Source organism: Onychostoma macrolepis, chromosome 11, assembly GCF_012432095.1.
Source record: "Onychostoma macrolepis isolate SWU-2019 chromosome 11, ASM1243209v1, whole genome shotgun sequence".
NCBI classification, from domain to species: Eukaryota; Metazoa; Chordata; class Actinopteri; order Cypriniformes; family Cyprinidae; genus Onychostoma; species Onychostoma macrolepis.
The window spans coordinates 22,164,864-22,448,791 of NC_081165.1; the positions used below are offsets into that span (position 1 = coordinate 22,164,864).

Sequence of the window (283,928 nt, forward strand, 5' to 3'; positions counted from 1 at the left end):
AATTTCAAAATATTACTGTTTTTACTGCATCTTTGGTCAGATAAATGCAGCCTTGGTGAACATACTGGTGAACCATACATTATTATTATTATTATTATTATTATTATTACATCACTTAATTTGTGATATTGCTTAAATAATGTATTAAACTGTATAATAATAGTAAATTAATATTATTATAATTAAATATATAAATGCACTGTAAAAAGTGATAAGTTGACTTAACTTAAAAAAATTGAGGAAACCCGTTGCCTTAAAATGATTAAGTAAATAATAATTACAAAAAAAAAAAGTTTTTTTTATGTCAACTTATCACTTTTTACTGTGAGACCACTTTTTTAACTTATATGTATAATCATAAGAAAGCATCATGGCACCATTTATCTAAGGAAAAATGCTTAGATGCATGTGTTTGTATCCTTACGCCAAGCAGTGAAGTTTTCATTGCGTTGATTTGTTTACTGTGTGTGTGTGTGTGTGTGTGTGTGTGTGAGAGAGAGAGAGAGAGAGAGAGAGAGAGTGAAATACTGTCTGTTAGAGAGGGAGTTCGAGTGTGTATTTCAGTGTCTACGGTAAAAGAAACCATGTAGATTAAAATGTACTGTGAACTTCTGATGTGTCCGCCATGTTTATTTGCTTAACACTGAGATTTGAGGCCTTACAAATCAGCGTATTTAAACACAAACAAGCACTTCACGGTTTTGAAGCAATGAATGTTAGCCATGCTCTTTAGAAGGCAGTAAGTTTGGGGCTCTCTGATGAACAGCACATGTTTGATTGCACCGTGCACCTCGAGTCCGGATGTGTTTACGCTTCCACAGATCGTTGGGTAGCGGTAAGGAAGTGGGGTCTGGGTCACAGGGAGAAAGAGAGAGAGATCAATTTGAGCCATATGTGCTCCCAACTTCCTCAAACACTTGAACCCAGGAACAGTTCAAGAAATCATTCATATATTTTCAAAAACAGGCAATTACTACAGAAGCCAGACGAACCTTGTTGTATGTTATGCATAAACATAAAAGATATCATGAACTTTTAACTGTACTACACCCTCATTTTTTAGATCTAAAACTTAAGAGACAAAGGGTATAATTCTAATCAGGTACTACAGGAATCATTCAACCAGAAATTACATTTCTGTCATTGTTTACTCACTCTCACATTGTTCCAAATACATATGGTTTCTAACGAAGAACAAAAAATTGAATATTTTTAAAATCTTCCAACAGGTAGGCCTATTTCATTGGGATTATGTCTGTTAAGCTTTATAAATTACAAAAAGCACCTTAAAATTATTATAAAAATAAAATCTGCATTAAATAAATACTGCTAAAAATTCAGCTTTGCCATCACAGGCATAAAATACATTAAATTATATTTCATATTATGACTGTTTTACTGTTTTTTGATATTATATATTAGTGCTGTCAAACGATTAATCGCATCCAAAATAAAAGTTTTTGTTTGCATCGTATATGTGTGGTCTGTGTATATTTATTATGTATACATAAATACACACACATACACTATATATTTTGAAAATATTTACATGCATTTACATGTCTATATTTATATTCATATAATTTATAATATATATATATATATATATATATATATATAATATTTAAACATATTTTTCTGAAATATATACATGCATGTGTATGTATTTATATATGCATAATAAATATACACAGCATACATACATATATTATGTAAACAAAAACAATCGTTTGATAGCACTATAATATATATATATATATATATATTCATATGTTCATTCTACAAATTCTTCAAGTTAGGCTTATTTTGTTATAATCTGCTTTATTTAGAAACAATAAAGTCAATGGTATTTCCTCATTTAGATAACTAAGTAAACTTGTGTGTCTGTGCCTCATCATGTCCCAGCATGTATCTGGATGTGCTTGTTGAAGACGGTCACACAGGTGTGTGTGTGTGTGTGTGTTGGGTACTCGGTGTTATTGAAGTCGAGAGTCTTGAACGGCATCTCCAGGGGACAACTGACAGCTGAGGTCAAAGGTCAACTGCAGCCTCAATGATGGCCGATTAGTTTTGTTGTCAAAGCTTAACAGGTGAAGGTGGGGAGCACCGAATCTTCTGAAAGCATATAATCTAGAAAAAACAACAAACAATGAAAAAAAGAAAGAAAAAGATGTCTACCATTCCGACAATGCATGTTCACTCAACACACACTAATCACAACAACTTGATGAGTCACTGCTGTCACAAAAACACAAATGCACCCACATGCGCACATGTCATTTAACTGCTTTAGTCTATCCAGTGAGGCCTTGCCCAGAACTATGGAATGAGGAAAATAACATTTGTCATCCTTTCTTTTCTTTGTTTGTTTTTTCTGTCAGTGTCGTATTTCTGTCGGGTGCACAGAGCAGCACACCTGCAGTGGAGAATTGTTCTGTAATACATTCACTATTCTTTCCAACACATCAATATTTCCTGGAAACTTCTGAAAACAGGTCACGCTGTAATGCAATTGATTATAAGCTCATTTTGTGCTTTTTACATTGATTACTCTTTTTTTTTTGTATTATTATTTGAGGTTGTTTCTCATTGTGTATATTTCAAAATGTGTATTTTTGAAACATGGCTACACATTTTTTTTCCATAAGCTACTTTTTTTTTCTACTATTTTTTTTTTTCATAAAGGTTGCGATAAATTGATCAAAAGTTACAGTCAAAACATTATTTCGAATAAATGCTGTTCTTTTGAACTTTCTATTTATCCTGAAAAAATAAAAATGTATCATGGTTTCTACAAAAATATTTGTGATAATACTAACTGTGATAATAATAATAAATGTTTCTTGAGCACCAAATCAACTTATTACAATGATTTCTGAAGGATCATATGACACTGACTGGAGTAATGGCTGCTGAAAATTCAGTTTTGCCATAGTTTTGAATAAATTACATTATTACATTACGTTATTTTTAACTGTTAATATATCACAATATTACTGCTTTTGTAACACAAAGCAAATTCAGTTTTGGTAAGCATAAGAGACTTTTCCAGAAGCATAAAAAAAATCCAAAACTTTGAATGGTTGTGTATGTTCAAAATACATAGTCTAAATCTGCCTCCCAGTGTTTATCATAAGAAGTAATTTGATCTTTAAAGGTGAATGTGTGAATTATACAAAACCATTTTAAATGAGTCTCATGGTTGTAAGTTTTTCCATCTCTGTTTGCAGATGTCTGCTCTTTTCTGCCTTAGTGAGCATTACAGATAATTGCATTTAAATGCTGCAGTTTGAAAATAAATGAACAGTAATATATAATAATGACTGACTTCCCATCTGTGCAAAAGTTTGTGTTCATCTGAACAGCTGCACAACTTTTTTCTCACAAGCTCTTGCCCATGTGCTAGTATTTGTTTATTGTATTTGATAGTATTTAAGTGATGGGCTATCACTTATATATATATATATATATATATATATATTACTATTACTATTACTATTGTGAGTAAGGGAATAAAATGATGATTAAGAATACATCGGCAATTCAAATAAATGAAAAATGATGCCAGTGAATAGATAAAGATTGGAATTATATTTATAATATAATAAAATATACAAATGAATGAAAAAAAAAAAAAAAAATAGAAAGCAGGGAGAGTGAAATACACTTGGGGTATGCAGGACTATATATCTGGATTTGTCGTTATTGTTCACACAAGAGAACTGATATAAAAACCACTTATGGATAAAATTGATTGCACAGGTAAGGAACTTGCAACATTCAAAAACTCCCCAAACACATATCTGTCCTGTCGTTTTACTGCTTTTAAGATAAACCATGACAATAACAAGCAGGCACAAGTCAGCAGTTTTAAATTCTGCTTTATGTCCATCTGTATTCCCTCTCCAAGGACAAAGCTGCGGAGAACACCAGCCAACAGTGACCCTGGACATTTCACATGCTAGCATTTGTTTAAAGTCTCCACATGAAACAAGTATGGAAAGTACATTGACATACAACTGTCTACTGAAAAAACTAAAAGATGAAGTTAGTTTATTAAAAGCCAATGTCCTGTGACTGGTCATGAAAAGCTACAACAAGTATCATGATTTACTAAAGATTAGCAGTACTCTGAGCTGCAACATGGTTCCAAAGTTTGAAGATCGATTTTTGAAATTTACTGTATTTTTTTTTTATTGAAATTTCAAGAGTAAAACAGTCCAGGAGAACATCTTACCTTCATGTGTCACACATACCACCAGCTAGCTAACATAAGATCCACTCACCTTCTTCCTTAGAGAGACATATATTATGCAGCGTAAACAAGCTGCACTGTAAAAAGTGATAAGCTGACTTAACTTAAAAAAAAATTGAGGAAACCCGTTGCCTTACATTTTTTAAGTAAATGATAATTAAAAAAATAAGTTATTTGAATTGTCAAGTTCACTTAACTTTTTTTTTTTTAATTATTGTGTACTTAATAATTTTAAGGCAACGGGTTTCCTCAATTTTTTTAAGTTAAGTCAACTTTCACTTTTTATAGTGTGGTCTGCTCAGATAAATATGTAAATATTACACGAAAAAGTAAACAATATGACAGAAAACGAGTGCCCCCCTCCGAATATCAAATTCAAATCAACAGCACCATTATACAGCAGTTCAATAAGCACAAAGCAAATATTGTAGCTTACGTTTTAAAATTATTGCCTGTTACTAGGGCCTTTTTGATCTATCAAAACTATCAGTTTAACAGTAATGTGTGTGTATAAGACAAAACAAAACTGTAGCGTGTCTCCGAACAAAACGAGGTGTTTGGTTTCAAACTGAAACAATGTGTTCGAACGAATCGGTTGAGTGAGTGATCAGTGAATCACTCATATAAAACCAACACAAGTAGCCACCTACTGAAGGATGTACAAGCGGAGTTATACAAACAAGCGACTAATAAAATCTGGAAATCTGGCACGTGTACAGAAAATATCTTACTTCCACGTTGCAAAATAAAGTGTGATTTTAGAAAACATATCCTGTGTGTGACCAAAACCTCAGTTTGTGCTTTTGTCACCTCTCATTTTTCAATGTGAAGCCTGAATTGTGTATGTGTTGGATTGAGCCACAGACTTGATTTATTGATGACATTTTGAATGTGCCGTTGGCAAAAAGTCCGGGCAGTAGATTATTAAATAATATATGCCAAAAAATGCTGTATTTTGTAAACTTTTGTCAAAATGTCAAAAACTCTTAGACTAAATAATGCTGGAAAATTAAGCACAGATGATGTATTTTTGCATGCGAGTTGGAATAATGCATTTAGGCTACTTATAGAGCTCGTATAGGCCTATGTGGTTCAGTCCCATTTGCCCTTAAATAACCATGTGATAGTAACTTTCTGATCTTATGCTCATGTCGACAAAAGTTGGTGTTAAGAATGAATTGAGTAATGCTGAATAATTTTGCAATGCACAAGTGATATTAATGTCACAGTGACAGTGATGAAGGTACAGTGTTGACTGCTCCACCAGCAGCTGTTGGGAGTTAGACATGCAGAGCTGCAGTGCATCTTCCCTGTCACGGTCCTGTCATTCAGCCCCTTCTGAACAACCTGAACGAATCCACCGTCCCACCCTGAAAACCCAAGGCAGACTCCAGATAACACATCGCACTTGTGCTTCACACCCCCACTGAATTATTGGTCTGTATGTTTCCGCTGTCTTGGAAGTAAGAACAACGTCCATTATTCACCAGATTCCTTGTTTGACAGCATGCTCTTGTAAATCAGCTATAGCACAGCTTTGGCTTCGGTCAATGCATCATGCTGGAATCATTTTCAGTCAGAACAGAACCTGGCATTACAATGCAGTTCATGTAAGACAAGTCATTATTTTTTGATTACTGTGTTTCCTGTGTGACTGAGCTCTCCATTGCTCATATATAGTGCAATATTTGTTTCTGGGGTTAATTTGAGGAGCACTAGACGTTCTATAGACATTTCATTCTTGTTATTTTTACATGTTTTTCAGTCATTCAATAAAATGTTCATCTGCAGACAAAGTAAATATAGCAGGCATCCCTGCTTTCTCTCACTCAGATAACACTTTCACAGCTGTTCACATAAATATTTAACAATAATTAGATTTTTAAAATGAAGATTTTATATATAAAATGCATGGAAAAAAATGTATACAATTTTATTATTTCTTCGAAAATACTTTAAGGTTACTGGGACAAGTTGTCACACCTGTTTTGTATTTATACATTACAGTTAATATAAATGTAAAATATTTTAGATGTTATTTGTATTATTACTAGTGCTGGGCAACGATTAATCGCAATTAATCGCATCCAAAATAAAAGTTTTTGTTTATATAATATATCTGTGTGTATTGTGTATATTTATTATGTGTATATAAAGACACACACATACAGTATATATTTTGAAAAGATTTACATATATTTACATGTATATATTTATTAATATAATTTATATGATATATAAATATATTTAATATATAAACATAACACATTTTTCTTAAATATATACATACATGGGTGTGTATTCATATATACATAATAAATACACACAATACACACACATATATTATGTACACAAAAACTTTTATTTTGATGCGATTAATCGCGATTAATCGTTGCCCAGCACTAATTATTACATATTAAATGTTATATTTGTTATTAAATGTTATATTGCAAATATTTTAGATATTTTTGTTCTATCTATCTATCTATCTATCTATCTATCTATCTATCTATCTATCTATCTATCTATCTATCTCTATATATATATATATATATATGATAAATTACATAGTATTTATATAGTTTTTTTATTTTCATTTTGGATATGACTAACAATTAGAAAAATGTACTTAGCAAGTATTCTGTTTTTGGAATGAGAATGAATTATGTCTCTTTTTCTTTGACACCCTCTCTCTGACTCTCTTTCTGCGTTTGTTTTAACTCTGTCATGAATGAATGAACATGGCTGATTAAATGAGGGAATTTGCCTTGTGGTTTTGTAGGGTTAGCGTTAGCATATTTTGACAGAGCTGATTCCACAGAAGCTTTTATTTGGCCAGTAAACGGGACGCTTCACATAAGCATGCTTTGGCGGTCTGATGTTTATATACAGACACACCAGCTCATGTAACACTAAATTAAAAAAATGTGAAAACCTGACACTGTCTCTTGCGACTCTGCTGGCAAGCGTGCAGTCCTACCGAAGTTTGTCTAAGGAAAAATGTATTTTCTTCCATGTTCTTTGTATTCTAGGCACAACAAATTAAACCGAACAGTGTTTTGCATTCTCGCAAAAGTAACCTCTATTATTCTGAGATATAAGCGTCAAAATATCTATATAAATTCGAGTGTTCCTCAGCCAAAATGATTATTTCTATTTAGGTTATTCACATTCTGGCTGGAACGGTTCGGCCTAATTGGAGGTTTGGAGATAATGGCTCTTTCAGAGTGCTGTCAGCCAAAGGAATGGACGTTTCTGGAAAGTCCTCTGGCAGTTGGTGCATTGAGTATTCAGTGTGAGGCCCTGGCCTGTCTCAAGTGCTCACAGCTGGATGCTCTAGAAGACTGGAGAACTGAAGCCGTGTCAGGAGACTGAATGGGCCTCGCTGTATAGGCCTCTGTCCTTATTTACTCGCGGAGCTGGAACCTCTTGTGTTTGAGCTCAAATTGAGATGCATACCTGAGCACGGCTGGATGAAGAAAGACTAAAGCTATTCATCCGATTCTTGGAAATTGGTTATTTGCTTGATTCTTTGTCATATTCTTTGACATTGTTATAAATTAATTAGCTGTGATTGGTTTCCCACAGTGCAGTCTTTCAGTAAATGAACACATTTAATATTGTTAATTGTATACATATACATTATATATATATATATAAATGTGTATATTTTATATGTTGATATAATTCCATTGAGTTAAAACAGTAATATTGAGATTTTTTAAATATAATTTAAAATAACTGTTTTCTATTTTAATACAATTTAAAATGTTGTTTATTCCTGTGATGCAAAGCTGCATTTTCAGCATCATTACTCCAGTCTTCAGTGTCACATGATCCTTCAGAAATCATTCTAATATGTTTATTATTATCTTGAAAACCTTATCTTTTTGCTGTTTAATATTTTTGTAGAAAGCATGATACACTAAAATTAAAAAGTTTGAGATAATTAAGATTTTTTTAAAATAAGAAATTAATAATTTTATTCACAATGATGCATTAAACATTTTTTAAATGCTGCACACACACACACACACACACACACATGTTTCTATTGTATAAGCATTTTTGTTTTAGTTTTTAAATTTACATTTTCATTATATATGATAATTTATGCATGAAAAACATCCAACGACTGTAAGAAAACTTCTTTGTAAAAACATAATTGTAAACGCATGTGCATTCTGAGAATAAAGCAGCCAAACACACCTACATGTATACATGTATCAATTTTCTGTAAATGTTGTACTGATCCGTGCAGTATCTCACAGTGCTGTGAGCCACAAGTGTTCAGAAGGTGGCAACCATTATCCCATTATCTATAACAGGGGCCCCAGGGGTAGACGGCCATAAGCTGTGCAGCTGCAGCAATCAATGGCAAAATCACCACTATTGAGAGTGTTTTACCAGAGCGCTGGTGTCATCAGGGTAACAGGTCTCAGATCAGTGTGGTGGAAAAGGGAGGGACAAACTTGTTGTCTGGTCAGAGGTTGGTGATTATGAGGTGCAGGGGTCAAGCAATCAGACGGGCAGTGCACTCTGGGAAATAATTTTCACTCTACGCTTTTCAATTAAAAAGAATGACTGAGGCATTGTAAAGCTTACTATTATTTATTTATTTAATAATAATTACATTTTCATTTTAATAATCTTATATTTTCATAATAATCTAATGTTTTTGAAAAAAATGTTTTGTGAATTTATATGTTATATATATATATATATATATATATATATATATATATATATATATATATATATATTTATATATATGCTTTATATGTATTCACGTTTTTTTTTTATCGTAGATTTCTTTTTTTCTTCTTCTTTTTTTTTTATAAAAAGAGATGTTTTTATAGATTTAAAGGGATAGTGCCCCCCAAAATGTAATTTTCTCATCCTTATGTCATTCCTAAACTGTATTCATTCACGAGTGGTCACATGGTCGCATGTAAAAACCAAGTGTAAACAGCAATGTGTCTCGGCTTGATCTCAATACCTGTTGTAAATTGGTCAAAAGGTTAAAACAAATCATGCGTAACAAAACTGATTTCTTTGTGCACATGTGGCATCATTACAGTTCAGCTTGGATGAGCGACAAAAAAAAACGTTCAGCTCAAATGTGAAATAGGCTTTGTGCAACATGATTGATTGTTAAATAAATATGTAAAATCATATTGAACGTACATGCCAGAGTGATGCGATTGCTTTAGCAATGTTCTCCTTAGTCAGTGTAACCGGGTGGCACTTTGCTTTGTGTACACACATAACTTAAAAACTGGATTTTGAACAATATTTATGCACAAGTTCTTTCCTGCGCTAAAAGAAACAGAAAATTTGCTGTTTGCTTTGACAAAGTTGTTCGAAGTTTTGACAAATGGTTTTCTTTTGATATTTGGCTTGGGCTCACGGATTCCAACTACAAAGTCACCCCTCTCTTTGAACTGCACAAATAATGGACTTTTGAAACGGGTTCATTACACCATGCTAATTTCTATTATGAGCGATTAAACGCAGCTCCCTCCTCCTCCCTATCACAGCCGTCGCCAGGAGCGGAGCTCTCTGTAGGGGTTCCGGTTCATTTGGGCTCCACTCCCACCCCTCCCTCCGGTGCGACTATTCAGCCGACCTGGCCAAATCTATTCAGCGCTGCTCTATTCAGGTCTGGGAAAAGAAAGAGAGCCAGCGAGAGAGGAGAAAGAGGAAGAGAAAGAAAGGTTTCACAGCTGCAGCTGCTAAACGCAGGGTTTGGGATTGCTGAGCATGCGTGGGTTTCAGACCACTAAAGGGCTTTGGCCCCTTCTTCTCATCTCCGTCTTCGTTCTTTCTCTTACCTTCACTCCTTTATTGTGCCTAATAAAGGACAAGAAGAAAGAGGAGGAAGAGGAAGAAAACAAGAAACACGGTGTTCAGTTGAATAGGGTTATATTCCTGGTGGGATTTTCTTAGTTCAACTTTATCTTAAAGGAAAAGTTCACACAAAAATGACTTGTGGTCTCAAACCTGTATGACTTTCTTCTTTTGGTCGTTCTTTTTCACGTAGCTTCAACGAATGGGCCCTGGAGTATTCATGCTTCAGAAAATACACATAAGCACCTTAAAAGTATAAAATAAGCAGTCTTATGCAACATATTCCAAGAAGTTGTTCAGTAGCTTAGGGATTGAAACAGAGAAATTTTTATGTTAAATGTTCAAATGAAAATTTGCAAACAGTTTACTCACCCTTAGCCATCCAATATGTAGATGGGTTTTTCCAGTATGTGATGTAGATGAGTTTTTCGTGGAAACAGATTTGGAGAAATGTAGCATTACATCACTTGCTCTGCAGTGAATGGGTGCCGTCAGAATGAGAGTCCAAACAGCTGATAAAAACAATCAGCAAAACAATAATCCACAAGTAATCCACATTACTCCAGCTCATCATTTAACATGTTGTGAAGCAAAAAGCTGCTTGTTCATAGGAAACAAATCCATCATTAAGGCATTTTAATGTTAAACTGTCGCTTCTAGCCAAATTATAGTCCATAATCCATAAGAAATCTTCCTTCAGTGAAAAAGTCCTTCCCCTTGTAAACTGTGCATATTTCTCTCCTGATGTAATACTAAATTTCTCCATGATGAAGATGAAGATGAAGAAACAATCTCATCTGAGGGTGAATACATACTCATTGAGTTCAGAGTTGAACTCGAGAACCGAATCGTTCTCATTTGTAATGATCATCCACAAAGGTTGAAGGGATTCACTGAAAAGATTCAAGTAAGAATGTTTCATCCATGAATCAGACATTTGTCATCTGCATGTGTAATGTAATATTTCTATGACATTACATCTTAAAATTGGACAGTTGTCTGTGAGTCACAGATTGTGAGGGAAGCTAAACAAGCAGTTAAGTCAGGTCTGAATTTGTCTACATTTCAGTCCCCAGCGGGCCACTTTATCAGTTTTATCTCTTGAGAGACTCTCTTAGTCTAAGTAAATCAGCGTGCCCCTGTTCACCGTAACCCCCCCCTGCAAAGACGTAATGACCACTTCCCACAGCTCATCAGCCACTTAAGATAATGTAATGACATTGATAAATCACCCATAAATCTGTGCCCCAAGCATGTGCCATGCGCTCATTTGTGGTGGACGGGAATGAGGATCGTGTAACTTTAAATAAATTGAATTTCACCGGCCAGGCTTCCATGTTCATTGGACTCCACTGAAGGCGTAATTTAATATACGTACTGGAGTTTCTGTAGATTTACCAGCTTGATAAGATTATACACACCGTGTAAGGTTTTGAAGCTACAGTGAAAAGTTTTGTAAAACTTTTGTCATTGACCCAGAAGTGTCATGTTAGACTCAAATTTTCTTTCAAAATTCTGCATGAATTACATTTCATTCCCAGTTTCCCTGACTTCACGTACATTTATATGGTGGAAAAAGTAGCTGACCTTGGTATGTGTGTATATTAACACACACACACACACACACACACACACACACACACACATGCATGCACATGTATGTATTTGTTCTGGTTATTTAAAAAAAAAAAATTGTAATTAAATTTAAATAAAATTAAAAGATAATGTAAAGTATTTAAAAAGTATTTAAATTAAATTGGAATTAAATTAATACATGATTTTTTATTAGATTATGCACAAATTACATAATTACACCTTTGGTCTGAGATCATAGTTTTACAATCCTAAAAATAACACCCTGCCCAGTTTCAGAGACAAAACCAGCACTGGCAAAAAAAAAAAAAAAAAAAAACACCTTAACAAAAGATTGCTGCTAAACAAAAGATGCATCACCTCTTAAGCTCGGCCATACAGAAGTCACCTTTCACACGCTGCATTCCTGCCCTGCGCCACACAAAAAAACCCGTTTCAGACCATCACTTCTTTTATCACGTATTTTGGCCCTATTAAAACACTCTTGCTCAAATAAACAAGAGCTTCACAGTGCTTGCGTTCTCCACCCTGCCAGCACATGGGAAGCAGCGTCTATACATCACACCTGAATCTGTGTGCTGATTGAGGACGTATAAACCCCAAGGAGACGTTGCCCAGGTAAACACTTAAGCAAGCTGTTAACACAAGACTGTTGCAACAAGGCATGCCTTCTCCAGGGTTGACATCAAGTGATGGGCAACCTGTGCAACACTCAAGAACAGGTCAAGGAGGAGACATCTTTCAACACGCACGGTTTTGGCCAGTGCACGACGAACACTGGGAAATGAAAGGAACTTGGCAGAAGCGGGCAAGATCCACTCACTTTATTAAATAAACAACAGTGAGAAATGTAAATGTTAGTGTGTGTACACAATAAAAAAAAATCTCTACCTTCTTGTTTGGACACCTGCGGAGGGGCTGTGCAAAGTTTTGCTTGACTCATGCCGCTGGGCCTAAAGATAAAGACACAGCTAAGAGAGTGTTTTCTTAAAGGAATAGTTCACCCCAAAATTAAAATTTCTTAACAATTACTCACCCTCAGGCCATGTAAGATGTAGATGAGTTTGTTTCTACATCAGAATAGATTTGAAGAAATTTTGTATTATATCACTTGCACATCAGTGTAGTAAATGGGTGCCGTCAGAGTGAGAGTCCAAACAGCTGATAAGAAACTTTAAAGTGCCCCTATTATGGATTTTTGAAAGTGATCTTTCATGCAGTGTAACACAGCTCTAGCAAATTAAAACATCCTGCAAAGTTTTAAATCTGAAAGTGCACCATGTATAAAGTTATTGTCTCTCAAAAGAAAGAGTCGACTCTGAATCATTTAAAGGAGTCATTTTTAAAACTATTTAGAAAGCTGTTTCATGCTGACTCAACATGAAACATTAGCATATTGCCCGCCCACTTGTTGCGGACCTGGTTAAACTTGATTTTCGCGTTGGTCTGAATGAAAATGCAAATTCATTCTTTGCCACTAGATGCCGCTTTTGGAGCGGTAAAAATAGCTGTTTCCCCGTAATGGCAGTACACAAAGCATCACAAATGCTGCTTTATCAGGCATTACAGGCATGATGAAATGAAAATGAGTGTCACGCAAAGGAGGAGGGGTTTGGAAAAATGAATCGTTGAGCGAATCCTTTGAGAGTCGTTGAGCAAATAAGGTAAAAAATAAGTAAATAAAAAAAAAGGCATATTATAAGACAATGAAAGTGTTTTTTGAACTTGCATGCATGTCAACCTGTTGTTGGGGACTCCCAAAAACAAAATATGAACTTTTCATTACCCATAATACACTCTCAGAAATAAAGGTACAAAAGCTGTCACTGGGGCGGTACCTTTTCAAAAGGTACATGTTTGTACCTAAAGGGTCCATTTTGGTACCTTAAAGGTACATATTAGTACTTAAAGTGTACATATTTGAACCTAATAGGTACAAAAGTGTACCTTTTGAAAAGGTACTGCCCCAGTGACAGCTTTTGTACCTTTATTTCTGAGCGTGTAGGGGCACTTTAATGTCTTGGGAAGTGAAACATTGTGTGTTTCATAATGAATAAAAGTTTTATTAAAAGAATGAAAATCTTTAAAAGTAATCTTAATGATGTTTATTAATTAATTTGTATTAATTAGAGATGTCCACACTTACATATTCAGTAAGGAAAGCATGTTATTCATTGTTTTTATTTGATGGTCACATTATTAAATACGAACCTTTCTTTAAAAAGGTATAAAAGTTTTTTTTTACACCATATGAAATCAGCATAAAAATCACTTTTTGATCAAAATCAAAGTGTCTTTAAAAACGAATGACTTACAATCACACTGTAAATTGCTGTCAGTATAACGCCCCCTTTTAGCCATCAGTGTTGCAATCTACCAGTCAGTGTGCAGGTGTGATGCAACTATAATTGTCTAAAATGTACTGCTCAGTACAGACTCATTGAATTACAGCACATTTAGAGCAGAGCATATGAAACCTTTCTTCACGCCTCATCTGAAACTCAAACTGCGTTTTCTCCTTTGGGTTTAGGGATTCTCGCTTTTTAGCCAGGACTCAGAGATATGATGAGACGTGCAAGTGTCTCTGCTTCCTATTAACCCAGGCATTTCCTCGCTATAGCGCACACCCGTTAAACATCCAGAGATAGCACAACGTGCTGGCTTCGTTTCACGCCTCTCCATTTTATTGTTGACGAATAGCTTGAGCAGATGGACTCGTTATCTTTGAAGATTCCAGCACGGCCAGCGTGATAAATTGGCACAGGCCTGCAACACACATAGGCACACTGACAAAAACACACAAAACGCAGCTCACACAGATGGAACGGCATCCCTTCCAACCTTGAATTATCTACCGTTTAAAAACTCTGGTTCAGGCCCACTTCACCTCACTCTCTCCTTCAGAGAAGCACAAAATCCAATGTCTTCATGCGCTGTACCATCTGTCCAGAACCTTGCACGAGGCTCTTTCATCTTCTTCCAGCTGTGGATGTGCACTGGATGGAGTGTGAGTAAGAGAGAACAAGAAAGAGAAGTAAGGATCTCTCATCTGATACGCACATTAGTTTACTGGCAAACGTTCTCACCACTATAACTGATCCAAAAACATCCCAGAGACAGCGTTTGCTAAAATTCTCAGGTGTGTTCTGAATGAAATGTTATGTGCGAAAGGGTCCAGAAGTTTAAACTTGATTATTTTAATCAAATCAGTGAGAATTCATAGCTATGTTCCATAAAAACAATATAAACAAACAATAATAGCTCTAATAATAACAAAGTTTCACTTTAGATTACAGAATCATGCTGTCACATGTGTAAATGCAGATTCAGTGCATACTATTTGTAAATTAGAGCTGTCTTTTCCTATTTTGGATTTTAAACATTGTTATCGTATTGTTTTTCAAGCTCACTAACGCTACTGATACTACCCTTCAAACACTAAACTGTGTCTCTTTATGGCTCTTTATGGTCTCTTGACACTTGTGTCACTTCCAAGTTATTTGTAAAGCAACTGATTTACAGTCGGCACACTGACAGATAAATCATATGTGAAACCATGTCAAGAGCCCTCTCAGAATAGAAAGCTAAAATACCTGAGTCAAATGCCATTTGGGTTAAAGAGGAAAAAATGTGGGATCACTTATTTGAATAGATATATTTATCAGCAATTTGGCTTCAAGTTTATGTCAATATTACATAAAACAAAATCCTTTTATTGTTGTCACTCTAAAGCTACTTTTTAATTGATGCCTATTTATCAAGGAATTCAGCATGAAATAGAAAGTTTTATGTGACAAAAAATAGTATTTTACAAATGAAACATTTTAGCTTTTCTGTGTCAAAAACAACACAGAAATGTGAACTAGCATAAATAAATAATAAAATAAAATAAATAAAATGCAGAAAGTCAATTGTTTATTTCACTTTCCTGGTTTGCGTTTTTACATTCTATGTTTATATACTATAGTTAATTATTATATTACATTATATTATATTAATAAAACAGATAACTAACCCTGAACATTGTCTCTTTAAGACGCGATGAGAGTGAAAGGATATTATATTATATTATATTAACAAAACAGATATCTAGCCCTGAACATTGTCTCTTTAAGACGCGATGAGAGTGAAAGGATATTATATTATATTATATTAACAAAACAGATATCTAGCCCTGAACACTGTCCATTTAAGACGCGATAAGAGTGAAAGGATATTATATTATATTATATTAACAAAACAGATTTCTAGCCCTGAACATTGTCTCTTTAAGAAGCGATGAGAATGAAAGGGGGCGGTGCAGTTTCGCACTCTGGGTGGGAAAGATGGGCGGGGCTAACGCGATTTGACTGACAGCTGAGCCCTGGAACGTCCAAAATCGTAGCGCCTGGGCGCTCCAAAGCAGCCAATAAGATCCAGAGTTTGGCCGTCAATCATTCTCCAAGCACCAATCGGAAAGCAAAACGAGGGAATCTTTATCACTCCCGATGTATCCAACGTGGGACGAAAGAACGTCTGGATAAAAAGAAAGTAAAGTCCGGGAGGGGGAAAAACAAGCGGTTGAAACGGTCAGAAGTGCGAGGTGAATTAGTGAATTATCGGAGTTTTCGGACCGTACAACGAGATCAAGATAAAAGCTTCCCAGTTCCTTCAAACCGCGCTCAGGGTTGCTGGAGAGAGAGAAGGAACAAACGCGAGCCGCAAAGTTCACAACAGTCGGACGGCTTTACTGGAACTGTTTCGCTTCAAAAGTGGTTTATTATTATTCACTTATGTGATCCAAACGCCTGCATTCGCAGTTTGGAAACTTTATATCAAGTCCGTGAAGAAGCGAGAGCCTCAAACTTTTTTTTTTTTTTTAGGAGTGCGGTTTTTCCTGAGGAAAAGTTTCTTTAAAGCGCCGTCGATCCCAGATTTTCTTTCAACCCGCTCGTATGGAGTTAATGGACACGATCAACTATGGTTTTACTTTTCATAATAACGAATCACTTGGGATCGGCACATTATAAAAACTGCAGAAACGCCGTTGACGATTTAAACTCTTCAAACTACATTTGATTCAGTGGATCTCTCTTGCCAAAACAAAGCGCCTGTCTATCTCCCATCCAGAGCCCCTTTTCAACCTTTTAAGGACAACTGCATTTAGTTTTGGCTTCTGGACAAGTTTCTTGTATTGCCTCGTCGTGATTCACCTTTGATTTACTTAACGTTACGTGGTGGAGCAGGGGAGTTCAATTTTTTTTTACTGTGGACCGTTTTCGAGTGCAGGACTCATGCATTGCCCAAAAGCATCGCAGTATAATTTGATATTACCTTTGGGTAAACAAACAACTTAATGAAGGCGAATTACTCGGACTCTGAGAAACTCAATAGGTTCGAGCTGTCCGTTTGTGGATGAGAGAGATCAGTCGTTAAGCGCTGAGACAACTGGATACAAAATGGCGGCGTGGCTGGGACAGATGGGATCACTTTCATATCATGTGTTTTATTGGCTTTTGACGCTGGGACTGTTAATCAATTATAGCGCACCGTGTCCTCAAAACTGTACGTGTACGCTTGATACGACCGACTGCAGTCATTTAGACCTTACTGATGTCCCTCAAGACTTGCCTAAGAGCACTGTGCATCTGTAAGTACACAAAACTGTCCAGCCCGAACGAAATGTACATTTAAAACAGTATTCTCTTCAAAATATCATGCTTTAAGTTCTTTAACACTCTTAACTAAAGTTGTCCAGGGAAGAAAACGACTCAAAAGTCACAAAAACAACAAGTGTCATGTCCTATATAATGCTTTATACTTATTTAAAATTACTTTAAAGTCCTGACAAAAGTTTCTCTTTCCATTAAAATCATGAAAGGGTATTGCTTATGAGTAGTCTCAGGCCTGGTTGTGACCTGCTAGGTTATGACATGCTAGTTACTGTCATAAGTTTGGAAACTCTGACAGACAGTGTTAGGAGGCCTGCTGATATGAGTCAAAGTCATGAAACAATGATCACAATTGATTATTTGCTGGAAGATCATTTTGGTCTTTAAAAAATATATTGTTAGAATAGAGTGCTAAAAAAAAAAACAAAGGATGAAGCTCATAATAATAAAAAAATATCTTAATGGTTGTATTCAGGGTTTATTTTATATTGAAACCTAGTTTACTTATAAGTATTCTACAGCTCTGACAGGCATCACCACCTTCAGTTATCCTTTTGCACAGGACTTTTTCATAAACTGTGGCCATAATAATGTAGTTTAGTGGGTTTGACATTATATTTGGTCTGGTTTATAGATTATGACTTAAAATTTGTTATTTTCTTTATAAGTGCCCTATACTAAGATGGTTGATCCAGTTAAACGCGTAGTACAAACTGAAAACAGTGGCAAAAACAGTGGCAATGATCTTGATGTTATGTTTTATGGTCATCTGTCATTTTATAAACTCCCAGATATGTTTTTTAAAGATTAACATCACACAAAAAGTATAAAGCCATTATAATAACTGTATTTTCTTAATATTTCTCCTCAAACACTCACTTTTATAAACATCTTTTTGGACGTTAGGTGTTAATGTAATGTATCTGTATGGCCTAGACAAAGTTCCTAAGGTGTTATCTGCCTGTGTGTTCAAGATCACAATCATCATTTTCAAAGGGAATGATTTTACTGCCCAGTATTATCTTTTAACACCTTTACTGCATGTTTCATCACTGCGAAGAGACCTGTTTTGTCTGTTGATTTCACAAAAGCAGCTCCCTTACTATTCTTGTCAGGTTTAAAAGATGGTTATCACGCACAAGTTGCAACACGGAAGCATCAACTGAAGTCATGAGCTATCCGTTTTGCATTTTATATCATCCGATTTGCCAAATTGTAGTCAGACTTGGTCGTTTGGTTCTTCGTTGGGCTTTATTTGAAATGTATGAAGCTTATTAGTTGTAACTGAGGGTGGCTGACATATTCGTTCTTTGTCTGATAGGACCGTGAAACATTCATTACACATGAGATCAGGCTTTAGATGGGAATGATTGGGCAGGTAGCTCTGTTGGTGTTCTGCCTCAAGGACTGTCTAACCTACTGCTGAGTAATTTGACCTGGTCTGGCTGAGTGCTTTAGTCTGTGGTCCTTGACTATACCATTTAAATTCATATAGTAATTTTAGTGGGAAGCTAATGTGACATATTTAAGGATATTCAATGAGAAAAAAATCTGGGAGATTGGAAATTGATTATTGGATGGTGAAAAGTGGTCTCTATATGACAGGTGGTTGGAGAAAGGGGGTTGAAATAAAAGGGTGCGTTTACATCAGCGAAAAAGGTAGAATAAATAATTAACAACAAGATCAGGAACGTGAATTAAGAAAGTAAATTAACACAAATTCTATTTCATGTTGACTGTGTTTCAGCTACCAATCAAATTCAATTGCAGGAAAATCAGGGCCATGTTTGTCACAGATTAAGCATGAAGTGGCAATAAATAACTGATTTATTCCATATTATACAGTTAAATTGGCATATTAAATCATTTAAAGGGGACCTATTATGCCCCTTTTTACAAGATGTGAAATAAGTCTCTGATGTCCCCAGAGCGTATATGTGAAGTTTTAGCTCAAAATACCCCACAGATAAATTTTTATAGCTCGTTAAAATTGCCACTTTTAGGGTATGAGCCAAAACGCGCTGATTTTGAGTATGTTGCTTTAAATGCAAATGAGCTGTTGCTCCCAGAGAAGAGGGCGGAGCTTCAAGAGCTCAAGCTCCGGTATTAGTAGTATTAGTTTAATACTATTAGTAGTATTAAATTAAATTTAACCACAGTGTCCTCGGCTCAGATGAGGGGAGATTATGGTGACTCCTATGTTCATTAGTGCATCCCAAAACAACACTTGTAAAGCCTCTTTGGCACTGACATTGTATATTTCTCCAGTAATGGCGGACCGCAGCTTCTCACTCAGGGCTGTGTGTGTGCTAGTAGGGCAGAGAGCGTCACAAATGGGCGGGACTTTTTCCCCTCTGTGACGTGAACAGAGGGAGAATCTGAAACGGCTCTTTTGGAGAGTGATTTAGGTTTTATAAAAAAATGAGTTGGTGGATTTTTAACATTATAGGCTGGTTGTTTTCACACACTGCAGCCACACAGCTGTGTTCAAACACCTTATAAAAGTGATTTTTGCATAATAGGTCCCCTTTAAAGTGTCTTGTTTCAGACTAGTATTAGAAGCGGTTAAAAGCTTTGACAGTGCTTTTATTGATAGGGTGCAACTGCCCAACAGGTGATATATACATTTCCTCCTGACTTTCTTTATATATGGTCTTTAAAGCGTGACTGTTTTTGATATTCAAACCTCATTGACAGCAACAGCATTAACCCAAAACAACTGGCTCCTTGTTGTTCTTAACCAGTGGCTCTTTGTCTCTCATAAGCTTAAGGCAACTGTGGTCTATCATAATGCTGATTATTTATTCTTATTAATCCCTACAACTATCCCTATTCAAATGTCACTATTCATGTTCGGAGCTTTTGTACGCCTCTCTGGCAACTGACAAGCAGTCAAAGCGCTAGTGCTCGTGACATCCAAACCTGTTGCTTGCGTAACCACGCCGCACAAACTCGCCCAAGGAACGTCAAACTGCGTTTTAGCATTTCCATGAACTAAAAGGCATGTTCCAGCATCTTAATGTCCCTTTATCATCTGCTTTCATGTTGACAGATCCAACAGAAGCTGGATTTTAAAGTTATAGGCCAGAGATATTTTTTGGGTTGTCCGTCTGCAATATATCAATCAAGAGTAGAAAAAGCTTTGGTTGGAAAAACCCTGTGGACATGGCCTGAGTATAAAATCAAGCCTTAATACCTTCCAGTTGTCCAAATAGTTTCTCCATACTGCCCATTTTTTCTTTCTTTCATTTAATGGTTCCCCCATGGCTCGCAGAGACCCTGATGGTGAGTAGGAAGCAGCGAGGTGTTGGCATCGTCAACTCGCACATGGTCCTTTGTGGATTCAAGTTAACTTTGAGATATGGGCCTTACGACTTTATTAAGATAAAGACTGATGGAGTTATTCATGGTGAGGGTTACAGGAATATTTCACCCAAAAATCGTTCTTTCTTTTGCGGAACACAAGAAGATATTTTGAAGGATGTTGGTAACTAAACAATTTTGGTGACCATTGACTTGCATTGTATGGACAAGGAGACATTTTTTATGTTTCACAGATGAAAGTAAGTCATACAGCTTTAGAAATATGTGCGGGTGAATAACTGATGAACTACACCTTGAACCTGAGTGCGGAGGAGACGTCGAATTAACTGATGAATGTTATGAGTAATCTTATTGGCTTCACTGATGCATGACACAGTCATCTCCATCTGCGAATTTGAAAAAGTTGTCTGAATTCCTTGTGAATTAAATTATTTTCTTTTAGAAATGTTTCCTGCATCAGATCCATCTGAATTATAGAAAAATTGAGCAGTTTTGATTATGGAAATTTATGCGTGTCTTTGGCGTCTTGCATTCATCAGGACTGACCCTTTAAAATTCAGGATAAATGAGATCCGTTTTTGATTAAATAGCTATTTAATTTTGTCTGTTTATTCAGGGTGCTGTGAAGACCGTGGTGATGGAAACAGTTTGGCTTGATGTAACGAGCTGTATGAGTCTTACTTCTCAAAGTAAACTGCAACGACCCTTTGGTGGCCCTCCTGATTGTTTTGAAACCAGAGGGGGTGGTGGTTGGTTTGTATGTGCAACCTGGGTTGCCACATGTGTGAGTGTAGTTTGGTCACCCTTTAGGCTTGGTAAACAGCCCGCCAGATTTTTCTCACCACCGCGAAGGGGTTTTGATGTGTTTTTTTTGTGTGTGTTTTTTTGTTTTAATGCATTGTGAGGGATGGTCTTTTCTTTACGGTCCCTGTCACCTGTTGTGGAGCCGCTATGTAAACCTGAAAGTTAAGGGTGTGGTGCTTCTTTAGCCAGGCTACAAAAGTTAGTTCAATGTCACGGTCCATTGCTTTCCATTGACAAAATTTCTAGATCTTGATCTACTTCTCTGACCCATTGTTTATTCTTTCAACGTGTGTAAACCAGTCAGCAGTATGTCTTTAGCCGTCAAACTCGTTTCGATGCTTGTTCATTTCATTATCAGAGCAGTATGCTTTATTAATCCCGTTGCTGTATATTTGGGTCACGCTCAAAAACAGCAACTTGCATTCTAGATTTTTGACAGCATAACGCATAACACGTGTAAAAGCTGAGCTGGTTTGCTCCAGGTGTGTGCGGTAGCCTGGAGCGGGGTTTGTTTGCGTTATCGGATTGTGAGTTAAAGGAGTGCCATGCCGTATTTAGCTTGGCCTGCATGGCACAGAGGTTAACGGCACCTTCCGTTAGCACTGCTCTTGTGGAGTTTCCATGCATTCAAGGACATTTTATCCATTGCTTTATGCCCAGGCCTTTCCAGTCAGCCAAAATGCAAGGTTTTGTCTGTTAATGCGCATTAAAACATGAAACTAGTGATTTAATGGTGAGCTGACAGAGCGAATATCTTCAGAAATGCTTGTGTTTGCTATTTAGACTAGTTTAGATGTAGACGAGTGTTGTTATGTCTCGGTTAGGGGAATGGCAGCCACACTAGTACCAGAATCGAAATTCCAAAAGGATCAAACAAATATTCCAGATTCTCTTTCTGTTGAGACACATTTGAGCACCTCCTTCTCTCCCCTCCTTTGTTTAAGTGTCTACAAAGTGATGGATGACTCATCTGTGAATTCTGTACATCTGGTAAGAGTTTAGAGATCTGGAAAAGACATAAAAAAAGAGTGAAAGAAAGGGGAGGGGTGAGAGAATTGGAGAGTAACAGGCCTTATAGAGCACCCCCAGCACATTTGGTCTGGTGACTAAAATCACCATTTAACATTCTGTGAAAGCGTTACTGACAAACTACCTCTTAACCCCATGATACTGCGTATAGTTTCCAGAAGTTTTATGGCATTAAACCATAATGTGCAGGTATAGAGGTTGATATGCATATTGGGTTGATCGGCAATTTCTGCTTATTTCTGTACACTTTTTTTATGTTTTTGTTTTCTTTTCTCCTTTTTTTTTTTTGAGCTAATCAGTATCCACGAATCAAATTTATCAACACACCTTTCCCATGTTTAACGGCGCTGCTGCTGTCTTATAACAAGAATAATAATAAATTCATTTAAAGTTTTTATTTTATTTTTATTATTTAATATGTCCATATAGTTTTTTAAAATCTTTATTATTTGAATCTTTATCATTTTTATTTTAGTACATCAAGTTAAACTAAATGAAAGGAAGTGTATGCTAAGTTTTAATACATTTTTAATAATTTGTTTATTTTTAAGTAACTATAATAACCCTGATCTATATTAACAATAATAATAATTGTATTAATATAATAATAGTTTTATAATTATTGAATGCATATAGACTAAATATCATACTAATACTATAATCTGATATATTTGGTCACCATTGAGTGTATGTAAATGTGCATATAATATTATTTTAATTTTTTTATTTAGATTATTGGCAAAAAGCCCTATATATACAGTGTCTTTGCTGTGTTAGAATTATTCCCTGGTATGTACATATATAAATTTGACTCTGCTGGTCATACAGCCAGCCCCACAAAATTCAATTTGATATATGTTTTATACAGTATATGATGAATATACTGCTGAAGTTGACCACTCTGAAGTTTCCGGCTAAACTAGCGGTGCAATTACTCCAGAGTTTTCCTTTCTGTTAAGATAATAAACCGTATGCAGGGCAACTCTGTAATCTAACAATCACTTGTTCTGTTCACTTTGAAGTTTTCTGGAACAATCTGTCACGAGCTGATCTGTAACTATGCAGGACGTATTTTCACTCCCTGGGTTTACTTTACAAGATTAAAAATGATCAATTTGAAACAAATGTGTATATAATCAAGTGTGAGCATGTTGGACATTTGCCTGGCATCTGTGGTTCTGGTACCGACTACCCTTTTCTTACCGGCTCCTGAGCCCAATTTCTGTCATCTACCTTGTCTTTAAATTGCGTCGAGTTTGTCTTGGATTTAAGCTTAATGTTAGTCAATTTTTTTTTCTTGTTTTCTCATATTTAATTTCTTTCTCTCCCACCGTGTAACGTTCACTTCCTGATGATCTTTATCTCATGATCTTGACTCTAGATTCGATACTCTCGCTCCCTTTTCTGTGCTTTGTTTGGACTATCTGCAAAAGCTCCTGGCTTCACTATCAGTGGTGTTGCCGGGCTGTAAATGGTCTTTATGGCAGGAAACAGAGAGAAAGGAGCACAAGCTGTGCGGCTTTTGGAGAAGCAAGTGTCTATCCGTCTGGTTTGCCTTGCTCAGTGCTGTGACAGAGGAGTTATTCTTTGACTAGTTTATGGCCCTCTGAAACAGGGTGCATTAAAGACGCTTCTGTCTTCCAGCTGCATCATAAAGCTCCATCATTGACATCATTTCACACTTCCAAAGACCGAAGTTCACACTCCGCTTATCAGCGATAAAGATAGATAGATAGATAAAAGTCGCCTCTTTGCCGTTCTACTCACAATATGGCCCTTGAGGGAAAAACTGACATAACAGAGTCATTTTTATTGCTCATATAACAGGCGATAACTATAACGTATATTATTTCCAATACCTTATTGAGCCAGCATGTCAGAGCTCAGTTAGATATCGACATATCAACAGGTCCACGTTGTTTACACTCAAATCAACGTGACTATTTGAAAGTATTATCATTCTGGCCTAAAATAATAATAATGAAAAAAAAAAAAAAGTTCAGTATGTTATTGAGAATTTGTTTTAGTTGTGTTTTTCCCCCCTCTGGTCATTTCCTAAATGACTTTGACCTTTGTTAGGTGTGAATGTTCTCGTACCCTTGGTTTCCTGGCACAGGAAGCTCTTGGCTGTTTGCCTTCAAGTTTAACGGAAACGAGAAAAATAGACATCAATGACTGTTAGAGTTGAAGTTGAATTTACTAGCCTGTACTAGCACGATTAGATTGGAAGTCATTATTGTCATTGCTATAAAATGGTTGAATAGCATGTAAGCTCTCTGTTTTCACTGAAATTGAAGTGAGCTGAGCAGATAGAGGATGATTTGGAATATTCTTGAAAATAGCATTATTAGAGCTGGAAAAGCATATTGCACTCACTTTTACTTAAAGGGAATTTCAACTACGCTGACTAGTTTCTTAACAATCCAAAAAATAGTTTCTGGTTTCCTCTAAGGGTCCAGTCGGCCTGCAGGACTCCCTGAGGAAGAGAAGAGGCGTTTGTTTAGTTCAGAGTAAGACCAGGGTTTGTTAATGGTTTGAATCATTATAGGCATGAAACAAATAGTTTAAGAACAGAAACGTGATCATATCGTCTGAGTTTGCAAATAGCCTACGCACACAGTCGTTTAATTAGTTGACTTGTGCTACTTTTCACATTGATTTCTTGAAGATTGAATGAAGATTTCTAGCCTTGATATACAGTGTTATAGAAATATAAAATAAAATAGAATGTATAGAGATTTCTGTATAAATGTATAGCTGAATGCATACAGCATATATGAATTTAAGACTTTTTTCCGCCCAGTTGTTTTAGGAAACAATTGGGGTTTTTTTTGCAATGTGCTAAAACATTCAAACCTAGTAAGTGAAATCATTCAAGACCCCACGATACAACTTGATGTTTTTCGGTTATTTTGACACATTTCTGACATATAACAGGAAGATGAGGTGGGAAATATCAGTAGGCTTATATTCTTGAACTTGAACTTAATATTCATCAAAGAATTCTGAAAAAATAAAATCATTTACACAAAAATACGAACTGTTTTCAACATCATGTGACAATGAAGATTGGAGTAATAGCCATCAATGAATTACATTTATAAGTAGGCCTATATTATTTTTTTTACATGAAAAAAACAAAACAAAACACAATCTTACTGACCCCAAATGTTTATATAGTGTGTTGTTGTATACTGACCCTAAACTTTTGTGCCTCAAAGTTAACAGACATGGACTAAGCCACATTTTGGCCGCCAAAAAAGACCTCATTCTTAAAGACTTTTAAATCAGCCTCACAGAGCATTAGTTAAGCCTGCTGTACGGTTACAACGACCATGTGATTTATGCCTCACAGGTCAGCCTGAAGGTGTGAAAGTTAGTGTTATCTGATAAGATAAAGCGGCTTAAACAAAGTGGAGCCACTGAGAATTAAACACGGAGATTATATAAACACTCTCATTTCCTTTTTGACTGGTAAGGCATAGGTCAGTTCTCCAAGCATCACGAGGTCCCCATGACGACTGAGGTGATCTAGTCTGAGCGTTTTGTCTGATTGGCTGTATAACAGTAAAACATTTAAATGACTCTTAACACTTCCCGCCACTTTATTAGCTCCACCCACTAATGACTGACAGAGCTGTTGGCAAACACATTTATATCTTAGTCCAGATAATTGTGAAATGGCTTAACCCGGTATTTGGTCTCCTTTTCAGCCCTTAAAATTCTGTAGTGGAAAGTACTAATATGAGCATTAGTCAGTAATGGGTGTGTGAAAGACGAGATTGTCGGTTTCATTACTCTCACTCTCAACAATTTGCAGGTTGGAAACAGCTAAAGCAGATTAGCGACTAGAATTCTACATGATTTACATGATTTTCTTGGCAGTATTCGTGCCCCCTGGCGAGCCTCTCAAAGCCTGCAATTTTTTACTTTGCTTTGGTATAATTAGGTAATTGCCTCGTGGTACAGGACTGTAATTTTGCTGTGTTCACCTCTGTCAGACGATTGCCTTGAGGGCAGTTCACCCTGTGTTATTATCTCCGTTGAGCCACAGAAGCATTGTGACAGTTTTGCCTGTTCAACGCAACCAAATAACGTACTAAATTGCGTTCTAGTTTATGTAACTTTCCCGCTTGAATAGGGACAAATTGAGCTACTAAGAGTGTGATTAGTAAACATTTTCCTTTTGTTTATGCCTTTTTCAGTATACAATCCCCAGTTTGAGACGGTATACAGCCATTGTAAATATAGTCCATGTCTGTTCTTTCTCAAGTTTGCATACGTACGGCTTCACAGTCTGCAGTTGACAGCTCAGGGTGAGAAACAGACACATTATATAGCGTGTTAGGTAATTCCGCTTCTTTACAACCAGCTGTAGCTCCACAAACCTGTCAAAATCAGCTCAGCAGACGGAAGAACAGCCATCCAGTTGTTTCTTTACAAGTGCAGATGAGCTGCCGATTAAAACGTTTAACACTGCTAAGTGGAACTTGATGGGTGTGCCATTGAATCTGTTAGTCAGGGAGTTGAAGATAATCCGAAAGTCAATACATGGTGTTTGCAGGAACGAGCAGCTTTCTAAACGGATTTTACAGGCGGACACTTCCTATTACCCTGCGATCGTTGTCCCATAGTATTACAATGGAAGTGTAAAGTTGAAAACTGTTTAACCTGGATTGTTCAAAAAACATAAATATATACAAACAAATATATATTTGCTGAAACATTTAGCCAATTTAACCTGGTATATTCCTCAAAGAAATACTAAATTATTTTTTAATTGAGTATTCTTTTTAATATATATATTATATTTTCTTTTTAGGAATATATTTTTCCATATATATATATATATATATATATATATATATATATATATATATATATATATATATATATGGAAAAATATATCTGTTTTAAAAAGGCTGTACTTTTGAAGATTCTCATAAAAACAAAGAGGTAAGAACGTATCGTAGTTTCCACAAAAATATTAAGCAGTGTATCTGTTTTCAACATTGATAATAATAAGAAAAGTTTTTTCAGCTTTGCATCGCAGGAATAAATTACATCTTAAAATATATTAAAATAGAAAATAATTATTTTAATTTGTAATAATATTTTGTTGTATTTTTGATCAAATAAATTCAGCCTTGGTAAGTGGTGTTGGAGCATAACTAATTACATGTAACAGTTACGTAATTTAATTACAAAATAAATGTAATTGTAATTCGTTACAGTTACTGAGGAAAAAATGTGTAATTAAACTACAGTTATGAAAATGTTAACTATTACAAAGGGGGTCACATCTGAATGTTTTCACACACGCCTATATACAGATTTAATTGATTTCTTTCCAAAATTAAAATATATTTAACCTAAAATATATTTAAGAACAATCTCTAAGTAAAAAAATGTGCTGAAGTTTGACTTTGTGGTGGCTGTGCTTTACAATTAAATTATAATCTTAATTCAAGTGATGAAGGGTTTTGAAAGTAATCTGTGTTGAGTACTACTGTAAGGTTAACTCTACCTGGTTTAAATGTTTGAAAATGATTAATTGTTGAAAACATTCATTCGAAATTTAGAAAAGTAATCAGTTACATTACTTTAATAAAGTAATTGAAATAGGGCAACTTGAAATCTGTAACCTACTACATTTCTAAAGTAACCTTCCCAATACTATTAGTGAGTATAAGAGACATGGGAAAAAACAACAACAAAAAAACATTAAATGATCTTACTGACCCCAAACATTCAAATGGTAGTGTATATATATGAATGTTTAAAAAGGTTGAAGCCAGAATTGTTGAGTCTTGGTATTTATTTTGGAAAAAACAGTTCAAATCCAACCAACCTGCATCATTTTCCTTATCTCATTCATGTCTAAAAAATTATTAGTGTTCCTGTAAAATATCAAATCAGTCATTAAATCCCCTTTTAAACCAATTATTCTTACTATAAACAATGCAGAGTGAATGGTGCGGCCCATCCAAAAGGAAAATCTGGGCATGCAGTAGCTGAGGAGTGAAGGAAGAAACCCCAGAGCTGACAGGAGCTCTATAGATCACTGCGCCATCAATCTCTGACATTTCAGCAGGGAGAGCAGGAGGCCAGCGCTCTGCCAAGCCCAGTCTGAAGCTCGCCTGAACCGCGCTGAAATGAAGATGACGTCCCGCTAAAGGAGGCTGTTGATGGTCCTGATTTATGGGCCATAAGTGTCGATACGACACGTTTCACTGATGAACCGGACTGATAGATTGTCCGGTGTGTTGTTGAAAGCTGCTGCTGGCGCTGTATATATAGTGAGGCGAGAGATTTAGGGTGCTTGAATGAGTCTGCTCGACCCATGCGAAATGTGATCAAAGAGTAGAGTTTGTCGACTGTTATGAGTGCCTCAATAAAGTGTTTTAATAAATTTCTCTCTCTCTTCCCCTCCCTTTCTCTGTTCACTTAGAAATCTGAGCCACAACAAGCTGGCGGCAGTCGATATGGACATCCTCTCCAATCTGCCCGACCTGAGAGAAGTGTGAGTAGAACAGCCCCGTGTCCCCAGTCCAAACTCCTGTAGATCTGCCCAGCGTCAGCTGTAATTCTGTCCATGATATAAAAAAAGAAAAGAAAAGCAAATTAGCATGCTAGTAAGTTTTTCAGGGCTGTAACAGAATGTTCTAGGGTGGTGTTGGCCTTCACAAGGCCAGCGTTTGTTTTCAGGACAATGGTGTCTTGATATTGATCTTAATTCGGCTTCATTCAGTTCAAATCCAGCATAAAAACCTGTTTGTTTGAAGTGAGTAGAAGTGCTGGTTAATGCTATGTGTAAAACCACTTCTATACTTGGCTAGAAAACATTTTCACAGCTAATGCCCCATAGAGAGAGGCAATTGAACGAAGTACATTAAATGGTGTAATAACATTAATTACAGCCGTTAGCCACAATCAGTCATAAATAATTTTAAAGCGTGCTGTCAGTGCTATTGGATATTTAAGCACTTTTGCTAGTGGCCATTGTCTTGAAAGTGGCGGAGATTGGGAATAAAGAGGTTTGCTATTATAAGCGCCTTCCATCATCACCCGACACCAGCCACTAACCTGCGCTGTAAATATTTAATACATCGAGGGACTGTGTCTGGCCCTTAGCCAGATGGGCCTACTTTCCTTTCTCTCTCTCTCTCTCTCTCTCTCTCTCTCTCTCTCTTTCTCCCACTCTTGATGTTTTGATGGTCATTGTCAGTAAGACCCTTACCGTAAAAATATCTATCTATCTATACATTAAACATCTTGTCATATATTTTTATTAATATTTTTATTGTAAAATACTTCACACATTCCAATATATATTAAATGTATTATTATATATTATAAATATTATATTATAGTATATGATATATTTATTGTATTATAATTAAATAAGAAATATTATTAGAAATGTTATAAATTATATTAAGCTATGTGTTTTTTGCTTGACAGGAGGCTTGACCACAATGAGCTGACATCCATCCCTTCATTCGGAGACGCAGCAGCAACAGTCGCTACACTCTACTTGTAAGTGAAACGTCATTGTGTGCTCTGTGATGACGGCTGCTGCTGAGGTGGCACTTTCTGTACTGTACAAATTATTGTGCATGGTGTGGGCGGTCATTTTTTTCTTCAGGGAAAATTTCAGTTTTAGCATGTCAACTCGGGCCTTTCCATTTGCTACTTGTTTCATTTTTTGTAGTTATTAAGTCAGATAGAAAAACTTTGCACGCCTAAAAACTCCCACTTCTAATAGATGGTGTCTAGTGTTGCTGGCTGTGAAACTCAGACTGGTGGGACTGCCTTTATTAGCCTTACCCTGGAGAATTACTGCCTTATTTGGAGTAATCACGTGTATGTGTTTGTTTCTTGGCGGTTTAGCCCATTCCTTCCTCGGCATCCAGGTACACAGTTATGGTTTCACAGCATTTTAGTAAGACGGCTAGATTTGCTCAAGCTGCAAATATCAGTACTGAATGGCAGGTTTGTACTATAATATTAAAGGAGACGTACGTCACCAAACAGAATTTTAAATTGAGGAATTTAGAAGCAGTGATATTTTTACATCAAAGTATCAAAAAGTAACCTTTGCATTACTATTACTTTAAATAATGCTCATGACTTGTTCATGTTCAATCTGTAGATCCCTGTTTCAGAGCACCAGTTTGCCCGTATCTCCTTCACACCGACTGATAGCCCAGCAGTAATCTGTCTTCTGCATGGATCATGTTCCCATCTGTAATATATCTCTCCACTACCAAATGTGTCGTTCATTTGAGCGGTAAAGCGATCTGTGTCTTTATAGCGGGCAGTTGTGCTGTCATGGTGTGACCTCATTGATTTACAGTTAATCACCGTCTCCCAGAAATGATGAAAACCCTGATGACTGTTTAGTTCACTTCACAGGATTCGAACATTTGATATGACCATGCTGAGCTGTGCTTGGAGGGTATCGGGAAAGGTTGGAATGAGGGGTGATGATCAGGGAATTTAGGTCCAAATGGAAGAGTGCTTCTTTTTTTGGCCTTGGTTCGAGGCCTGTCGCTATGGAGGGCCGCCGCATATCAGGAAGGGCTCATCTTTTTTGAGCCGCACAGCTGAATGCAGTAGAACACCCAGCTGTAGCTGTCAATCAAGTGGTTTACTGTATAAAAAAAAAAAAAACAGATAATGGGGGAGGGGTCAGCAGGATGGGTGGTTACCGATACAGGCGGAGGAAGGGTTAGGAACAGAAAGAGCGAGAGGTCTCAGTTTCCACCTGTGAGGAACACCTGACCCCGCTCCTGCTCGTGGCTCTTGTTCGGAACGCCGATCCGCTCACAGAATTCCTCCCCTCTGAGTTCACCAGCTGGAATGCTGTCGGACAGCAGCTCCCTGTGATACGGCCACAGAGCCAGCACTAAAATACTGCCACGTCTGTCACCAACACCGAACTCCTCAATGCCCTGTTTCATCTGAACTGAGTACGACATTTAAACAGTAGCTCGCTCTTTCCCTCTCTCTCTGGTGAAGTGTTTAAACAGCCGCCATTCTACTGATTTTAATCATTTCATTTGACTGTTGACAGTCATATTGTCACGGTGTGCTGTGCAGCACACGGTCTCACTCTTTATTGCTATGGCAATGCAAGCCATATAAAACAAATACACATTGAAATATAGTTCTTGTGCGTTGATGATTGTCAGCTGTTGGGGAGTGTTTGACAAATGTTACGCTAGCTAGTTGTTTGAGTTGTATGGTAGTGCTGGGTTTATTTGGAGACCACACCACATTTATTTACGTTAAACAATTTGATTGACAATTTTTCAATATGGCCATTTTTAAAGAAACCAGTGTTTTACTAAAATATCCATTAGTGCTTATTAGATTGAATGTTAAAGACAAAACAAAAAAGATAGAAAACTGAATATAAGTAGTTAAATATTTGTTTATATCTTTTAATGAAAATGTATTGGCCAAATAAAAAGCACAATAAAATCACTGACATATTAGCAATGTTGGTTAATTTATGTCGCCAAGAGTAATATTCTGAAATGAAATATGAAGTTGGCAAAAAAGTTAGCAAAATCACTTAAAGGACTGTTTAGGGCCCTATGAAATCTTTTTATTTTTATTTTTTTTATTTTCTGGGTTCCATTTTTTCCGTTTAAATTTTTTCTAATCTCTTTTTTAATGGTTTAGTTAAAGAAATATGAATCAAATATTAATCAAACATGTCTAATTAATTGAAATTATGAAACTTACACAATTTAAATGCAATTTATAAAAAGTTTAACAAAAAATAAATTAAGGCCCTATGAAATGTTAAATTTTTTTCTCAAATTCAGTTTCATTTTATTTATTCACCCCCCCCCAATTTTATGACTAGATTCCATGATTCAGTCTATGTTTTCCGCATCGAAATCACAGGGCCCTACCTGTTGCTGCTTTATGGAACCACCAATAACCAGTTGTTTGGCTTCCTTGGCTAATGTTATGGTTGTGCAAGACAGCATGAAGACAGTGAATTTGTTACAAAGCTATGTTTTGCTGGTTTTTATCTGTGGAACTAGTAAGGGTATGGATTTATACTCTCAGATTAAAAAATATTAGGTATAGTTCACCCAAAAATGAAAATTCTACCATCATTTACTCACCCTCGTGTTGTTCCAAACTTATATGACTTGAATTCTTTTGTGAAACAAAAGAAGATAATTTGAAAAATACCCATACTGTAGAAGTAAATTGTAAACAAAACGATTTGGTTACCATCATTCTTCAAAATATCTTCTAATGTGTTTTAACAGAAGAAATAAAGTAATACAGGTTTGGAATGACATGATGGTGAGTAAATAATGACAGAATGTTAATTTTTTTGGGGTGAACTTTAAAAAAACTAGACTAGTTGGTTGGACTAACTAGTTTACTTGACCATCCCAAACCATACTATCACGACCTGATTCAATCTTTGAGAGCTCTGAACAGCCTTCTCAAACCACCTCCGACATTTCATCTCCTTACTTTGGAGTTCATCAAGCAGATAAGCCAATCAGTGCTGCCTAAAGAAGCTAAACTGCTAATCCTCTGTGCGGTGCAGCTTTGGTTGGAATAACCAGCTGAGATATTCAGCTCCCACGCTCTCTCACCACAACAACAACTGATTCCGACACCGGCCTGGAACCCAGCTATAGCATCTCAGTTTAGCCCAAACAAGCGCAAGAAAAACAACTAAACCACAAGCAAAGTCTTTGTAAACTATTTGTAAAGTGTCATTTTGGCACCGGGTCTGTTTTAGGATCTGCTGTAACCCAGATGGAGTAAGCCAGATCCTAGATCTGAGCAGATTCAGATCTGATCCAGATCCCAGCAGTACCACTTTAAAACGTTTTGTGGATTCAGGCCTGGGATGGCCAATGCATGAGTGTGGGCTGTTTCTCTTGTTAACGTCAGCATGTTTTTTTTGCCTGGTGAAGGTCACCAGCTGCTGACCTGCTACTCAGTGGAGTCTCAGTGCTCTGTTAGTCACAGGAACATCCTGTAGGGTGGTGAGCACAGCACTCGTCCTTATCCATACCCTCTGTCTGTTTATTCAGGTGGGACAGTGGGGGTACTCCCTCCTTTTCTCTTTCCTTCCGTCGTTCTCCCTCGCTCTTTCTTCTGTTCTTCCATTCCTCGTTCTTTTTCCCCTCTTCTCACAATTCCCACCCAGAATTCCAGTTAAGCGGTCAACCCAGGGAGCATCTGCATGTCGGCTGGGTCCCATCTTCACTGGGAAAGGCCTCGCTGGTCTCTCAGGCTCCCACAGAACACCTGCCAGCAGACAACTAGAGCAAAAATCCCCTCTCGGTCTCTGCGGACCATGTGTTTACTGTGAGATTTACGCAGAAATGGGAATCCGAATAAGGAGGCTTTGTTGTTCCAGTAAGGACTCGTCTTTGCTGTACGGGCCTGTCTGCCTGGGCTTTGTGGGGTTTCGATAGCATTGATCGTAGTGCAGGTGCTGGATTGTTAGGAATGACTAGCCGGCCTCAGTGGAGGATGTTTCCGAAGATCTCTTTTTGAGGAACTCTCTACGAATACCTTTTATGGTGAATATTGGAATTGGAAGTTCAGATCTACCAAATAGTAATACCAGGGTACATTGCTATATAATGTTGTATTGAATGAACCATATTCAAATCCCACAGTGTTTACCCCAAAGCTTGTACATGAAGCTTTCATCTAATGCGGCGTCATTTCCTTATGTCTTATTTAATAGCAAGTTTATTAGAGGGAGATTTTCGGATTTGTTTCTTTAGTACTGTCCCATTCTCCAGTGCGGGGATGGCTTACTCTGAAACTACCCCAAAACAAATTCCAGATGTGGAGAGCCTTGACCTCGCCATTCCTTCTGTGGCCGGCAAAAACAAGTGTGATTCCTAAGTCAGCTGCTTTCTCATGCCTCATCTCTGAGGAGAAATAGAAGCAAAGAAAAAAGGGGAAAGGACAGAAATCCAAAGCCCGCATGGGAGAAAACTTTAATTTGATTTGTCTTTACTTAAGAACTGTCCAAGGCTGATGCGACTTAACTTACAAGAAAACAAAATATTTGCGAACACAAATTGTTGATTCTCAAACCAATTTCATTAATTTTACTTTCATTCTTTGAGAAAGGTTGGGTGACTAAATTGTGACAAAACAAAAGTATGACTTTTTCGCAAACAAAACAAAAGTGTCAGTCCATTTACAATCCAGTGCAGAAAAAAAGTAGTTGTATGCATGATTTGTTACTCTTTTGTGTGACTAAACGAAACTAATTTTGCACTAAAAACTAGATGAAAATGAAAAAAATTGTTGAAATAAAGTGGCATATTCCAGTCTTTTCACTGTAAACTGGGATAGAATGAAAGTATTTTAACATCCAAAAGTTCTTCGAGCCATAATATATTTAGTCCGTTGTTAATCTCTTCTGTTGCGTCCAAAGCTATTCGTACAGAAACAGACATGCACAGGTTTAGATGAATCTTTCATCTGACTGATATTTGTCACCATAGCTGGGTTTTTGTTTGGGATTCCAGGCTTGTATGTGTTTGTGCGTCTGCATGCGTGTGTTGACAAATCAAGTTACGGTATCAAGCCACAGTCACTTGGCACTTCTGAAGGCGTGTGTGGAAACAAGCTTCCATTGGGCTTCAAAGCCCTATTGACACATTCTCTCCGAAGGAGCCTCATGTGGTTAGAGCAGCCAGCCACCTATCAGTGCAGATATGTGAGTCAACATATGGTTTTGCATAGCTGCCTATGCACTAATAAACTGAAAAACGCTGACTTATGAATTGTAACCCTTGAAATCAGATCTACGGTCTTAGTCTTTGTCAGGGTGTTCAATTTGTTTGCCTGATCCGTGTAGACATTAAACAATAGATTAGTCTGTAATCTGTCCAGAGAGTCACGTGAAAACGTATTAAACACTCTTTGAAGGTTTGTACAGCTGTGAATGGAGTTAGTTATAATAGATGTGCTCTTTTTTTCCTTCTAGGCACCATAATAAAATCCGCAGACTGGAGGGGAGCCTGCTGCAGAACTTCACCGCTCTGGAGACTCTAGATCTGAGTAATAATGACATCACGGAGCTGAGAGAGCACTGCTTCCCTCCGGGGTTACAAATCAAGGACCTGTGAGAAACCCACTTGTTCTCTCTCTTTCAAATAGATAGAACTGTGAACATCTGTGTTTTCATGTAACACTGTGTTCTTTCACAATCTGAAGCGTGATATTCCATTTTTGTAGGCACCTGAGCAGTAATAAGATTGTTCATCTGGAGTTCGGGGCGTTTAAGAACCTCGCTGGGAGTCTGCAGATCCTCAGACTGAGCCGGAACCGATTGACCCAGCTTCCTGTTAAGGGCCTGGAGCTGCCCAAGCTCACACAACTGTGAGTGCACTACACTCTCTATATATATACACTACCATTCAAAAGTTTGGGGTCAGGTACATTGACATTAACAAATGTATATTTTTATTCAGCAAGAATGCGTTAAGCAAAAGTGACAGTAAAGACATTTATAGTTAAAAAAGTAATTTCATAGAAGTGAAAAATGTATCATGGTTTCCATAAGCAGTGCCACAGTTTTCAACTTTCATAATAAGAAGAAATGTTTCTTGAGCACCAAATCAGTACATTAGTATATTTCTGAAGGATCATGTGACACTAAAGATAAAAAAATCATCTTTGCCTTCACAGGAATGAATTGCATTTAAAAATATATATAAAAATAAATAATATAATCATTTTAAATTATATATGTCATTTGAATTATATGTAATTTATAAAAGATTTAATAAGAATTATTTAATATATATAAACATTAAAATAGTGATTTCAAAGTTTATTTCATAATTTTAATTTTATTTCACAATATTACTGCAAAACAAATCATACTGACCCCAAACGTTTTGGTAGTGTGCATACAATTGGTTTTTTTTGGTTTTGATTATTAGCAGAGGTTCTTCCATTAATGTGGCAACATAATAAAACCTTTTTGTCAGAATTTCTTTAAATACATTCACTTTTTTTTTTTGAGTGTCATGTTATATAAAAAAAAAAAAGTATATATAAAAAAAAAAAAAAAAAAGTAAACTCAAGAATCTTAAGTGTTGTTCCTTTCCACTGCATTTTGTCCAGCTGTTACACAAAAACGTTTTTTAAAGGGTAGATAAACTATTTTTAACTTAAGAGTAGCTGAGTAGTTTAAACTGTATTTTATTATTCAGCAGCTTTGGAAACTACAGTTTAAAGTACTTTCTCCAACACTGGCTTCCACATGTTATTTGAAAGGTATCAGCGTTCAGGATCAGAGAACCATTGGTAAACATCAGAGCTGGACAATTCTTTCTCTCCATTGCAGATCTACGGATCTATCTGTGCCCCGAGCGCAACCATCTGTAGCTAAGCTCTTTGTTTCTGCTCATATCAGACTTCCATCAAAAATGTGCTTTGTTCTTCAGGTGGACAGAGTGATACTGAATCTCTGTATGCATGAGGCAACATAAGCTCATATTAAACCTCACACACACCTGGAGTGCATTTCAACAACCACAAAGCCACAGCTATGTTGTAGAGCGAGAACGATAGGTTAGTTATGACATCAAAGAGGAATCAGAGCCGCTTTATTTAAGCTGGACATGCTGCCTGTTTACAACACTACACTCTTTAAAAAAGCAAAAAAGGTTACAAAAAGGAGGTTTTGCAGCAATGTCATATACTTTAACTTTATTGGTAATGCTTTTAATTCACATTTTAAGTGTGTGTTTTTTTGTAGGGAGCTGAGCAGGAACAAGTTGCGGTTAATCGAGGGACTCACCTTTCAAGGTTTGAGCAGTTTAGAAGTTCTCAAGCTTCAGAGAAACAACATCAGCAAGCTGACGGATGGGGCGTTCTGGGGTCTGGCCCGGATGAGGGTTCTGTGAGTCCAAACCTTCATTACTACAACCTCAGTATTGTTAGATAATTATTAAAGGAATAGTGCAACCACAAATGAAATTCTGTTATTAGTTACCCAAACCCGTAAGACCTTCGTTCATCTTCGGAACACAAATTAAGATATTTCTGATGAAATCCAAGAGCTTTCTGACCCTGCATAGACAGCAAGGGAACTACCACGTTCAAGACCCAGAAAGGTAGTAAGGACATTATTAAAATAGTCCATATAACATCAGTGGTTCAACCTTAATTTTATGAAGCTACGAGAATAATTTTTGTGAGCAAAGAAAACAAAAGTAATGACTTTATTCAACAATTCCTCTCCTCCGTGTTGGTCTCTGACACAGTCTTTTTTTTTTTGTGCACAAAAACTATTCTTGTAGCTTCGTAAAATTAAGGTTGAACCACTGTTGTCACATGAACTATTTTAACGATGTCCTTACTACCTTTCTGGGCCTTGAATGTGGTAGTTATGTTGCTGTTCATGCAGGGTCAGAAAGCTCTCGGATTTCATCAAAAATAACGTGTCTTATGGGCTTGGAACGACATGAGGGTGAGTAATTAATGACAGAATTTTTGGGTGAACTATCCCTATAATATTTCTCACAATAGACCATTTATATTAAATATAAATCAAATGCACATCCACCACATTGCTCATGATGAGAGTGAACTTTTTTTTTTTTGTCATAAACAGGCACCTGGACTATAACAGTCTACGAGAGGTGAACAGCGGCTCTCTCTACGGTCTGGAGTCGCTCCTGCAGCTCTATCTCTCCAACAACTCCATCTCTAACTTTAACCCTGAGGGCTGGGGCTTCTGTGAGAGACTCCGAGAACTGTGAGACATCCCTCTCTTTATCAGTCTCTTTCTTTTTCTTCTTTATAAATAAATATTTACATCTATTTCTTGTTTAAAAGAATAATACAATTTTACTTAGCCTAATAAAAGCATTGGTTTCTTTAAACAAAGTCTTCCTTGCAAAACTTTTAAACGGTAGTGTGCATAACAAAAAACAGAATTCAGTAGGAAATCATCTTGGTTACTGTTTAAATTCAACACCAAGTAAGGAATGAATCGCACCCAATTTTTACAAGGAAGCATTTGTCCGCAGTATCACCTACTGCACTAAACACACAGCACTCCTCGTCTTGCTGTAGATAAGCTCTGTTTATCCCCTAATGATGCGCTGAATTGCCAGCGCTTAGGAGCTCAGCCTCATTTTTACTCATCTCTCTTGATGCTAGTTAAAGAAAACAGCATAATCCTCCACGTATATGTCTGCCAAGAGATCTGTACCTGAGTGAAAGTGATCTTATCTGGGTGAATGTGTGTATACACCGGGCAGTCCTGTCAAGCGTATTGTGTCCTCCTGTACGCGATATCTTCCTCTAGCTAACATTCTCGTTCGTTGTGGGGGTAACAAGGCTTTATTGGTAGTGCATGTTGACTGCGGTATCAGCTGAGTGGTCAGCCGTGATTTTGCAGATAGGTTTATGACACGGCTGTTATTGCATTCTGGACAAGACGGCCCAATGGGACGTCAGCCTGCTGTGATAAACTAAATTCTGGATTCCGAAAAATCAAAACCTAAATGCAATTCTTGTTTGTTTTTCATTTTTTCCAGGAACTTGTCCTATAATAACCTGACGAAGCTGTCCGAGGGTGGATTTTCCAAACTGGTGAACCTGAACTCACTGCGTTTGGGACACAATTCCATCAGCCACATCACGGAGGGAGCATTTAGAGGCCTTAGTTCCCTGCGGACGCTGTAAGTGTACTTCTGTGAGAAATCTTCTAGGATTTAGCCTGCATGTGAAAAAACACTTGATGGTGTCAAAACTGTGGCACAATGGTTTCCCAAATCCACATCCGCAAATCACATTGAGTCGTGGTGCTCAAAAGGGGGAACAAGGTTCAAGTCCATTCTGCCCTGATCACATTACTTTTAATGTCTACCCAAGAATTTTGTCAAGTCATTCTGTACTGTCAGATTAATTAAAGTTTAAAAAGTAATAAAAAAAAATTCAGATTAAAAAATTGGAAGAAAAAAAAGCGCACCATTTCTATTGAAATCCATGGATCCACAGCATTTTCCTTTTTTGAAATGGGTAAACAAATCATAGTTTCTAAACGAATTAACACTGTTGCAGACAAACGTGGTGATTGATTTAGTGGCATTTGCTAAAGTAGTCATAAGCTTTTAAGTCTGGTGAGAAAGTTTTCTGGTTTCTTTTCCTCATTGTTTCCTTGTTGGTTCCCACCAAAGTTGGATGCACATGTGCACCCTGCTCAAGGCCTCCTAGAAGAAACGACGTCTTTTTTGCACGCAGTGAAAGGCATTATGGGGGACCAACTCTCCAGCCTGACTTCTATAGACACACAAAGTCTCAACCGCCACTTCATGCCCCTCCCTGTTTTAGTGTCTCAAAAGAGAAAAGAGAGAAGAATTTTGCCTTTACTTTCTTAGATGAAGGCTTTTTCACAGTAGGGTGACAAGCCAAGGCACAACACAGCCCTCAGCGCTGCTGGCAGTGGGCATAGTGTGGGGGGAAGGGGCTTGTGAAGTGCAATTGTGAGGGCCTCTGTTTTCTTTTGTTCCGTCCTTTCTTTATGTCTTACTTGCTTTATTTCCTTTACATCGTTCTCTCTCTCTCTCTCTGACTTGCTCTCTCGCTCTCATCTGAGCCAGTTCTAATCTAATCATGGCCTTAGTGCCTTACTGGGGCTCCTGTTGAAAAGAAGCAGGGGAGGTTTTAATTGGTACGCGCTTCTGGCCGGGTGAGAGGAGCCCTGGTCGGGTGTGAAAGACCAGAATCTGACCGTCTTTGAGCCGAAGGGGTGGGGGTCAGGCCTGGGGGCCTCCGGCCCTACTGTCATTAACAAGCCAGGGTCCATTCACATGCAGCCAGCCAGAAAGAATAGGAAATTGGCAGCCGAAGCCAGGCATGGAGGGAAAGTAACAGAAAGAGCCAAGGGGGCGGTTGTCAGCCGGGAGGGAGCAGGCACAATCCCTCCACCCTCTCACCTCAAAAAGACATTTATTTTTACTTTTTCAGCAACAGCGATCTTTTTAACGGTGTAGAAACAAACAATGTTGAAAAGTTATGATGTGAACACTGATGATCAAATTTACCATACCATGGCGTACGTGTAACAAATGAAGTACACTTGACTAAAAACATGATTATTTGAATTAGTAAGATTTGCATCAAAGTTAAGGCCATGTAGGCAGACTGCTGGCACCGTCTGGGCTTGTCCATGATTCGTCTGGAGTTGCATTATGCGATGAGTCCATGCGATGCCTTTACCTGCCAACACGGTTGGTGTGATTGAGTATATGTGTGCAACTGTGTGAAAGAGTTGTGTTTGTGCAAAGCGCTTTCAGCTGTCATGCATTATTCATGCATTGGTCTGTGCGTTGCTGCGCTCCTTAATGTCACAATTCACAAAGAAAAGAATGTGCTTGGTTGGCAAAGGGCAAGAGTGGGAGAGAGAGCAAGAACGAGTGTGTTGTTGGACTTTCTTGTTTTCAACCAGGTGTCCAGGGCAGCTTGTGCCACTGCCGAACGCCTGTCAGCCCCGCCTTTAAAACTTTACTGACCAATCCCACCTCAGTTTTTTTAAAATACAGAAACGATCGGAAAAAAAACACACAAAATAAAATGCATATAAAAAGTAGACTTAAAATACTATATTAAAAACTGACATTTAAAATAAAAAAAGTGCTTCACAATTCCTTCAAGACCACAAAAGAATAAACATCCTTCAATATTTTCCAATTTATGAACACATTTACTAAAATCACTGTTCGTGGAAGTTTCCAGTACATTTCTTTGGGTTGTGGGCGGAGCTTAGCAAAGGGTCAATTGTTTTATCCTCTCCGTCTTTCTTTCCTAATCTCTTTCTTTTTGTCTCTGCAGGGAGTTGGACCACAATGACATTTCTGGCACTATAGAGGACACAAATGGGGCCTTCACTGGCCTGGAAAACCTCAGCAAGCTGTGAGTGTCACACGTTCTCTTTTATCTCAACCATCACTTTTCCTTCTTCACTTTAATTTTGGACATTCTTACACCAGGTTCTACGAAGACAAGCGACATCCCCAAAATCCTCATTTACATTTTACATTGAATTGCATACTACAAAATCATGCCACACTTCGTTTATTGCGTTAAATAGATGAGGAAGTGCAGGTAACCTCAACCCATACCATATATGTGCAGTGCAGATTTAGGAAGGGAAGCTTTAGTGGCAAGTTCAATTGAATTTGAGTACTGGGGCGAACACTTTTCATCATTGACAGATAGGAGATGAGCTCTTGTGATGGAATCAGCGAGGGCGTAAAATGGGAGGCAGGCAGAGGAGGGGGTTTGTTCAGACACATCAAACGCCCCGCACTCCGCCTTTTGTTACGGGAGCAGAGGTTCGCAAATCTGCGGAAGCCGCCTATTGATGCACACCCCTGCCAAAAATCCTATTCACCCTTCCTGGGAATATGCGATGGAGATTTAGGGAGCGATGTGCACAACATCAAAGTCTTTTCTGCTGTTTTCTTACCGCAAGACGGGGAAGGCAGCCGACTCTAGTTTTAGTAGATTCCAGGTAAAATCTCGCCGTTTTGTTTGATTAATTGCTGTTGGATCATTTGTACGCCCTAAATCTTCATGCACAGATTCCATGCACACCTGCTCATGATGTCAACGGATCCACTTAGCATCTATTTCAATGGTTTCTATTTGGAACCACAAGTTTGGTCGGAGTGAACTGCTAGAGGTTTTTGAATTATGGGGCTGGTAGTGAAGCCCAGGGCTCGAGACTGCCCAGAGGGTGACCTGCAGATGGGTGGTTGCTTCAGAAATGGTGGGGGGGCTGGAGGAGATGAGTGGAGGTGATGTCTTAGTCTTTCAAGAGATGACAGATGCTGTCGCACACACACAGACCATCAGTCCGCTGACAGACACGGCAGGGGCTGGGCTTTCTGGAGTGAATCCTGCAAGCACATACTGAAAAAAACTAGGTGTTCCTTATGAAACTTTATTCTAGCAGTGAGATTTGTTTTATTATATATTTTATTCTCATATTTTGACAGTTAAATGAATGCTTTAATTGGGTCTTTAAGATGAGGTTTTTTGCACATTCATGAGATTTTTTTTTATTTTTTAAGGAATGTACATTTTTATACTTTTTAAAAAATTTTATAAAATGTTTTTATAATGCTTTTTGTATATTTCGGAACCATATCAAATGATAGTATCATTCGAATTTATTTTGGTATATTGGTAAATTGTAATTTTTTCAATCATTTTTTTCATACTGTACATTGCTGTTGTGATTCCTAAGTGCTTTGAAATGATTTTAGTTTTTGTATTCATTAAGACTTTTTGAATCTTAAAAATCTCATTTAATCTTTTTAAAAAGATTTTTATAAATTTATATAGATTTTTTTTACATCAGCCATTTATCGACTACCAGCCATAACATAAAAAATAATTTATCTGATTATTGATATCAGTCGAAATTTTAATATCAGTGTATCCCTACTTTACAAAGTGATGCCTGACTTGTAGCATTAAAAATATGGTTTTAGTTCAAATTTTGTAATTTATTAAAACAAAATATAGACTTTGTTTTTTAAAGATTTTTATAGATTTATATACAACATGAGATTATCGTATTGGTGCATCCCTGCTTTTGTCTGCTGCTGTGAAGGTCTTGTTTATCCCAGCATGCAGCAGCTCCTGACACGCCTCAGGATTGTGAGCCAATATCCGCCGAACCCAAAGCCAGAAAGATCATCCCCTGATTGAAACGACAACATTGTCAGGTGTCAGATCTGGTTTATATATGAGGAGGTGTCGGCTTTCACGGTGCTGACTGAGGAGTCTTGAGCCTCTTGGACAGGAAGTGCACTGTCAGAGGCTTGTTTTGGTCCGACATGCTTAAGAATGGAAATCGTGTTGGTGGGGGGGGGGTTGTTGGGGGCTCGTTCACCGTCCCGCGGTGTGTGTGCGCGCGTACGGCCGCTTTTGAAGAGCGAGCAGGATTAGCCCCTACAAGGGGTTCGAACCGCAGCCTTGACAAGGCCACTTTTATTACTTTACAAGCTGTGTTGTCCTCCAGCCACTGAAGCTCCTTTTCATGTGACCTCGAGCTCTGGGCTCCACCCTGTCATCGCTATTAAATTCTAATAAAGATAAAAGTAAGCTTTGAAGAGCTGCGCCGGGCCCCGATTCCTCACCCTCCTCCTAATCTCTACACAGTTCGGATTTCCAATCCCACAATCCCCCTCTCTTATCAGATTCAGTCCAACTAATTGTGCACTCTCTTTCTCTCTCTCTTCCCTCTCGCGCTGCGTGTCTGGAAACGGCAGAACTCTGTTTGGAAACAAGATCAAGTCGGTGGCCAAGAAAGCCTTCTCGGGCCTGGAGGCTCTGGAGCACCTGTGAGTATCCCACAATGCCTTTCGGCCCCTACAGCAGCGGCTGCCAAAAGTAAATGCTTAAGAGGGCTGCTAGCAATTTAATAGTGTCTTTGTAAAAGGAGAGGACGGGGTGGTTTGCAAGGCCAGCTGCTCTGGTCTCGTTAGAGCCAGCTTTAACTTGCACAGGAACAAGGTTATGGAGCATATGGTCAGTTTCGTAGAAGAAATGGAATTTTTAAGCACTTCTGCAGACGCTGTAACTCCACGTCTGATATTGGGGTCTTTCCACCTTGTTCAGAGTTATCCTGTATAAAAATAGGATTTGCATGCGAGCGCAGCAGCTGTATGTGAACCTTCCCATGTCCTCTTTCTGTCACGCCTGAGGGCCCTGTTTAATCTCTCAACAGGAACTTGGGGGAAAATGCCATCCGCTCCATCCAACCCGAGGCATTTAGCAAGATGAAGAACCTGCGATACCTGTGAGTCCCATAAACACACATGCTCCTGTTCACACGCACAACCACTCAGCCGGTTATATTGTTTCTTGACATCATGAATGTTTGGCTGACAGTTCATTAAAATGCATAGTATGACATGACAAACAATTTTAATATTCAAATATTTTAAGTGCACTTTAGCCCACTTTTCATTCATACAGATTTTTTTTTTGAAACCCATGTACCTGAGAATTTATTATTTATAATACTATTATTTAAAGCTACCATTATTTATTTATACACTTTTTGAAAGAGGAATGAATGCCTTTCTGTTTCAAATAAACGCTGTTCTTTTGAACTTTCTGCTCAAGGAATCCTAAAGAAAATACATCACATTTTGACAAAAAAATAATAATTTTTTAATTTTACTTTATATTGAATAAATAAATGCAGTATTTATAACATAAAACATAAATTGTTGTTGAAATATATTCTTAAATATTGAAATATCTGAAATTATTCATTTTTAATTTACTATACATTTTTTGTACTGCTTTTTATTATTATTATTATTATTTTATTTATTTTTTATTTTTTTAATTGACATTATGCTATGCATATTAAATTAAGGTAAAATCAGTGTGTTATGTATGTTAAAGTCCAGATGTGTAACCGGACATAAATGTGCACAATAATTCACTTCAGTCAAATCATCTACGACATCATGCTGAAGTTACATGCTAATCTGGCTTTCACTCATCTTTCTTTCGATCCCTCTCTCTGCAGTCATATTCAAAGTGATAGTTTTCTGTGCGACTGCCAGCTGCACTGGTTTCCGGAGTGGCTGGTAACACGAGGGCTGAAGGCTGGCGTTCAGGCCACATGTGCCCACCCAGAGAGCCTAAAGGGCACCAGCATCTACCAGGCCCCACCACAGAGCTTTGTTTGTGGTAAGCAGTGCTATAATGTCTTTACCAAGCAAACAAGTCAGTCACAGTAAGAAAGAACTTAATCTAAAGGTGTGTTAAAATGTCTCTATCCTTGTACTGCCCCTCCAGATGACCTTCCCAAACCCCAGATCACCGTTCACCCTGTCACCACTGCAGCGGTTTTGGGCAAAGATGTGCGTCTGACCTGCACGGCTGCCAGCAGCAGCAGCTCGCCCATGACCTTCACCTGGCTCAAGGACCAGGAGACGCTACGGCAAGCCGAGGTGGAGAATTTTGCCCACGTGCGGGCCAGTGACGGAGGGGTGATGGAGTACACCACTATCCTCCACCTCCGGCACGTCACCTTCAACCATGAGGGCCGCTACCAGTGCATCATCAGCAATCACTTTGGCTCCTCCTACTCTAACAGGGCCCGCGTCACTGTAAACGGTACATTTATTAACTATATATTAGTAAACTACATTGGTACTCTTCCATATCCATTTTTCCACTTCAGTTGACCATGTAAGGTGTTCCTAGACAGTTATACAACTTCCCATCCCATTCCCACCACACAATTCCCATCATTCACAGATAGTTTGTTGTAGTGGGAGCATTTTGTGAATTGTGCAAACTGACAATTAACTGTCATACAAATATTTGTATAATTTGTATAACTATTTATATAATTTGTGTTTTAAATGTCAGTGAGTGCTTAATTCACAGTTGTCATTTATTTAATATTTAATAAACAAGCAATAAAATATATAATTTCCTTTAAGACTTGAAATAATAATGTTTAATACATATTTTAATAAATAAATAATTTATATATTAAAATATTTTAAATGTTTATGTAGTATATATGTGACCTCTTAACACAAAACCAGTCATAAGGGTCAATTTTTTTACCCTTTTTGACCAATTAAGCTTTCCACTGATGTTTTTTTTTTTTTTTTTTTTTAGGATAGGACAATATTTGGCTGAGATACAACTATTTGAATATCTGCAATCTGAGGGTGCAAAAAATTTGCCTTTAAAGTTGTCCAAATGAAGTCCTTAGTATTGCAAATTTTGATATATTTACAAAATATCTTCATGGAACATGATCTTTACTTAATAACCTAATGATTTTTGGCATTAAAGAAAAATCGATAATTTTGACTCATACGATGTATTGTTGGCTATTGCTACAAATATACCTGTGCTACTTATGTATATAAAAGTCAAATTATATTAAATAATTTTTTTAACATACAGGTTACACTAGTTGCACTAAATTCCCATCATGCAACATTTGCTCAGAGCTTTTGCTTCAGTGAATTGTATCAGTAAAATTCAGTTTTTACATTCAGACTGAACTGTGCCACTAGAATTTGGCCATTTTTAGATTCTCTGCTGTTAGCAATACGCATGGATTACATGCCTTGTCAGTTCGAGCAGCAGATGCAAATTGATTGTCTTGAGGCATTTTGGTTTCATGTCTGTTCAAATCAAGCCATTTCCCATCGCCAATTGAGTTAGTCACAGCTATGAATGCCGCGTTTGTTTGGTGCTGGTGTAGCAACATTATGGGAATAATCCTTGCTAGGGCTAATTTCCTCTTTGCCTGTCTATGTGCACAGTGCTGCCTTCATTTGTCAAGACCCCACGCGACATCACGATCCGGACAGGCACGAAGGCACGGTTGGAGTGTGCGGCTGAAGGACATCCGACTCCCCAAGTGGCGTGGCAGAAAGATGGCGGTACAGATTTCCCTGCCGCCCGAGAGCGCCGCATGCGTGTGATGCCCGATGACGATGTCTTCTTCATCATGGACGTGAAGCCTGAGGATATGGGCGTGTACAGCTGCACGGCAAAAAACACGGCGGGCATGATCTCCGCAAACGTCACTCTAACGGTGCTAGGTACGACCATTTTTGCCATATTTACATTATGTAAAAATACACTTTTTTTTGTCTCATCATGGATTTGTTTATTAAGCTGTTGGAGTTTTGCTACCCCCTGCTTGCTTCGACGTAAGAATGTTTTTTTTGTTCCCCATCTGAAGCAGCTGGGCTTTATGTGCGGGCTTGAAGGTCAAAGGTCAGGAAAGAGGTCACAGGGGGTAGAGGAAGTGCTGAAGGCTCACATAGTGGTATTTTTGAATGTTTCTGAACTCTCGACTGAGTAACTGCTTAGCAGAAATAGTCAAATTATTTATAAATTATCATTATTTTATTTGGCCTAAAGTGGGCTTTGTTTTTTGTTTTCACTAAAAAGTATTGAAGCGAGGGTCAGACTGTATACTGAATCAGACTACATACTGGTTGCACTAGAAAATATCCAGTTCATAAGAGCCATTTATTCAGAAATAAGCCTACACTGGTCCCGTTGCATGTTTTTGATTCACTAAAAATGAACGGGCTCATGAGAGTCATTAGTTTAGAACTGGACTATGTTGGTTATTCTGTATGTGTTTGGTTACTACAGTGATTGTGTTGTATGTTTTTCATTCACTAAAAACTAAGATTCATTAATTCAGCAATTCAGCGGGTTATGCCATATGATTTTGATTCGGTTTATATGAGTCATTTGTTCAGGAATTGAATTGAATACAACTGTATGTTTGTTTGTTTTTTTCCACCAGTTCATAAGAGTCAATCGATCACAAAGCAGATTACAATGATCATGTTATGTTATGTTATCAGACTACTTTTTTTTTTTTTTTTTTTTTGAGATGGCTATAACAATACCTAGTCCTAAACGTTGACAAAATACAATTTAAACAGATTTAAAAATGTATTCCAAAACATGAATGGCTCTTCTTATACTCAGGGTGACTTTTTTTTTTTTTTTCCCACAAATTAGAAGTGCCACTTGCTAGCAACAGCAAGTAGCAAATCACGATTCAAAGCCTTCACCTAGATGTCAAGCCATTTAAAGGATCTCTATCTACTTTTCTGCAATTCTACACGTCCACATGTAATTCAATAACTATTCCCTGTGATCTTCCTGCAGAGACCCCTCATCTTGCACAGGAAATGGAGGATCGAAATGTTGTAGTGGGCGAGACTGTTGCGTTGCAGTGCAAGGCTTTAGGCAGCCCACCTCCTCGCATCACCTGGCTAAAGGGGGAGGAGCCTCTGAGACCCAGCGACCGTCACTACTTCACTCCAGGGAATCAGCTCTTGGTGATTGGTAGCACTACCTTAGAGGACGCTGGACGCTACACCTGTGTCATGTCCAACACGCTCGGCACGGAGCGAGCTCACTGCCAGCTCAATGTTTACCAGCGCTTTGAGGAATGCGCGCCTTTTTCAAGCCCCAGCACTGTTACTGTGGGAATCATCGTCATCGCTGTGGTGACCAGTATTGTAGTGACGTCACTGGTTTGGGTGTGTATTATCTACCAGACGAGGAAGAAGAGCGAGGAGTGCAGTGTAAACACAGGTGCGTATTTGCACACTGATTTTGTATTTGTTTAGATTTTTTTTTTTTAACAGAAGACTTCTATCTATAACCTTTGCATTTGCCTTTTACAGATGAGACAATTGTCCCTCCTGATGTCCCCAGTTACCTGTCCTCTCAAGGCACTTTGTCAGAGAGACAGGACGTGTGCATACGAGTGGACTCCAATGGTGGATCTCAACCCAACGGACGTATAGAAAACAACGGTACAGTATCATCACTTTTTCAGAGTAGATTTTGAAAGAAAATCTGTAGAATAGATTACAAGGTCAAAACATTTTTTAAAGAATACACTGCCATTCATTTATCTATTGCCATTCTGTATCTATTTGATCAAAAATATAATCGAATTTTGTGAAATATTATTGCAATTGAAAATAACTGGTGATTTCTGAAGGATCATGTGACACTGAAGACCGGAGAAATGGCTGATGAAAATTCAGCACTGCATCACAGAAATAAATGATATTTTAAAGTAAATTAGAAAGTGTATTGTTTTTTTCTGTATTTTTGATCAAATAAATACAGCCTTGATGAGCATAAGAGACATCGTTCACAATGAGATCTATAAAATGCATTTACAAATTAGATGAATTGGTGAAAATCGCGTCATGCCAACTTTAAGAAGTATCCGCAGTTTAAATGATCTTCGCACAACATCATAATTAAGCTAGTTTCTCATATTTCAGGCTATGATGGGCCAATCGTGTGCACAGACTGCTTGGAAAACGTCACCAGCTACTCCAAACACTGTAACTACCTCCCTCACGGGATAGCGCCCCCTTCAGGCCTGGAGTATCAGCAGACACACCAAACATCGACTTTCACCAGCCACAACAATGAACCACACTGCAATGGCACACCCAACGGGGTCAGGAAAGACAGCCAAACTCCCATCTTTCCCACCAACCACGACAGGGTGACCATATCACCCTCGTCGCACCAGTTCAATGACAGAAAAGGTGAGAACGAGGAGGACACAGATTCATCAGACTGTGTTTTAGAGACGACTCACTCATGCCCCGTAAATCACTATTCCTGCCACCGCTGGGCGAAAACACACATTTTATCATGTCAGTTCTGAGTGATTTATATGAGGTTGATGATACAGTGATCACATTCCTTGTTTGACCTCACTTCCTTTCTAATCTCTCTCAGGATTGTTGGTGAATAGGTCAGACACACCTCCCTCACTTGAAGAGAGTTATCATCGGCCAGTAAAGCTCCTGCCTGGGGACTGTGACATTGGGTCCGAGCTTAAACAGACTCTATTACCCAACGGACACGCATATACGGCCGATGCCACCCTAAGCGAGAGTGAATCCTTCAGGCGGGCCAGTAACTAACGCCTCACCAACCCTCTTCTTTATCCTTTTGCACTGAGAACTGCTACCTCACACTGAGGGGCACAGACAAAGCTGCCCCCATCTATCTGAATGCAGAATAGGGGCGTCCGGAGTTTGAAGGCGAAGCTTGAGTGGGACGATGATGATGTCCCATGCGAGCGTTAATGATGTATATAGGTATAATCCTCCTCAGGGAGGCTTCGTTCACACTTCAGAAATGTGACTTGCATTTGACGCATGCAAAATGTATGACAGAGTGCTATAACGTTGGGCTTTGAGCTGTACATAAGAGTTTTCATATATAAATACGTGAATGTATGTATTCTATAACTTTTACAAAAGTGTGTTTAACTCTATTCGGTGCATGGTGAGATCAGAGTGGTTATATTTTATTTTTATTTCTTTTTTTTTTTTTTTTTAACGGATCTCTCCTGCTTTTCCCTGTTTTATAAGCAGTGCCTTATTGCAAGATCAAAGAATCCACAAGTCAGTTTTTCTTTGGGAGATGTCTGTATGCTTTCCCACTCTCAAATGGGAATCTTGCCGTGCACTTGAAGTTTAGACAACCCAATCATAATAGATCGCCTTAAAGGAATATTCCAGGTTAAAATCAAGAAACAGGGTTCTGGAAATATCAGGGAATTTACTTTTTTTGATGCCTAGAAAAGTCATGGGAATTAATATGATTTACAGTACTTTTATTTAGCAAGGATTCATTACATTGATCAATAGTGACCGTAAAGACATTTATAACGTTACAAATGAATTAAAAACAAGTTTCAAATATATGCTGTTCTTTTGAACTTTCCATTCATCAAAGACTCCTGAAAATGTAGCACTGTTTCAGAATGAATTCAAATATATTTTATATTAAAAAAAGTTACATTGTAATATTTCACTATATTACTGTCATTACTGTATTCTTGATCAGATAAATGAAAATAGGTATTAAAAAACATTTTGAAAAAAAAATTGAACCAAACTTTTGAACAGTAGTGGAATTCTTTTTTTGTGTGTGTGTGAATTTACATTTCTAAATTTAGATTTCTGAAATGTTTAATTGGCTAGTAATGATTTTTAAGTAATTATGACTGGAAAAATTATGGCAATTCACTAAAATATTAAATTTACTTTGAAAATAATTGAAATTTGTACTTCAGTTTGTAAAAACAAACAAAAAAGCTACTGTATTTGTCATTACTAACTGGTGTTTAACCTGGAATATTCCTTTGTCAGAATATATATGGGATGAATGAAGAGCTCTGCATTGAATTTTCAGGTCCGTTATGGTACAAAAATGACGTAAGGGAAAATATAAGCACTTTGATAAATCACATTTTTACATGTTGAGATTCTGATGCTATCGAGGCTCTTCCGTTAACAAAGGTACACGCCACCAAAAGCTGCTTCACTTGCCTACATACTTGTGGTATTTGAAATGAATTTTTAAATGTATTTGTTGACTATCTTTTTAAACATATTTGGGGAAGTAACAAATTATCCAAAAATAATATTTAGAGAGACTGGTTCTAACAGTGAGTTTTAGCTAATGCTGCCAAATCACAAAAGGGAAAGAGCGTCTCTCTAGAAAACTCAAGCTGTGTGTGCTGGACTTCAACCACACAGAATGACTTCACCTAAAGGGAATAAGCAGGAAATAGTGAACACCTCGTCTTTGCTAAAGACTAAAGCAGCTAATGCTAAGCTACATTTATTAGTTAGCCTGAGCCAAACCGGTTCATGTCGACAGCCAAGGTTGTGTGTGTTTTTTAGGCCAAATAGTATAACATCTGTACTACTAAACTAGGGGAATGTTTTGTAAAGTTGGGTTACAGAAAACGCCAGTTTAACCCCAAAAACTGTAGACCATATCAGTACTTTGATAATGTGGTTAGCAGGTTAACTGTGTAATCCAGCTCTGTAAACTAGTTCAAATAGGTTAACTCTACAGATGTTTGGGTCACCTTGTTTCATACCAGATTAATTTATTGAACTCAACTCTAATCACAGCTGTTCACCCACATGGCTAAAACTGTTCAAGTGTCAAAATGGCAGGTGTTTATTAAAGTCACATTTTGCTCTTTTACACCATCTGGTTTGTGTTTTTATTTTGATGCACAGTGGTTGAAATGACTGAATAGGGTTAAGTCAGTGCCTCCTCGCATCTCTAAGCAACCGAAACACAAATTACATGTTCTTTGGAGTGAGACCTATTGAGTTGTTGGATAAACCAAAAAAAAAAAAAAAAAATTAGTAGTAGCTTTAAATATATCAAATTTCTTTTATTTTGCACATTATAGCCAGTTTGAATTCACTGGTTTAGTTTTTCTCAATTGTATTAAAGAATTTAAAAAATAATCATAATTTATCCTTTTATCCTTTTTTTTTTTTTTTTTTTTTTTTAAATATGTAATTGTTTAAAAAAAATCTAATTAGCAAAATAATATTTAGATTGATATTGTTGTGACTCAAGAAGTTACTTTTTCTTTTACAGCATTGGCAGAAAAAAAATTATAGTGTTGACTGCACTAGTCAAGCTGTTTATGAAAGACAATATTTTATGTTCACTAAAGATGCATTTTTTTTAAATAAAAACTAATATCACAATGAAAGTGTAGTGTATCACTGTTGCCTAAATCACTAATTCTTGAGACAAGGCACAAAACATGTTTTAAAATGTGAATTTTTATCATTTAATGATACATTATTTATAAATGTATATATTTGCAGAGAAATGTCTCAGCTAATGAACCATGCAAGGGAACAGGTGATTTTTTTTTCCTAAAAATGTACATTTAATCACTTCATAACTTAATTTGTCAACTCTGTCAGACGCACTAAAAAGCATGATATTTTAATTTGATCCAACCAATAACAGCATAAATGAAATGTGTACCAAAAATATCGGCACCCTTGGTAAATATGATCAAATATGATCCCTTAATCATCCATCACAATGAGAAAAACCAAAGAATATATTTCTGATGTGCAGCAAAAGATAATTGAGCTTCACAAATTAGTGAAGTGGCTTTAAGAAAAGAGCTAGAGCAGTGAAAATTCTCATTTACACCATCAGGACAATAATTAAGAATTTCCAATCAACATAAAATGTTACAAAACTGCCTGGAAGAGGACTTGTGTCTATATTGTCCTAATGCACGGTGAGGAGGAGAGTTTGAGTGGCTAAAGACTCTCCAAGGACCACAGCTGGAGAATTGCAGAAAATAGTTGAGTCTCGGGGTCAGAAAACCTTAAAAAAATAAAATAAATTTGTCAAACAGCACCTCCATCACCACATGTTGTTTGGGAGGGTTTCAAGAAAAATTCTCCTAGCTCATCCAAAAACAAACTCCAGTATATTCAGTTATCAGACATGACTGGAACTTTAAATGGGACTGGCTTCTATGGTCAGATGAAACTAAAAAATTGAGTTTTTTAGCAGCAAACCCTCAAGATGGGTTTGGTGAACACATGGATAAAAAGTACCCCATGTGTACAATGAAATATACTACTGTATTTTTGATGTTGTGGGCCTATATTTCTGCTGGAGGTCCTGGACATCTTGTTTAGACATGGCATCATGGATTCTATCAAATACCAACAGATAAAAAAATCAGTAAGTGACTGACTCTGTTAGAAATCTTATAATGGGCCATGTTTGGACCTTCCAACCGTACAATAATGGCAATGGCAAATTTATTTATATAACACTATTAATTACAACCCATGGTTATCCAATGTGTTTTACAACAAAAGAAAAACAGAAAACTAATAAAAAATATTAACTAAACTTAACATTTACTAAAAAAGTACACAACGTACAATAAAAACAATTAAACGTAAGGCAGGAAAGTATTAATACACATTATAAGCCTTATCAAACAGATACATTTTTAAGCTAGACTTAAAAGCAGATACAGAGGGAGCAAGTCTGATTGTGACAGGTAATTCATTCCAGAGTCTGGGGGCAACTACAGAAAATGCACGGTCACCTCTACACTTATACTTTGACCTGGGAACAAACAACAGTCTCTGGTTAGAAGACTGAAGTGATCTACTGGAAAAATGTTCAATCAATAGGTCAGAGAGGTAAGATGGGGCCATACCATTTAGAGATTTGTACACTATGAGTAATATTTTAAAATCAATTCTGTAGCACACAGGCAACCAGTGAAGAGAGCGTAAAATTGGAGTGATGTGGTCCCGTTTTCGAGTACCTGTGAGCGGTCTGGTTGCTGGATTTTGAACAAACTGTAATCGGGAAAGAGCTGATTGGCTAATCCCAACATATAGAGAATTACAGTAATCCAGCCTGGAGGATATAAAGGCATGGATTACTTTTTCAAAATTTCTGAAAGAGAGAAATGACTTTACTTTTGATAGCATTCGCAACTGAAAAAAGCATGATTTCACGACCAAGTTTATCTGCTTATCAAATTTCAAAGACTCGTCAAAGACAACACCGAGGTTTTTCACCGATGTCTTCACACAAGGTTTGTTTTGGGATTATGAATTGAATCTGTTTCTGTTTTACTTTCATTAAAATTCAGAAAGTTTAAATAATAATTTTTTTTTAATAATAGTCCAAACACAAACATCAAAAACAACACAAAAATGGGTCACTGAGCACAAAACCAAGCTTCTGCTGGCCATTCCAGTCCTCTGACCTGAACCCTATAGAAAATGAGTGGTGAACTGAAGAGAAGCACCACCAACATGGAGCTGGGAATCTAAAGTGGTCTGGAGTGATTCTGGATGAAGGAATGGTCTCTGATCTCTTGTCAGGTGTTTTCTAACCTCATCAGGCATCATAGGAGAAAATTTAGAGCTGTTAAACTGGCGAATGGAGGTTTCAAAAAGTATTGAATAAAGGTTGCCGTTAATTGTGGCCAATGTGTATTAGAGAAAAACATTTATTTCATAATGATATTTCCCCCCACTTTAAATTCTTATTATCCAATGAAAGGTTAGATTTTTGTGAATTTTTTAAATTAAAGATCAAAAGGATTAACAATGCAGATGAATTTTCACAGCCCTCTTTGATCATATTTACCAAGGGTGCCAATATTTTTGGCCATGACTATGTATATATCTGTGTGTGTATATGTATATATATATATATATATATATATATATATGTGTATAGTAAGCAACAACTGTTTTCAACAATGTTATAATTGGCATATTAGAGTAATTTCTGAAGGATCATGTGTTACTGAAGACTGGAGTAAAATTTTTGTTTGGCTAAATTTGCAATCCTGTTACTTATTTCAGTGTACTTTTTAATGTTATACATTTAACAAGAAAATGACAGAAATCACTGGTGATCTGTTGCTCTTCGCTCGTTCACTGTATTTATTTGAGTTGTGTGTTTGGACAGAAAGCACATTCCAGTGAAAGGTGGTTGTTGACTAAGAGCTGTAGGGCTGGAACGGCCCACTGTTGCTCTAGTCAAATGCTCTGTATTGTTCTTGTGCTCCACACTTCGTGACAGGTCTGACAAACATTCACACCTGTGGACTAATCTGTCTTTTTTCTCTGTGTTTTTTCAGTTAATAATAGTGAATCAGGTAGAGCAAGCTTGGGGATCAAAGTCTAGACTTAACATGTAACGATAATCCACTGGAATAATATTGGTAATGCATTTTAACTCGTTACTGATGAGTTTAGTATATAAATACCAGCGCAGTCATGTTTTAATACAAACAGCCGATTCATTTTTGTAAAATTACTTTTTTAATAGATCCATGTAAGCTTGCAAAAATGATATCTAGTTTGAATTTGATCTGTGTTGCAACATAAGTGGAATTCAGGCAGTTAAACTCAATCTGTTGTGCACTGATGAGCAGGAATGCAAACCACTGTGTTATGTGATCTTTTTATCCAGGCACCAGGTGTCCTCGCCGTAGCCCTCAAGACCACCGGTTCAAACTGGGACAGAGGGTGCGTTTTGACCAACCTCCACTGATCTGTGGTTTGCTGTTTGCTCCTGGTCTCTGACCTTGCTTTGCAGTTTTGGCCGTACAGTCAGAGTTTGGGTTGAAGAAACCAATCCAATACAAACTGACCCACAGCGTTCCATGATGATGGTGTTTATAAAAGCGTACGGCGCACTTTCTCATATGCTCCGAGGAAAATGAAGCCTCCCATGCTGATGAACGCCACTCTGGGGATGCTGCCGGCGAACAGCCTTCAGACAGGACGAGAAAACAAAAGAAAGAGTTAGCAATAACAGTCTTTTCAAGCTAGTAATTAATTACAAAATATGGTGATTATTCACAATTAAGAACACATCAACATTTGTTGAAAAAAGGTCACCTGATTAAGACAATTCAAAGACATCATTATAGCAAAGTCAAACAGTACCATGAAAAGGTTTTTGCACCCTTCCCGTTTAAAAAAATATTTATTTTTTTATTTTTTGCATTTGTCACACTTAAAAGATTCAGATCAACAAACAAATTTTACACAAAGATAATGTAAGTACATACAAAATGCAGTTTTTAAATGATGATTTCATTTATTAAGAGCAAAAAGCTGTCCAAACCTACCTGGCCCTATGTGAAAAATTAATTGCCCCCTCCTGTTAAATCACGAAAGAACTGTGATTAACCACATTATTTTAGAAAGCTGAGTTACATTTCACTAGCCAAACCCAGGCTAGAACTGTTGAATCAAGAAATCACTTAAATATAACCTGTCTGACAAAGTGAAGCATGTTTAAAGAGCAACACATCAAGAACAGATGAGAAACAAAATAGTTGACGTATCAGTCTGGAAAGGGTTATAAAGCCATTTCTAAGGATTTGGGACTGCAGCGAATCACGGTCAGAGCCATTATCCACAAATGGAGAAAACTTGGAACAGTGGTGAACCTCCCCAGGAGTGGCTGGTCTACCAAAATTACCCCGAGCGCAATGTCGACACATCCAGGAGGTCATAAAAGAACCCAGAACAACATCTGAAGAACTGCAGGCCTCACTTGCCTCAATTAAGGTCAGTGTTCATGATTCAACAATAAGAAAGAGACTGGGCAAAAACAGCATCCATGGGAGAGTTCCAAGGCAAAAGCCATTGCTGACCAAAAAGAACACAAAGGCTCGTCCCACTTTTGCCAAAAATATCTTGATTATCCCCAAGACTTTTGGGCAAATATTCTGTGGACTGATGCGACAAAAGTTGAACTTTTTGGAAGGTGTGTGTCCCGTTACATCTGGCGTAAAACCAACACAGCATTTCAAGAAAATAACATCATAGCAAGTCAAACATGGTGGTGGTAGTGTGATGGTCTGGGGCTGCTTTGCAACTTCAGGACCTGGACAACTTGACATGATTGATGGAACCATGAAGTCTGCACTCTATTAGAAAATCCTGAAGGAGAATGTCCGGCCGTCAGTTTGTGACCTCAAGCTCAAGCGCACTTGGGTTATGCAGCAGGACAATGATCCCAAACACACCAGCAAGTCCACCTCTGAATGGCTTAAGAAAAACAAAATTAAGGTTTTAGAGTGGCCAAGTCAAAGTTCGGACTTAAATCCGATTAAGATGCTGTGGCATGACCTTAAACAGTCCATTCATACTCGAAAACCCTCCAATGTGGCTGAATTAAAACAATTCTGCAAAGAAGAGTGGGCCAAAATTCCTCCACAGCGATGTGAAAGCAGTTATCGCAAACGCTTGAATGCAGTTGTTGCTGCCAAGGGTGGCACAACCAGTTATTAGATTTAGGGGCAATTACTTTTTCACATAGGGCCAGGTAGGTTTGGAGAGCTTTTTTTCCCTTAATAAATGAAATCATTATTTCAAAACTGCATTTTGTATTTACTCGGGTTATCTTTGTCTAATATTAAAATTTGTTTGATGATCTGAATCTTTTAAGTGTGACAAATATGCAAAAAATGTAAAAAAACACGAAGGGGGCAAAAACCTTTTCACGACACGGTAAATCATTTATATTTTTATTTCCATTTATATTTTCATATATCATCTATCTATAGATTTAGGGGCTTTGCAAGCAAGACTTTTTTTTGTATTCCTTTTGCATTTATTTTTAATTGTTAGTTTATGTAAACTTGCTTTTACTCAGAACCAGGTGACAGTATTAAAAAATACTTTTTTACCCAATGGTTGTCATACAAGTAATTGAATGTACTGCACAAAAATCATCTGATTCCTGATGACTCTAACGGTTCTTTTTACTGCATTAAAACATACAGAGCAATCAGTTTAGTTAAATTCCTGAATGAGAGACTCTAATGAGATGGTTCTTTTCAGAAAATCTAAATACACAGCACAATTAGTAGAAGCCAGATTCCCAAAAGTATGAGTCTTACTAGTCGGTTCTTTTTAGTGAATCAAAACATACAGCACAACCAGTATAGTCTGATTTCGAAATGCATGACTCTTACGAACTGGTTCTTTGAAGCAAAATCTAAACATACAGCATAACCAATATAGGTCAAGTCCTGAATGTATGACTCTTGCAAACTGGCTCATACAGCACAACAAGAACAGTTTGATTCACAAGCGTATGACTCTTATGCATCATTTCTTTTTGGCAAATTAAAACATACCGCATAAAGAGTATAGTCAGATTCCCAAACGAATGACTCTTGTTATGAGACGGTTCTTTTTAGTGAGACAAAATATACAGCACAACCAGTATAGTTCAATTCCCAGATGAATGACTCTTAAGAGCCAATTCTTTTCAGCAGATCAAATACTTTCTTACAACTTACAGTTGCATCTTACAGTTACTTTAATGATGTGAATGACCGGTTGTTCATTTGACAACTTGTATTTAAAGATTCACAAAATTAGTTCTCTAAGTAACATATTTTAAACTACATTTTTACCACATTTGTGTCTGTTTAGCATAATATAGTTAAGTTCTATTTCTTCCTCGAAAAAGAATCTGACTAAAAGAATCATTAATTGAGTAGGCAAGCGACCGGGATCATTATTAAATCATTATTGACAGCTCTAAGTACAGAAACTAGATACACACAGTTGCAACATCAGCTTGGATGTAACTTTGTTAGATGAAATTTACAGAGCAGCATAAAATAAAACATTAGCCATGCTCGATAACACAAGTATTCAGTATTTCTCAGCTGACAGTGTGTTGTTTGACAGATTACGGAGTGTTTGAGCAGGAATGTGCAGTGTAGGGGTTGTTGATGTTGGAGAGGTTAGAGGATGCGACAGGCCATGAAAGTACTGTAGTCTCCTAAGGCTCTTTTCCACGCAGCTGCTTTTGGTATAAGCACCGGCCCCTGGGGGCCTCTCCGCATGACTGATGGCCAGATGACATCCACACACGTTCCTCAAACTCCCAGCACACCCCCAACACTCTCTCGCTTTGGCTCCCTTCGCTCCCGCATTCATTTTGTTACAAATTGCTCAACTTTTCTCAATCTTCCTATTTTCAAACTTTCTCAAACAGGTGTTGCACTTAGTCCTTCAGTGTGGCACCTGTGGGGGATAATGGTGGTCGGAAAGTGGGGGTGGGTTGTATCTAAAATTAGAAATAAGGTCATGAGTGGTGTAACCACTAATACATCAATTTTGTCAACTGCAAAGCTGTACAAGGTGCCAAGCATGTCAGGGATCTCTTGACTATTCCAGGGATTCGCAGAACTCGACGTTTCAGCATGCTTCTGCTGGGATCATGTGTTTTACAGAGAGATGCCATGTCAGAGTGAGCTTGTGTGTGTGGACCTGTGAGCAAACACACTCATCCTGGAACGAATTAGCAAGGACGCATTCTGACAGTTTGTCTGTGCTGCGTGGGGTTGGGATTTCAGACTATGCACTAAAAGAGAAATGTAAAACCTCGCTTCTGCAATGGAAACCACAAATATGAGTAACAGGAACTTCACACAACTACTGAAACATTTTTTTTAAATATTTTCTGAAGAAAACTTGAGCATTGCTTGCATGATTATGATTTTTTTTTTTTTTTATAATTAGCATAACAGCATAAAAACATACAAAGCAACCAGTGTAGTATAAAGATCATTCACGCAGGACTTACCGGATATGATGTAAGAATTATCATATATAAGAGATGATGATTTTAACTTGTAAAAACTGATCATGCCATTATAGAACTCGTGATTTCCACTTAAAAGCTCTGAAAAAGCTGACTTGTAATACCGGACCGCTGTAGTTACTTCATAATATTTCTGTTTAATTTTTCATATAACTGCCTATTGTTAATGGCTTAATAATGCAAGAATAATCTGAAAATAAAAACACAATTTGTACACTACACATCTGAAATTAGAATAAGTGTGTAAATTGTGAAATTTTGAAACTAGTATCCCAAAGTTACCTAGATGGTTTACTATTTATGGTGGAAATTTGGATATTCGGACTCCATTAGAACTACATACACACATAAAATGTGTCAAAAAACTACAAACATGGTGGATGTGAGAGACATGACTTAAAGAAACACTCCACTATTCTTGAAAATAGGCTCATTTTCCACCTCCTCAAGAGTTAACCAGTTGAGTTTTACCGTTTTTGAATCCATTCAGCCGATCTCCGGGTCTGGTGGTAGCACTTTTAGCTGCAGCTTAGCATAGATCATTGAATCTGATTAGACTATTAGCATCTCGCTCAAAAATGACCAAAGAGTTTCGAAATTTTTCCTATTCAAGATCAATCAAGATCTGTATCAATACCGAGCCCTAGTCATGACACTAAGTTCTGAGTGGTGGCAGCGGGTTGCCAGGTGGTTTCTAGGGTGTTCTGGGTGGTTTCTAACTGGTCCAATAAAAAAAAATAAAAAAAATACATTTTCAAGTTTCTATACATATAGGTCAGATACATTTGGGAGATTTTATTTAACTGTTTTAGAGTAAACAACAAGCCTGACAGCATAACTAATAATGAGCCAAGCATTCATATCTATTACTGGCACTTGCTATCAAACTACAAACCATCCCAATCTGCTACAACAGGAAATTAAAAATACTGTAAGACAAAACAGTTATGACACAGTCAGATGAGCGCATTGTAACATCACCACCATACCTAGCCATGATCGGCCATCAGTCAGCGGAGGACGGGTCTAATAACACCGCTATTAATGGCTCTATAAATACTGCATGCTTACCAGAAGCTTACTAAAGTAGATTTCTGATCAGAGGCAGGTCATACACCATTGCAATACTCCAAAGGAAGCAACTTACACTATATCTAACCAAAGCTCCAATTGATTTCACTGCAACTGCAGGTCATTATGAGCTCACTGCAACATGCTCATTGCAAACATTGCTTGCATTACTCTCTCAGCAGGCTGCTGCATCATCCTGGACTACTTAGCAAAGCCGACTCGATTGCGGACATGGGAGCCGCATGGGTAGACTGGGTTGGGGTAGCAACACTTCAAAGCTTTGAGGAAGGTTAACTCACAAGCGGACGGCTGCCTTGATTGCCGATGTTTGGGCTGGTGTGGTTAGAAGCTCTCCGCAAGAGCTCTGACACACATGGAAGCACTTTTTGGCTTCACTAGTCTGCAATTGGAGCCATTACAGTAATTACAGCTTTAAAGCCGGGCAATTTGTACAAGACATGCAGTAGTGAAACTGCCAGAGTTGTTGCCTTATGCAAGCATGGCTGAGCCCCTTTGCCTACTCTGTTTTTTTAGTCCTGGCTTCTCTTGGAATTTTAAATATTGCAATCTGGGAAGGGATTTCAGGAATTCCTTGAAGTCATAGAGTTTAAAGTGTGTTCTGCCTAAAAAAATCGGATGGAGAGAGGAATGTTTATTATTAGAAGCGAGATTCACGATCACTCTTGGGTATTTCTGTCCACAGAACAATAGTGACCGCCAGCTTTTTCTATGGGCTTAGCTTTTTCATAATTTTCTAAAAAACAAAAACAAAGAAAATAAATAAATAAATCATTAAATAAACAAAAACAACAAAAATTCAATGAAGAGTTCTTGGAAACATGTTTGAAAAACTATGAAAATCAAGAAAAAAATACAAATTATGTAATCACATATAATCACATGGTATTAAAAATTACTGATAAAAAACTATAATACAAAATGAATTAAAATTACTTTAAAATGATTTAAATTTGTAAGTAAATAAATAAAGTTTCATGTGCTTATATATACACACACAATAGTGTTTAAAAGTCTGGGGCCAGTATGTTTTTTTTTTTTTTTTAGGTTTGACTGCATTTATTTGATCAAAGATGCAGCAAAGACAGTAATAATATAATTATTTTATTTTATTATTATTATTTATTTATTTTTTTACAATTTAAAAGAACTGTTTTGTATTTAATATTAAAAAATGTAATTTATTCCTGTGATGCAAAGCTGAATTTTCAGCATCACATGATGCTTCAGAAATAATTCTAATATGCTGACTTGGTGTCAAAGTAACATATTTTTGTGAAAACCATGTCATAGGTTTCATAGTCTGAATACTTAGGACCATGTGATATTTCAGTTTTTCTTTTTTAATAAATCTGCAAAAATGTCAACAATTCTGTTTTTCTGTCAATATGAGGTGCTGTGTGTACATTAATGAGGAAAAAAATGAACTTAAATGATTTTAGCAAATGGCTGCAATATAACAAAGAGTGAAAAATTGAAGGGGGTCTGAATACTTTCCGTACCCACTGTATCCTCCATTATTCAGTGCATTTAAAAAAAAAAAAAAAAAAATCTTAAGAACCATGGTTGAAAGGGATTTAAAAGGGGCTTAAAATGTATGTAAAAAAAAAAAACGTTGATTGGGGTATACATCAGTACTCATACAGTTTTTTTTACTCTCACCCAGGTATTCCTCGGCTCCTCCAAACCTCATACAGAACCTCTGGGATGTTTCCACTGGCTGTGCTCGTCCCAGCCTGACAAACAGAGACAAAACACAGTAATAATGACGGATGATCTGTCTTGAAGCTTCCTGTCAAACATATAAACACACACAGTGTTTTGTCTTCCTTTCGATTCTGTTCTGTCCCTGGTATACTCTACCCGTCTCCACCTGTTCAACAGCTCCTCTTTCTAATCTATCTATATTTATAGTAGCTCTCACTACAAACCCACAGCACCATCTTCAAAACAGCCATTTATATCAGGGAACTTTGAAGGAGAGTTAACGTAACAACTGTTTTTCATGGGCAAACACCACATTCTGAGGCTAATTTTGATGGCTCTATATTTAGACTGGGTTCGTTTTTCATTTTTCAGAGTTTCAGTTGATGAGTTGACTGTACATCGAGCAGCCCAGTGCACTGCAGTTCCCCACAGGGCTTGGATAACAGCCTGGAGAGTGTCTGTCGGCCAAAACACACAAAGTACAGCAGACCTGCCTGAACATGAGGTCTCTATTTCTTTGATTGGTCAAATGAAAAAAACAAAACAAAAAAAAAACATACAAGGCAACCTGAAGTGATGACCTGAAGCACGTCCCTCATCAAATAAAACACATCACTCTGTCAGCCAAAGGCATGCAGAGACAGGTGTAAAAATGACCCCTCCACTCACACTTGTTCAAATGCAAAGTCAACTTCATTTATAATGTTCTTTCTTGTCATTTCCATCCAATCTCTGGCCTTTAGAATGAAGCTGTCTGTGATACTGTACTTTTAACATTCTATGTGTAAATGTTAATCCTACCTATTATCTGTGACTTCTCCTATAAACATTTTTTTTTTTTTTCAGTTTAAACTCTAAAAATAGATAAATCAGAAACAAATGTTCAATAAATAAGATTAGCCAATAGGCTATACATTTATTAAATCATAAACTGTCTCCCCACAAAAATAGTTTATTCAGCGTAATAATGCCTCTCCTCCATTGACATACAATGCAAAAATTTGCCTTCCCTGTAACATGTGATGCTACCTTAGAATTCTACCAAAATTTGAAGTGGCTTATAGCTTTTGGACAGCCTTTGTGTCAAGCTTAAAATGCTGCCTAGGTTTTGGAATTGAGCATCTGCACCAGATACCAAGTCTGCAGCTCTAAAGTGCAGTTCCGTTCCAGCCCAAAGACAACTGGAAATTACTCTTAAATATACAAACATCTTCTGACATCTAACATGCACAGCTCTGTCTGTTTCGAGTCTCGATTGGACAGCAGGCGGTAAGAGGACTGCATTTGTGCGTCAGTTGCGTCCCTGGATGACCCTGCGATTGGATCAAGCTGCGTGTCTACTGACGTTTTTTCTTCACTCTCTCTCTCTCCTGTTGATTTTGTCTACATTAGGGCCTTTTGTTTGTTCACCTTGCACTCCATCTGGGAGGCATCAGGAGACAGATTTAAACAACAGTTTCTCACCTTAGCCAACATTATCCAAGTCTTCGCAACATCTAGCGGAGTTGTGACGAACGCTGCTACTCCACCTGGAAAGAGATGCATGGTGCATATGTATCAGCACACAAACACAAACAAGCGCTAATTACAGTGATAATCGTATTATAATTACCACCGAGCATAAATGTAAATATGTGGCATGACATCAGCCCTGATCACCCGATGGAAACGCTCTGGAGAAAAAGAGCAAACGCGGATGAATTTTTCAAACTAGCCTGGCAATGTCAAGCACTCGTAAACACTCATGCACATTCATAAACTTGTTTTGGCATGAATGAGAACAGAAAGAGGTTATCTCTCCTCTCTAAAAGCGGTAGGACAAACAACAGCATCGAGCTTTAAACACGCTCTCCCCAATGCTGGAATAAACAAGCTCTCCCGTATTGCCTGATTTCACTTGATTAACCAACAATTAAACGCTGATGTCTTCAGAGAAATGTTCTAGGTACAGGCTGTTGATTACCACAGAATTTCAACTCGTAAAAACAAGCAAAAAAATAATAATAATTGGATTGTAAAAACAAGCAAAGAATCAAACTTACAGGAATACATTTTCGACTTAAGTCAATTCTTCCTTACAAAAAGTGTGATATTTAAATGGTAAAGTTGTCTAAATCATATACAAAAGCAGTTGGACTAGGTTTCTTAGCATAACCACTGGTTGTGTGTTATCATAATTCATAACGGATTTCTCTTTATATAAACAGTTTCATGCTGGAATTCTTTTTGTTCCTCACTGGCTGAATGATCTTCTTAATCCTACCCAAACAGCTTTTCTTTTGCAATCTTTTGTGGACTTTATTTGAATCCTGTTGATGCACTCTATATAATTAAATAAATAAATACATATGATTTATAAATCAGTAACTACATTAAAAAATATAGTAACACTTTACTTAAAGCCCTTATTTTATAATGCATTATAAAGGGTTATTAAAGGGTATAATGCATTGTAATTATTCATAATGTGTGTTGAAATACATTGTATCTTGTCGTAAATAATTATTACCGAATTTAAAATGTAGTGTAACAATGAATTGATAAGTATTATAATGTTTTAACTGTGGTCACAATTATTCTTGATTATTATAAGGTGTATAACAAGGCATTATTAATGCATTAAAACTACTTTTATAATGCATTATAAATAAAGGCTTTAGGTAAAGTAAAAATAAAAAAAATAAAAAAACATAAAAATTAGATTTTCATTTCTTTCTTTTGTGCCTATTCTACACCATTTTCCCCCAAACAAATGAAATTCAAAAGCATCTGTTGTACTAAACCCAGAACAAGAAGGACACAATAGTGGAGATGGAGAGATTGGGCAAAAAAATAACAAATAAAAATTCTCATTTGTACCCTTGAGGCTTGCAGGTGTAGCAACCGTGACTATACAATGCGTCACAATTCACATTTGTTTGTGTGCGATTTCACAATGACGCTAACAACCGCAATCCACCTAAAGCGATGCATCTGTGCTAAAGCAGCACATGTGCACAGACAACTCGAATCCCAAGATCACTCTCCAGGTGCCGTGGCTGGCAGCCATGTCCTTTCCCCTCTAGGTGAAGCATCCTCGTCCCTTTATTTTGTCCCAGTACCTGATGAGTGATCACTCTGGGCGGAGATGTTTTCCAAAATGGCGTCTGGGGAGTTAGACAGCTGCAAAGGCCCCTGGGCCAGACTTGTGCTCCCTCAGGAAAAAGCTAGACACTGGATCTAGTTTGTAAACTCAATGACTGCTGACAACAGCAACGAAAGTTAACTGAAAATCTGATGAAGGGGCAACAAAAGGTCAATGTCATACACTTCCTCTACTGACTCTCCACCTCTAATTGGTTGTTTCTGTCCCTCTCTGTCGGTGCGCACCAGCTGGTGAACAACCTGATGTGACCATCTTGACCCGTGTGGAATTAAATAGGAATGCGGCTGGGTAAAATTTGGATATTCCTGGCGTTGGACCCCATCCCAACTCCCTATCTCTCGTTCTCCCTCGCTCTCTTTCCCAGACCTCTACGCCGAGGCTAATCCCACACACCTGCAAGAGCTCCGCACACTGCTGCCTGCCAAGAGTCCAGCCGTCCCCCCTGCCTCCTCCACCACACGGCCTACACCAAAAAAGAGAGAGAGAAAATTTAGGATTATTAGATTTATCAGTCATTAAAAAAAAAGAACCCAAATCCCTTGGGTTTACATGTATGGAAACACTACAGAACAGCTATCCTAATTCCCACATCTCCAGAATGATATCAGAGTCTCATTTTCCCCACAAGGAACAGTGACAAAATCTGAAAGCAAGGAATCTTGAACATCCCTAACTTCCACAGCTCAGCGCTACAGTGTTGTACACACATGCTAACTCTATCAGTCCCTGGAAAACACATTGTTTTTCATGCTGGTTCAGGGTTTTCCAAGAGACAAGGGGAAAACGATATTGAGCTTTGATGAGACGTCCGGCACTCGTCACCATTGACAAGATTGAGTTATGTTATTTTGTTATAAAATTACGAGGTAAAAACATATGCACGGATGAATTGTAAACACTATCGGATGAGAAGAGAATTAAGTTGGATAATGACAATAACTCTGTTACACTAATATTGTTATTAAACTGAACTGAATCAACACTATTGCCTTCTGTTGAAAAAACAAACAAACAAAAAAACTATTGAAAACTGCCTAAGCTGGTTTAACTGGTCTTCCAGCCTAGTCATAGCTGGTTCGAGGCTGGTTTTAGAGGGGTTTTGACCACTTCTTTAGCTGGTTATGCTGGGAGACCAACTGACCAAAGCTAAAACCAGCTTGAAAAGCTTAGCCAGGCAAAAACCAGTTGCTTTCAGCTTAAACCAGCTAACCATCTTAAGCTGGTTTTAGCTTTTTTTCAGCTCTATGTAGAGCTGCTTTACAGCTTAAATTTAATTTGTTTCATAATTGATGCCTTTTATAACATTATATTTAACACTTATTTTCCAGCTTTATTAATGTGAAGCTGCTTTGAAACAATCTGCATTTTATAAAGCGCAATATAAATAAATGTGACTTGACTTCCACAGCTCAGCAGCTCAGCACTATTGTACACGCATGCTAACTCTATCAATCCCTGGAAAACACATTGTCTTTCATGCTGGTTCAGGGTTTTCCAAGAAACGAGGGGAAAACGGTATTGTGCTTTGATGAGAGTCACAGATGGAAGATTACGATGAGCACAACGTTCCTGGGGAAGATACTAGTGCTGGCTAAGACATTAGATCTGTTCCAAAACCTAGTGAACTGCTTTTTCATCTGCTGTTCTATCTACTAAAGAAGCATCCTAACTGAAATAAAATAACATAAAATCACTCAAGCACAGCTAAAAAGATACAACTTTGCCTGCCACATGAGGAGCGCTCAATATAAACAACGAAGTTTGATGTTAGCATGTTGCTAAGCTAACAAAAAAGTCTGTTAAGCATAAAAGTACACAGTTCACAAAACAGGTGAAATAAAGGTGAAAGAGTTCATTTTTATTTAAAATAATATCAGTATTTCTTGGTATTAAACAAAACATAAGCGCAAGTATAATCAACATTTCTTACTATGCTACCGTTTAAAAGTTTGGGGTAAAAACACATTATTTAATATTTTAATGTTTTTAAAAGAAGTCTCTTACACTCAGCAAGAATGTGTTTATTTATTTGATCAAAAATACAGTTAAAACTTTAACTATTTTCTATGTTTTTTTTTTCTCGTCACATGATTCTTCAGAAATTATTATGCTGATTCTGATATGCTGAATAAAATCATTCAGTTTTTTTCTGGATTCTTTTCTGTCATTTTTAAATAAAATAAATAAAATCTTCCTGACCCAAAACTTTTGAAAAGTAGTGTATCTGCCATCTTGAATAAAATGTTTTGGCTTATGTTTGGCTATAAACAGACAACTCACTAGGTTTTGGAGCACAGCTTTTGTGTTGAAGAGTCGTCTGTATGCAGCTACAGCTGTGATCTGTTGCCTCAGGTAAAGACAGGTCTGACAGGATCTCAGTCAATTGCACAATTTGTACTAATTTTAGGATGGCTAATTGTTGTTTGAACTCAGAGTATTTAAAGAGGTGAAGTAGGAGGGGAAGAATGTGGTAAATTCAAGAAAAATGTGAGTGTGTGAGTAGAAAGAAGGAGGGAGTTTCAGTCACTTCACATGTTTGTGTGTTTTGTGTTGTGTTTGGTGGGAGTCATTATGCAGCCAGGCTGCAGATAATTGGTGAAGTTTTCCTACGGCCTTAGACCAGGAGCATCTGATGGCTAAGAGAGGAAAACAATTGAAGCACAGCATGAAGCAATTATGAATGATCCCCTCTAGCTCTGTGCACAAGAACACAGACACAAACGCTCTCTTCATCAGTACATCATATGCGTTTCATTAGCTGTCAGATTAAGGAAGAGTCTTTGTTTTCGAGTTCAAAGAGCTTGTGCTGGAGAACATCCATTTATCCCCGTCACACTCATTGAAAACAAACTGGAAGCAAGTTCACCTCAAAACAAACTGACTGACCACAGCTCTACATACTAGGATGTACCTAACATGAACTACATTTAACACCAAGACAAGCGTTACATGCAGCTGCAATTATATTTTATCATCAAAATGACTCCTAACATGATGTTGCGGTCCTAATATATCAGAACGCCCTTATAATGTATTGCAAGTATGTGTTGCATTCTCAAAGTTGCAGTCTCGTATGGGCACTGTAATGGACATAAACTTTATACCATAAACTATCTTATCCTACAGTCAGTTTACTCTTTATATCAAGTATTGTCATGGAAGTGAAACAGCTTTATGAGGTTCTATATAAACTGATGCAAAAACGTATATTTCAAAAATATATATTTATTCTTTAATTTTAGTAAATATTTTGTCATGTAATGTTCATTCATTTTAGACAGTTTTTCTTAAACTAAAATAGCTTCTAATTTAAGCAGATGAAACAAACTATTTAGTTGGCCAAAAAGAATAAAATTAAAACCTAAATATACACAAAATTAATATATTAATTTAAAATACAACATTTAAAGCCACGATAACGGTAACATCATTTTTTCTTTTGTTTTGTGATGTACATCATCTGTCAAATGTTTGGAATGATTACAATGTTTTAATCTTGTTGAAAAAAGTATCTTATGCTCAACAAGGCTGCATGTATTTTATTAAGAATACAGTAAAAATAGCAATATTGTAAAAATATTATTAATGAATGAATTCATTTAATTGAACTTTTTAAATACATTTTAAAGTGTAATTTATTTCTTGAGAGTCTGAAGACTGAAATAATGGCTGCTGCAAATTCAGCTTTGCCAAAGGAATTAATTAAATTTTAAAATAAAAAAAAATAAAAATTGCAAAAATCATTTAAATTGCAATACTTAAATAATAATTAATAATAAATGTAATTAATAATAATTAATTAAAACTAACTAAAACTAACAATTAAAACATATGCATGAATGAAATGTTCAAAATAAGAAATTACATGCATTAAAAAAATTGATAGGGTGAAATTTTGATGACAAATCTGTCTTTGTTGTGAACAACAATACGTTTACTCACATTCAAATCAAAATGAACCAAAAACTGAACTGAATGAGTCTTAAAATGTCTGTTGTTCAGATAATGACTTTCGCCTTTGTGTGTGTGTGTGTTTTTAGTTTGTTTTACCATTGATAGGTCGAGAATGGAGCAGGTGGGCTCCTTTCATGTGGAAAGATGGGGAGCTTGATAAACTGACATGGTCAGGGTGGGTAGTAAGGTTTAATAAAGGACTGTGAGAAGCAGCGAGCCAGGCCACTGGCAGCCTTGTGTGACAGGAACAGTGTGTTTAATATGATTCTGGCAGCCACTGATGATATGCGAGTAAAGGCGCAGTGTGAGAGGATTTCTAGAGGTTAAACACACTTAGAGCAGAAGCAAGCAGTGGATGAGGACAGAGTTGCAGGTAGTTGTGAAATATTTTGGGCCTAAATGGGAAATGAGGTGGTTTAGGAGTAAAGAAAGGGCCTGATTTGCCTGATTATTCCAACTGGCATGTTAAACCCACAGCTGCTGAGTCCACGTAGCTTGAACTTTTCATTTGATAATAAGTATAATAAAGTCTGACTCGTCTAACTCTTTTATTTAACCCAGGACATACCCGAGATCAATTTAAAAACATTTATGTGGACAAATAGACCTTTTTCTAACCATACTACACTCAGTATGAGATTTATTTACTATAGTCTTTTCCGGAACACACCACCCTGACCAGGCATTACTCCAAATGTACGCTTCAGCTTCAATTACTCAAACCAAACTAAGACTCACTTGTGACACACTTGCACTTAATCATGGGAATAAGTTTGATCCACTGACACATAAACGTCGAGTTGAGTGGGCACGGTGGGAAATGAATGGCCGGCTGATGTAATGACACAGCTGCTCAGTGGTTTTGTAACAGAGCAGCACTGAGTTTAGGGGATTGTTGGTAGATAAACTTTGGGAATTGTGGGATACGCTGGAGAGAACAGATGGTTTACTGTGGCTTGCCGCTCAGATGCCGGGGCTTAAGATATTTTTTGGTGCAAATGACTTGAGAACTGGTTTGGTGATACTTGGGGTTTGATTTCCCAACATGAAATGCTTGCCAGGCTTGTGTGCGGCCTAACACAAAACATGCGCAAAGTACTGTTCATCAAACTCTTTTCATTCAAAAAAGCAAAGAAAATCCTGAAATGGACATTTTTGTGCTTTTGAGAGACTTTGTGTGTAGTAATAAAGCATGTAGGGCACTTAGTTCTGTATCTCTTCCACTGATTTACACTCTATTATTACAACAATTCAGCTGCTCGAAGATCTCTGAATGTAACAAGCAGAAAATATACACAGGTGAAGATGCAAGGATGATAGTTTAAAATATTTCTCACAGTTAGAAAAATACTTTGTATTTCACTATTTATGGTAGACTCAAGGCCTGCTCACACCAATGATGATAGCTATAATTTTTAATAATCACTCTATTTCTATGAGAATAAAGAAGTCCACACTGCTGCTATAATGATTAAGGCACAGAGGAAAAAAAAAAAATTAAACATGTTAAATGTAATCTTGTTGTTTGGTCCCACCCGTGAACTGCATTTTTTAACTTGACTGGAAACTGAAATATCAATTTATTATTTATAGCTACATTTAACTACATTTTTAGGTATTTTATGTTGTATGTTATTTAACAACATTAAATTACTTCAAGTCTCTTGTCTGTCAATTTGAAAAGGGATTCATTTATTTATTATTTTTTACTTAAAGGAATAGTTCACCCAAAAATGAAAAATCTGTCACCATTTACTCACCTTCATGCCATTCCAAAATGTAATGATTTTCTTCTTAAAAATGTCTTCTTCTGTGTTCTACAAAACAATGTTGAAAAAAAAAAAGAAAAAAAAAAAAACTATTCTAAAAATATCACATACATTCCACAGAAGAACACAAGTCATACAGGTTTGGAAAAACATTAACTGTTGACAGAATTTTCATTCTTAGGTGAGCTATCCCTTTAATACACTGATATTTGATTTTTTGGCACTCTTACGCTTTCATATCCAAGAATATAAAACCACTGAATTTCAATTCTAATCCACTGGTATTGTACTAGGTCACTCCTTAATGCCCAAATCTGCGTCCAGACTAAAAACCACTTGCTGAATTAACCTTACCAGCACAATTTGTTTTGTCATTTTTGTCACAAAAATTTGTTTCCAGGGTCATTTAAAAACGTATACACATTTGAAAGAATGTGGAGTGCTTGAAAATAACCAATGAAGCGAGAGCAGCCATTTAAAACCAACACTGGCATCTCATACCATTGTCTAATCTACGCTTTCTTGCTTTTCAAAGCCATGCACTTTTGAAAGAGAGTTTAGCAAAGACTCTCACATTCCAACGGTTCCACACAGATGGCCAGAGAGGCTGAAAACATGGAAGAATGAAGGAGTAAGAGAATGCCTTTGAACGTGTCACAAAGAGGCGGCCATGAATGACACTCCTTATTACGCCGCGAGAATCGCGGTTAACGCTCGCCCACAGCTGCACGTGCTATTGTCCTCTGATGCCTCTCCTTCTCCGCTTCGCTCCGGTCGCTAGGCCAAGAGCGCTAATGGAATTTTCTGCTCTCGCCCTGGAGACATGATGTCACCCTCACAAACTGGGCCTTTTTTTTTGGGGAAGAAAAACGACTTTTATGTGGCCCGGACCAGACAATGAAGAAGGAAATGGACAGTTGGTTAAGACTCAAGGCTTGCGAGAAATTACGATTCGCTTATAACCACCGGTGAGGGCGACCGATAAAATGCAGCGTCATTTTGAGAGCACCTAAAAAGAGAGTTATTAACAGATATCGAGGCAAAGTGTGTGGAGATTGAGGTGTAAATGTGTCAGACCATTACCAGGCCATTATTCCTATATTAGAGAGAAATTATGAGGCCAAATTAGATCGAAATGAGAGCAAGTGAGAGAAAAAAATTGGATTCATACCTTTAGGTACTCCCAGAGTGGAAACTGCACCAGTGAGAATGGGATCTGAAATTAAAAGATATAAAAAGTTATAATTATAGGCTAGATCAAAAAACAGGAATAGTTCACCTAACAAAATAAAAAAAATTAAAATTAAAATTCTATTGTCATTTATTCACCCTCATGTCATTCAAGTTTCAAAATGATAAAAAGCACTATATAAAGGTATCATCTTTCATCCAAAAACACAAAACAAAACCTAAAACATACAGCTTGGAATCACATTAAGGAAAATAAATAATGACAGAATAATTTTGCGAACTAATAAAACTCTCAAGACTGGATACATAGTCTGTCATAAAGTGACAGATTACACACAGTTTTGGAGAAAAAATCTTTTGACATTTAATGAAAAACCTCCTTTAAAGCAACCAAAATAATGCCATGATGATGTTCACTGGGGAAAAAGGAAAAAAATAAATCTCTTAGCGCTTTCGTCTTCTGTAAAAGAAAATGGATGACTTGTGGCAACATGTTCAACCACAAGCACTGGCATGTGTCAAACTGTTTTAATACTGATGTCTGCACGTCTGGAAGTCTGAGGTATAAGAGTGAGAGAGAGTGTGTGAAAGACAGAGAGAGAGAGATGATAAATAAATGAAGAGTCTGTGGTCAGAGAGAGAGAGAGAACGAGACAGAGAGAGCACAAAAGAGAGAGAGGTGGCAGAAATCTTCCTCTTCACCCAATCAGCCGCAGCGGAGCTAAAAGAGAGGAAATCGATGGCACTGCTGAACAGTGGGCTGACAAAATCCCAAAATCTTGAGAGAGACAGACACAGCCAGAGAGGAAAAACAGAGATCCGCTCCATATGAAGGTCATGCTACAGGCAAGAAAGCTTATTCACCCAGACAGCAATTCGCAGTGACAAAGTGACCGGAAGTCATTCATTTTGAAAGAGAGTTGCTGATTTGATGCGTTATGAGAGAGAGAATTGATACAACACATGCTTTATGGTTATTGGGGTGTTGCCAGGCATTTTCTAAAGTGTTCAGAGTGGTTGCTAGGGTGTTGCCAGGTAGCTTCTAAGGTGCTGTTAGGGAATTCTAGATGGTGCTGTGTGTTTTTAGGTAGGGCTCTATGAAATCCGTCCCCAAATATATATATTTTTTACTTTTTATTAATCAAAGAATGCTTAAAAAAAAATCACAGGTCCCTCCAAAAAATATCAAGCAGCACAATGGTTTCCAACATTGATTATAAATCAGCATATTAGAATTATTTCTGAAGGATCATGCGATACGGAAGACTGGAGTAATCACAGGAATAAATGATATTTTAAAGTATATTAAAATAGAAAACTGTTATTTTAAATTCAAATTTTTTTTTTTTTTTTAATCAGCCCTGATGAGCAGAAGAAACTTCTATAAAAAACATTACAAATCTTACTGATCCCAAACTTTTGAGCGGCAGTGTATATCTTTCTGCTAAATAAATTTCGGTAAATAATTTTTCTGGTAAATATTCCTTTAAAAATTATGTTTTAATAATAATTTTATTATTAGTAGCAGTACTATCATTAAATTAAGTAATATTTCTATTACTATTATTACTATACTAATATATTTCTATTAATATTGTTACGGTTTCTTCAAGTTAAACTGAACTTTTATTTTGATGGGTTGCTGTGAAGCCCTTTAGGTTTCTGTTTGTATATATAATATGATGATAGTTTTACTCAAAAGAAATGGTAAAATGTTCAAGAAATGATTCTCAGAGCAGTTCTAGAGATTATATTCATGTATATATTGAGGCGGCAGAGGCTGAAAACACTGCTAGTGTCACGCACACTTCAATATGTGTGCATGCAGTTGGTAAAGTTTTTAAAGTGACTGTTATTTTAAAGTGAATGCAGTTATTGTGTTTGTTAGACACTAAACAACCCAGCACTTTAAAAAACAGCCGCCAAATCAGTTTTAATTAACAAATTATTCATTGTCATAAGACACAAGTTATGTGCTGATGTTCTGAATGAAAAAAAACCAAGTATGAGTAATACTGCTGCTTATACATTTCCATAATCTGCACTCTTTTTCCACACTCATACTGAACATCAGGTCAGTTTAGGAACCCCTGATCTCCATCCAAAACTCTTTATTGGAAACAACTCTTTGGACAAACCGAGTGTAATATAATACAGTAAAAAAGGCTGACTATGCAAACAAAGCCCTCATTGGCTTGACTTGGAAAAACTTTCAAAAGATTTGACAAAAATTTACGTAACGAACACAATGAAGCAGCACTGCATGGGCATCATGCGCGCTGCCAAAACACCCGCACCTCATGATTTCAAAACAAAGAACAGATTGGTGCAATGTGACCCGATGCTGGGGAGTGTGTATGTCTTTGTGCATTTTTTCCAAAAAATAAATCAGCCACCTGTCTTTTATTACCAACGCGATAAATTCAGCCTCTCCGTGCTCAGGAGGAATGTTTCAAGGAATCTGCAAACAGAAACGAAGCACAGCTGATTTATGCATAAGTTTAACACTTCTGGCAGAGACGGGGCGCCTGAGCAACACAGATGGTCAGATTTATATTGATAAGCCTGTAATGGTTGACAAGAGAGAGGGGATGACTGATATGGAAAGACAGAAGGATGGAAAGCAGGTTTTTGACCAAAGGCCAGAAGGCTTCTTCATGAGGACGAGTCGGTCCAGTGAATGACGGCACATGTGTGGTCTGACTGCTGACCAGCTGTACCGATATCAGTTTAAGCGCATTAGTATTACACTTCATCCCTGAAGTGCATTTGTAATGTTAGTCAAGCTTTCCTGCACCAAAAACCAAGCCATAACGGTAGAGTGTGTGGTTTTGTCGATTTGGAGACAACAGACAAACAACAACACACTGATGTGCATCAAACACTCTGCTGTCCGTGTCGATATCACTGGGTGTAACTGTCAGGTACGTTATCACTGAGAGATAGGGCTTGCTGCTTGTTTGTGACGGGTTACCCGTGGGAATATTAGTATTCTGCAGTGCTCTTCACTGTCAGGCTCCTGGCCACCAGTGTGATAACTAGGAAAACAGATGTCAAAATGCATTTAAATGAAGCTTGATTGGACGGGGGCGCTTTGCCTGCTATTTGACAAATGGCTTTAATAGGTCAGACGGTACCGGATGAATACTAATGAGAGGAGAAAGGAATGGAGATCAGTCTGAAATCTGATTCAGTTCGATTGGATTTAAATCACATTCATTTTCAGTCTGCCTTGATTTAAATGTGATCCAATGTGTTTTTCTTTATTTAAATCTAAATTAAATATGGCAATTAAAGTGGACTTTATCTATCAGTTGTATGAAAGCATAAGATTTTATAAGGTGATGTCGGTCACCTTATAAAAAAAAAAAAAAGCATTTAAGAAGCATTACATGAAATGGAAAAAAAAATCAAAATAAAAAAAGCACAGAAACGTTTGTTTGAATCATTACAATTGTTTTTTTGTTTTTTTTAATAATACAAACAAAATATTGCTAATAAATAATAATAAATATTAGCATTATTACACTTCAGCCACACTGTATAAATTAAACTAATGAGACCAAGTGGCTTTTAAAAGAAAGACAGCAGAGGCACACTTTTTTTTTTTCTGAAAACAAAATATTTCACAAACAACAAGTTTGTTAAAACAAAATTTAATATTAAAAATAATACATAAAATATTAATAATGAATAGCAATAAATGTTAAAACAGAAAGCGTTTGGACATTTCAGCTACACTTAATGTATAAATATATTTGCATTAAGTTAATATCAAACCAACTGTCTTTTAAAGGAAATACAGGAGAGGCACAAGAAAAAAAACAGAGGCTTGCTTTGAATGCATGCATGAATGAATGAATGAGTGAGTGAGTAAGGGAGTGAGGGAGTGAGGGAGTGAGTGAGTGAGTGAGTGAGGGAGTGAGGGAGTGAGGGAGTGAGGGAGTGAGTGAGTGAGGGAGTAAGTGAGTGAATGAATGAATGAATGAAGTGTTTAGACACTTCAGACACACTTAATTGTTTTGGCATTAGATCAAATTATAAATATTAAAACAGAAAGTGAAAGAGTGAGATACAGAGAGGTTGAATGGATGATAAAGAGGAGATGGTCAGTTGTAAAAGTCAAAATAGTTATTGTGAAATGAAACCAATAAATCCAAGAAAATGAAAGCTGAAATTAAAATATTGCCAATGGAAAGAGAACCTGTATTGGAAAAACAGAAGTACAGTCTTGATTTTTCAGTTCTGTCTACAGTGTTTCAGTGTGAGGGAAGACGGCATCTGTACAGTACTGAAATAAAAAGAAGAATTATTAAAGCACAGTGGAAAAAGGATATTTCTCAACCCTAAAGAGACGACATACAGACCTCTCCAGAGACACTCAGCAAAAGAAGAAAAGCGAATGAGGCACAGTGACAGGAAGTAGATGATGGCCAGATGGATATATCATCAGCGGAGCCGTGATTCAGCAGCGCTGGGTATGAAAACAGCAGACGGACTGGAGGAACCCACAGACTAACTCTCATTTATTACTGAGAGCTGTGGAAAACGGTCACTTTTACAGGCCCTTCCTCTCTCTCTCTCTCTCTCTCACACACACACACAAACGCACCTAATACATAGCAAAGCATACTGACAGTATCTGCAAGTACAAACAGAAAGTGTGATTGTCTGTGAGTGTGCAAACACATCAAACACTGACGCAGTAACAAAAGCATATTTATCAGCCGAAGCTTTTAATTGACAGCTTGTTGAAGTGTGAAGAGGAACAAACAGGAACAAATTGGAGGTGGAGAGCAGGAGGAGTGAAAACTTGAGGGAAAGAGAGTTTTATTATGCAAAGCCATCTGCCAAAGTCAAACATGTCACTAAACCTGTTTGTGTCCTGAGTGATTTATGAGTCTCATCACAGGTGTGTGTGTGTGTGTGTGTGTGTGTGTGCGTGCACGTTTGGGTGTCACATTTGTGTTTGTACAGGCATGTTTGCTCACCACTGTCACAATACTGTGTGTGTGTGTGTGTGGGTGGGTGGGTGAGTGAATATGCATTCAACACCTGACACCTGAGCTCCCTCATGAGATCTATTATCTTTACTTTTCTAATTATGGAACAGATCCAGAAAAATCTCCCTTGAGCTCTAAAATACACAAAATTTGAAACATCTAACTCGAACAATCTTAAAGCATACCAAAATATAAACACAGACTGGGTAATAATTAATAACTTAATACACTGATTCCTCATTAAAAATGATATTATATGAAATACACATAAAAATAAATATATAAAATATATAATATACAAATATATTAATACATATTAAAGAAAAAATATATACTTTTCAAAAGTTTGACTATTTTAAACAAGTTCATATTTTCAGTTAGGATGTATTACATTAATCATTAGTGACAGTAATACGGTGGCCGAGAGAGCTCAACAGAAAACACATGCAAATAGAAAAAGCACCAGCAAATCAAGAAAACATCTTCATCAGTTTGACAGCAGGTGGTGCAAATGCTCACAACACAAACAAATAAACAAACGCGCTGCAAATGCTCACAACCAAATAAAGAATTTTATTTGCAGCACGTTTCTTTATTTGGTTGTGTTGTGAGCATTTGCAGCTCGTGTGTTGTTTCTTAATTTGCAGGTGATTTATATTGTTAGAAAATATTTATGTTTCAAATAAATGCTGTTCTTTTGAACTTTTCATACATCAAAAAACAAAATCCAGAAAAAAAAAAATCATGTTTTCCTCATAAATATTAAGCAGCACAATGGTTTTCAACATTGATAATAATAAAAAATGTTTCTTGAGCTGCAAATCAATGATTATTTAAGGATCACGTGACACTGCTGAAAATTCAGCTTTGCAAAATATATTTTAAAATATATTTACATTTTTAAATAGTAACAATATTTCACAATATTACTGTTTTTACTGTTTTACTTTCTCAAATAAATGCAGCCTTGGTGAGCATAACAGAAATAAACTTTCAGTATAATTATAATAATAAAATTAATCATTTAATTTAATCTACATACAGTCTTGAAATTGCACAACAATGTTAAAATGCTAAGAATTTTTTTGGTTTGTTTTTTACAAGTGTAAAAACTCACAGTTCAGTTGGAGTGAGGGTATTCTGGGGCCACTGCATGACTTTTTAGTCAGAGGTTGATATTAATGATGTAGGATGTGTATCGCTGATCCTTAGTGAGCCTTGAAAATGTGATTTAAACCTCAGTGCTATAAAAACTCCTCTGGGAGCCAGTTTAGAAAATAAATAAACACATAAATAATGGAAAAATCAATAAGCTGAAAGAAAGCCAGTGGGATGCCCCAAACGCTTTATCAGAGGAGAGAGAGAGCAAGAGGCTGTGTTGTGTTTCACGCTTCCCTATGGTCATATAATCTTGGCTGAGAAGAGAGAGGTCTGCTCCCTTGTAGAGAAAACATGCACAAAGCTCCCAAGACTGACACATAACATTCAACAATATTCAAATCTGTTGATCTGATTCGAAGTTTGAATGTAAATCTGAATGGTATGGGACAGTAGTGCATTTCTAGCTCATAGGTGTATGCTGGCATCTATGGTTTCATGAAGAACCTTTAACATCCATAGACCCTTTCCACTATACAAAAGGTTCTTTAATTTAGGGCTGCACAATGAATTGCATTTTAATCGTGATTTCTGCTTCTCTTGATTTAGTAAGCATAATCATCTGTGATATTTACTCGTTGGTCATTTATTCTAAAAATGTTTCAATGTAATTTGGCATTTGCATTATCTTGCATCGCCTCCGCAAGGTTTCATGGTTGCGGTTGCCAGATTTCAAGAGTTAAAATCCCCCAATCAGAGCTTTTTCATAAATTAATACATTTTCTGCCCAGGGCTTATCTAATCTTCTCAACCTGGTGACCATGCACACGTGCCGTCTACATAATGGAAAAAACGCTAATGATCTGAAAACCTATATGTAAGTTGGAGTTTAGTGATTTATACTGAGATATTTCGATCAAATAAAAGTATAATACAGCAAGTCAGTTTTCTTTCACATGGTTGTTTGTGCTGTTTGATGCAAAACTGCAAGCAAACCATGTGAGTTGACGTTCTCTTGCTTTGCACTTGCGTGAAAGTCCAAAAATAATTCTGACGAAATGCAGCAAAAAGTGAATGACAAGAATCGTGATTATATTTTTGAGCTAAATATCAACCGCTTAATCATTATCATGCAGCCCTAGAGTATTAGAATGTTATTCACACTAAAAGAAATAGGTCCTTTTAAGAACTGAAAGGTTCTTTAGGGAGCCCAAAATGGTTCATCTATGGCATCGCAGCAAAAATTCTCATTTGGATGAGGGTATGGAGAAAGCATGAATCAGCAATGTTAAAAAGTTCAATACTCTTTTGTGTTTGGATATGTGAATCCACTTGCTGAGGAATTCTGACAGGCTGAATGCCTCACATGAACACTTTCACTGACTGTGCTTGGACAAGTCTGGAGCGCTAGAATGATCCAATCAGCCAATCAGGAGGTGCGAACTGATGCAGCCAGCCAATCCGACTTCAGAAACTCCCTGGTTTCCATCAGCGACTGTGACACGCAAGTTAAAGTTCTGGGTAATAATATTCTAAACAAATTAAGACTTGTTCAAGGCTGGAGGGGAAAAGAAAGAGAAGAAATGAAGAAGCGAGGGAGGGGTTATGTGGTTAAGGACTGTTTGGAATCAGTGAACTGGCAAATATTCAAGAGTGCAATTCCATTGACATGAGCGAAAACGCTTCCCAGAACCGTCACATAATATTTACATTGTGGGGGGATTTTCTGGCCGGGGATGCATTGTGCCGTCGTAGCAAGTGTGCCAGGCTGATGCAACAAGTGAACAAAAGAGCAGTGAAAACATAGGCCGCACCCCTATCAACAAGCTACTGGGTCCACAGCCGAACCGTTTGTTTCCTTTGTTCTCATTCGAACAGGTGAATGCCCCAGTAACAAAATAAGAAATTCAAGTCTGACAGTGACCAGTGTAAGGTACAGGTGCTTGCGTGCACACAAAAAAACACAGAAACCCGTCCGGCTGGCATGGAGGCCCTTTCACGTGAAGCACCAAAGCGTGGAGTGTGGCCTCGCATGCAGGGCATGATGTCAGAGGAAATCTTTTAGTGAGTCAATTTATAATCTGTGTGTATGTGACATCTGATGCCCCCTGGCCGGTCCAATTAGGTGCTGACAGTGCCTGCGAGATGGATGGCGGTCCTTGGGGGCACATGAGAAAGTCTGAGAAAGATAGAGAGTGTATGAGAGAAGATAAAGGATGGGCTGGAAAAGAGAGAGAGGGAGAAAGGGAGATACAGAAGGTTTTCAAATTCAGAATTCATTGGTTAAAGGGTTACTCCACCCCAAAAATGAAAATTTTGTCATTAATCACATAGCTCCATGTCGTTCCAAACCAGTAAAAGCTTTGTTCGTCTTTGGAACCCAATTTAAAGCCCTATTCGCACAGGATTAGTATTACCTGGTGACCTCTAGTCATTTGTAATAATTGTGGAGGTTGTCTGTGATCTTAATCCCATGCAAATCACCGTAAAGTAAAAATTCCCCCACAAATGACCTACCATATTTCACCGAACACCGAGGTCCTGTGATAATAAATCACGATGTGAATCGGCATCTCTGTGATTTGGCCAGCATTTCGCGGTGTCATATATTATTTTTTTTTAAGGTTTTTGTTTCCCGAGTGCCTTATCATCCATCTTTTGCGAAAAATGGAGGCTGCAAAGTGTTTTGATAGTATTTTGGGTGCTGGGTCGTATCACTACACACCATACTTCTATACAATTTGCACTTTCATAAAAAAGAAAGCTGAAAACCATTAGAAGAGCGAAAACAAGAATGATTAGATGGAGATGGATGACATGTATAGCAGCATTCTTCTGTTGATATGATATATGTCGTCACATTATAATGTCATAATGTCACACAAAGCCTTAAGATCATATCTGGGAGATAAGTCTGTAAATTCACATAAAATCACAGGATTCGTTTATCCCGTGCGAATGCGCCACACGAAATTCAGATGTGGGGGGTAATTTCTAAATCACACGAGGTCCTTAGATAATACTAATTCCGTGCAAATTGGGTTTAAGATATTTTAGATGAAAACCGGGAGCCTTGTGACTGTCTCATTGACTGCCAAGTCAATAACACTGTCAAGGCCCAGAAAAGTATGAAAGATATCGTCAAAATAGTCCATCTGCCATCAGTGGTTCAATCTGAATGTCATGAAGCGACGAGAATATTTTTTGTACGCAGAGAAAATAAAAATGACGACTTTATTCAACAGTTCGTCTCCTCCGCGTCACCGTAGCGCAATTTTGGAGAATATCCGCTGGATGCAAACTTTGTAAGCTGTTCTGTGTCAGCTGCGCCACACGGATACGTTTTTTACGCTTTGATTTGAACTAAAACAGCATATCCGTGTGGTGCGGCTGACATAGAACAGCGTACGCTGTTTGCGGATATTCTCCAAAATGCGTACAAAAAGTATCCTCGTTGCTTCATAACATTCAGATTGAACCACTGATGGCAGATGGACTATTTTGACAATGTCGTTCATTCTTTTCTGGGCCTTGACAGTGTTATTTACTTGGCAGTCAATGAGACAGTCACAAGGCTCCCGGTTTTCATCCAAAATATCTTAAATTGTGTTCCCGAAGACGAACAAAGCTTTTACGGGTTTGGAACGACATGGGGGTAAATGATTAATGACAGAAATTTCATTTTGGGGTGGAGTATCCTTTAACAGAGGTTTTCAAACTAGGGTCCCCAAAGGGCCAGAAGGAAGTTCTGTAAGCAATGCAAAAAATAAAAGAAAAACTTGCAGAAAATATATTTTTAATGTTTTATGAATTTTAATATATTCATAGAATATATTTTTTACTCTCACCAAATCTAATTATTATAATCTAATACTATAATATAATTTTTTATCTGCTTTCTAAAGATCAAAAATCAAGAAATGAATTATTGTGATTATTTTATCGTATTAACAGCTCTTTTACAGTAGGACAAAAAAGAACAAATCTGCATATAGTTTTGTGAAAGATAAATGAAGATAAATGTGAAATATTATTTATTTAACATTAACAATTTTCATTATTACAAATAATCAAATTAATAATAATATAACAACTTACAAAAGAACAAATATTAAAAGTGTTCTTGTTCTACAAAGTCATATACATATCTAGAGAATGGAAAAACACCAAACAAAACTGTATAGCCTACACTTTTGTGAAAAACTATACATATCATTTCAGCATATTGCTTTAAAATGAAAACTAACTTAAAATATAAAATATCACAAAATTCTATATAATAATAAACTTTGTTCTAATAATATAAAAAATACACAAAAGCTCTCCAAGGCCGTTTAACCACACTGACATTAACCAACAAGCAATAATATTGTGTATAAACTCAGTAACCTCAGCCTGATAAAGATGTTTGGAAGCTTATCTGAAAGACACTGTGCAGAAGGTGTGCATGAAATACTTGTCCAGTTTTGGTAAAAGTGTTCTTGTTCTACAAAGCCTTCTTTGTATCTGGAGAAAAGAGACAGACGAAGACTTGATATTAGGCTAATAATAATTACTGCAAGATGATAACCAGATATCATCAAGACAACTTGCAATAACGGATAACAGTACAGGTAAACTGTACAAAGACAGTTCCTCCTGAACAAACAAGAGTGTGTGTATTAAAATAAGTTTAATGGAAGTGACTTCACAGCAGAGTGTCTAAACCCTTAGAAAAGTAAGAAACAAAGCCTCAAAAATCATACAACAAGACACAAAACTAGAGGTGTCATTCATACCCTCTTCCAAGCAAACAATCAAAAGTTAGACGCTGAGGGCTTCCGCAAAGACTTTTCCTCCGCTCTGAGGGTTAAATAAGTGCAGTTATTTGACATGAAGCAGTGACATCATCCTCTCACCCCCAAACCTGACGGCTCCCTACAGATGTTTCCAGCCGTGGGCCGCTGTTATGTGAGCTAAACTAAACATTACAGTCAGTCTTCAGCTTTCAGCAGTCAGTGCTTCAACAGGTGCGTCCTCCCAATTCACCAATCATCTACGCAACCCTTTTCTGCATTGTGCAGATATCGTTTTTTCCTATTTATCTGACATTAGTGATGGTTTCGGTTAGAAACCACGAGGAAGCGTACTCTAACCCAAGCAAAAACACGAGTTTTACCTAGCAAACGAATCACAGCCGCATTTATGGCCTTCCCAGCATGCAGTTTGAAATGACATCACCATGATTTCATTCAATTTAGTTCAATACTATCCCTCAGGAGAGCAATAGTGTAGTCGAATTGGCCATGATTACTTGCTTGCTAATAGATGACATTGTGCATTCTGTGATTTATATTACGGGTTAAAACAATGGGAGTTCATTCATATTGTCCTGCCAGATAAAATCTGGCATGAGACATTTGTTACTTCAACATCTGTTGACCTTACACATTTGGACACAGGAAATGCTGAAATGTGAAGGCAATGATGATAGCTGGGTCAAACATGTGGAAGAAAATCAGCAAGCTATTTAATGTTTCACATCTGAGACATGATAATTAGTTAAAACCTTAAATGCTATGCTACAACCAAATCCGGAATAATTATCGATCGGAACGAGCTCCCGATCTGAGCCTCGCTCAAGCTGTAATAATAACAACATTAACTGTCCCGTAAAGCCGTTCACCTTCAACCTCCCATTATCATGCAGCTCGGTGCTCAGACTCCATTTTTCTCCAGAGACCACTGGGGTTAAGTACACAACTCCAGGACACATAAGCATCGCTGCCCTGGAGATAAACTACTGAGACGGGGGAGAGCCAGAAAACGAAAAAGATGTCTTCAAAATGAGTGTTTTGAAAAGAATACTGAAGGGGAAATACGATGAAAACGAGTTTGGGGAAGGACGGAGCGAGAGATGGCACGAGGGAAATAAATCACAGTGTGAGACAGCGAAACTCACCCTGCAATTAGAGGTTAACCTCACACTTGTTTTACAAGGGCACCGCTCTTTCATGAAAAGGGCAATGTATATCACCCTAGGAGGGATGACTTACTCCCTTCTCTTATTGCCTTCTGATGCAAGCATTATTAGATTAGAATTATATTCGTTTGGAAATATTTCAAAATAAAAGCAATTTTGTGTTTTTTCCCTCCATGTCATCACATATGGAGGATCAAAGCACACAAAATTAAAAAAAAAAAAAAAATTATTTGTTTTAGTCTTAACTTAAAAATTTTGCAATAAAATCAATAATTAAAAATACAGATTTTTATGTAATATTCCATAAAAACAACAATTGTGAACTAATTGTGATTAGTTGCATTTACAGCCATTTTTACAGTACATAAAAAGAGCAAATCTTCATATAGTTTTGTGAAAAACATGATAAATGTGAAATAGTATCCATGTAACATGAACAATTTGCATTAGTATAAATAATTTCTAATAATAATATTATATTTTATTCATATAATAATTATTATAATTATAAAAATTATATGAATTAATATAAAAGTGTCCTTGTTCTACAAAGCCTTCTACGTATCTAGAGAAAGAGGGGAAAAAAGTAATCTGCATACAGTTTTGTGAAATATTATCTATTCTATAACATTTAAAACATATATTTTAGTATATACGTAGAATAACTCATGAATAATAATTCATAAAGTGAAAAAACAAATCTGCATAGTTTTGTGAAAGAAAAAAGGATAAACATTAAATATGATCCTTATAACATCTTAACAATTAATAACATAACAAATGTGAACTAAAAAATGACTGTTGAATTATGATGTGCACTGTGTCAAATAAGCTTTCTATACATTAAAGCTCAAGTCTTTAAATCCTAAAAAAATTAAAATTAAAAAATGATCACGGTTTCAACAAAAACATTATATAACTACTTTCAAGATTGAAAATAATACTGTTTCTTGAACAACAATCAGCATATTAGAATGATTTCTGAAGGATCATGTGACACTGAAGACTGGAGTAATGATGCTTTGCATCACAGGAATAAATTACATTTTACAATATATTAAAATAGAAAACAGTTATTCTAAATTAATATTTCACAACGCTGCTGTTTTTACTGTGTTTTAATCAAATAGGCTAAATGCAGCCTTGATAAACAGGTTTAAGAGTGGCAGCCACAAAAAATGCTTAATTCAATTATTATGGAATAAAATGAAATAAAACATAAAAAAATGTTTAAGTCGTTTAATAAAGAAATTTATGTAAAATATGCCCACATGAGACCTGAACCCTGCTTGTTCTGTATCAGAAAAAAACAAAACAAAAAAACAACACATATCCAGCCCAACTGGCCACGAATTTTAATAGAAATAAGAACATAATTTATTAAGTGTAGTAAATGTTAGGCAGGATCGTGTGCTACTATATTATTATTTTTACTTGATATGCAGCAAATTAATTTTACACATGCGTTCCCTCACGGCAGTTGGTGGGGAGCCCCTAGAGCCACAATCTGAACACTGACTTAATGTATGTTTGCGTGAGTGTGAGCATGTTAGTTCGTTGTTGCTCAGAGGCATATTCAAGCTCAGGTCACAGGTCTGTGGGCCAGCAAAGGGACAAGAACCCCCCACACACCCCAACCCCTCTTTCTCTCTGGGTCCCCAGCCAGACCCTTATTGAAACCATATGTGAGGGGCTGAGATGGTTTTCTGCTCGGATTGAGGCAAACACGCAGAAAATTGTGGGAAGCAAACATAACCCCAGGACCTAGCGAGATACGCTAATTAAAACAACCTAACCAGCAAACAGAACGTGCGCACAAACCCACAGTGACAAAAACCTGGCTGAGTTACTGTTAAAATAAATACATACAATAAAAACTAGAGCATATAAAGTCAACGGTCTTGCTTCTCTAAACATCAAAGGTTTTGTGAAATATTATACCATTTAACAAGTTGCTTTAAAATATAAACTAACTTAAAATATAAAATCACATAAAATTGTATACAATACTAATTTATATATTAATATACAGTAAAAGACAACTTTTTGGCTTTTTATAAAAACTGCTATTTAACACTACTATCTTCAGGCAACAGAATTTGGAAGGTGTTCAAGCTCTCAGGACTTGAGGTGTGCATTCACCTGTTAAACCACACTGACATTAACCAACAAGCAATAATATTGTGTATAAACTCAGTAACCTCAGCCTGATAAAGATGTTTGGAAGCTTATCTGAAAGACACTGTGCAGAAGGTGTGCATGAAATACTTGTCCAGTTTTGGTAAAAGTGTTCATGTTCACAAAGCCTTCTTTGTATCTGGAGAAAAGAGACAGACGAAGACTTGATATTAGGCTAATAGTAATTACTGAAAGATGATAACCAGATATCATCAAGACAACTTGCAATAACGGATAACAGTACAGGTAAACTGTACAAAGCCAGACATTTCCTCCTGAACAAACAAGAGTGTGTGTATTAAAATAAGTTTAATGGAAGTGACTTCACAGCAGAGTGTCTAAACCCTTAGAAAAGTAAGAAACAAAGCCTCAAAAATCATACAACAAGACACAAAACTAGAGGTGTCATTCATACCCTCTTCCAAGCAAACAATCAAAAGTTAGACGCTGAGGGCTTCCGCAAAGACTTTTCTTCCGCCACAATTTGCCATCGTGCAAACATAAAAAGTACCCTTGGAAAAAAAATCTTGTTTTACATGCATCAAACTATGGCTGTGCAGATACGATACACATACACAGTATATAAGGGGTTTTAAAATTCCCAGGGGGACACAAGAGCGTCAGCTAAAAAAAATCAGTACTGAAATATTATTACATAAAAATTATATAAAATTATATAAAATTATATATATTTAAAAAAAAAAAAAAAATTATATATATATATATATATATATATATATATATATATATATATATATATATATATATATATATATATATATATATATATAATTATTAACTATATATATATATCATGAGGCTGTGAGTGATACTTAGCCCCACAAACACACTCGAAATCAATGATCAGATGACTGTATCTATGTAATATAAACACCTAAGATTGTGTGAATATTTCTGACTGATGCGTCACAGTTTGAGCTCTAATACTGCACATGTGGAGCTCTTGTTTAGGATCAGGTGGAGAATCGTCTGTGTAAAGCATACTAAATATCTATCGACAAAACCATTATGTGCTTGAGGTGATTTAGTTGATCGTTATAATGCTGGACAGAAATATCAACATTTCAAGCCGTTCTGAGGGTCCCATTCCAGAGAGCTTGGCGAGAGGAGCTAGTCTTGTGATTGTTACGCTATCAGAGACTAACGTGTTCTGCAAAGCATTGTGGGTAAAGGAATAATTTAACAGCAGTGCTAGACAGGAGTCCCAGCATGAGGAATGAATCAAAAGGATGACGGATTGGAGTCGAACAGGAATGGGAGTCTGAAGTGCACACCAACAACATGAAATACATCAGTCTCTGTATATTACGCTGCTACCTCTAGTGTTCATGTGTGAGTGTGTGCGTGTGAGACGGCTCTTTTCTACACATATGAACGTCTGTATCCAATTCGACTCCTCAGGAAGATCCAGACAAATGAAGTGTCTTGTTCGGCGCTATCACATAAGAGGATTCCTCTAATGCTGATCAACAGCCTTGTGAGAAGACCCGCCAAAACCAGTCCCTGGGAGAGTGGTAAGAGTGGACTCTGTAGAGTCTGAGACACATACTCATCACACACACACAGCTAAACCTCTCTACACCTTGGCCCAAACATCCATACACTACATCAGCACCATCTGCAAACCAGACACAATTCTCCTTGGGTCATTTTGTTCAAGCCGCAAATAGCCAGACTTCTGACTGACGACATAAAGTCTGGTCCACTCCGCAACTTATCCTGCTCAAGAGCCGCATACTTAGACTGGACATTGCTGTCTGACCAACATGTTAAAAAACAACATGCAAAATTATGTTTAAGGGCATAAATAAATAGAAAAAAAGCATTATATGCTACCAAGTGCACCAAACAAATGCCACAAAACTGAGAAAACTTCTGAGAAAACCTATTCACGTAAAGCCAGCCAATCAGATTGGAGCTTGCTATTTTCTATCAAAACATGGTGTCACTTTACAAAAGAATTCATTTTTTAACATTAGTTAAACTATCAATTAAAACTGTTTGTATAGCATATATTAATTTTAGCATTTACATTATAAATGATCAAGAGCTGTATCTGTTAATATTATTTAATGGAGCTGAGCGGAACATTTATATTATTAACTAATGTGAACAAAGATTAATAAATACTGTAATAAATGTATAGTTCATGGTTAATTAATGTAAGTTAATGCAACTAGTGGAACCTTATTGTCAAATTTGACCCATTTACCAAACTAAATTTATTGTCTAAATTGTTTATTTTTTACTAATTTTGTCATTTTTCTTATTTAAATATATTTGAATAAAAGTTCAATAATGTCAAGATAATGAATACAGTAATCAAAGCCATTTTAAGTCTGACAAACTGCACCACATGTCCAAAATAGTTTTCACTTAAGCATAAAAAAAATAGTTTTTACTTTATTGTGCGGAATTTTGCGTAAATCAGAGCATCCTGAGAATTCATTAAAAACAGTGAAACAAATTTAATGGCAAATGGTTCATTATTGGTGGCATTTAAAAAACTGTATTAATTTATTATCACACTGTTTGATTTCATTTATTGAAATTTTTAATAATAGTAATAAAATAATATTACCTAATGTTTCAGGAAGTACTATTTTCTGCATAAATTTAAAAGGTAAACAAATTATTTAAATGTGTCTTTTTTATTTTAACTCTAATTTCTAATTTTTCAAATCAAATTCTAATTCCAGACACTACCTCAATTCAAATTCTGGAACTGAATGGAATTTTAAAAGGCATCCTCACTTCATTCTCATAGTTGAAATGGCGCGCAACCTGGCAAGCACCAGTCAGTTAAATGAGTGCGAGTGCCGTCAGTGGCGTAGATATGGAATATGAGGCTCATTGCCCCAGTGGGAGCCGGATTAGCAGTTTAGTTTGAGGTTTGGAGGGAGCTGGATCTTTTTTTCTCACCAACAGCCTCGGCAACAGCTGGTCTGCCACGTCATGGTTGACATGCAAGCCCCCATGCCAGTATGGGAACAACACCTTTATCCTGACACCACACCACATTCTTCAAAACTCTCACATTTCAGCTGGAGGCATGATGTGCTCAGGTGGAGGATAGAAATGAATTCTCCGTGCCTTCACATGTGTGCTGTAAATCATTCACTCATACATGCCACAGTTCAAATAAACAAACTCTGCCAGCCATCCAACTAGCTGAGAGACAATAAATACAAACTGGTATGGATCAATGCTAATACATGTATGTATATACGCACACATTCACATCACACGTGCATGGCAAGCATGTTTAATGCCTTCTAATCAGATAAAATAAAGACAATAAAAAAAGATCACAGAGTAATGAGGCAGAGCTTAAGAACTGGATCGCTGCGCTCTAAAAACATCTGATTGAATTTATATTAAATCCAGCCCTGACAAATATGGTTTAACCCTCAGAAACCCACTGCAGCATTGCTAGAGTTGTCTAAAGCAATTAAACTTAATTTTTCACCAAATATTGGTTAAAACTATATCAAGCATAAACATATACTACCATAAAAAAAAGTTTAAGGTCGGTAAGTTTTTGTAAAGTGTTTTTAAAATAAGTGTCTTATGCTCCTTCTTTTGCTCAGGCTGCATTTATTTTATCATAAAGACAATAAAAACAGTAATGTTTTGAAAAATTTACATTTAAAATGTCAAATTTAAAATAACTACGTTCTATTTTAATATATTTTAAAATGTAATTTATTCCTGTGATGGCAAAGATGGCTCAAGAAACATTTCTTATTTTTATCAATGTTGAAAACAGTCATGATGCTTAATATTTTGCAGAAATTGATATTTTTCAGGATGCTTTGATGAACCGAATGTTAAGAGAACATTTATTTGTTACAGTGCAAAATGTTGCTTGGTTCTTTCAAAAACAAAACAACTTGAACAGCAGTGTATTATAACTTGAATCTTCCCATATGCCAAAGTCACAGAAAATGCTCTTAGTGACCTGCAACATAAATTCTGGGTTGAATATTTTACAGCCCTTGTTTAAAAGGACTTTGTTGAAAGGGTCAAAACAACGTTCTCGTTCTCAATCTGTAAATGATTGGAAACGACATTGAAAGAATTTAAACAGGAGACCAAAGTACTGTGGAAAATTGACAGGAAATTGATTGTAGAATGAATCCACCAGACAAGCGTAAAGAAAAGTGCATACCCCTGCCTCTTATCCTCTCTGTGCTTGTGTTAGGAGAAGAGGGAAGCAAGTCCACACTGCACTGCAGGTCGAACATACACACTTCCACCTGTTAGCCACACAGTCCACTGTGACCAATGAACAACAGCAACATAAATACAGGGATAAGTCAGACAAATTGATCTAGGGCAGGTCCAAGACCTCTGGGGCTTTTTGCCTTCAGTGTCAACTAGAGATCAGAGGAAGGGTGGAGCGAGAAAAAGAGGACAGACAATGAGAGGAATCTGAATTAATTTGATAAGAAACACAACAGCATTCTGTCAAAGACTGACACAATGCAATAAAGAATGACAAATCCTCTTCAGCACAACAATATTCAGGTCAATGCATTTCACTAAATGGTTTCAAAACACAGTATCTTCAGCTAGTATTCGTACAGAACCCTGTCAGTGCTTCTCAACCAGATGGCTGCAGGATAGTTAAAAATTATTTCAATTCATGAATATTAATATTATTTTAATAATATCAAAATATTCTAACTTAATTAAAATGTTTTTCTTTTATTATATACTTTATTTTCTCAACAACTACTGTTTTATTAAAAAAACAAAGCTCTTTTGAAATCACAAAAACAATTGTGGTTAATTCATATAATATACTTCATGTTTCTGCTGCAATATAGAGTTACAGAATGGTAAAAAAAATAAGGTTTGGAATGACATGAGGGTGAGTAAATGATGCAAGAAATTTTCTAACTGTATCAGTGTTTGAATCTGAGGAAATTCTGAGGGAAATACATTTTTGGACATCTCAGCAACAACTAAAGCAAAAGTTGACAGGAGGCGTAGGTGTTTCATAACTGCATTCTTACAGGGTTGCCAGTTCTCCTCTCCTCCCCTTCCCTCCCCTCTCACATCTGTGCTGATATACCGTGAGCTCTGTCAGACGGCAACCAATGCATCTCCAACAGCACTCTTCTTCTGTCTGTCTGCCTCTTTCAGTCTCTCACTCCCTCTCAGGTGAGCGTCATGAGAAAGCGATATGATCAGATCTCTCAGTTAACATGACAGAAACATTACTTACAAAATCCATATGATTTATTTTTAATAGACAGTTTCATTGCTGCAAAAAGGCCAAAAGATATAAGCGTATAGGTTGCAAAAGAGTAAGCCAGAGGAAAGCTTTCATAAAGTTGATGTTTGTTTGTGATGTTTCTAGAAATCTGAGTGCTGTGATCTTTTCAGCTTCCACGCTGATGGTTATCAGATTTGCCCTAAACCTGTTATGCCCTCTAGTGGCCGAAACCAAGAAACACAGTATAAAATAGAGAGCCCTAGTCTGGTGTTTATATTCCAAGTCTTTTGGAGTCAAGTGGTAGCTTTCTGCGAGGAGCCGTTTTTCACAGAAAACCTTCTCCCGTTAACCGTTGTAACTGGATTACTGAGGCTGAACTCAAGAATCAGTCTGGTTTGTAAACAAATCATTCAGAAGTCATTTAAAAAGAGTTGCCACAAAAGAACGACTCATTCATGAATTGAATACTGAACTTAAGAGAGCAACAATAGGTCAGATATTCATAGCGAAATATTTAGTAAATTGTGGCTTGTTCTCCACTTGTAAAATATGGTGTGTGTATATATATATATATATATATATATATATATATATATATATATATATATATATATATATATATATATCACAAGATTGTGAAGGAAACTGAAGACTGGAGTAATGGCTGCTAAAAATTCAGCTTTGCCACCAAAGGAACAAATTATATTTGAAAACATTAATAGAAAACAGTTTAAATTGTAATAATTGAATTAAACTTCAAAAACACTGATGGTAATCTGTTGTGATTTATTAATTCATATCGACATCATGTATCATAGAATTCCTTTTCACACCAGCCTTTTAGTTTGTCATTTAACTGCTTGCCATCCTGTCTCTCTTCTCGTGATCAACTAGTGCGTATCGGAGGGCTGTATCTAATCACAACCTCTTGTCCAGGGTTCTTTAATGAATCTGCATAATGGAGAAGACCCCAATTAAATCCTTGTGTGAGGAGGACTCGGCATCCAGAGTAAACAAACTTACCCTGACAGGGTTGCGGTGCTGGATAAGATAGCGGGCCGAGAAAATGAATTAGCTTCCTGACACACGTCAAAGTCAATCCCAAGGAAGAAGCGGGGCACCTCTCGGCACCTCTATTTTATCTGGCCCTTAGTATTCAGCCTCAGCAGCCTGCTCTCATCTAAAATGTATTCATTTATTCAGAAGCCCTTGGAGAAATCAGAAAAAGCTTGTTGTTCTCTTTTCTTTATGTCCAGATGGAGTTTGCGTGAATAACATTTGTTAAGTGAGGCGGAAAATAAGTACAGGATGGCCCCGCAGTGAGAGACAATATCACCTCTCGAAAAAATGAGTGTCACCTTCATGCAGACAACAAGTTTTCTTTGATTTCGAATATTTCACTCCCTTTATCTTTGTCTTCTGTCAGTATGTGACATGAAGGAGGAGAAAATAAATTCGAAAAACAAATGAAAAAATATGAGCTTTGCCAATAACTCAATACGCATTATCATGCAATGCAGGTGTGTGAGGAAGCAGATGATTAATCAAAGGGTGAGAATGAGAGATCCATTTAAAAAGGCATCTTCTCTTGGGTGGGAGGGCTATGGTGTGTTTCACCTTGTGGTTGCTCTGTCTGCTGCTTGTTTCATTGCTAATTAGTTTCATTAGCTACATAAATTGTTAATACAAAAAAGATACTTGAATGAGCAATCTGAAATTCAGAATTGAAAAGGGGCAACTTCTTGCTTGAGGGGTCCCAAAAATAAAAATTCTGTCATTTACTCACTGCTGAACACACACACACACACACACACACACACACACACACACACAAAAGACATTTTGTTTTTAACCATATAATGAAAGTCAGTTAGGTTCAAAATAACACTGTGAACCCATTAGACTTTGTAACCCATTAAAAAAAAAGAGGTTAGAAATGAAATGAGGGGGATTAAATGATAATTTTTTTGAATTTCTAACTGACCAAACGGGTTTGCAAAACGGTCAATTTGCTTTTGTTTTGTTGTTTCTCAGTCAGTAAAACAAGCACACAGTATTGAGATGCTTAAGATCACAGAGAACAAACAGCACTGGATGAAGTGGATATTTACCTACAAACAATTCAAACAAAATACTACTTTTGATCGGCAACCTCAGCTACTGCTGTGTTATGTGAATAAGCAGTCATTCAAAAAGCCATTTTTCAGTTGTTTTCCTACATGAATGTATTTGACCATTTTGTTGCTTTTTTACCATTCTCATTTGTTTCACAACCTTTAAAATATATCTGAAATCCTCTTTGTTCTGCTTATGTGCAATGTTGCTCTAACTGAGCGTTTGGTCTGAAGTCTTAAACAAGTGTATAATAGTTCTATGAATACTACACATACTTAATAAAATTAAAATATTGAATATATGTTCATGTTGAATTTTTGAACTTTTTTAGTGTTTTTGCAATATGTGTACCTATGTGTACCCTCCTTCACGCACCCATGCATTTAAGAGGTACTCAAATCAAATGTCAATATCAAAGCATCTGTATAATTATGTGAATAACAGAGTACCAGTACTTGATGTGTACAGGAAAGCCAGCCTACCTCCCTAAGTACTGTACTGCCATAACCTCTGTACAAGCCTCTGAAACCCTGCAATGAGAAATCAGAAAGGGTTGTCATCTCTAAGCAAACAAAAAGACATGGTATCTTCATCTGGTTTCAACTGATTGCTTTACAAAATGACTTATTTATCAATCAATCCACCCGTGCATCTCCGTGTAACATGACAGCTCAAGTGAACTCAAGTGCACTGTAAGTTCAGTGTAAGTCAAGCTGACCGAAAACACATACAGTACCTCTTCTTGTAGTGTATTCAGCAGCACCCGGTAGGTATTGAGAGAGGGATTGGCCTGTGTCCTCTGCTTTACTACTTCAGTCGGGACACGGATCAGACAGGCGACCTGTGTAAGAAGAAGAGAACACTCATCAATATATCAAATGGTACTGTTCACACAAACAAAGAGAAATACTCAAGTACACAAAAGGGCTGTTTGAAACTAGGAAATACAATTTTAAAAATTATAGTTGATAATAGCAGATTAATATTTACACCAAATTAAAACAAATCTAAAAGTGGATCGGGACAAAATACATTTGGTAAAATTTCCAAAAGCAAAACGTTGGATTTACACATTTCAAAATAATAGATAAAACTTAAGTAATATATAAAATTACTTTAAAATTAGTTTTAAAAATGCATTTTTTAAAAATTGAGTAAAAATGACCATTATCCAAACACACACACACTCACAATGCGTGTATACAAGTGTGTAGTGTATATAAATGTCAAATGCTTCTTAAAATCAATAATAAACAAATATCACAAATAGAAAATTAAATATTACATATAATACAAATTTTACTGAAAAAAATATATACCAAAAAAGTAGAAAAAAATGTGATTAAGAATATGATTTCTGAAAATGTCTTAAAAAAAAGTAATTATCTTGCAAATAAGACTCCTGTATTATTAGAATACATCACAACATCTGACCATTAACACAACATCATTTAACTGTACATAAACGCAGTCATTAATAATATGTTCATTTTAATCACAGCGTGCCGCTTTACAGCCATATCTCACGGCTACGAGCGTGATATTGCGTTTATAAAACAGCTTGCCATCTCTTGCAGTATTAACATTAAAAACTCACAAATGACAAACAAAATGCCAACAACTCAGTAAGTCATACATACGCACAACAACAACTACTACAAAACATGCTTTGTCGATAGCCTGAAGTGTGGCATTATTCAAGCTCATTCTTCACATCCGCATCCCCCTCCAAAATTACACTTGTGGTGCATTACTTCTGACCCTCTCCATGCTGGGGGGTGGAAATACCAGCGCGAACCGAGGATGGAAAGCAATCTCCGCAACCACAGGGAGTTCACCGGGCCCCAAACCAGACCCCCAGGCTCACACTGGATTTGTGGTGCTAGATTAAATCTCTTCTGAATGACAGAACGGGCATGGGGTGCTACTACGAGAGAGGTCGGGTCTACTGAGAGCCCAGCTGACAGCCTATAGGCACGGTGAGTGTGAACAAGCTACGGTAGTTTGCACTCTGTATGACTCTGGCAGGCGGCAGAGCCTCTTCTTGCACACTGCAGTTACAGAATGCTTGGCCACTTGGCTTACAGAACAGCATGCAAGACTATGGTACGGCCGGCGTGACACAAATGTGGAAAAACCAGCTGAGGGAATCTGTATTTTAGTTGAGAAAAGGAAGGTCAGTAGGGAAAGTTTATATTTAAAGGCAAAGGCGTGTAGCAAGACTGCCATCCAGCGGTCAAACGGGGAAAACTGCAACCATCGGTCTGTTAGGCAAACTGACAGGGCCCATTTTACTAAACTCATTACATTCTCTTTTTGCTGGGTTAACATTTATGAAACACTAAACATCGCGTCTCCTCGTGTAATTCTCAAAAGGATCAAAATTACGGCAGTAAATAGAGAGGGAAGTGGATATGACAAGTAATTCTTGCAGTAATTGAATTGGCGTGCGCGAGTGCGCGCCGCAGCAATTTCATATCTCGCAGGGGAGTTGATGGAGGACTGGCGAGAGATTATATAATTTACCGGCATTGTGTATTACTGGGTAATTTACAGAGAGCAGTGAGGAGGAAACCTACGCTGAGGACATTTTAAAATAAGTGGAAGTCGAAGACTTTCGCTGTGTTTATGAACGTAAGTTACCTGTATGTGACCAGTCACGCGATTATTGAGGTAATGACTTTAAGGCAGTTTTACTAATTAGTTTACTAATTAAGGTCTAATGGTTATACTGTTTATTGTGCGATACATTTATCTTCATCTGGTAGTCATTTGGAGGCGGTTAATTAGTCGCTGCCTCTGCTCTTCCCGCGCTGTGCTGCAGAAGCGCGGGAACCCTGAGGACTAAACTCTTATTTCCATGTCGACGCGACGACCAGAGTCCAGCACTCACCACTACAGGAAGGTCGATGAAGAAGTGAGGGCAATTAAAGCGAGGCACACTGCTTATTTTAGCACTAGGTGAATCAGTTCAGAGCCATTTGTCTTTCCTCTTGCTGTTCTGTACAACACACACCTGCAGATCTGGACTGAATGCTGCACACCGATCAAGACATGCAAACACAATTCAGTTGTTTTGATTTGCCTCCACACTTTAAACAGTAAAACATATGCACTACTATTATTCATTAACATTTATTCTGAGTTTAATAAATAAAAAAATCACTGTAAAACATGCATAATACCTGCTAATTACCCTAACACCCTATAATCAGTTGTTTCTGTTACAAGTAACACAATTATGATATATTATGCATTGTAAAGTCATATTTTTTTTATTAACTATAGTTAAATTTATATTACATTATAATGGCACATGATCATTCTTAATTATTCATGGTTATGTCAGGCTGCAGAGTTAAATGCAAGATCTACATGCTATTTAACGTGTTATATCATGCCTTAAATGACCTTACACGCTTCAAGGTGTAACCAAGAATTTATGTAAATTTATAACTCTGGTTAAAATGAAATAACACTTTAGAATTGTCACTTGTAGTCAAAGATGAAGACAAAGACGATGTCTAAATATCAAACAAGCAATACCAGACAACTCAAGAGTGTGCAGGAACTTAAGTACAAACCAAATGAATAATGACCTGAGCTGGTTAGATGGATGACAACTAAAGATTGGTGGGGAAACTGAACAAAAGAAAACATGTGACCAATCAGAAGTCCATGAAAACAAAACTAATAGTCCATGAAGATGAAAATTAACTGAACTTCTGTGACAAGAATGCATTTTGTAAGGCGTTAATAATTCATTTGAATAATTTTAGGATTTAAATTATATATACAAGTTTCAAGTAAAGATTAACAGAAGTGTTATAGCTACACTACCATTCAAAAAGTTTAGGGTCAGGTTTTTTATTTTTTTATTAATATTATTATTATACAGCAAGGGTACATTAACTTGAAATTATTAAATACACTTGGACGTTTATAATGTAAGAAAATATTATTTCAAATAAATGCTGTTCTTTTGAACTTAGTATCCTGAAAAAAAAAGAAAAAAACTTTTTCCACTATTAAGCTAAATGAAACTGTTTTCAATACTGAAAATAGTAAGTTTTTTTTTTTTTTTCAAGCAACAAAATTTGTTAATATACAGTTTTAACTGTATTTTGATCAAATAAATGCTGTTTTGGTGAGTTGATAATGTTATTAAAAAAATTAAATAAATAAAAACAAACAAACAAAGACCCCAACTTTTTGAATGCAAATGTGAGTTAAAAACGTATTTATAACATAATTTTATAGTATTTTTGAACGCTTGCCTTTTTACCCACAAACCTGAAGCCACTTTTTGAATCCCAGTACACTTCTATTAGCATAAAATAAACCACTTGTACATTCTAAGGTCGCTCTCACAGCTGTGACTCCAGACATCAAGAGAAACAGCTGGAACATTCCGAACGGTCCGTGAACTCGGAACACGCGCCTCCCAGCAGAGTCTCAGGAAGTTGGAATTACAACAGGCATCTGGAACAATCTTCCACAGATCATTATACAGGTGCTTTAAAAAACAACAACAACAGCGGCCTCTCGGGTCCTTATGGAGCGCTGCCTTTCCAAAACCTATCTGCACAGACCAATATGTTCCTGACACATCCCCCATCTCGTCCTTTAATAATACCAATGCATGTGCAGAAATAACATTTTTAACCCAACACTTCAATTGCCTATTTTTTATATTTCAGAGACCTGCCAAGTGAGAACAAGAAGAGGGGGTGTGAAAAGGCTGAAAATGAGCCACAGTACAATGCTCAGGCTTGATTTGAACAATAAATCACAGACAATCGTATTCTCGTGGGCGATGCATGGATTATTTGCTGTGCCAAGCTTAGCAGGTTGCCAGTCGGCCTCTTCTAAGTCATGCCACATGCTGTTTTCACCCCATAGCCATAAGAAGAGACAAGGTTTATAAATGTACGAAAAGTGCTCCTTCAGCTTGACAAATGAGCTTTTGGAGAGTGTGTTGGGCAAATGGGAATGAAGATAAATTTGACATAATGGCTAGATAACAGCCTGCTCTGGTCCTGACAGATACCATCAGCCAGTGCATTCTTTATATAGCACGAATACACACATACAATGATACTGAGCAGTAAGTGACAGAAATCACCATTGCTATTATTACAAAATATTACACCACAAGGCTGTTGAATACATTATTCTGACTGGTTGATGAATGTTCTAAGGTGTGCAATTATTTTTCAGTAAATGCACAGCTATGAGGTAGTTCCAGGCCTGTTAACAGCATTATGCTTCCTTAACACTTTTCGAAAAGATTTCAATTATTTCAAAAGATCCTAATAGCCTACAACAGCAAATGAACCAAAACCCACAGAAACACTAATCAAGCCAACAAATATGACAAACCACAAAAATGACAAACAATTCCCATGTTTTTCCCACAGACAAAAACAAACCTGCGGAGAAACCTGTTGTCATCACTGCTTCGCAATTAACGTTTTTGATAAAATTGCAACTGAGAAGCTACATGAAATTTTTCATTTGCAAGGAGTTAAACAGCTGTTTTTGAAGCTGTTAAACTTACAGCATTGCTATTTGTAAAGATGCTGCTGCTGAACACTTTCGATAACTCATCAGCTGTATTTCTTACATATAGAAACCTTTTATATAGTTGTGTGAAGAGACAAGCTGGACTTAAGGGAGACTGGTAAAAGTGTATAAAGAGAGGATAAAGTTTCCAGACAATTAAAATCTTTCTGGTTGCAGATGGGAGGCTGTCACATGTGATGCTACAAAGGCATCTGAATCCCTGAGCTTAAAGTCCTGGATCCACATTGCGTTTGATTAGTGTGCTAGTGTTAACCTTAAAGTGTCAACTAGATAACTATGACAGTACATCAGTGGCAAAGATTCTGGAAAAGTACTGGGGAAATGTACAAAGTAATAGGAAATACTCAAAGTGATTATTGCACAAACAAGAAACAAATTTGACTGATGCAAAATTGGGCCAGAAAACTCCAAATCCAAATTTTAAACTAACAGCTCAAATCATCTCCAGTTAGAAAACCTATTAATGAGAAGTTGTATAATGGCAGGAGTTATGTAAGTAAGATGACTTTGTCTTCTGCTCCAGACGGCCTGAGGGGAAGACTTTCATGGTTAAGCTCCAGGATTACAGGCTTTGAACGGGGCAACGTGTACCCACAACACACTGGGATTCAGCTGAGGCTCTGCTGTTAAAATCCTCCTTTTGAAGTGTGCAAATCCTGCTGCACCAGGCAAAGGGTTATCAACAGTCCTGACTTCAACTTCACCTCATATTCACGATACAGTCAAACCAAAATTTCTCACATTATCACAGTTTATTTGCGATAGTTTAGAAAATGGTAATAAAATATGACAAGAACTCAAGAGTTAAACTGTTTCGGAACAAATTCATCTTGATAATGTCAGATAACTTTGATAGAAAGGTATGTAATGAATTAGGCAGAATAGCTGTCAGCTGTTTAATTCAAGTACACAATTAGATAATACCAATTTAGGTCAACCAAGCAATGTTTAATTTTGTTCAGTTTGTGGTGTAAAATAGCAATTAAAGAAAAAACGCTTAAGCAAAAATTGGTCAGATCAAAGTGTCACGATCTGTGTGGGGAGGAACGAGGAGACGAGGAGTACACGAAACAATCTTTATTGAAGTCCATAAACAGGGAACATCCAACACTGGGAAACACACGAACTGAGCAAGTAGACCCGACAAACATAAATTGAATGGACTGGAGCTTAAGAACACATGACAATAAGGGGAAAACGAGACACACCTGGAATCAAATCAACAATCAACGGGAGACAGAAACTGGGTCACGGAGCACATGGGGAGCAAAAACACAACACAGACAGGTCCATAATCCTGACATTATGCCCCCTCCCAGAAGGTGCGTCCTCGCACCGTAGATACAACATGGGGAGGGACAGGTGGGAACTTGGGAGGCGGCTCAGGAGGAGGACGGACACCCGGGAGGGGGCCGGCAGACAGAGTCCAAGGGGGTGACGAAGGAGGGAAGAGCCAGGGAGGAAACAGGAGGGACCCGGAGCAGGAGGAGCACAGCAGGACCCAGGCCACAGCCTTGATGACGGCCATGGAGGAGGAATGGCTGATGACTCCAGGGGGCCGACCAGCGGCGGCGGAGCAGGTGGTGGAGGAGCCCGAGGCAGAGACAGAGACAGAGAGCCGAAGAGCAAGGGCGATGGGGAGGATCCAGAGGGCCCAGGCGAAGCAGATGGCGCCAGCAACCGAGGTGGAGGCGGGGATCCAGAGGGCCGCGGTGAAGCCGGAGCGACAGAGGACTGAGGAGGAGCCGAAGGGATGGAGGAGCCTGACGGAGCCGGAGGGACAGAGACGAGGCGCAGCCAGAGGAGTGGAGTCCCGAGGCGCAGTATGGTCGACGCCAGACCAAGGCGGAGCCGGAAGGGATGAGGGAGCCCAGTGGAGCCAGTGGACCGATGGGCCACAGCGGTGAGGAGGGAGCTAGGAGCCATGGTAGAGCCGACGGGTCGAGGCGGAGTCCGGGCCTCGGAGGCGGAGTCAAGGGATACTCCAGCCACGGCGACGCTGGAGGACGGCAGTCCCGCGGGGATCGCACCGCACAGATGGTGGGCTGAGGGCGAGCAGAGGGGCTGGCAGACAACAGCAGAGGAGGAGGCAGGAGCGGGTGGGAGGGCGGGCATTTGTGAGCCTCTGAGCTTTCAGGGCTTGACTCAGGAACGGGAGCCCACTCAGGGCTGGACGTGGAAACAGGGAAGCAAACAACAAAGGGCTCTGAGGGAGGAGGGGGGGAGAGGAAGCAGGTCAGCCTCCCAGTCTATCAGGTCCTTTTCTGCCTCTCCTCTACCCAGGTCCAAAACAAGCTCACCCTCAGTCACGGTGCAGGGGCGGAGCTCCTCTCCGTGCTCACACCGTCCGTGGCATTCTCCCTCGTGGCAGGCGTTGTTGTCGGCTCACACACCTTGACTGACGTCATCAGCGGCTCTGGCTCAGTGGCGATCCTCAGCACTGTCGCTCCGTGCGGCGATGGCTCGTCGGTCACGGCGGGCTCTGGCTCTACGTCAGCGGGGAGATGGTGGGCTGGGCACTGGGTCGGGAGTGGAACTGGCGAGATTCTCGCCAGTGTCCACTCCACAAAGGCGGCGAAATTCGCTCGAGGACCATCTTCGGATGACAGCGCTCTGCATGAGATGTTTAAACTGGCATCGTAGAACGCACAGAGTCGTCCAGGTAGCTGGTTAGAGCAGCAAGGACCAGGAACAGTCTAGTATGGCCCTCGAGCGATCTCTTCCCCTGCTCCAGTAGGAGGAGGAGGTATTCCAGAAGTGAGAGGGGATTCATGGAACACACAATGGAAACAATAGCACTTAGAGAAAACGGGAAACAAAAACGGAGGGTAGACACACGGAGGTAACTGTTTCGGTCGGGTCTTCTGTCACAATCTGTGCGGGGAGGAATGAGGAGACGAGGAGTACACGAAACAATCTTTAATGAAGTCCATAAACAGGGTACATCCAACACTGGGAAACACACGAACTGAGCAAGTAGACCCGACAGACATAAACTGAATGGACTGGGGCTTAAGAACACATGACAATCAGGGGAAAACGAGACACACCTGGAATCAAATCAACACAATCAACGAGCGACAGAAACTGGGTCACGGAGCACATGGGGAGCAAAACACAACACAGACAGGTCCATATTCCTGACACAAAGTGTAATTTGTAAAATTTGAATCAATTTTCCTGCTAGTCCACTGTATGAAGAATTTTTGGGTATAATATGTCACAGTTTACTTTATTTTGCCATCCTCACTTACATAAATGAACTATAGTGTCTTGGACCCACTAGTTTAAAAAAATAAAGAAATAAAATAAAATATTACAAAAATTATTTGGTGTCTGAATAATTTTTGGTTTGACTGTATCTTGGGTATTGGTGAAAGCTGCTTTTTTCACTTATTGTTTAATGGCTGTGATTAACATGTAATGATAGATGCTCTATAATTTTCCAAGCAAAAAGCCACTTTTCACCCAGAGTGTCTTCTTCACTAAGAAGTAGATGGAATAACAGTTGGTTATTTTAAGTGGTAATAATCGACCCAATTACAACATTTATTGTTATATACTGTCACTTGAAATTGGAAACTACAGCTGCGTATGGAGAGGAATGGAATGGTGATGTATTAGTAGGCCCTTGTGTGGAATTTCTACTCTAATGAGGTCGAAGAAATCTGCTGCTAAATTCTGCTGAATAGATTTAAATATGATAAATTATGTTAAACAGAGCTGAGAGGACTGAAATCTAATGAGTGGACATTCCAAACTGATTCCAAAAGACATTTAAATTTTTTAAAGCATGTAAATTCTCTGACCAAGAAAAAAAAAAAAACTCCATAAAAGCACACTTCTTATCTTTTCGACTATTTCAAATTTTTGAAAGAAACTGCTATTTTTGCTCACAACTTTTATTTTATGCATGAAAGTATGTACACTAACGTTCAAATGTTTGTGGTTGGTAAGATTTCTTATTTATTTATTATTTTTGGGATCAAAAATACAGTAAAAACTGTGAAATGGGCTAAGCTGAATTTTCAGTTTTCAGTGTGACATGATCTTTTACAAATCATTCTAATACGTTGATTTGGTGCTCAAGACATTTCTTATTAATAATGTTTTTTTCAAGATTCAGGATGAATAATTTAATGCATACTTGCTGAATAAAAGTATGTATTTCTTTAAAAACAATTGTGACAGTCATTGTACACTTTCATCTTTTTTTTTAAAATAACCAACCCTCTTATGAAAATCTCATGTTCTTTTGAGGGACGAAGGCTATTTCATACACTACTGTCCTGAAAGAATAAAGCAAACTGGATCTAGAGAAGTGGGCGACCCTGAGACACGACAAATAAATGTCTTTACTGCAATTTTTAATCAATTAAATCTATCCTTGAGGAACAAAAGTATTAAATTCATTAAAAAACAAACAAACAAACAAAAAATGTCAAAGTGGTTCCAAACTTTTGAATCATAGTTTTTAATTGCAGTACATTTTAAGGTGGAGTGTCCAGTAAGGAACAATAAAACAGCAAACTTTTTGCTTCTGTGTTGGATCATTTTTGTGACATGAGCTGAACTGCATTGCTTCGAGCATACAGAGTTTCACTAGCAGAGGAAATGAAGGTGCTCTTTACAGCTCCAAATCCTCCAAAATCTCCCTTGACAAAACTGCAAGACTCCTCTCTATAAAAACAGCTATGTCAATAGACAACAATAAGATCCTATTTGGCCAGCTAGTGGGAAAAAACAGGGTCGTCTGTGACCTGGCTCCTAACCCAGAGCAAAAAACAGCCAACAAAACCCACATTCTAAGCTTTCTGTATATTTGTCTGTGAAACAGACATACTGTTCATTTGGGCTGCAATGGGTAAGTAATGATGATAAATACAAAGGACATAACAACAGGAAAGAAAGAAGAAGAATAACAGGACACCTACAATTTCTCCTAGTGAAGCGGCCAGCATGTGAGTGAAGGGGGCCAAGTTTGTAGCACTGTAACCAGTGAATAACGACTTGGTGCTTTCATAGGTGACAAAGAATGCAGCAGCTGGAACCAAGAAGAAACACTTTATTTGAGGCAAACTATTCAAATAGCATGCACTTTCTAAAATGTGCGTATGTATTTGTAGGCATATTCTGAGAGCTAGTGATTCCAGCAATTCTGGTTTAAATATGCTATTTATCATAATTAGAAGTCCTTGCAGCATGCAGTTATAATAATCTTCCAAAGAGTTAAAGTAACCTTTTAAACATGCAGCCATTTTTCATGTTTATAATAAGGTATTTAAACTTACCATTGGGAAAGGAGCCTATAGCAGCTGACGGGACCCCTGCATAGATCCCTCGGAAACCTCCCGCCTTGTAGAAGCCCTGCTGGCTCTGTAACCTTGTCTTTATGGTGTCCAGAGGGAAGAGAGTGAGATCTACACACATTCCCGCACAACCGCCTGCCTACAGGATGAAGAGCAATGATAATTGTTTTAATACATCATTATATATACCAGTACAGTATAATAAAATGCTTTAATTATTTAAGAAGAAGAAGCTTTAAGAAGAAAAAGAGTCAGATTTCCTGTTCTGCTTAATATGGCTACTAAAACATGAAGCGGAGATATAGAATACCACTTTTTATATAATTCATTATTCATTATGATTGCCCCATTTTTCACCCACTGTGTTTTTAGAGCATTTCTGACTAACAATATGCAATACTGTACATATGGATCTGCGAAAAAAACCCTTTTTCCAATCCAATGCTAGAGAGTGAAAACTCTATGATTTAATTATTATTACTCAAAGAAAAGAAAAAAAAAGTTTGAAGCTAAGTTGGTCCTGTTTTGGACAAGCTGAAGCTGTCAATTACATGAAGCACCACTGACTGTTTTATTATTATTATTATGAAGCACTATAGCCCAATAAATTCATATTTAGGATGTAGAAACGAAGGGAAAGAAGAGTATTTTCTCTAAAAATGATAAAAGTATAAAAAAGAAAGAAAGAAAAGAAAAGAAAAGAAAAAAACTAAATGAGACAAAACAATTGCCTGGACAAAGAAATCATAAATAAAAATAATAATTATTATTATTATAATTGATTAACAAATTCATATTTGAGAAACAAAGGGAAATAATATTATGTTTTTTTTTTTATTTCTTTATAAACTACAAAGATTAAATACTAAAACAATGCAAAACTAAATAACAACAACAAAACAACACTACTACTACTACTAACAACAACAACAATAATAATAAATTAGATGTGGGTGTTGTTTATTTGCTGATCACAGCAGACAATTTTTTATTTTTTATGAAGACTTTTATTTTCGTCATTACTTTAATATCAGTCATGTCCGTCATCATACCCATGATCAAAATTGCTTTCAAAAGGACTAGTCTGAGATGACTGAAACAAGAAAGCATCAGATAGAGTGTACACTGACACGTTAGCATGAAAAAACTGTTACTATATTACATTATACTGTATTTATTTCATATGCAGAATTAATGTCATGAGGAAGGATGCCTACGATTTTGCTTTTAGCACGTGTAATAGACATAAAATGTGCATTACCACAAGGGAGGCTGTGAACTCTCGACTGTCCATATAGTACGCGAGGACTTCGGCATTAAGCAGGTGACATTGTGAAGTGGTTGATCTTTGACACTCTATGAAGGAACTATCGCACGCTCTTCACGGGCGCCGCCATGTTTAAGGCGGGCGTTTCCACGGACCTCACGTGATGACAACAACAGCGCTCTTCATTCTCAGCAGAACAGCAGAAGAATATCAATTTATTTTCGACGTTTTTTCCCCCTCCTTTTAACTATTTTCTAAATAAAACATTTTCTAATCTTACATCGCTATTTAATTGTGTACATTTATTATTATTATTATTATTATTATTATTTAAAGGCAAATGACAGTAACTTTAAATTGGCTGCTCTTAGAAACTTTAATCTGCCTCCCTGTTCTGAGATTTGGAGTCTGGTTTTGGATTTAGAATGGTTTGATTTAGAATTAAATGCTCAAAATAAAACCCAGTAAAGCATCATAATAGGTCCAGCAGGGGGAACTATTATTCCATCAAGGTTCCAATTACACGAAGACAAAACTATCAATTTTATATAAAATATATAAAATTAAACAATGAAATGTTGTACACAGTACAATAGGATTTAATTGTGATGAAGTGAAATAAAATTAGCATGTTGTGTTCACGTGCCGTTTCAATTAAATTAATTTTTTTACACTACACTACAACATTTTACCACAATATTTTAGCTTATATGTGTACAATGAATGGGAATCGCACAGAAATAAGTTAAATAACGCACATATTAAATCATAACAGGGTCATTCTTCATTTGCGGTGGCAAGTGGTGTCCCTCTACTTTACAACAGTTGAAATAAACTTTAAATACCAATAAATTATAAAATGTTTGCATGTTTGTATTCTGTAGGGTAAACACAATTTGTGCACTATTAATAGTTACATTTTTGTTTTAAAATACATATTTAATTGAGATTGCATTTGTAAAAAAAATATGGATGTTCCCGCCATACCTCAGAGAGGTATCATGGAATGTAATCGCAACAATATAACATTTTAACACAAATAAAGTGGTTATATTGTTAATATAGATTTTATTTAACATGTAAAATTTTATTAAATGTTTTAAAAAATACATATTTTGTTATATTTAAGAAAAAAGTTGTGTCCCCCAAATTCATGTCTGTGGTGTTACCACAATGGATTTCGCCCCTTTAAGAAAAGTGGGAATGCTATTTGAACTACTTCCTGTGTGTAAAGGTTACTGCAGGTGCTGGCTGATCTGAGAGGTGCATGGGGAATACATTCTGTCTTATTAATTTTCTTAAGTTTAGCTAAATTTCATGTGTCACACTTTATTGGTGTCTGTGGTGTTATGTTGATAACTTGCAGATTTTACATATTTTAATCAAAATTTTGATAAATACATACTTATTAATATTTCCAAAATGTCCTCTGATCTTGAAATCATCATGATGGCAGCCTCCATTTTAGAAAAGTCTAGATTTATGCCGATTTGTCTGTGGTGTTACTGTCTTTTCTTGTAACACCACAGAGCTTATAGTAACTTGCAATATAAAGTCTGTGGTGTTATAATTACATATGTGGTGTTACTTCAAAATGACATAGACATGAGTGGCTTGAAATGATTTAAAAATCAAAATGTTCTTAAGCTTTTATTTTAATGGATATAGCATATTAAACTAATTTTAAATGCATAGCAATATATTTTATTAGGAAAAAACAAACAAGCATTTTTACAAATTCTGCCTCTCATTTGCCACCTCAATTGAAGAATGACCCAACAGCATTATTTGGTTGGGGCAAATTCTCACATTTTATTGGGATTTGTGACATGTAGCCTAAATCTGATCATTTAAAAATAATTACACATTATTATAGAAGCCCATTTCAGCCACATGAGAAGAAAAACAATCGAAGTTACAATTATGACATAAAACTTTTCATATGCTAAGATATAATTACTCAATAAAAGTCATTGTGACTTTTATGTGATGATTTTTTTGAAGTGGTGGACATGGGCTTACATTTTTTGTAGTCGATAAAAAATTCTGTCTCTATACAAAAAAAAAAAAAAAAAAAACGAGACTTAAAAATACCCTAAAAGTGTGATAAACCCGTCTTCAGAAGAGGGTCCGCTTTTAGGGCGTGTCTTCTGGGGCCTGCGCGATGACGTCGCCTGCGTGATGACATCGCTGGCTTCCACAGGGTTGTTTTGGAGGAAGTTAAAGCAGATCCCGAAACAGAAAGAGAAAAAAAGACCCGTCATTTAACAGGGGGGGCAATAACGGTAACAGCACCCGTATCGGTATCCCCGATTCCGGATTAGTTCACTCACACACTGGCCTAAGCGATCCAGTGTTCCGCTGGCGACAGGGGCTGAAGTTATTGTTTGTTTTCTTCATAAACATCAGGCTTGTGTAAGGGCACGGTAGCAATTTAGCTCACAGGCTACACCACAGCACTAATACAGACTGATATTTGCTAGATCTCCTGCTTTATAAACCAGGTGAGTTGTAAAATCAATATGTGTGCTTGTACATGTTTAATCCAGAGACTGGTCGTGGATTTGTTAAGAGCGATGGTGTGACTGAAATGTAAGCTAACTAAACTGACGTTAGCAAACGAACTCATTTGTTTTGCTGTTAAAGGACATTGAGATGCTTTAATAATCGTTTATCTGTGTATAAGCTTCCTTTCTGGTTAAAACCAGGCATTTACTTACGCTGTGATGTTGGTTTGTCCCTGTTCAGGCCCTGAATAATCAGGTGTTTCTAGTTACCCTGACAGGCCTGACAGTCGCGCTGGATTGTGTCGTTATACATCTGCATTTAATTTTAAACGCCTAGCTCGTTGTCTTGAGCTAATATACATAAGACGACATTTTTATTCAATGCCTCTAACACAGTAACAATCGATCAGCTATGGATTTCACAGCGCCGTCTTGCTTTTATTTGAAAACAGATGATTGCACAACCAGCAGCCGCATCAAATACATTCACTTTCTGCTTGTGTTTACAGCACACTGAAACAGGTGTGGAGTATTGCGAAACGAGCCGTTTTAAATAAACAACCATTTACAATAAGGCTAAAGCCTCCATTACACTATAACGCCTTTATTGTTCAAAAGCAGCGTCAATGTATAAGACGCGCGTGATTTGTCAGTACGAGTACGCACTTGATTATTTGTTGCGGTGTGTTGTTGAAATGGATGGCATTCTGCTGTTCTCATGCATGCTAAAGGAAAGTGCTCTACCATGTGATCCGACTTTACCGAGTGTCATGGGTTCCAGATTAAATATGGAGTCGTAAAACTGTTGGCAGTCGTGGGCTGTGTCTCAAAATCTAGCGAGCTCCCTATCTAAACAGTTCAGAATAGTATACTAATCGTACTATACAGTATATGCAGTACGTAGTATGTAATTTGCACACGTTATGGTCTTACACAAAAGTCAAAACAAGGAGCTTCTATTGGTCGTTATGACAAATTTGCATTACCTGGTGAACCATACAAAAAACTTCCAAATTACATATATTCTTATTAAAATGATTGGAATTCATCAGCGGAAATTAAGCAGACTACGGTAAATATAATCACACCACATTGTAAATGCATGATTTTTTTTATTATTATTTTATTTTATTTTTTTGGTCAGTTTGTACTTTTAATTATTTTTGCAGTTGCCCTTAATATGTCATAGGAACATCAAGGTCATGCTGACATTATAGATGTACGGTTGTATATCTGAGAATGTATTTATACTTCAAGATAAAGCTGCAGCCACATTTACTGTATACCAACGTTACAATTTTCAGTAGAAATCCAGTAATTTCATGTGAGGTCGAAAGATTTTCCCACTCCGATTTAACAACGGGTTGACTGACAGAAAGCTGCCTGGTTTACAAAAAAATTGGGTTACATCCGTTTTAATTTCCGATTGCTGAATTAAACAATTTAAACTGAATTAATCAGGTTCAGCAGCATGTTGAAAGTAACACCAATGAAAGCTAGGCTGTAAGGAATAGACTTGCCATGCACTGTATAAAGGTCCTAGATCATTGGTCTCAAACTCAATTCCTGGAGGGCCACAGCTCTGCACAGTTTAGCTCCAACCCTAATCAAACACAATCAAGGTCTTCAGGATCACTAGAAACTTCCAAGCAGGTGTGATTTGGAGCTGGTTGGAGCTAAACTCTGCAGAGCTGTGGCCCTCCAGGAATTGAGTTCGAGACCACTGTCGTAGATCATGTCAACTTTTAAAACAGTTTTATGGACTTTTTGTCCACTGAAAGTTTTTTTCAGAGAGACATTTTGTCAACTCCGCAGTCGGAATGTTGTACACTCAATGCACTGTACTTCTACCTTCACAGTCTCGTTTTCACTTCTTGTCAAAAATTAAATATGGCGCTACCCTGACTAAGGTCTATGTGATAAAGCTGTGGTGATGATGAAGCATCCTATCTAACATGTTGTGTTGCCTAATACAACATTATGTGAGCTAGAATTCATTTTGGGCATCCAAGTCTTGTTCCTAGTAAAAGAAAAAAAAAAAAAAATGCTGCACATGCCTTTGATGCCCAAATATGCAGCCTAGGTATGCAGGCAGCTTGTTAGGTTTTGAGACAGAGCCGAACTGTCATGAAGATGAACCATAAAGAGGCTTAAAGACTTTATAGTGATTTTATGTGTAATATGGGCTGGCCAGGGTATACATGAGATTACTTCATTTCAACCTTGCTGTGTTTCAACCATAGTGTTGAAACGTCAGACGGTCAGAGGAAAGACATCAGCAGTTTTTCAATATCCTGGTTATTTTCAGGGATTTCCCTGTCTTTCCATTTATTTCTTTAGTTTATTGGCAATTACATCTTTTCTTAATGGTTGTGTAGTATTACAGAAATAATGTGATATACTACAATGTCTTTTAAGAGACAGCAAGTGTTCCAGGTAGGTGACTTTGAGTTATGGTGTTTGTGTGGAAGAGCTCTTCAGTCCACTTGTGGATCCTACTGAACCCTGATGAGGGTTTTTCTTTACAGCAGCTTTTTAGTGTTTACTGCTGCTTGAAGTTTAACGTTATATTTTTGTTCACAGTAATTGTAATTCAATGTAAGCCATTATTAAATAAAATCAAGCAATTGTTTCATTCCTGAGGGCCATTTCATGATGCCTTGCTTATTTGGAACCTGAATATTTTTGTCAGTGAACATAAGCTGCTTTCATGTAGGATCAGCATAGTAATAAGAAATGTCTGTTGGATTTTGATATTCATGCTAATTTGGTGTAGAAAGAAGCATTTGTCAAGGTTTGAGCGGGATATGTCAGAAAAGAGTTATTTCTCTCAACTTTTCTGCATTTTAAGTGGGAAAAATTATGCCTTATCTTGATTAAACCTAACAAAATCTCCTGGTTTTTGAACATGCACCATAGACCTTAGTCACAGTAGCGCTATATTTAATTTTTGACAGTAATGAAAACTAGGCTGTGAGAAAAAAGTACAGTGCGTTCAGTGGATTGTACTGTTGTTTAGTAACATACCGATTGTTCAGCTAATGAACCTGACATGACATGGAAAGCCTTGATTTGCACAGACACGCTAAAAACTGTCCTACTGTTCTGAGTTTCAAAATGTAACCTAATAGCGCAACCTTGCAGTTGGGTGCTGATTTCACTACTAAATGAAGGACTAATTACATAATCCACTCCAAATTTGATTTTATCTGCCTGATTTTAGCCCAGTTGTTACATATGTAAATGAGCAGTTAAAAGGTACTAATAGGCCTGTAAGTTTCACCACTTGAACCTATGATCATATGCCATGTCAGTGGTTTTACAAAGTGTTTAATGTAAAAGCTGTTTTATTTTTTTATTTTTTCAACACTGAAACAGCCCCAAAATATGACTCTTAATATAGCAGCTGGATAGGTGGGTAGTATCTTACTGTTGTTTACTCATATTCAGAGATCTATTTTTCCATCTAAATGTTTGCATCCAGATTCTGTTGCCAGTTTGAAACGATTGTTTGCTCTTGTATAAGTCTATAGACTGATTTAGATCAAGAAAGTCAAATTAACTTCTATCATTAGAAGTTTGATATCACTATACCATTTTTATTATAGTAGTAATATGCTTTTTTGATATCCTATCACTGTTTGTCTTTAAACTGTTATATTTGTGACCTTCAAAGTTCAAGTAAAAACACAATGCTTGAGTTAGAGGTGGTCTTGATATGCTCAGCCTCTGTGATGTCTTTGAAGGTGATAAGATTCACATTTTTGAGATAATTGCCGAAAAGAAACATCAAACTTTATCAAACTATTCCATGGATTAAATTGAGGTCATACTACTATTTTGTAAATTTAAGTTAAAACCTATTAAAAATGTTGCTACTGTATTTTTTACAGTAGAATTCCGGCAACCACAGCTGTCAGTTTTTTACCGTAAATTTGACTCCATCTATCCATCTATCCATCTATCCATCTATCCATCTATCCATCTATCTATCTATCTATCTATCTATCTATCTATCTATCTATCTATCTATCTATCTATCTATCTATCTATCTATCTCCTTTGCCATTATTGATCACTGTTTTTTTTAAAACGGTAATAGTTTAATCATTAAAAAAATAAGTATTAGTATTGCCTGGTAAATGTAATCTTTAGCAAATTTGATGTATATTTCCATTTTTCATACTGTACATTATAATATTGTGATGCCTAAATTTACTTTTAGCATTTAAAATAATTTATTTTGTATGTGGCCTCCAGCCTGCAGGAGGCAGTACAACAATTTTAGTCTTTAGCATTTTATTTTAATTTTATTTAGTAAGACAGAATAATATTGAAATTTAATATGGTCAATACGGTTTAATATGGTTATCGGCCGTAATATGGAAAAATTATGACTTAATTAAATTAGTTGTAGTCATCATAATTTATGATCGCGGCATGCTCTGCCATTTAAATGTTGTGAATGGACATGCACCACAATATATTATGTGACCTAAGATCCTCTATTAATGCCAGCTATAGTTTTTTTGGTGATGATTGTTGTTACAGGATGTACTTATTCCATGCAATGCTGTCATTTTGATTTAACTTCCTAAAGTTGATTGATTGAAAGATGGAGAGGTGTTTAGTGAATGGCGTGTTCAAGACCTTTGCTTAAAAAGGGAAGTCTGTGCGTTTAACAGTAGGCGGGCAACATTACATGTTGTCTGTAAGAGCGTTTCTCGTGACTTTGGTAGTTAGAGTGCACATGACCTTTTTGAGAGTGCAAGCAGAATCATGGGTTTTGTCATTGAAACAAAAAAGGCTTTTATAGCACACTTAAAGTGTGTAAGTTCAATCAAATGAGTGATTGTGCTTTTAGCTATAGTAGTTAGCTTACTGCATGCTACAAGGTTCCTGACCTGTCTACATATCATTGTAATAGGCCTGTTTGAGTACAACCAGTTTTGGCTTTCACTTCCTTTTATTCATATGAGTTGTGCTGTTGAAATCTTGATTTCATGCTCTGTGCTTTCTCCTCCCCAGCTGTGACACTATGACATCAAGGAAGAAAGTTCTTCTGAAGGTGATCATTCTTGGAGACTCTGGGTGAGTTTCCACATTCAATGTCCTTGTAATAAAGCCAGGGCTACTGCCACTTTCATTTAGCTTTCAAAGGGATTGTTCAACCCAAAATGAAAATGGTCATTATTTACTCACCCTCAAGTTGTTTCTTTCTTCTGTTGAACACAAAAGAAGATATGTTGGCTATACAAAACAGTTGACGGTAGCTATTGGCTTCCATGGAATTTTATTTTTATTTATTTTTTAAATGTTTTCCATAATATGGAAGTCAGTGGCTGAGTAAATGAAGATTTTTGGGTGAAGTATGCCTTTAAGTGTGAAATTTTAGAGCATTCTGTTAAACAGTAGTATAGTGTTAATAGATTAAATATTTAAATAGATTTGAACCCAATGCAATGTTTCTTGCAGTGCTATATTCAGCAGTGACACTACTAAATATAAAGCAGCATGAGAAAAGCGCTCTTTTGAAACTGCTCGCTGAATCAAAACAAACATGTGACTCACTCACATTTTTGGATGTTTATATGACAAAAAATGAAAGATGTACTTTCACAAAGTTTTATTGTAATAAATGTAAGATATTTCAAATGATTTTTAGAGAAGTCACTTATACTCAGTAAGGCTGGATTTATTTGATCAGGAAAATAATTTAACATGAAAGCTTATATGTGTGTGTATGTGTGTATGTATGCATGTATTCATTTTATATTTATTTTAATTAAACTTTTTGATCATTAGATAAATCCAGTTGCACTAACTGCATTTTTAATTGAAGGCAGGACTGTGATCCATTGCCATTGAGTGCTAAATGAACCGTGTCCCACAGAGATATGCCGCATGTGCATTTAGGTGTTCAGCTCAAAATTGTGTGTAGAAATGTTTGAACGTGCACTATAAATACACAGCTATAAAAACATCCAGTTACACCCTATTACACTCTACCAGTGCACTGTTTGACTGACAGTATAAACTTATGTTTGGATCAGGATCAGAATCAGAATGAGCTTTTATTGCGGAGTATGTTTACACATACAAGGAATTTGTTTTCGTGACCGAAGCTTCCACAGGGCAACAGAATGACAGCGACAGAACAAAAAACACAGATACAACTTATTTAATTAAGTCATAATTTGTGTTTTTTTGTTCAATTAAGATGATTCACTACACACTGGGCATATAAATGTTGTCATGCCAACCACCCAAATACAAAACCTCCTAACAGCCTTTCATTTCATCTTGAGCTTTCCAGATGAGTTTGTGGGTGGGATATAAATTCTCAAGAAAGTAGTTTGTTTCATAAAGGGAATGTAAATTTTGTTATGGCCTGCATTATTAATGTTCGTAGAGTGTTTCATTTGGTATGACTCATAGTTCTGCACAGTCACAAATAGATGTGTTGGTTCTCCAGTTGCTGGTTTAAACATTGTTTTGTCTCAACAGGGTTGGGAAGACATCTCTGATGAACCAGTATGTGAATAAGAAGTTCAGTAATCAGTACAAAGCTACTATAGGAGCAGATTTCCTGACAAAAGAAGTGATGGTTGATGACCGACTTGTCACAATGCAGGTAGAGATGACAGGTTATTGTTCTAAAAGCATGTGATGCTTTGAAATAAAAAATGAAAGCATCTAAAGCACTTTTTCTTTTCCCCATACCAATGTGTGTCATCTCATGATATTAACTAGCTTTACATTTTTCATTTTGTAGACTGAAAGAAGGCTTTAAAGGCTTTATTTGTGATTTCTGTTATCATTTCTTACCCTAATGTCGTTTCAAGCATGTATGACTTTTTATTTCTACTGAGGAACACAAAAATAATAACAATGTCACTGGCATATTGTATGAATCTGTCTGTTTCTAAATCTGTTTTACAATGCATCCTGACGGAATGTTCATATGTGACCCTGGACCACGTCTTAAGTCGCTGACTATTGCTAAATATTTGTAGCAATAGCCAAAAATACATTGTATGGGTCAAAAATTATCGATTTTTCTTTTATGCCAAAAATCATTAGGATATTAAGTAAAGATAATGTTCCATGAAGATATTTTGTAAATTTCTTACCGTAAATGTATCAAAACTTAATTTTTGATTGGTAATATGCATTGCTAAGAACTTCATTTGGACAAATTTAAAAGCGATTTTCTCAATATTTAGATTTTTTTGCACCCTCAGATTCCAGATTTTCAAATAGTTGTATCTCAGCCAAATATGATCAGATCCTAACAAACCATACATCAATGGAAAACAAATGGACACTTAAGACTGTTTTGTGGTCCAGGGTCACATATATGAAAGAAGGTTTATGTGAGTGTTCTGTGTTGTTTCATTCAGATATGGGACACAGCAGGTCAAGAGCGGTTCCAGTCTCTGGGTGTGGCTTTCTACCGTGGTGCCGACTGCTGTGTGCTGGTGTTCGACGTCACTGCCCCAAACACCTTCAAGACACTGGACAGCTGGAGGGATGAGTTTCTCATCCAGGCCAGCCCGCGTGACCCAGAGAACTTCCCCTTTGTGGTGCTGGGCAACAAAATCGATCTGGAGAATAGGCAGGTGGGTGCAATGATTTCTGTCGTAAGGGTACATTGAGATTGACATTTTATACTGTTATTTTAGCATGTTGATCGCACCACATGACTTTAATTTGATAGATAAATGTTTTCAAAATATTTGTAAGAATTAAAGCCGTTGTGTAATTTTTCTGTAATGTAAATAAAAGATAATGACAATCTACTTGATGTTTTCTTTTAACAGATTTTTAATCACCAAGTTGTATCACCCTGACAATTTTGAAAATAAAATAAATTAAAACATGCTCGTCATGTAAAAGGTGTTTTTAAGTCATAAGTCCAATCACACAGTAATACCAGCAAAATTGCCATAAAATTACTGGAACGATTTTACCGGTAAAGCACCATTCACACATCAGTTTCAAAATACTGGTAAATTCTGTGACATCATTAACCAGAAATGACCTCTTAACGGCTGCATCACTGTGTTGTGTTTGTAAACATGGAGGGGTATACTTGGTCAGCGTTTTTGTAAATTTTTATTTTTTCTTTCATTTTTGTGTCAAACATTCACATTTATACAGCTGCTTTTGGCCCAGAGATATTGTATTAGATGACTTCGAACCGATCTACACAGTGTGTCTGCGTCAGAATGTTAAGATTGGCCCAGAGTAGATGTCTTAATTCAGCGTGTTCTGAACTTGTATGTGTTCATACCAGTAATCTCGTTCTGCATTTACACAGACCACATTACTGGTAATGTTACAACTTCTCATACCAGAAAGATAAATTGCTGGAAAGAATTTACCGGTATTTTTTGAGAAGATCCGGTTCACACATGATCTCTTAATGGTAATTTACCGGTAATTTACCAGTAAAGACTATGTGTGAAAGGGGCTATTGTGAGTATGAATTGCATTTTAGAATAAACTAATAGATTGTGAAAAGAAGAAAAAAATGTCATTGACCCAAGTACGTATAGAAATGTGTACGGAATATATTTCAAGATCATGTCACATTCTAAGAGGCCAAGGGAGCTAATTTAGGACCAGCTGCACACTCTCCATACAAGTGTTTAAGCCCCTGAACGTTCAGTGAATGACAACTCAAATAACTTGTGGAGAAAACTTTGTGGAGAGATTTTTCATCTAGCGGGCATAAAAAAAATCAAAAGTTGAAAATTAAAAAAACTGAAAATTACAATTTACAAAAAAAAAACACTTTGCTACGTGTACTGCGTTAAGCTAACTGAGACCAAAAGTGGTTCTTTTAACAATGATTGTTTGTTTTGTTTTTTAAATTTAATTAAATTTTTATTTTTTTTATTTTTTTTTTAACTCCTGTATTTGCATTCATATGTCTGTGAGCATGTATGTGCGTGTGCGTGTGTCATTGTATCTAGGGTTGGGGATGGAAGCATACAACTGAGATAGCATCATAATAGATTGATAACAGATATAAATAGAGTAATAAAAAAATAAAAAAATAAATAAATATATAAATAGAAATGAATAAAGACTAATAATAGAGACAACAAATGTTATTAGCAACAATAATAACTATAATAATGTTAATCATAATGATAATAATAATAATAAAAATAATGATTTCATCAAAATTGTTTGATTTTTAAAACGCAATGCATCGTGAGTCCACTGTTGCTTTAGTAACGAACACAACCTTGATGGGGACATTCTAAAATGCTTAACCTGGCTTAATGGGTTAATTGAGAGTGTTTTTAAAAGACAAAACTCAGTAAACACATTATTAGTAATTCATACTATGTACAGACAAGAAGATGAGCCTATAATAAGAACGCAATGCGTTTTTCTCATGTTTAATATAATGTATATATGACCTTAATCACAGTCTCTGTGAATTTCACATTTTGCTTCTTTCATACATTTTCACCCTCAGGTAACAACCAAGCGGGCACAGGCTTGGTGTCAGAGTAAGAACAACATCCCGTATTTTGAGACCAGTGCAAAGGAGGCCATCAATGTAGAGCAGGCTTTCCAGACCATCGCGCGCAATGCACTCAAACAGGTATGTTTGTTGAAATATGTGTGGCATTTGGTGTGAAAAGTGATGAAGCCCAAAGTATGCTTACGAACAATACACTTGATGCAAATTTCATCATTAGCATAGTATGCACAGTCAAGAATTTTCTAATTGCGCATAAGATGTACACTCTTATGTTATGTATGCGCATAACATTGCTGAGGCCCATTGTTTCTTAGTCGAAAAGAAATCAGTGAGACCGAACAACAACAAACTACTGTAGATGGTAACATCAAAACATTGTGTAACGAGTTAAGAGATACAAGCTCTAGTTTAAACAGATACAACAAGTACGATTTTTAACAGTGATATATAGAAGCCTGTTTCTGCCATGGAATAAAAAAAATTGAAAAAATATTTACAATTACCTTTTTTTGAGTTCCTATCTTGAAATTGTGACTTTTTATTTTTATTTTTTTCTGTTTGAATTCTCAGTTTGCATTTCGCAACTTGTCTTAGTTCTTTTTTTCTCGCAGTTGTGAGTTTACATCTTGAAATTCTGTGGGAAAAAAAATTCTTTTTTTCCTCTGAATTTTGAGTTTACATTTCGCAATAGTTTTTTTCCCCGCCATGGAATAAAAAAAATAGAAAAGATACCGATAATTTATTTTTTATATCTGACATTTTTTTCACACAATTGCAAGAATTCTGAGGTTTTTCCTGTGAATTCTGAGTTTATATCTCACTATTATTAATTTATATCTCAAAATTCAGAATTTTGTAGTTCACATGTCAAGTGCCTATGTTTCTGTCAAATGGAGTATACTTTAAAAGGCTTTGTATTTGGCTGTATGTATATGCTTAGTGTTTGCGTCAAAAGTAAAGTATACTTTGGACTTATCTGTACCCATTTTGTTTATTTTGTAGGAAACCGAAGTGGAGTTATACAACGAGTTCCCTGAGCCAATTAAACTAGACCGGAACGATAGAGCCAAGCCATCAGCAGAGACTTGTAGCTGCTGAGGACCTCCAGGGGGCGCAACGTTTCACCCTCAGCCTCTCTGGCCTTGTCTCTGCCTCACTCCCTCTCTCTCTTGTGTTCTTTCTTTCACCCCCCCCCCCCCCCTCCCCCGTTCTCCTTCCCTCCCCTTTTACTCGATATAATCACTGGCCTTTGTAGACGAGCAGACTTCCTCTCATTCAGTATCCTACACCGTTCTCATTCACAGCCTTAGACACAAACACACACCCACATATGCTCAAGAGGCTCAATCTGACACCCGTTTTCGTACACGAATCCCGACACCTCGCCTCACCCATGTAAAAAGTCCTACTGAAACTCTTCACAACACTTGACTGGCTCTTGAGACTTTTTTATGATCCAGTCCCTCAGTGCAATTGGAATACGTTTGACGTGAACGCTGAAAGATGGGGGGTGTATCAGAGCCGTGCGTTGATACCATAACTACCCGCCATGTTCAACTGCTTCATCATTGTGCTTGAAATAAAATGGCGGCCTGGCGTAAAGCATGCTACATTTGCATCTTAAAGTCGTGAACCTGAAAACGCTCCTCAGTTTGTGAAGTCCCGAAGCACTGGAGGTCTACCACTGCCCCCGCTTTTACATCTGAGAACTGCAGTCAGTTAATCCAGTGTACGCCCAATCGCTGTCCTCAAAATGGAACAGGAAAATATGAATAGCGAACCATGCCATGGGAAATTTAGATACTACATCTAAATGATCTACTATTCATATTATTATGACAATTAGAATTTCTATGTATTTTTTTTTTATCATCAATCCTCAGCATGACCGAATCACCGCGAGTCTGCCATGAACAAGTAGTGGCGTAGACTATCTCTTGTCGTTTTTGTTTTTTCTTTCTTTCATATCTTGCCCGGACTCTACCAGTAGCTCAGGATGGTAGAGAATATAAGTGCTCCGTATCACTCGGATCTTTTCCTGTCTGTTTGTTCATTATTATTGTAATTATTATTATCTGTGTTGCATTCTATTCAAATAAACACACCTAGACGACATTGGGGGGAAAACTGAATTTTTCATGCCATTTAATGAAACAAAATGCACAGCGCATATACATTGTTCAAGATAAATGTATTTCAAAGTAATGGAAATAAAATTAAGTTGTTGAATAAAACTGGTATTTTGTGTGTTTGCTGTACATTGTTATTAAGAAGTGAACTGGAACTATTTGAAAAGAACGAATGAAATGGGTCTACAAATCAGCTATTATAGGTTACATAAATGTTTATTTTCATCGTATAAAAAGGAACAATACACACTACTACAAACTGACTACTTGGCAAATGAGAATTTGGAAAAATTTAGTATTACATTACTTGTTCATCAATGGATCCTCTGCAGTGAATGGGTGCCGTCAGAATGAGAGTTCAAACAGGAGATAAAACATCACAATAATCCACAAATACAGTAATCCACACGTCTCCAGTCCATCAATTAAAGTCTTCTGAAGTGAAAAGCTGCATGTTTGTAATGAACAAAAACCATCAAGACATTTTTAACTTCTCTCAATAATACTGCTTTCTCTGGTGAAAGCCATCTTGTCTGAATCAGGAGAGAAATAAGCACTGTTCACAAGCAAAATCAGTTCTAAATTATGCTGATGGATTTTTTTTGTGAGAGGACAAGTGGGGGTTTTTTCCACTGGAGGAAGCCTTATTACGGATTATGGACTCATATTTTGGCCATAAGTGATGGTTTAATGTTAAAATATCTCAATAATAGTTAATTTGTTTCTTACAAACACGCAGTTTTTCAATTCACCTAATTAAATTGTATGGATTATTGTGATGTTTTTATCGGGTGTTTAAACACTCATTCTGACGGCACCCATTCACTTGCACAGGATCCACTGGTGATCAAGTGATGTAATGCTACATTTCTCAGGATTCGTTCTGATGAAGAAACATCATATACTGTACAGCAATTTTTCAGTTTTGGGTGAATTACTACTTTAACAAACATTTTTAGGCATGTCAAGGTGCATTTTCAATCTTTTGGTCATTCTGAAGAACATGGTGATTCTGTTTTCAAGTTCTTGGTTTCTTGCTGGAACCCGATCCCAGCAGCCACTGCTGGAGAGGCCCAGCCGGCTTGGTTTGCTTCTCTGCTGCAGGCTTTTCTTCAGGTGCTTTAGCTGAAGTGTCTTCATCAGGATTCTTCCTCTTAGTGGGCGAGGCAGTTTTCAGCCAGCTCATCATCATTTTACTGCTGGCTGTAGGTTGAACGGTCTAGACAGGGCATAAGGCGGGAGGTCAGTATTTCAATTAATCAATAAGTTCACATTCATTTGTCAAGGATTTTAATAATGATCTTTTACGATCTTTTCAAATGTCTGTAATGTATACATTTCAATTACTCTTGCCCCAGACCCAGAACATAAATCCTAAACTATAAAAATCCATCATAAAAATATGAAAGGTTTGGGACATGTAAGTTTTTGGGGTATTTTTGGTAAAATAAAATTAATTTCAGCATGGATGCATTAAATTAAAAAAATATATTCAATATATATAGTCATTTTAAAATGTATTAATAGAGGACAAATGAATCAACTAGCGTAAAAATAGTTTTAAGTGCATTTGTTTTCTAAAAATGACCAAATGTTCACCTTCTTAACTGTGGGGTCTACAGGCTGCAGACACTCTGGGGAGTTGTTGCGGAATTGTTGACCAATGAGGAGACGGGGTGAAAGGTTAAGGAGGACTTTGGCTGCAGTAATTTCATTGCTTCCAGTGACTTTACTTCTCCAAAGTCTAACCACCGTCTTACCTCATCCTCTCCGTCCAGCACAGCCGGCATCCTGTTACACAACACATTAACTCAAGGTTCATTTGACTCATCACAAAAGTTGTATGACTCTGTGAAATCTCCATGAATCATATTTATGCACTCAACCTGTCATGGATGCTTTGAAGATTCGGACAGGAGTCTACAGTAATAACAGTGTAAGTATACAACGTCTCTCCACCACAAGGAGGAGTCCAGGAGTCAAAGAGCCCTGCTATTGTCAGCAGACGCCACCCTGTCCAGTTACTATCGTCCTGATCACTCTGTAGGCAAGTGGAGGAATAAACAGACAAGTAAGACCGGCATAAGTTAACAAATTTACTTCTTACAACTGTCAGACTTTGGCTAACCTCTCCTTGGTCCAAACTTTGGTCACTTTTTGTTTTCTGTATATTTTGTTGACTAGGCACTTGACCTCCTTGGCTTTGAGGGAAGTAAATGAAGAAAGGCTGTTTCTCTTTCTCCGTTCGCCTCCATTCATAGAAGCCATCGGCTAGAATGACACAGCGCTGTCCTTTCAGAAGAGGATCCTGTACAATAAGTTTTCAGCAACGAGTCATACGTCTGTCCACAGAATATTAGAAGATAATTGGTGTTTAATACATAATATAGTGCCACAGTGCCTGTCCACTTTTTTCAGTGTTTTTTTTTTTTTTTTTCAATTTTCTATATATAATATTTAAATATATATACCCCCGGTTTCACAGACAAGGCTTAGGCCTAGTCCCAGACTAAAAGTAAGTCTGAGCTGTTTCAACTGAAAGAAACTTGCACTGACTGATCTTAAAATATATCAGTGACTTTGTTTTGTCTCAAGATGCACACCAGTAATGGTTTTTTCTAAGGCACATTTATAAAAATTTACTTAAATGTCCTAAATGAACTATGGCCTAATCCTGGCTTAGTCTCTAAACCCTGTCTGTTAAAGCAGGCCATAATGTTTATTGGAAAATATCCATTTAATTACAAATATTTAAGTAATTTAAAAGCATAGGGAAACATAATCTGCAAGTGCTTCATAGGAAGTGAAGTTTTCCACCAGTAATTCTGATATTAAACATCATTATTAAAAAAATAAAGAAATGTTGAAATAATGCAGGTCGATGGCATCAATTAAAGTATATACTATAAGGTCTGTCTTCAGTGGTTTATAAGTTATTGTTAAAAACCAAGATCCCTATGGAACAAAAATGAATGAGAATTTTACTTCCTGTTGCACTCTGTAACTACATCCCAAATGACGCACTATACACTATGTACTCAACCATGTAGTGTATGAATTTTATAAGGTTATTTTGTCATTAATAATCAGAGTCTGATAGCCCTTCCCGCTTTACGACGTAATTAAAGCTGTGACCATTGAGTGCATGAAGTGTCCAACATTCCACACTTCATTATTTTCAGTTATTTAAGTGCATTATCCAGGTTTTAAAGTGCACTTTTTCTTTTAAGAATTTTTAGTGTGAATGCACTACTCATACTATTTATACTACAAAATGTCATAGAATAGTGCACAAGTACGTAATATGGGACACACCTTATTATGTTGAGCTGAACTTCGGACCAATGAGATTTCACTGCTCATGTGGAATGAATGAGGGTGTCTTATGTACCTTGTAAGACTTCTTTTCTAGCAGGCTCTCACTGCGACAGTTAGAGGTGTTGTACTGCATCTTACTGGGGTCATTCTCTCTGAACCACGCCGGGACGAGACCCCAGCGCATCGCTGCCAACACACACTCATCCACCGGGGCATCCTATGGAAAGCGCTTCATTAAACAGCTGTTCTTTAGGGACAAACGTTGTGTATATATGTTTTGACATGCCTTGTTGAAGTGTCTGTTGGACAGCAGTACAGGGCTGAAGGACTGAGGACTCTTGTTGTATGATGGCCGGTATTTGTCAGCGTCTCCGTCCTTCCATCGGGGCCTGTGTGGTTGTCCTGTCCTGTCCCGATAGTGAGCCGCATGACTGAGCTCATTCGGCGCAAGAGTGCAAGCTGTTCTCCCACACATTCTGGCACATGCCAAACCTGTGTGACGTCACCACAAATTAGACAATGCATTTACTTAATGCTTTAAATTAATTATCTTGTTGAGATTTTGCTAAAAACAACACAAACACTGGAATTTGCATTTATTTGAATAGCGAATATTTTTCTATAACATTTATGTAGAATTTTCAATATGGTACATTTACTCACATTACTAAATTATTTATTCACAAATGTAAATGGGAATCACAAAAAAAAAAAAAAAACCTACTTATTTTAAAACAGAAATAGGTCTTACCTTGATTATTTAAAATTAACCAGAAATAACAAAGCAAAATTACTGTACATTACGAAAAAGCCTTCAGTCTCCTGTCAATCTTTTTTAGTTGGTTGATTTACAATTCACAACATTTATGTTATTTCCATAAAGATGCTGATATCTGTACATTTCTTTTTTCTTTGGTTAATATTTTTATGTTTATCTTAGTATTTCATTTTTATTTTTTTTATGGTTAGCTTTGGTTGTGTTCACCGTTAAAAATGTTGCCATAAAAACATTTACTCATCGCAACATTAAGCCATCAAAGCTTTTCTAAATGCACTGCCAATCGGTTCTTTCAAACGGTTCGAAAAAGCGAATCAGTGATTCTTTTGCGTCATTACGTAAAACGTAATCGCGCGGTTTCTGACGTTCAAGGAAGTCGTCTAATGATGGCCGTTTCTCAAACGGAAGGCTGCATCCTCCGGAGGTCGCATTTGTAGGCTGCATACGTCATAAAGATCTTATTTTAGAATATTAACAGTTATAAATTTGACCATTATTCTTAGTTAAGTCTACATTGTTGTAATATGATTATGACTCGCGAATGTAATGCTCAGTTAACTGAAATAAACCAGGCTTGATGACATATGCAGCCTACAAATGCGACCTCCGGAGGATGCAGCCTTCCGTTTGAGAAACGGCCAATGTCTTGGCTATCTACCTCATGAATCGTTCTACCATTTCATCAAGAACCGACTCACATGAACGATTCTTTCGCGGAATTGTAGGTCGTTAAAACTTGAGCAACATCACAGTTTCATCAGCTGCCTTGCGTTAACTTCGTAAGAGGCTGCACGCCGTTTAATTTTACCTCAAAACTTCACCTCAAAGCTTTTTTTTTCTCGGCTGGACTGCTAACGTTACAGTTGCATGCAACGGTTTCTGCACACCCACAGTTTGCGTCTTCATAAACTGGCAAACACTATACAGATGCACTAACAGATAATACATACTACGAACATTAAGTCGTAAAGTAAAGGACATTCCTACCAGCGCAACAAGTCCTTATTCTGAGGTAAAAGATGTAAGAGCAGAGAGCAACGATGGTACTGTTCACTGAACAAGTGTGTAAACAACACGAAATGGCGCCCTCTGTTAGAACAACCAGTCATAACGATTCAAACCAAAGCTTTGCATACAGAATAGAAAAGCGGTGATACAAACACTAATTCAGTAATTTAACAAAGCGTTTTTATTTTCAAACACACACATACATGCAACCGCGATGTGATGGTTTATAAGTTGTTTACAAAATATCAGACACAGAACTAGATTCAACATGGACTGAAATAAACGACAGCATATATGAATGTACAAATCCAATATTTCCATGTACAATACCTTTATAAAAAAAAAGCTTTATTTTCTTTTAATCATATAAAAACTCGAAATTTCCGTGTTCCTGCCATGTAGCAACAAAATACTATCAACACCATGACAACAGATTTCAAGGAACAGTTCACCCAAAAATGAAAATTGTCTTCTTTTTTTTTTCACCCTTGTTGTTCCTGTATGATTTTGATTTCTTTCCTGGAACATAAAAGAAGAAATGCTTGTTTTTGTCCACGCAATGAGTTAATGGTCCCCAAAACTGTTTGGTTACCAACATTCTTCAAAATACCATCTTTTATATTCCACAGGAGAGTCAGTGATGGAACGACATGGTGACAAGTGTTTCATTTTTGGTGAACTACTCCTTTAACAATATCAATCCACTATGTTAATCAGCTGCATTTGGGAACTGTACATAAACGTAAAAAAAAAAGAAAAAAAGTAAACTTATATTCTGGCATCAACAGTGTCAAGTCAGTGGCACTTGAAAACTAGTGTCAAACACGTTTATTATCACAGCTAGTAGCATCAGGTCTTACTTTGTATGGAGAGTAACCAAAAAAAGTAACATTATATTAAATGTTTGTTTACATGTTCTTCAAGTTGTCTGAATGTTGAAGTTGTCTTTATGAAGTGTCCATAACCAACAAACATATTAAAAGAAAACACCACATTATAGCTGCCGGTCATATTTATCCATCTAAGAGTTTGAGAATACTTTCTCTCTCTTTCAAAGCTTTCCAAGCCTGATCTTTCTCTTTTTTCGTTGGAGTGCGTTTCTTTTGCCTGGCTGCCATGATGCGACGGAATGCCTCCATAACCTCATTATCAGCCACTCGAACCCGCTGTCGAAGCTCCTGTTTTCGCATTTCTTCCCGTGCCAACCTGCATGAACAGGGTGAAAAGTAAAAGGTCACTTTCCTAATCTCACATTAATCCTGGTATTTCACAAAGTATATGGAAAAAAATACTGTACCAAAAGATATATCTAAAAATACACACTTGACTGCTTCAATACAGCTCTCTAAGTTGTCATCTAAGTAAAACTATAGAAAGAAAATCATAACTTGTCACATCAGACTGCTCCCTCTAACTCTTTGAAAGATTACAGGCTTATTTTTCAACGGGCTAGTCTTCATCTTGTGCTGACAACAGTTTTGATCTGGATCTGAGGCTCTTTGGCTGAGACTCACTTGAGCAGCTCCTGCTTGCGCGAGCGGTTGTGTGCGGTTAGCGCTTTGAGTTCAGCCTGTCTTTTCTGCAGCTCGGCCAGCACCTCATCTTCAGACTCTCCTCCGACACCTTGCCTCTCATCAGAGTCCAGCAGCCCCTGAGACACCAGCTCCTCTCTTATACGAGCCTCCAGAGAGCGTGTGTGAGGCACACTGGGAGCAACAGAACAAATAAATAAATAAAACTGAACCTCTTTACTTTATTCATGTACACAATTACTATTTCAAATAAACTGTGTTTTCATAATCTTTCATCAAAATGCCTCTGAAACAACCTTTCTTTATGGCAATATAGTCTATTGAATAATGTTAACCAATAGCTAAATATCTAGTTTTCCTATTTTCTGGTCTACTTTTTTCGCCATTCAATCCTGATGGATGAAATACATGTTTTTTTGTTTTTTCCTTACTGAATACTCAGTTTCACTCACTCAAAATGAATCACATTCTAGAAGTAAAATGAGTTGTGAGTGCTGATTTATGTTGACTATAAAGAGTAAAATATAGAGAGATTCAACATTGCCAATTTAGCTAAAAAAGGGACATTTCATAGTCTCACTTTTTATAATGTAATAACTCATTTTTTGGTCTCTGCTAGTACACAAGTGGGAAAAAAATTATCATGAAAAAAAATATATATACTATTATCAAAATCAACTAGCTGGTGGGTTACCTGAACAACTAGTTAACTAATCAATCTTAATTGCCCCTAAATGATTAGACTGCTTTCATAAGATGTGTTGTTTTGGAATACATTTTGACAAAGCACAACAAAATAAGGTGCTAAAACAAAGAGTATTTTTAACTTGACACGTCATCTTCAAAGCTTGTGGAGAGATATGCAAAAAACAGTGCCAAAAACATCCACCTGAATGTGTTTTGATGTAGCGCTGGTGATACTTATTTAGCAAAATACATAATTATCAGAAGTGACATTAAATATTTATTATGTTAACAAAATATTTCTATTTCAAATAAATGCTGTTATATTGAACTTTATATTCATTAAAGACAAATTTTTTTAGAATACAAAAAAATAAAAAAACATTTACAGCACACTTGTCATTGAGCATTAAATCGGCATATTTGAATGATTTCTGAAGGATCATGCGACATTAAAGACATGAGTAATGATGCTGAAAATTCAGCTTTGATCACACAGAAATAAATTACATTTTCAAACTTATTAAAATAGAAAAGATTTATTTTAAATTGTAGTAACATTTCACAGTATTACTGTTTTTATTATATTTGAGGATCAAACAGATGCAGACTCGGAGAGCATAAGGCACGTATTTCAACATTTAAAAAAAAAATCTGGTTTCACTTTATTTTAGAGTCAAGTCAAGTCACCTTTATTTATATAGCGCTTTTAACAATACAGATCGTGTCAACGCACTTCACAGTATCAAATTGGAGGATAGAGTGTCAGTAACGTATAATGATAAGATTAAACACTCAATTTTCAGTTAAAGGCATTTCATTATTGAATTCAGAGATGTCATTGTCCAGCTCAGTTTAGTTTAAATAGTATCTGCGCAATCAAATCGACGATAATCGCTAGAAATTAAGTGTCCCCAACTGAGCAAGCCAGAGGCAACAGCGGCACATAGAGTATTTAACTTACAGTGTACCTACCTGAGAAAGTACTGTAGCATAAGTTAAGCACATGGCGTAGGGTTAGGTTTAGGGGCAGGTTCAGGGTTAGTACCTAGTTATTGTAATTACTATAATAAGTACATAGTATGTACATGAGTAACAGGACTATAAAATAAAGTGCTACCAAAAATCTTACCAACCCAAACTTTTGAATGGTAGTCTAAATAAACAAGTAAACATCACTAACTGACTAAATCATAAAATAAAACTCTTACCTGAAGGCTTTACCCTGGCTACGGGGCGATGTACCAGCCCCATCATCCTTCCCTGGAATGTCTGGAATGGGGGAATCCTCCATAGGGGATATGATGTTTTCCTACATATTTGAAAAAAGATATGACTAAAACATAAGCTGAACTGACAAAATATTGCACAACATAAGTACTTATTTTAGCACATGATGAGTCACTGACCTCAACAAGTGCTTGTAGAAGCCGCTGAGTAAGAGGGCCAAAAGGACAGCCATCCTCTGGGGGTTCATGCTGAGACTCTGATTTCTTCAGTAGGGCATCTACATCTGCACAAACCAGAATAGTAGAAGATACAAGCAACAGATTTAAGGCTAGATGCAACAAAAATGACAATGTCGCAACTGGAATCTCATCTTAAGTGACACCATTACCTTTAGCATCCAGTTCAGAAAGAGGACCCATCATGCTTTTTTTCTTGTCGTTGGCTCTCGCCCCCTCTCTTTGCTCCTCCAACAGGTCCTCTTGAGCCCAGCGTTGGGAATAGTGCTTTCCAAGGGCTGGGATCTGCAAAGAAAACGACCAACACAAAAGCCATTTAACATGCATTTCTCTGAATACAGAATCAGTTGAAGAAAAGGAAAGAGAAATCTGCAGTAATGTAGAGAAGGAACTGGTTTCTAAAAGATCTTTACCTTGTAGTATTCAGCTTCATCATCAGGGGGTTTGAGAAGCTCTTCCAGAACTCTGATCTCTTCATTTGTGATGTCTGCACAGTAAGGCTCCACTGAGGCCCAGAATCTGTTTCGCACACATATACAACCACAAATTACTAAATACACTATCATTCAAAAGTTTGGGGTCAGTAAGAATTTTAAAATGTTTTTGAAAGAAGTCTCAACAAAACTGTATTTATTTGATGGAAAATACAGTAATAATAATACTGTGAAATATTACAATTTTACAGTATTACAATAACTTTTTTCTAACTGAATATATTTTAAAATGTAATTTATTCCTGTGATGGCAAAGCTGAATTTTAGCAGCCTTTTAGCAGTCTTTAGTGCCCCATGATCCATTTATTATTATCAATGTTGAAAACAGCTGTGCTGCTTTATACAGTGGGGCAAAAAAGTATTTAGTCAGCCACCAATTGTGCAAGTTCTCCCACTTAAAAAGATGAGAGAGGCCTGTAATTTTCATCATAGGTATACCTCAACTATGAGAGACAAAATGAGAAAAAAAAAAAATCCAGAAAATCACATCGTAGGATTTTTAAAGAATTTATTTGCAAATTATGGTGGAAAATAAGTATTTGGTCAATAACAAAATTTCATCTCAATACTTTGTTATATACCCTTTGTTGGCAATGACAGAGGTCAAATGTTTTCTGTAAGCCTTAACAAGGTTTTCACACACTGTTGCTGGTATTTTGGCCCATTCCTCCATGCAGATCTCCTCTAGAGCAGTAATGTTTTGGGGCTGTCGCTGGGCAACACGGACTTTCAACTCCTCCAAAGATTTTCGATGGGGTTGAGATCTGAGACTGGCTAGGCCACTCCAGGACCTTGAAATGCTTCACGAAGCCACTCCTTCATTGCCCGGGCGGTGTGTTTGGGATCATTGTCATGCTGAAAGACCCAGCCACGTTTCATCTTCAATGCCCTTGCTGATGGAAGGAGGTTTTCACCAAAATCTCACGATACATGGCCCCATTCATTCTTTCGTTTACATGGATCAGTCATCCTGGTCCCTTTGCAGAAAACAGCCCCAAAGCATGATGTTTCCACCCCATGCTTCACAGTAGGTATGGTGTTCTTTAGATGCAACTCAGCATTCTTTCTCCTCCAAACACGACCAGTTGAGTTTTTACCAAAAAGTTCTATTTTGGTTTCATCTGACCATATGACATTCTCCCAATCCTCTTCTGGATCATCCAAATGCTCTCTAGCAAACTTCAGACGGGCCGGACATGTACTGGCTTAAGCAGGGGACACGCCTGGCACTGCAGGATTTGAGTCCCTGGCGGCGCAGTGTGTTACTGATGGTAGCCTTTGTTACTTTGGTCCCAGCTCTCTGCAGGTCATTCACTAGGTCCCCCCGTGTGGTTCTGGGATTTTTGCTCACAGTTCTTGTGATCATTTTGACCCCACAGGGTGAGATCTTGCGTGGAGCCCCAGATCGAGGGAGATTATCAGTGGTCTTGTATGTCTTCCATTTTCTAATAATTGCTCCCACAGTTGATTTCTTCACACCAAGCTGCTTACCTATTGCAGATTCAGTCTTCCCAGCCTGGTGCAGGTCTACAATTTTGTTTCTGGTGTCCTTTGACAGCTCTTTGGTCTTGGCCATGGTGGAGTTTGGAGTTGGACTGTTTGAGGTTGTGGACAGGTGTCTTTTATACTGATAACGAGTTCAAACAGATGCCATTAATACAGGTAACGAGTGGAGGACAGAGGAGCCTCTTAAAGAAGAAGTTACAGGTCTGTGAGAGCCAGAAATCTTGCTTGTTTGTAGGTGACCAAATACTTATTTTACCGAGGAATTTACCAATTAATTCTTTAAAAATCCTACAATGTGAATTTCTGGATTTTGTTTTTTTCTCATTTTGTCTCTCATAGTTGAGGTATACCTATGATGAAAATTACAGGCCTCTCTCATCTTTTTAAGTGGGAGAACTTGCACAATTGGTGGCTGACTAAATACTTTTTTGCCCCACTGTATATATTATATTATATTTTTTATGTAGTAATATTTAATAATATTCATACTTTTATGTTACGTTTATTAATATGTTAGTGGAAAACAAGATATATTTGTTAGGTAAAATAGAGAGTTTAAAAGAACCGCATTTATTTAAAAAAAAAAAAAAAAAGGAGAGAGAGAAATCTTGTGTAAATTTTTGTATTATAAATGTCTTTTCTGTCAATTTTTATCAATTTCATGCATTTTAATTGCTTAATTTAAGGCTTTGATCTGTGTTTAAATAGCATTAAACCTGTATTTAAATGAAAATCTTTGACTGGATATACAGTTAATATGTCTCCTCTGGAATCAATAAAGCATGAAATGAAAAATTATTGATATTTCATTTAAACAATTTAATAACTAGAGTTTCTATATATACATCTATATATAAATATACATCATGCATCTGAGTTTCAACAAACCTGTTGGGAGCATCATTTTTAGGGTTGCGGGGTATATCTTGGGGGTCGACTTCAAATTCAAAGTCCTGGACCTTTGTCTGTATGTTCTTAGACTTCGGTCTACCTGGCCCAGGTCCGGGTCCATGACTTCCTTTTCCATCAAGCTTCTGTTTTTTGGGCTTAGAATGGCGAGAAGAAGCTGCCAGATCTGGATCCTTCCCTAATTTCAGAAACCTTTTGTCCCCTTTTTTGTCCTGCCAGTCTGTAAGGATCTGTTTCAGAGAGTAAACATAAATCACTTTAGCCAATAAGTGGGAGAAAGACAAATAGAAAAACACTGCTCACCTGTCTCTGTTCTTCCAGTGCCCTGAGACGTCGACTCGCAGAGGAGAGGAGTGTTTCCAGCTCCAGCTGAAGTGTGTCCAGCTCTTCAATGCCAATGCCATCGTCTTCTGAGCGGCTGAGTACTGCTGTGTAGCGTGGACACACTTTCACATGGTCCACAGGTTTGAAGTCATAGTATTTCAGAGGGGGACAGTCCTTCAGTTCACTCATCTTCTCATGAACAGGAACCTATATCTGAGAGAAGAAGAAAAAAATAGTTGTAAAAAAGGTCAGGGTTGTGAGGTTGTGTGGTCATGTGGCAAAAGCATCATTGCAAGCAAACAATTACACTGAGATGAAAAGAGATGGACTGCTGTAGATGTTATTTTATAGGTGAAAACGTAAATCTTTTATGCATTGCATCCCTGTAATTCTTTCACTCTGTTATGTAATACTGACACCTATATATGATACCAGTGTGTGATAATGAGCAGCCACTTTAAGCTAACAGCTAACGTTACATGCTAATTCTGCTGCATGCTGTTCAAACCAGACAACCGGTTGTTACACTTTATCAATAAATGTGAATATTACTTGCAATGAAAAGACGTATGTCGCCAATTAAACAATATGTTAAAACACCAAAGAGAGAGTTCATACAAGGCATGTATTCATAAAATATTATTGTTTACCTCCGATGAAGGGGCATCCATTACTGACTAAACCATTATCTCAGCACAGGGGGACACAACTCGCCGATTAAGTTTTAATAACAAGAACCTGTATAAAAGTGGCTTTAGTATGATCAACGTACGTTTTAACACAGTTTGACCATGTAATACTATTTGCAAACTCTTTTTTCAATATCAGATAAATAACGTTACCCCCTCTCGGCAGTTAACATCCACAACATAACATCGCAGTGTATAGAATGGTACATTCCTGACCGAAGAGCCTCCAAACAGTGTTTGGTTAAAGATTATGTCTTTTTAGAGACTCGTGCGCTGTTTAAAACCACAAAGGAGTTCAGGTTTATTTCAACACAGTGATATTTTTAGATCATAACATTTATGACTACAGTGTATTTGACCGATCGTTTTATTTGCCATATAAGGAAGCAAAAGCGAATAAAGGTAAGATTGCTACTGGACTTTACCGTAAATATAAGAATATATGTGAAATGATTACGGTCGTTTTGGTGTTTATGTAATTCTCCCAATATACGCGCTTAAAATAGAAACACAAGTTCTTGTGTTTGATTGAAAATGTATTTAATTATCTATAATTCACTCGTATACATTTAAATCCCGATCTCATGATTAACCACAATGCCCTTCTAATAGGCATATTACGGGAAAGTGTGAACGCAATGGAGGCGTGTTTTCTCATTTCCAGGCGTGGCGTGTGGACTTCCGTCTTCCTCCGCAGACCTCATATAAAATGGTAAGAGATTTACATTTCTTAAAGTTCCTTAGATTGTTTTTTTTATTATAGTGCAATCAGTCATATGCCTCAATAAACAGCCTTAGCGTAAACCATTTGCATGCGGTCGCCGTAGTGGTTTTTGGTTTATTTGATCGAGTGATGTTAGTCTGTCTTGATTTATGCTAGCTGGCTAACGCCAGTGATTTTACAGGCAAAACCTATTTTTGGCAGATTGAAAACATTAAATGCACTTTACACTGCACGTATATCATATTTAATAACTGGCACGTGTTTAAGTCATTTAAAATAGCCAATAGTTGTCAATAAGTGACATTCAGGCGGTTGATTGACACTTAACCTAAGTGACTGACACAAGCTCAATGGAATGGCCAAACACAAAGCTGCTCTTCCACCCACTGACAATCACGTTTCTGTGTGTTTATGATTATTATGTGGACTATTAGCTTATAGAATGAAGAGTTGCTTAATTAAATGTTCTCCTTTTTGTATGTAGACGGCAACATTGCGACCCTATCTGAATGCGGTGCGCGCCACTCTTCAAGCAGCCCTGTGTCTGGAGAACTTCTCCTCTCAGGTGGTGGAGAGACACAACAAGCCTGAGGTGGAAGTTAGGTGAGGAAATCACTCATTAAGCCCACATCCTTCGTATGTGTTATATGTGATGCATTTTAATATATGCTCAATGCACGTGATTCAATACAGGAGCAGCAAAGAGCTTCTTTTGCAGCCTGTGGTCATAAGCCGCAATGAGAAGGAGAAGGTCCTGATTGAGGGGTCCATAAACTCAGTGAGAGTCAGCATCGCTGTCAAACAGGTAAGAGATTCAAGATGAACTGCACAAGATCCATGTGTTTTTCTTGCTGTCATCTTCTAAAGATACTAATGGTTTTCTCTTAGGCTGATGAGATTGAGAAGATCCTGTGCCATAAATTTATGAGGTTCATGATGATGCGAGCAGAGAACTTTTTCATCCTGCGGAGGAAACCTGTTGAGGTGAGCTTCTTTGCAAGGAACAAATAAGGGATGAAGAAATATGAAAAATTCATTAAAACGAGCGTGCATTAGTGATGGGAGAAACAAAGCTTTTCGAAACTGAATCAGCTGAACCAATTGCTTTGCGAAATGATTCACGTTTCAAAGCATTTGAAACGAATAGTGTAAATGCCAATGAAAACACAACCAAAACATGCATAAGAAGACCTTTTATAAACCGAATGCAAATGTTTTATTAAAAAATGCAATTAACAAATGATCTAATATCATTAAATAATAAGTGTCTGTATAATGTTTTTTCATTCATCTGTAGTGCTTGTTTTATTTAGAGTTTGGTTAATTAGGCTAATTAGAGACTAATCACTACAACTCTTCCTTTTTATTATACAAATGTGTCATTAGAATGTCTATGCATTTCTAAAATTACATTTATGACATAACAAAGCCTCTTTTACTGAAATCATGTGACTTTGGCAGTTTGGTGCACGCTTTGAGTCACTGGTTCAAGAAAATAGATTTTCAGAGTTTTTCCGAAAGCACCCATCACTAGCATGCATGTCAAGTTTTTTTGGTGGAGTCATGTAGGAGTAAGAGAAAAAATGCATGTTTATGTGTGATTAAATCTTACGACTTGAAATGCATAGCTGAATGTTGTACATGCGAAGCATCTACACTATTAACAAGATTAACATGTTTTCTCATTTCCTCATTTGTGCTTTTCAGGGCTATGACATCAGCTTCCTCATTACCAACTTCCACACGGAACAGATGTACAAACACAAGCTGGTGGACTTTGTTATCCATTTCATGGAGGAGATCGACAAGGAGATCAGCGAGATGAAGCTGTCAGTCAATGCTCGGGCCCGAATTGTCGCAGAGGAATTCCTCAAGAATGTATGTTTGAGATGTTGCATTTATATCACATGTTTAAATGAGTGGAAAATGTCATTTTTAAATTTGACCTGTTTTTATATTTTTTTGTTTTAGTTCTGAGGATCCTTGTCTACATTCCTAATACCCATCAGAGATTGGTGTTGCTTTGTTTCTTGTGGACAAAAACATTCAAAGTTTTTAAAATCTCCACAGAGCAAAGGGGAAAGAGTTTAGTAGTTAGCAACCACGCAAGAAGATCTACAGGAACAACTGGCCAGTCTTGCAGCACTATATGCAGTCCCCTTTGCCTTCTGTTCAAGGTGCTCCTTGTGCCCATGGATATTAACAATTGTACATTTAGTCAAGAATTTATTACTCTCGTTTTCTGTTGTTAGGAAAAAAGAAAAAGAAAAGTAAACACACAGTCAAGGCAGGTCCTTAAAAGTATTACCTGTAATTAATATTGATGGGCACAGGAATCTTGTTGTTGGACTGTAGTTTTTTTTGTTGTCTTTTATATACATGTACTCACATGCTTTCATTTTTGTTACAATAAAAAAAAATAAAAATCAGGAATTAATTCAATGTTAAAGAGATAATGAGAGAGAAAAAAGAGAAAATGGGTGTTTATATTTTGGCACTGCTAAACTCCAATATTATAACTATACAAAAAACCTGCATAAAACATAATGACAATAAATTCAATAAAAATATATTGTGCTTTCTGTATCTCTTGGAATTTATTTCCAAATTGCATACACATCTCATTTTCTAAATTGCATCTTTTCTAGTAGTTTTTTTCTCTTTCTACCCACATATATAAATTGATCCTTTTGCAGTTTTGGTTAGTTCTTATTTATCAGCTTTTTTCTGATACCATCTGAAACGTATTGAGCCAAGTTATAACATTGCCAGGTCAATTGTGTTACTCGTGCATTCTGTGCATAAAATTCGATGAGAACCGTAAAGCCAGACTGAGTACAGAAGTGGATATTGATCTTCAAAATTGGTAATCAATAGAAAAGTAATTTGGTGATCCATCATTTTGAGCATTATGACTTTAAAAGATGGGTAACAATGGGTATTCTGGGTAGTTCAGTCGATGAACTGTAATCAAACCGTGATAATGGTTTGTTGTTACACTAATTGCACTAGAGAGGACATCATAACTACGACCATTCATCTCATGGTAAGTAAAATCTTAAAAGATGTTTTAAATTAGCAAAAAAAAAAATGGAAAGTGCTAGACAAAGCAGTCAGGCTTGTTGAATTGAATGAATGTTAGAATGATTTGCTATATTGTGTGGTTAGCAGGATTAGCTGATGTTTATTTAAAACTTTAATAGAGAACAGCTGTTAGACTACAGTGAAACATAAAGCAATCAAGCAATCTTTAGCCACTCCACTGTTTCCTGCTGCTCTGAACAACAGTGGATTTGTCATGGATTGTCTGGGAATAGCAAGGGCTTTAAATGCATTTAGATAGTGAGATGATGCATCATTTTGTGGATTTATTTATTTATGCGAACTTCCCAGTGCATTAATAAATAAATCCACAAAATGATGCATAAAGAATATTTGTTTTTACTTTTTTTTTCTGAAACCTTTATATAATTTAACATTTTATTTTGTTTTATTGTAAATGAAAAAAACAACAACAACAACAAAAAAAAAACTCTTGTTGATCTGCCACACCCCCAAATCGGAAACTGGCACATAAAGAAACTTTAGAGTTTCCTACTCATAATTACAATTTGGTTGTTGCGTTTATTTGTGTTCAACTCCTAAATACAATCTTTCCGACATGATTTGAACGGACCATCAGTGTTTTAGCGCCACTAAACACCAAATATCTGCAGCTAGGGCTGGGAATCGATTCCAAAAAGAATCGATTCCGAGGCGCTGGGAATCGAGAGTCGATTCCATCAAGAGGAATCGATTCCTTATTCAGAGCCTTTTTCAGTTCAACAAAGTTTATCTATGGGTGCCTCTCAAACGGAAGGCTGCATCCTACGAAATTCACGAAAATAAACTGAAAGAAAACGAGTCGGTACTGAGATCATCTGAATTTGAGGATGCAGCCTTCCGTTTGAGAAGCACAATTCGCCTCCTTCATGCTCGATAAAATCCGTAATTACGAGAGTTGTGAGATAAAAGATCATTCTTTTTTATATATAAAAGATCTATTTCATTTTTATATTTTATTGCCATTCGCCTCATGCTCGCTAATTTAAGATTAGAAGTCTCATTCCAATTTCACGGGCAAAGCAGACAAAATTACAATTTAAACATCATTTAGAGCTATAGAAATGTATCGTCATTTTTTTTTTTTTTTTTCAAATAAAACTTCATATTATGAGAAGGATGCTTTCTACGACCTTTATAACCTGCAGCATGGCGAGATTAGGTTCCTTCAATCTAAAAAAAAATATATAGAATCGAAAACAACAGAGGAATCGATTCTTGGAATCGAATCCCATCGATTCCAGAACCAGGAATCGGACTCGATTCCAAAAATTTCGGAATCGAACAGCCCTATCTGCAGCAGCTCCAGGCACGTGACCCAGAACTAAAATCTTATTGGTCGAACGACACGCTCGCCAATGAAAACTATCTTCGCTTTGTTGGCGGGAAATGGTCGGGTCGAATGTGAGTGAGTAGCTCCACAGCTTTCTATTCAAATTCATCGCGCCAAGTATTCGTGTTTGTATTGACAGGGCCTGAGGTTGTGTGACACTTCTTTCCACTTTAGTGGCACAGACTCACTAGAGAAAGAATCCCACCAAGAGACAGCGACAGCAGGATGTCACATCCTTGTGAGTCTGTCACGGACAAGCACATAATATCATTCCATGTCTGTTGACAATGCATTATTATTATTATACTGTTCAAATATCAGGTCTGCACTTCTGAAGGTCAAGGTCTGAATAATTCTGCTCTCATATCAGTACAAAGAGATCCAGCTGACCCCACAGCAATTCACACAAGGATTAATATAGGCCTAGTGAGAGAGACTTCACATGCAGGTGGTTTTGGTGGGCAGCTTGTTTTTGCATTTTGAGTGGGTTAAAATGCACTGTAGATCTGTGACCATGAAAACAAACCCCAAAATAAAAGACTCAACTAAACTGTATCTCATGGGAACTCATAACATTTGTTTTATTAATTCTATTACAATACAAAAGTACCAAAATAAATATTTTGAGATAACAGTCTGAATAAGTACATTTTATATATATTTACACATATATATATTTGCCTTTGGCTTTCATCTTCTGTTTGCTGGCTCTGTTATCTAATGTGGCATTATCATGTGAAAGGGTTATTTGTGTTAGTGGTTGGTGTTTGCATGTTGGTCTGCGAGCTTGTAGAGCATTGTGATAGTTTTTTTCTAAATGCATGGCTCTGGCCAGGGCTTTAGTGTTTGTAAGTCAATACTCCATATCAGGCTTTGAACGCCACCCACATTTTGCACACATGCCTTCACTACAGATGCCATCACGTACATCTAACCTTCACAGTTAGCTTTTGCAGTTCATTTAATTTGGTGTCTTTTTCAGCAACCGTGGAAGTGACACAAAACTTGTTGAAACCTAAATCTGTCTTGTCAGACTCAAAATAACGAATGCTATAGTTTAAGGAATTAAGAGTATCCCTTATTCCTTGACTCTTCCCTGCTCTCAAAATCTTGCATAGATGTATTGCTGATGAGCCACCCATTGTTAAGTGTGTGCAAACCTACCTACTTGACCTGTTTTTGGACAATTGTGAAAATGCAAAAAAAAAAAAAAGGTTTTCTGATAGGGTGTGGTTTAGGGGTTAGGTTGCTTATACTAGCTGTATAAAAAGTAGAAGTCTATACATTTAGCTAAATATGTAAAGTACTCCATAAGTATCCATTTACACTTTCAATCAAAGTTTGTTTCTGATTCTGATCTTTAAAAAAAAAAAAAGTGATCTAAAGGTGTATACTTAAATGCTTAAAAATAATTTAAATCATATCTACATATTTTAAAAACTTAAATCAGATTGATTGAAATGGGTGAATATAAATGAACTGTCTAGCATACACACACTCAATGCTTCAGTTGAAATACAAATATCAGACAGCAGGGGACGCTAAACAACCACAGAGTACAGAGGTGATGCACTGTGGGATAGATAAACAATACTAGGAACAGTACAAGAGTCACATTGCTTACTAAAAGCACATGTGTACATTTTACTGTCGTTGTATAATCTGTTAATGAGAAAGTCTATCCAGGTGGAAATTCCTTGTGCTAAGGCACAAGTAAAAGTCATTTTCAAGAATTATTGCCTACATTTGATCATGGCCAGTGTGTGAATTAATCACTGACTTTTAAGGTCGTATTGTAAATATTTTAAATTTATATAAGTATAATGACATACTCTTTTGAAATTTATCATGAAACATACATTTGTGTATATACAAATAATACATACTTTTTGTGTTTGGAGATTTATTTATTTATTTATTTTTAATGGCATGTAATCACTTTCTTTGTAAAATCTGCAGCTCATCTGTGAGGTTGTTTAACGAAGGGCTCATATTACAGGCAGTGACATCTTGGACCCCAGACACACATGTGCTGTCACCACCACACCGGATACTGCCATCATCCCTCTTAACAGCCTGAATGATCCAGCCACCGAGGAGCAGAAGCTACACGCTAAGTGGCCTCATCAAATACACCAACATATTAAAGAGCAAGGTGCTATTTACATGCCTAAAGGCTCTGAGGAGCTCACTGTGTGTTCATAAGGAAATAAATTATGCAACTCTCAGTCCTTAAAGGCATAGTTCACCCAAAAATGTCAATTGTTTTAAACTGATATTTTGTATGTTTGATCCCCAAAGTTCACCCGACAGGTTGAATTTGGGTGAGCTATACCTTTAAAGGTCTCATGCATTGACTTACAGATTTTCTTTTCTGGATTTGAATGTGAATTTAGATGGCATAACAGGAGCTACCTGTTCAATTTCCTTCATTTTCTATTCAGTAAACTGCATTTTTTTTCATTCCAATTCTAATTTCAACTGTACTTTCTGTGGGGTGTGAACATTTAATTCAGATTTTGAAAAAAGACCAACACATGATTTGAGTTGCGCCAGAGTTTATCATTTAGGATTAAGGGTTTGTTCTAAACCGTAACTCTAAGTATGAGCAGTAGTGACAGAGGTGGGTAGAGTACCCAAAAACTGTACTCAAGTAAAAATAAAAGTACTTGAAGAAATATTTACTCAAGTAAAAGTAATAGTCTGAATAGTTACTTGAGTAAGAGTAAAAAAGTAGTTAGTTACTAGTTACTTTGGATCATATACTGAATATAGTCTATTTTTATTTAGATATATAGATATTTAGATCAATTTTTATATACATACACACACACACACACTGCCATTCAAAATACTTTTAACCCCTTAACTGTCACTCACGGTTTTGAACACAGACATGATAGTGCACTATCCAAACTTATTTTTTTATAATTCATGAATGAAAACATTTTCCAACGTGATTTTGATGTACCATTTCCATGGTAATGCAATGTCTGATTTTAAAATGGGTTTCAAAGGATGAATTTTGAGATTTTAACTTTTCAACTGATTTATAATTTCTTATGATTTCTAAAGCGTGATAGAGAAAAAGGCAAATAAGAAGACTTTCTGTGACAAAGGTCAGAACTCCTGTTATGATGTAGATTTTTCAGGTGCACTCTTGTCATAAATTAATCTATTACTTTTCCTACATAATTTTTTTACAAACAAAGTGGTAAAATACCTATTTAGGAGTCTTAGACCTTTCCAACGATATATAGTTTGTCATGATTAGATTAGGATTTAATTGTAAAATAGTGAAGTAAACGTAGGCGTCCCACAGGGTGGACGGTGACAGTTAAGAGGTTAATGTTTTTATTTTATTTTTTTTTATGTAATTTATTTCAGTGATTTATTATCAATGCTGTTCTTTTTTAGCTTTCTATTCATAAAAGAACCCTGAACAAAATGTCACAGGTTCCAAAAAATATTAAGCAGCAAAACTGTCCCCTGTTGAAAAAACCAGCATATGCTGGAATGGTATGTTTTGAAGCATGGGATGCTGGTTTAAGCTGGTCCTAAGCTGGTCCAACCAGCTCAAGACCAGCACATGACCAGCATAAACCAGCATCCCAGCTTCAAAACATACCTAACCAGCATATGCTGTTTTGTTTTTTTGTTTTTTTTCAACAACACTGGTAATACATCAATATATTTGAATGATTTCTAAAGGATCATATGACTCTGAAAACTGGAGTAACAGCTGATAAAAATTCTGATTTGCATCACTGAGTTAAATTAAATTATATTTTAAAGTTTAATTATGTATTATAAATGTATATAACCTCTGACACGGAGAAGAGTAAAAACTCCTCACATGACCGCTACAGAACATCTAAATAACGAAACAAATGCACATTGACGGATCTTCTTCCGTCTGTTCTGCAAAATGTAAACAAATGTAGCCTTTATTTCTGCAAGCGTAAATATTGTGAAAATATCAATATTAGTTGTGTCTAGGCAAAGGCATTCCTCCTGGAACTAACGCGGGTTTGGCGGGTGTTCATTTCATACTCTGTGACTCTGCTTATTTAATGAATAAATTATACAATGCATTTAATGTGTAAGGTACATGTACAACAAACTGGTAATGTCATAGTGGTATCGTGTATTGTAATCGAATCTATACCTGTGGAACCGACAGCACACACGGTGTTCATCTAATAAAGATCTTCATAGCTAGCAAACCATAGCCTTTGCAGATTTGCTTTCAATTGACTGTAGACCCAAAGCCACGTCTTCAGCGCTCTTGATGTTATTACAGTGAGAACCACTTCTGACGACTCAGCGCGTGCGGCAGGGAACTGAACAAATCATTCAAACTGATTTTGCCAACTGGTTTGATCAAGCCTTCGAACAGAATTGACTCAAAAGAATGAATCATTCGCGAACGGGCATCGACTTTTGGAGTAAATTGAAGGATTTTTAACTTGTATTGCATTAAGATAAAGTAACGAGAGGAGCGTCGCCCACAGTAACGAAGTAAAAGTACCGTTTTTTTCACTAAAAATATACTTGAGTAAGAGTAAAAGTACACATTTTTAAATATACTCTAAAAGTATTAGTTAAACAAAAAATTTACTCAAGTAAATGTAACGAAGTAAATGTAACTTGTTACTACCCACCTCTGAGTAGTGATTAGTAATTACCAGCTGCTTCTTCTACTGCTTCCTCCTTTTGTGTCCTCTGCCCCTCACAAGAAGACCCACAGATGTCCTTTCTAACAAACAGCACAGCTGTCTGGCCTGAGCACAGTAAGGACCATATTTTTGTGGGGAAGTGTGCATCAGGTCAGGACTATGCTCTGTTGCCAGGGGAACAGTAGGAAGTGGGGTTTCCTGTTCCCAGAGTGTGGAGAAAGATAGAGAGACCCTGTTTGTTGTGTTCTGAGGTGAAAGAGGGCAGCTGAAATACCAAGAATAGACTCATTTGCTCTTTGTTGTTTGAATGGCTTCTCTGAATCACACATTACCTTAGATGCTATTGATCTACTGATGTGGTCATGTGGGGGCCATTTATGCCATTATATTGATGAGGTTTTTTTTTTGTTTGTTTTTTTATGGTCAGCCTGATAAAAATAGTAAGTCTGATTGCATTGAAAAGCAATAGCACATCTCTGCTCCTCTAGCCACATGATTTGTTGTAGCATTCATGTCGAGTTACAAGTTGTAATGTGAAGGGTTGGGAGCTTGTTCAAATCAATAGAATGTTTTTTTTTTTAAGTCAGTGTAGTTTTTAGTCATTTTTGTTTCATTTTTAGTTTTCTTTATGCCATGGTCTGTCTGAATACTCGATTCTGATTGGCTGGCAGGTGTTGATTAAATTCGTTTAACTGCACAGGTAGTTCCAGGTCAGTTTAATCACGTTCTATATTAATGCGCTTCCTATCAACTTTGGTAACCATAGTCACATTCAGTTACAGTTGAATAGTAATACAGAGTGAGACAGTTACAGTAAACATTTCCGATTTTCACGTGTCGGGTGGTTCTTCGCCTCCACGTCGTGCATTCAAATCGTTTTATGCACAGCTAGCCGTTGATTATCCCTTACTTAATATATCAAGTTAAAATAAATAAATAAAAATGATGCCTTGGCAACTAACTGAAATAAAAATATTTTCTTATTTTATTTCAGTTAATGTTAAGTAGCAAACGTTTTTTTTTTTTTTTTTTTTTCAGTTTGGGATGCATGATTATATGGATATTATAAATATTTGAGATGTATTTTTAATTCATCAATATCTGACGATTTAATTGTAAATGCTCCTTTCCCATATTAATGTTTTGATGCTTAAATTTACTCTTTTTAATGATTTTAGCTTTCAGTTTTTGATATTTAATTTATTCAGACAAAATCATATGAAATTGAGCATTTTAGTATTGTATCAGCTATAATTATAATATTGGTGCATCATCCCTAATTATAATTATGATAAATTAATAAATAATGTTGATGATGTCTACAAAAACAATGTGCTACCAAAAAGTGACAATTAGCTACATACCACAAAGTTGTATTTGCAAAGTAGGTAAAACAGTAATGATTTATACTTATATATATAGTCCCTTAACATAACAGCTATTGTTCAGTTGATGATGTATAATGTGGAAATGTTTGACAGGAGACTTTAAAACAATGTCATCTTCAAAACAGCCAATGACCCAGTGAACTTCATCTCCATATCCCATCATTTTTACTGGCAGTTACTCTGGAGTTATGAGTAATAGCTCATTTCACAGAGCCAATAAAATTCTCCACCAGACAGATCCCATCAGCCTGGGCCAGGGACCAATAGTGTGTCACTGCAAACCAAATCAGACAAAGCACAAAAATGACTCAGTCATACTCTGGGTCTAACAATACTGGCTTATTTGTCTCCAGCGTTCTTTTATATGCTGTTTTCAAGGACACGGATAATAGACGTCATGATGATGTTCAATTGCGTCTATGATCTCTTGCTATAACAATTAAATCTATTTAAAAGGAAAAACTCCTTTGGTGGGTAAACAACATTAGAAGGGTCTATTTATGAGGATGGCATTAGCGAGGGTTGGAAGTGTGTGTGTGTGTGTGTGTGTGTGTGTGTGTGTGTGTGTGTGTGTGTGTGTGTGTGTGTGTGTGTGTGTGTGTGTGTGTGTGTGTGTGTGTGGTGTGGGTGTGGGTGGGGGGGTCTCGGAGGGATGTGGACTGATTAATTTCAGACTGAGTCTAATTCATCACAGCCTGTCACCTGATTGCACTTCAAAAAGGTGCTCCTCTCGAGAAGCCAATCCGGTGCCATTCAGGCCAAATCTATCTCCCAAGGACAGTCAAATCAGTTCCTCCGCTGCTCTTTGTGATGATTAGAAACTCTCACAAGATGACCAGGAGACTGTAGGCTAATAATCTAACAAGGTACAAGGGTATTGACAGTTTCTTTTGTAAATCTTAATATGCTTTACCACTTATTTGACACAAAACACATTTTATTCACCATTTGAGATGACAAAGAGAATGTGTTGTACTAATCAACATAAACTTATGCTGGGTACACACTAAAAGATTTCTAAAATCTTATAAGATCTTCAAAATGTGAGAGACCACAAATATGAGGACAAAAAAATCCTAGATTTAACCGTTTTGCTCCTATAGTGTGTGGTGTGCTGCGATGTGACAAAGACAGCACACCACACATCAATAGATTTTCAACCAGAGTCCCGAGACTTGAGAATAAACAATTTTTATTTTTTTTAATTGCAATTTTAGAACAAAGAACATACAAGGGCAATACCATATAAATCACATTAAATGCAATAATAAACAAAAAACAATAATAAATAAATAAAATAAAATAAAAAAGGAAAAGCAATAAGACAATTACATTTCCTTAAACAAATATAAATTATTAAAAATTATCCAAAGAATAGATTTAAGGCTTTAAAGTCCCAGTCTTTGGTAATGGCAGGAAGAAATTGTGATGATAGTGTCCAAATCCTTTTGTGCTGCGAAATGACGCGTTTGTTATGCTTCTGTCTTCTGTCAGCTCACTTTCTGATTGGATATTGTTTTGTTTCACGTGATAATCTGCAGATCATATGCGCGTTTGTCCTCGGGGTTCCCCCCACACATCAGGATACCTGATCGTAAATATTCAACACGATTCGCGATCGGGGCGCCTCCGATGTTCTTCCGAGCAGATTCAGTCACTCTTAACACACCTCACACCACAGGAAAATCTGATAAAATAATCTTTAGATCCACCAAGATAATCGGGACATTACCAAGGATTGTCGGAAGGGGAGAAATTGTATGGAGCGAATTTTGTGCCAGTATTCATCAAACAAATCCAGTGTTTTGCAAATAAACACAATCTGCTTTGCAAAGAAAAACTCGACTTTCAAACAAATGCAAAGTGATTTGCAAATACAAAACTCTATTTGAGAGAAAATGCAGAGGTATGGACAAATATATGTATTGTGTGTTACAGCTGTGAGACTCCTTTGCCTTTTTATGAGGAAACGTGGCTTGATTTTCTCACAAATGCGTGCAGGCTGATTTTCTCACACGTGCAATTGAGCAACTTTCTTTTCCAAAAACAGCAGATGGCGCTGTCGGTCAATTTACGCTAGTCTCCCGAGACCTTTTCAGACCAGTATGAGTGGGGAACAGGTGAGTTTCTGTCTTACTATCTCTATAATTAACCATTTAGATGTTTTCAAAAAGCGACCCTACTACAGTGTCAGTGAAATTCACAACAAGTGCTGTAAAACTGTTAACATGATTGATTAGTTCAAAAATCAGGAGTGACATGGCTAAACATTTGACTAGGCAGTCTTTCCCTATAAAAACTGATCCCTCTTATCCTCTGTTGGATCGCGGGATATAGAATATACTTATATTGATACAATTGTTCAACATTCAAAACAATGCAGGGGTGTGTCACAATATATTGTAATACAAAATTGAATAATGAGGTTTGACTGACAGTTTGAGGAGCCAATGGCGTTACGAGCTTTAGTGTCTGTGGCGTCACTTACTGATCCAGGATCAGTGATCCGTAGCTGTTATATTTCTGATTTGAGCTTGAGTTTCAGAATGCTTTCTTTGGAAAATGTAACGTTAGCTTTTGTTGACGCTACCGTGCTACTTGATCAAAAAAAGAGCTTAGCTACTGAAAAGTTATTTGATTCAGAAAGCAGTGACGCTACCACCACGCTACTGAGAAATGTACTTAAACTAGTAGCGTCACTACTTGTAGCAACGCTACTGCCCATCACTGTCAATCATGTTAACAATTTTACAGCACTTGTTGTGAATTTCACTGACACTGTAGTAGGGTTGCTTTTTGAAAACATCTAAATGGTTAATTATAGAGATAGTAAGACAGAAACTCACCTGTTCCCCACTCATACTGGTCTGAAAAGGTCTCGGGAGACTAGCGTAAATTGACCGACAGCGCCATCTGCTGTTTTTGGAAAAGAAAGTTGCTCAATTGCACGTGTGAGAAAATCAGCCTGCACGCATTTGTGAGAAAATCAAGCCACGTTTCTTCATAAAAAGGCAAAGGAGTCTCACAGCTGTAACACACAATACATATATTTGTCCATACCTCTGCATTTTCTCTCAAATAGAGTTTTGTATTTGCAAATCACTTTGCGTTTGTTTGAAAGTCGAGTTTTTCTTTGCAAAGCAGATTGTGTTTATTTGCAAATCACTGGATTTGTTTGATGAATATTGGCACAAAATTCACTCCATAAAATCGGCCCAAAATCAGCCTGATTATCTTGTGATGTGTACCCAGAATTAGCCATCAACGATGCTGAACATAAAAACAAATCTCTTTTGAGGCTGAAGTCATAACACCAGCCTGTATATAAATGAATATCCAAATGTCTGTTCATTTTGTCATCTTTGGATAATGTATTTATTGCTTCTAAAAACAGTAATGATATTTGTTAATGACACAGATGGTTAGTATGTTTGAGGAGACTGGGGCTAGTTGTTATGGAAGCCCTCGACATTTTACCTTGCAATTCAGACTTTTTTCTCAGAATTGCCTGGTACAAACTCGCAATTCTGCCTTTTTTTTCTCTCAAAATTGTGAGATATAAACTGGCAATTCAGACCTTTTTTCTCAGAATTGCCTGGTACACACTCGCAATTCTACCTTTTTTTTTTTTCTCTCAAAATTGTGAGATATAAACTGGCAATTCAGACCTTTTTTCTCAGAATTGCCTGGTACAAACTCGCAATTCTGCCTTTTTTCATTTTTTTCTCTCTCTCAAAATTGTGAGATATAAACTGGCAATTCAGACCTTTTTTCTCAGAATTTCCTGATACAAACTCGCAATTCTGCCTTTTTTTTCTCTCAAAATTGTGAGATATAAACTGGCAATTCAGACCTTTTTTCTCAGAATTGCCTGGTACAAACTCGCAATTCTGCCTTTTTTCTTTTTTTTCTCTCTCTCAAAATTGTGAGATATAAACTGGCAATTCAGACCTTTTTTTTTCAGAATTGCCTGATACAAACTCGCTAGGCTGCCTTTTTTTTTTTCTCAGAATTGTGAGATATAAACTCGCAATTGCAAGTTAAGTCAGAAATGTGAGTTATAAACTTGCAATTCTGAGAACATATCAGTCTTTTTTCTCTGGACTGAACTCACAATTGCGAGTTTATATCGTAATTCTGAGAAAAAAAGTCAGAATTGCGAGTTTATATACCGCAATATTTTTTTTTCAGTGGCAGAAACGGGCTTCCATAAATATTTACTCCAGAAAATACTTATTTAAATACTTAAAATTCTTTAACATTCTTTCGGCATGGTGTCACAAAAGGTCAGTGCATTTGATAAGAAACAGTTTGTTTTTTTCTTCATTTTATATTCATCTTATAGGCTTTTCAGAAAAATATTATAAAAAGCTCACTTCATGAAACAGCAGAAAATTTAAATAGCAACACACAAAAATTTCAAACTGCTGTTTGCTAAAAAATCTCTTTTTTAGAACGAACCACGCCCGTTCACTTGAGTACTCTTCTGCCTTGCCCTCTATATACCTGTTTGCCATTTGTGTGACCCTGCCTGTTATGACCATGTCTCTGACTAATAAAGCTTTGCAATTGGACCCGCACGCCTCACATCTCATTGACCACATTACACATATGTTGGAGGACTGCTACTGAATTTATTCAGTCACTGTAGATGATGTCTAAAAAAGAGGCACTGTTGTTTCTCTATGCAAAACCTTACAAATCAATCAATCCACCTGCAGCGTTTGTTTTGCGAGTGAGAAATTACATCCATATATCAACAACTGACAATACAAGATTCCTGGTTAATAGTCAACAAAAAAGAAATCACTCTAGTGGAAAAAACCCCCACAAATACAGAATGCAGAACTTAACTGAAATTACAGTATACATGATTGAATAGCAGTGTTCCTGAAATGTCTTGGGTGCCGTTCACACAGGACACATTCTTTTATTCCTTTGCTCTGGTTTGTTAATGATTTGTCTATGTATATGTAAAATATGGAGGACAATTGTTTTGTTTTTACCTCCTCACACCATGTACATTGCAGATGTTGAGGCTGCTGCATTCTGTTCTATTCTACTGTGTTGTGTCTAGCTGGTTTAGAAGATTTTCTTTGTGAACAACCCATTAGAATTTGGCATTACTGTTGCCACCCACCTTTTAGAACAGACTTGACTTTATGTATATGATGCCTTACAATGCTAAGTAGCTAGAAATCACACTAGATTTTGTTACACAGCTTTTGGGTCTGCTACAATGGTGCACTACTAGGACTAGACTGGATTTCAAAAGAACATTTTTTTTTTTTTTTTAATTCTGTCATTCTTACCCTCATTCCAAACCTGCATGATTTTTGTTTTTGTTTTTCCCCCCTGTGGAACACAAACAAAGATATTTAGAAAAATGTCTCTGTACAATAAAAGTCAATGGGGTCAAATGTTGTTTAGACCCTGATGTTCTTTAAAATGTCACTTTACATTAAAGCTGCACTCTGTAAGTTTTGCCTCTTTGTTCCATCTCTGTTTGAAAACCTGCAATTGCAGCTGTGTGCGGAATCATCTTCCTTGCGTGAGTTGTGCGCCGGCACGACTCCAGCGCGGATGAATCTAATGTTTTGAGGAGTATGTGTGACGGTCAGTTACCGCACAAGTGTGGATATTTACTGTACTTCGCAATCACAGATTCTAACCTACGTCTTGGAATATATGACCCAAATAAGAATTTTCACCATATATTGTCATCTGAACAAGTAAGTAACAAGTCTGCCACATTTGTTCTGACCAATTGAGGAAAAAAACATTACAATAAATCACACTACCAATGGTGATTTAATCTAAAGATTGGTTAGCTCATATCACATCAAACCGTGAAAATTATTATTATTGTTATACTTTATTCTCAAATTATTAATGTTAACATCATCAGCATTGCGTGACTATGAGTATAGTGTGTATTAGCATGATTTCAATTTCTGTACAGTCTAATATCTAATTGTCATACCATTTGAATTTCATATTAAGAAATTCTTTTAACCCAAAAAGCAAACTATGCTCCCTTCGAACTGGTTTTCTTTAAAAAACAAATCCTGTGTAATCCCAGGCTGTCTGTAATCAGAAGCACATTTAAAACTGGAATATAATTTAATTTCATTCACGTGTTTCATAAACGCATATCCTAATCCTTACTGGACTACAATCTGCCATCAAAATGATAGATTTAATTATCAGGCTAAAGTAAGGTGATAGTTTTAAACACTGCCTGGTTATGTACTTGCTCAATTATTGATTTCAGATCATTTCTAACCAAAAAAAGTTACAGACTGCAGCTTTAAGGTCTCATGTGTTTACATTAGATGCATTAGTTAACATTAAATATGAGAAATATTTTATATATATATATATATATATATATATATATATATATATATATATATATATATATATATTAGTTGATACAAATTAATACAATTGTCCATTGCTTGTGTTTGTTCATAGTGCATTACAAACTATGCCTTTATCTAATGTTAACAGATGCAACTTTTGATTTAAAAATATACTTGTAAATGCTGTAGAAAATTTGTCCATTGTTAGAGCAGTTCATGTAAACTAATGTCAACAAATGAAACCATATTGAAAAATGTTAAGAAAATATTTGTATCTTCCATAGAAGAAATTAAGTCATACAGGTTGGACATGAGGGTGAATAAATTGACAGAATTTTCTTTTCTTTTTTTGGGTGAACTATCCCTTTAAGAAATACAGTATAGTCACCATCAACATATGACCTTTGGCTTTGAAGAGGTCCACAGGTGTTTGTCAAAGAGCCATGAATGACAGCAGTCACCACTGATGGCAGTAGCATGTACATGCTACTTTTAATTTCTGTGATTACATAAGCATCAGCTGGTCAAGACATATTGCTACACAGTGGCGTCTTCTTGGAATGGAGTCCCCGATCTGCTGGTCAGAAAGTGTAATTGACACCCCACAACATGTCCACATATTTTGACCCTTGAGTTTCAGGATTGGACTTGACCCAGTGTTATTGTAAGAAGTTCCAACTATGACCACTAGAAGCTCTATTGAGTCAATGGTACAGGAAGTTCTCATTCACAACATTACTTCAGCCTTGTCAACACAACCTGGCAAATTAACAAGGCTGATGGAGCGTCAGAGGAAGACCACGAGAGTGGAAACGCTGTAGAAAACAGGTCTGTTGACAGTTTCGCATGCGGAAACATTCAAACCCCATCCTGTATGCCACCGTTAAACTTCCGAGTGCAGACCTTGGTGTGAGAAGCTCCTGTTAGGGAATAGAGCCCCATCCTGCAAGGAACACAGCGATTAGATCTTGCTCAAAAGCATCTGTCTCTCTGGTCGGAGGTATCTCTCAGTCTCACCTTTTAATGCGGCTGATCTGCTCGCACAGGAAAGACAGGTACTGAGTGAGCTTCACCATGGCGATGATGAGTGTGCCCCCCACCAGCGTGCACGTGGGCCAGAGGAGCGAGCTAATGATGGCCCCGCGGCCATAGAGACGTGTCAGGAGGACGCTGTCCTGCTGCTCCAAGGGGTCATAGTAACACAGAACCTGCTGGTGCGTCTTCAGTCGCTCTGAGATGTTCATCACAATGCTGTGCATCAGCGTGTGATCCTTGCGGCACTTTGGGATGTAAAAACACTGCAGGGAAAGAAGGAAGTACATTTACTAGAAAGGAATTCAGTTCAGTTTGTGTACTGCGCTGCATCGTGGTCATTTATCATGCTCAGAAACATACCGTGATGTCATCTTAGGGACAAATTGTGAATTTTTAGATAGTTACATTAATTAAAATATTATACAATATTAAGAAGATCAGGCCCTTTCTCTCTGAACGTTCAACACAACTCCTTGTTCGGGCTCTTGTTCTGTCCAGACTTGACTATTGCAATGCTCTCTTGGCAAGTCTTCCAGTCAATTCCATCAAACCTCTACGATTAATCCAAAATGCCGCTGCAAGATTAGTCTTTAATGAGCCGAAAAGCACGCACGTCACGCCTCTGTTCATCAATTTGCACTGGCTACCAATAGCTGCTCGCATTAAATTCAAGGCATTAATGTTTGCCTACATAACCACAACTGGCTCTGCACCCCTTTACCTAAATTAATTAATTCAGACTTATCACTTTCACTGACTTTTTCATTAACTGTTCCCATCTGGTGGAATAACCTGCCCAACTCAATCCGAGCAGCTGAATCCTTAGCTATCTTCAAGAAACGGCTTAAAACTCATCTCTTCCATCTTTATTTGACCCTCTAACTCTAGCACTCTCTATTCTAATTTTATTTTATCTATCGGTCTTCTTTTTATTAAAAAAAAAAACACACACACACATTTGACCCTCCATCAATTGCATATTTATTCTCTAATTGCTAGCTTTTCTTGTAAAACTAACACTAGCTTTCTTTTTTCTATTCTATCTACTTGTTTCTTATTTAAAAAATAAATTAAAAAAAAGACTTGTAATAGCACTTGCATGTTGTTTCTCTTTTGTTGGTTTTGATTGCTTCTAATGTACTCATTTGTAAGTCGCTTTGGATAAAAGCGTCTGCTAAATGACTAAATGTAAATGTAAAATTACATTAATGGGTGATTAGTAGGGGTTTGCTTCTGTAAATGTTTGCTCGTAAAGGTTACAAGCACTTCTGAGCCCTGATGAAATAGAAAATGATATATGAATATATATATATATATGTATTATATGAAATTGATAAATGTAATTGATATATATGAAATTGATATATGCTTGCTCATATCATTTTATTTTTTTGCCAATTTAATTGTAATCTCTCAAAAAAAAAAATATGGGGAATAAAATACTACTTCAAATATGTGGATTTTTATTTATTTTTTTAAATATATTTTTTGACAGTAACTGTATTATTCAAAAATACATTAAATGTAATATACATACATCAAATTAATTAAATTCATTATATTTTTATAAAATTTTGATGTTTTTGGAAGATTTTGGGTAATTCAATTGTCTCTTAATGAAGGAAAAAGACTTCATTGTTGAACTTTTATTATTATTGTTATATAAATATTAAGTACATTAGCATAATACTTATTTTAAAACTTTTTTGAAAACAATGATTGAGGTCAGTTTGTAAGGAAAATGTTGATTGATGGTTTTTACATACACATTTTTAGAAACATGCAAACAATACCAATACTCCAGAAGGGCTTTTAGTTAGTTAGTTAGTGGTTTGTACACAATATTTTTTTGAACAACCCAAAAGGGTGATTAATGTCGTAACTTATCGAAATAATCTGGTTTGTTTTAGGTTAAAATCTACTTTTTTCTACATTTAACAGAAGCAACCTGATAGGATTACATCAACAAAAATAATTTAACTCTAATCAGAAGCTTTAAAATAACAAGTGTGCATGGTGTCACAGAAGAACTGCCCATGCATCACTATTTACAGGTAATGTCATATATCCCTATAGTTAATGCATATGGTTAGGTGTGGTGTACCTCAGGGTGGGCCTCATGGGACTCCTCATTGTATGACAGCCGCAAAACTTTGCCAGTGAAGTTCAGACTGACGTATACTTGAAGGCAGGGAAACCTGGAGCTTTTCCTGCACTCTGAGCCGCAGCTGTAGCTGCAGTTAATCTCAGCAACTATACTAGAGTTTAGCACTGTGCAGTTTGACTCCTCTGTCCAAACGCTGAGAGAAAAGAAATGGGCAGAGAAGTAGAAAAAAGTTAAGAAATCATTTATAATGGCGTTAAATGCATTTATCATACAAGATGAAGCGAGATGGCTGGTGGTTAACATGCTGCTGGAGAACTTCCTACAGTTTCAAATTTTCAAGTGCCTTAATATTGATTAGGTTCAGGTGTGTTTGACTAATACTGAAATGAAATCCTGCAGGGAGGTAGATCTAGAGGAGCAGGACTGAGACTTAATGTGAACCTTAACCTGTGGAGAAATCAAATTACTTGCTAATGAGTTCTTCTAAGCGTGTTGTTGAAGGGCATATATTGGAGGTAGATTGAGCATTAAAGTTGGCAATATTTACTTTTTTTAATGCACATTATTCCAAAAAACAACTTAATCATAATTTTATTTTAGAAAAATTGCTCCACATCTAAAACAACTTTTCCGCTGACATCATCAGTTTCTCTCACTATTTATACCAATCTCTATCCCATAAAGACCATCAAGTCTTTTTGTCGTGAATATGCTGTTTTACTTGAAAATGCATCAAATTACAGAATTATTTTGCAGATTACGAGTGCCCGCCCTTGGCATCATTTTCCTAGTTTGGTGCTGGCATCCTCATTGAATTTGCCCCTTTCCACCCAAAGACTTATTTTCCCTTTGACTATTATAGGTGAGCTTGAACTTTACCCTCTTCAAGAAATTTACAACTCAACTTTGAGCTCTTAAAGGGGTCATTGGATGCAAAATTCACTTCAAGTTGTTTGAACATAAATGTGTGTTGGAAGTGTGTGTACACAATTATAAAAATCCACCCAGTGGTTTTTTTAAAATCCCCTTTCTCAAATCAGGTTGTTCTGAGATTCCTGTCAGAATGACGTAGTTCTGAACAGGCCCCTCCCACGATAGTTGATTGACAAGGCCGTCTTACCTTAGACCCGCCCTGAGTGAGCTGAGAGAACTGAGTGAGCTGTAAACAGAACGACTGCCATTGTGTCGACTCTGGTGCAGGGGAAGACAAGAATGTCTCCGATTAAGTGATTGAGGTGTTTTGTTGTTGGATGTAATAATGAATAAAGCAGTCATTTACCCCCGACATCTGAGCCGCTGAAGACGCAGAGGATTAACGTTACTTTCGCTTTGAAGTGAATGCGCTGATCCCCGATCTGCCTAAATGTGTATGTGTTCGCGCTAATCATTCCTGATCCAGCTTCAACTACAGAAGAAGTGAGTATAACGGTTTTTTATGAATCTTTGCAAATCGCCTTTCCTAATAATGTGCTAGTTTGCCAGTTTCGCGGCTAAAGTAAACAGTACTGCTCGTCACCCCACCCCACCCCAGCAGAGCTCATTAGCATTTAAAGCAACATGGACTAAAAAATGGCTTGATGAAAACAGAGCTGATTTTGACTGGGTAAAAAAAGTGTTTTTTACACAACATGATCTCACAGAATTCCGTGTAATGTTCACGGACTTAATTAACCTCCGAATCTGTGGTGGCATCACGGAATCGCCGAAAATTCCGTGATGGGCTCACAGAAAAAATTCCGTGATGGGCTCACAGAAGTGATACCAATGTAAGTCAGTGACAGGCATCAGCCGTGCTCCACGCATGGATCCACTGGTTCAACACTTTAAATAGGGAACCCTTAGCATCAATATGCCGATGCGATATACTGGGAAATTTATCGTCATCATTATTGTTCAGAACTGGGTAGGTTTAGGGTAGGGGTGGGGTCAGGTACTCCAGTGAAAGTATAACTGCATCGGAGTCACTCTTTTTACGTGGTCCGATGCAGCGCTGGTGTTGAACCAGTGAATCTGTGCATGGACCACGACTGATGCCTTCTGTGAGCCCATCACGGAATTTTCGGCGATTCCGTGATGCCACCACAGATTCGGGGTTAATTAAGTCCGTGAACATTACACGGAATTCTGTGAGATCAGGTTGTTTTTACACTACCATTGAGAAATTTTAACCAAAGACCCTAAAGAATCATATCAACTTGTGGAAAATGGGCATCCGATGACCCCCTTTAAGAAATAAGTGCACTCAGAGCTAGATTTAATCCTTGGTCATTGTTTCTATAAGGATTTTATTGCTTGTGCAAATTTTTATTAGTTATGAACAGGTCATTTGCTGAGATAATGGATAAACACCAAAAACCAATATGTCGAGAAACAGAAGCCTACAAAATTGACATAGCTAATTAAAGTCTTAAATATTTTGCTAATATTCTTCTAGACATAACAGCTAATTAGAGCCATCCCATTGTAACTTGCAACAAATTATATAATCAAAGCTGCTCTTATTTTTAGCCGTCGTGACACACTAAGTACAATATTTGTATATCAGGGTCACCCTCCATATTCACTAGGGTACACATTGGTGATTTGGCCCTCTGTTGTGGCGGTCGATTACATGTTACTGTTTGTCTTTGTGCCAGGCCTCTTGTCTCCTTGTCTCCTACTCTATGAATAACAGACCTTGTGTTCTTTGGCTATTCCAAAGGCTCAGCTGCCTCTTTAATTGCCTTTGACTACAGTGTATGCTAGCTCTTATCTGTGTGCAATCTGTGGTGGGTCAGTGGTATTCGGAAGAGCTCTACATTAGAGGTCTTCACGGAGGACCCGAGGACCCGGGACCCGTACGGGTTCGGGTCTATATTTTAAATGGTCAGCTGGGTCCGGGTCGGGTCCCAATCTATTACTTCGGGTCCCGGGTCTGTTTAACATTTTGTGTAATAGCCTACCCGATTCGATCGGAGAACACCGCACCCGCCAGTGATCAGTGTCAGTCAGCATGTGTGTGTTTTGTAACTTGCAGTTTGTAAAATTATTGAACACGCAAGCAGTAAAGTGTAACGCACTTCTTGTTCTGCACGTTTTTTGCTAAAAAAGAATTGCTCCGAGTCTTTATTACAACCAAAAAAAAGTATCGTGTTTGTTGTGTAAACACAACAGTCGAAGTTGACTCGAGATGGAGAAAAGATGACTGCATTAGTCATCCGACACTGACCGTGACAACATGTAGACTTTTAAAGCAACAATCAGTGGATTAAGAAGGCTCTTTCAGTCGGCAATTGAGAGGAACAAACAGCCTAACATGGATGGAAATTTATTGGCTAGGAGGATTGTATGCATCGCAGTCAGGGGAGAAGGCTACTAACAGTAGTAAGGGAATTCGTTTTTTTCTCTCGCAACTTATTGACTTAATAGCAGTTTGCTGTGCAATATGTCTGTGTCTTCACGGCCGGGTTTGGGTCCAACTTTTGAATAAATGGTCGGGGCCGCGTTGGGTACGGGTAGTACATTTAAGGCATTTCTCGCGTCTGCACGGGTTCGGGTCCCACTTTCAAATAAAATACGGGTCCGGGTCGATTCAGTGCAGCACATTTACGGGTCATTTACGAATTTTTGGACCCGTGAAGACCTCTACTCTACAGAACTCAATTCCGCTCCTATGTTGTAATGTTCTCTAATCTGCGTGTTATGGTCAAAAAAGGATGGAATCGGCAAATTTTTGGTGCATTGTGGACAATATAATTAGTTTTTTACACTGAGTGATCATGTTTATGGGCATTTCATAAGCAGAAGCGGACAACAATATGAAGACTGCAATTCTGTTCAGAATGAAATCTTTTTTTTAAAGATTTGTTTTTGGCATTTTTGCCTTTTATTTGATAGGACAGTAGTTAGACAGGAAACAAAGTTGGAGAGAGAGAGGGGACGGGATCGGGAAACACTCCCGTGTTGTGAATTCCTCGTCTCCTGGTTCCCGTGCTCCCCGTGCTCCCCGTGAGTTGTGACAGAAAGACCGACCCTAAAACAGTAACCTCCGTATTTTCCCTCCGTTTTGTTTCCTCATTTTACCCAGTGTTTTTTCTTTCCGTTGTGCCCTATGGATCCCCTCGTCCGGCCCGAATTCCTCCTCCTCCTGCTGGAGCAGGGGGAACGATCTCTCGAGGACCACACCAGACTGTTCCTGATGTTAACTAATGCCACCAGCTACCCGGACGGCACGCTCTGCTCTTTCTACAACGCAAGTTTGAATACGGCGTGCAGAGCGCTGTCGTCCGAGGATGGTCCTCGAGAGGATTTCGCCGCCTTCGTGGAGTGGATTCTGGTGAGAAATGGATCGCCCCTCACCGTCTCTCCTGAGGATGATCTCACCAGATCCACTCCAGACCCAGAGCCCAGCCCACCAACTCCCCGCGGTGCGGAGCATCAGCCTGAGCCCACCGATGACGGAGAACCATTTTCCGCTGGATCTGCGAGCCAGCGCGAAGCCGAGCTACTGAGCGGAAGATCGCCCCGGAAGTTGAGCCCAACACGTCAGATCAGGTGCGAGAGCCAGCGACAGTGCCCATCGCGAGGGAGCCAGCCGTGGACGGTGTGAGCGTGGAGTGGAGCCCCCTGCACCGTGGCTGAGGGTGAGCTGATTATCCATCTGGGGCTGCTGGACATGGAGGAGGATTTGATAGACTGGGAAACTGAACTGGAAGTCGAACTGCCCCCTCTCCTCTCTCCGTCATCCCTGCTGGTCCCGTCCAGCCCTCCTTCGTCCTTGGTTCCCTTGTTCAGCCCTGAGGGGGCTCCAGTGGACTATCGTCCAGTGCCCGCTCCTCGAAAATGCCCTCAAGTGCCTGCTCCTCGAAAATGCCCTCCAGTGCCCGCTCCTCGAAAATGCCCACCCTCCCACCCGCCTCCAACCTCCTCGGCCCGGACTCTGCCTCGGCCCGTTGACCCAGCGGCTCCACCTCGGCTCCTAGCTCCCTCGCCTCCACCGTCACCCGTCGATCCTCCAGCTCCACCGGGCTCCCTCGTCCCTCCGGCTCCACCTTGGTCAGGCATCGTCCCGCCATCGCCTCAGGACTCCGCTCCTCCGGCTGCACCTCGTTGCTCCGTCCCACCGGCTCAGTTGGGCTCCTTCCTCCCGCCAGCTCCACCTTGGTCCTCAATCGCTCTGGCTCCGCCTCGGTCGCCAGAGCACTCGGCTCCACCTTGGCCCCCCGGATCCTCGGCATCCCCCTGGCTCGTCGGCTCTCCATCTCCATCTCCGCCTCGGGCTCCTCCACCACCTGCTCCGCCGCCGTTGGTCGGCCCCCTGGAGTCGGCGGCCATGCCTCCTCCATGGCTCCTCCCTCCGTCGGCTACACCGTGGGCCATCATCATGGCTGTGGCCTGGGTCCTGCCAGGCTCCTCCTGCTCCGGGTCCCTCCTGTCTCCTCCCTGGCTCCTCCCTCCTTCGTCACCTCCCTGGTCTCTGTCAGCCGGCCCCCTCCCGGTGGTCCGTCCTCCTCCTGAGCCTCCACCTTTGTTCCCACCCGTTTCCCCCCCTCTATTGTTCCACGGTGCGAGGACGCACCTTCCGGAAGGGGGAAGTAATGTCACGCCCCTGGACTGTTTTGTTGTGTTTTTGCTCCCCATGTGTTCCCTGTGACCCAGTTTCTTCCCAGTCTGATTGTGTTAATTTGATTCCAGGTGTGTCTCCTTAGTTCCTTGATTGTCCTGTCTTTAAAACCCCCAGTCCTTTCAGTTTGTGTTTGTCGGTCTTTAAGTGTCTACCCTGCCTGTGATCTGTGTTCCTATTTGTATATTAAACTCCCGTGTTGTGAATTCCTCATCTCCTCGTTCCTGGGTCCCGTGCTCCCCGTGAGCTGTGACAATATCGACGCGCTGCCCACGAGGCTATCTTCACAGACTGTGCTGGAGAATTTACACAGAAATTAACATAAATTTAGCAAAAAAAAAAAAGTGTAACTGCATGAACTATCTATCTATCTATCTATCTATCTATCTATCAGTAATGCAGAAATGATTTTCCTTTTTTAAAATTTTTTTAATTGTATTTTTTTATTTTTTTATTTTGCAGTTTGAGTGCATTATAATGCAAAAATAATATTCGCTCTATAGAAGTCTAGTTTACTTCTGCTTTCCAAACTTAGAAATGTGAAAAGGATCTATAGCAGAAATGACAAACATCTGTGATGAAATTTAAATATGAATACATTAGCATATACATTTGTTTCTTCAATTTAGAGGTTATTTAAAGGTACTCTGTAGTTCTGGATGATTTTTATTTTTATTAATTTTTAGGATTCTAGCGGTTTCATGGTTTATCACCGTTTTTCACTGACTGTGCCTTTGCGTGAATGAGAATGCCTGAAACAGTTGCAGAACCACTGTATTTTAATCACAATCCAAACAAACATGTTACATGTAGCATGAGCAGTTTTTGATGTAATTTAGATTAGTATAATTTCAAAATTAGAATGGTCTGACTTTAGCTTTGCGAAATTATGCTACATAAAATATATCTGCCTGAAACAAAAACCGCAGATGGACTGATTGTGACTCTCTGACAGACTCTCTGTAGTATTTCCTTGGTTACCGCTGTAAACAAAGCAGCACTGCACTTTTAAACACTACATAAATATGCATAAACATGAAGGTAAGATGAAAAAATATCACCTAAACTTTTCTGAAGACAGTCAGATCCCCTCATATAAACTCCCACCCCCAAATTAGTATTTAGGACTTTCTTCCAATATTTTGTGCTTCGTGAACAGTGAATTTGCTCTGCCTGCTACAGTATTTTCTCCTCTTTGTGTTTGTCTTACTATTCGATTCGGCATTTGAATGGGGAGAAATTACTGAATGCCCCTTTAATTCTGTGGTTTTAGTGTATTTTTGTGCAGTTCTGTTCTTGAGAAGGATTCTGGGCGTCTTTACCTGTCTGAGTAAGAGCGCACCATTGTGATGCCTAACACAAAGTACATCATGGCAGAGAAAAGGATCATGCTGAGGCCTAAGAGAATTGCTCTGTCCTCTCCAGCCTTCAGTGCTGTGACCGTCCTTCTCTTCTCCAAAATATCATACTCTCGAATCTTCTGATAAAAGGTCCTGCTAGAGTTACATAAGTCACAAGACACACAAAGGGAGGGGGGGAGGGACGTAGATTAATGAAGGCATGGTGTGTGCCAAACCTAATATAACAAGATATTGCTTCAAGAATCATTTCACCAGTCCTTATCACATAAAAAAATGTTTGAGGCCAAGAATTAGGTTTAGTTCGGAACTCCAATGACACACAGATACCTGCTACTGTCCGATTATCTATGCATAGTTAGTTCCTTTCCAAATATTTAGCTTATGATTCTTTAATCATGTTTTGACAGCAGGTCATATTGCTTTTGAAGATTATGCATGGGTGTGAAGGCAAGCTGTCTAACCTGTCTATCTTTATCAGTGACCTTTTGATAATTACTGTGAGTACAGTGGTCAAAAGCATTACAAACTCACAACCCACTTCCTGTGATTAGTTTATGTCAGAATCCAAGATTAGTTTGATCATTAAAATGACATTCTCTAATACTGCTAAATCAGTGTAAAACAGCAGTTATACTTAAAACTGCTAATAATAATTGAATTTCCATGCATTAAATAAACTGTGATGCATCAGTTCTAGAATGATGAGAGTAATTTTTATTCAGAAGAAGCTGCATATTTTCTAGGGATGCAAATGTTAGCTGATTAAATTTTTCATTTTGAAATAAAATAAAAAATTATTGTAAATGCACTTTTATATATTTCATTCATACATGCATTACTTTTGAGCCATTAAATATTCACTTAAAGCTCAATTTTAAACGCACTCATAATTTAATAACACCGTTAAATCTCAAAGTGAATATCATTTATTCTGTACAAGTTTCCTTTTAAACAAATGATTTTTTTTTTTTGTGCTATTTTTCATTAATTTAGACAAATTAGTCATTTGTTGGTTATCGACTGTAACAAAATAATTAAATGGTCACTTTTTTTAATAAATAAAATACATTTTTATTTTTATTATATATTTATATTTTTATAATATTTATATTTTATAATTAGATTTTCAATTCTTAACTATTTTTGGTAGCACTTTATGTTAAGGTGTCCTTGTTACACATCATGTTACATACACTTACTATTATAATAACAATAAATTACGCATAATTACATGCAAGTAACCATAAGCCAAATCCTAACCCTAACCATATAGTAAGTACATGTAGTTAATTAATTTTACTCAGTACTTAAATGTGTAATTACACTGTAACAAGAACACCTTAAAATAAAGTGTAACCCTATTTTGTTACAATTATGTTTATTACCATATTATCCCTCTGTACTTAAAATCAACATGAAATCAAACATGCAACCTCCTTACAGAGATCCTAGAAAATTATAGTTTAGCATAGTGCTGTCACAGGTGGTTCAGTTAGTTAGTTAGTTAGTTAAGTCATTGTACTTTACCTTCTCTCACCTCCTGATCCTTGAGCTCCTTTGCTTCCAGCCCACAGAAACATTCTCCCAGCTATTCCTACTCTCTCTGAAGCACTCAAAAAAGACTGCTGGGATGACCTGACAAGAAAAAACACACTTAGTCAACCATGTGCTTCCCTCTGCACAGGTTCGTCTGCAAACTGCTCCCAGTGCGAAAAGATGGATGTGTTTTTCTTTTTTCTTTTTTAAATATCACCTGAAACTAACAGCCTTCAAAAAAGGTGAAATTTTACAACCACAATATTAAACAAGTGACTTCATCATTGTGCACAAACATAGTAAGTCCAAAAAGAAAATCCATCAGTCTTCAAATAGAGAAAAAGAAAGTTTCTATAATCCTCAGCAGCGAACAAAGTCCGTCTTATGTGGTTGGAACCGGTTCTCGATAAATAAAACTCACTCCAGGCATTGAACTAAGCATCTGCTCCTTAATTTCCTGCCTGTTGGTTTGGTATTGACTATTCATGGGCTGGCGAGTGGCAGTGTGGAAAATAATAATGAGAGTAGTGAGCAAGGAGAGGAGTACCATTCACGGCATTGATCCCTTCCTCCAGCCCCGGCGGAGAGAGTGAGAGAGGAAAGGGAGAGGGAGTGCTGCTCAAAGCCTCCTCCTCCCCTGCACCCTGTTGCTGATTGGTGTTGATGGAGAAGTCCTGTAGCATCAAGGTGACACAGGTGTTTTGGGCGACGCGCTTGCGAATGACTGACTGCACAGCACACTGCTGCCCTCAGATGCTGTCCAGTCCAGGCTCATCTCTCAGCTTGTTTTTTCATAGAGTCTATCGTGTTTAAATGTAAATGTGAAGAGCTGAGCTTGTGACATTTGAAAAACTCAAATTATAATCAAGCATTTAAGTATGTATGTATGTATGTATGTATGTATGTATTCATTCCAATGATGTATGGTTTGTTAGGATTGGACAATATTTGGCCGAGATATAACTAATTGAAAATCTGGAATCTGAGGGTGCAAAAAAATCAAAATATTGAGAAAATCACCTTTAAATTTGTCCAAATGAATTCTTAGCAATGCATATTACTAATCAAAAACGATGTTTTGATATATTTACAGTAGGAAATTTACAAAATATCTTCATGGAACATGATCTTTACTTAATATACTAATGATTTTTGGCATAAAAGAAAAATCAATAATTTTGACCCATACAGTGTATTTTTAGGCTATTGCTACAAATATACCCCAGTAACTTAAGACTGGTTTTGTGGTCCAGGGTCATTTTATATATATATATATATATATATATATATATATATATATATATATATATATATATATATATATATATATAGACACACACACACACACACACACACTTTTTTTCTTTCATATGCGCAGCAAAGATGCTTTATATAATTTATTATGTAATATTTTGTTATATATTTTTTTATTTTCAGATTTTATTTTTATATAGCTTGAGAGTACAAGGTCACTAACAGTCTTCGTCTAGCTTTTTGACGATCCTTTTGGACAAACTATACGTCATTTGTGCAAAAGTGGATTATATATTCCTGCATCAACAACAGATCTTTCCTGGTGTCTTGTGTTTCACCCTTAAAACTATAACATTCTTCTACGTGTACTAGCTTAATACATTGGTATATTTAGTGTTGTTAGTAATGATCATACTAACCATTACTAACATTACTAAATCTTATACCAGAGTATTTACAAGGTACTTCAGAAAATCTTTCAAAATACATATTACCAATGTACCAGCTTGACTGCCTGAGCAATTCCCACTCTTTGGCTGACCTGCCCACAAAGGTGCAGAGAAATATTTTATCTAAAATGAAGGTCTGAAAAGCAACAGTGAGCAAATCTTTGCCCTGCAGTGTGGAGCTGTAAACGTCAACGATGGGAATATGCCACATATCATATTTGTGTGTGTTGACTCTCCTGCCTATGCTGAGTGTGCCAGATCACAGGGCGATGAACTAGATATGAGGCAGAAGCAGACAGGAAGCACTGACCCAAGGAAACCCATTGTCCCCACTGCACCCAATAAAACAGCTGCCAAAAATGCCAGGGCAAAGTGGCACCGAGAACCACATCCAGTGTTTTTAATATAGAATGGCTGTCTTTAAAAAGCTTGGTATGGTCTGGACAGTTGTTGGTATTTGCCCTTCTGGTCACCTTAGCTGGGTAAGTAACGCCTTACAGGGGCCTTTTTTGTCGCAAAAAAACAGACATCTGGCGCTCACCCAAAACAGCTGCATCCAGTGTGGCTGCGCATGACGGGATTTACTAAACCCATATTGTCACTGCAGTGATTTATGAGCCATTGTTCATACTCCACATTAGTTTGGTGGGAATAAAATCATGAAAAACAGTTTTGTTTCCCCCTCCTAGTGGTGCAACAATAGTTTAGCAGTTTAAAAAAAAGTTTTGTTTTGTTTTGTTTTTTTTCCCAGTCACAAGCTACTTCCAAAGTCCAAAAGTTCCAAAAGCTACTTTCAGTTTGCTCAGAAAATGATTCGCTGATTTCCTGAAGTTCCTATGCTGCATTTAAGATATCCTTTTTGTAACATAATATATAGTCACACACTGATAATTATTAATAGTTCAACTGTTTTAATGTATTTGTGTTGTATTTATTGGCATGCTTAATTTTTGTTTTTTCAATGACAAACTAGTTAAACACTGCAATTTGTTTTTTTACTATTTTCATCTCAGTTAATTTTCATTTTGCATTAATTATTCTATTTTTAGTAGTTATTTATTTGTTGACTTGCTAATGAATCACTGATTCAGGTACCGTTGCAGCATTTCTTAAAAACTGTTTTCATTTGTTATATTTAGTTTACACAAATTCTTATTTTTAGTAGTAGTTATTCATTAATGGGTCTGCTAATGAATTAGTACATTCAGAAAATGAATCACTGATTCAGCTGCCTTTGCAACATGTCTTTTTTATGTTTAAACATTTTTTAACACTAACTTATAGATACTGAATTATATAACACTTTACAATAAGGTTCATTAGTCAATGTTAATGAATGCATTAAATTATATTAACTTACAATGACGATACATTTCCAATACATACACAGTATTTATTAATCTTTGTTAATGTTAATTAATAAAAGTACTTTTGTTTATTGTTCATGTTAGTTCAGGTCCATTAATTACTATTAACAGATAAAACGTTAGATTTTAATCATTTTGAATAATTTAATAATTTAGTAAATGTTGCAATTAATAATAATAATAATAATAACTGAGATTAAGAAATGCTTTACAAATATGTTTCATTGTTAGTTCAAGTTAACTAATGTAGTAAAATAATGTAAATAAATGGAACTTCAAAGTAGTGTGTTGTAGCTAAATACTTCAGTTTGTCAAGCCACAGTAGCTTCCTCAACGCTGTCTAAAAAATACTAAGCTGCAGGAAGTTTAGTATGTCAGGAGATAATGATATATTCTGAACTTTGAATAGATTCTGTTTTAGTCATGCTTTTCAAGCCATTTAGCATGGCAGAGCAACATGGGAATGTGTTGTTCCAGGGTGGGCTGCTCCTCTGTCTTCAGCTAAATGACATGCTAATGTTGCCTTCTGGAGGCCTGACACATGAAAATGATAAATAATTATTGCTCTTTCACATCACAACTATCTGGATAAAGCCCAGGTGTCTCAGTGCAAAATCACCTGAGAACTACAACCAGAGTTTAGTCCACTGCATTCAATTGCTTCCTCTATTTATAGCAAACATTTTCATCGATGTTTACATCTAAACTAAAAACGCATTGTTTGAGTCGCATTACGCACTTTAATCAAAACACATTTCAATGACTTATTTCTCAATCTTTTTTAAGATGTTTGTAGGCTATAGGATATCCCAGTTAGATGCATGTAACTGCTTTTGCGTTCATTGTGTCTCATTAACAATGTTGCATTCATTAGCAATATGATCTCTGTTCACCCTTGTTATTTAACACATAATTACACACCTAATGTTGCATGAAATTATGGCTCTAATGACAAAAACAGAGGAACACTCCAAAGGACAGGTTAAAGAAGAGCTAAATGAAATGTTCAGAGCTCACTGAAACAATGTGTCAGTCACCGAGCCCATGTAGATACTGTAGATGTGCAATCAGTTGTTAACTCTTAGGATCAGAAAGACAATAACAAGGTATGTTGATAACAAGGTATGAAATACAACCCGAATTCTGGAAATGTTGGGACGTTTTTTAAATTTGAATAAAATGAAAACTAAAAGACTTTCAAATTACATGAGCCAATATTATATTCACAATAGAACATAGATAACATAACAAATGTTTAAACTGAGCAATTTTATGCACAAAATGAATTCATTTCAAATTTGATGCCTGCTATAGATCTCAAAATAGTTGGGATGGGGGCATGTTTACTATGGTGTAGCATCTCCTCTCCTTTTCAAAACAGTTTGAAGACGTTTGGGCATCGAGGTTATGAGTTTCTGGAGTTTTGGTGTTGGAATTTGGTCCCATTCTTGCTTGATATAGGTTTCCAGCTGCTGAAGAGTTCGTGGTCGTCTTTGACGTATTTTTCATTTAATGATGCACCAAATCCACTTTGATGTTTCAGTCTCTAGTGTAATTAAGGAATTTGATAATTTTAGTAGCTTATCAGGATATAAAATAAATTGGAGCAAATCTGCTTTAATGCCAATTAACAATGTTAAAGTCAATTCTTCTATTCCCTCATTTATCCCTATTAAGGAATCTTTCATCTATTTGGGCATTACCATATATAAAAACATTCATAAGATTGCCAGAGACAATTTTAATAATATCTTAGTTAAAGTCAAAAATGACATTCAAAGATGGAAGAATCTTAAAGTCTCTCTTCAAGGAAGAATTTCCACTGTTAAGATGAATTTGTTACCTCGATTAAATTTTTTTTCTCTATGCTACCACTTTCTCCCCCTCCAGGTTATTTTAAGGAGATTAACTCCATAATTTCTAAATTTATCTGGAATGATAAATGCCCCAGAATTAAACTTACCACATTACAACATCCTAATAGCGCAGGAGGACTGGCTGTACCAAATTTTGAACTGTATTATTGGTCGTTCCAGCTTAAGGCTCTTCATAATTGGGTTGATCCTCAATCTACAGTTTCTTGGAGAGTGATTGAAGCTGACAAGGTTAAACCAAATAGACTCCAAGATATGTTATTTACTGGCACAGGAAAAAAGGGGATAAATATAAATTTGGTCCGGTTGTGGCCAACTCTATTAAAATCTGGAAAACGGTGGAACGTCGGATAGGAGGAACCTTCAAATTTTGTAATAGGACACCTTTATGGCACAATTTTAATTTTGTATGCGGAAATCGTCCATTTGTCCAACCCTCTTGGTCCTCTTTAGGTGTAAACACATGCGGTGATATATATGATAACCAGGGCCTATGTTCATTTCAGACATTAAGAACCAAATTTTGTCTACCAGCATCCGCATATTTTGTCTTTCTTCAGTTACGTTCTGCTCTCAAAGCGTATGGAGTTCCTTGGGCATCTCCCATCTCCTCTCATCCTATGCAAGATTGGATTGCACCATCTGTTGGTCGGCCGTCTGTTTCTTTAATATATAGTAAGATTATTGATTGCGTTACAAAACCTCTTTCTATTCAAACTATTTGGAATAGGGAATTATCTGACCTTAATTTATCTGTCGACTGGGAGAGAGTGTGGTCTAATCTCAGTTTAACATCTAAAAATCTGGCTCATCGTCTTATTCACTTCAAAGTCATTCATAGAGCATACATAACTCCTTACAAAAGATTTAAAATGAAACTACAACCGAATCTCAACTGCCATATATGTAATACTACATCATCAGGTACTTTTCTGCATATGTTTTGGGAATGTCCTGTCGTCATCAGTCTATGGACACATGTAACCCTGGTTTTATCATCCTTATTGCAAATGGATTGGTCTGTTAATCCAAGTTTGTGTCTTCTTAATGATGATTCTGAGCTCTGTATAACCTCAATGCAAAAGAGAATGATGTTTGCTGGTTTTACAGCTGCGAAGAAGACAATAATACAAAACTGGTTTACACCGCACATGTGTGGAAAAACATATTGGATCCGTAGTCTCCTGCACATAGTGGCTTGTGAATGTACAACAGCACGAATCAATGGGGCCAAGCCTTCTACCATCGATGCTTGGCAGTGCTTTCTTTTTGATATACGTGACTGTATAAAGGAGTGACTTTTGTGTTTCTCTTGCCTTTCCCTCTTTCCCTCCCTTTGATTGGACTTTGAGATATTGAGTATGTGTCTGTTGTTGTTTTTTATTTTTATTTTTATTTATTTATTTTTTATTTTATTTATTTTTTTGGATGTTATGTATAAAAAATAAATAAAAATGTTGATAACAAAAAAAAAAAAATGATGCACCAAATGTTCTCCATAGGTCAAAGATCTGGACTGCAGGCAGGCCAATTCAGCTCCCAGACTCTTCTACTACGAAGCCATGCTGTTGTAATAGCTGCAGTATGTGGTTTTGCATGGTCCTGCTGAAATACACAAGGCTTTCCCTGAAATAGACGTCATCTGGATGGGAGCATACGTTGCTCTAAAACCTTTATATACCTTTCAGCATTCATAGTGCCTTCCAAAACATGCAAGCTGCCCATACCGTATGCACTTATGCACCCCCATACCATCAGAGATGCTGGCTTTTGAACTGAACGCTGATAACACGCTGGAAAGTCTCCCTCCTCTTTAGCCCGGAGGAAACGGTATCCGTGATTTCCAACAAGAATGTCACATTTGGACTCGTCTGACCATAGAACACTTTTCTACTTTGAAACAGTCCATTTTAAATGAGCCTTGGCCCACAGGACGGCACTTCTGGACCATGTTCACACATGGCTTCCTTTTTGCATGATAGAGCTTTACTTGGCATCTGCAGATGGCACAGCGGATTGTGTTTACTGACAGTGGTTTCTGGAAGTATTCCTGGTCCCATTTAGTAATGTCAATGACAGAATCATGCCGATGAGTGATGCAGTGTCGTCTGAGGGCCGAAGACCACGGGCATCCAACAAAGGTCTTCGGCCTTGTCCCTTACGCACAGAGATTTCTCCAGTTTCTCTGAATCTTTTGATGATGTTATGCACTGTAGATGATGAGATTTGCAAAGCCTTTGCAATTTGACATTGAGGAACATTGTTTTTAAAGGATTCCACAATCTTTTTACGCACTCTTTCACAGATTGGAGAGTCTCTCTGCCCATCTTTACTTCTGAGAGACTCTGCCTCTCTAAGACATCCCTTTTATAGCTAATCATGTTACAGACCTGATGTCAATTAACTTATCAGTGGCTAGATGTTCTCCCAGCTGAATCTTTTCAAAGTTTCTTGCTTTTTCAGCCTTTTGTTGCCCCAGTGTCAACTTTTTTGAGACCTGTAGCAGGCATCAAATTTGAAATGAGCTCATTTAGTGGATAAAAGTGTAAAATTTCTCCGTTTAAACATTTGTTAATATTATCTATGTTCTACTGTGAATAAAATATTGGCTCGTGATTTGAAAGTCTTTTAGTTTTCATTTTATTCAAATTTAAAAAACGTCCCAACATTTCCGGAATTCGGGTTGTAATATGTGACAGGATCACATATTACATGCCTCTCTAGAATACTTGACTCTGATTTGGTATTTGGAGGTCTAGTATTTTCAAATATTTGCCATTGTTTAACAGCCCGTCAATACAGGAAGCTGAAATTAGCATGTTACTTTTATATCACCCCGCCAACTCACTCTTTCTTGTTTCATATGAACGCAACTAGTGCTGTCAATATTATCAATATTACTGTAATTTTATTGCAATGTTCTTGTTGCTAAGCAAATTGTACATTAATTCAATGTTGAGGTACTGATCACCCAATTTGGAATTTATTTTTGTAATAATGACTTATTGACCTTTGGAACATTAAGTGTTTTCATGGTGCATTCTGTGAGGGATCAAACAAAGTTAGTAAATCAATCGAGTTCTTATCGGTGTTGATGATTAGAAACTTAATTAGGTAGAAGAATTGTCTCCCAAAGATGGCAAAAAACTCTGGTGCTGGTGAATCACTGGCCATTAGTTGGATAGATCATTTTTTCATGCTAAAAACTGTATTCACTATTTGGTTATTGTTTCAGATCTTGACAACTGTTTCTTTTTCTTCTAATTTACTGCTCTCATCAAGCAAACATAATTACCTTTTAATGGAGCATTTTCAGGTCTATTACTCTAATGAGATTTTTATTTTGGAATCTTTCAGTGCTGCTGGCCAGAATTTGAACATTATCTAAACACATGCATATGGAATATAAATATGCCTTATTTTGCACAGCAGATGCAAATGCATGCAGACGAACTGAAGAGATATTCTCACGTAGCAACAAGAGGGATTGATGAAGCCAACTAAATAATTAAAAAAATAAAACAAAAACATTGTTACTCCTTAAACTGTATACATTTATGACTATCCAAAGTACCCAAGTCTATTTATAAAGCTGAATTAATTATTTACTACATATAAATTGCTCCTGAGGAAATTCCCTCACCATTTACATTAAGAACTACCAAGGATATAAAGATGTTTTATATGGGGTCAATAAAACTGTTCAGAGGTAAATTAGGTTTATTTGGAGAGTGCCTTTCTCTGGAATTAGTATTGGATCTTCTGGCATGACACATCACATTATTGTATTGGATAACGACCACGGTGGTTATAGTTTTAATTGTACATTCAACACTCATCATAGATCATCAGAGAAAATAAAATCCCAGAGCTTCGAGTCCAATAAAGGTTTCCAGAAATTGATGCTGTAGATGTTCACGCTGATTGTCTTGGAGACAGCGAATATGATTCGGATGTCTCCGCTGTCTAATAGATAGCTGTATTAAGAATCCAAAATTAACACCCATCAATGCCAAATGAGAGTTAAAATTGGTTTAGCAAGTAAATAAATCTATTATAGCAGCCAGTTGACTGGTAACTTTAAGGAAGGACAACATAATACACTGAACAACTTTTAAAAATAAATCACTAATTACTCACTAATGTAAATTACTGTTTTTGTTGTTGTTGTTGTTTATTCTGTCATTTGTATATTATAGTATATTCCTTCATTAAACCAACAAAATCTGAAAATCACTGTGGACAGAGACTGGGACAGTTGGGTTTGCCAGAAATATGCTGCCTAGAAGAAATTTTTATTAACTTTTTAAAAATAATTTATTACATTTATAAAAAATAAAAAAAAGTGTGTGTGTGTGTGTGTATATATATATATATATATATATATATATATATTTGTATGACAATTTAGCATGCGATTTATATAGCAAAGCATGTGCCACTTAGTCATTAAATGGCCAGCTGACAAACTATACAACAGTACATGATAAATGAATGCAAGGCTTTCACTGTACCATATTTCTCCATTGACAGCAGGGTTATTATAGTTAACTAAAACTAAAATCATAAAACTTTAACTGAAATAAAACATAAAAAAAACTTATGTATGCTACTTGCCAAGGCATCATTTTTTATGTAGTTTAACTTGATGTAAATAAGTAAAGCTGAATTAAAAATAAATCAAAACTATATAAATATTTTAAAAAAATAATAATAATAATGACAAAAAGTATACACACACACACACACACACACACACACACAAAGACAATAACACAACAAAATTACTAACACCTTAAAATAAAAAATTAAAATAGAATATATGAAAATAAAAACTAACTAATTATTAATAAAAACTATAATGACATCTGAATTATAACACTTAATATAAATACATAAATAAATAAAATAAACAAATGAATGAACTAACACTGATTGATAGGTAACAAATGTATATCAGTTCAGTGCACTCTTTAGTATCAGGTGTATTAGCGCTGAACTTTGAAGTCTGAGCAGCTGAGGATACTCCTGTGTTAAAAAGTGTCTCCCGTGAAGCAGATGGTGTCGGTCTGGAGCCTTGTGTATCCTGAAGACTTTGGTGTTGGAAGGTCAGCGTCTCTTTCAAGGCTCCACGGCAGCTGGAGTCTGACATCACCACAGTAATACAGACACATGCCTCACATTGTACAATGTGAAATTTACAGCCATCGCCGCCACGATTAGCTTTAAAAGTATGAGTGGGAAGAAGGAGGGGGTCTGGAATCCTGTGCCGGTGGGTGTGTTTGACGAGCAAGTGCTGCTGAACTGGGTTGGGTTGTAAATTTCAGATGAAAAGTGTGGTTGAGGTTGAAAGAACAAATAGAATCTGTGGCTTCACTTGGCGTCATTGTTATTGTATGTCACGATGGGGCAAACGGGTCATTTGCAGAGCTGCGTGTTGAAAAGATGGTGTCTAGATGATAACATTTATTACCCCAGTAAACACATCCAAGTAACTGCCTTACTCACTTTAGGAACGTGGTATTTCAAGTGTGACACCAGCTGGATGCTATTTTAGGATCCTGATTCAAGAAGAGCAGAATTTAGATGAACACGACGATAAGTGTAATTATTTGAATGTGCCCTTTATTAAGGAGGTCCTTAAAGATATTTACAGATATTTAAGTAATTTTACCAACATGGCTTCAGAGTTAAACGCAGATCACTCTAAATTAGTAGTCTGATTGACTATCAACCTAGAGATTTTTCAAAATGGCTATCTATTGATCAGACTGTACATTTATAATGTTGTGTTGCCTAAATTTCATTTTAATTTTGCAAAGAATTTTAATATCATCCATTTGTAAAGCTTATATTATAATTTATTATATTATTTACTTGGCTGTATTTTTTTTTTTTTTAACCTAGTCTGCAGTTCAAAGTTTAGGGTCAGTAAGATTTTTTTATTATTATTATTATTATTAGAAATGTTCCTTGAGCAAAAAATCAAGAATCAAGTGACAATGAAGATTGGAGTAATGGCTGCTGAAAATTCAGCTTTGCATCACAGGAATAAATTAATTAATTAATTAAATAAATTAAACTGTAAAACATATTTGAATAGAAAATCTGGTCACACTTTATATTAGGTGGCCTTAACTACTATGTACTTACATAAAAAAATAAGTACAATGTACTTATTGTATTGCAAATCACTTTTACTGCTATTGAGGTGGGATACGGGTAAGGTTAGGGACAGGTTTGGAGGTATGGGTAGGTTTACGGGTGGGTTAAGGTGTAAGGGATGGGTCAACAGTGTAATTATAAATGTAATTACAGAAATTAATTACAGATGTAACTACATACAGGTATTTTTAAAAATATAAGTACAATGTAAAAACATGTATGTACACAATAAGTGCATTGTATCAAATTATTAATTTAAATGTAAATACATTGTAGTTAAGGCCACCTAATATAAAGTGGGACCGAAAATCTTTTTAAATTGTTATAATATTTCATAATATTAATTTTTACTGTATTTTTAAATAAAATCCAGTAAAAACGTATCATGGTTTCCACAAAAATATTAAGTGGCACAGCTGTTGTAACTGTTATAAAAGTGATTATACTGTCAGGTCAAGAAATTTCTTTCTTGTTCTCAAATGCACATCATTCTCACCTCTACTCTCACACCTCAAATGTGCTGATAGTTGAATCAATGGCCCTCACCCTGAATTGGTACATCATGAAGATAGCTCATATTTCCTCATGTTGTACATTGTGTTCTGGTGTCCCTGCTCACTTAGCAAATAAAATTCATCATAGTTGATTACACCTACCAAAGACACCAGCTTCAGGTTGGGTTGCAAATATTTGCTCAGCATTGAGAGAGTGGGCAGCTAATTTCCTTTTTCCACATCAAGACTATAAATCCTTCGACTGTATTTCAAGCTGCGTTTTGAAATACCTGATACCTTCCCCGGCAGGTATGACAACCGTCACATTCAGCATCAGCCATAACACGAGGTCAAGCGTACTCCAGCAGATTATTTAACAAAGCAGACTGACTGGCCGTGAGAGATTGACGTGCCACTCTTAGGGAGAGCGCAGCCCGTCCGTTTGTCAATACCGTTTCGAGTGAGAAAGCGGAGTGCTCTCGACAGCAGTCATCAATTGGTGAATGTAAAACTTGCTGTTTTCCTCCAGCTCTGCCACTGGTCAGAGATCCAGTCAGCAGACTGTTAATCACACTCACTCAGGCCCAGTGAGACAGTCGCAGCCGCAGGGTAATGACACCTAAACAACAGGGATAAATCACAGAGCAGGGCCCATGACACCAGCACAGGAAACAAGTCATGCTGCTAAATCTGAACAAAACCAGGAACTGATTGGACATCTGTTTGGCTGTTTTTGCACTCGATTACAGTGCACTCGGATGTGGTTGCTGTAACATATACTGTATGCAAACATATTTATTAGGACAGTCGATTGTTTTAAAATGTAACTAAATTAATTGATATACTGATTAAGTAATCAATTGCATACATAAATGTGTATATACTCTTCAAAAGTTGGGGTTGGTGAGATTTTATGTTTTGAAAGGAGTCTCACCAAGGCTGCATTTATTTGATCAAAAATACAGTAAAAGCACTAATATTGTGAATTGTTATAACTTCTATAACAGTTGCACAGTAGTATATATATATTAAGTGGCATAAAAGTTATAACAATTCACAATAGTAATGTTTTTATTGCATTTTTGATTAAATAAATGTAGCTTTGGTGAGCATAAGAGAAGTCTTTCAAAAACATTTAAAAAATATTACCAACCCCAAACTTAAAATCTGTGTATTGATCAAACATGCTGAATTTAAACACTCTTGGAAAATTGATCAGAGGGTCTATTAAACCTTTCAGCTAGATATTGCCACGGAATTTAAATATTTGCCATTTCTTAATAATTAATTTAAAGGCTTAATAATTTTTCTGAGTAGCTCCTTCCTATGAGTGATTAGTTTTGCTGCATTTATTTTATGCCGCCTTGCTCAATATTAATTTATTTCCAAAAAAAAAAAAGCATCCATATGCATTATTTTTTCAAGTTCAGATTTTTATTTATAATTACTAAATTAATGTTAAATCGACAACCCAAATTTCTGCATATCCAAAGTTTACTTGTACCATTGTAGAAATGTGCTATGTGCAATCAGCCATGATTATATTTTTTGAGGTGGTGTATGCCATGTTTTTTTCCCCCCGTTTATCTAAAAGTAATATGGATGTTTAATAAAAAAGAATGAGAGCACCTTTCAGTTAACAGGTTTCATAGATTTGATTGCCTGATGCATTTGATACGTGTCAGAACACATGCTGATTACTGCAATCAGAGTTCGCCTACAGTCAATAAACATATTCCCTCCATTAGTTGCTCTTTTTCTGAACAATCAAGCTAAAGTCTAAAATAGAATCATCACATTTAACCGTAACCAGCTTTTCATAGACTTGCATCGCCACTGTGTGTGCAGAACTTCTGTACATGTAGCAGCCAAAATACCAAAGTTATCTTAAAATGTGGACCTAACTTTTCTCTGCTGTAGTGGATGCCCTGTTTGTCCTCTGGCCCTGTTTGGACTTTAGAGAGTTTTTATTTTGTAAAAGCTGGTTTAGCGAGACCAATCCTTTACGTCAGCTATTAAATGACAGTGTAAAACAGAAAAAGAGAGAATTCACCCCAAAATTTAAAAGTCTGTCATACCCTCACTCTGTTCCAAACCTGAATGACTTCATTTATTCTGTAGAACACGAAAGAAGACATTTCATAGAATGTCTGAGCTGCTTTTTTAGACCCCCAAAAAAATCACCATATATCGCAAATCTAGAAGTAAAGTAATAGTATTTATTCACAGAACATATCAAATAAATTTGATGATGCTTTTTATTGGTCAAACGGATTTAGAATAACATGAGGGTGAATAAATTATGACAGAATTGTCATTTTGGAGTGCATTATACCTTTAAATTCAGTTCTTGTTCATACTACTTAAGTACTATAAGTATTAGCTTTTAGTTTTGTCAAAACTTTATTTGAACTGTACAGCTTTTTAAGTAGTTATAATTTAAGTAGTCTTAGTTTTTTGGTCATTAGCTACAATTTAAGATGTTACCATAGACATTGGTGACATTTTTTGCATTTTATCATTAAAAAAAATATTATTAATAATAATAATAATAATTATTATTATTATTTTATCAAATTGTGCATTATTTGAACTGTAAATTATTTAAATAGTATTTTTTATGTTCATTTAGGATGTTACCGTAGATACTGGCATTGTTTCAAAATAATATTACTACTACCTAAACAACATGTCCAATTCTAATATCAAAATTTTCCAAAACAATTTCAACTGCTGATTCAAAGACACTTTTATAAGAAAAACTAAATGGATAGCTGGATAAATTTGTGGTTTAGCAGACTTACATAATTCACTTTTTGCAACGTTACCACTTTTACTTCTTTCAATATGTCTGGCTAACAGCCAAGTGAGTAAAAACCTTGTGTAAACACAGCCATGAGCTTATAGCTGACAAGTCAGACATAAATGAGGCTAATAACCCCTTCTGGATCATTGTCACACACTCCATAACATCACCATGCCACATCAGCCAGCCGGACTGAATCATGTTATGTAACTGTCCTGTTTGTCTTAGTAGTCGCTCTTCATTCAAAACCATTTTGACCCCAGTAAAGGTCACTTCATCGCATCGGTTGAAGGTAACCCTGTAGCCATCTGCGTGCTATTGAAAAATTCTTCTCGTGTCTGGACAAACAACGGCAGGTGAGAAGCACGTAGGTTGTAAAGAATGCTCATCTGCTCTGTGCAGGTTGTAGTGTGTTTCTCTAGGGGCCCAGAAACGCCTGTCCCCTGCAGATCATGTAACCTAAGATGAAAAATTAGCCTGTGCACTTGCCATCTCATAAGAACCCAGAGGTTTTCTGGGAAGTCTGGTGTCACGCTGGGCTTTCTGCTGCTGTCAGAATCTGAAAACATCTAGCTATATACATGCTTTTCCCGATATATCTGCGAAGAATAGCATGTCAACGCTTAGAGGACCTCAACTGACAAGTCCTGGCTGGGTCAGGTGGAAATTTCTGACTGAGTACACACTTAGCTTTTTATGTTCCAACATTTTGGCCCAAGGTCAAAATAATTATAGCGTTCTGTTGATCAATGGGTCTCCGTTTGAGCTCGCAAATGCACTGGGGTATGGAAAATTACACGGCTTAAAACTCAATAACAGTGCCAGCTTCAAGCAAAACAATATCAGTTGAGCTTGTGCTGTTGAAAGCCCTGTGCTGTGTGGTCACACAGTGTCATTTGTCAAAGTTTCTACTCATTGCTGTGACTAAAGATAAGAAGACAACAAGTTGAGGGTTATTTGTACTTGTTTAACCTGGTTCACATGTTTACGAATGGCCAAATATTCCCCAAATCACAAAAAGTGGCAAAGTGTGGGAATGAGCTGCCGTGATTTGAGAGCAGAGCTGACATGGCAGGGCATCAGCTGGCGCTTCAATGCTGCCTGTGCCCATCCAGACAAAGCATTGGCTGTAATAAAAGGCTCTGCTAATTTAAATTTTGCTTCGCTTATCACAGCGTGACTTTTTTTACGATGAGGACAGTAAGGTCACGATATTGGGGTTTGCACCTCTTGAAGATGCAGCACACTGTATTTCTGTCATGAGATCATGTGCCACAAAGAAACGAGGGACATTTTATCCGTCTTTCTGTCTACCATTTTGTTGTCATTCGATAGTTTTGTCCTTCTGTCTGTCTGTCTGCTGTTTTGTTATCTATTGATTGTTTTGTCATTCTGTCTGAAGTTGTCATTTCTGTTGATTGTTTTGTGATTTTATATGTCTGTGTCTTTTGTTCTACTTATCGTTCTATCTATTGACTATTTGACATTCTATCTATGTGTCGCGGTCCTACTCGCCCGGGATTCGAACCGTGGTCTCCGGCATGGGAGGCAGGCGCTTTAAAAAGGAGGCTAAAGGCCACGGCCTCTAGTGTCTGTCGCTAGAGCGCCACTTGAGATCGGGGAGTGAGGTTTTACCCGCACAGCACTTACCCGCTGACCTCTGCTACATGCGTCTGTCATTTTGTTGTCTGTCGATAGTTTCGTCGTTCTGTCTGTTTGGTTGTCTATTGATCGTTTTGTCATTCTGTCTGTCGTTTTATTTTGTATGATTGTTTTGTCATTCTATTTGTCTTTGTCTGTTTATCTATCTGTCTATCTGGTCTGTCTGCCTGCCTGACATTCTATCTATGTGTCTGTCTGTCATTTTGTTGTCTATCGATAATTTGCTGTTCTGTCTGTCTGTATATTTGTCTGTGGTTTTGTTCTGTTGATTGTTTTGTCATTCTATCTATCTGTCTGTCTTCTGTCTGTCATTCAGTTAATCTGTATGTCTGTCATTTTGTTGTCTATTGATAGTTGTTCATTCTGTCTCTCTGTTTGTTGTTTTGCTGTCTGTTGATCGTTTTATCATTCTGTCTATTGTTTTGTTTTCTATCACTTAATTTGTCATTCTTGCTCTCTGATATCAGTCTGTCTTTTTGTTGTCTGTCAGTTGTTCTGTCTGTCGGTCTGTTTTGTTGTCAATTGATCAGTTTGTCACTCTATCTGTCTGCACCTATTGTTCTGTCTGTCTGTTGTTCTATCTATCTGTCTGTCTATCCAGTCTGTGTTTCTGTCTGTTCTATCATTCTATCTGTAACATTTGACTTTTTTTTTTTTGCTGGCATGGTCGGACCATTCAGTTCAGATTTTTAGTTGTACTGCCAACATTTTTATTTCCCCCAGCAAAAACAATTAATAGTACAACCCGAATTCCGGAAATGTTGGGACGTTTTTTTTTTTTTTATTTGAGAAATTTTACAATTTTATGCACAAAATGAGCTCATTTCAAATTTGATGCCTGCTACAGGTCTCAAAATAGTTGGGATGAGGGCATGTTTACCATGATGTAGCATCTCCTCTTCTTTTCAAAATAGTTTGAAGACGTCTGGGCATCGAGGTTATGAGTTTCTGGAGTTTTGGTGTTGTAATTTGGTCCCATTCTTGCCTGATATAGGTTTCCAGCTGCTGAAGAGTTTGTGGTCGTCTTTGACATATTTTTCGTTTAATGATGCACCAAATGTTCTCTAGGTAAAAGTTCTGGACTGCAAGCAGGACAATCCAGGACTGCAATCAGGACTCTTCTACTATGAAGCCATGCTGTTGTAATAGCTGCAGTATTATGAAATACACGTCATCTGGAGGGGAGCATATGTTGCTCTAAAACCTTTATATACCTTTCAGCATTCATAGTGCCTTCCAAAACATGCAAGCTGTCCATACTGTATGCACTTATGCACCCCCATACCATCAGAGAGGTTTTTGAACTGAACACTGATGACACACTGGAAGGTCTCCCTCCTCTTTAGCCCGGAGGACACGGTATCCGTGATTTCCAAAAAGAATGTCAAATTTGGACTCGTCTGACCATAGAACACTTTTCCACTTTGAAACAGTCCATTTTAAATGAGCCTTGGCTCACAGGACACGACGGCGCTTCTGGACCATGTTCACATATGGCTTCCTTTTTGCATGATTTTTGCAGATGTTTTAGTTGGCATCTGCAGATGGCACGGAGGATTGTGTTTACCAACAGTGGTTTCTGGAAGTGTTCCTGGGCCCATTTAGTAATGTCAATGACAGAATCATGCCGATGAGTGATGCAGTGTCGTCTGAGGGTCCGAAGACCACGGGCATCCAACAAAGGTCTTCGGCCTTGTCCCTTACGCACATAGATTTCTCCAGTTTCTCTGAATCTTTTGATGATGTTATGCACTGTAGATGATGAGATTTGCAAAGCCTTTGCAATTTGACATTGAGGAACGTTGTTTTTAAAGTATTCCACAATCTTTTTATGCACTCTTTCACAGATTGGAGAGCCTCTGCCCATCATTACTTCTGAGAGACTCTGCCTCTCTAAGACATCCCTTTTATAGGTAATCATGTTACAGACCTGATGTCAATTAACTTATTAGTTTGCTAGTGTCAAGAATCCGGTTTGTGGTCTTCTGTCCACTCGCTACCAGAGGTCACTCGCTCACCACATTGATTCTTGCACTACACTACTGTTGCACATCATCCACGGACTACAATACCCATTATCCATTGCACTGACGACACACACACACACACACACACATCTGATTGCACTGATCACTCAGCTGATTGCACTGATCACACAGCTTACGTAAACCATGGACTTCCTTGCACAGATCGCCGAGTATTGATCTGTGTATAGCTCTCTTCAAGCGCAAGCTGCCTTACCGTGCCATTCCGTGTTTCTGTTTTATCACCAGTATTGTTCTGCGTTTATCACTCATCAGTGTTAGCTGCTTTACTGAGTCTAGTCTCTTGTTCTAGTTAGTTTTGTCATTTCATGTTGCCTTGTTTCCTGTTCCCTCATTCCTGCCTGTGTCTTGGATTAACCCTTGCCCTGCCGTTCGGGCTCTGTTTGCACCTCGCTTAGACTATTGCCCGTGTACCCGGATTATCTCTCTCTGCCTTGCCCTGTTGGATATTGTTCGCCGATCGAAGACCCACGCTTGTCCTAGGATTACTCTTGCCCATGCCATAACTGTTTGCCGTTGTTCGACCCTGCCTGTATTTATGACCATGTCTTTGAATAAAACCCTACAGATGGATCCGCACGCCTCACGCCTCGTTGTTCCCATTACAGCTAGATGTTCTCCCAGCTGAATCTTTTAAAAAATTTATTGCATTTTCAGCCCTTTGTTGCCCCCGTGCCAACTTTTTTGAGACCTGTAGCAGGCATCAAATTTGAAATGAGCTCATTTAGTGGATAAAAGTGTAAAATTTCTCAGTTTAAATATTTATGTTCTCTATGTTCTATTTTGAATAAAATATTGACTCATGTGATTTGAACGTCTTTTAGTTTTCTTTTTTTTTTTATTTAAAAAAATGTCCCAACATTTCCGGAATTCGGGTTGTAATTATTAATCTATTTAAAATAGTGAATTTTAATATGTAGCTTTATATCTTATTTTAACATTCTATCCATCAGTCTATCTATCATTTAATTACAACTGCAATCTCTATATAGGCATCATTCAGTAGTCCCTTAACTTTGCCAGGGTCATGTGCAAACTCATCATCCAAACTCAAATCTACACCCATGGTGCATCTGTTGTCTTTTAAGTTACATTGACTCACAGCCAGCTAGAAAGCATGATGGAGCCGTGACACACCCCTGAGCGAGCGTCTCTGTCTCCCATGTGTGCAAGGTGCTAATGGGACGTGTCTTTGCTGCTTGCTGGCTCGGGATCTGATATAGTATAGCTAAAATAGCGGCACCAGAGAGGCTGCGGGCTCTTGCTGAAGGTCAGCTGGTGGGCCTTTACCAAATACAGGTCAAGAGGTCAGGGCAGGAATTCAAATGTCCTGCTGCTACAGCTGGATGATGAACGATCATCTACACACAAATATACCAACGTAACAGCGAAGAAATATATGATAAACTAGTATCTTTGAACTTCTTGATGGTCCTTTTATTAAATCAAGGGGAAAAGCAACCAAACAAACACCCTGTTGCTTAAAGGGTCTGCTGTAATAGTCAAGCAATCCCAGCTGTTTTCAAAGACTTTATAAAGTTTGATCAACAAACAAGACGTGACTTTAACATGAAATGAAGGATAACGCCTCAGTGTCTCAAGGCTAGAAGTTCAATTTCTGTGGATATTTACTCAAGCGCTTTATTTATTTATTTATTTTTCTTTTCTGTAACTGGCACACACAGTTATTTCCTCTCACACAAACTGTCACCCACTAAAGCAAATGCATTTTATAGATGTTTAAAGAAAGTCAAAAGTCTAACTAACAACTTATCCTATATAAAGCATTAGTATATCATGAATCAAACCCCTTTACGCATTTGACAGACATAAATCATGCCTACCTTCAGGTGTCTTTGTTCCTTCTGGATTACCTGGCCGATAATCCCATTCCCAGCAGGCGATTGCGTCTGTCAGAGGCAGTTTAAACTTTTCTGCAGATGTTCTATTGGTTAAGCCTGTTTGCAAGGAGCACTATTAGTGAGAGAGACGTGCTAACTCTGAGTGTAAGCCCGTGTGCTCAAAATGTTTCAGATAGCTGCTGGTGCAACAAGAGTGACAGGCACAATAGACTCGCTCTCTCATGCTTAAAATGAGTTGACTAGTGTCTGTATGTGAACATACACACTGATGACCAAGAAACACTCTTGAGAGTGAACATTTCTGTCAGTACTTCAAATATCAAGAATGCAAGGGAATTACAATAGTATATTTTTAGTGCATATTTTTCAAAAAGATGTTTTTTTTGTTTTTGTTTTTTGGGAAAAAATGAATACTTTTATTTAATAAGCATGCATGAAACTGATCAAACGTGATCAGTATAATGTTACCATTTTTTTCTGCTTCAAATAAATATTGTTCTTTTGAAATGTGTGTTCATCAAGGAATCCTGACAAAAATGTATCACGGTTTCCACAAAAATAATAATAAACGATAAGAAATGTTTATTGAGCATCAAATCAGTATATTAGAATGATTTCTGTAGGATCATGTGACGTGTCAGTCTGAAATCTACAGTTTTACTTTCTTTGCTTAATCCTATTTATGGTTGCTGATGATTAAAAAGTGATCTTAAATCTTAACAATAAACAAACAAACAAATGTTTTGTTGTATTCCGTTTTATATCTCTAAGATAGAATGAGAATGTTTTTCACCTGTATACACGTAAAATATCTTCGGGACTGCTGAAGTACGCTGCCATCTAGTGTTAGAGACCTTAAGTTGCACATACTGTCACAAACATCTTTCATAAACCCTTGAAAGTGGCCTCATGAGCTGTAGTAGTTGTGAAGCTACCCACTTTCATAATAGTAAAACGCGTGTGTTTGTGGAGTTGAATTTGAAAGTAGTGAAACAAATATCAATGAGTCAAACTTTATTGGATATCCAATTTGAAACTAAGCAGTATTAATGAATCCAGACTACATCTACAAATAAAACCAGACCACCTGCAGGGTGATGAATTTATAGATTGGAAATCTCTGAGCTAAGCGTCTTTGAAGCATCATATTAGCATAGGTAGGTACAGTGTTTGATCCGCAAAGAAACACATGTGCTATATACTGTTCTCCACATTTCTACAGTCCTCGACGTTTTCTTTCCTTTGAACGTGAACTGACAGAGACAGAGATCATCTGCGAAGCCCAGTTGTCTCAGACTGAGGTAATGCTTTACAATAAACTTCCTTTAGTTGATGTTAGTTAATGCATTAACAATCAGCAATTCATCTTTGTTAATGTTAGTTAATAAAAATATAACTGTTCATTGTTATTTGTTTTAGCTTAGGTGTGAATGTTAACATATACAACTTTTAATTTTAATAATTATTAGTAAATGTTGAAATTAACATTAATGTTAATCAGTGCTTTAGATGTATTGTGTATTTAACATTTATGCTGACCTTTCTGTTGGTAATTCGACATGCCGTTTTCATACACTACACTTTGCCCGTTTAATGTAGGCCCACCCACTTAAGCATTTCTTTTCTCGCCCCTGAGCTGTAGTGATTAAAACAGCTTCAACTGTTTAATCTAACTTTTGTGTATTTATGTCTTTGACTCATTCTTTTAACAATTTAATTTCTCAATTTAGCAATAAATTCAGTTAAATATATATACAAACTTGCAATGTCCTCTGAATAAACTTGAAAAACCAAAAAAGTGAAAAATCAGATACTAAAAATAAGTACAAACAGTAAATTTCCCAGGATTTGAGAGACAGTGAGTGAAAGAGAAGGAAAAAAAAAACTGAATGGGAAAATCACCTTACCCCTTTTCTCTCATAGGTCCTTTCATGTATCTTTCTTGCTGTGCAGTGTTGTTCTCTGACGGAGCACTTTGTGTTGGTCCCAGGAGGAAAGAATTGAAGGAAGTATGTAACACTTCCGTCAGTTCTGATAGAGTGAGAGCAGCTGCTCTGGGAGTCACAGACTTCACATCTGAAACAATAGTCTACAACAACAAAAATACACGTCTGCACCGGGACTTCATCAAATCCTTACAATTGGCCTTGATGTCTGGAGAGGTGTGTTTTGGGGTTATTCCCCCCATATTCAAGGACAGTCGCATGTTTGCAAGAATGAACATAATGAATGAGATGAATTACAAACTAGGGCTTTTGTGGATGAAGCCCATTTATGTATTAATTCACATATCTCTGTTAACTTTAGTTAATTCAATGAAATCCAATCCAAATGCATTTCAGATAAAAAAAATTAAAAAAAGAGGGCTTGTTTTGGTTATTTTGATAAAAACATCACACTAATCCACAAGCAGCTAATCCACGTGACTCCGGTCCATCATTTTGTAAAGTGAAAAGCTGTGTTATTACAGTTTTTCTCGATTGCTAAAACACTATAACCAGGCTTTTGAACTAAAATTTCAAAATCATAACACCATTTTTTAAGAAACACACCCATTTCCCTAAACTATAAACAATATTCCCCTGCTTTGACACATGAGTCAGATTTGGTGAACTGTTACTGCAAAACTCAAATACACGCAAACATTTCTACATTCCTACATTTCTCAGTGCTTACACCGTGTGGTCATTTAGAAAGCACTAGCATTCAATATTGTTCACTCAAGTCTGCAAAATTTGAGCTCAGTTAGCACACAGTTGCCCAAGTGGAAACACTAGAAGTCCAAATTTATCACACACCAATCAGAACCATTGATGGAGATTAAAAGGGCCAAAGTCAGCTTACAGTTTTTCTCAGTAGCTTTGGTGCATTTCTCAGATCAGAAATGAAATTCTCAAAACTTGTTCAACCTCCACATCATCTAGTCACTTGTGCACATCATAAAAAGTTTCTCATTCTTTTGAACGAGTTGCAATTGCTTTGGTTCATTCATGCAACTGATTATGTACATTTGTCTGCGGTTTCCTACATCGTCAGTTACTATTGTCATGTTGCTCAAAATGTATTATATAGTTTTCTGTGCAGTAGTCTTACCCCTCAAAACATGCCTATCTTGTTTGTGAACAATGACACAAGGACTTTTCATTCTGATGGCACTGACATGTTCATTGACATAAATACTATCTTTTGAGAGATGAACTAAAGATTTTGAGTAAGTTACAGGCTTTTGCAGGAAATCCATTTTGTGTGGTGCTGTTTGTACGAATTGTTTTGAGAAATGCACGTACTTCTTTGCAAATATCACAGTAAGCATGATTTGAGAAATGCACCAAAGCGACTGAGAAAAACTGCTTTTAGGTTTGAAACAGTGGATCCAGAGAGACGTGACAGAAGAGGTCAAGGACACAACAGAGGAGGGGGAGGAGGAGGAGGAGTAGGGAGTAGAGAAAGAAATGAAGGAAGAGGAAGAGTAGGAGGTGGAGAGGAAGAGGAAGAGGAGGAGTAGAAGGAGGAGGAGGAGGACAACATGGAAGGGCAAGGGCAAGAAGACAAACAGTCTCATATATTTTAGTTGATGCATGCCGGGCTTGGATCAGGCATGCAAGATGATTTTACCCCCGCTGCCTGGCCAGGGCCAAGCCTGTGATTTGTTGAAGAGGTTCTTTGGCCCGTCCCAGACCAAAGACAGGATGCTGGGGCAGAATAATTATTTTTGTTGTTGTTTGCTGTATTGTACTGTACTCTATAGTACATTAAATTAACGAATAAAACACTTGGGCAGTACCACAAGCAACACTTATTACCTGTTTTTGTAGTATTGTTTTGAATTTATCTCATCAGTGTGTAAAACTGTGTTGTAGTGGGTGTGTTTTTGAGGGTTTGTGGAAGTTATGGATTTGTGTTTAGAGTTTTAGAGCAAAAAAGAGGCATCATTTCAAGAAATGTGTTTAAGCAATCGAGAAAAACTGTAAAAAATCCATCAAGTCTTTTTAATTTTAAAATGATGCTTCTTGCCAAAATATGAGTCCATAATCCATAATGTGTTTAATATATGCACATATTTTTGCTTCACAAGATGTTAATTGATGGACTGGATACATGTAGATTACTTGTGGATTATTTTGATGTTTTTATCAGCTGTTTGGACTCTCATTCTGACGGCACCCATTCACTGCAGAGGATTCACTGTTGAGCAAATGATGTAATGCTACATTCCTGTTTGGTGGCATGTGTACAGTATGTACATATACATTCAGCCACTAGGTGGCTCTGTTCACACAGAAACCTAGTCAAGTTCATGTTTACATTCTCTTTCTCCATCTGTTTGGCTCTATTTATCTCCATGTTCCCTTGGCATTGGCCTTCCAATTTTAAAAAGCTACAAATTTAAGATTAATACAGCCAGTTCTAACATTGAAAAGCAGTAATGCTTTTGAAATATGGGCCGTTTGAAAGCACTGTAGTTACACCGTCAGAAAAGATAATAACCAAAAACAACATTCAAGTAGAATCGTTATGCATGCCAACATCAAACTAATTTAATCATGTCTTTAAACCATCTGTAACCTGCCTTTTTTCCTAGTAATTTAAAGGACTAAATACACTAAAATGGAGCTGTATGTAGTATATTTAGTGTACATGGGGCGACCACTGTGTTTCTCAGGGGGAGTTTGTCTCAATCTATGTGACTGACTCAATCAGGTTCAATAGTCTGCCCTGCTGCATCAGGAGGGGGGGAGCCCTGCTAACCTGCTACTTATATTACACATTCACTTAGAATAAATTATATTGTAGCGGCCGCGTACCCAAGAGAACGAGCGATAAATCTCAAGGGTGCATTGTTTAATTGGTGCAATCTACGATATTCTCGCAAAGTGCTGAAATCATACCCGCTACAGATAATGGAGCTCCATGGGGGTCTTTAATCGAAGGGATTAATCAATCGTTCCAGAGTGAAAGAAACAGGGAGTGTGTTGTAGGAAGAGAGATGGAGTGGGGGTGGGGAAGATAGGTTCAATCCGTTTAGTCCTGTCTTTACTCATCCTGCCTGCAGTCTTCCAGCCTAGAGCGGTCTTCCAGCCACTATCTACAAATCCCACCAGACTCCCAACCACATAGAGCGGCTAAAAATAGCCCGCTGATTTGACACATGCAAAGGCTTTATAGCGAAATCTGAGCTCAGTCCATATGAGCTGATATGGATATGATCTCATCCTGTCACACCTGAGAGATCAGATCACGTATTGCACCCGTGCGCCTGAACATGTTAGCATTAATATACTATCAGAATGTAAAAGTGCTGATCACAGGCAGGTGAATATAACGCTGGATCATGTGGAGGAGGATGGGACTGTGCTAATGTGTCGTCAAGAAAGGAGACAGAGAAATGAAAAGGAGTCAGAGCTGTCACACAGTGAATTAAAGTGGAAAGAGTCCAAGGAGAGAATAGCAACTACTAGATACATAGTTGCAGCATAACAACCACAACCAGATACAGACCGCTTGCCTCTGCAAAATCACTGATAGGATGTTTGGGTAGTTGCTGAAGTGTCCTGGTTGTTTGCTAGGGTGTTAGCTAGGGCATTGTTAAGATATTATGATCACTAGGTTGTTCTAGGTGCTTGCTAGAGTATTTTGGGTGGTAATTCAGGTATTGTGGTCTCTAGGGTGTTGCTAGGGTGTTTTGTGTGTGTAACGTTCGTGTATGCTAAGGAGGCGCACGACGATGAATAGAATAAACGAAAGTCTTTTATTAATAATCCACAGCAGAAATCCAGGAGAAAGGAGTAGCAAAACACATATGGTTAACTCAATAGCAGACGAAGAATGATGGGAGAACACAGGCTTTAAGTAATAAATGTAATCAAGGGGGAAACAGAAACAGGTGAGGATCTAATTAACCAATAGGGGAACTAAAGAAACTAGGTCAAACATGTGACAGAACGCCCCCTCCCGGAACGGCGCATCCCCGCGCCGACAAATATAGTCCAACAGAGGAGGGAGGGTGGGGGTTCTGGAGGTGGGCGTGGAGCAAGAGGAGGGCAGGCAATGGGAAAGGGGCAAAACCAAAAGTCAGTCCAAGAGGGAGTGGAGGGGTGGGAGGAGCCAGGGAGGAGCCTGAAGCAGGAGAAGCCAGGTGGTTATCCAGAGGCCAGCCAGGCTGGCGGCCCAAGGCGGAGTCGACGGTGGGAGGAGCCATGGTGGAGAATGGGCTGACGACACCAGGGGGCCGACTAACAGAGACTGCGCTGCTGGAGAAGGAGACCCAGGTGGAATGGGGCAGACGGAGAGCCGGGGCGGAACTGAGGGTCCGGAGGGCCAAGGCGGAGCTGAGGGCTCAGTCGACTGAGGCGGAGGCGGGGATCCGGAAGACTGCGGTGGAGCCGGTGCGACTGAGGACGCAGGTGGAGCCGGAGGGAAGGAGGAGCCTGACAGAGCCGGAGGGATGGAGTGACGAGGCAAAGCCAGAGGAGTGGAGTCCCGAGGTGGCGGATGGTCGACGACTGACCAAGGCGGAGCCGGAGGGACGAGGGAGCCCGGTGGAGCCAGTGGGATGATGGGCACCGGTGGAGACGAGGGAGCTAGGAGCCGAGGTGGAGCCGATGGGTCGGAGGACCGAGGTGTAGTCAAGGGCTCGGAGACTGGGAGTGGAGACAGGGGATCCGCACGTCTGGGCGGAGCTGGAGACTGGAAGTCCCGAGGCGGAAGAGAAGAGCGCATGGCAGGCGCTGACTGAGGGTGAGCTGAGGGACTGACAGGCATCAGCGGTGTTGGAGGCGAGAAGCTGACTGGCTTGAGAGGAGGCTGGGAGGGAACACAGGAGGTTCAGGGCTGGACGGGACCAGCGGAGACACAGGAGATTCAGGGACACAGGTTTGTACTTCTCCCCACCAGTCAATAAGGTCTGTCTGAAAAATGTCCTTCAGTTCCTCTACATATCTCCCAGCCCTCGAGTTCCACCAAAACTCCCTCGGCGACGGATGATGTTGCCGGCTCACGCACTTGGTCAGAGGATGGTAGTGGCTCAGTCGCAGTGGGCTCAGGCTCTCCGTCTGCAGTGGGCTCAGGCAGTATTACCGTAGATCGGGGTGACGGCTGGCTGGTCTCTGGCAGTGGTGGAGTGGGGCTGGTGGCGATATCATCCTCCACAGGGCCGACGGTGAAAGCTGACTCGTTGTGTATCAGCACCCACTCCACACAAGCGGCGAAATCCTCTTTGGGATCGTTCGCTGGCAGGCGTGCCTTACACTGCTCGTTCAGGCTGATGATGTAAAAAACACAGAGCGAGCGGTCCGGGAAGTGTGTAAGGCACGCCAGATCTAGAAAGTCCCTTGTATGGTCCTCCAGCGAACGGTCCGTCTGCTTCAGGCACAGGAGTTGGACGCCGGGCAGATCCATTCCAGGAGAGGACAAAACAAAACAATAAAAAAAATAAACAGAAAGGAAAAAAAAACGCCGCTTAAGAAATTAACTGTTTAGGTCTGCTATTCTGTAACGTTCGTGTATGCTAAGGAGGCGCACGGCGATGAATAGAATAAACGAAAGTCTTTTATTAATAATCCACAGCAGAAATCCAGGAGAAAGGAGTAGCAAAACACATATGGTTAACTCAATAGCAGACAAAGTATGATGGGAGAACACAGGCTTTAAGTAATAAACGTAATCAAGGGGGAAACAGAAACAGGTGAGGATCTAATTAACCAATAGGGGAACTAAAGAAACTAGGTCAAACATGTGACAGCCATATGGTCTCTATGGTTTTGCTTGGGCACTCTGGGGCTGTATCCGAAATCGCCCCTATACCCTCATTCACTATTACTTACATTAGGTCACTAATTCAGTTTACTTGAAAGAGTTAATGAAAACGAGTGAATTCGGTGCGCCGAAAGGCTTTTGCATAGTTTGTGCTTGCTGTTTAATAATCATTTGAAACTGGCAAACGGGCAGCTCCAGTAGTAAGATTAAAGGATTTATCTTGAACTCTGTCATGGAAATTATGTATAAACCCTAGTTAAACAATTTAATAATGAATTTACAATGAATTAATACCTATGTAGTATTAATTACTGTATTATTACACCGTGGGCGAACGCTTTGTAAAATTAATGGATGGATGGATGATTCAGCTGCAGGTACCATCTTCTGGTGAGACACGGCAATTCATTCAACTGTGCACCTTGTTTCATGTGGTAGCTAGGGCATTGTTAACATATGGTCACTAGGGTGTTGCTAGGGCACTCTGTTTAGTTGCTAGGCGCTTGGATACATTTTTGGGTGTTAGCAAGAGCATTGTTAAGTATTATGGTCTCTAGGGTGTTGCTAGGGTATCTGAGTGGTAGCAAGGGCATTGTTAAGTTATTATGGTCTCTAGGGTGTTGATAGGAAGTTTTGGGTGGTAACTAGGGAATTGTTAAGATATTATGGTCACTAGGATGTTGCTAGGGCACTCTGGTTAGTTGCTAAGCACTTGGATAAGGTTTTTGGGTGGTAGCAAGACAATTGTTAAGGTATTATGGTCTCTAGTGTGTTGCTAGGGTGTTCTGGGTGGTCGCTGATATGATTTTTGAGTGGTTTCGCTGTGCTTATTATGATCTCTAGGTTGTTGCTATGGTGTCCTGGGCGGTCGATGTGATGTTTTGGTGGTTGCTAGGACAGTGCTGAGGTGGAATGCATGGTCTCTGTGGCATTATTCAGGGTTCTTCAGATCTCAGTCCGTGCAATAGTAATAATGCACCGGTAATAATAAAACCTCAGAGAGGGATGCAAAGATGGGTGACCTACCTTTTCTTACAGAAAACCCCAACAAAAATGTGTTTATTAAATGCACATAGCATCTCAGGTTGTTGATGGCAAATGCAATGCATGATTGAATATACATGTTATTTATTCAGTATGACTACTAATGCCAAAAAGGCTGCTTTATATAACCCAGAAAATGAGGCTTTATGTGTGTAAATTGTATCATGGCAGTGAATATAAATGTATGAAGCTGTGATTCTCTTATCTCCTATTGCTACTGTCATTATGGCTACTGCCTTTGTTCTGTCCTGTTGGCATGGCAACTAAGTCAAGCCCTTGCTGTTATCAAAGCAAACCTATTGGGGCACAGTGTGTCAGCGTGTATGTGTGTGTGTGCACTATCCTGCGGTAATGAAAACTGCAGTTTGGAGCTGTGTGGCATAAAGATGCTGCTGCTATGTATCTGTATGTTTTGCATGTCAGACTACATGACCAGATTCAGGGAGTAAAGCTTCAAGCATAGACACAAAGTGGCTCTATCGCTCAAGTGTGTATTTTCTTCTATTAAAATATATTCTCATATATCATATCCTGTAACACTATTGTTCTGTTTGAACATCCTGCCCAGCCTGACACACCAACATTGGCTCAACCAATGGTGTGAATGTGGGGCGGGGCCTGTTTGGTCAGCCAGTGGCAGACAGGCAGAGTGTCCGGGAATTCTCTTTCATTATTTTTCAAGTGACTCACAAAATTTTAAATAAATCTTATCAGTCTTTTAAAAACAACTATTCATCAGTTACAAAAAAGTTAGCGTGGTAAAAAAAAATCAGAGTGATTAGTCCATTTCCAGTAATGTTACGTCAACAGTTATAAATGTTTCTTTATTGAGAAGTTTTCTGGTGGTCTTTTCTGAAACAAACTGGCAAGAAGTGAGGCCAGGCACTTAGTTACAGGCAGATGTTATCATCCTTTACACAATTTTCTGCACAACTGAATCATCAATGCCATATGTTTTCAGTTCAACACAATTACAGTTAATATGCAAGTATGCGAACACACACATTTCAGACACATGATTCATTGTTTTGATTTCAAAATGACAGTAATGCAGTTGGTGTATCTGAGATTTATCTAAAAGACATCCAGCAAGCAAACAACAACAAATTCACTGTAATTCAACGTTATATGAGGTGAATTCACCCAGTGTTTTAGTGCAGAAACCTGCAAGGCCCATTCACGTCAAGAACGATAACTATAAAGATAACTCTAATGATAATTATATTAGCATCCATACCAACGTATGGAGTGTCTTACTGACTTTCTGTTGTCTGCTGCTATAAAGTCAGATGGATTCTGATTGGCTGTCAGTGGTTTTTCAGGCTCAGGTTGACCAAAGCACAGCTGTTCAATGTTTTGGAGGACCGCCCAGGGGTGCGTTTCCCAAAGCAACTATGGTCGCAAGTTCCGTCGTTACCAATACAGTTCAATGGAATAACGACCATAATTAGCTAACAATGCTTTTGGGAAATGCACCCCTGGACGCTACCACAATTTAAAAATCCACTGAAATACTGCGGTTTGTAGTCATGCCACGCCGAACCAAGCTCAAGTGGAAAAATAACCATAACCATTCTTACTGTTCTTAAAACCATTTGGCCTAATGGTAGAAATCTTCGGTAGATTTTTTCGGTAATCTCTTTTTAATGTAATTTTGACAAATTTTAATGTAATTTTGACTAATTAAACATTTGAATGTAATTTTGACTAATTGACTAATTCATGCTATTTACCTGCTGCAGTTATTGTTGCACTATTAAAAGAGATTTGTGTTACATTTTCTGGAAATCATGGCAGCAGTCACTCATCAGGTGCCGTCAGAATGAGAACTGATAAAGTGATCCACAAGTAATCTACATGACTCCAGTCTGTAAATTAATGTCCTGTGAAGTGAAAAGCTGCCTTTTTGTAATAAACAAATCCATAATTAAGACTTTTATGATCAAACCATTGCTGTTTGAACTCTGACGGCACCCATTCACTGCAGAGAATCCATTGGTGAGCAAGTGATATAATGCTAAATTTTTCCAAATCTGTTCCGATAAAGAAACTCATTTATGTCTCGAATGCCCCGTGGGTGAGTAAATTTAGCTAATTCTCATTTTGGTGTGAACACTTCCTTTAAAAAAAATGCAGACAGCATGTGCGAATAAACGACGCCATCAGTAGCCACAACGTGTTCTTTACAATGTCTAAATAATACATATTACATAATTGTCCCAGAACAACCTGTTGTCTGTTTGTTATCACAAACGCAAGGTTAGAGAGTGACTGGGTAACTAGATGTAAATTGGTGTGCCGTCAACACAGCTGTTTATTTCCTGCTCTCGAGGGTCCTCTCTCAATTAAACTCTAATCTGTTGTTTTTACTTTGAAACGGTCAGCACTGTTCTAACCAATCCACTTATTCATGATTACATGCAGCTTTCATGTCACGTAAATAACTTTAATCAGCAATACTCCATCTTTATTCCCCTATTCCGGTAAAAAAGCCCATGACATTCTCAATTACTATGGGTGGGCAGGGATAGGGGTCTCTCGTACGTGCATACTGAGCATGTATGAACAATAAGGAGAGAGAGAAAAACAGCCTGCTCATATCATAATGAAACAACACACAGTCCCCGTTGATTTTTCCCAGAAGCCATGTGATCAGTTGCCATGGGAATGGTGCAGAGACCCACTTCAGCTGCCATTATGCTTTCACAATCTTGGCTGAAGAAGCACAGTCACCAACAAAAAACACAGTCCCGTATTTAATGTCAACAGTAAGTCCTGCAAGTCCATTGACACCAATTCTCGCATTTGTACTCCTGATATTTTAATGGCACAGGCAGATTTGGTCGATTGCGTGATATATGAATAGAGCAGCCTAGCTTGTCTTTGTCATCTATTACCTTGCCGGATCAGTTGTTACCCTTCACTCTGTTATTAATGTGAGAGCTACTATTTATTTCACAGCTCCCTTTCAGCTAAAGGCACATTCTTACCGCATTGCATAATTTTCCGGCTGTGGCGTGACCTACTTCTCCTGATGTGCCACACACACACACACACACACACACAGGTCCACATGGCAACAACCAGCAGCTACTTATGTACTTGCATTTATTTTAGGACTGTCAATCAAAAAATGTTAGACAAATTTAATTATGCTATTCTAATTAACTGCATATACTATGATTTGCTGAAAGCCCCCCCAATGAAGAGCAGTCAAAGACAATATTGTTACATTGCTATCTATCTATCTATCTATCTATCTATCTATCTATCTATCTATCTATCTATCTATCTATCTATCTATCTATCAATTCCTTTATTCATGTACAGCATGTTATGTTTTTTTTTTTATAATCTCACCTAAATGGAAAGGAATCTTGAAGAAGCTTCTATGAAATTCACGAATAAAACTATTTTGTCATATACAGCTCATATACTGTTCTCTTCACTGAAATCTCCCCAACATTCACTCTTTTGCTATTTGTTGTTGTTTTTTCCCTAGATTGTTTGATGCAATCCTACATTGAGCGTTACATTTAAATGAAGGCATGACTGTAACTAATCATTGTAAGCACACTGTAAAATGTTTATGAAGATTAATCAGAAGTAACCTGTTTTCTAATTTGTGTTTTGATTTGTTTCAGTAAGATTAGTTTTATTCGTTTGTGAATTTCACACTGCAACTCTTTCAACACTCTTTGTTGGCTCCAGATTGCAGGTGTGCAAACATCAAATGAATTATTAATTTCTCACCAACGAGGAAGCCGAAATGAGATGCAGGTTTTACTCTATTCCCTGGTGCTGCAAGCATCTGACTGAAAGACCTTGGAGTATTTACCTTTAATATCACATTGTATTTCTGTTCATGTACAACATGTTCTGTTGGCTGAAGATGTGTTGTGGCGGATTATCTCTGAATTCAATCACACCATCGCACAGTGGTGTTATGGTTTGTTTTAACTCGTGGTTGCTAAGTAACCTCTCTCACTATCATTTATGTATCGTTCAGTTTACTCTCTCTCTCTCTCTCTTTCGTTGTTTATCAGACACAAAATCAGCTAAGCCTGACCATGGAGGATTACAGTTATGGCAAAGCATAAAGGTGACCGGTGCATAGTGGATATTGCAAACAAAAATGTGAACAAAGTTAAGCATGGGAATAAAAGAATAAAAGATCTGTTAGGTTGAAACAGGACTAAAATCTATTTCTGGATGATCTCTGAGCCTTTAAATTGTCCTTTAAATTGGGGGGGGGTGTTAATGTTTTTAGAACATTATTAAAGTCTAGATAACATTGAATGAATGTTCTAATGAAATAGTGGGAAAACAATTGTTAATAAATTTGTGAGAACCTTGCCAGTGTCAGACTTTTTCTCTGTGTCTTGTTTCCCCCTCCTCTCGTGCCCTTATTTGGAGTTCCTGTCCTTGTTTAGTTCTCATTAGTTAATTAGTCCCCAGTCCTGTGTTTGTAATTATCTAGTCTCCCCAGCCTTCTTAAGCCCTGTGTTTCCTTGTCTCAGTGTTCGGTCTTGTATTGTCATTATTTTGTCTTTCTGTTATGTCAGTAGTTGTCAATAAATTCCTTTGTTCCACGTCTCCTCGTTTCCCTGGCGCCTATGACACGTGACAGCCAGAACATTAGCCAAACTTAGGTCTGTAAATTAGCTCACCCAAAAATGCAATCTGTGTCATTTACTCACCCACATATTGTTCCAAACCTGTATTTATTTATTTTTTTCTTTTGCTAAACACAAAAGAAGATATTTTGAAAAATGTTGGGATCCAAACAGTTGGGGGGTTGGGGGCTTCATTTTCTGGATTTCACAGTAGACATCACTGGCTAAAACAGTAAAGTATGTCAGTTCTGAAGGTTATATAATTGTGGGAAAAATGTGAAATCCATTCTAACAGAATTGAAAAAAAAATATATATATATATATATATATATGACTCAGGTCTTTCTACCAGAGTCTTCAATTATCAGAGAATTGACCAAGTGGACTGCTACAGCACTGCCAAGAACTGCAAAGCTCTGAAATGGGACAGACTGTCTAGACATCAATGATTTCTTCTTGAGCATTGAACAGATTCAGATTCAGATTTTTTTTTTCTGCAAAAAGCCAACTCTAACAGAGTTTTCTAGTAGTTATGCAACAACTGAAGTTTTGCATGATGAGTTATGAGACCAAAATTGAGTTATTCGGCACAGCAGACCCAGATAACATAATCTGTAAAATCAAGCACAGTCGTACAGTATCACATTCTACTTTTTGCATGCATATATGTTCACAACTATGCTGAAGTTGTAGTGACTGTTGGTGTATGATACTTGCTGTCCCTCAGGCTACATTTAAGGGGATATACACACACAATTAAAACTACTTATATTTTGTATGTGTGTGTATGTGTGTGTGTACTTACCTAGTGTGAAACCAAACAGGACAAAATGTCCTGTCACGGTTGATTAGTATAAGGTGATTTACATGGAAGACAAAGCTTTTATCACTTTCTGCTTTAAGTCGTGTCTGGCTTGGATGTTGTGTAGGAAGCATAGAGCCCATTCAAACTGCAACAGAAAACCCTAAGTTCAACAAACAGTCTGATGAGCTACTGTATTTCACACACACACAATCACAAATCCCATGTGTAACTCATGGTGTTTAAAAGAATATTCAAACACACATAAACACACACTCTCATCTCTGAGATAACTGAATCTGTCACAGGAGCAGCTCTAACAGACCACTGTTGTTGCCTGTTCTCCTCTATTAGCGGCCCTAGAACACAGCGTTCCAGTGAGAGCACACTTTTCCTGGCTGTCTCATTTAGTCTATAATTACTGATAATGTTCTCAGAGGCAGCTCCATTTTATGACGCACACTGGTGGCAGGGCTAAACAAATTAAAGAGAGAGAGATGGGGAAAAAAGAGAGCAGTATAAATCAACATGCAGGAGACAAACAGCAGCGATGAGAGCCGTATCTGCTCCAGGGGGCTACGGCTCACTGTCCAGCTGTGTCACATTGGGCACCTCTGGTGTTGATTAAATAGCCTCTATGGTTCTGACCTGCTACCACAAAGGTACACTATCCAGAATCGTCACAAGATTGATTGCTAAACCATTTCTTACACCCCTCTCATTCAGTGAGTTATGAGAGCTAAGATTAGTTTGAAAAGCACAGTTAAAGGAATAGTTCACCCAAAAATGAAAATCTGCAAACAATTTACTCACCCTCAGTTCATCCAAGATGTAGATGAGTTTGTTTCTTCATTGGAACAGATTTGGAGAAGTTCAGTATTACATCACTTGCTCACCTCTGCAGTGAATGGGTGCCGTCAGAACAAGAGTCCAAACAGCTGATAAAAAACATCACAATAATCCACAAGCAATCTTCTCATATTAAAATCCTCCCACTGTTTTGTTTATAACGGTTTGGGCTGTAGAGGGTGCATGATCTCTGCATATTTCTCTCTTGATTGAGACAAGCCAACTTTTTCACTGGGGAAATCAACATTATTAATAGAGATTTTATTTTATCTGAAAGCTTAATAATTGATGTGTTTATTGAAAACACTCAGCTTTTCACTTCATAAGACATTAATTGATGGACTGGAATTGTTTGGATTAGTTGTGGATTATTGTATCAATTGTTTGAACTCTCATTCTGACGGCACCCATTCACTGCAGAGGATCCATTGGTGAGCAAATTATGTATTTGTATATGATGTATATGATCCTGTGTTGTTGGGCTTTCATTATATATTATATTATATTTTCTTGCTTAATGCAGATTTATGGTCTTATTGTGAACCAGATTCATAATGATTCTCTTATGATTCATTAGTGTATATTATTCCAAATAAGAAAAATACTTGTCTTTATAGTTTTCCATTTAATGCCTTTCAAATAAAAGTTTTCTTGGTGAATTTTCCCATTTCACTCTTAAATGAATCAGATTACCAAAGTAAAATGGGCTGCAAATGGTATTTCCTGACTTTAACACCATCCTGGTTAAGCCATCGAAGCAATAACCTATTTTGAATTTTTTCAAATTTGAATTTGAATTTTTAAAGAATCTCCTGCAGCAGAAGGTTTACTCACACAGACTGAGCTTCTTGCTGTGAGTGTGTTAGTGTAGGGAAATAATCAATGAGTTAAAACATGCAAAACCATGCTGAACATATGGTCGGCCAAGCATCCATAATGACATACTGCCAAACCAATCATTCCCACTCACTGCCGTGTGTTTGTGTGTATATGCGTGCGTGTGTGTGTGTTAGTGTGAAACTCATTCTTTGAGCTGTGGTGTTGTGAGACTTGAATCTAGTTGCTCTCATAAATAGGAGTATTTCAAGAACATACTGTTTAGTACATGCTGCCTTTCACTGAATAAGATGAGACCTTGAATCAAAACAGTACAGTTGTGGGTGCCAAGTTGGAAAGATGCAAACATGTTGTGGTATGCCCAACCATTGATCCAAGGATAAAAAGTACTGTAATTGAAGATTGCAATTTAAAGGATCAGACAAAAGTAACCTTGACCTGGAGGGCTTGAGATGTTCAGACAGGATAAGCGATCCCAGTATTGGCAAGTGCTTGTATTCTTAAAGGGATAGTTCACCCAAAAAATAAAATTCTGTCATCATTTACTCACCCTCAAGTAGTTCCAAATCTGTATGAATTTCTTTGTTCTGCTGAACTCAAAGGAAGATATTTTTAAGAAAGTTTGTAATCAGGCTCTTTTGGGGCACCATTGACTTCCACAGTAGGTAAAAAAATATACTATGAAAGTCAATGGTGCCCCAGAACTACTCTGTTTCCCACATTCTTCAGAATATCTTCCTTTGTGTTCAACAGAACCACTTGAGGGTGAGTAAATGATGACACAATTTTCATTTTTGGGTGAACTGTCCCTTTAACAGAGCTAAAGGGGTACAAATGATCCATAGCTTTCAGTCGTGATAACATATGAAGACTTTGTTCTAAATTAACCAAGTTTTTCATTGTTACCAACTGTTTTATGAACCACAGAAGATAATTGTTAATCATTTTGAGTTTATATCTAAAGTATTATTCAAATGAATGTTTTTTAGGATCCAACTGTAAAATAACATTTGCTTTGCTCCTCTAAGTAATTCACTCAGTGATTAGAAATAGTAGAAAATCACTTTAGGTTCATTCTTACCATAGGAAAAAAATATTGCTCAGTGGTTGCTTTTCCTAATGTGGTGGAAGAAACATAGAATATCTCTTTATTGTTTACATTTACATTTATGCATTTAGCAGACGCTTTTATCCAAAGCGACTTGCATTGCATTCAAATTACAGTTTTTACATTTGATCAGCTCTTGCTTTCCCTGGGAATCGAACCCATGATCTTGGCGTTGCTAGCGCCATGCTCTACTATTTGAGCTACAGGAAAGTTTGAGCTATTGTCCTTGCAATCTCTAATATTGAAATATTTTATTGCCCACTGGTTGCTCTTTCTAAGCTCATGAGACTTATTCGTGGTTCTCATGTATTTCTCATTTTAGTCTCAACAGTTTCTCAGATGTTTCTCCTAAAAATCCGTAGTAGAAATAAAAGTAGACAAAACTGAGACATGAGAAAGTTCTGAAAGAAATGAATCTAAAATGACAATGGGAGAGAAACTTGGGAGATCTCTTTATTGTCTTGTTGTAATATCTTGCAAGACTCCATTATAAAAATGTTTTACTGCTCAGAGGTTGCTTTTTTTGTTTGCAATGGGGTTTTTCACCATTAATGGTCAGGACAGTAGGAGTAGAAACAGGAGACAATTGGACAGGTGAGGATTGAACAAACCATGCTGTCTGAGGTGCAGTTATGCCTTCACGTCGATGTGCTGCCCACAAGGCTATGACTCTGACAGAGGTTACTCTACGCTCAGGATACTAAGGGCTGATTCTCTTATATGTTGCATTGAGATATCAGCTTTGTAATAAGATGTCTTCAGTTTTATTTTAGGAGAAACGTTAAGCATTTACTAATATTGTAAATACTAAAACTATAATTTAAATAGCATTAAACATTTCAGAATATCAACGGCTACTAGTTATTTATTTTTTTATTTTTGTATCTTCAGTGTCCAGCATTGTATAAACAGCACATTTTCCAAACACACTAGAAAAGGACTTACAAGTGCAAGATATTTAGTATAAAAGCAATACCTTTGTTTTTATGTTTTTTTGTTTGTTTTTTTAGAAAATGTAACACTAGTGTACCAGTGTACAGCCCATTTTTGCATGTATGTAAATATAGGTTATGGTTTGCTCTGTTAAATCAATGTGCAATAAAACACTGTCTACATAAAACAGTTTATTTTGATCTACATAAAACTGTCTTCAAATATGACAATGCATGTACAGTCTTTGAATGAAATGTTGTGGATAAATGACATTGAAGCTAACCAGAGGGAAGAAAAATAAAATAAAAAAAGATCTCTTTAACATTTCAAATATTTCTCCTAGACAGAAATGAGGTTACCTTAAGATTGAATGTAAACTTTTGCTTGAGTCTCCTGTTACTCAACCTTGTCTCCTGAGACCACTCTCATAATGGTCTTCTTTAAAGCTTTAGAAGAGATCTCAACAACATCACACACTGCTCAGATATTTCTCGTTAGCTAGAGAATCTGGATATCTCACATGTGTCCCCTAAAAAGTTTAGAAGAGATCTCAACAACATCACACACTGTGCTCAGATTATTCTCCCACACTAAAGACTCATGAGCTCTCACATTTGTCTCCTCTAAATTTCAGAAGTGATCTCAATAACTTGCAGTTATTGAAAGTGTGCACCAAGTCAAATGCCTCAGTATGAGCTCAAACATTTCTACCATACAATATGTATTAATAATCAAATTAGTCAATTAATAATCAAGATTTAGTCATAAGCCATTTATGTGCCTTTCAGCAAAGAAAGCTCCAGGGTTACATTTTCTGTAAATCAGTTTTGATTAAGGCATCCGGTAAATTACTATTTCCAACAGCAAATTATGTGCCTAAATAAACATAAACATTGTCCTATAAAAAGTTGCATTATCCTTATTTTTGCATAATTTCTCTCTCAATATAGACTTTAACTCTGAATTTATGAGTTTCCCCCTTTATTTAGTGCTTTATTTCAAATACTTGACTTCATGCACATTTTGTAAATTTGTTGAGATCTCTTCTTAAAGGGCTCATATGATGTTGCTAAAAAGAACATTATTTTGTGTATTTGGTGTAGTGCAATGTTTATGCGGTTTAAGGTTCAAAAAACACATTATTTTCCACATACTGTACATTATTGTTGCTCTTCTATACCCTGCCTTTCTGAAACGCGCCGATTTTTACAAAGCTCATCATTCTGAGAAACGAGGCGTGCTCTGATTGGCCAGCTATCCAGTGCGTTGTGATTGGCCGAATACCTCAAATGTGAGACGGAAATATTACCGTATTGTGATAACGTGTCCCGGGCGCGACGACACAAAAACAATAAAACCCATTATAAACAAGGCATTTGTTGCATGTGGGGACATAATTACTGATTATAATGACTTATACTGTCTTTTTATGCGTCGTGTTGCATCGCACCTACACAGATCAAAACTCACGTTTGAATCGTCAGTGGCAAATTCTTTAAATAAGAAAACGTACTTACAGGTTGTGGGTCAGAAGCGCCAGACTGTCCTTCCAAAGTTGTAATTGCCCCACTTTATAGAAACAGCCTTTTAGCATAGCTGGCAGGCTACTCCCAGGTTCAGGAAACAGTACTCCATTAAAATACGCTGCACACACTCTAATATTTGGGTTGAACTGTTCTGGAACAGTGTTGTAAATACAACTTAACCACTGATTTCTAGTTGTGTCCTCTTTTGGAAGCCCAAACAAAGTAGTTTTGCTTACACAACGAAACACAGCGTCTCCAGGACATGGCGCCGGCGGCAGCAACAATACTACAGCAAGAATAAAAGTCCCGCCCTCTTTCTTTGCATATACGTTTGGGTGGTGTTTTGCAAATCTCTCCACACCGTGACGTAGACATGTTGGGGGCGTGTTTGAATGAGCCATTTTAGGCAGGCGTGGTCAAGTCTTAACTTTTATAAAGAATATCTCTTTGATTTTGAGACTTTAGTCTTTGCCACTTCAGGGATCTTATCTATGCACAAATCGCTTGTAACACTCCAAGGAGAAAGGAAAACTTGAAATCGCATCATAGGACCCCTTTAAGCTTTACAGGAGACAAATATGAGACCCCCAGATTATATAGCAAAAGAGAAAAAATATGAGCACAGTATGTGATGTTGTTGAGATCTCTTCTAAAGCTTTAAAGAGACAAACGTGAAACCACCAGAGTCTTTAGCTAAGGAGAAATAGCTGAGCACAGTGTGTGATTTTTTTTTTTTTTTTTTTGAGATCTCTTCTAAAGCTTTAAAGGAGACAAATGTGAGAGATCCAGAGTGTCTAGCTATGGAGAAAAATCTGAGCACAGTGTGTGATGTTGTTTAGATCTCTTTTAAAACTTCAAAGGGAGACCGTTGTGAGTGTGTTAGAGTTTTTGTCTCAGGAGACAAGTTTGAGAAGCAGGAGACTCAAGCAAAAATCTCAATTCGATCTTAAAGTAACCTCATTTCTGTCTAGGAGAAATATTTGACATGCAAAGATATCTCAATTTAGATTTTTCTTTCCTATGGGTAATCATTAAAATATATTTAAAAATGGTCAGAAAAGACTTTATTTCATCAGAAATTCAGATGAAATGTAATTTACCCCACAACCCAGTGTTTGGCAAAAAAGTAGGTGATTCCACTGGGAATTTTCTTCTGGGTGGTGGAAAAACCCCCAAAAAACATCAAATTTCCAATTCGAAAAAGCAGTAAAATCACAGACACTTTCTGAAATGACATTACGTCCTCCTGTAAAACATTTAGTGGTTGAATAAAGGCTGACTTACATTCTGCGGATTCTGGTGACAGGCCAAACTTTGAAAAACGAGGAAGGTTGTTGAAAAGCAGCTCAACATGGAAGCTGTAGGAAGAAAGTCTCACGATTCAATTAAAAGAACCACTGACCATAATGACAAAGGCATTTTCTAATTCTTAGAAAACAAACATCTAAACATTCTTGAATCAAGACACATTTACAGTACTTGAGACTAAAAGGGATAGTTCGCCCAAAAATTTATATTCTATCATTAATTACTCACCTTCGTGTTGTTCCAAACCTGTAATACCTTTGTTCATCTTCAGAACACAAATTAAGATATTTTTGATGAAATCCGAGAGCTTTCTGACCATGCATAGACAACAATGCAACTGACACGTTCAGGGCCCAGAAAGATAGTAAGAGCATCGTTAAAATAGTCCATGTAACATCTTAATTTCTGTTCCGAAGATGAATGAAGGTCTTGCGCGTTTGGAATGACATGAGGGTGAGTAATTAATGAGTGAAGTATATCTGTAAGATATTAAAACTTGTTTTATGAAAAAATGTCAAAATAGTAAGCAAGCTGATGCTTAAAATAATGAAAAAATACAGTATCTACCAATGGTATAGGAAAAATAAGCTTTGTACTGGAAAACGAGTCAAAAATACTTTTTGCAGTGTAAGCTTAGCAAACTGTTTTGAGTATTTCCGACTTTCCTCATTCAAGCAGACGGGAGCTGTATTTTCATAACTGGAAATAGCTGCCTTGGGGTGATCCTAAAATGGCTGCCATGCACAGACTCTTTAAAAAGCTCTTTGATTAAACACAGATTTCATGATTCAGTACATGCTGGGGAATCTCTCCGGACCCCTGGATTAAGGGTGTTGGTTCTGGGGTTAAGACTTTGGTTCTCAGCCAAAGCCCTGGGGCTGTCGTGTTAATCTCCATGTCGGTCCTCATTAGCATTAATGAATGGAGAAACACTTGTCATGAAAGCACAACATGTAATATGGGTGTGTAATGCCACCGACAGCCAATGAGAGCTGTGCTAGTGATTAAAACCTGAAAGCAACTGGCGTATGAACACACGGAGTACCATTTTCACGTCTTTGCGGTTGAACAATTCATCCATTCTGATTAGTTTTTGCACTTTGCCAATGAAATATGAGCTGAAAGTTTGAAATGCAATAACATTTGATCAAAATAAACCCGCTTTTGATTACATATGCACTTGGCTTGAGATCATTTAGAAGTTGCACATGAAACAAAACTGTTTAAATATGAATGAAACTCATTTGACTCTGTCAGCTGTGTAAACACACAATACATATCTCTAAGATGAAGCTAGTGTTAATTCAGAGTAGCTGTAAATCACTGGGCTGATGTTTCCTTTGGATTTCACTGGCTGATGGCATATATATCATGCTGTGGTTTGGGCAGAATGCATGTTTCCTTTACAGGAGTCAAATGGATAGGCGGAGAATCCTTGCAGTACAAAATGCGGTCAACCTCTTCCTTTAGCTGTGTCCAAAACCTCAGAAATTTTCAGCCACAAACACACACACACACACACACATTGAAAGCAGACATCATTGTTGTTTCGAGCACCACAATGTGCGTCTTCCACCCACCAATTTGATGTTTTGTTGTAGATTGATCATGGCCTTTCTTATGCAGGAGGAAGAAATTGTCCCCGCTCTGCATAAACACATCCAAACACAGGAGCTGCATTGTGAGAGCTGCTTGTTATTTTGGCTGTTGTATAAAAGATCTGCCAGGTTAGCCGCAGAAAGTCATCTGGCCGAGTTCCCAGAATCCATTGCACTTACTGACATGTTGAGATATAAAAAGTGCTATGCCCTAGACCTAGATTGCATCTCCACTATACACACTTTTGCATTATAAAGTTCTTTGTCTGTGTTGAGATGCTTTTCTGGTGAGCAGCTGGAGTTTGCACTGACATCAGCGGAATCTCTGCGGTCTCTGGTGTCCTTGTGTATTGCTTACTGTGAAATATATAGAAGGTAAAACAGAATTTATTCATTCTAATTTAGGCAACATGGCGGATGTCATGCTGCTATAGATCATATTTAGTGCAGGACTTTAAACAGGTAGGCTATGTTTGCAGTAGATGCTTTGATACATGTGATTTTCTTGTTTTTTTTAACGTCAGGCTAATTTTATCACTGAAATATACTTTGGCTTTAATGAATATCTAAAGAAGAAACAAAGGCATTTTTTTGTTTTAATGAGCAAGACTTGTACTACTGCATTCCACTGTTTAGTGTCTCTATCTGCTTATTAATGTTTTCATATTTAATTCTGGGATAAGTTCTTTTTGCCTGTGCTCTCTGTGCAGTTGTTTTGCTTTATTAATATGCTCTCTACACCTCATCGGCTCTCCTGTAAATGAGAAGGACGGGGTCGAAGGAGCTCTGGACCAAAGCCATTCCCGTTACATCCTGCCAACCGAGAGACGTGCTCCCTTCCTGCTTAAAGGGATAGTTCACCCAAAAATGAAAATCTGAAAACTCAAATTTAAATTGTTATTCACTAATATTCCCCTGCAGTGCGACGTAAACACCAGAACCACTGCAACCGGATCATTAAGGTTATATAGATCAATCATTTGGATCCATGAATGAATGAAATCTGATTTACAGCATGAACTGAATTAACTGGTTTTGCGCCCGATTCACTAAACTAATCAGGTAAAGTACACTAACAAAATCTGTGCTGAACTCCGAATCAACTGGTTCAAGCCTGATTCATGAAAAGAAATCATCCACCAAAATTTTTGCTGAACTCAGTTAGCTAATTAGATGAATGGATTCATTGTTATATAAGTCTGATTCATTCACAAATCAAGTTAAACACTGCATGAATGATCCATTCACATGCTCAAAAATAACTCAGTTAAAGACTCATTCATATAAAAATAATAATAATTCACGAATCGAAGATCAACTCACGGACTTGATACGTCCAGCAGCCACATCCTTGTTGAAGTCTGATTCCTGAATGAATCCGCCTCAGAAACAGCATGGAAACAGAATGAAAGCACAGAAAAGCATCATATGCATCCAAAATTAATTTAATGTTAATCAAACTACTAACTGCAAGATTCCTTTTTTTTAATCAGTATGATTTGTTTCAAAACATTGAATGAATGATCCATACACACCTAGTCTGTTGCAACCAGATCATTCAGTCACTGATTTAACAAATCAGTCCTTTTCATAATTTAATGAATTGCCCAATTTACTACAAATCTCAAAAGCAGCTTTAATGTGGTTTAGATTGGCTGACGGGAATTAGAAGTGATGTCAACAATAGTGTGTTACGCTTGTGTTCTAAATTTCCAGTGTAACCCGGCCTCTAAAAGCGCAGAGGCAGTGAGCTGTGCTGTTATGGCCCTTAGCACCCTGTGGTGGGTTATTTATAGCTGACATTGCCAGCCAGCACCGGGTGTAATGTAAGGACACGTCCACCGAGCAGAGGGGTGATTAAATGTCTGAGTAATTGACAGTAGCCCTGGAGGAAGTGAGGGAAGAGTTAGAGAGAGAGGGAGTGAGACTGAGAGAGGCAGAGAATAACTCATTTGGTTTCCCTTACTACAGCTCTCCTTTGTCTGTCCCCAGAGATGAACAACTCTTCATGCTGAACTGCGCCCAGATGCCATCAGTTCGATTGGACAAATAGTGAGGGTTGGGTGGGTAGTAAAGTCTCAAACATTCATGACAGGTCTTCAAGGATCTGTCCTGACTCGATCGATCAATGTTTTTGATGTAAACCAAACTCTCGGCAGATTCTCAGCAGCCTGTGTGCTAAGAATATTAAACCTCAAGAACAATTCTGGTGAGATATTTATAGTTTTAATAATGCTCTTGTGTCCTAGCAGCAGTGAGCTGATTGCGTAACAGTAATTAGCAGACAGACTTAAGCAGCAGTGACAGAAGACTTACGCCGACCTCAGAATAGACAGATACCCCTTTTCCACCAATGCAAAGATATTTTGAAACCATTCACCAAAGACAAGACTCTTCTGGGTTGGAAAAATCACACGTGGCCACTTAAACTTGCAGGTCTTGAATCAGTAATGTTAGAGTACTGGGCAGTAGGATAATATCTTATCCAAGTAGTTTTCAAAACAAAACAAAATTAAATTCAAGTGAGTCGCAAAACACAAAGCATATTCAGCTGAAGGACATCATTTATAAAGATGCATGTAGAATGATCATAAATGTGAAAGTACAATATGAGTTTTAGTGGAGTAGTCAGTTAGTTGACTTTTACTAGCACTAGTTGCTGCTGTAGGGCATGTACAGTAACTGTAGGCCCAGGTTCTACTAGGGTGCTAAAACGAAAGCAAGAGCACCCTTATTTGACGCTGTAATAACAGCATATTGGTGAAAGAGATTTGGCAAACCATCAGTGCTTATTTGTTCATTGATTATAACAGAACTTTGATGATTTAAAGATAATGATTTAAGAGCTTTCAACCCTGCATAGACACCAACGCGGGCACATTCAAGGCCCAGAAAGGTAGTAAGGATATCTTTAAAGGGTATGAACTGGCTCTGTTTTTATTTTGTACTATTCTCTGAGGTCCACTTATAATGTAATCAAGATTTTTACAAATATCATAAATTGTATTTTCATAAATATTTCTATTTTCTGTGCTGTTTTGACCCCTCCTCATCTGAATGTTATGTTGCATAGGTATTGCTGATCGTAGACTCGGAAGTAAATGCCCACTGCTATGATTGGCTAACACTTGTGTATGTTTGACAGCCTTAAGATGACTCTGTTTGACAGCCTACATCCTTCACAGATGGACACTAACGATAAAAATGCATAAAAGGTCAGTACATATCAAATGATCTGTAATAACAGACGACACAATAATGATCACGTAATAAACAGTTACTCACACTTGTGTGTTGCGACATTACTGTCAGATCCAATAAAACCGGCACAGCATCGTCTTTTAGTTTCAATCTTTCTGAAAATCCTGCATCGAATTGTGCCATGTTTGTAAACGAATCTGAAGTGAACTAAGGACCAAGTTCTTACTGATGAAGTCTGTTTATCATTTGGTTCCTGTATAGACTTGGGTTTGCCGCTCTCCTTATTTACTTATGCATGAATCGGTGGGCAGGGCTAAACAGGCAGCGCTGTAGAAGCAGGCGTTGATCTTCTTCTGGCGGTGTTTAGCCACACTATTACGTCATAAAGTTGCACATTCGACAGGCTGTCATTTTGGCAGATTGGCTTCAACGTAAGCTGTTTTTTTTTTTTTAGACTAACGATAAAGTTTGGAGTGCTGAAACTTACAGAATTCTCAGTTCATGACCCCTTTAAAATAGTTTAGTGACATCAGTGGTTCAACCTTAATTTCATGAAGCTACGAGAATACTTTTTTGCGCAGAAGAAAATAAAAACAATGACTTCAACAATTTCTTCTCTTCTGTGTCAGTCTTCAACGTGCGATCACACAAGTACCACAATGTGTTTTTTTGTAACAAAAACCTTAAATACTCTAGTAATAGCAGAAATTAGTAGTTGTGCTACCCCTGTTCATGCTGTTTTTGACATAGAATAAAATGGAATGGGATTTAGGATCAGATCTGACGGTACGTATGTTTTAAAACTTTCATGTGTAGTAATGCAGACTAGTGGTTAAGTTCAATTAGCAGTGCCAAAACGGATTTGATTCTCAGCAAACAAACCACTAAAATGTGTGCCGTTAATATAAACCATTTTGCATAAGTACATCCAGAAATTGCATTAAATGTAAGTGCATTACTGCTACTTTCAACTGCAACCATTTTCTTAATGAAAATAAACTAGGGAATCGCAGATACCAGATACCATGTTCAACAGCCTTAAAGGGACACTGAATTTTCATTTTTGGGTGATCTATCCTTTTAAGTCCAAATCATTGTTTGTGAGCAATTTATTTTTTAGCATAAAATTTACATCATAGTTTGGTGCACAAGTCAGTGTGGGTTAGAGGTTGCCAGACATCACTGGCTGAGCTCACAAGTCATCTTAAGAGCACATCATTTTGGGTTTTTAACCCCAAAATTTTATTTAATTCTCTGAGAGCTTTTAGCCAAAGAGGGTGCAACAAAATACCTTAGTGATGTTTTCTTGGGCAATGGTAGAATGGACAAATATTCCATGCGTCATGGCTTCTCATTATGACCGAAATAGTGATAATACCAGTCCAAATACCAGAAAGGACAGTCAGATGTTTCCGTTCTTCAGTTCCCATGGTGCCTAGTGCTTTGTGTGCCTCAGTTACTCAGCGAGAGAGAGAGCAGAATAAAAAAGAAAATAAAAAACCCCAGCAGGATCAATATCACTCAGAGCTCTTTTATGATAGTAGGAAAATGCCCTGGATCTGCCATGTGCAATTATATCAGATCTGCCTCCATGCATGCATGCAGACTCCCAGACACTCCATGCTCCTGTCCCCCATCTCCACCTCTGAGGGCTTTTGCTGGATAAAAGCAACCAATGAATATCTGAATATGTGCCTTGTTTAACATCTATTAATCTTACAGGTACATGTCAAATTTGGATGTCAGTCTACAGGCACTACGTCTCAATGTACAGAATGCAATAACATGCTTAAAGGGATAGTTCACCCCCAAAAATGAAATCCTGGCATCAGTTACTAACCCCCAGGTCATTTTTTTTAACCTGTATTGTTGTGTGAGTGTTTTTGCATAATTTAAAATTATTAAATCTCCAGTCCAATTGCCTTAGAGGTGAAAGAGGTCTTAATAAGGTTCTTTATTGGCATCGATGGTGTTTGCACCTCTAACAGCTTATGAAAATAGGAGCTATAAGAAATTAATTCTGTGTTCATTTCTTTATCCCTTCAGTGATAGCAGATTCCTGCTAATATTAGATCTTTCTCGTCTCTCTTGCCTCATTATATGTCATATTTTATCTGAAGCTGTGGCGTTTTCTCACATGTAATGAAATACGAGAGGTGGCAGCCGTTGAGGTAATATCCTGATGCCGTGCAGCGCTGAGATAAAAATACTTCATTCATTTTCGTTTGGTGATTGTAGCAAATGCAGCGCTCAGATCGGTAAACATGTCATTGTTAATTGAAGCTAATATTATGTTACTCCTGTCTTAATAAAGCTGACAGGACCCAGAGGAAAATGTCATTGCTTAAAGGTTGGTCCTTCATCTGTGAGGATGATCTCTGATGGTTTATTTCAGCATTACTTTTCTTACTGATGTTTCTCTTATGAGACATAAAAATAGACATTAAAATAGATGATGTTCGAAATACACAAAGCATATTAAGTCTACTTCCTGTACTTATACAGAACTGGATTTTTACATATTCTGAATAAAATGTAAGTGTTGCAATGCAATTAAACGGGTCAAAAGAGCACATCACCAATTTGTTTAATGTGTTTGTTTTGAAATCTTGTTTCAGTGATTTAGTATATTGCCGAATCTGAGCACAATGTGAGACTATGTTGTGATCTAAAACTCTACAACAATGGTTTTCAAATGAATTTGAAAGAATCCTTTCTAAAATTTGAAGCTAGATACTACCTTTCCAACATTAAGTGTGTGATCAAAATATAACCAAACAGTAACATTGTAAAATATTATTACAATTTAAAATTGCTTCTCTATTTATTTTAAAATGTAATGTATTCCTATGATGTAAAGCTGAATTTTCAGCAGCCATTACTACATTACTATAGATTTGGTGCTCTGGAAACGATTTTTACATTACAATTGTGCAACTTAATATTTTTGTTGAATATTGTGTGTCCTGCTTAGTTGATGAACAGCATAGAAAACTTTAAGTATAAGTATAGTACTTTAAGACTATTATATTGTAATGTTTACTAAAATAATTACTATAAAACATCTGGAAAAATATGTTATTATTTTTGTCCCATAAAACTACAGGATTTTTGCTTACTGTTAAAAGCGAGTGCCTATAGAATAAAATGTTCATTTTAATATTTCCGATCATGATAAAATGATTTATCACCCAAGGAAGCAGAATAATTAGGTGCAAATTAACTTTGACAGCCCTAAAAATAGACTTTGAAATCATTTGAAAACCCCCACTGAAAAATCTTGTTGCTGTCTAGGAGAAAGATCTGAGCTATTTAGAGAGATCTTGTGCGATTTGTCTGTCCTTTTGGGAGAGTGTTTGACTTCAGCTTGTGCTGGTGTTTTGTGAATACCCCAACAGCAGGACGGCGAGCTCTGAGGTTGGAAAGACATCCTGGGATCGGTTAATCGTTAGGTGAGCGCCTACCACCTGCCGGGGGTCGAACTTGAGAAAGGGATGAGAAAAGAAATGACCACCAGCAGAGAGGTGTGCAGACTGTGTGCGAGTTAAAGTGTATCAGTGCTGTCCTGAAAAACCCCCTTTTATCAGGAGATGCATTTCCTCCCCGCTTTCTGTAGGTAGTTCCCTAGAGGTGTACTATCTCTAAGATTGCTTTTGTGTGACGTTCAAACTCTGATCTGGAGTCTCCCTGTTGCCTCTGCACCTCTCAAGCATCCATCTCACTCCCCTGCAGAACTATCAATAACCCGTTTGGCTGGAAATCAAAAGGTGTGGCTGATGTAATGCAATGAAACATCCTTTTTGGCCAAAGGTTATTGAGGAATTTGACTTTTAATGAGGTAAGAGAATGTGGAGAGTCAGTATCTGAACTGTTAGTTTGCTGCACGTTATTTACTGTCTAACACACATACTCGCACATTTTCGTTTAAATGTCTTGATTTCTAGATAGACAGTTTAAATGCTGCCCATAACACATTAAGACTAGTTTTCAATTAATGTATTATTGAATTTTACATGTTTGGTTGGTGTTTTTGAAAGAATGTTGGCAAAGGCTGCATTTTTGCAGAAATCGTGACAGTTTTTCATGATTTTTTTAATGAATAGAAAGATTAAAAGAGCAGGATTTACCGTATTTGAAATAGACATTTTTGTAACTTTATAAAGGTATTAACGGTTTCTTTTGCTCAATTTATCCACTTGAACCTTACTAAAAAAGTATTAATTTCTTTAAAAAAAACAAAACAAAAAAAAAATCAGCCCAAACTTTCGAATAATATTGTATATATTTATTTTCATGATGTTATTTAAAAAGAATATTTGGTAACACTTTAGTATAGGGACTATTTCCAGTGCTTATAAAGAACAACCCAATACCTAAACTTAACAGTTATCTTACTAACTATTAATAAGCAGAAAATTAGGAGTTTACTGAGGCAAAAGTCGCAGTTAACAGTTTGTTAATGGCGAGAATTGGAATAAAATAAAAAGTGTGACCGAATATTTTTTATAAAAATGTAATGCAAGTTTGTTTTGTTGCACTTTTTTCACTTGCTTTCAGCATACACAGTAAAAAGCAGGGAAAGAAAATCTGCCAAGAAAGTTTGCAGGTCTTTCAATGTACAGTAGTTGGATGTTCTTGACTCCTGCTCTGAATGTCAAACCGATGAATTTCAACACTGCAGAATATTTCAAACTTCTATTTAGCAGTATGTGACCACATAATGAAACAAACAGGACACAGAACAGCTTGTCCAATGCAGTTATGTGCCTTTAAGTAAAAGTATGAGTAAAATAGAAGGTTTTTTCGGTGAGAGACAACGAATGTTCTGGATTTTTGCATTTCTTATGATTTTTTTCGTCCTTACTTAAAATGTGCAACAAACCTAAAGCTATCAAACAGATTTGGTCAATAAGACCAGCAGTGGCTGATATCTGAAATACTCAGACACAAAAGCATGCACTAATTTCCTCTCCAATATCTAGGATCTGCTCACACAATCCAGTTCATAACATTCATGGATTGAAACCCAGAGGAGCATATTTAACAGAGGCAGTTTACCAAAAAATGCATATGAACCCATATGTTCGTTTTTTCTTTACTCGTTCAGCTCATGTTATATTTCTATATGAAGGTGACTGAATAACTATTCCTTTAACTTCTGTAACTTTGAGCCTTGAACAGAACTTATTGTCGGTTATATAATGTCACATTATAATCACTCAGTGTTTGCAAACGTGTCGTGAAGAGGGTTTAATGTGCTGTGTAATAACATCTTTTGGCCCTTTCTGTTTGTTTTTGGAGCCTGAATAAGAGTATCTGTCGGAGTAACAGGCCCCAGCGGAGTCCTCTGTCCCTCATATTTCACACATCTACTAACAAAATGAATATTTGTGGGAATGACACTCATTACCACACATTACCATCCAAGAACTGAAAATTTTTCTTTTAAGACTCTGGCTCCACAAAATTATCCTTCATATTTGGCAAAAACAAGGAGGCTGATTTTTATAAAAGATTTAACAAGGATGGAAAAAGGCCACAGTCAGCCAAACCATTGTGGCTTTTACTGAAGCGTGTGCTGCAGTAACGCAGGCTGGAGGAGGTATTCAGCTTCCACTGAATCACTATTAACGCAGAGCAGTGGGAATGTAGCTCTCCTCAACGTTTGGCAACAGCCTCATCCTTGGCTTGATTGTTTTAGCAGAGCCTTGGGCTGGATTTTAATTGAGAGAGGACATTGAATAACCTTGTGGTGTCCACAGAATGCTCTTTAGGGACAGAATACTTCAGCTTGACACTGGGGAATCCTTGATGACTTTATTGAATGTTGCATTTCATATCAATGGCCGTTTTAAATGGGATGTGGAGTCAAATGTCATCTTTTCATGTCTTGTAAAGACCAGTCATGTTATGCTATGATTTATTGAATTATTCTTTATCTTTTCTCTGTGCACAAGACATATTCTTGAGAACTAAACATACAACATGCAGTCTAATGAGTAAGCCAAATATAACTGTTGTAACTACTTGATATAAAAGTTGTTGTCATAGCAACAGGTCATTTAATGTGAATGGGATTAGATCACAGTGGAGGTGATCAATGTAATAATTAAATTTGTAGGTCTTGAAAGAAGTCTTTAATGGTCACCAAAGCTGCATTTATTTGATTAAAAAATACATTAAAACTGTAAAATTGTTTAATGTTATTACAAATTAAAATAACTGTTTTCTATTTTCATATATGTTAAAATATTATTGATTCCTGTTATGGAATACAATTAAATGAGATAATTAAATAGAAAGCATTTATTTGAATTAAACAAAAATTTCTAACATTGTTAGTTTTTACTGTAACTTTTGATCAATTTAATGTGTCCTTACTGAACACAAGTATCTTACTGACCTCAAATACAAATAGTTATTATTATTTAGTACAATACTTTATAAACTTTTAAAATAATAGGATAATAATCTTAAACAGTGCAGAATTTTAAATATCTCTTATTCTAAAATGTGTGTTATCAGCTCTTTCGATCCTACAGTAATTGTTCTTATTTTTAAGAGTATATAACATCGTAACATACTGTGGCTCAGCTCTGCATTGCTAGTCGTGGTTTTGAGTGATGATACGTAGATGTTTCTGTAAGATCTCTTTCCTGAAAACACATTTAGCCCATAAAAAGGAGGGCAACTGCACTGAACAGTTTAAGAGGTAGTAAATAATTGGAGTGTCGGCTGGTTTGGGCAGACTTCTTATTCATTCCACTGACTGCACCTTTCATTTTCTCTGACGGTTATCCGGGGCTCTACTCCTCTTGAGTCATATTTTACATGTTTAATATGGTAATGTTCTTTCTTCACCTTGCAGATGCTGAAAGCCCCCTGTGCATCAATGTCTTAAAACAGTCATTAGCCACCTACCATTTTAAAGCACATAAGCTCTCAATGATTCCCGTAGATGCTTATCATTGTCGGTGCCTGGGGCTCAGAATAAAACCGACTGGACATCTCTCAGGTACCAAGGACCTGTTCAGAGCGTTAATCAGGACTGCTGATGTCTAAAGGCCACGTGCAGTCTGGACTTATTTTAATGTACTGCTTATATTAAGAATGAAATTACAGCATCAGGAAAAGTGAATCTTTACAAACTGATTAAAAAATAATTGATTTCATACATATTTAGCCCCTTTAAGATGCAGCCTGATATTTTTAGTGTTTATAAGTAATGTTTATGCCTACAAGCTGTATGTATATAAACTGAATTGTACAATATGAACATATTGACAGCATCTAAAATGGAAAAATGTTAACGCATGCATAATTAATAAGCATTGAATCTTTTAGGATCTTTTTTTTTTTTACTTTAATTCATCAAGGACACACTAAATTGATCAAAAATAGATTAAAAAAGATTTTTATAATGTTACAAAAGATTTCTATGTCCACTAAAATATTAAGCAAAACGCAACATTTTTCAACATTGCTAATCAGAAATGTTTCTTGAGCTCTAAATCAGCATATTAGAATGATTTCCAAAATATCATGTGACACTGAAGACTGGGGTAATGATGCTGAAAATTCAGCTTTGCTATCAAAGGAATAAATTACATTTTAAGATATATATCTATAGAAATAGTTTTGGGTAAAGTCATTTTAATCCGTCAAAACAAGTTGAAAAAAACCAATAATGTCAAATTACATAAATGCGTTAAATAAATGTGATGGCATTAAACATATGTAATGAATCTCATTGATTAAATACAAAAGAAATCAACCTGTTAGTTCCATGTATGCACAAGGCTGCAAAAAAAAGAAAAATTGTATGTCTCTTCATTGATATGTAAACTGCTTACGTGTTGTCAGTATGTTATTAATATCTCTATGCAAACACAAAAATCTATCTGCGCTAGAACCACTCTTTATGCACAAATACCTATGATTACTCATTGTAATATGACACTACATTAACAGCGATGTACCCGAAAAGACTGGTGAGGGAGTCAATGACAACTCTGTAGGAGCTACAGTACAAACCTCAGTGACTGAGACTGGAGAGACTGTGCATAGAACATCTGATGTCAGGTTTGCTTTACCAGTGACAGCTTTATGCTACAGTGGCAAAGAATAGCCACTGTCAGAAAAAACACTAGCTACTGAAAAAAAAAGTAGAGTCTGCTAGAGGCCTTGCGGGAGACACTGAAGCCAGCTGGAAGAACGTTCTATGATCTGATGAGACCAAAATTGAGCGTTTTGCCATCAGAGTAAACAGCATGTTTGGCGTAAACCAAAGGCTGTGTATCATCAGGAACACACCATCCCTCTAGTGAAGCACGGTGGCAGCAGCATGAGGTTTCTCTGCAGCAGTGCTGGAAGGCTTTTGGGGGCAGAGGGCAAAATTAATTCAACAAAATCCTGGCGGAAGTCCTGATGAAATCCGCAAGACACCAGTTACTTGGAAGATTTGTTTTCTAGCGTGACAGTGACCCCAAACAAAAGCTGAAGGTACATAAAAACTACTTTTTTTTTTGTCCAGAAAGGAGTCCAGATCTCAACCAATTGAGAATGAATTGAACTTTTTAAAATCCTGATTGACAATCTGTGGTTGGTTGTTCATAAACGTATAAAAGAATATATTTCCAAAGGTGGGGGTGAATACTTTAGCACCATAGACATGAGTCTGTGTTTGTCATACTTGAGCCATTTCCGAGATGAATGATGCCACATCAGCTACAAAGCTTTGCCTCACAATCAATGTAAAATCCCCCGTCATTATGGCTTTTTCCATGTCATATTTTGGAGTTTTTCATGCTTTTATTTGTTTTGAGATCTGTCTTTGAAACTGTCATTATATAAACACTGTACCCGCCCACCTACTGACACACAATCACTAACTAAATTCACATAAACACAAATGCTATAAACCAACCAATGTAAAAAAAAATCTGGATTGAACACCGAGCCCTGTGTTTATACGTATTCATTTGCCAGATGCTTCCTTACCAAAGTAACATACAAGAATGTGCATGTGTTTCAGTCAACAGAAAGAACGGGGTTTGGCTCTTTTTCCAGAACATGTCTATTCAGCTTGCATATTTGGGTTTCAAAGCAGATAGCTATTGAATGCAAAGTCAGAATAATTAGTTCACAGTCTGCATATTTGTTGGCTGTATGCATTTCCCTTTGGTCCATCTGAGTGTTTTAACATGTTTCTGCTGGGGCTGTCAATTAAATCATAGTTAATCAAATACATTAATGTTTGTTGGAAAAAGTCCCAAATGAAGATATCTGAAAGACATTACGTTATGGTGCAGACAAATAAATCATTGAACAGACATGACAAAAAGTGACCTTAGAATTATGCATGAGTTTTCAAGTCTTGTGTGGTCTTATTAACCTAATTTGCATACCTATTTGTGTCAATGAAAGCAACTGTTTTGTTATAATATCAATAGTATATCATTTTGCTTGAAGGGACAGTTCACCCACAGATACAAATTCATGTTCATGTTGTTCCAAACCCATAAGACGTTTTTTCTTTTGCAGAGAATATATTGAAGAATATTGGTAACCAGTTTTTTTTTTTTTTTTTTTAATAAAATATTGTCTTTTATGTTCCACAATGGAAAGGAATTCAGGTTTGGAACAACATGAGGATAGGTAAATTCATGTATTCAAGTGAACAGTTTTTGCATTGTAACAGTAGTATTTTGATGTACATTTGAAATGGCTGAATAATTTTTCCTGGTGGTACTTCTATGACCACTCTTAATGCCCACCTCACAAAGCCGCTGAATCATACTAGGTATGATACACACATGACATGTTATTGAGCTTCCTAAACAAATGTGTTCTAGGACAGAGGTGTGAGAATCAATGTGCGGCCTGTCATCTCGCTGCCACAAAGTCTCATCAATCTGCACAGATGTGACCGTCATCTCGGATAACACTTTTTACTTTGACCTTTGGATCTGTCAGAGTCATTCATTGTCACATAGAAAGGGGTCGTATGAGGCTAAAATGATTACAACAAAAATGCATGACTGCAAAGCTGGTATGTAAGCACATTTTATGAACAGTTTATTGGATTGTTTCCCTTGGCAATATTAGTGATTTAATGTAAACATCCATTATACAGTACTGCTCAAAGGTTGGAATCATTCTAATGCCGATTTGGTGCTCAAGAAATATTTCATATTATTATCAATGTTAAAAACAGTTGTGCTGCTTAATATTTTTATGCAAATATTGTTTTTTCAAGTTCAAAAGTACAGCATTTAAAATAAAATATATATTTTTTGTAGCATTTGTAAAATTCTTTAAAAAAAAAAAAATACTAATAATCTTACTGACCCCAAACTTTTGAACGATTGTGTATATTGTATCATACAGCAAGTATTTAGGGTACTATTCTTCGTCCTGATCATTAAAGTACCTCCTTGGGCCTCTTAAAATAAAGTTAAACTTCTTTGTAGCATGAAATAAAGATGAAATATTTCCATGTTTGATCCACTTTTGGTGTTTTGAGACCCTGCTTGCTTAGAATTACAGTACAGACACTTGTGTGGCAACTGAACTGAAGAGCCCCTTTGGCTCAGCGGTCCCATTGAGAAGTACTGTTGGCCAAGTCAAACACACGCTCCGTATTCCCCAGCTGCAGGAAGGGTTTGAGAATAGAGCAGACAGCATGTGAAACAGCTCTTTAGTGGGCTCTACGGAAGCCTTTCTGACATTATGGTGTCAAGAGGGAGCAAAAAGGCGAGAATTTGAAGGCAGAGAGGGTTTTCACACCCGCTAAGTGTTTGGTTCTATTATGAGCACTTGTGTTCTGCAAGTTGTCAGGGAGTTCAGATTCAGAGGGAAATTAACTTGTTCTGCTCCATCGTCCTTTAAACTAGCATAACAAGAAACGACTGAAGAAAATGGAATAGAGATAATGAATATAAAGGTTCCTGTGTGGTTTCCTTTGTAGCATGATCACTTGGAAACATTTCTGGACTAAGAACAAAAAAAAAACAAGAAAGTGTGATTCACAAGTCTATAGGAAGAAATGAATGGATTTGATTGATTTTGGTTCTGGAAATTGATTCTGGTTCAATTTTGACAGTGTATTTTACTGAACTGGTCTTGGGTTGCATTGCATTTCAACATAACACTCTTACGGCCAATGCAAATCAACAGACACAGACCAGCATCGACAATGGAAGCAGAATTACAATACCAATGTTGTCACATTTTATTTCTTTTCTTTCTTTTTTCCCCTTTGTATATGTTCTTGAAACATATGAAAATTTAATCTTTTCCCTCATTCTTTTCCCCGTTTTTCTGAAAGTATTGATAGATTAAATGGGCCAGCATATTGTATTTGTCAAGCTGACAGGGTTCTTCTACTTTGTTATTTTTAAAGTAATTAAGACTTGTATTCTTGTGAAAGGCTGAAGGTCTGAGAGAAGCAGAAAGGAATAACATGACTGTCTGTATTAGCCGGCTCCCAGTCAATGTTGGTTATAATATTGGGTGCTGAAGAAAAGCCTGGAGCAATGATGCACACATGCTCGAATGTAATGAGAGTCTGCCAGCACCAAACCTGTTAAGATATATATCTCAACAGGTTTGGTGCTGGCAGACTCTCTCTCTCTCTTAACAAATTAACAATGGGAAAAAAAGGTTCTGTATATCATAAAAAAATAATAAAAATATTGATATATCTGTTCCTAAGTGTCCTGTAAGCAGTGCTTTGCTGTGGGTAAAAACGATTGAATTTTAGGCCTCAAGCTTTCTGTTTCATTCTGTTCGCTGCCTTCCACCAGCATTTAATACCACATTATTAAGTTTTGATAGATTTATGGTTGCAGTTAGACTTTGTGTTGTGTCTATGCTAGATGAACAAGTAGAATTAATTTTTACTGCCAATTTTGCACATTCTTGCCTTTTTTTTTTCCCTGATTGGGATTCACAACAAGAAGAGGTGTGTTTGATTTTACATAGAGCAGAGCAATAAAATAAATTCCATAGTTATTATGCAAGAATATGAATTTTAATACAGTGAAACGGCTCAGTTCAATTTCAGAGAAAGAATTCTGGGATCCATTTTCTCATTATATGCTTATGCAATGGTGATCTCATATTGCTGCAGTCCACACAGCTGCTAGATGTTGTAGCATCTGTTTTTCATACTCGTATATTGCCTTCCACAAGGCATATGCAATGCAGCGTTAAGCCAGGAACACTGGCACAACAAATGTAGCATAAAATGCAATTGTCTTTCTATGCATCACAGACAGAATGGAGAAAGAGAAATGAGAGAGAGAGAGAGGAGGAGGAGGGACAGATAGAGTCATCTTCATTTAGAAGGCAATCAGCCACATTGTAATGGCAGATTAGAGTGTATCATTTTTTTCTGTTGTCTGCAGTGTTCCTGCGTGACTTTTGCCCATTTCCTCAGCTAAAAATAGCCCTGCTGAGCACACACTTCAAACCTGCCAGAGAGTACGCTGGAGGTCTCTCTCTTCCTCTCCCTCCGTTCTTTTCCTTTTCTTTCAGGCCAACCCCCACACTCATGATATAATCACATCAGCAGGGGCTCTCAACCTTTTTGGGTCCACAAAACATTTTTTGTTGGATCTCACAGGCATGGACTTCATGCCTGTCTCAATGACTTTTTTTCCCCCCATACAGTGGAAGTCAATGGTAACTAAAACTGATGACAGAATTTCTAGTTTTGAATGAACTTTAAGAATAACAACATATTTGGTCAAATCATTTGAGTGTGTTTGTGTGTCACACTGCAGCTCATCAAAGACCAGCAAAATAGTTAAAAGCATTCATCTCATCTTTTTGGCTCGTTAACAGAAATTAAGTACTAATAAGTGGTAATATACCTTATTTTTGTGTAATATTTTATATAGTTTTAGACAGACACTGTCTATTTTTCAAGTGTCAGTCCCAGTATTATTTCCTTGTTTTTTTGTTTTTTTTTCTTTGTGAAATTTAACCAACCAAGAATGAATGGAAGGATTGTTACTGCATTTTTATGTTCTGTGTGGTTATTAGGTCCACACATAACTGCAAATTACAGCCTATTCTGTCTAAGAACATTAAAAAACTCGAAACGAAACTTCTGATTCCGTAACCCTTGGCATCTCTGACACAATGGTTAACCTTTCTCAGCTATTTTAGGTGATTAAAGTTTGCGGTCAAACTCACATTGTTATATATACTGTAAAATAAATAAATAAATAAATAAATAAAAAGTTGAGCAAACCTAAAAAGTTTAAGGAAACCAGCTTCAGCAGATTTGTGAGTTTTCTCAACGTGTAGTTTATACAACAAAAAGTTGAGAAAACTCAAAAACTTCCTAAAAAATAAGTTGAGAAAACCTAAAAAATCTGCTGAAGCTGGTTGCCTTAAAATTGTAAGTTTGCTCAGGTTTTTTTTTTTTTTTTACAGTGTACTTATTTACTGGTTTATATGTACAAAACTGAATCTCGGGGCTTTTATACATCTACTATATCAAGTGTGAAGCTGAGTTTATCGCTGGAGGTTGCCAGGTCGCTGTACTGCTGGCTGCTAGCAAAGTTTCTTTAAGACAAGTCATGTCACTCGGTGGCCATCTTTGAAACGCCTCTCGGGCATCCAAGTGCAGCTCTTATCTCTTTGAATGGGGAAACATCAAATTCTCCAAAACTATTCACTAAGCTTACAGTTACAGTAAATTTCATATTTGAAATCACCAAAGAAATCTGACGACAACTGTATCATAAATGTTGTTTCTTTTGCTCAGATAGGGTTATAAAAAGCTTATTTTTCAGGCTACATCAGCCAGTGCGCATGCGCAGTCCTGAGCGCACGTCTCAAAACGCTGACTGTTTCTATAGCAACCGGGACTTCTAAAGACAGCTGCAGTGATGCGTTGACTTTACTTTGGCTCTTTCATTCAGAAGGCGGGGCTTCCTGCGATTGAGTGGCCATATTGAGCGTTGCATTTTTCCCCATTCAAAACTATACGAGTGACACGTTTTGGGTATTCTATAGTCTTTGCTGCTAGTAGGCAATCAGGATTTAGTGCCCTAACATTATTGTTGTGCCGCCAATAGCGCTTGAAACTGCTCACAATTGGAATGCCAGAGATAGCAAGTTTCCCATAAAATTAAATTATTACAATATCTAGCATTAATTAGAAAACAGAAAATACTAAAATGACAACTTGACTAAACTTAACAACTAACTATTAATAAGCAGCAAATTATGAGTTTACTGAAAGGGAAACTCTATGTGTTCCCTATTCTAAGGTGTTACCATTCACATTATTGAGGAAGAGTTGCTTTTGCAGACTTCTGATGTACTTGAGACTTTAGTGGACTCCATACAATGTGTGTTTGTGTTCACAGGGGCCTCTTCCTGTTGTTATTTCAGCAGACATCTGAGAAGGACCACATTTCATGCTGACTCCTCTCCAAGTTGCAGAGTGGTAAATCAGCACAATCTCCATTTGAAATTCATTGCCAGTAATATGTACAGTTATAGTAAATCTAGAGCACTCATTTGAGTGCTTTCATTATACAGCTCTTCTTTCAATCACTAACAGTATACTGGAAGAGAGGAGGTAACATCACACAGATAGGAAAACAGTGCTTTATGATTTTGGCCATCATTTTGCCATCTGGGACAAATTTGGGAAATTGTAAATGATTTCTGTCATCATCGGGCCAAATCGATAGTCTTGGATCTGTTGTAGCTCCCAGTTCAAATTGATTTCAATGGGGCTGACGTTTCTTTACTCATTACAAGATTCGTGATCCATTTTTGGTCGATCTATTCCTTTAAATCAAGACACTGTAATCAGTCTCACATTCTGTATGTCATATGCTTGATGGTGGGTCTGTGACATAACTATTTCAGACGTGAATGGCGTGTCCCTCTTCTTCTCATCTCCGTTTCTCTCTCTCCCTGCTTTGCTCTCTGAATTTCGGTGTTGTGTTACAAATATCGATCTCTCGTGCCATTGCGATCGATTTTTTTCTGCTTTCAGCATTCAGTTACTTTGAAGCTGCAGTGACCTCCATGCCAAGGTCGTGGTGTGGACTCTTTTTTTAACTATTTTTAGAACTATATCTTTATCATTATCTTTATAGTTATCGTGCTTGTTGTGAACGGACCTTTACTCAAGTAAATATTAAGATTATTACTTTTACATAAGTAATTATTTCCATTTACTTTTACTTGAGTACAGTTTTTTGATACTCTACCCAAGAAGAGAACTCTCTGCCAGCTTATCCCAGCCATTTTGAGAGTCAATTATTTTGTCTATAAAGGAAGACATTTGTCAACGTTCACTTTTTTAGGTTGATGACAGGCCGCTTTGGCTTCTAAATTGCAGGTCTCCTCCAACAGCTAAATATCAAGCCACTTCCACATCACCACAAAATGTATGTTCTAGGATATTTTTGGAGTGCGGCCCCAAAGTACAGAGCAAAGCTTTTAGGATAAGGCCGTAAATGGGGAAGGTAAGAATAGATCCATTTTGTCTTCAACCATGTCTTCTCTAAAATGGAAATACTTTTGTGTCTGCAAAATGGTGTTATTCTTATCTTCATATAACACATGAAATATTCTATACGCAGAGAGAAATTTGCATATATTCGCCCCTATACAAATGCTTGTATATGACATCACTACTTGTGGACGGCGCCACAAATGTATAAGGCCCAAATGATGATTGATGATTGTGGTGTTTGTTAATAAACAGAACCTTTTATTTGGTTAAAAAATACCTTTTAGATTAAAGGATCCTTCGAAAACAGCAACATTTTACTGATTAAGAACTGTGACTCACACCGTTTACCATTATTATACAAAGAGAAAATCTAATCTTTGCTTTAGGAAAAAATAAAAAAAATAAAAATCTGGTCCAAATATGAAAATCTGCTTGCATGATAGAACTGCAATAAGAGCAGACATTTTTTGCTTGCTCTGTCTGTCTGTTTTGCATTCAGAGTGGTCTGCTTAAATAAATTTCATAATCTAATCATAATCATAAATAAATTTATTTTAGGCCACACCTGACACATTTTTGTAGCTTTTTAGGGCAGCGGGGCTTCAGTTTCAATTCAAAACAGCTCAGGTCTTCTGTGGTTTCAGTGCTGATCTGCTCTCAGAGATTATGTAGTGTATTTAGACTTTGAACAAATCCCTGAATAGTATAATGGGGGTGTTTGTTTTATTTTGGTGGTGCGTGAAACCCGGGCTGTTATACAGTGTTTTAGACATTAAGGCTACTGTAATCAAAGCAGCTGTTTTGGTTTTTACCATCTGTCCACTGAAAATAAGAAGGCACAGATTTATATTTGTCTTTTAAAAGGTTAATCATCTCATCGCCAATGCTCATCCACCACATAATCAAACATCTAGCACTTTACTCTTCAGTGTAAGCCAATTATCTGCTTACAGGTAATATGATCAACCTTTGCCCTGCTAAAAGTGTGTGTGAGTAATGTTTAGTATGTGTGAGTGTGTGGCCATTGTGAGTGTGTGTGTGTGTCTTCCTCAAACCTCTATTCTCTTTTCCACATCATGAGCTCATGAAGTATTCATGCTCAGCACTGTTCTAATTCAGTTCTCTTTCGCTCCTGCGGTGGACAGTGGACAGTTCAATATCACCTCTCATCCATCTCTGTGTCGTTCGTCTGAATTGCTCTTATTTCACAGTGACTCTCACTCTCACGGGTACAAATCAATGTGATTAAAATAATCTCTCAAAATTTCATGAGTTTCACTCTTGGGTTGATCTGAAGAGTGGCCATTTATTCAAGTTCTTGATATAAAATATGTTGATATGCCCAGTCTTGCTGTTTATTAAACGGATAGTTCACCCAAAAATGAAAATTATTTCATTAATTACTCACCCTCATGTCGTTCTAAACCCGTAAGACCTTTGTTCATCTTTGGAACACAAATGAAGATATTTTTGTAGAAATCAGTACAGGTATAGTTACAGACTCTGGTAACTCTACATTGATAGTCTATCAATACCTTCAGTGCACTGGTGAAATGAGACTAGAGCTTTCAGTAGTTTCATTAATTGAAATTTAGTTAAGAAATCTAATGGGCAAGAAGTTGGTTTTGGAAGTCATTTGACATACGATAGACATTAGATACTTATGTTTTTGCTGCAGCAGCCATCTGATGGTCTTCTCATTAATATTTGTACAAGATGCAATATTTTTACTTGTTAAGCTTCACTTACTATTACATTTCACCAAAAATAGTGATTTTACTTTTGTTAAAGGGGTCATATGACGTTGCTTAAAAGAACATTATTTTGTGTATTTGGTGTAATGCAATGTTTATGCGGTTTAAGGTTAAAAACACATTATTTTCCACATACTGTACATTATTGTTGCTCCTCTATGCCCCGCCTTTCTGAAACATGCCGATTTTTACAAAGCTCATCATTCTGAGAAGCGAGGCATGCTCTGATTGGCCAGCTATCCAGTGCGTTGTGATTGGCTGAATACCTCAAGCGTGAGACGGAAATGTTACGCCTCTTACCGTATTGTGATGCCATGTCCCGGCGCGACGACACAAAAACAATAAAAACCCATTACAAACGAGGCATTTGTTGCATCCAGTGGGACATAATTACTGATTATAATGACTTATACTGTCTTTTTACACGTCGCATTGCATCGCGCCATGTAAACATTACCATGTCTGCAATTGTGATCAGAGAAATTACAAACAACAAGCGCTACTCTACACAGATCAAAACTCACATTTGAATAGTCAGTGGCAAATTCTTTAAATATGAAAACATACTTACCCACTTTATAGAAACAGCCTTTGAGCATAGCTGGCAGGCTACTCCTAGGTTCAGGAAATAGTCCTCCGTAAAATGTGCTGCACACACTCTAATATTTGGGTTGAACTGTTCTGGAACAGTGTTGTAAGGCGTCTCCAGGACATGGCGCCGGTGGCAGCAACAATACTACAGCGAGAATAAAAGTCCTGCCCCCTTTCTTTGCGTATACGTTTGGGCGGTGTTTTGTAAATCTCCCCACACCGTGACGTAGACATGTGGGGGCGTGTTTGAATGAGCCGTTTTAGGGGTGTGTGGTCGAGTCTTAACTTTTATAAAGAATATCTCTTTGGTTTTGAGACTTTAGTCTTTGCAACTTCAGGGATCTTATCTATGCACAAACAGCTTGTAACACTCTAAAGAGAAAGGAAAACTTAAAATCGCATCATAGGACCCCTTTAAACATTCCATTTTGATATTTGATTTATAGATAAATTACAGAATAAAACCATTATCATATTTGCTAAACATATTTCTAAATGTCATGCATGAATATAATAACTTTTGCTGTTTATTAGCAGCACATTGTCGTCCAGGTTAACGATCAAAATTATATTGTATACAGCATTACATTTTTAGTATTAGTATCATCTGCACATCATCTGTTGGATTTGTTAACGCCTACTTTCATTAAATCATTTACTACTGGGCAAACTTATATAATTAATATAAATGACAAATACAAATATATTTATATTTATATTATATAATGTTCTTTTTTTTCACTAAAAAATATTTGTCATAGCACATGATTTTACTGCCCCATTGATTAAATGAAGAACGTTTTTTCAATAACTAACCCCATTAATCTAACTGCTTCCTCTGGATGGTCGTTAAGCGTCCTCAGAGTACTAAGTGTGTAAGTATCAAATGAGGTCAAACAAACTGAAACTGTCTTGGGTTTTCCCCTGTTTTGGCCCTGTCCTCTAACAATACTGAGCTGAAGGGCAAACTCCCTGGCAACATTTTGTTTGCTGCAGTATTCATCTTTACAAGTGCTTGGAGAAAATCCCAATCCAATCTTCTTTTTAATGGAGTCACGTTTCCTTCACTCCACCATGGTGCAGGCTGACACTGGCCAAATGCGGTACATCCTCAAATACTGAACATTCGCAGAAAAAAAAATGGAGATTAAAGGACTATTTCAGGTCCAATACAAGTTAAACTTAATTGACAGAATTTGTGGAATAATTCTGATTAGCACAAAAGTAATTCCAACTTGTTCCTTGTTATCTTTAAAAAAATTAATAAAAAGTCAAAATCAAGGTTACAGTGAGGCACTCACAATGGGAGTACATTTTTGGAGAATTTAAATGCAAAAATTTGAAACATACAATATTGTAAAAACACTTTTATTAATGCTTCTGTCGAAGCTTGTTTATTAATTAAGCTATAAGGCTGTTTCGATTACAATTTTTACAGCCATTTTTGTGTTTCCAGTGTTATGATGGAAAGGCAGTTGTAAAATTAAGTTGTAAAATCTATTAAATATTGAGCTATTACACATATGGCAATTTATGATGTAATGTTAGTTCTAGAATTAGTCACTATAACAAAAAAATATAATATATTGTATGTACAGGTATAGGCCTATTTATGGTTCTAAGTTATAATAAATTATAATACGTTTTTCAGCTCATTTTGGGATTTTTATTTTTTTTTTATGGCAAAGTTGTTGTAAAATATAAATTTACACAGAAAAGGTCAAAAAGTCATTTTTCATTTCCCAAACTGAAATCATGTTCACATGCATATTGTTTAGATCTTGTGGCTGTACTATTAAATATACCATTTGCGTCCATTGCAAGTCCCACACTTTAACCCATGTTTTTGCTTTTGTTAAAAAAGTGTATTTTCACGGTAACACGGTAATCAACATTGTTCCACAAATGCTGCCGATTGAGCTTAACTTTGTTGAATCTGGAACATGCCTTTTAACACGAAGAGAAATTGGATTGAAAATGCCACAGTTTCCGTTCATTCCTCTAATATGCAGCCAAAACAAATAAAAAGCCTCTTCCTCCCTGAATCCGCCTCTCACTTTAATGGCTCATAGAAGAATCTTGTATAAAAAGCACATGTCTGACGGTGACCTGAATTACAAGCGCTTCGTACTGAGTCATTGCCTGTGCCATTTCACACAAAAAGCCTATCAGCAGCACTCAGAAAAGGAGAGGGGACTTGCAGAACTATCTGACTTATTTATGTAAGCATCCAATAGACGGTCATGCTGCATGCACAATATTGGCAAGCCAAGGTCCCAGCCTATAGAGACAGAGTGCCCTCAGATAACCTCCACATAGTCACAATTCATTATTCACCCTCACTGAGCACAAAGAGCTCATTCTTTCTCCCCTCCCCTCTCTCCCTCTCCCTCTCTCTCTTTCTGTTGTGCTCTTTCTTTTCCTTTACTCTCTGTCTCGCTCTGTTGTTTGCTGTTTATCCCTCCTCCCCCTTAGTAACAGTTGCTACCTTGTGTATTTGTGAGCTCTGTCTGTTCCTGCTGTGTTGGTCATAATCATTCTAAGTGGTCTTTCTCTGCCAAGTAATATCCATCGCCAGGGGCTTAAACTTAAGTGTTGCGTAAAATACAGGAATCAAGCCAAGATGTCAACAGTGAGTTTTCTTACAGTAAATCTCCATATAGCAGTGCTAAAATTCAGAACATAAGAATTGGCTCCCTTTCAGTTCATAAGTTTGAATCAGAATTCAATTTTTTACACCCCACAGGAAGTTGAATTGGAATTTGAATTGGAATGACAGGAAGAGAAATGTACTGTATTGCAGTTCGAAGAAATTTAAGAAAGTCACTCCACGGAGGAATTTCATTAGTCACCTTCTGGCACATTGAAAAACGTGCCTCTAGCCTATACCTGCCTTTTTTGAAGAAGTCCAAAAATGTACCTATACATGCAATTCACTGCGGTTTCTAGCTGAAATCAACACTAGTAAAGCACCAACAACTTTTATTCCTTTTCACACTAATTATGATTACAGCGCAGATTATCAATGAATAAAGACTTATTTTCACATGGTTCCTTGCACAATACTATGACCTCAAAACACTTTTACCATAGTGCATGATTTGTAAACTAGTACACTTTTATGTTTGCAGCGCATAACCAGTTCCATATGAATGGCTTTTCTGACAAAAGTAAAAAGTAAACTTGCTCGGTAGCTCACCTGATACAGATGCAGACACTCTGGTACAAGTCCTGTGAATTCCGAGTCACGATAAAATACTATATTGAAATGCCACGGTAATGTTATCGGTTAGCTTTACTGTAGGTGGTACATTATTTTCAAATGCATTAAACTTTTAACGCTGGACATTTTATTTCCAAAGTGGTGCAATACGTACAACTGCCAGTGAATACAGAAAATATATAATATTGTATGTGTTGCTCACATCATTGAAGCTATATAAAATGTAAGATAAAATAAATAAATAAATAAAGGTATTAATTTATGTTGCTAACTCGGTTGAGATGGTTATACACTAGAGGTTAGTCTACTGTCACAACTGTCGTGTGGTAGTGGTCCATTCTAATGATCTTACTGGCCAATTCAAACATCTCGGGTTTTGCTGAGTCACATGCTTCAAAGAAAGAATAGGAGAGGGCTGTACCTTATTCTAATCTCTTTGTTTTGTTCCTGCTCCTCTTCTTCTTCTTCACCTGAACTTATGTGGCTTTTCTCAAGCTGCACTTTCGCCCTTGATCTATTTTCATTTTTCTCTCAGGTAGTATTTCATATGCATACTGTTTTCACAAATGATTCGTATGTCTAATTTATGACTTTGTCATTTGCAACTATTTCAAGTATGTGACCTTTAAATACGGTCCAGTTGATGAAACCTCAGTTATGTAGATTATGTAGAGATAAACGCCATTTGTTTTCGTTTTGTTTTCAACATGGAATTAATTAAATAGTTCCAGCAAAATATGTTTAGTACAACCATGATTTTATTTTTCCATAACGAGATTGGTAATTGACAGCAAAACGATAACAGCATAAAAAATACTTAAATCAGCGATATGAAGTGAAGACAATCTAATCTTACTCTGAGACATGGAGCATAACAGAGCAGTGGAGGGAGAGAGAGATTCTGCAGGTGTACGGAAAAAAAATGTCTGCCAGGAAAAAGCGGAGTGTGGTTTGGACACATGCCGCAACTTTGTCACTGCAGCTGTTCTGGCTCAACGGAGGAGGAGTAAAATCCTTCTTAAAGGCACAGTGTGTGATTTATCCGAATGTTTTCATTTGCACCAGATGTGATTGTCTCACAAGATAATACCTTTAGATAAGTCATAGTCTTTCTTCAGCCATAATAATAAAGGAGAAAACAAACCATTTACAGGCTCTGGATATGCTTCCACGTGTCACTGACCATCAACGTTAATTGGCAAGAAGTATATACATACGAATTCAAAAGGGAGAGGTGAGAATTCACCAACACCTTCCCAGGAAAATAAATCAAGAGTTTAGAATCACAGTATGCCTCATTGCGATGACATTTAATGACCTAATATTGATGTAGCTCCGGAAATTACAGAGGCGAGAGTCTCTGATGTGTTTTGTTGGACTTTACTTTGAATCACACCACAGCAGAACCATTGTGACATGTGCGGCGGTCTCGGCAGACCCGGCTAGCTGCCGGTTGTTTTGCGGCTATTTGGGTCTAGACAATGGAATGGGCCCCCGAGGGGAAATAAATGCTGACTCACACCATCCTTGTTAGCGTGTAGGGACACAGGCAGTGCCCTAATCTCTCCATCCATCACCCGCTCTGTGATTCCATAATGACCTGCTTTACCGCCTCTGTAAGGTCTGTGGAGCCACGGTCTCCATGCCAGTTCCTCCACACAGATGGCCAGAAATAACATGTTTTGTCGTAATCACTCATGAAGTCCATTTTTCACTGGTTATTATGGTGCTTGTGGACCTACTCAAGGTTGATGATGAAATCTGCAGTCAATGGTTGCCTGATGCTTGCAGTATTTAAATGGCATTAGTTGGGGAAACCCCTCTCAGAATACTGGCTGTGTGTTTATTGGTGTATGTGAAGGCAACTAATGTGCCAATATGCCATCAAAATTTCAAAATAATGACATTAGATGTCAAAGTGTTGTATGTAATATAGACGCTGATAAAAGTAAATGGCCATTGGTGTTTTCGTTGACAGGTTTTTTAATTAGGCAGCTCTTTTGAATCTATGAATAAACACTGTTGCAGTGTGACAAGTGTGAACGTCAACCTGTTGTGTGATGCAATAAAACTAATCAGAACGTTTGATTTTTATTATAGGCTATATGTGAAGCAGGATTTCGCTTTACCCAGCATGATGCTGCATAAATAGAAACCAAGCAATAAAATAAAATGTCCTTTAAATAATCAGGGTTATTATTGTAAGCTAAATAAAACTAAACTAAACTAAAAAAAAAAAAAAAAGTTACTTGAAATAAAATAAACTTTAACTGAAAATATGTATAAAAATATTATATTTGTTTAAATGTATACTATTTTTCTTTCATTTCATTAAGTGCTAAAATACTAAAACTAAAACTGAAATACAATTAATAAAAACTCTATAAACATAGTTTATAGACAAAAACACACAACAAAATTACCAAAATATTAAATACATTTTTTTTAAAGAAAATGCAAAATATAAAAACAAAAATTAATCCAAAATATTAATACAAATTTTAATAGGATCTCTATGATACTAACATAAGACTGTCTTTATTATTGTTATTATATTTTACAATTTTGAGAATTTCAATTTTGTGTTACAGCATCATAAAACAGTAGATATATTTATGCAAACAACAAGTAAAACTAAAAAGCAACATTTATAATTAATGTACGCCTATATTTATATTTATTTATATTTTTTAACTCATTTAGAAGAAATGCAATATTTATTAAAAACCCATTTTGAATTTAGGTATTTTCTGCAGAAAAGATATAAATTCTTTGCAAGGCCTGAAATAAACCAATGAATCATTTTTCACTTCTATTTTGTTATTTAATTCCCAACATTTCTTACAAATAAACACCATCTTACATTTCCAGTTGTCAGTTTAATAAATGATGAATAAATGCAAACAAACAAAACAAAGCATTTGGTAATATTGTTTTGTGTTGGCACTGTCCTGTTAGTGGCTGTATTGTGATGTGTGAGACGTGTTAATGGAGAGCACTGGATACTGCATCGACTCATCTCTCATGTAACGAAAAGTGGTTTCCATGGCAACTGTTTATTTTGCTTCATAAATCAGGACCATAACAATCGGAAGGGCTGCTACTACACTATTAAAGCATATGAGAAAGCGATAAATCAAACATCGAAGTATAAATAAACTGATCCTACAGTTAACACACAAAACAGTAACAAAACAAAGGCAGTTACAGTGTTTCGAACCGTTTGGTTATTTTGAGGCAGGGTTTGAATGAACAGGCACGCCTGTGTACGTGTTTTGAATAAGCAGTCCGCACAGATGGACGAGCGGTATGCGTTTTAGGAAGCACTCAAACATCACAGCGATCACGGCCCTGCACCGCCCCATGCTGCACAGCCACATTAAGCAGGCTTAGCTGAATGTAGGTGAAAGGGCTTTCTCTCTCTCTCTCGCTTCCCGAAGCAGCTCCCTGCAGAGGAAGGAAAGAGTGGGGGAGGGGACCTTGTGGTATTCTGAGGAAAAGCGGGAAGAAAAGATCATGGCGATTTTAGTTCTTACTGAAGGCAACTTGACAGGTTTGTCTGTACAAGGTGAGTCACGGCGCACGGCCCGCATGTGCTCCCAACAAAGGAAATCACTCTTTCAGGAATCCCCACACATAAAACGGCAAAGTAAAATGTCAGACTACTTTTTCATATAAGGAACAAGCCCTGACAGAACAAGGAAGAATATTTTGCTTCATCCGAGAGCTTGCCGATTAAAATCCACCCTCGGGTTGCGTAAACAGAATGAGTCTCGGATTGCCTGTGGCTGCGATAGCAATGTAATCGATCAAACATTTGTGTTGTCTGTAACAGATCGTGACACCACAATCAAGAATGTTTATCTGTGTTGATCATAATGCAAACATTCCTCATGATTAATGACTGTCTACAATGTCCTGAGGCACTGCGCTTTTTTCCCACCCTTTTCCGTGAAGCATCAAGCATCATATTAAAAGAATTTAAGCCGAACCCTTTCTTTGTAATTAATATTAAGTTTCGTAAATTTCTGACGTCATTATGTGTGTGTGTGTCACTAATTTGCAGTAATTAAATGTCATTATGCATACTGGAATATTAAAAATGTTGAGTAAAAGCCAGGACGATAACTATAACAGTAACTGTAACGACACAGAGGAACAATATTGTTGGAATCACTTCTCGAACTATTTGTTTCCAGCTGATAAACAATAAAAACATGATAGCCAATTAGAATCCACCTGACTTTAAAGAGCTGGAGCATGTAAAGTGGCAGGCGACATAACAACAGCATACACTCAATATGTTCATATGTAATAACAATGTGTGGATGCTAATATAGTCATTGTTGTAATTGTCTTTATAGTTATCGAGAATATAGTTTATAGAATGGACAAAAATGAATGAAAATTATATGATGAAATACTAAATGTAAAGAATATTTTGTTAAAGGACAATACTAAAACTGTTTTATTGAGATTTTTCAGCTTCTTCTTTGATTAGCTGTTGAAATCAATGCCCCAGCTGTTAAGGTGCAGTAACATTTAACATTGCATTGTGAAATTTTGCGGGCAAAATCCAGTCATCCATTCAATCAGGAGTTTCTCAAAGATTTCATTCATTTTCAAGTTGGTCACGTGAATTCGCCTGGCTAACCTACAGATGGCTGATGGCTGATGGTGACTTCTATGTGAGCTGTAGTCAATCGACCTTTCTTGTCCGCGAAACTACGCTGACATTTCGCTAGCACGTGCACCTTTAGTGTCGCCACCTAAAGGACCCGCCTGTTAGTGCAGTCAGTTCCATGCATATCTTGCTGATGACAAAATTTATGTAGCAGCCCATAATTCTCTACACTTTTACACCTCTTTACAGCAGTTAAGATCACTAAGTGCCATTTGCTCAGTAGAGCTAAAATCAGTTTGGTTCCATCCTTCACTTCAGTCATTCATTATTGCCGTTCACTGACAGCATGTTTCAACAGGAACCAGTTTGAGACATAACAAACATACCTGGCTTGTCATTTACTTCAATAGACTGGGCCACTTCACAGCTTTTCATTTAATGGGTGTCCTGTCCACACTACTAGATGTGAAGGTGAAAACATGCTTTTGTTCAGTCGCCTGCCAATTTTGATTGTTATTGTTGCATGCTGGGAGCTAATTAGTGTGTTTGGTTTTAGTTTTTTCCAGACTTGAGTGACATTTAGAAATGAACAATGAATGGTTTCTCTTTTCACAAAACTTTCCTGTGCTCCTGATTTTCATGAGAATGAATCATATTATTTAGAATGAGCTCTGACACTGTTGCTAAGGAAACCACGGTTCTGGTTTTGATTGGCTGAGCTGTATCTAGGCAGTGAGATAGTTCACATCATTGCTGCTCTTTACAACATCATGTAATGAGCAGAGTGCAGCACAGAGAGCCCAGCTCCTTTGATGTTTTGATGTTGTTGCTATTTGCTAACTTTTTTTTTTTTTTATCACATATGGGAAAGATATGTAAGAGTGGAGTCAGAATGATTTAATGCAGTGGCCTATATGGACCCTTTTCCCATTTCTGGCATTCTCAGAAGAGTAAGTCATGATAGTTGGGTAAATCTCTATAGTGATGAACGGAAACTACAACAAATATCTTTTTTGTGGTCCCATTTGCCCCAATAGGAAAATATAACATTACTAAGACTCTCCATAAAAGGAAAAAATATAGAGACTGATTACGTTAGTCAGAAGTGGGGGAAAATGTCAAATTTGCTGTTGCTTCTTTAGCCACTGAGAAACACTGGCACAGCAATGTTAACCAGTTTTCTTTCATATATTTCCAAAGTAATGAAATGTATAGTGCCATAAATGTACATTAATTAAATTAAAATATTAAAAAACTGCTAGATTCCCAATGCTATGATGTTTACAATAACATGTTAACAGAACAGTAAGGTCACGACCCACCAGTTGAGAACCACTGATACAAATATACAGCGTATGCAATCACCTCTCGATAAACAGGATCCCTTTTCTATATTTACAGCACGGCCAAGAACAGAATATATGGATTTGTGGTTTCAACCAAGACTTTTCAGGGTACAGATCAGGGGATATTTCAGGACAGTCTTCACCTCACAACACCTCCAGGCTTTCATATCTCTGTCCAAACAGAGCATCCAAGTAGTCTAGCATTGACATATTATTTTTGCTCTGTAGAAAGATCTCAAGTCCTCGCTCAAGGCTGCAACGTCGTGATTCATAGACATAAGAGCTAAGAGGAACTGAAATAGCTTCTCATGTCAACTTCTGCTTATGGACAGCACCGCACACAGCTTGTGTAGAGTCTGTACATGGAGGAATACTAACCAGTATGGCTTTGTTTCTTCTGTTGGAGACAAATAAGATACTTTGAAGAATGTTTGAACTGTTTTTGTCCGTTGTGCTTTCATTTTTTTAATATCTTCTTTTTGTGTTTTCAGTGTAGAAAGTCATACAGGTTTGGAGCAATACAAGATTTAGTAAATGATGGAAGAATTGTTATTTTTGGGTTTCTTTAAACAAGGAAAACCCTCTTGTCCAGCAGTGTCTCAATGAATATGAGTTAGTGAGTAAAGTTACAGAGGAAACAGCACTCCCACTCTGAGGTGCCTCACATCTTCTGCTCAGGGTCTCGCCGCAGTTTCAGGCGAATTTGAAGAGATGTTCTAACCCGTCCTCCATCCAGGTCTGGCAGCACACCCACGCTTTCTGTGGGCTGTCTGCGTGCATATTTATGTTCCAGTAATGCCTGAGAAGAAACATGAGTCACGAGAGGGGGAGAAAGAATAAAAATGTGGCATGGTAGCTAGCCCACACTATCAGTCTTGTTATAAAATAGAATACAGTACTTTGGATTATTTCAGTATTTGCGTAAACTCTGCATGGTTCACCCAAAAAATTTCTCACCCTCATGTCATTTCAAACCTGTATGACCTTCCTTCTTCTGTGGAAGACAAAATATGATATTTTGAAGAATACTGGTAACCAAACAATTATTGACTTTCAATGGGCCAATTTTTTATTTTATTTTTTTTTAAACTGAGGCTCACTGAGGCATTTCTATTAGGGATGTAACAATGAACTCAACTCACGATGCAATACGATTCACGATTACATGATATGATTTTCTCACTTTTTTTTTTTTCCCAAAATGAGACTTAAGACAAGTTATAAATGTAAAGGTGTCCTTTTATTATTTCTCAGACAAAAGGTTGCACATTTCTTTGTGAAATTTTAATATGTCAAATAACAAAACTAAACTGAAATTTTAAAACAAATCCCAAATCAAATAAATAATACAAATAAAAGAAATCTCTTCATATAAACAAACTAACTGGATTTTGATCACAATCCAAACAAATATGCTGCAGATTTACTATAAATTAGATTGTATAATTAAGAAGCTTGCTGCAAAGCCAGAATGGTTTGACTTTAGCTTTGTGAAACTATACAGCATAAAACACCTGAATAAAACAAAAACAGCAGACGGCTGAATGAGTTGCAAATCCACTCTCTGACAGCAGGTGGCGCTTATGGGACAGTGGAAATACAGCGTTTCCTTGGTTACCTCTGTTAACAAAGCAGCATTACAATTATAAACACAACTTTAATTGGTGTTATATGGAGGCAAGATAAAACAAAAACAAAAACATAAAAAACATCTAAACTTTTCTAAAGACAGTCAGTTCCCTTCAGAGATACATTGTTACATGCCTAATTTAATGAAGCTTTATTTCACAGATCTCTGGAATACTTGAGTAGACTGGAATACTTTTTAGTGTAAAAATTAGTGTCTAAAACAATTTTAAAAAGTCACAGTTTAATAAATAATGGCGCATTGTGAAATACAGTCTACATTAAAATAAATTAAATCAAAATAATGAGAAATAAAAATTTTTTTTTTTTTTTTTTTACTCTGAGGAAGAAATGGCTTATTTTATCTGTCCATTTGTTTGTTTTACTTACTGATAAATAAGCATTTAATAATGTAAAGTCAGCCAACCAGACTCTCTACTTCACATTAGGGTCTTTATCACCCTGTCAAAGTTTAATTTGCATTAATGACTAAACGAAAAAAGCTGTAATCCTTCTAGTGCCTATTTACCATGTAATTAATATTCATGAGTGAAGGAGTTATATATAGGTTATATACTGAATACATACACAATATTAAGCAGCAACATGGTTTTCAGGTTATTGTGCTGCAGACGGGTATTTAAAAGAAAGCAAAACTCTCTGAGAAAATGTAAAGAATGAAGAGTAAAAAGAGAGAACCTTGCACATATTGATGGTTTAGTCTCCAAATTTAATTCGGCGAAAGTGATAAGACCCATCAGGAATCAATTCCTCACACCGGGCCTTCAGACAGAGGCTGTCAGCGGGCCGCCTGGCAACCCTTAGCAGGAACTAAAAGAAGGTGACTTCCCTATGGATTTTTACCGCCTTTAAAAGTGTGTGTGTGTGTGTGTGAGTCTCAGACTTGTTCACAATCTCAAGGTCAAGGATGAGAGGCGTGTGTTTCCTCCCCCCACTGGTGAGTCAGCCTCCATTACACACACACACACACACACACACTTCCAGCAGGGTGACAGCGCCGTGTGTCGCTTTGCCAAAGCACTTAGTATGATGAGCCTGGCCAAACGCTCGTGTCTAAGTGCACCGAAAAACACAAGAGGATGTGCGCTGAGTCAATTCTGCCCGTCTCAGCATAGCACCACAAATCACATTTTTTTCACCGTTTTTCCATTGCCGTCATATTTTATCTTCCCTTTGCTTTGAATCTCATTTACACTTTCACTCTCGCTTCACACCTAGACATTTTGTCCTCTATTTCCACAAGACACCTCATTGTAAGACCAAAAATAAGCAGCGCTCGCTGATCTTCATTAGATTTCACACCAAAATATTTTGATTCTGAGCGCCTGCCTTTATCTGATTAACCACGGTTCTGTGTTCCCACCTTCCAGTGGTCTGGAAAGATATCGTAGACTTGTTTTTCCAACAGAGTAACTGGGGAATGTGGGCTGCTGTTACTGTCTGACTTGATAGACTGTGCTCTGTTGCAGGAAAATGTGCTGATAAGTCTATTTTCCTTTTTCCCTCCTATAAGACAATATTCCCATTGAAGCCTGCCAGTGAAGATCCATATCGTACATGGTTACTCAGAAAACAGAGCGTAATATTGCTGAAGGAAATGGCTGGGGAAGAGGTGGAGGTGGTTAGAGTGGTGGATGTAAAAACATTAGGGAGCACAAAAACCCGCGTCTTATTCGGGAAACCACCCGCAACCCAAGGCGTGTGTGTTTTCTATCGATCATAGCAGCAGTAATTCAACAAATGATGATCAAATGATGGTGAAAAGCATCGTGACTGGCCATATATCTGGATGTGAGGTGTAGTGAACCAATTTTCAGCTGGATAATTGTTTATTAGGAGTCTATTCAAGTTTGGATCACAGAAGGCAAATAAACCAATATCTATGTGCTAACAAAATAACTGAAGAAAAAGCACAGCTTTTCAATTAAGCACTTTTTTAAAAGTATACTTCAAGTTCATTTTATTATGTAGCAAGAATACTAACATCTGCATGTACTATATGTGACCCTAGACCACAAAACCAGTCTTAAGTCGCTGGGGTATATTTGTAGCAATAGCCAAAAATACCTTGTGTGTGTGTCAAAATTATCGATTTTTCTTTTATGCCAAAAATCATTAGGATATGAAGTAAAGATCATGTTCCATGAAGATATTTTGTAAATTTCTTACCATAAATATATCAAAACTTCAATTCTGATTAGTAATATGCATTGCTAAGAACTTCATTTGGACAATTTTAAAGGCTTTTTTTTCTCAATATTTAGATTTTTTTTGCACCCTCGGATTCCAGATTTTCAAATAGTTGTACCTCGGCCAAATATCGTCAGATCCTAATTAGCCATACATCAATGGAAAGCTTATTTATTCCGCTTTCAGATGATGTATAAATCTCAATTTCGAAAAATTTACACTTAAGACTGGTTTTGTGGTCCAGGGTCACATATTAGTATTGTAGTAGAGTACTACTTGTATAGTAGTATATTTGTAGTAGTATACTTGTATACTATATCAATATTTCTTGGGACTTTTAGTTTCTAAAAGTATACTTTTAATTGTACTTTACATGTGACGGTAAATTTTAAGTTTACATCTTAAGTTTGTACATCTTATTTTGCAACTATACTGTGAACTTTAGTTTAATAGCTATATATTTCTAGTGCACTACTACACTATGAAGTAGGCCTATACTCTGTCAACTACTTGTTTTTAAGAGTTTTATACTTCAAGTGAACTTAATATCAGACTTTTTGTTTACTATTTATATATTTTTTTTGCACTTTTAATTAGAAAGGAACCTTAATCATGCAGTGCATTTCATAAGTCTGGATCAAAAGAGTAAGTACAAATATAGGCCAAATACACTTTTCTGTATACTTGTCAGTATAAGTCATGTATACTTAAGTATACCGTAACTATACCCTTCATACTAAGTGTAGTTCAAATCTATTAACATATTTACTGACATATCGCATAACACATTTTTATATTAGACTTATATAAAAATTATAATTAAACTTTATTTGGAGTACTACTTCTGCACAGCGCACATTTCTTAATATTAAGCATAAAATGTGTTTTAATGCCACTATTGATGAGGATTGTATGATCTTTGAATAATATTGGTCTTTAAATGCAAAATATTTAAAGTGCTCCTGAAGTATACTTGCAATAGTTCCACTTTACCCCAATCAAATATACTTCAGTATATCTTTAGTTGGACTTCAGCGCTACTTCTGCACATTAAAGTGCATTAAGTACAAAATTAGTTGTTCCAATTTAGCAGACTTTAAGTATACCAGTTTAGTATACTTAATTTAGAACAATTGCAGGGTATTTTTATAAAGCACATAAATATGTAAATGTATTTGAAGTATAGTTAGTACTAATACTAATATACTTAGCAACACTTTCAAATGTATTTCAAATACATTTTAGTATACTCCTATTTATTATTCACTAGGGTATATTCTGATAATCATGTAAAAAATAGATTGAAAGTATAGCCTATTCTCTTATTTTTAGTTTAAATAAAACTTAAATACACTTCTTGGTGTAGCTGGTTTACTTTCTAATGGTGTAGAATTAAAATGTTCATGCAACTGAATCAAACTGGTGGAACTGACACTTTTTTTCACACATTTTATTTGTATATGAAAACCAAACGTGTCTGTTCTTAATAGGTTTCTCTTGGGAAACACTGTTTTATTTGTATTTTCAGCACAAAGGACTTCGCTAAGTACCATTTCCAGTAAGTGCTTGCTAACTCAAAGCTTCGGTGCTAATAGATTAAATTGCCTGAGCTAGCTAACAGTCACTCACACTGATTTTTTTTTTTCCAGGATGAAGCTTGATCTCTCGAATGGAGCTAAAACCCTTCTAAGGAGGCTAACATAAATGCCGACATATCAAAAACCTGTGTTTTGCCGGGTTGGTTCCTAGCAGACACACTGTTTCATCCTCCTCCTTTTCAGCTTTTGGGAACTATGAGATGAATTTGGGTCAGCGAGAAGCCTGCTGTACCTTAAGATGGAGGTCCCCCTTCTCTCCACCGACAGCTTTAAAATATAGATGATGTATTACCGCTGCGAGCTCCCGGAGGCTGCCAAGACTAGCGCTAGCGTGGGGGAGGGGAGACAGGGAAAAAACCTTGTGCTTTGAAGCTTAGCTCTGTGTATTCACTGTTCATCTCAGTAATATACGGCTAAATGAGACGGTACAAAAGCGATAACTAAATGGAGTCAAGCCCTTGGAGTCTGTGAAATGGATGTTGTGTGAACCAGCTGCTTTATTGGCACAAAAACATCAGGGTGGATTGAGAATCCGGCAAGAACATGGGGGATTTTAATTTGCTTATTAAACTTAATTTGCCGAGCTTATCAGCTACCGCTGTACACTGTAAAATCATGATTAGATGACTGATATCAATGTCTTGCTTGTCCTATACGGTTTATTTGGTGGAATCGTCCTGTGCAGTGCAATATAAATTAGCTTTTTACAGGTCAAGTGTGTAATTTATGTGCCACTAATGTAAACCAAATGAAAAAGTGAATATAATGACTGTGTTCACACTGGTTTCCAAGCGGTTCAATCTAGTTACTACACTGGGTGTTCACAGCTCTCTATGTAGCAGAAAGGGAGCTAAATGTGCTAACGCTAATAGCAACACATCAGGTACATTTGAATGATAATTTCTTGATATGCCAGCTTCATTTATGACATCATTTATGGTGAAGTGCTTTTCACAGCATTTAGTGCCTGGAAACTGGTTAAGACAAAGGATTTTGTACTAAAACTGGCGGAAATGTTTCGAGAGTTCTCTGTTTGCTTTTTATTTACAGTCATCTCTGCATATCAATGTAGTACACTACTGTTCAAAAAGAGGTCACTCTTTCTTTGTTATTTTTTGAAGAAATTAATACTTTTATTCAGCAAGGATGCAGTAAATTTGTCAAAAGTGACATTAAAGACATTTATAACATTGCAAAAGATTTATATTTTAAATGCTGTTGTTTTAAGTTTTACATTCATCAAAGAATCAGTTTATACACACAACATAAACAGCATTTCAGTGATATCAATCAACAACTGATTGACATTGTTTTTTATATTAATAATAATAAGAAATGTTTTCTTGAGCATCTAAATCAGAATATTAGAATAATTTCTGAAGGTTTATGTGACACCGAGGACTGGAGAAATTATACTGAAAATTCAGCTTTTCCACCACAGGAATAAATTACAATTTAAAAATATATTAAAATACAAAACATTTATTTTAAATTGTAATAATATTACAGCAATATTACTGTATTTTTAATCAAATAAGTACAGACCTGGTGAGCATAAGAGACTTAAAAAAAAATCTTACAACCCCAAACTTTTGAACAGTAGTGTATAAATAAAGTATTTATTTTAAAATAGAAATAAATTAAATGACATTTAACTCTCAAACAAGTCTATGTATTTGGTTTCTATAAGCTATTTGAGTAAAACTGAGCAGTTTGCACACACTGAATCATTTACTATACAGTGTTTGTGGTAACACTACGGTCAAATGGAAATACTCTCATATATTTAAATGTCAAAACTGACTCGGGGTTTTTGTTTTAAGAAAACATAACCTGTTTATCCTTCTGAATTCTGCTCTGAGTGGAGACAGTTCAGGGAGGTCATTCACGGAGCGCTGCCAGCTTATGACAGCAAAATTTCCATTGTGAATGGAAGAAAGTCCAAATAAAACCTTCTGGATGGCTTCATTGCTCACAACAGACAGAGCAAGACATAAATTGTGCAAAAAAAAAAAAAAAACTAACCTATTACCTTTTCTGATGAGAATTTGTCGAACTCGTCACTTGATTCTCATGAGTTAACCATCTGTGGGCATCATATCCCCACATCAGCTCACTCAGCTGTAACACAATACAGGATTTGCTTTCATAAGTCACTGATCAAGAATGTTCTTCATAGGGTCATTAGATTATGTCCTTAATTGGTAAAAGAAAAAGAGTCCTAAGTGCACTTGGTATCACTATAAAAGGCCTGCTGGTGAGTCATTGTCAGAGCTTGACTACTTAGTGTGGGTTTAACTCCAAAAATTGGATAGAGCCTATATCAAATGGGCTATGTAAAATTATAACATAGTGCTATTTTAAGGCATAAAAAAGGCTACATATTTGCATGTATGTGTGTGTGCATATGTATGTATATATAAATATATATGTATGTGTGTGTATATATACAGTATATATATATATATATATATATATATGTGTGTGTGTGTGTGTGTGTGTGTGTGTGTGTGTGTGTGTGTGTGTGTATATATATATATATAAGTGGTTTGAAAACTCCTGACATAAACAGCATACAAATAAATATACCTAAAAATATTGATTTCTATTACAAAATCTTGTGACTTTATTTGGCATCCACTTACATCTGTCACAGTACCAAGAGAGCTTGAATGTTCATCCGCTCTACTCTGTGTCATTGTTGTAGTTTGCATGTTTTATGTAATTTTTATGTTAATTTATGGTGGTAAATTCATGGTTTTCAGCACAGGTGATTAGTTCATTTGTGGGTGGTGAAGTGCTTTGAGCATGCTCGGATGTGTTATTTGACTGAATGAGTAATCTAGTGCCGTATCTTGTATACGATGTGTGCGTGGGTAGTTTTGGGAGATGATTGCGTGTGTGTGTGTGTGTGTGTGTGTGTGAATATGAGAGTATGTGTGTGTCACACTGCAGTATTTTATTTTTATTTCTTCTTCTGCCTTCGTTTTGACTTTCTTTTCTTCTCTCCCTGGGCATCAACACATGACTGCACTGTTAAAACTCCATCTTATGTGACATTTCCTCTCCTTGCAAGGTTTAAAAATAAATGAGCCACTGTGTGCGAGAAAGTTGACAAAGATAAAAACAAACAAGTTGTGAACTCTAGCTTTCTCATCATGAGACAGAATCAGTTATATTAATTCTATATTTACCAGCCGATGGTGTGAACCCATTTACACAGCCTTTAGCTCTTGTGTGTGAGCATGCATGAGTGTGTGTGTTTCCACCAACCCATCAACTTGGCATATGCTAGTAAAGGGTGGATGCCAAGTACCTCACAGAGAGAAACGTGCCTGCACAGGCAGAGAGAACACGATGCCACACACACACACACACACACACACACACACACACACACACACACACACACACACAGGAGCTTGGCTCCAACATGCCATGGTCACATCTAACAAGCTGTTAAACAAACACACACACACACACACACTCATACTTTCATTTCACCAAACAGTTGCAATACTTTCACAAGTGCTATTTCATTGCTGCGTCTTATTCACAAACCACCCACAATCCAGTTAAATCAGGCACTAAATATCCCTACAATGTGATTGTTATTGACAAAACTTACTGGGATTTGTCTAGTGTAATTAGCATTGCACTATTAGCATTGCACTATTAGTTATATTAGTTATATTATATATATATATATATATATATATATATATATATACAGTAAGTCATACATTGAAACAGGTAAGAAACGTAAGGTTTTTGCATTAAAAAATGATATATAACAATATGTGGAAATGTTATATGCAACAAAAAAGCCACTGAAACATAATATGTGGAAATATATGGGTAACACTTCACAACAAGACTCCATTTGTTAACTATATTTAATGCATTAATTAACACAAACTAACAATGAGCAATACATTTTTACAGTATTTATTCATCTTTGTTAACGCGAGTTAATAAAAATGCAGCTGTGTATTGTTAGTCCATGCTAGGTCCATTAAATAACAATAATAGACAGAACTTTTGATTTTAATAATGTATTAGTAAATGTTGGAATCAACATTAACTGAGATTAATAATACTGAGAAGTATTTTCATTGTTTGTTTATGTTAACTAATGTTAACAAATGGAACCTTATTATAAAGTGTTATATTATATATTTTTTTAAATAATAAATTTAGGCCAAAATTTTTTTAGTGTACTTTATATATTATTCATATGAATAATTCACATAATAATTATATTTTTGTTAATGCATTTAATTATATCATTTAATCTACATAAATTTTCTTTGTGTACATTTTTGATTCAGGTGTGAAGGTCGCTGTGGCGTAATGATACGCTGTGTTAGTATGCTGGATCTTCTGTATCCTCCACAACTTAGCACCAACCTGTAAGGAAATTTAGCTGTTAAAATTGTGTTTTATGTGCCTATTTGTGCCATGCCTGATTTGTAAAATTAATTTAGAGAATCATATACTAAAACAATGCAGACAGTGCGTGCAAGTAAGTGTGAATCTTACTGAATCCCCTGCTCAGTGAAGTAATGTTTTGTCTTCCTCCATCCTCTTCCACTCCACCCCTATGAAACAGTCTTTAGGATTTCAGCCAGTGAGCTCAAAGCTCTTTTAGGAACTCAGGCTTGTCAAGGCAGCACAAACATCACACATCAATTGCCTTTGATGATTTGGAAGCAGTAAGACCTTCACTGCAATCCAGGAGGCCATCAGTGGAAGAAGAGGAACATTATACACCCCTACCACTAACCAAACATGAAATTATAAACAGAAGCTACAGATGATAGTTAAATTGTACCTAAGAGGCTCAAATAATATAATATAATATAGTTCCATACATATAGTAAAGAACTATTTAGGTTCCTGTCTCAATAGTTTCAACTTCAGTATTTGAAATTTGTCAGATATGTATCATGTTGTTGAATTCACACCTCTAAAGATAAAAATAATCATTAAAAAAATACTCCCTAAAAAGAAGTAATATTATTTGGCATAGATCAGACTTAATAAAACTGCATGTTTTGATTGTACTATGTGGATTACTTACTACGTTTAGAAGAAACCCGAAGACAAATTTCATCAGCATTGCATCAATTTAATTTCATATTCTTTCACAAAATCCCATGGTGCTGGTGAAACTCGGCCCCGTTTAATAAATTTATAATTGTAGTTGTGCTTTGGACATTAAAATCAACCGTTTTTGCCTTATAATGATTTGGATCCATTATAATTTGTGTTAATTTGCCCTGATTTGCAGATAATGACATAAATATATAGTAAGTCCTAAGTACTCAATTTGGAAGAAAAGCTCATCAAAAAAATTTCAAAGCTGCTTTAAAAAAAAAAACATAAAAGTTTTTTGTTTTTTTTTAATCTATAGCATATAAAAATATAAATCATACACATGAACTCTCTTCAATGTACAAGTGTCCTTTATTTAGTCATTTCTCCGAAATCCTTGTGCAACATCAGAGCTCCTGTGGTGTACAAACTTTCAAGTTCAAAAAGAATGCCAGTGCTTTTCATGTGTCTGTACACAACATCTGAGGCACAAAACCCCATCTCCGCAGCGGCTCGAGAAGACCTGGAGAGGAGCCGCCACCTTACCACAATCAAAATGGCGAGTCAAATGGATTTGTTGATTAGGCATTTGAAAGTGGCACAGATGAGGGCGGAGATAATTGCAAGGGAAGATCAAAGCCAGCGTGGTGAGCCCAGAGACGTTAAGCCCCATGCTGGATTTATCTTTGAGATGCCAGAGCAGAACACCCCTCTAAAGGCTGTGCATATTTTTAGCAGGAAAGCACTTCCTCTGAACTGCTGCTGACTGTTAGGGCTCGGAGACATCTTCTGAAGCTATTTGATGCAAAGATATAACTGAAATTATCAATATTTTTGTCCCAAGACTGCATGAGATGCACAACCTCCCTTATAATTTCATTTAAAATATATTTATAGTAGTGCTATCAAACGATTAATCGTGATTAATCGCATGCAAAATAAAAGTTTTTGTTTACATAATATATGTGTGTGTGCTGTGTATATTCATTATGTATATATAAATACAAACACATGCATGTATATATTTAAGAAAAATATGTTATGTTTATATATTAAATATATTTATATATAATATAAAAGAATATAAATATATATGCATGTAAATATTTCCAAAATATATGCTGTATGTGAGTGTATGTATATATATATATATATATATATATATAATAAAACACACACATATATTATGTAAACAAAAACTTTTATTTTGGATGCGATTCATTGCGATTAATTGTTTGACAGCACTCATTTATAGACATACACCCTACATAAACAATCATTATGCTGCTGTTTTCTCAATTAATGCAATCTTATTTAGTTTACATGAATGTACACATAGAAATTGAAGCTGTTGATGGATTGTAGTAAAGCAAAATGGGAAAAATGCTTTGCTTGGAGTCTATGAAAATATAACGATATATAAGCTATTTAAAAAAAAAAAAAAAAAATTATTTCTGTGAATTTGTATCACCAGTGATAACACCACTGACAAATTGTCAAAAAAAAAAAAAAAATATATATATATACATATATATACAGTACCGCCGCTCCCTATACGCAGAGTGCGTAGGGCACCAACCCCCAGGGGGGCACCATCACAGTTGCTCAAAAAATAAAATAAAATAAATAAATAATTCTATATTAATATTAAAATGAACATATACATATACATAAACAGAAATATAAATATGAACATAATAAATATCATAATGCATTTTAAATTTAAAATTTTTAAATTAAAAAAATGCATTTTACAGTGAATGCAGGTAGTAGGCTAAGCACACGTGATGCGCCATTCCCTCATCCGCGCCCGCTCGCACCTCATGTTTGCGGCTGAATGAAAATGATCATAATTGATGGACAACTATGCCCCTGAACACACATCAGCAATCCGGCGCAGAGAAAAGAAAAAGAAAATAAAGATGAAGCCCGTGCACAGTACCGCCGCTCCCTATACGCAGAGTACGCAGTTTGCGTAGGGCACCAACTCCCAGGGGGGCACCATCCCAGTTGCTCAAAAAAAAAAAAAAATACATTTTTGAAAAGACATCAGCAATCCGGCGCCAAGAGAAGGAAAAAAACATGAAAAGGAAGCCCGTGCGTCACTTTCAGGTAACTTTAGGCTACATTCGAAATCCTGTGAAACTTTTTTTGGGTGTTAATAACGTGTTTTAATGTCGGTAATAATTTCACCACCACCAAAGCGTCTAATATTCTCTCAGCATTTCCATGTTCACTTACAAAAGTTAGCCATGGTTTTAACAGAATTTAAAAAAAATAAAAAATAAAATCATGGTTCTTGTAGCCACGGGAACCGCAAATTAACCATGGTTTTGTTACTTCAAATAATAATATACAAAGAAGTATTAAGATAATATTTTTGTGGTTATAAAAACAAACCTAAGCCAACAACAGCCTTTAAAATGACTTAAAATGCATTATATAAAAATAATGAGGCAATCCTGCTGAAAACAATGAATCGCAAATACCATTACAAACATTACAAACCATCAACTTTTAACCATTAAAAAACATTCTGTAGTGTGTTTTGGGACATATTCCATTAGGATTTAGAAGGTGACCAATTACCATAACCAGTAAAACCATTGCAAATTTTGTGGTGTCCATTGTTTTTTTTTATTTTATTTTATTTTTTTTTAATCAACATTACCTGTTATTACAAATGCCTGCAAAGGGAGCCAAAGGCCTGGTAATTGCTGCTGTTACACTTACAGGACGATCAAGTCCTTGTCTAATAGGCTATTGACCCAACATTTGAATCAAATATCTGCTTAATCTCTAATTTTTGGCCACCTTTTTGTTATAGATCAGTGGTTCCCAACCACGCTCCTGGAGGCCCCCCAACACTGCACATTTTGCATCTCTCTTTTGTCTGATACACCCATTTCAGGTCTTGGAGTCTCTACTAATGAGCTGATGATCTGAATCAGGTGTGTTTGATTAAGGAGACATGGAAAACTTTTGGGGTAATTTTTGAAAAACTTTTGAAGTTTTGGGGGGGCCTCCTGGATCGTGGTTGGGAACCACTACTATAGATGACATATAGATGAATTGTAATTGTAAATAATACAATTTAATTACAATTCATTTATTTATTTACTTTTATATTTTATTAAAGTTCTATTTTGACCCCTATAGTAGGTATTTTTGTTTACTTCCATAATATTTGAGAGAGGGGGCACAACAATACAATCCTGCTTAGGGCACCCATTTGGCCAGCAGCGGCCCTGCCCGTGCATCACTTTCAGGTTTATAATCCTGTGAAACTTTTTTGGTTGTTGACGTTAATAACGTGTTTTAATGTCAGTAATACAAACCCAATTCCAAAAAAGTTGGGACACTGTACAAATAGTGAATAAAAAAAGGAATGCAATAATTTACAAATCTCATAAACTTTTATTTATTCACAATAGAATATAGATAACATATCAAATGTTGAAAGTGAGACATTTTGAAATTAAATTGGCTCATTTTGGATTTCATGAGAGCTACACATTCCAAAAAAGTTGGGACAGGTAGCAATAAGAGGCCGGAAAAGTTAAATGTACATATAAGGAACAGCTGGAGGACCAATTTGCAACTTAGGTCAATTGGCAACATGATTGGGTATAAAAAGAGCCTCTCAGAGTGGCAGTGTCTCTCAGAAGTCAAGATGGGAAGAGGATCACCAATTCCCCCAATGCTGCGGTGAAAAATAGTGGAGCAATATCAGAAAGGAGTTTCTCAGAGAAAAATTGCAAAGAGTTTGAAGTTATCATCATCTACAGTGCATAATATCATCCAAAGATTCAGAGAATATGGAACAATCTCTGTGCGTAAGGGTCAAGGCCGGAAAACCATACTGGATGCCCGTGATCTTCGGGCCCTTAGACGGCACTGCATCACATACAGAAATGCTACTGTAATGGAAATCACAACATGGGCTCAGGAATACTTCCAGAAAACATTGTCGGTGAACACAATCAACCATGCCATTCGCCGTTGCCGGCTAAAACTCTATAGGTCAAAAAAGAAGCCATATCTAAACATGATCCAGAAGCGCAGGCGTTTTCTCTGGGCCAAGGCTCATTTAAAATGGACTGTGGCAAAGTGGAAAACTGTTCTGTGGTCAGACGAATCAAAATTTGAAGTTCTTTTTGGAAAACTGGGACGCCATGTCATCCTGACTAAAGAGGACAAGGACAACCCAAGTTGTTATCAGCGCTCAGTTCAGAATCCTGCATCTCTGATGGTGTGGGGTTGCATGAGTGCATGTGGCATGGGTAGCTTACACATCTGGAAAGGCACCATCAATGCTGAAAGATATATCCAAGTTCTAGAACAACATATGCTCCCATCCAGACGTCGTGTCTTTCAGGGAAGACCTTGCATTTTCCAACATGACAATGCCAGAACACATACTGCATCAGTTACAACATCATGGCTGCGTAGAAGAAGGATCCAGGTACTGAAATGGCCAGCCTGCAGTCCAGATCTTTCACCCATAGAAAACATTTGGCGCATCATAAAGAGCAAGATGCGACAAAGAAGACCTAAGACAGTTGAGCAACTAGAAGCCTGTATTAGACAAGAATGGGACAACATTCCTATTCCTAAACTTGAGCAACTTGTCTCCTCAGTCCCGAGACGTTTGCAGACTGTTATAAAAAGAAGAGGGGATGCCACACAGTGGTAAACATGGCCTTGTCCCAACTTTTTTGAGATGTGTTGATGCCATGAAATTTAAAATCAACTTATTTTTCCCTCAAAATGATACATTTTCTCAGTTTAAACATTTGATATGTCATCTATGCAGTGGCGGTTTTAGGCATGGGCGAACCGGGCAGTCGCCCGGGGCGGCATTTTTTCATGACACGTGGGGGGCGGCACAAGCACTTGAAAAAAAAAATTTGCGTCAAGGAGGGGCTTCTGCCAGGCAGCTCGTCTCATTACACTACACTGGTCCAATCACAAATAACTATTTTTTACTATACTATTGTGAGTGTATTTGCAATAGGATACAATTAGAATGAATGTACAAATGTTTGCCACAAGTAGCCTATTCTAGTCTTAACATAGAAATATTATTTTTATGTAACAAATTATGATTTACTATGTTGTGTACAAAGTAACACACCAAGCAAGATCCTTTTCTATTCCTGTTTCTATAAAAGTACAAAGATGTATCATACAGCTCTGGGTATCCACATACAGCGACGATGATTTTGATCCACTTAGTGGGCTAAAGTCAGTCACACCTTCACTTTCTTCCAAATAACGCACATTTCATTCATAATATTAAAACACAGGCCTATAATTTGCACGTTTTTGTTTTTTTCTGAATTGTGTGAAATGGCTAATAAAAATAGGTAATACAAAACGATTATGTGGAGGTGAATTGGTTTAGTCTTGACTTCTGGTCGTGAGTGACAGTGTTGGGGGATGGGAAATCTGTTGATTGTCGAGTGCCAAATAAACACAGCGATGGAGAGAAAAAGGTCAAAGCCTGATTGTGAAACATTCTGATTGTACATATTTTTGCCACTTTTATGTACATAGAGTATATTTATTTAAGTTCTGATAACTTATACTGTTTTGTGCAGAATTGTGTTTTTCAAATGTTCTGTTGAATGATTTGTGCAATTGAGAAATATAAGCTTGTCTTACACTTATATTGTTATAGTAAAACATGGCTGTTTGTGCAAAATTTTGTGTTTTTTTTTTTTCTCGGCTGGGTGGGGGGCGCTCAGAGGGGGTCTCGCCCAGAGAGTAATTCAATGTAGAACCGCCACTGCATCTATGTTGTATTCTGAATAAAATATTGAAATTTGAAACTTCCACATCATTGCATTCTGTTTTTATTCACAATTTGTACAGTGTCCCAACTTTTTTGGAATCAGGTTTGTAATTTAAACGCATCTAATATTTTCCATGTTCCCTTATGGAAATTAGCCATGGTTTTCCTTGGAATAAAACTAAAAAGCATGGTTCTTGTAGCTATGGTAACTACAAATTAACCATGTTTTTTTTCTCCATTACAAGTTTTGAATTATGTAAATTTAAATAATGTAATTATTGCATTGGTGCACATTTGTTAAATACTTCAACAAGGCTTAACTGTGTAAAAGATGGAAATGGAAAAAATGATTCAATATAAAACATATTCAAACTGTTTTTTTGTTTTGTTTTGTCTTGTTTTGTTTTTTCAGTTCAGTTTGAAAGTTGTTTACTAGGTGAGCAGTTTAGCTGCTTTGGGAGTAACACTGAATCCAAATAATAAATTAGATGTAAGTAACTTCCTCTCTTCTGAAAAGCACCATCCATTAGCTAAAAGACACACAGATTGCATAGAGGTAAATCAGCTATAGTGTTATGGCAATATGGATAAATGTTTAGATAACGCTGATCCTGTAATTGCAGCACTGAAATAAGTGATGTAAGATTTAGTCACTTTGTAAATACTTATGTGTGATTGCGGAATATTGAAAGCTCTCAAGATAAATCAACAGATGAATGCAAATGATACAGATTTCTAATCCTCATTTTCTCTCTCTCCTGCCTCACTTTACTTCGTTTTCTAACTCCCTTTCCTTTTGGGCCTCCTAAATAGATACATGCACACTCAATGTCCTCTCAATGAGCCTCTTAAGATTTTACTTAAAGGGGTTATCAGATGCCTATTTTCCACAAGTTGATATGATTCTTTAGGATCTAAATGAAAAGTCTATAACATACTTTGGCTAAAATTTCTCAAACTTCTTTTTTACCCTGTCAAAATCAGCTCTGTTTTCAGCAAGCCGTTTTAGTCCATGTTTCAAAAACAAAAAAAGGTAATCCACTGCGTCTTCAGCGGCTCAGATGTCGGGAGTAAATGACGACTGCTATGTTCATTATTACATCCAGCAACAAAACACCTCAATCGCTTAAGTGAAGGACTCATTCATTATAGGGTGGTTGTGTACGCGCACTGCCAACACACATTACAGTTCAAACAACTTGTAAAAGTGCATGTCGCATCCGATGAGCCCTTTAAAAATCTTAAGGTTGGTGGTGTAAAAAATTTGAAAATGAGAAAGACTATTTTAACAATTCTACTAATATAGGCTACACTAATAAACACGTGCACAAACACATATTTAAAATATCTAAAGACTATCTAATTTGTAAGTCTAAAAATTTAATGTAGATGCACCCTAGGTGCAAAAAGGTTTGATTTTATTTATTCGTTCATTCATTCATGCATTCATTTCAATTCATTTTTACTTGAATTTTAGACCTCGGTATTAAATTTATACCAATTTCTAGTCTGCTGCTCATAAGTGTCTCTGTGTTGTGCATATTCATCAAAAACTTAATCAGTGATCGGGCTCCTTTTGGAAGGGAGCACAACCTGAACAAAGTATCTCTTGTAATTACATTGTGTTTTAATGAATGATGTTATGGAAACAAATGTATAATTAATGGGTTATCACATGGTTAAACTCTCACCTAGTGATTAATATATAATTACAAAGAACTTAACACACTGTGATTTGGTCTCAGGAAACAGAGAATAGCTGAGTCAGTGCTCTTGTTTTCCTGTTGAATTCAGAGATGGAAGCACATTAAGCACCAAAATATTGCATTTTCCTCCAGAATCCTCTGAAGTAAAGATAACTGCTCATTTCCTGGGGACTGACTTAAAATAGTTCTCTCTAAATTGTTCACTTTATTTATATGGTTTTAAATGTTTCATGTTTTCTGATATGGAAGCCCAAAAGATTTTCACATAAGAAAAAAAAAAAAAAGATAGTAAATAATGATAGTAAAAAATACATTATAATTCTGAGGTAAAAAAAAAAAAAGTCATAATTGTTGAAATGAAAGGGCATAATTATTACATAAAAGGGCATGTGAAGGACATCAAAGGGCATAATTATTACTTTAAAAAGTTGAAAATGTGACATTAAGTCATAATTATGACAAAAGTCGAAATTGACAAATCAAATTTATTTGTTAAAGTTTAACATTTTTGTCATTATTATGACTTTTTATCTCATAATTTCGTTTTTTTATGCTTGATTTAGTACGTCAGTTTTAGAGTGCAGTCAAAATTAGAGTATTTTTTATTAGTTTTCCTTATGTGTCTAAAGAAACACGCACAAAGAAATAGTAAATTATGGTAGTTTAGAAGGAATTGAAATGACCAGCAAAAAAATAAATAAATAAAAATATGTAGGTCTATTTGAATTTACAAAATGTGTCAGTCCAGCTCACCTACTTTGCTTGTAGATTTGAACTGAATAAACAGACTAACAAAGAATAAATAAATAATAATAGAAGTATTTGTGCTCTTGTGAGTTGTAACTTTTCTATAGCGTGCAAACCAAAAGACAAATAATTTTTTAAGTAATTTTTTCATTATTTGATCATAAGACCTAAGACCTCATGGTTAGTGTGTAAAATCATGGCATAGCCCTATTTTTTAGAATGGTTAGATGATTTATTGTGCTGAAATAATTTCTTTTTCCAGTATATTCCCAACTAAATTCCAACAGTTCTATGGCCCACAGAGAAAACAGACAGTCATCGAAACAGAAACCAAACAAAACAGAAACAGAAGGGAACTCAGGAACAGTCTTCTTTCCTCCTTTCTGAGCGAACATCTGAAATAGACAATGATGTGACTTTAGTCATGTCTTGAAGACAGATAACAGAAAATGAAAACACAAAGAAATAGCTTTACTAATGAAACAAAAAAAGGCAAAATTCTAAAATAAAATTACTTCATAGAGTGAACGCTAGCCTTGACTGATTCAACTCAGAGATAAATCTAGTTTGAAAAAAAATATTTTCCATAAAGACTGTCAGGTTTTCCATTTGTCAAGGCAGAAATCCCAGACCTGAAACCTTAAGCTGCTGTGTTTGCTGAATACATCCACACGTTGGAGGAAAAAATCTCAGTCGAATCTCAAATTGGCTCTCGGCTGCTAGAGCAATTTAATCTGTATTGCATTATTTCAGTTTATCCCACCAGACAAAAATGTATGCTGATGATAAAACGCTCCATATTTATAAATCCTTTTTGTAAACTGAGACAAAATAGCAGATTGTGTCGTTTACAGCCACTAGCCTAATACTTCTCAAACTGCTCAACTGACAGCGGGCCAGACACCACGACCATTTCCCTCATCCTCCATGAGAGGCTTTATCAGGCTCATGTCACGAGGGATTTTTCCCACTAATCACTATAGTTAAAGCAAACCGCTGAGATGTGTACTTAGTACACACTTTCTCTTTCTAGAATCCCGGCACTTTCAATTCCAGACCTTTCGCCCTGCGCCGCGCTGCACGACGGATTCTTCTGTCAAAAGCGTCAGGATGGATTAGTAGGAAGACAACTACTGAAATTAGAGTCACTGTCCCACTGCAGAATCAGGCGGCTTGTCATCATTCCCCTAATGAGCTCGTGTCTTTCTGGAAGCAGGCATTATCTGTTAAAGCCACACTCTGCTCCACTTACAAGAATTCAGGCTTTTCATAAACAAAAAGCACTCGTGTGGGGAGAGCGATGCATCATCGCTCATGTCATGACAGCTCTGAGAGAGCCGCGGGACGCCCACACTGATTCAGCGAAATGATTGGTGCGATGTGTCATGCCACCTGCTGTGATCCGTACCTATCCCAACATCTCGGCCGTACATTTGGGCCTTTCAGCGCTCGCGTGAATTAGCATGCTGGATGTTCAGGATGGTAGTGAGTGTGCTGGTCAATAGGCGTGAGTCACAGCTGTTTTTGGGTTTGTGTGGCCTTGCCTGTGGTCATTATCCTAGCTTGGGTCACTGAGTCAAAACCCTGCTGGTTGGGAGAACAACACAAAAAAATATCTCAGATGTATTGTTTTCATTTGTATAAGTCTTAAATTCATTTGAATGTAAACAGACACACTGTAAACAATATGTAACCTATGCTATATTTACAGGGTACAATGGGGCTAAAGATGCCCCGGGGTAAAAGGCGCCTTTGATATTATTTTCATCTAAACCACTAGATGACACAAAAACGTGGCGTAGCACTTTCCAAAACATTCGCTTTTCAAGATGCACGTGTATATTTGTCTGATCCTTGATGTGATCGTGCGCAGCAGCGCAAATTTGATTCTGTGCTTACTTGATCTAATATTTTAAGTTTTTTAAAATGTTGTAGATTTAATTAGTGAAAGTGAAAGTGACATGTGGCCAAGTATGGTTGTCCATACTCGGAATTTGTGCTCTGCATTTAACCCATCCAAAGTGCACACACACAGCAGTGAAAACACACACACCGTGAACACACACCCGGAGCAGTGGGTAGCAAATGAGTATCAAATGAGAAAAGTAGCAAATGAGAATCTCTAAAATTAATGCATATATTTTGAGACAAAGGTCTTCATGATTTTCAGTTTTGTTTAAGATAATTAAAGCAATAGTTTTTAAATAACGAAAGAATATGAAAAAGTATAGTATTTGGGGTAAAAAGCACCCCTGCTGTCGGGGCTAAAAGGCACAGTAATTAACATGATAATTAATAGATGGCTGACTTTACCATTTGTTGACATGACATGGTTAGATTACTTTACTTAACTTTTAGTCATTTAGCAGACGCTTTTATCCAAAGCGACTTACAAATAAGAAAAAGTAACTAAAACTAAAAGTTAAAACTCTATAAATACTATATATAAACATCTAAGAAAATAAAAAAATTAAATAAAAACGACAAATGCATACAACATTTCAAAACTACACATTTAAATGAAAACAAAAAATAAAGATAAAAACAATTCAAAATACTAAAACAACAAAAGGTATGAGTATAACAATGATTCTAACATAACACTAAGCCAAACACCAAAAACAAAAACAAAAAAAAACTACATACTGTATGTGTATGTACAGCTACACACACACACATATATGCATGTATATATATATATATATTTATATTATTTCATTTCCATTTAGTATGTTGAAGTACTAAAATAACTCAACTAAAACTAACCCAGGTGAAAAAGAAATATATTTAAATTTTGCTTTTTCAAACACACTTAATATATTTATATTATACTATACTAAGTGCATATTAAATGTATTATTTTGAAACAACTAAGTATATTAAGTGTATTTCAAGATATGTTTAAGTTCAATTTTAATCTATTTGTAATATATTTAATATATTGAAATTGTGTTAAATTGGAACCACTTTAATTATATTTAGTGCAATTTAATTGTATTTCTTAAAATACATTTAAAATGTACTTTTAATACTTCATGAACTACAGGTAGAATATATTTGAAGCATCATTTTAATGTGCTTCAAGTACATTTCAATTGTATTTCAGCTCATTAGAAATGTATTAGTATTACACTACTAGTATATTATATTTATTAGTATTATATTTTTCAGTATATACACACACACGTACACTTTGATATCTAGAAAACTTTAATGTATTACATATTGTGTACATTACAAATATTCATAAAGTACATTAAAAAAAAAAAGTACAGCCATATATATACTTTGGTGAAAAACAAAAAAAAACATACTATTAAATGTATTTAAAAAGTATGTATATAGTATTTGTATTACTACAAACATACTCAAGTACATTTTAAAACATTATACAAAAAAAACATTATGATAAGTGAAAAAAAGACAAATGCTATGGAAAAGCTATCTTATCCATTTGTAGAACATTTCAGTTATACCTGTATTACTGAAAAGTTACGAATTTTACATAAATGAATAAATAAAAATTACAATGCAATTTTCTGAAGAAAAAAAAAATTTACAGAAAAACTAAGTGCAGAAGTGAATAGATGTGTGTGCAAAGACTGAAGATGATAAAGTTCAAGCAACAGAATAGGGAGGGATGGAGGGGGTTTTGGAGGTGGACGAGGAGATGGTGTAGGAATGGTGAGAGGCAAAGGTGCGGGATGATGGCAGGATGTGGTGAAGGGATGGTGATGGGAGGATGACGATGATGCCCTGGCGGCTTAGATGGAGTTTGGCACATGGCACAGACCCAGAGCATCCCAGTGCTGACAATACAAGGCGGAGTCGAGGGAGGGAGGAGCCAAGATGTAGATGGTGTGGCTGCCGACATCTGGGGGCTGACTGATGGAGACAGAGCTGGTGGATCCGAAGGCACAGACAAAGGGCCAATGGAGCTGAGCGTCGTCGCAGGTTCTGGAGACCTGGGCACAGCCTAGTCATCCTGGCATACAATATTTTGCACAAGTGCCTTGCAGCTTTAGAAAAAAACAAAACAGAAAAAAAATTTGATTTTTTTTTACATGAATGACTGAAAGGAAGCACAAATTAGCCACCTGGAATGGACACATTGCTAACATTTTTCTTCCAAGATTCACCGAATCATCCTCCATTAGGCCTCATTCAAAAATCTCTATAACAGAGGTGATACGATATTAAAATATACTTACTATTCCTTTGCTTGTCTCTGCACTCAGATTTCAGTTTGTCTTCTGTAGCAGCTGATCTGAAAAACAACAAATGTTAATATTTCTCACACGCACAAAAAAAGGCAAATGATGATTTGTTTTCTATTTAAGAATGACAGAACAATATACCTGGTTGGAAATACAGTCAAAAACCTTCCCAGCCTCAGCAGTTTCAGATGTACTGTATGCTCTTACAAGCAGCCCTTCTTACAATTTAATCTTTGTTCTTATCTGCAATGAGAAATATATATTAGAAAATAAAGTCGTTAAGGTTGTCAAGCTTGAACAAATATAAACACCAATCAACCAACACTACCACAGTTGGGTGATCAGCTCAAGACAAAGTAACTGTATGTTCATAATCATGGTTTTTCAAAGATCATTAACATCATTACAATGAAGCCAAATTGTTCAGGAAATCAGAAATAAATACACTTCATGTTGCAAATAAAAACTGTTAATGTTGTACATGTTATAATGACTAATTTAATTTAATTTATTTTTTTCTGCCAATGCATGTGTCAAAAACACGACTGGTACAGACAAATAACGTTAATTAAATACAAATCTTACCTGAAGTCACAGTGAGGTACCAAAGCCAGACGCTATACACGCTTGCAGAAGCTGGTAAAAATAAGAACATACCACTATATTTTCTAATTAATTTCATAGTTCCCCCAAAACAATTTGAATTATGTCATCACTCACCCTTAAGATGCTCCACACCATCTAAGACTTTCGTTCATCTTCGAAAGAAAAGCGGAGATATTTTAATGAAATCTGAAAGATTTATGTTCCTCCGATGAAAAGATTCATCAAAGATGTTCACGTTTCGCAAAAAAACATCGCCAAAGTAATCCATATGAATTGCGTGGTTTCCTCCAAGCGCCCTAAAGAGACACGATCGCTCTATATAATACTGTTTAAATTTAGACTTATATGCACATTCAAGGGACATTTGCACATCATATTTGATTTACTAAGCTCTCTGCTGCGAGCTCATTATCATACGAACCAATCAGAGACGTTCAATGGCTCTGGAACCAATCAGGTTTAGTCTGTGTTGTTTGAATTTAAACACAAATAAACTGTTGTTTTTTTGTTTGTTGTTTTTTTCAGATATGATGTTGAAATCCTTGTGGGAATTTCAGAAATATATATTAGAAAATAAAGGCATCAAGCTTGAACAAATTTATAAACACCTAGCTTATTAATTAATGTATCATACTGAACAACAGCCTAATCAACCAAAGTAGCATAACCCATATTAAACAACATATTTTAAATATTGCAATGGTTAATAATATTTGACAAAGGTTTGTACATTGTAAATGTTAAAAATGTTTTTCAAAATATCGTACTTTTCCAAATATTACAATTATAAATAAATGAATATTTAAAATATAACCATGTGTAGGCCTACTGCAATATAAAGTACATTAAAAACCCACTAAAAGTGTAATCATTTTGTTATGTTCTTACACAAAGTACACATAAAATATACTTTAAGTAAGGGTAACATAACCTATGTTTTCTGTAAATACACTAAAACATCACTAAAAGTATGCTTGTGTTTAGTATATTCCTTAAAAGTGTAGCCAAGAATATATTTATTAACATAGTATTTCTACTATACTTTTTAGAAATATAGTAATAGTGTGCTTGTGTTTAGCATATTCCTTAAAAGTGTAATTAAGAATATATTTATTACCAACGTATTTCTAGTATACTTTTTTATAAATACATTAAAAATATGCTTGTGTTTAGCATATTTCTTAGAAGTATAACTAAGCATATATTTAATACAAAAGTACTTCTAGTATACTTTTTAGAAATATATTAAAATGCAATTCAATATATTTTTAATGCACTTCAAATAAGCATGTTGGGAATACAAATGTATTATAAACATACTACTTGAATTTCAAGTATATTTTTAATACATTTAATACTACGTCTTTTTCACCTGGGAAAACTTAATAAAAAACCTATGCAGACATAAAAAAAAAAAAACTAATAAAATGACAACATTACTACAACTGTAACTAAAACTAAAATAGATAAATACAAATCAAACTGCATTAGTTTATCAGTAATCCTAAAAAATAACACTGAGCTAAAACGCACATGCTAAAAAAAAAACCAGCAACAACTTACTTACACATAGTAAGAAATGGTTATAAAAACTGAAACAGAAGTGAAACAAGTAGTAGGAAAGAGGAAAAATAAAAAGCGATGCTTATATCCCTTGTCGGTGTCCCTGCCCGGTAGAGTCGATGGTCTTTACAATCTTTGGTCTTCACACGAGGAGGCCTTCACACGACCGCTGCTGCGGTAAACTAAGCTTTTTTACACCCGTCCAACAAAATACTAATCCAATTCAGCTGAACACACTTACCTGTTAATCACAACAAATGGCCAAGCAAGCGCCCGACACTGACAAGGGACAAAGAGATTCAGATGGTAAATATCATATATTATGTTGGGTGTCCATATTAGAGATAATCACCATGTTTAGAATGAAACCATCATATTTAAAAATGTGATATTAATCATATCATATAATAAAATATCATTTGTTGTTACTACTGTAAATATATATTCAATTATTATTGGATCTCCTTCAGTACTTTCAGAATCTTTACTTATTAAAATAATTTTGTTTCTGTATTTTAAAATATATTTTTTATATTAACATATTTTAATGACAGTATATTTATTGAACAAAAAATAATTATTTTATTTTTCAAAATAAGCAGAAAATAGTACATATAGTACTTTGCTTAAAGGGATTGTTTTGAACAAGTATTAACTTAGACATTATTTTAGCTGAAGTATTTGTATCAATACCGTGTGCCGTTTACTCCGTGTGTGGGGTAAAAGGCCCCTCTTGCCACCTCATACATTTATACGATTTTTAAACAAAATAAACAACTTGAATTATTTATTTTCACACAAAATATGTTGCTCCATTAATGTTCAATACAATGTATATATTTTTTCTGCAATTATACATTTTAGGCGCAGTGAATAGCATATTTTTTCTTAAGGTGTGCCTTTAGCCTCGTTGTACCCTATATATAATGTTTATGTTTTCGATGGCTGATTAGTCTCACATATACAGTGCATGTTTTAGCTAATTAACTCACTAGCAAAGTAGTTCAGTTGAGCAGACTTGTGCAGCTCAATCCTCAAATATAGCCTACTATAATTTGGTTATTTACATCAATTTTTTTCTGCTTCTAATCACTCATTTCCATTAGGGATTGACTTTAAATAGTTCTCTGTATCACAGTAGACATGAAAAAAACTATAATAATCATGCACAATCATTGTTACACAAATTTCAAAATTATGACATACAAAGTCATAATATGAAAAAAAAATGTCAAAATTGTTGTCAATACAAATTTTAAAATGACCTAAAGATAAACATATTTTGAAGAATGTCGGTAACAGAACAAACAGCTGACAGAAGCCATTGACTTACACAGTATTTTTTTTCCATATAATTTAAGTCAGTGGCTATCATGGACTGTTCTTCAAAATATCTTCCTTTGTGTTCAATAGAAGAAAGAAACTCATACAGGTTTGGAACAACTTGAGGCTGACTAAATGATGACAGAACATTCATTTTTGGGTGAACTATCCCTTTACCTCTGCTGTGTGAGTTTTCTACACCGGACGCGAGCAGCGATAAAATACAAGCGATAAAATACAATAGAACCTATTATAATTACAATGGACGCGGAGCGGCGCGACACGACACAACACATCCCCGACAGTAAACGATGCCTCGTTCTATTTACAACATGCTGGCACAAAGTTCAAAAGATTTGCAATGGACGTGTTGTCATGTCCGGTTTGGGCATGTTTAGACACGGAGTAATGCAATATGGTTTAATGAGTGTCCGCAAATTTGCCATCTTTCTCTCTTCTGACAAACATAATCAGTCTTTTGATATTTATTTTCCTTTTTTTTTTTTTGGATAGTGGGGCAAATGGAAACTCAAACATTATATTTGATGTAGTTTCCATTGACCACTATAGAAGTTTACCCAGCTATGATGCCTTCTGCTTCTAAAAAAACAAAAAAGTCTATTGGAGAACACTATAGTGAATACTTTGGAAATACGTAGGCAGCGGATATGCCAAAAAGTCCTTTATCTTCACAATGCATCTTTTTCAACTCAACATGTTCAACAAAAAATAAAAATGTTGTCTGAACATTTTCATCAGTAATGTCATTGACGAGATTAGGATGGTGTCTGGGTGTAGAGTTTATCAGCAATGTTGGTCCAGGAACATGTCCTTTTTGGCTAAATATTTCCATCGCCCTGGTTCCTCTAGTTGGTTCCTCCTGGTAGCTTCTCTACCACTGAGGTAATCTGATGGCAACAGATCTTGTTCCATTGGTAATAGACAGTTTTGTGCTGTAGGAAAGACTTAATTAGATTGAGGTTTCCTGATTTCAAGTCAAAACAACTGGAAGAACTGGCTGAGAAGCTCTTGGTGAGGCCGTCTCTATGCTAGAGTGAATTAGCACTTAACCACATGATCAGGATCTTTTCCCTTGTTTCTTTTTATACAGTTGTTCTCCTTTATTTACTTCAAAAACATCTGCCAAAGTCTGGATGACATTTTAAAGTTAAAGAGGATTAGATGTCTAGCACCCCTCAACCTCCCCCCACCAGACCTACACCATCACCCGCAATATGTTAATTAAAAACAGTGCACTTACTCTTCTGTGTGCCCGAGTGTGTGAGTGTTTGATATTGAATTTAGGGAGACATTAGAGACTCAGTGACTGGAAAACTCACGTCGGGTTTCCTCAGCTTGTCTTCAGACCCCTTATGAGACACAGATCCCACCCCGTCTCCAGCTCTCTCTTTGCAATTATGAAAAATTGACCTGCTAAGAGCATCTAACCACAACGCTCTCCCCAGAGGTCTCTCTCCATTACAGTCAATTTATGTATCTCACAATAGCAGTAGCAGACCAGTGTAATCTTTCTAAAGACAGTAATGAAGATCCATTAGATGCTAGTAGGAATGTTCTAAGGAGAAAGAGAAGAAGATGCGTATGGAGCATTGAAACACTGCGCTCCTGGTGCTGTTTCATTCAACTTCTCCTTATCCTCTCTAGGGTCACCTAACTTATTGAAATGATAATGCTGAGAAGTGCAAAGTATACGCAATGAGAACCAGCTTTAATCAATGCAAAACATCAAACATAAAGTGTGGAGGAATGTCACATTCCATTTAAAGTCATGTTTGCAGTCTCCAAATTTAGATCTCACAAGCACTGCATTTAAAGTAACCAATTATCATTTTATTAATTCAGAAGTAAAACTCTAAATAAATGAAGCACTTTTCAAATTGACAAATATGTTCCTTTGTCTAATGCACAAAAATGGATGTATCAGATCAGTTTTCTGACATGTTTTCTGAAGACATGTTTCTTGTCAGTCATTAGGTGGTCCAAGCTGATTATTTGAACTTTTGTCAACCTAGATGGCATTTTAGAGCATCGGTGTGTTTCTGAAGCAAAAGGTGTGCCATACACTCTTAAAAACATAGGTTCTTTATTGCCATCTGGTTCAGTGAAGATCCTATAACACCCACTGAACCTTTCCATTGCACAAAAGGTTCTTCATAATGGAAGAAGGTTCTTTAGTTCATTAAAATGTTCTTCACATTAAGAAAAAATGTACTTTGGGGAACCTAAAATGATTTTTCTATGGTATTCCTCTTTTGTAACCTTTATTTTTAAGAGTGTATAATGGAAGTTATGCTGCCTTGTTAGACACCTCAGTTTGAACATTCGTCTTGAATATTCCAAGATGAACTGAGTGCAGAGTAATGCTGAGATAATAAGCATACAATGTTAATTTTATGTTCTGAAACACCTACATGTTTACAGCATTTGACCCACATTCCTGCTCAAAGCCGGGTAGAATGATCTCAAAAGGCTTGTCATGTATTGAATTCCTATTTTCATGGCTAAATATAAATCTCTTTGAAGTTCTATGAATCCTAATTCACCATAAATGTGCTAGCTGCTTCTTTATTTCCTTTCATTTGTGTGTTGTAATCTATTTTTACCGTCTTGCTACTGCTTCCACGGTTTTGTCTTGAAATATATGCTGAAATCCGGTTTGGTGGAAGAATGCAGATGTTCATTGTTGCTGTTTCAGATTCAATGTGACGTTTTTGACCTCCACCCATGTTCTATATTCGAAAAGCAAACGTTTTCTCTGTGCTATCTTGCGGCACACCCATATTTTCCTTTTTTTCATTTAATCTTGCATCAGGCCACAGGAAACTTGGCACATCTCTCAAAGTTCCACCCATCTCTTTGTCAGACAAAAAAAAAAAAAAAAAAAACTTGCTGATGTCGAAATGAAGAAACGCCGCTTGATTTTTCAAGCAAGGGGAAAACTGTGTTTTTTGGCTAACATGCAGCTAAATTAAAGTCATCGCCTTTGCCTCAGATATGAAAGCTTATGTCTGTGCTTGATTTCAGCTGTTTACCCATTAAAATCTGGAGGACAAAAATGTGGGCAAGCAAACCTGGAAAAATAGTTTGATGCTTGTTCTGCCAAGAACGTCTGTCTCCATTCTACTCAATCCAAAGCAAAAAATGTATGCAGTAAAACATGGTTGTGGAACACTTTACTCATCCATCCATTCCACCAGACAGCAGACATGTGCACTGGCCAAAAATACTGAAGCGATGACACTGTAAGAATGTATACAGTCGTGTTGCACTAAAATGTAATCATCTGAAAATTCAGTGACCTGAGGGTTGTAAATGGCGGAAGAGGGCCATATATGTACCCCATTTTCTCTCCCCTGGGATTCTGTGTGCTCTGCTTTTAGCAGGAAGACATCTCGCCTGTCTCACTTCTCCATTTGCCCCAGGAGAGCACTCAACGTGTCTACTTGTGACTGCGTCTCAACCCTGGATTCCTTCACGGTTCAGTGTCACCGCCTTTATTCTAAGTGGAGGTTTAATCCACCAAAAGGATTTTGATTTTCCTCTGACCTAAATGTGATTTTCATGTAAACAGTGGCTTGTTTTGTCTGAGTATGATACTTCTGTGTCGTGTATAAATATATTATCTTTGTTATGAATCCTGCAGCCTACCTAGACGACATTTTAAGCCATCACCAATGCGTTTCTTATGCAAAGGCATTCATTTATGTATATAATTCTTACATATTATATAATTTTTTTAATAATATATAAAGCAGAGTAATTACTATTTTAATTATTTTTTTTATAGTTACTTGCACTAAATTCACTCTGGCCCTAATAAAAATCTATTATTTCATGTTTTTATGAGGTTAGTATAATTTATTAGGTTTAGATTTTTATAATTAACTGGGTAACACTTTATTCTGATAGTCCACTTTAGACATTCTACTAACAGTAAGTAACTTTGCAACTCCATGTCAACTAGCAGTCATTAGAGTATTAATAGACTGTCTGCTTAATATTGTCTAACACTTTATTTTGTTGGGTCCGCAACATGCAACATACTGACTATGAGAAACTTTGCAAGTATATGTCAACTTATATGTCTACTCTGAGAGTTAGTAGAGATGTAGTTGCAAATTAATGAGAATTAGTTGACATGTAGTTGACATATAATTACAAAGTAACTTATAGTTAGTAGTAGAATGTCTAAAGTGGACTATCGAAATAAAGTGTAACCATTAATTGCACTGAATTAACATCTTAAATTAACAGCCCTAATAAAAAACTGAACTGAACTGAAAAAAATAATACAAATAAAATAGTTTATGAAGTATTTTATGTTGTAACAAGGTCAGTGGATGTTTTATTGTTTTTTATTTATTTTTAATATTTTAAAAATAAAATATTTTAAAATATATTTTAATAACTTATCCTAAATTGACAGCCATTATGAAAATTGAAAAATAAAATAGATGTATTATTTCATGTTTTAATGAGGTCAGTGGGATTTTTTGTTCTATTTTTGATAGCTTAACATGTTAAATTGATAGCCCTGATTAAAAACTGAAAAATAAACATTTAAATTTACTATTTCATGCTGATGCAAGGTCAGAATTTTTTTTTTTTAATGATATATGTTTGAGCTGCTAAATATTACTTCTTCTTTTTTTTTTCTTTTTTTTTCTTTTTTTGTCCTGGGCTGCTTCTGTAATGATTTCCAATCAATCTATCAGCCCACACACATTACACTGTTTACAGTGTGTAAAAATCATCCCTTATGAATTGTTTACAAATGTTTGTGACAGCTGCATAACAGTGCATGGAGGCATGATTACATGAAACATGGCTTGTTTCATAGAGTTTATATTAGCAGAGAAGGGAATTGAAGCTGGCTTAGACTCTTTTGTGAACACGTGTTCAATATTGGTATTTCTTAACCTCTGTATAAAGCCAGGTGATCCTTGAATCTGCGCATTGGGTTTTTGTACTTTCCCCAGAGTGAAAAATATGAGGTTATGTTGTTACCCAAGGCAACATTAATGCTGAGATATCATGTAAAGATTGAGAAAAATATGGCTTTAATTATTTTCCATTAACCCTGGTTTATTTCACAGCTAATTGAATGCAGATTCAGAAATAGAACATGCTGTAGGCTAAACTAAAGCCTCGCTATATCTTTTCAACACAAAGAATTCAATGCACCTCACTGTGTTGTCTCCTACAAGCGTTCAGACACGGCCAAGTAATAATGCAACCAAAATCCACTACCACTTACTTCTGCTTTTTCATGTCTTGCATCAGTGGAAATCAAGTGTGTGACAATTATTTCATAATGTAAGATGCAAAAGAGAGAAATATGCTCTTCTGGTGCACACTTAAAAAAAAAAAAGGCTTTGTAGACACCCATTACAAAACTTAACCATGGTTTTATTATAGTAAAAGTGTAGTAACCATGTTTTTTGGCAGACTGATTGCTAAATGTAACCACAGTTTTACTACAAATACCATGGTTAAACTATGGTTAGTGTAGCAAAACCATGGTTTAACTACAGTAACCATGTTTTTTTTTTTGTTTGTTTGTTTTATTTGTAGTAAAACCATGGTTAAGGGACAAAGTAGTTTTAGACAACATAACACTTTCACTGAGAGTATACAGTTCGGTATTTTTACTCTTGTGGTGTGTGCACACCAAAAGCAAATTAAATTATTTGTGTGTGTAGATTACATAAAGAGTCGATGCGAAAAAGCAAATAGATGTGAATTTGCGCTGGGTGACACAAATTGGGGACACATTTTGCCGCGAATGTGCGATATATTCCTCAATCGAGTCTTCCGGGCAATTTGAAAAATTTCAACTTGAGTGGAAGTTCGCAAGACGCATTGTTGTGCAAACCAATCAGCGAAAATCTTACTGACATGTCCAGTTTGATAGTCTGGTTGTATCAGAAAATGGAGGAGAGCATTGCGCAATGTTTTTATTCACACAAGTGACACGAAAAACATCCCGTGAGTATTCAGCGATAACGAAGTGCAAATACTCGCTTCGTTTTTGGTGTGCACACACCATAATAGACAAAATGTCTTTGCGTTATATAGTAAATATGAGTGGCATTTAAAGTAATTTCGCACAAACACACCTTTAAGCAAAACATATATACTATATAATATAACTTTACTTTTTTAATATATAAAATAGGCTTTTTTTGCGTTCACAGATAGTTCCACCATCTACCACCGAGGAAAACATGACCCTCTTATTTTGCGGTTTGCTGTATTTGACCTTTTATCTTTTTAACATTAAAATAATTACATAACAACGTTACTTTTTATGTAAATGAATACCTTAAGGGTGCTTTTGAACTTTTTTTTTCTCACTGTCAGCAGACACCAGCTGAACCTGTGAGCTCCAGGACAGAATTTTCTCCTCTCTCCACAAATAACAAATACAACTAAGATTTATTCTTGTTTATCAACAACATTTTGAAGTTTCTGAAGTAAAAAATAAATAAATAAATAAATAAACTTGCAGTCTGTACATAACCGATAAGCATAACACACACTAGAATTACCCATCATGCTCACACATACTACAACACCTCCTAGTGCTTTAGAAACCTTAAATATACTCCTTTCTCTACCAATGTTAGGAAGAGAGAGGTAACTCTTTCGTTATTTGAAAAAGTAACTGACATTATGGTGTAAATCTAAGATGTTACTACTCATTACTCAAAAATATTAAACTGATTATGTAACATACTTCAGAATTGGACACATCCATGGGTTCAACTCCACCTTCGGCCCTTTAAAGCCAGCAAATAAATGCACACAAAGAGGCTCAATCTGCCAGGCTTTGTGTATAGAGTCAATTATTCAGACTGAAAGGTCTGACACGGCAGCACACGCCTTCCCTTTTGTTTTTTCCTGCACGCAACATGAGACAAGTAGGGTATTTTTATCCTGCTTTGGATCTTTCCTCTGGAGCAGATGAGGCTCCATCTATAATTCATACACAGCCTGCAGATGAAACAGAATCATCCCTACTTTTGAGGTCACACAATGTTCCTTCATGCGTATTGTTGCAGAGGAGAAATCAAGACCCGGACTGACAATATGCAAGGATAGTTTGAGGTCCGGTTCAGTTCTGGACAATGTCATGAGCATTCTTGTTTTTGTTTCTGACCTGAATACATTGCTTTTGTCTATGGCTTTGCAGCAATGGTGCGGATAAAGTTTGGAGACATTGAAGACATGTGAAAGACCGTCAGTATATATTTGATGCTCCTGTCTCACAGCTCAGCAGGGGTTCTGTCTATCTTCACATTCTCATCTCCTTCACACTCTCAAGATAAGTGATGCCCAGTTCCTCTCAGGGTGACATAAATCAACTTGAAGAAAGCACTCTGGGAGCTGGACGTGGTACACATTCTTTAGATGAGACATACTCCTGACAGTTGGTACTGCTACAGTTGGACATGTTGAGTATATTGTATTTTTATTCAATTTGAAAGCTGTAAGAGAGCTTAAATGTGTCTCCTTGTTTAGAATGCAGACAGTGTGTAAATTATGCAACTTTCAGGGGGATAAACAAGGATGCCTTAATATACTGTGCCGTGAAAAGGTTTTTGCCCCCTTCCTGTTTTTTGTTTTGTTTTGTTTTGTTTTTTGCATATTTGTCACACTTAAAAGATTCAGATCATCAAACAAATTTTTAGAATGCAGACAGTGTAAATTATGCAACTTTCAGGGGATAAACAAGGATGCCTTAATATATATTATATATACAGTATGTATATATGTATGTATGTATATATATATATATATATATATATATATATATATATATATATATATATATATATATATATATATATATAAGGCATCCTTGTTTATCCCCTGAAAGTTGCATAATTACACACTGTCTGCATTCTAAAATTTGTTTGATGATCTGAATCTTTAAGTGTGACAAATTATACTGTGCCTTGAAAAGGGTTTTTTTTTGGGGGGTTGCATATTTGCCACACTTACAGTGGGGCAAAAAGTATTTAGTCAGCCACCAATTGTGCAAGTTCTCCCACTTAAAAGATGAGAGAGGCCTGTAATTTTCATCATAGGTATACCTCAACTATGAGAGACAAAATGAGAAAAAAATCCAGAAAATCACATTGTAGGATTTTTAAAGAATTTATTTGCAAATTATGGTGGAAAATAAGTATTTGGTCAATAACAAAATTTCATCTCAATACTTTGTTATATACCCTTTGTTGGCAATGACAGAGGTCAAACGTTTTCTGTAAGTCTTCACACACTGTTGCTGGTATTTTGGCCCATTCCTCCATGCAGATCTCCTCTAGAGCAGTAATGTTTTGGGGCTGTCGCTGGGCAACACGGATTTTCAACTCCCTCCAAAGATTTTCGATGGGGTTGAGATCTGGAGACTGGCTAGGCCACTCCAGGACCTTGAAATGCTTCTTACGAAGCCACTTCTTAAGCCCGGGCGGTGTGTTTGGGATCATTGTCATGCTGAAAGACCCAGCCACGTTTCATCTTCAATGTCCTTGCTGATGGAAGGAGGTTTTCACTCAAAATCTCACGATACATGGCCCCATTCATTCTTTCGTTTACACGGATCAGTCGTCCTGGTCCCTTTGCAGAAAAACAGCCCCAAAGCATGATGTTTCCACCCCCATGCTTCACAGTAGGTATGGTGTTCTTTAGATGCAACTCAGCATTCTTTCTCCTCCAAACACGACAAGTTGAGTTTTTACCAAAAAGTTCTATTTTGGTTTCATCTGACCATATGACATTCTCCCAATCCTCTTCTGGATCATCCAAAGGCTCTCTAGCAAACTTCAGACGGGCCGGACATGTACTGGCTTAAGCAGGGGGACACGTCTGGCACTGCAGGATTTGAGTCCCTGGCGGCGCAGTGTGTTACTGATGGTAGCCTTTGTTACTTTGGTCCCAGCTCTCTGCAGGTCATTCACTAGGTCCCCCCGTGTGGTTCTGGGATTTTTGCTCACAGTTCTTGTGATCATTTTGACCCCACAGGGTGAGATCTTGTGTGGAGCCCCAGATCGAGGGAGATTATCAGTGGTCTTATATGTCTTCCATTTTCTAATAATTGCTCCCACAGTTGATTTCTTCACACCAAGCTGCTTACCTATTGCAGATTCAGTCTTCCCAGCCTGGTGCAGGTCTACAATTTTGTTTCTGGTGTCCTTTGACAGCTCTTTGGTCTTGGCCATGGTGGAGTTTGGAGTTGGACTGTTTGAGGTTGTGGACAGGTGTCTTTTATACTGATAACAAGTTCAAACAGATGCCATTAATACAGGTAACGAGTGGAGGACAGAGGAGCCTCTTAAAGAAGAAGTTACAGGTCTGTGAGAGCCAGAAATCTTGCTTGTTTGTAGGTGACCAAATACTTATTTTACCAAGGAATTTAACAAATAATTCTTTAAAAATCCTACAATGTGATTTTCTGGATTTTTTTTTTTCTCATTTTGTCTCTCATAGTTGAGGTATACCTATGATGAAAATTACAGGCCTCTCTCATCTTTTTAAGTGGGAGAACTTGCACAATTGGTGGCTGACTAAATACTTTTTTGCCCCACTGTAAAAGGTTCAGATCATCAAACTAATTTTAATATTGCACAAAGATAACCCAAGTAAATACAAAATAATGATTTCATCTATTAAGGGAAAAAAGCTGTCCAAACCTGCCTGACCCTACGTGAAAAAGTAATTGCCCCCTAAATCTAATAACTGGTTGTGCCAGCAACAACTGCAATCAAGCGTTTGCGATAACTGGCAATGAGTCTTTCACATCACTTTGGAGGAATTTTGGCCCACTCTTCTTTGCAGAATTGTTTTAATTCAGCCACATTGGAGGGTTTTCGAGTATGAATGGACTGTTTAAGGTCATGCCACAGCATCTCAATCGGACTTAAGTCCGGACTTTGACTTGGCCACTCCAAAACCTTAATTTTGTTTTTCTTGAGCCATTCAGAGGTGGACTTGCTGCTGTGTTTGGGATCACTGTCCTGCTGCATAACCCAAGTGCGCTTGAGCTTGAGGTCACAAACTGATGGCCGGACATTCTCCTTCAGGATTTTCTGATAGAGTGCAGAATTCATGGTTCCATCAATTATGGCAAGTCATCCGGGTCCTGAAGCTGCAAAGCAGCCCCAGACCATCACACTACCACCACCATGTTTGACTGTTGGTATGATGTTATTTTTATTAAATGCTGTGTTGGTTTTTACACCAGATGTAACAGGACACACACCTACCAAAAAGTTCAACTTTTGTCGCATCAGTCCACAGAATATTTGCCCAAACGTCTTGGGGATAATCAAGATATTTTTTGGCAAATGTGAGATGAGCCTTTGTGTTCTTTTTGGTCAGCAATGGCTTTTGCCTTGGAACTCTCCCATGGATGCTGTTTTTGCCCAGTCTCTTTCTTATTGTTGAATCATGAACACTGACCTTAATTGAGGCAAGTGAGGCCTGCAGTTCTTCAGATGTTGTTCTGGGTACTTTTATAACGGATAAGCCGACATTGCGCTCTTGGAGTAATTTTGGTAGGCCGGCCACTCCTGGGAAGGCTCACCACTGTTACAAATTTACTCTATTTGTGGATAATGGCTCTGACCGTGATTCGCTGGAGTCCCAAATCCTTAGAAATGGCTTTATAACCCTTTCCAGACTGATACATGTCAACTATTTTGTTTCTCATCTGTTATAGAATTTCTTTAGATCGTGGCATGGTGTGTTGCTCTTTAAGCATGCTTCACTTTGTAAGACAGGTTCTATTTAAGTGATTTCTTGATTCAATAGGTCTAGCCTGGGTTTGGCTAGTGAAATTTAACTCAGCTTTCTAAAATAATGTGGTTAATCACAGTTCTTTCGTGATTTAACAGGAGGGGGCAATTCATTTTTCACATAGGGTCAGGTAGGTTTGGACAGCTTTTTTCTCTTAATAAATGAAATCATCATTTAAAAACTGCATTTTGTATTTACTTACATTATCTTTGTGTAATATTAAAATTTGTTTGATGATCTGAATATTTTAAGTGTGACAAATATGCAAAAAAATAAATAATAAATAAAAAAACAGGAAGGGGGCAAAAACCTTTTTCACGGCACTGTATATATACTGAATAAAAGTGTAAACTATTGTCTATTCTTTTTTATTTATCCAAAAAAAAAAGAAGTTTAGATTAAGTATACATTTTTGAACACTTTTTTGAAAAGAAAAGGCTTCGTTCCTCCTTAATTATAAAATCAATAACTAACAGAAATACCTGAGGTAAAACTAATTCTCAGACCTAAAAAAATAAGTGCAAACAATGCAAAACCCAAAAGCTTCTGTATTGTTATTATAACCACAAAGCAACTTGTTGTAACACACTTGGCAAAGCAGCACAGTTTGAGAATTATGCAAATTAAAACACTTATACAGTGTTTACACCTATTCAAACACTCTATATAGTTTATCCTATTCATATATAGTTTTGTCCTTACAGTTATTGCTGAAATGTAGTTCATAGTTGTCTCATTGACTCTCCAGTCTTTCCATAAGCTCTCTTTCACACACATACACACACACAAATGAAAAGTTACAGCCTTGGAAGGAAAGTAGTCAGAGGATGGTTTTTAATTGAGGAGCCACAAGGGAGCTCACACACTCTCAGATCCTGTTTAACTAGGTCAGCGCAGAAATGCCATCTGTGGAGATTTCAGTTTGCATATAGACGAGTCGTGTCCCATCACAGTTCTGCTGTCATGGAGTAAAGAGTACTTTACGTAACTGCACAGGCTATGACCTGTTAAGCAGAAAATGTTTGTGGTCCAGTGAATTCACACTGCAGAATTCATATTATGTATTCATATTGCTGTCTGAGGTTTCCTCCGCATTTGGAGCATGCTGTGCCGTCGTCACGACGTCTTCGCAAATCCCCGCCAGAGCTGTTGCAGCAGTCAGTGTTTATCTGGGCTTATTTTTGTGGCCTCCAAACCGAAGTATGCAAACAGCAAGTAGTCTGAATCCTTCAGCCATGAAATTACCAGCCTTCCTCATGTAGCTTACTCAGCAGCTAACCCGAAAATGGTCGCTGTAATATAAATGCTTCATTTTAAAGCCAGGCTGCCGTGGTCACTGTTGCGATAGATATTGTGTGAGCTGCTGGCAAGGCTTAATGAAAAATGAATGACAGTATGATCGAATAACATGGCCTCAAACTGTATCATTATTAATATAGAGTAAGATGCAGTGGAACTTTCTAAGCAGCTCTGACCCAAAACCAATACAATGTAGAAACAAACATAATTTAAGAACTGAATCACTTTCAGATCATGAATTTGAATTTAAACTCAGTTTTGTCACGCTTCACAGGATGTTGAAATGGAATTCGAAATGACAGGAAGGGGAATTTACTGAACTGCTGAAATTCAAAGAAATTTAAAAGTCACACAACAGAGACATTTCATTGTTTGTATAATAAAACAAACTAAATAAAGCTATAAAACCAACAATTACATTGCTAATTTTGACTTCAGCACTGTCAAAAAATGAGCACATGTACAAATAGAAATAATAATGCTGTCAAACTGGCATTTTCAACAATGCTTTCTGCAAGTTACATCGTTACACCAGTAGTTGGCGACAAGTGCCTGCTTTTAGTCATTGAACCATTCATTCACTCAACCAATTCCTTCGAACACTGATTTCTTCAGAAATAAATCAAGTGACTGGCTGCATCTGAACATACATACTTCCCTTCCATGTAGTAGGTTAAAAGCAATATGCGAAAACAGGCAAAAAAATAATAATAATAATTACCTACTATTTTCGGTGAGATTCTGAAGTGTGCATCTGATGGGCACTTTACTATCCCATGAGGCCATGGGAGAGGATTTGTGAATGGCAAAATAGTTGCGCAACTGATGCTGGTAGGTCTACATACAGATTATTCATACTATTCATTGAATCGTTCACTCAACCGATTCAAAAACACAATTCATTGCTTGGAAACACAATTGCTGATACTGCTTTGGCTTTGTTTGGAACTATTTTTAATGGCATAGCAAAAACTAAAAATATTAACTGGCAATATTGCGTCTAAAGAATAATTTCTTGACATTCACTTCTTGTTAGTTGAGCTGTTGTTTAAAACTGTTATCACATTTGCATTCGTGCTGATGGTATGACTATTAGCAAGTCTGCGTGAAATTATGTGTGTCACATTCAAATTTTAATTATGCTTCCTGCATTTTACCTCAATTCATATTCAAGAATTGAATTGTAATTTAAATGGCTTTCTCCAGCTTTCTCCATTCTGTTCTCTGAATCATGCACTGGTATAATGTAAAGCTTTTCAGAGGTCTATCAGTATGCACAGTATGATAGAAGGACACACACACACACACACACTGACCCACACAAGAGGTAGCCTCACCCCATTATGGCCAGAGCTGGCAGCCTGCCAGCAGAGTGCTTCTTTTCAATCTTCATCCTCCACCTCTTCTGTGATGGACAAGGAGGGCGGCTGACCCCCCTGCCCTGCTTCAGAGATGATGGGAGCAGGGAGAATAAGAAGTGTTTCCCTCCCCCTCCAAAACTCATGCATCACGCTTCCCCAGCAATGGCCCATTCTGCATAATCGCAAGAAGCCCTTTGATAGATTTTGTATGGGTTTGTGTAGCCACGCTTGGTGCTTTAGACAGGGATCCATGAAATCTGATCCACAAGTCAACGACATCCCCATCCCACTGAAAGTCCCCTCCGGGTTGCCCTGTTTAAACATGCAAAACAGGCTTCTTGCTGCCAAATGGCCTGTCACACAAATTTCTGCCTGTGTTTGTATTTTCATACCATTAAGTCTGGAAGTGTGCAACATTTGCTTGTTTAAGATGCCGGTTCCCTCAGGGTGGGAAGTAGCAGTCCTTAAACAGGACAAAGCACTTTAGGGTCAGAGAATATGTTTTATAATGAGTAGAATGTGTATTTTAGTATCTTTATTGGAATAGATTTGAAAGCAACCATCTCATTTCTGTTTGTGATGCACATTGAGATAATATGGGCAATTATCCAGTAGCTAAACAATATTGTCATTTCCTATACTCTCCAATTAGTATGCAACATTTCACTGCATAATGTGAAGACACATGTGGGTGTAATGAAGGAGCTGGGCAAAAGGCCTCTAGATGAGAGGACTCTAACTATTGATTGGCTGCTGTGATTTAGTGATTCAATAGTTTGTTTCTTCACTGTACATTATGCATTATGACTTCCTCATTCTTGATGAGTATCATTAGTATGGAAATCATTTAGCAGTTTGGAATGAACACATTGCTTGTCTAATGTTTCAAGTTAAAAGTAACACTAGCAATAATCTTAAAATCAGCTAATGCAGTAGGTATCATTAACTAACTTCATTAGTTATAGTGCTTTTATCAATGAAAATTAATATTAATCAAAATGAATATTAATGATGATATACAATAATATGAAATAACATTTCAGGTTATACATTTACAATCAATCATAAATTGGCATTAATGTGTTATGTACAGTGTCGGGGGTAATGCATTACGAGTAACGCCAGTTACGCAAGGTCTTTTACATTTGTAAAAGAAGAATTTTATTATATTAAAAACAAACAATCAAGCCCTACCCAGTTTTAAAAAGTAACGTAACACATAACTTTCCATAAAAAGTAACTAAGTAACAAACGTTTTTTAGGAAGTAACACAATATTGTAATGCATTTCTTTTAAAAATAACTTTCCCCAACACTGATTATATACAACATGAATTAATAATAAAAAATGTTTATATGTTAGCATTAACCTAAATTAATGTTAACGGGGGGTTTAATGGTTTTGAGAGAAGTTTCTTATCAAGCCTGACTTTATTTGATCAAGGATACAATAAAAAGAGTAATATTATAAAATATCATTACAATTTAAAATAAATGTTTTCTATTTTAATATATTTTAAAATGTAATTATATTATGTTTCATGATCCTTCACAAATCATTCTTATACGCTGATTTGCTGCTCAAGAAAAATGTCTTATTAATAGAAGTGTTAAAAACAGTTGTGCTTCTTAATATTTTTGTGGAACCATGAACAATTTAATGTATCCTTGCTAAATTTAAAAAAGAGACAAAAAGAAAAAATTTTACCAAAGTTTCTAAGTATTTTAAATGATGAGGTAAGAGAAACAAGAAAGAAAAAAAATATATAATGAAAGAGAGCTTTCTTTCTTTTTACATCTACAAATGCATGCAATGCCTTTTTCATTTCACAGCCATTTCTCATGCTTTTCAAAGGCCAGCATCACACCGCCTTGTCCAGATCAGCCCAGCCTGGTATGACAGACTTTGAGGTGAGCTTTAAAGAGCAATTAGCAATTAGATCAAAGAAGGCTGGAGAGCGTCACAGCATTTCAACCTCACACACACAAAAAAGAAATAAAAGGTCTGGTTTTCACAGGATTAAATATAGCCTTAAACAGGTGTTCCCGAGACTGGGGCCTCTTGATGTATTGGTGTCTCTGGCTCTGGCAGGGTTGAGAGGATAAGACTCCCCTGCTAGCTGCTGGAGTGAGAAAACAACCCCAAAAGACTGGAATGCTGAGCCCCACTGTGCCTAATTGATTGGAATTTTGTTGACCATGTGTGTCTACACTGGGCCGGCTGAAATAAGCTGTGTTAAATCACATTCCAGGGGCTGTGTCAGCCCTCGGCTTTGTACAGGCTATAGCATCTGGAACTGATGCTATAACATTGCCATTGCTCGAGAAGAGACTCCCTTTTAAAGATTCAGCTGGCATAAAGGTGGATTGGCTCAGATGAACTGGTGATGTCAAAGAACACAGGAGTCTACAGGTGAACTATTCGTGTCGCCAGGATAAATAGGCTGCTCTTATTGGAAGGATTTCAATGTGTTTTTGTTTGAAAAATGCAGCTGCAGTTTTTTCAGGGAAAAGATTTGCTATTCTCAGGAGCCACAGACTCAACCCTTTCCTCTTTGTTTTCAGTTATATAATATGCAAGCAAGTCAGTGGTAAAATAGATAAATAGCATAAAAATATACCTTTATGAATTTGATGGAATAGCTTGCATAATAACAAAACATCTGCCCAGATAGATAGATAGATAGATAGATGTGTATGCTGTAAACACAGTACACAAAGAAAACAGTTGTGTATTCACAAAACCCGACTGTGGATTCAGGCCGACTTCCACAAAACATCTTTCACAAAGACTCCTCTGCTCATGCACATAGTAGATGTGTTGTAATATGTTAATGCAGTGGGCACAAATGACCTTCTGTAGGGCTCCCTGTTGCACCTTGGTTAGATCAGCCTACTGCTAAACGTGCTCTTCATTCCAACAAATGTCACGGAGGGGGTGGGAGTTGTTCCTGATAGTCAATAGGTCTGTTGTAATCAAATACTATACGTCCAAATGTAATGTAAGGAATACAGTATGGATGGAACATATTTGAAAAACCACTTGAAGTGAGCACTCTGAAGAGTGCAGGGCATTAGTGTTCCATATGTGTCACAGTAGTGCTTTATCTTGAATCTAAAAGCTAACAAAGGAACTAAATAGCTGTTCATATTGATGTAGCAATCTCTTGTGTAAAATATTGACTCTTTTTGTCTTCTTCTTAAAACAAAACTATCTTTGTGTGGTCTCCTTCCACAACAGAATAAAACATATAACAGATAATCATGAAACAACTTTTAAAATAATAAATTAGCTAGCCACGTTATGAGATAAAAAGTCACAATTGACCGTTCGCAAAGAGCTTGATTGACAGGCGATCTGACCAGTCATAACGCCGAATCTGCCATCTTGCCCAACAAACAAATCAGAAAGGAGAGTAGATTAATTTCGGTGGACTTAAACTTAAATTGTGTGTATTGACGTCTTTCTACGGTTGAAATAAAAAACGTTGTTCATTCATGTTTATTTCGTGCTTTAAGTAAATATGAAAAGACGATCGATTCACGTTCCGCTTGAACTAAGGCGCTACAGCGATCTGTCATGACACATTAAAGAGCCACAAAATGCTATTTATTGTATGAATTTCTTAAAAAAGACAAAATTTTAAAACTGAGACTTTGTTTCATACCAGAAGTAACCTGGTCTGTCTTGTCTGTCAGCATGTTGTCAGTTTCCTCATTGCTCCGCGATATATTTTTCACTGCGTGAGAACATCCCAGACAGCAACATAGTTTTGGCCCAGATCCGGCCCACATCTGGCCCGTGTGAAATCCATGCGGGCCAGATGTGGGCCGGATCTGGGCCGACACTGCTTGCTGTCTGGGATGGTGTGTAGTGTGAGAGAGGCATGGCTTGTCGGACATACCAACAGTAACTAAAGAGGGTGGGTTCAATTTTTTCAAATGTTTTTTTTTTTTTTTTTTAAGAAGTGTAACGTGGTGTTTCAGGTTTTGTTTCTTGTTTAGGTTTTCTGGTCTTTTATTTTGATATTTTGCCTTGTTTCATGTTCCTGTCATGTGTTCCTTGCCCCTCATGTGATCATGTCATGTGCTACTCTTGTCTGTGTGTCATGTTAGGTGTGTTTGAGATGCACTACACTAGCCTGCCACCGGCTGGCGAGAGCAGCCGCTTGCAGTAGGGGCAGAATTAAAAGTGGAGACGTCAAGTCGGACATTTTCTGCTCCCGGTAGTGACGCTCGCACAGTGTTTCCATATTCTTATCACAGATGAAGTAAATTAAATGCTATATTTTTCAAATACACAGAAACGTTTTCATGAGCAACAGAAACACTTTTTTATGTACTGCTTAATACAGCGCCATCTGTTCATGAATAAAGTTCAACATTAAAATATACTATTTAAATACCAATAAAGTGGGGCTATATATGCTTTTATCAGTGTTTTATTGATAAAAGTGATTCAATATAACAGTGCGACTACACTAAAAATGCTTTTACTGTTAAAAAAGCACAGATTTGTGAGCATTATTGGAATTGAATTGTGAGAATAAACACGCAACACACCTCGTGCTTGTCATCACAAAATCTAACCAATGAGGATAAGGTGTGTAGTCTTCAAGGCTCTCGCAGCCGATTTTGAGCAACTGCAGTGCCTGACCTCGGCGGCTGCTCTCGTGGTACTTTGATGGTACATGTGATCGTAAGGTGGTTGCAGCACCGATCAAAGTCGGACAAATGTTCTAACCAGAATGCATTGCTTTTGTCAGGTGGCAGCCGATTTTTGCAGCGCCACATGAAGTTAAACGCACCTGTTGTGATTGGTTGCTTTAGTCATGTGCCTTGTTTCCCATTGGTTGGTTTGTGTCCTGTGACCCACATTGTATGCTATAAATTGCCCTCTTGTTGCCTTTTGTTCTTCGTCGAGTATTGATGTTTTAATATTGCTGTCGGTGAGTCTGTTTATGCCAACTCAAGTCTGTTTGAGTTAAGTCTGTTCAAGTCAAGTCTTTTTGGATTAAGTTTTGTCTTTGTTGCAAATAAACTGCACTTGGGCTCATCATTATGCTTGCCTTCAGAGGACTGTTTGTTACAGGAAGTCTCTTATGCTCACCAAAACTGTATTTATTGTATGAAAAAAAGATGCGGTAAAAACAGTAATATTGAGAAATATTTGAATCTAAAACAACTAATCTGTTTTTGTTACGGAAGGAGACTCTCACAGAGGATAAGAATAATTCAGATGCCATTTATTGACAGCAACAAAGGTAAATGGATCAATGGCAGGTAAGTGTGTTGTTCAATGCAGAGGTTCGCAGTACTTATGAGGAATGTAATCAGAGTCTTTTCCTTACAGGAGATTGTGGAAACAATGGAGGAAGAATGGATGACAGCACACAACTCGGTGGAGCAATCCAGGGAGACCCAACGGAGACTTGGGAGTAGCATAGAGAGTCCACTTCGCATGAATGAGACCAGACACTGGAGTGGAGTGAGGTGTGTGCTTATAAAGGAAGCTGTGATTTTATTCAAGAGTTTTTTTTTGTTGTTGTTGTTAAACAGCATTTATTTGAAATTAGAAATCTTTTGTAACATTATACATGTCTTTAAACATATGTCATATACATGTCACTTTTAAACATTTAATTTGTCCTTGCTGAATAAGACCATGAAAGTATATAAATATGTATGTAAATATTTCCTGCTGTGTTTAAATGCCAGCAACTTCCCAAATATGTTACCTCAGGTTTCAAGATGAATCACAAGAACCTACCACCCAGGATCACATAATCATAAACAAATTGTTTTCCGCATGTACTCTCCATGACCTATTTGTATTACCCTTCAAACAGCGCCCCCTTCCCATGGTGCCTTTCAAGACCGCAAAAATGCTTTTAGAATCAAATTCAAAATCAGAAATAGTCACCTATCTGCCTAGTTCTGTTCACTTTACATATAGTATCATGAACGTGAAACAAATATGGCCATCAATATACTATTTGCTCTGCCAGTCAAATTTGAGAACCGGAACTAATTGTTGTGTACTAAAATCATATACTCAGTTCAATAAAAATAATATTTAATTTAATTAAACTTTATATTTTATCTGAAACATTCAGTACTACTGTACAGTAGAGGACATTTAACATAAACGAGAAGTCTGCCGTTTCATTAACATGTCTCACAGCAAAATATACTTGCACTCCCCTCCCCCATCCTGTCTGCGGTTACAGGCAGTGAAAAACAAATGTAAAAAAAGTTGTCAAGGCTAAATTTACTAATCAGAGCCTTTGTTCATCCCAGCAATCTTTGCATTTAGGTAACAGCATTACATAAACAAGCTTGCCAGTTCAATTCTGTCCACGATCATAAAAGTAGGTCAGTGATAATCTTGCTGCTGTTATGACACGACATATTTCCTGTGGCCATGATAACGCTAGTTCAAGCCAAGGAATATATCACAGAAACATTGTTTATTGATGCACACAGTTCCTTTTATTCACAACGTCACGTCGTATTTCAAAGTGATGCAATGCACTTTTGAGAAACTTCAAGGTCGGTGTTACAATCGCATGCATTTGCGTCCATAACTAAGCTGCATGTCACATGGGGGTTGAGAAAACCTACTGACGTTTTTATCTGCAAATTATGGTCACTATAAAGTAACTGATCTTGCACCCTGAGGCAATGCACCCGCCACAGGATTATTGGACCAGTCAACTCAAAATGATACCACATGTAAAATGTGAAGGTCAGGAAGTAAGTCCACACACAGCTCAATGAAACGAAAGCTTCACCCTTTTCCTGTTTCTGCTCCTTTTTAAAATCCGTACCTGTTCCTTAAACAAAGGTGATCTGCATTTAGTAGATTGCTGGTCAGAGAGCACCAGAGTAATATACAAACCAATGATGATGTCAGCTTGTTATTGACTTTCCAAGTCTGAATGACTGAGCAAAGGAGAGGGGGTGGGGTGGAATCTATTGCAGGCAATGCCCAGCCAGGCAAAAATGAGTTGACAAGCCAGTGTGGGGGATGGGTGGGATTCTGCAGAGTCTCACAGCCCCAGACATCATCTCTAACTGTAGCTGTGCTGCATTTCTCTAGTTTACAACGCTCTCACCCCATTTTTCTGATGTAAACTCAATCAGGACCGCAAGGAGGGGCCGCCATCGCCGTCGACAGGGAGATCTGGTTGCGTTTTCAATGACGGAAGTACGTTTTGACTTCAAGAATATGCACTGTTTGAATTCGGAGAGCAATCTTAAAGCAAGTAGGGGGTAGAGGGGCGAAATCTGGATTTGAAAAGTGGAGAATTACGCAAGGTTTTTCAACAGGAAATACTTTTCAATGTCTGCCAAAACCGCAGGCCTGCCTTAGACAGTAAATAACAGGAGGGAAGGGGTGGGGAAGATTTTACATTTGTGCCCAGCCCCCACCACACCACACACACACACACACACACACACACACACACACACAGAAATATGCATACACCTCAGCTAATGGTGCTCTGTAAAATATTACACACACCAGCCATTATGTGGAACTTATGGCTGATGGGGGGTGTAATTTTTACTGTAATATTAATGCAATATATCTCGTAAATGGGACGTGAGCGTTTGAGTGGATTTTTTCTTTTTTATGACACTGTATCTGTGTTCCTGCCATTTTGGGGGGGAAGACTGCAGTGACTATTGCAGTAACAGCATGTGCTAAAACACTGAAAATAACGATTATAGGGCATGTATAAATTAAATATGAAATTTGATGGTTGATAGAAATAAAAATCATTTTTATATTGATTATTTGCTTTTGTTTAGTATGTGTCCACAGGAATTAATTGTGATATCTGAATATTTAGGTAATTTTATTGTACGTAATAGTGATTATTAATTAATATTTTATTAATATTAATATAATTTATTAATATTTTAATATTTTATTTTATTTTATTAACTATTTATAAAATGTATGCGTGTAATCTACACATTCTCAACGTTTGAGGTGTGTTCTAATATATACGCAGATGCAAAACGTGAATAATAAAATGTAGTGCTTGCCATATTTTTTGTTGTTGATGTCATTAAACTATTTTGGCACAGAATTATCTTATTTGATATAAAACCATCAAAATTAGAAAGATGGCCTGTGTAGCATCTTTGAAAACCATGAACAAAACTACGCAAACTAAGTAAAATATGACCTAGACTGAAATAAAGATGGGTTTTCAATGGGAATAAACATTGTTTGTAATGACCAGAATGTGTTTTGTGTGGTGGATTATCAGTTGCAGAGAAACCAAAATTCAACCTTTAGAAAGTAAATGTTTCACATTTTAAATTTCAGATTTTAATTTGAGATATTCAGGGTGGCCGCGGGTCCTTAAAAAGTCTTAAAATGTATTAAATAAAGTTTTGCTTAAAGGCCTTAAAAAGTCTTAATGTCTTAAATTCAGATTCAGTGGGTCTTAAATATCTTCGGTCTCATTACCGCAAAAGTTTCACCAGTCTGACGGACCCAGGGACTGTTTACAATCATTGGACAGATGGAAGATTATAAAATAACAACCTGG

At 36.9% G+C, this 283,928-nt stretch overlaps 8 protein-coding genes and 2 long non-coding RNA genes across 24 annotated transcripts; 4 read left to right on the top strand and 6 right to left on the bottom strand.

The window, feature by feature from the left end:
• Positions 1-16,135: 16,135 nt before the first annotated feature.
• Positions 16,136-52,131, top strand: lrig1 (leucine-rich repeats and immunoglobulin-like domains 1). Its single transcript, XM_058791188.1, has 18 exons — positions 16,136-17,327; positions 28,958-29,029; positions 29,971-30,045; positions 35,516-35,653; positions 35,767-35,910; positions 37,298-37,441; positions 38,156-38,299; positions 39,087-39,230; positions 41,383-41,463; positions 43,833-43,904; positions 44,291-44,362; positions 45,107-45,270; positions 45,379-45,699; positions 46,875-47,156; positions 48,250-48,681; positions 48,774-48,905; positions 49,389-49,661; positions 49,858-52,131. Exons 1-18 carry the CDS (start codon positions 17,137-17,139, stop codon positions 50,043-50,045), a joined length of 3,069 nt encoding a protein of 1,022 aa, XP_058647171.1. The 5' UTR covers positions 16,136-17,136; the 3' UTR covers positions 50,046-52,131.
• Positions 52,132-55,386: 3,255 nt separating this feature from the next.
• Positions 55,387-106,885, bottom strand: slc25a26 (solute carrier family 25 member 26). Of its 2 annotated transcripts, XR_009273465.1 has the most exons (11): positions 106,712-106,885; positions 105,433-105,589; positions 105,076-105,185; positions 95,292-95,396; positions 95,038-95,085; positions 72,935-72,979; positions 66,434-66,503; positions 64,508-64,568; positions 64,360-64,424; positions 62,851-62,924; positions 56,171-56,235 (listed from the first exon to the last, which is right to left on the bottom strand). XR_009273465.1 is itself a non-coding variant. In XM_058792081.1 (10 exons), the coding sequence occupies exons 1-10, from the start codon at positions 106,742-106,744 to the stop codon at positions 56,139-56,141; spliced, it is 804 nt and encodes a 267-aa protein (XP_058648064.1). In that variant the 5' UTR covers positions 106,745-106,885; the 3' UTR covers positions 55,387-56,138. The 2 variants fall into 2 exon arrangements, 1 of the variants encoding a protein (XP_058648064.1); XM_058792081.1 differs by lacking the exon at positions 64,508-64,568 and having other exon boundaries at positions 55,387-56,235.
• Positions 96,895-99,357, top strand: LOC131549693 (uncharacterized). Its single transcript, XR_009273466.1, has 3 exons — positions 96,895-97,516; positions 98,916-99,068; positions 99,256-99,357. It is a non-coding gene; the product is annotated as an uncharacterized LOC131549693 (long non-coding RNA).
• A 2,010-nt stretch (positions 106,886-108,895) lies between the features above and the next one.
• rab7a (RAB7a, member RAS oncogene family) lies at positions 108,896-121,829 on the top strand. Its single transcript, XM_058790879.1, has 6 exons — positions 108,896-109,221; positions 114,253-114,315; positions 115,732-115,858; positions 116,628-116,846; positions 118,721-118,849; positions 119,732-121,829. The coding sequence occupies exons 2-6, from the start codon at positions 114,263-114,265 to the stop codon at positions 119,825-119,827; spliced, it is 624 nt and encodes a 207-aa protein (XP_058646862.1). The 5' UTR covers positions 108,896-109,221; positions 114,253-114,262; the 3' UTR covers positions 119,828-121,829.
• A 31-nt stretch (positions 121,830-121,860) lies between these two features.
• hmces (5-hydroxymethylcytosine binding, ES cell specific) lies at positions 121,861-126,084 on the bottom strand. Its single transcript, XM_058790878.1, is given in 8 exon segments — positions 121,861-122,077; positions 122,458-122,510; positions 122,513-122,649; positions 122,745-122,899; positions 122,987-123,166; positions 124,250-124,393; positions 124,463-124,668; positions 125,942-126,084. Coding segments are annotated over 7 exon segments (1,059 nt in total). The 5' UTR covers positions 124,652-124,668; positions 125,942-126,084; the 3' UTR covers positions 121,861-121,876.
• A 40-nt stretch (positions 126,085-126,124) lies between these two features.
• On the bottom strand, positions 126,125-133,845 carry tada3l (transcriptional adaptor 3 (NGG1 homolog, yeast)-like). Of its 5 annotated transcripts, XM_058790873.1 has the most exons (10): positions 133,720-133,845; positions 133,528-133,615; positions 132,857-133,090; positions 132,533-132,783; positions 130,058-130,163; positions 129,797-129,929; positions 129,588-129,691; positions 129,390-129,490; positions 127,477-127,668; positions 126,125-127,168 (listed from the first exon to the last, which is right to left on the bottom strand). In XM_058790873.1, exons 3-10 carry the CDS (start codon positions 133,064-133,066, stop codon positions 126,976-126,978), a joined length of 1,290 nt encoding a protein of 429 aa, XP_058646856.1. In that variant the 5' UTR covers positions 133,067-133,090; positions 133,528-133,615; positions 133,720-133,845; the 3' UTR covers positions 126,125-126,975. The 5 variants fall into 5 exon arrangements, with proteins under 5 accessions (XP_058646856.1, XP_058646855.1, XP_058646857.1 ...); XM_058790872.1 differs by lacking the exon at positions 133,720-133,845 and having other exon boundaries at positions 133,528-133,667; XM_058790874.1 differs by lacking the exons at positions 133,528-133,615; positions 133,720-133,845 and adding an exon at positions 133,434-133,524.
• On the top strand, positions 133,830-136,876 carry arpc4l (actin related protein 2/3 complex, subunit 4, like). 2 transcript variants are annotated; one of them, XM_058790881.1, is made up of 7 exons: positions 133,830-133,968; positions 134,179-134,278; positions 134,775-134,893; positions 134,984-135,095; positions 135,179-135,274; positions 135,998-136,168; positions 136,262-136,876. In XM_058790881.1, exons 2-7 carry the CDS (start codon positions 134,276-134,278, stop codon positions 136,265-136,267), a joined length of 507 nt encoding a protein of 168 aa, XP_058646864.1. In that variant the 5' UTR covers positions 133,830-133,968; positions 134,179-134,275; the 3' UTR covers positions 136,268-136,876. The 2 variants fall into 2 exon arrangements, with proteins under 2 accessions (XP_058646864.1, XP_058646863.1); XM_058790880.1 differs by lacking the exons at positions 133,830-133,968; positions 134,179-134,278 and adding an exon at positions 134,359-134,693.
• Positions 136,877-151,227: 14,351 nt separating this feature from the next.
• Positions 151,228-184,968, bottom strand: si:ch211-247n2.1 (calcium-activated potassium channel subunit beta-2). 9 transcript variants are annotated; one of them, XM_058791763.1, is made up of 7 exons: positions 182,759-184,552; positions 174,854-175,020; positions 162,790-162,897; positions 161,224-161,394; positions 154,297-154,492; positions 152,175-152,455; positions 151,228-152,100 (listed from the first exon to the last, which is right to left on the bottom strand). In XM_058791763.1, exons 2-7 carry the CDS (start codon positions 174,892-174,894, stop codon positions 152,016-152,018), a joined length of 882 nt encoding a protein of 293 aa, XP_058647746.1. In that variant the 5' UTR covers positions 174,895-175,020; positions 182,759-184,552; the 3' UTR covers positions 151,228-152,015. The 9 variants fall into 9 exon arrangements, with proteins under 9 accessions (XP_058647746.1, XP_058647745.1, XP_058647748.1 ...); XM_058791762.1 differs by having other exon boundaries at positions 161,224-161,397; positions 182,759-184,549; XM_058791765.1 differs by lacking the exons at positions 174,854-175,020; positions 182,759-184,552 and adding an exon at positions 184,684-184,968 and having other exon boundaries at positions 161,224-161,397.
• Positions 159,249-161,217, bottom strand: LOC131549513 (uncharacterized). Its single transcript, XM_058791772.1, has 2 exons — positions 159,384-161,217; positions 159,249-159,329 (listed from the first exon to the last, which is right to left on the bottom strand). The coding sequence occupies exon 1, from the start codon at positions 159,916-159,918 to the stop codon at positions 159,406-159,408; it is 513 nt and encodes a 170-aa protein (XP_058647755.1). The 5' UTR covers positions 159,919-161,217; the 3' UTR covers positions 159,249-159,329; positions 159,384-159,405.
• A 72,777-nt stretch (positions 184,969-257,745) lies between the features above and the next one.
• On the bottom strand, positions 257,746-258,728 carry LOC131549515 (uncharacterized). Its single transcript, XR_009273411.1, has 3 exons — positions 258,525-258,728; positions 258,378-258,433; positions 257,746-258,185 (listed from the first exon to the last, which is right to left on the bottom strand). It is a non-coding gene; the product is annotated as an uncharacterized LOC131549515 (long non-coding RNA).
• Between the last annotated feature and the right edge of the window lie 25,200 nt (positions 258,729-283,928).

Excerpts from the sequence above, each read along its gene's own strand:
- slc25a26 (XM_058792081.1), bottom strand. The coding sequence starts at position 106,744 with ATGGACAGTCGAGAGTTCACAGCCTCCCTTGTG. Across the intron at positions 105,590-106,711 it reads AGTTCACAGCCTCCCTTGTG|GCAGGCGGTTGTGCGGGAAT; the intron begins GTAATGCACATT and ends TTCATCCTGTAG. Across the intron at positions 56,236-62,850 it reads AGGAGCCGAGGAATACCTGG|GCTGTTCGCCGGCAGCATCC; the intron begins GTGAGAGTAAAA and ends TCCTGTCTGAAG.
- tada3l (XM_058790873.1), bottom strand. The coding sequence starts at position 133,066 with ATGAGTGAACTGAAGGACTGTCCCCCTCTGAAATACTATGACTTCAAA. Across the intron at positions 130,164-132,532 it reads AAAAATGATGCTCCCAACAG|ATTCTGGGCCTCAGTGGAGC; the intron begins GTTTGTTGAAAC and ends TGTGCGAAACAG. Across the intron at positions 129,930-130,057 it reads ATGAAGCTGAATACTACAAG|ATCCCAGCCCTTGGAAAGCA; the intron begins GTAAAGATCTTT and ends TTTTCTTTGCAG.
- arpc4l (XM_058790880.1), top strand. The coding sequence starts at position 134,646 with ATGGCCAAACACAAAGCTGCTCTTCCACCCACTGACAATCACGTTTCT. Across the intron at positions 135,096-135,178 it reads TCAGCATCGCTGTCAAACAG|GCTGATGAGATTGAGAAGAT; the intron begins GTAAGAGATTCA and ends GTTTTCTCTTAG. Across the intron at positions 135,275-135,997 it reads TGCGGAGGAAACCTGTTGAG|GGCTATGACATCAGCTTCCT; the intron begins GTGAGCTTCTTT and ends TGTGCTTTTCAG.
- rab7a (XM_058790879.1), top strand. The coding sequence starts at position 114,263 with ATGACATCAAGGAAGAAAGTTCTTCTGAAGGTGATCATTCTTGGAGAC. Across the intron at positions 116,847-118,720 it reads TCGATCTGGAGAATAGGCAG|GTAACAACCAAGCGGGCACA; the intron begins GTGGGTGCAATG and ends TTTCACCCTCAG. Across the intron at positions 118,850-119,731 it reads CGCGCAATGCACTCAAACAG|GAAACCGAAGTGGAGTTATA; the intron begins GTATGTTTGTTG and ends TTTATTTTGTAG.
- si:ch211-247n2.1 (XM_058791762.1), bottom strand. The coding sequence starts at position 174,894 with ATGACTGCTGTCGAGAGCACTCCGCTTTCTCACTCGAAACG. Across the intron at positions 162,898-174,853 it reads CCGCTTTCTCACTCGAAACG|GTCATCCCAGCAGTCTTTTT; the intron begins GTATTGACAAAC and ends TTTTCTTGTCAG. Across the intron at positions 154,493-161,223 it reads GTGCGCTCTTACTCAGACAG|CGTTTGGACAGAGGAGTCAA; the intron begins GTAAAGACGCCC and ends CTTTTCTCTCAG.
- LOC131549513 (XM_058791772.1), bottom strand. The coding sequence starts at position 159,918 with ATGGGGAGCAAAAACACAACAAAACAGTCCAGGGGCGTGACATTACTT.
- lrig1 (XM_058791188.1), top strand. The coding sequence starts at position 17,137 with ATGGCGGCGTGGCTGGGACAGATGGGATCACTTTCATATCATGTGTTT. Across the intron at positions 47,157-48,249 it reads CGTCACTCTAACGGTGCTAG|AGACCCCTCATCTTGCACAG; the intron begins GTACGACCATTT and ends ATCTTCCTGCAG. Across the intron at positions 48,682-48,773 it reads GGAGTGCAGTGTAAACACAG|ATGAGACAATTGTCCCTCCT; the intron begins GTGCGTATTTGC and ends TGCCTTTTACAG.